Source organism: Phocoena sinus, chromosome 2 (assembly GCF_008692025.1).
Source record: "Phocoena sinus isolate mPhoSin1 chromosome 2, mPhoSin1.pri, whole genome shotgun sequence".
In the NCBI taxonomy this organism is placed as follows: Eukaryota; Metazoa; Chordata; class Mammalia; order Artiodactyla; family Phocoenidae; genus Phocoena; species Phocoena sinus.
In genome coordinates, this window is record NC_045764.1 from 138,539,042 (window position 1) to 138,827,399 (window position 288,358).

The following is a 288,358-nucleotide window of genomic DNA, read 5'->3' on the forward strand; positions in this document are numbered from 1 at the left end:
TTTGTAAATCCTCTCCTATAGTCTTAAGCAGTAGAGCATAATTGTTTTAGTTTCCCCTCACTACTGGCTCCCATGTCAAAATTTCAAACTTATACAAATAAGCAGTTACACTAAGTAGCTCAGGATATATTGTTCATCTGTCTGTCCGTCCATCCATCCATGCATCCATCCATCCATCACTTATACTCCCCACCTATTATGTACCAGGAGCTCTGTGAGCCTCTGAGGACACAGTGATAAATGAGACACACATCACCTGGTCTTATAGAGCTCACATTCTAAAAGTTAGAAATTGTTTTAGAAGTGAATTAGTATTTTAAATGCCTATCATCTACACCCTGTGCAAGAAGTTGCGGTAGGCATCAGTACATAGAATTTCTGCTCTAAAAGCCTGTTTGAAGCAAAGGTGGGCCCGACTACCCCTTTGCTCTTAAAACTAACGGAACTGCGTTAAGGGTGAGGAGAGCTGAACACAGTGGCTCAGTTCCCTCAGTGGCCACTTGGCTCATGGGAACTTGAATGGCTTTTAAGTACTGACCATTTTATTCTTGGTTATAGATGACAATACTGAGTATTTTCAGTAAAACACGTTATAAGGTCTGTGTTTGTTAATAATTGCTTCATGTTTAGGTCAAACTATTATGAAGAGTCTTGAGTGCTGGCTTTTTCTGGTTTGTGTGTCCTGCGTGAGATCTGTACATTAACTAGAGATCATGTTCTCATGAGTGATTATTACCAATGACAAGTTGTTCATAAATGACATCTGCATTAGTTATCTTTTGGCATGTAGCAAATTACCCCACAAGTTGGCAGCTTAAAACAACAAACATTATTTCATAGTTGGTGATGTCGGGAACCCAGGAGTGACTTAGCTGTGTGGTGCTTGCTCGGGCTGTCTCCTGAGGCTGCAGTTAGAAAGTCAGCAGGGGCTTGTCGGGGGCTAGAAGATGCGCTTCCACGAAGGCTCACTCACAGCTCCTCCCCTCTCCTTAGGGCTGCTCATGACCTGGCTTCTCCCTCTCCCACAGTGTGCTCTCCAAAAGATAGAGCAAGGCCACAGTATCCTTTAGGACCTGGCCTCAGAAGTGACATACCGTCCCTTTTCCCATATTCTATCGCTCACACAGATGACCCTGTACAAGGTGGGAGAGACTGCAGTAGGGCCTGGATACCAGGAGGCAGAGGTCATTGGGTGCCATCTTGAAGGTTGGCCAGCTACATAATATCCTTTCTCCATAACGCTTTTCTCACTCTTAGAAATACCACTTGAATCACGTGAGCATATGACTATGTTCCTACAAAGAGATTCAGGCCCTGTTAGGGCTTTTAGGACCACATACAATGGACACAGAATATGAGAGACTCCTTTAGTCTTAGGTGGAGGTGTGTGGGTAACCATACAGTTTTGATTTTGTAGCCTCTTTTTTCAAATACGTTGCAACTTTAAAACCTTGTTGACCACGTAATGTGGGTTCCCTTGTTTCACAATCCCCACGTGAGAAAGGTGGTGGGACACCCCGGTAGGACAAGACCAGCTTTTGGTCTTGAAAGGCTACTCCTTACATGCCTTTCCTTCCTTCCCAGTTTCTCCCCCAGCGTACCGATGGCAGATTTGATTTGGGTGTCCCAGCTTTAGCTGCTTAGTGAAATCGTAAATCAAATCCTTTAATGTGAAACGTTTAAAGACAACAAAACCAAGCCAAGGAGAGTCAAGCATATGACATGGGCTAAATCAGTGACTTGCCGGATCCTGCCACTTGTTAGAAATGTGATTCTCAGCATGGCCCAGACCTGTTGCATTGGGGTCTTCTGAGGAAGAGGCCTATGGTTTTTAAAAATAAAAGCACTTCAGGTAATTTTTAGGTTCTGTAAGACAGCGGTCCCCAACCTTTTTGGCACCAGGGGCCCGTTTCGTGGAAGACAATCTTTCCACGGACCGGGGTGGAGACGGTTCAGGCGGTAATGTGCGCAATGGGGAACGGCAGATGAAGCTTTGCTGGCTCGCTGGCCGTTCACCTCCTGCTGTGCGGCCCGGTTCCTAACAGTACCGGTCCGCTGCCCGGGGGTTGGGGACCCCTGCTATAAGATTAAAAAACACTGTGTTAGATCACAGTGGGCCCAATCAAGTGCGCATCAGACTTCTTGGAGTTCGAATATAAGTTGCAATTTGGAATAAAATACAGAAAGAGAACAATTTTAATAGGCAGACAGTTTGGCTTCCGAATTTCCATGAACATTTGCTCTAAACTGAGCAGGGATGGGTGATGCTCTCTTGGTAGCCTGGGCTCCATAGTGCCTTCTGGGCTGTGAGCCTCTCTCCCTGATTGAAAATCTAGTGCTCAGAGATACAGGAGTTTTTAAATGTAAGTGTTCCTGAAATTCAAGCCAGCTTGGTGTTCAGCTAAAACGTAGCAATCCATTTCAAACACTGAAATCAAAATGAGCCATATTGTATATTTTTGGGAGTACTTTCAGAGTAATACAAGGAATTTTCAAGGTAATCTGGACTATATGCAATTCTTACTTCATATTGCTAGCTTTGAAGTCCTGCAAGAGAGAATACTGCATTTTTTCATGGTGTATATGGATTACTTGTTTAGTTTCCTGTGACCACCGTAATACCACAGCCTTAGTGGTTTACAACAACAGAAATTTATTCTCTCACAGTTATGGAGTCCAGAAGTCCAAAACTGAGGTGTTGACAGGGCTGTGATCCCTCTGAAAGTTCTAGGGGAGAATCTTTCCTAGCCCCTTCCAGCTTTGGATGGCTCCCGGTTTTCTTTGGCTTGTGGCTGTATGACTTCAATCTCTGTCTTTACGTGGCCTTCCTTCCTTCCTCTGGGTCCCTTGGAAGGACACTTGTCATTAGATTTAGGGCTCACCTGGAGAATCCAGGATGATCTTATTTTGAGATCCTCACTTTAATTATATCTGCAAAGACTTTTCTTAATTTTTTTTAAGTAAAGTCATATTCACAGGTCCTGGGGGTTAGGATATGGACATATCTTTTGGGGCACCACCATTCAACCACTATACTACTGTACTGTAAAAATGAAAGCAAACTGTATAACATAAAGTTGTAATGTCTGGAGTTAACTATCAATTTTCTTTTTGTTTTTTTTTTACTGAATATTTATGGAGCCTTTAATCAAGAATGGCTAAGGCAGGATTTAGCCATGTCCTTGGTCTTGTCCATACTTAGGTCTCTTTTACTTCGTAGCTGCCTCTGCACCATTCTCTGATGCGCCTTGTCCATTTCCACACTCCATGCTGAACACTGGTTTTGTTTCTTTTTTTTTGCGGTACGCGGGCCTCTGACTGTTGTGGCCTCTCCCGTTGCGGAGCACAGGCTCCGGACGCGCAGGCTCAGCGGCCATGGCTCACGGGCCCAGCCGCTCCGCGCCATGTGGGATCTTCCCGGACCGGGGCACGAACCCGTGTCCCCTGCATCGGCAGGCGGACTCTCAACCACTGCGCCACCAGGGGAGCGCTTGTTTCTTTTTGACACAGTGATTTTTATACAATTAGTCTTCAGGTTCTGTTTGTTTTCATTTAAAGTTCAATCTTAAAGAACAGGAAATTTCTGCCCCAAATATGACAACTGTATTTCCGTTATGATATCTATTTCTATTTCTCCTTGTTATCCTGTATATCCATATAAATACAGGTACTCCAATTCTATATTATTTTTTTCCAGTATGATACTGTATTATCTTAACACTTTCTATAAAATGTCCACTGTCTTTAAGTATAGTCTGAAACTTGAAGTTAGCTTTGGTGAGACGAGGTAGTAAACCCCCATGTGGAGTATTAGATAGCTTTCCACCACTTTTCAGAAGCTGTTTTCCTGTGTTTGTTTTCTGTATTTCATTGTCATACCCTGAGCTGCTGCTTGTCCTTTGGCAACAACATGCTGTTTCACTGGAATTTTGTTATTGATTAGTTTCTTGCCTATTTACTCACTGTGCGGGCAGCACTTTTAATTGACCTATCTGAACTTTTCTGAATAAAATTTGTAAGGTATTCCCTTAGACAGATTTCCTTTGTCCTGTTGGACAGACATTTCACAGGAATTCCAACTGGGTAACTAGATGCCCCTGAAATGGATGCAGAGGTTGGATTTTGAAGGACTGGCCACACACTAGAACCTAACCAGGTTTGAAGAGTTGCTCTCAGAACCAGACATTTGCCAGAATGGTTCAAGGCCATTACCTTTAATCCAGACTCAAGCCCCATAAATGTACCTTTAAGTACCTTAGGTCTAGAAGTCAAGGTCTGGACAGTGTAGAGGGGCATTCACATTGTTATAGTTCTAGGTTGTTCACACCAGAGTTGGAAAATCAGGTGCTCTCCCAAGCCCATCCTCATTCAGTCAAATGATTGTTGTTTTCACTTGAAACATCTCCAGAAGGAGATGCCAGTGGATTTGCAGCCTTGAAATGAAAGAGCCACAGCAAATAAACAAGAGACTCAGAGGCTATGTGTCCTATGTGTTTAAGAAAAAGAGGAAAGCAGAGCAGCTTAAAACATTGAAAGCATTAAAATCAATATTTAAGAGGTTCATTTAACCATAGCAAAACACCTTAGCAACAGACTTTTTTTTTTTTTTTATAGTGCTTTGCAAAGGAAGTGGGCCTCTCTAAGCTAGGATTGGTGCAGTGAACCCATGAAAGAGAACTCGATATTCCATTGAACTGGAAGCAAATTATGTTGCCAGGGAAACCAGCCATTCTGTGCTTCTCAGGTGAAAGGCTGTTTGATCTTTAAAACAACAGAAACAGGGGTTTACATGAGGAATATTATCTGCATTGCCCAAAAAGTGCCGTTAGGGGGAAACAAGTGTATTATTGCTACAATTTACCAAATGATTGTAGAGGCAGGAAATTGTTGGGAAGACATTTGGTACATACCTTATGAGGGATGCTGGCAAAATTTCAAGTGCAAATTTATTAATGTCATGTATATTTTCAGTATAGTGATGGGAGTGGCATGTCTTCAGGCTTTAATGGTATTTTATAACTAATTTTGAGCAAGCAGTTAATATTTGGTGTTACTTCTCTAGGTACATCCTGGGAAACTGAGGATTTATCAGACTTACCTCTAATTTGAACAGGTTTCTCTAAGCACTGAGAAACATAGAATTAAGCATAAAAAAAGAGAAATGTGTAGGCTTCTTTAAAATTGGAGGATTGGATAGGATTACTAAACTCATTTTGTTTTTGACATCTGAATACTGTTGTCATACTGACAGCATCACACACAGGTGTGATATTGAGTGTGATTTTGACCGGTGAGTCACTTGTTGGGTATGATTTCAAAAGAGTCAGCTTGTATTACCCTGTGTTTGGGGACCTCTGTTAATTATTGAATTAAGACAAGGCTTATGGCCTTTATATTTGCTGTCTAGCAAAGAGTGTTGAATAATGAACTACATTTTTAATCAAAGATTTCCTTTTACTCGAATCCTTTATTTCCCAGTAGGCCTAACCTGATTTATTATGCTGAGTTCTCTAGGAGGAGCCTGTGTAACCTTGGCTTTCTTCTGAAGAAAGATGAACATTGACTTGGGGGAGCAGCAAGGAAAAGAACAGTGTTGAATCTGAGAAGTACTTGAGTTTCGGGTTATGCATCCGTTTATCCATTTCTTCATCTCTCCATCAGATACTCTATTGTCCCAAATACAAAGCACTAAAGGAGTTACAGAGACCTAGTCCTCCCTACTGTAATTTCTTGGTAGGGAGGGACAGATAGAAATAGGATAAACTAAGGCTACAATAGAGCTCTGGGAACGGTGCCTGGGATGTGATAGGCACTCGAGAAATATTTGTCAAATGACTGGAGATATAAAGTGCAGTAGAAGTGTGAAGTAGGGAGTCATGAATTCTACTGGGGAATCTGGAGTCTTGGTCCTGCCTCATTTCATCCAGATCTTGGCTCAAATGTGACATCCTTTCAAAATCCTCTCCCACTCCCCACCCCTACCTACCCTGTAAACAGCGCAAGTCTATCTCCTTACCTCACTATATTTTTCTTCTTAGTACTTGTCACTATCTTAAAATATAATAAATATTTGTTTACTAGTTTGTCTGTTTCTACCACTAGACAGTGATCTCATGAGTGTAGGGATTTTGCCTGGCTCGCTGCAGTATCCCCAGAGCCTTAGTGCTCAGCATATGGTATATGCTCACCAAATATTTGTTGAAAGGATGAGGGAATGAATGAATGATGCGTTCTGGGAATACGGTTTGTAACCATGAAAGCATGAGGACTTATTTTACACTTTAGACTGCAAAGACTAAGTCTACGGCCTTGAAGAGATTGGTGGGATGGCCCCCCAATTTTTAAAAAAATTATTTCTTCTTGGGCTTCCCTGGTGGCGCAGTAGTTGAGAGTCCACCTGCCGATGCAGGGGATACGGGTTCGTGCCCCGGTCCGGGAAGATCCCACATGCCGCAGAGCGGCTGGGCCCGTGAGCCGTGGCCGCTGAGCCTGCGTGTCTGGAGCCTGTGCTCCGCAACGGGAGAGGCCACAACAGTGAGAGGCCCGTGTACCGCCAAAAAAAAAAAAATTCTTCTTAAACCTTTTAAGATTGCCCTTAAAAAAACAAAAGTTATATAATACATTAAGAGTAGGGTGGCATGGAGTGCTGATGTATACTGTTAGGTAATACACAGTTATTGCCATTTCTGTGTTTTGAAATTAAATAATTTCCTGTTGATAGAAATTAAAGAAAATATACCCTTCTGTTATGATTATGGACACTGGACTTAAACCCACTGGACTGTGGGTTTAGCTTCAACTGAAAATGATAGAGAAGAAAATAAGATCATCCTTCTTTCTGTGGCATGACATTTTTTTTTTTCTTTTTGGCTAATGAAAACTTGGAGACAGTAAAGCTAAAGGAAAGACCTTATATCTGTGCATGTTGAAAATACACCAGGCAAATGGCTCTTCTTCAGGGGATGAGGCCAAAACTTGGCTTTGCTCAGCACAACAGCCTTGGCTACAGACTTTTTTATTGCAGTGTCAAGGAAAAGGAGCCATACAGAATTGGAGAAGCTCCAGATTTACTGGCACATCTAATATTTTGAAGCAGGTTTTAGAGAAGTCAGTTAGGTCACATCTCTTTAGCATGCAAATGGTTGATATTACTGGGATGTTTCATGATAACCTCACCTGTTTTTCTTATTTGGGGAGTCCTTCATGGAAATTTTAAAAGTTGTTGACATCTTTGAAATGATACAGGGAGTTATAATTTGTTCAGTCTGGGAGAGCATTAATCTCTCTGTAGTAATTTTTTATATCACTTCAGGGTTGGAGGAGCCTTAGGACTTCTGAAGCCTAGGTCCAAGGAAAGTTTCTTAGCCAGGCAACACTCCAACTGGAAGGAAAATCATGGCCTCTGTAGCCAGATGAAGCACAGATGAAACACGTCTATTCTTGCTGTTCTGGTGAAGCAAGAGCTCCACATGTTATGTTGTTGCTGAATCATGCTTTCTGTGTGAAGAAATCCTGTTCAGTCCCTACATGCTATTTTAGTACACTCTTAGGACTCTCCATTTTTATTTTCAGTCTTGACTTGAAATCCAGACTCATCTGTCCAAGTGACATCTTCACTTGGGTGTCTGGTAGGCATCTCTGACTGAACATGTCTAAGACAGACTTTTTTTTTTTTTTTTTTTTTGCGGTACGCGGGCCTCTCACTGTTGTGGCCTCTCCCGTTGTGGAGAGGACCCGGACCGGGGCACGAACCCGTGTCCCCGGCATTGGCAGGCGGACTCTCAACCACTGCGCCACCAGGGAGGCCCCTAAGACGGACTTTTGATTCCTCCTCACCACCTATTCCTCCTAAAGCATCCCCCAGTTATGTGAAGTGGTGCCATCTGTTTGCTGAGGCCCAAACCTTGCAATTATCCTTGTCTGTCCCATTCTCTTCACACCCTATGTCCAATCTGTCAGCCACGCCTGTTGGCTTGACTCTACCTTCAAAAATTATCAGCCTCCACCGCGGTGAGCCTAGGTACAGGCCACCACTATCCATCTGAACCTGCTGAGGGAGGCTCCTAACTAATCTCCCTTCTTTCTCCCTTGTTCCTTCTAGCCTGATCTCCAGACTGCAGCCAAATGAGCCTCTTGAGCTCTAAATCAGGCCTTGTTACGTTCAAAACCCTCTACTGGCTTTCATTCGTATCTAAAATCAGATCCAAATTCTCACCATGGCCCAGAAAGCCATACATGATCCAGCCCAACCTCACTTCTTCCCGCTCTTCTCCTTACTAGGAGCCCCTCATCACTTAGTTTAGAAGAAAAACCTCTTTACTTCTGTCACTTTCTGTGCCTTCACCTGCTTAGTTTTTCTTCATACATTTGTGGTTTTGGGGAGATGTTAAATAATACCCCTCTTTTCCTGTCATGTTCTAAATTTTATAAATAGGGTGTCAAGGACAGTCAGATGGTGAACAAAATGTCAGCCTTTTTCATGATAAATCTGATGGATGAACATGATTTGAGATGTCTAGTCAAGAGAGATGCAGCAGTGAGGAGAACAGAGACCCTTTTCTCATGGAGCTTATATTCTAAGAAAATAGATTTTTTTAATGCGTATATATATGTGTATATGTATGTATTATATGTTTATATATATAAGATACATAGCCATGGAATGGGATCACACTATGAAATTCCCTATTGCCAGAAATTCTTTGAGCTTCTAAACATCAAATTTTTTTTTTTTTTTTTTTTGCGCTACGCAGGCCTGTCACTGCTGTGGCCTCTTCCGTTGCGGAGCACAGGCTCCGGACGCGCAGGCTCAGCGGCCATGGCGCACGGGCCCAGCCGCTCCGCGGCATGTGGGATCTTCCCAGACAGGGGCACGAACCTGTGTCCCCTGCATCGGCAGGCGGACTCTCAACCACTGCGCCACCAGGGAAGCCCTGAACATCAAAATTTTGAAGCACCTGATTGAACCATAGGCACACATTTGAACTATTTTGAGAGAAATAAAAAACCCACTTGGAACCATTTGGCAGGGAGGAGCTAGTTCTTTATTGGCTTCCTTTTCGAATATGTGTGTATACATATACACACACATATATATATTTATATATATGAATTAGGCATATGTTTTATTTCCTAACTTGCCATGATAGATGATGGTTTTGATGAGACTGCCACTATAAAGGAAGCAGTTATCTATGTTAATTCCGTGGCTGGAAAAATTTCTCCTGTGTGCTGGACTCTAGTGTGACTATACCTTGTCATTTGATCTTTCTGTGGGCAGAAATCTGCAGGCCTCTCTCTGGAAACACTGCAGAATTTGTTTGAAGGTTGCTTCTACTTGGAAGACCTTTGTATTAAAGCATGGATTATTAATCCTCTCCCTGCTGACATCAGTGCATCAATGATACAGTCTTTGCCAAAGATGATCTCATGGATTTGAGGACAAAGGAAATGGTGCAACTTGAATTCAACCCAAATCTTGGAGCATTCTTGTGTTCCTTGATACGAGCCTGTCTGTCTGTCAAGGTGAAAGATGGGGGCTTTGATTCTCGACTGCTATGTGTCTTTACAAGTCATTTTCCTCAGGACGAGTTGCTGTCAAAATGAAAAGTTGCTTAAATATTAAAGATGACTTGCATTCTACTTCAGAACCATCTCATGCTTTCAACTTTGTATTTAAGTCAAAAACCTTCAAGCTTTTGTTGAAATTTACCTTTGAGCAGATTTTCTGTGGGGAGGGGAAATTTGGATTTATTTCCATCGTTGTTCAGGAAATACCCATTAATTTTTGCATGAAAAATGAGCGAGAAACTCTTTGTAAGGCTGCTTGTGTGAAGGAAATACATTTCCAGTCCACAACTGCCTTGTATGCCAAATGTTGTGTGTGCTTTTGTTCATTTTCCTCCATGCAGAGCTTATATTAGATCCTCAGAGGGGTTTCTGATCCTAGAAGTGAAGGTCACTGTCCTAGAGCGTTCCATCCTTGCATGGATGTCTACTGTATCAATTACACAGCATTCATTTCCCTCTTCTGGTAATTGTACCTGATGTCTTTGACTATGCTTAGCACGTAGTATGGGAGGTCTGTGGCCCAGCTCTAATTAAGTCAATGAATGTATCCATCCTCTGGGCCACAGGGACAAGAACATGACCCTAATGGTCCAATCAGAGCCAGTTCCAAGAGGTTTTTTTTTTTTTTGGAGATATTGAGGAAGGAATCAATCTTCTACTGGACTTGGAGCTATAATGATAGAAACCTGGAAGTGCTGCAGCCACCTTAAGGGGAACCCCTCCCAACCTGAAAGTGAAGCCCGCACAACTGACAGCAGAGCCAAGAGGTCAGGAAGAGCTGCTTCCTGATACTGTCTGATCATGTTGGATTTTAATTTATGTGTAACAGCCTGTTCTTTTGCTTAAAGCTACTTGAGTTGGCTTTTTTGTCACTTGCAAAGAAGAGTCAGGACTACTACATAGCAAGGCTTTCCTAATTATAAACAAATATAGAACTATACATCATAAGCAATAATAAAGTAGGGAACTTTTTAGTTTTAGTAAACAAACTTTTGGCACTGACGGATTTTCTGACTGATATATGTATCATAAATCACTATTAATATTATTGACAAAGGTAGAGTTTGTTGTTCTGCCTTAAGCACACTTTTGTCTCTGTATTAGCCAGGGTCATGCCGGTAAGACAGGTCTGGGAGATCTGAGTAGTCAGTCAGATGGGGAAGATACAGCAGCCACCCAGAACAATCATGGGAGTAGGAACCATATACTGCAGCTAAGGCTAACCTAAAGGTCACTGGTGGTGGTGTCCAAGAACATCTGGATGAAAAGAGGATGAAGATGGGGGGTGGGGGGGAACACAGAAGATGCAAGGTAAAGGAAAAACCAAACCAAGTGTCCAGTGATAAGGAGATGGAGTAAATAAATTATGCTATATTCTTATATTGAAATATCTAGTAGCCTTTAAGAATTGTATTTTAAATGTTTGTTTATATTCATGGAAAGATTCATAATATATTGCCCGGCAAGAAAAGCATGACATTTTAGAAGAGTATGGTTCCTTTTTTTTCTCCCAAATACATGAATATGTATAAATATTAATAAAACATTCTCAAAGATACCTCTGAAAATGCAAAAAATGATTTTCTCAGGGGGTAGGATTAGAATGATTTACCTTTTTAAAAATTTTTCTTGTTTGTGTTCTAATTTTTCTAATATGAATATGAATTTCTTGTGTAAAAAAACAGAAGCAGAAGGTAGCTCCTGAGAGAGAAAGTTATTCGTATTGCAAGCATGCAGGCAAGGCATTTCTAGGTGTCAGAGAAATGTAAAGGAGAGGATCAAGAGTTATAAAAACGTTTTCCTAACTTTTAGAAATAATAAAAAACCAAACTCAACATTTGGGGAGGAGGCATAGAAGAAAATGCAGATTCTGGTGTGCAGTCTTAAAGGTTCAGGTGACAGTGGGTGACCGCTACTTTAACCTTCGCTTGGCAGTAGTTTCCAATTCAGCTTATTGCATAGGTTCTTCTCCAAAGCGGGTATATCTTAACTTTGCTGAAATACACACTTCCTTGTTGCATGAAGAGACCTCCCTGTCCATTTAATAGAAATATGTCGATAATCACAAGAACAGGTAAACAGTGGATGCTCAGAGAAGCACCACTTTTCTTTCCTACCCTGTTTCCATTTTCCTAAGACAGACCTTCATCATCTCTCCTCTGCACTAATGCAACAGCCTCCTCGTTGTTTTTTCTCATTCCAGTCTTTTAAAAATAATTTACAGGTGTACAATGTAGTGATTCACAATTTTTAAAGGTTATAATGCATTTAAAGTTATAAAATATTGACTCTGTTCTCGGTGCTGTACAATATATCCTTGTAGCTTATTGATTTTATATGTAGTAGTTTGTACCTCTTAATATCCTACCCCTATCTTGCTCCTCCCTGCATCCCTTTCCCCACTGGTAACCACTAGTTTGTTCTCTGTATCTGTGAGTCTCTTTCTTTTTTGTTATTTTCACTTGTTTGTTGTAATTTTTAGATTCTATATGTAAATGATATCATACAGTATTTGTCTTTGTCTGACTTGTTTCACTTAGCATAATACCCTCCAAGTCCATCCATGTTGTTGCAAATGGCAAAATTTCATTCTTTTTTCTTTTTTAATGTATAAGTAGTATTCCACTATGTATATATATACACCACATCTTCTTTTTCCATTCATCTGTTGGTGGACACTTAAGTTGCTTTCATATCTTTACAATGATTTTGTTTATTTCAGATATATACCCAGGAGCAGAATTGCTGGGTCATATAGTAGTTCTATTTTCAGTTTTCTGAGAAAACTCCATGCTGTTTTCCACAGTGGCTGCACCAATTTACATTCCCACCAACAATGTATGAGGGTTCCCTTTTCTCCACATCCTCGCCAACATTTGTTCTTTGTGTTCTTTTTGATGATAGCCATTCTGACAGGTGTGAGGTGATATCTCATTGTGGTTTTAATTTGCATTTCTCTGATGATTAACAACTTTAAGCATCTTTTCATGTGCCTGTTGGCCATCTGTATGTCTTCTTTGCAAAAATATCTATTCACATCTTCTGCCCATTTTTTAATTGGGTTGTTTGATGTTGAGTTATTTGAGCTGTTTATATATTTTGGCAATTAACCCCTTATCAGTCACGTCATTTGAAATATTTTCTCCCATTCAGCAGGTTGTCTGTTTTCTTTGTTGATGTTTTCCTTTGGTGTGCAAAAGCTTTTAAGTTTAATTGGTCCCGTTTGTTTATTTTTGCTTTTATTTCTTTTGCTTTAGGATACAGATCCAGAAAATATTGCTGTGATTTATGTCAAAAGGTGTTTTGCCTCTGTTTTATTCTAGGAGTTTTATGATTTCCAATCTTACAATTAGGTCATTAATCCATTTTGAGTTTATTTTTGTGTATGGTGTTAGAAGATGTTCTAATTTCATGCTTTCAGATGTAGCTGTCCAGTTTTCCCAGTACCACTTATTGAAGAGACTGTCTTTTCTCCATTGTATATTCTTGCCTCCTTTGTCATAGACTAATTGACCATAAGTGTGTGGGTTTATTTTTGTGCTCTCTATTCTGTTCCATTATCCGTGTGTCTGTTTTTGTGCCACTACCATACTGTTTTGATGACTAGCTTTGTAGGATAGTCTGAAGTCAGGGAGCATGATTCCTCCAGCTCTGTTCTTTTTCAATATTGTTTTGGCTATTTGGGGTCTTTTGTGTTTCCATACAAATTTTAAAATTATTTGTTCTAGTTCTGTGAAAAAATCCTTTGGTATTTTGTTAGAGATTGCATTGGATCTGTAGATTGCCTTGGGTAATATGGTCATTTTAACTATATTCTTCCAATCCATGAACATGGTATATCTTCCCATCTGTTTGTGTCATCTTTAATTTCTTTCATCAGTGTCTTATAGTTTTCCGAGTACAGGTCTTTCACCTTCTTATGTAGGTTTATTCCTACGTATTTTATTCTTTTTGATGCAATGGTAAATGGGATTGTTTCCTTAATTTCCCTTTCTGATAGTTCATTGTTAGTGTATAGAAATGCAGCACATTTCTATATGTTAATGTATCCTGCAACTTAATGAATCCTGAATTCATTGATGAGCTCTAGTAGTTTTCTGGTGGTGTCTCTAGGATTTTCTATGTACAGTATCATGTCATCTGCAAACAGTGACTGTTTTACTTCTTCCTTTCCAATTTGGATTCCTTTTATTTCTTGTCTGACCTGATTCCAATCTTTTTACTTCTCAAGGACACTATATTAGTTTTTCTCACTTTTGTAAAAAATCACCACAAACTTGGTGGCTTAAATGTACACAGATTTTTATTATCCTTCAGTACTGTGGTTCAGAAGTCTGAAATGTATCTCACTGAGTTTCTTTCTGGAGGCTTTAGGGGAGAATTTCCTTGCCCTTTGCAGCCTTTAGAGGCAGCCCACATTCCTTGGCTCATGGTCCACTTCCTCCATCATCAAGCCAACAGCAGACAGTTGAGTTCTTCTCAAGCTACCCTTTCTGTGGTTCTCTCTTCTGATTCCCTCTTCTACTTTTAAGGACCCGTGTGATTACATTAAACCCATCTAGATAATCCAGGATAATCTCTGTTTTAAGGTCATCTGATTAGCAACCTTAATTCCACCTGCAACCTTGATGCCCCTTTGCCACACAACCTAACATATTCACAGGTCCCAGGGATGAGGACATAGACATCTTTGGGGGGCATTAGTCTGCCTCCCAGAGACATCATCCACATAGCTATGAGAATAAGTCTTCTAGTATGCACACCTGGCTAGAACTCTGTCCTGATTAAAACTCCTTCGAGCCTCCTAATCATCCAAAGACGTACAGGGTCTGGCTTTACTTTTATCTCAGTTTTTATCTTCCCCTTGACTCTCAGTTTCTGCTCAGATAGTACTAAACTTACAGTAATTTCTCCCCCTCCTTGCATACACACATTGCTGTTTCATACCCTTGTGCCTTTGCTGATGCTGATCCCTCCTTTATTCATTTGGTTCCCATACATCGGATTTTCCTCCTATCTCCCTACTTTCCTTTGCTGGCTCCCCTTCCCCTCCTGAATTCTAAAAGTTTGAGCTATTCTGAACTTGTTCATAACCTTCATCTCTGTCCTCTCTCTCCTTAGATGATCTCATCCATTCTCGTGACTTCAAGTACCGGATGGTTCTCAAATTTATACCTCCAGCACCAGATTTGTCCCTCGACTTGCATATATAATTGCCAACTAGAAACCTTTACTTGCGTGTCCCATAGGCATTGTAGACATTTGACATTCAAGACAGACTTCCTCTTGATTCCCCACCACCCCCAAGTTGTTGAATAATTCACTTATTTGTTGAGTAGCAGTACAACCAGGAACTTTTATTGACTGATTACTGCAGGTGCCAGAAAAACTTAGAAGAACATCCTCACAAAATAGTACTATTCTTACTTCCATTTTTACAGATGAAGAAATTGAAGCCCCAGCTAAGTTATCTGCCTCATCTACAGAGCAGGGATTGATAGAGCTAGGATTTGAACCTCTACAGTCTGCAGACTTCCTGCTATCAATGGCTAGGTTAGACAGCTAACCAGTCTCAGGCTTGTTTCCAGTAAACTCTCCTCAGACCTCCAGGCTGACTTAGGAGCACCTTCTCTGGGTTCCCTCAGCCCTCTGTGCTCACTTCCAGCTTGGTAGTTAACACGTGATAGCTAAATCTGTGTTTTTTATCTCCCTCTGGAGAATACACATGAACTTGTTCATCTTTGTTCCCTCAGCATCCATCACAGAGCCAGACACAGTAAGCATTTGAAAACTTGTTGTTGGACCAAACACATGCTCCTGTTTCGCTTTATCCTTATTGCACGACTCATGTTCCTGTAGCAGTGGGCTCTGTTAGCATCTTCTTCTGCACAAGGTGTCACTTTGCTCTTTAATCAGGCCCAACATCATCGCTCTTTATTGCAAAGGTCACTAGCAACGTCCTCTTTCTGACAGCACCTGAAATTCTCCTCTGAGAAGCCATCTGTAATTAATCAGAAGAAGTGAGGGGGACCATTTTCCTAGCTCCATACTTGCTGCCAGGAAGCTTCTGTGTGGATTGTATTCATAACCTTTGCTCTGTAGGCAGTGTCAATGCTTAATTTCACGTCTGCCCTGTTTGTATATTCATTCTCAGTTCTCTCCTTAGCTGTCTGTGCTACATATTGAGCAGTGTCACCTTAGGTTGTGAGCTGCTTCTCTGAGCCCTGGCAGCTTTGTTGATTAGAATAAGGGGCTCAGAGCCATAGAAGAAGCATTTTGCTTGGCCTCTTCTGTCTTAACATTGTCTAACTCAAACCAACTACTCTGCAAGTTATTAGTTACATGGGGACTCAGCAGGGGAGAGATAACAGTATCTCACCTGTGGGGCGACAACCTCAAAGCACATGTCCTATTGGAAGTGAGATGAAAGAGTTGGTAATAGTAGAGTGGTTATGAGAAAGGACTTTGGAAGAGACAGGCCTGGTTTCAGGTCATAGCTTCAATAAAATACTAGCTGCTCTGCTTCCCTCCATCCTCGCTCAGTTGTGATCCAGCAGCCCCTCTCCCCACTGCCTCCCCACCTCTCAGTGACCCCGACTGTCTCCTGACTTAGCCAAGTTCAATCTCATCCCTCCCAACAGCTCCCCCCCCCACCCCAGGGAACTGAAGATTGTCCTGGCTGAGACCTGAGACCTCCCTGAGTGGAGGGAGGAGTGATCTATGTCTCTTCCCCCAGCAGCTCAGACCAGTCCCAGCCCCCCATTCCCCTTTCCCTCTGGGGGAGTTGGGGAATTCCTGCCAAGCACCTTGAATGGAAAGGGCCTCAAAGTGGGCAGGGCCAGCCAGGGTCCAGCAGGGGTGGGGGGTTCCTGCTCTGTCCTTGCCCATCCCCACTCCACCTTGCCCTTCCATCCTCTCATCTATCCCCCTTCGCTGGAGACGAAGATCTTTTATTTTCTATTATTTATAACCTCAGACTTGGGCCGCCTGTTCTTTCTTCCCCATTAACTTGAAGGACCTATGTGAGAGACACAGACAGATGCCCCACAAGGATGGTTGGACAAGAACTTCTACTTTTTTTTTTTTTTTTTTTTGCAGTACACGGGCCTCTCACTGTTGTGGCCTCTCCCGTTGCGGAGCACAGGCTCCGGACACGCAGGCTCAGCGGCCATGGCTCACGAGCCTAGCCGCTCCGCGGCATGTGGGATCTTCCCGGACCGGGGCACGAACCTGTGTCCCCTGCATCGGCAGGTGGACTCTCAACCACTGCGCCACCAGGGGAGCCCCCATATTAGTTCCTTTGAATGGCTTTTTTGATGACCTTAGTTATACCTGTCACTGTGCTAGGGCCACGGCGAGACTCCTGGGGGTGGCGTGAAACTGTAGAGCAAGACTTGAAGACTATGTTGCAGTTTAACCTAAGTGTAAAGGTGTTAGTTGCTGTAGCAGGAGCAGCGATTTGGTGTGTCAACGACTAGTATGTGATGCATTCAGAACTGGGGCGTGTTTCCTTTTTAGTATAAAATCACGCACTGTAATTAAACCTTGGTTTGGGTATTAAGCCTCAGAATTCTATGTAAAACCTTCTGTGACGATCTAGTTAGTGCCCTTGTCTATGTCTTGCACCAAGAGGTGCTGCTTGCTCCTCACGCCCCCAGGCTTTCTTTTTCACGTATGGGATTCTCTTGCTCATGAGGGGCCGAGCAGATACAGCCTTCAGTTTCCTATTGTGTAAAACGGTGATGATAATACCTACCCAATAGAAGTAGTGTATGGATTAAATAAGTTTGCTGTCTCCTAAATTCAGCTACAAGTGAAAGAAACCCCCAAATTACAGTGTCTTAAACAAGTTAGAAGTTTATTTCTCCCTCGCCTGAGCCAAGTCCACAGGTAGTTTAGTTAGGGGTCGTTGTCCTGGCTTCTGCATCGTTAAGGATTCAGGCTCCTTCTGTCTTGTTGCATCACCATCCTCAATACAATCTCAAAGTTGCCTGTAACATTTGCACCTGCATCTCCTTGGCCAGCCCGCCCTTCATCGTATGGCCTCATCAGGTTGTTGAGGGTGCTGAGACATGCCGTCTTTTTTCTGAGGTGGCCAATTGCTTGCTTAATGATTGGTGGTTCTACTTCTAAGGAAGAAGGAGAGAATAGATATTGGGGGCAGCCAGCAGTCTCTGGCCTGGCAGCCCAGGATAGTGTCTGGCCTAAGACGTTCTTCAATTGCTTGTTCCCTTCCCCTCCTTCCCCCTTTTTCCTTCTCTCAGCTTTTCACACCTGGGATGAGTCTTCATGTTTAGATTGGAAAGTGTTAAGCCTGAGAAGAAAGCTTTTTGGCAGTAAGGGAGGAATTCCTGTGGCCAGTTTCGGCTAATTTGTGATTGTGGAAGAAAATCTTGACACAGATTAGTATCAAATCATGTGCTGTGCAAAGAGTGTTCTCTGTGGACACAAACTGATGTATTAGCATTTGTATTTAAGTACCTAATTATATTCTCAGCATTTAAAAATGTGGAAAACAAACACTGTCCGAAATTACTTCGGAAACCATTTAGTACTGTGTAGACCCATTGTAATTCATAGATGAAAAAGAAGGGATTCTTCTCCAGGATTTTTAAGGTGTGTAATTACAGTTTTCCTGTGCACATATATTATGTATTCTCTTCTTAGGAAAATTTCAAGGTTAGGCTTTAATGTGGCTGTCTTTCATGATTTTGCTTTATTTTCTTCTAACGTTCTGTGATGCAATTTTTTAAAAATAAAATTTATTTATATTTTTTATTTATTAGTTTTGTCTGTGTTGGGTCTTCGTTACTGTGTGTGGGCTTTCTCTAGTTGCAGCGAGTGGGGGCTACTCTTCGTTGCGGTGCCTGGGCTTCTCACTGCGGTGCCTTCTCTTGCTGCAGAGCACAGGCTCTAGAGCGCACGGGCTTCAGTAGATGCAGCGCGTGGGCTCAGTAGTTGTGGCTTGTGGGCTCTAGAGCGCAGGCTCAGTAGTTGTGGCGCATGGGCTTAATTGCTCCGCGGTATGTGGGATCTTCCTGGACTAGGGCTCGAACCCGTGTCCCCTGCATTGGCAGGCGGATTCTTAACCACTGTGCCACCAGGGAAGCCCTGTGATGCAATTATTATCTCTCTCTCTTTTCACTTGAAGTGAATGAGTCAGAATTTCTCATCCTGAAGGTGAAGTCCCAGAAGAGTTATCCGAAAGCTCTGTGAGGCCTACACACGAACTTGTGATTTTTCCTCTGTTCTTGTGAATGGTTCACAAGAATGGAAAATCAGAGGACAACTTAGACATTCTACAACCAGAATCGTAGTTCAGATTGTATAAGGCTCCATGGAAACTCTGTGAGAACAGGGACTTTTTCTGCCTCCATCATGGCTGTATCTCTAGGATGTGCTTGGTACATGGAAGGCTATCAATAAAAATATATTGTCTAAATGATCCAATTGAATAAATGAATTGCCAACAATGGTGAGTGATGTGACTTAGCAGCACATGTGTAAAAGACACAGGGGTTTTAATCTACTTAGAACTTAACAGGAGTCAAGTTGGAACTTCCAAAAAATTAATGAGACATTAGCTACTAGAAGGAATTTATTCTGGAGGTAAAATGAGGTTGAGGTTGATTCTGCCCAAATTAATGCACAGAACCAAAATAGAGTATGTGCTCGGCCTGGTTGAGTATCATGGGAAGCACATTATTTAGTTCTTAGTACCATCTCTGTGAAGGACATAGGCACACAGGCATCAGAGTACAACTTGATTATGAGTCTCATATGGGAGGGGACTTCAGAGGCTGTTTATTCCCGTTTCCCTCCTGGTTCTTGGATTTTCTCAGCGACACCCCTAAGAAGTGAGGGTTCAGTCTCTGTACATTCCCACAGTGATGGGCAACTCAATTTAGTTTGAGACATACCATTCCATTTACCAGAACACTCTGCTTCTGTGCTTTGGGAAAAGATGAGTGTGACCAGGAGAAAAGAATGAGTGTAAAAATAATGTCTAATCAGGGTCAGTTGGAAGGAGAACACTTTCTGTTGTTTTGAAGAGCTATAATGTGAGAGCGGAATTGTTTTTCGTGTTGGCTTGATGGGAGAATTGGACTGAGGCATGGGCCAGATATCACCTCTGAAGCAGAAATTCTTAACCTGAAGTTTGAGGATCTCAAGGTACTTTGGGGGGGGATTTTAAGGGAACATCTTTACATTCTATGAATGTATTTACAAGACTTTGTACATTTGTTTTTTTCTGGGAGTGGATTCAAAGCTTTCATCAGTTTCAAAGGGAGTTCTTAGTTCCAGAGATATGAAGGTCTTCTATAACTCTGAGTTCCTATGCTTTTTATAAATAAGTATGCACGAAAATAAAATACCAGCTCTCTTTCTTTTATACCTAGGGGAAGTAGACTAGACATTCTATAACAATTTCTCAGCTGTAACTATGTGACTCCTCTTGTATGAAACAAGAGTATTTTAAAATCTGTTACAACTCAGCAGCAATGGTCTTTCATGCCATGAAACTTCACATTTTTAGTTTTCAAAGAGTGACGGCTTAGCTATTGTTCCTGGCTTCACAGTTTTACCTGTGATCTTCTGTGACCCTCCCGATTTTAAATTCCAGGAAGTGTGGCTTCATCTCAGCCTGAAGCTCTATAGTGCTATGCAGTGAAGAAATAAGTGATTAATGCTTGGGAAATACTGTATTTTTATTCCAGGTTACAATATTCATGGCAGACAAGGCATTTTGCTCCATCAGAATCCCAGCTGTGATCTTGTACTTGCTTTTCATTGTAGGTACAAATAAGAGAAACGAAGAACTTTTATGATGAACCAAAATATTTGTGACCAGAGTCTGAGTTTAGTCAGGGCAGCAAATTACATCTGTTCCCCAAAGGCAATAATTACTTACAGTTTGATAGCAAATGAAAAATAATTTGTAGCAAATTTATCAGGAAGATAATTCTGCCCATAGATAACTAATAATGCCACTGAACAGGTGGTTATATATTTGCTAAAAAATTAACTTATTAAGGCAGAAGGTTCTAATAGCTACTGTGGTGAGTCAGACCAGTTTCTCTACCTCCTGTTCAGCAAACATTCCTTAGATGAGTCTCACACTTAAGTAAGCAACTAGCTTTCCTTTACCCCTTTCGGATGGGAACTGCAACCTACTGGAGAGCATATTATTAACTCTAAGGAGGGTAAAAAGTCATTATGACTTGGAGTTAGAGAAAAATTAGTAATCTAGAATTCGGAGAAGAAGCGGAAGTGGAGGTGCTTTTTCAGGAAATATTTAGGTAAACACAAAGAAATCATTGAATCAACTTTCTCGAGGAAATACCATGATTTAATTTGCTTTGCAGTCGTGAATGTTCCACAGAGCCAGGTACGTTGGTTTTGAACATTGCTGGGGCTCACTTTGGTGTTCTGAGGGAAGGGCACAGTTTTTGAAAATAGTGTAAGGACTACAATAGGTGCAAATTTGATATTTAACCTGTGAAAACTTTGTTTTATTTGAAATTAATTAGAGCATCTTTTAGTGCTGGGATTTTAAACCCCTAATGGATCTGTGTCTTATGAGTTCATCTGACCATGACTGGAAATGGAGGGAGTTGAAAGTTGGAGGTGGACAGATGTTGGAGGTGGTACAGGTGCCCGGAAACGGGGGGAGGTATGTCGACCAGAGCTTCGATGGAGCTGCTTTGTTTTTTCCTCCCATCACCAGAGATAGGAAACGGACATTTAGGGCCCTAAGGGAGGCAGGTGCTAGAAAGCTGTTCTCTGAGTAGCAATTGGCAGGAAGAAAGGACCTAACCAAAGTTTGCTCTCCTATGCTTTTGTCCATTTTTAAACTGGTTTTGACCTTGGCACGGAGCTTTGAGCTGAGTGAGACCGTGTATAGCTTCCCCATCTGTTTGTCTAAATACCTAGGTAGGAGGGGATGTCTAGGAGGATCTGTAGTCATCAGAAATCCCGTGGCAGCATGGTCTGACATCTGTGGAGCCCTGATTCCGTTCCATCTAGGCGAGAAGACCAGTCTGCTGGGGATTGCCAGGAACAGGTGTTGGCAGCTACATCTGTTCTCACTCACAAAGCTTGTTTCTTTGCTACAAGACTGGCTGATGTCTGTAGATGTTGGCTACTTCTCTCTTCAAGTGACACTGGAGGCAGCTGGTTATTTTTTAAAATAACCTGGGTTAAGAACTGAGTATTGCTTCCTTTGGGGGCTAGAGCATGGTACACAGCGTGTTATCCGGAACGTGATAATGAGGATAAATACATACATAAGGGTAAAAGTGCATCCCAAAGCACTGGCTCTTGCAGAAAGAGAGGCGATTTAATAGATGTAAGCTTGACACTTCCTGTGCATGGTCATTAGTGACAACCTGTGAGCGTGGGAAACTCAGTCTGTACCGTGAAGTGAGAACATCACTGAACATCTAATGAGAAGTCCTCACGCTAAACAAATGTTTGCTCCTTTGCCTGTTCAGCGTTGGCTTAGTTCTGCTTTTCCATCCATTCTGAGGCCCAAAGGAACAGTAGTTCAGGGACTTCTGGAAGGACACTTCTGGTTGTTATTTATGTAGTCCTTCCAGTTCTGCTCCGCGCATCTCTGTAGGAACTGATGGAGCAGATTCTATGAAGTTTGCTTGTCAAGCCTCCCCTCTAACCTCTCAGGTTTGGCAGACGAGAAAAACACTGCTGGACTCGCTGGAGGTTTGGGTGGTAGGCATGAAAGGAAGAAAGAAAATTCTAGGCATGTATAATTTCACACAGACGGACAGGGGCAGATAAAGGATGTACGTTGCATGTAGGGGAGAATGTGTACTGGGCAGGTAAGGAAGAGAGATTTGGAAAGGGTCTGGTGAGGAATAGTAGCTTGGGAGTTGGGTTCAGCATCCTGGATTGATGCTGCCATTGGTAACGCGGCCTCGGGCATGTCACTAACTCTCTTTGTTACACAGCAGCCTCATATTGAAGAGGAGGTTACACTCACTGGATTATCTTTTAGGACCCTTCTGGATCTCACTACTACCTTCATCCCTCTTTCTGAATTTAAAGCACTTCAGGGGAGAATATTTGCTTCAGCAGTAATTGGACAAAAACCAAATTGATACAACCAATAATACTTTTTTCCTTTTTCCTTTGGTCCCTGAATTTACAGTTGAAGGCATGTCTAAAATATCCTGGGTTTGTGTTACTATTTCATTGCTAGAGCATTTGTGTCTCTGGAGGATACGTGCTGTGAGAAGCTTGAATGTGACTTTGGGTGATCAAATGGGTTTTCTTATTTGTCTCCACGAGTGCTTCTAAAAACTACCCTAGCAAAGGAGTTCCCCAAATTAGCTCTAAGAGGGACTTAAAACTTCTGACGATGGGGCTTCCCTGGTGGCGCAGTGGCTGAGAATCTGCCTGCTAATGCAGGGGACACGGGTTTGAGCCCTGGTCTGGGAGGATCCCACATGCCGTAGAGCGACTAGGCCCGTGAGCCACAACTGCTGAGCCTGCGCGTCTGGAGCCTGTGCTCCACAACAAGAGAGGCCGCGATAGTGAGAGGCCCACGCATCACGATGAAGAGTGGACCCCGCTTGCCACAACTAGAGAAAGCCCTTGCACAGAAACAAAGACCCAACACAGCAAAAATAGATAAATAAATTAATGTCAGATGCAGGCTTGTGACATCCTCTGTCACATAGGGGAGGACGTAAGTCGGGCACTAGCAGATAAGCAAAAGCTTTCAAAATAACAAACAAACTTCTGATGGCTTAACTATGTTTTAAAGTGTTGTTCAGTTGCTTTGTTTTAAACTGAAAAAGTAGTTAAGACTATTGGAAGTACACTGTAGCCTCTATATAACACAGCTCACCAGATTGAGTTATATATAAGGCAGTTGTGGGGTACAGTTAACTTAGAGAAGTACTTTGGAACTTCTGGAAACACAGAACACTTTTTTTCCTATGGCTTTAATTGAGTGAGGATGGGGCCAGCTTGGTTAATCCACCTTGAGAATAATCGTTTCTACTCCATGTAATACTCACACCTTACCTAGGCCTTCTCAACCTGTGGATGCGGAGTACAAAATGAGGATATCTGTTTAAAAAAAAAAAGCCTTTTCTGTTCTTTCCATGTGATTCAAGACAGCTTGGTGTGCTCATCTCCTCTGCTTCCCCCAGGAGCTCTGTGCCTGTCTCACGCTTCTTTTTCTCCAGTCCAGACGTCCCTATAGATCACCTGCTCACATAGCCAAGTGCTACAGGACACGTACACCCACATGTGCCATGGGCATCTCACGTTCTACCTGTATACCATGTCATTCTCTTTCTCCCCAAGCTGGTCCCCTGCGTGTGTTTCCTGGTCTCTGTGAGTGGTACCACCTGGCACCGAGGCTCCAACTCATTCCCCACATCTGTCCAGCCACCAGATTCTAGAGGTCTCAACCTCATGTCTGATGGAGCTGCCTTCTTCAACACCCCTGTTTCCCTGGTTGTTGCCATCCTTCAGAGTCTCCTTTGCATCACTGTAATGATTTTCGAACTGGTTCTGGTAGGCGGAATGATGGCCTCCAAAGAGGTTCATATCGTAATCCCCAGAAGCCGTAAATGTGTTAGCTTACATTGACAAAGGGTAATTAAGGTTGCAGATGGATTAAAGTTGCTCATTAACTGACCTTAAAATAGGGAAAGTATCCTGGATTATCCAGGTGGGACCCATACAATCGCAAAAGTCCGTACAAGTGGAAGAAGAAAGCAGAAGTGGAGGTTAGAGTGATGTGATGCGAGAAGGATTCCACCATCTGTTGCTGACTTTGAAAATGGAAGAAAAGGCTATGGACCCAGAAATTTGAGCTATTTCTAGAAAAAGGAAAAGGCAAAGGAATGGATTCTTTGCTAAAGCCTCCAGAAAGGAATGCAGCTCTGCTGACACATTCATCTTAGTCCATTGAGACCCATTTTGGACTTTGAACCTACAGCACTATAAGATAATAAATTTGTGTGGTTTTCTTTTGTTTTTTGTTTTTTTTTTTAGTGGTTCACGGGCCTCTCACTGTTGTGGCCTCTCCCGTTGCGGAGCCCAGGCTCCAGACGTGCAGGCTTAGCGGCCATGGCTTACGGGCCCGGCCACTCCGCGGTATGTGGGATCTTCCCGGACTGGGGCACGAACCCGTGTCCCCTGCATCTCAACCACTGCGCCACCAGGGAAGCCCTTTCTATAGCCCTTTTAATGGCTGCACAGAATTCCTCTGGGTGGCTGTACTAAAATTTATTTTGAACTCCTTTCTCACATTATTAAACTTTTATATTGTTCCCAATTTTTCTCTTATAAAGAACACTGCAGTGAATATCTTTGCAGTATCTTTGTGCGTGTCTCTGGGTACTTCCTTAGAATAAATTCTTTAAGTGTACTAGCTGGGTCGAAGTCTCTGGAATTTTTATGGTGTTTGGTATATATCACAAAAGTGCCCTCCAGGAAAACTGTGCCAATTTGCACTCCCACCAGCAGCGTCTCCTTTCATGCAGCTGACCTTCATGCTCTTGCCGTCTTTTGAATACATGGGAGGACTAGAGAGCATGACATCAAAAGGTGTCAAGAGGGTAATTTTACATTGGAAGTGGGCACGGCTTTCACCAGTTGAACACAGACAGCACCATGGTCAACAACTAGCACACCCAGCTCCATTATAACTGAGACATACTCCTTTCGTCCCTCCAAAAGAATTGGTACTATTACTACTCAGAAAAGTCTGTGGGTTGGCCTCCTCTTCCCACCACACCAAATACCAGAAACCCAGCACAGAATCATAGCCCCCCTCCAGTTTTTATAGGCTTCTGATCTCAGGAATCTGTAAAGGAAACTTGGTATGGGGTCACGCAGACTCTCTTATCTCCCTGATCTCTGCCTTACCCCCATCTTTACTTCAGACCTTATTTACTCATGAAGTTGAGCTACTCATGACTCATGTAAGTAGCTGCTGCGTGTTATGTAATGTAGAAGCCTCCTTAGATTGTGGGGTGTGAGTCCCATAAATGTCTGCTGAGTGGACTAGCCTGACACCTCTGCTCCCTCAGCGTCACCAGCAAAAAAGCCTAGTGCTAGACTTTCTAGCCCAGGTCAGCTTTGATATGGTCGGTAGTTAGCCTTGGCTGTGGCTGCTTTAGAAATATTGATCTGGCACGTACAGAAGCATTAATAAAATGTCAGGGTTGTTAGTTATTCTCTTTTTTTTGGTGGAAGAGTTTTTCCCTTGGGAGTTTGGAAAAGCCAGGCTAGTTGCCATAGCAACACAAAAGCTTTCAGACACTTGTTTGTTTGTTCTATTCCTTTGTCGGTTTATGGAGTGGTCTGTGGAGCCTCATGAAAGAAGATGTGCTGCCTAGTGTTTGACAGTTAAATCACCGTGCTGCCTGTCAGAGAGGAGAGCTGGGGGAAGGTGAGGGGACAGCTGCAAAGCCCTTTTCTCATTGTCTGCTTTCACCAAGATTCTGGCTTTGGAAAGGAGGTACCTGAATCTGGAGCAAAAGCTATCACTCAGTGTCACTAAAATGACAAAAGAAAACCACTGACAGTTGGAACCGCCACACCTGTCTTTTTCATCCTGTTTTCCTACCCCTCCACCACCATCCCTCCATGTAGGAATATAGAGTGCAGTTATGTTATTTTCTCTTGAAAGTCCAACGGTGCAAGAGCTGTTCTGGTCCATCTGTGGACTCTGAAACAGAAGAGGTGCTGGGAAAAACAAAATTAGCCTTTTCAGAGTGGGCGGTCCCACCATTCCCTTCCTTGCTTGTGCTCTGAGGAGAGCGTGCACTGGGGGTGTTGTCCTTCCCCAGCTAATGCAGTGGGTTGTGTGCAGCGTCCACATCGTTCCTCAGACCCCGGGGGCCTTGTGCCTCTTCAGTATGGGTGGGCTTCTGTGGACAGTGAGGCTTAGGTTATCTGGCACATCTAGGATTGCCTGAAGCAATCCTATAAAATATAATTTATAAATAAATTTATTTTCTATTTAAGGAAAAATAAATTTTGATATAAAAATATAAATTAAGGAGAAAAAAAGATCACCTGTATTTCATTGCCCTATACCCCCCAATCAACATTTTGGTACAAATTTTATATGTGTATGTATGTGCAGACACACGCATATACATACGTATATTTTTATATGTGTTTGTGTATACGTATATACATGCGTATCTATACAGACATTCGTATAAGTGCATTGCTATTGTTTCTGTAGAAATATGGAATTTTGTTGCCTCAATTTTTCATTCAACTATGTATCATGAGATATTTCCGTGCCTGTAACTTTAATGGTTGTATAATCTTTTTAATCATACAGATATAGTATGGTTTGATTCAACCCTTTGACATTTAGGTTATTTTTGAGTTTCTATTTTTTTTTTTTAACAATTCTGGAATTACATTCTCATGCACCTGGATGTAAATGGCTTAAAGAAAGTATGAAGCGAATCAGCAAATGCTTATTAAATGTTAGTCATCTAAGTTTTTTTTTTTTTAACTGGTAAATCAGCCTGAGGAAAACTCTCTAATGACCGAAAACATAGAGTGCTTTGTGAATGTTGACATCCTAAAGCTGCCGTGTGAGCTCCAGAATTGGGGCATGCTTATGCAAAGGAAACTTCATGAAGACAAGGTGTGGTTTGAGACTACACTGGTGGGTAAGATGAGCTGCAGGAGCCATTAAACTGCATCACGTGTAATGCCAAGGAGATGACCAAATTCTTTTCCTGTGTGGAGACTTTATTGTGATGACATGTGATGCAGCACAGTGGACAGAGCCTGGCCTGGGACTGAGGCCGGCTCAGTTCTCCTGGTTCTGCCAGGAAGTAGCTTGTAGAACCTTGCACAAGTCCTTGGGTTCCTTACTTGTAAAGTGATAGAATTGTTCTAGTTGACCTCTGAGGTTCCTTTCAGATCTAAAACTCAGTGGTTTGAAGCTGACTCTGCTCTGTTTAATTCGTTTGTATTGACGTGGGGGGCAAAAAACAGCATGGACTTCTCATATACCTCCAAGAGGTTAAAACTTTGTGGCCTGAGGAAATTACTGCAGTTTTGTTGTAATGGACTCGATACTGTTGAGAGAAAGAACATTTTTGCTCGCCCAGCGTCCATTTCTTCTTCCCTCCTCATTTTGCCTGGGGGAGCCGCCACTCCCCATGGTGGGCAGTTGGGGGGGTACTGTCAATCAGGTAGTCCCACCCCTCCAGGCAGGGGGTCTGCGTGCCCCTTCAGCCGAGACTTACCGCCCTGCAATAATCAAAGCTGATTCATCCTGATAGTACTCCCATTCATTCCCCCCATCCAGATGACCAAACTGCCCTCATTTGGGTTCTTTTCTAGTCTTACTTGTTCTTTTTTTCTCTCTAATCTGTGAACTCTGCATATCTTTTCATCAAATTCTGGGTTTACTTTTTTAGCCAGAGTTGGATTCTGCCATCTGCTACAGAAAAACCCTAACTCTCATTGTTGGTGATGGCCTAGGCCTGGTTCTCCAGCCTGACCAGGGCTTTGTGACCAACAGGCAGGTCACTCCATCTCTCTAAGCCTATGTGTCCTGATCTATATCAGTGAGCTGATATCACTCTGGGCCCCCAAGGGAAACCTTCTGGATCGACAAAATTAGCATCCTCAATTCATTGCCCCAAGACAGAGTGGTCCTTCTCCATTTCTAGGCCTCTGGTCCTGTAATCCAGTCCCCTCCCCAAGACTGCCTCCTAGTCAAATGCTACCCCAAGTTCCCTCTTACATGACTCCCTTCCAACCCACTTGGAAGGTGAACTCTACAGCATTTCCACACCACTTACCTGGTATTAAACATTTAATACCCGGCAAACTAGGCAGCGTTTTAAAAAACTCTTTTTAAAAAAAATTTTAAAAAGGGTTTTAAAAAATTTATTTATTTATTTATTTATTTGTTTTGGCTGCGCGGCATGTGGGATCTTAGTTCCTTGACCAGGGATTGAACCCGCGCCCCCTGCATTGGGAGCACAGAGTCTTAACCACTGGACCGCCAGGGAAGTCCCCTAGGCAGCTTTTTATAGCTAGTTTTTCTGCACTGTGAAGACCTTGAAGGTAAACGTCTAATATTCCTGTACCCCGCCCCACCCTCAGTCTCATACAACATCTGTCATGGAGTTTGGCAACAGAAACGTTCCCTAAACTTCAGGGGAGGGGGGAAGGGGGAAAACATGTGAAGAGAGAGCCTGTGAGAGTCTCTGCCCTATTTCAGCATCTCATTTCATTTAAGTTTCTTTGTCTTTAGACAATTCATTGAGAATTCAAACTTATAGCCTAGATGTGTGTGATCTCTTCCCTTAAAGTTTCCTCTCTGAAACACTGTGTGTGCGTATATGTGTGTGGGCAGGGGGAGTTCAGAAGAGGCACCGGGTGAAAGAGCGGGTATTCCTCACTGGACCACCAGCTCCTTGAAGGTAGGACACTTGTGTGCCATACTTCCCTCCCTACTTCCTCTGCAAGTGGGTATCCTTCAATATATGTTGGATGGATGCATGGATGAGTGAATGGATTCTAAGCAATCATGGGACCTCACACTGCCACAGCAGGGAGAAGTTCCCATTCTTCTTCTTTACTCCAGTTCTCTGACCCAACAAATGCCAAAAACACATCATATCTGGAGTGATCATATCTGGGGAATCTGGTACCTCATATGGACCCTCATGTCTGCCATAGAAACAACAATGTCAACAATTCTGCTCTCACTGGCAACTGTCTCAATATCCTCCCAGGACTGCACGGAAAGGAGCGGGGAGGGCTTCCTGCCCATCTGAAGTCCGTGTGTATCAAGACAATTACCTTGACTGGTCTCGAGGTCGTCAGAGACTTTGTTAGCAAATGCTTCAGTGATTTTAACCAAAAGAGCAGAGAGAGGTGACACGTAGGTAGGAGCTGACAACTGTTAAATAAAACTTAAAAGCTACGTTAAATCTTAAGCTCTTATGTAGGGTATCTCACTTTCAAGGGACTTGCCTTCATGATGGGCAAGGTAAGGAAGTTAGTCTTCTGCTAAAGCAAACGATCACCTTGAGTTTTCTAGAGCTTACTAAATCACTTAGCTCTGAAAACATTTTAACATTTTAAATTGCGAGGTATGGTTGCTATTAACAGTGAGCTTGCTCCAGAGATTATGAATAATAACCAACTTTGAAAATCACGATGGAGTACCATTTCAAAGTAAAATCAGTTTAAAGCAAATGTAAGCTTTGAAGCTCTTGCAAATGGAATCACAGAGACGTCACTACCCACTGGGAAGTCCCTTCCTGACCACCACTGAGGTGCATGATAACAGCGTTCCTGGCACAATCCTTTCTGTGGCTTTGTTGTCTATAAGACAAGTCCTCGGTTACACTGGACAGCTGCTGGGGAGGCTTTTTTAGCTCCTCTAAATTCACCAATGAGAACAGTTTGTTCAGATTTAACAAAACAAGGATGCGCAGGTACACCCTGTGACATGAGGTAAAGGGATACTGTTTTTTTTTAAAAACCTGAAAACAGGCTGAATTGTTACAAGGAAGGGAACATGCCAGGCCCGGCAGAAGGGACCATCACAGCCCCAGCAGTGATGAAAAGATGCCAATGACAGTGCCCAGGAATGTGACTCCCTCCCGGAGGGAGGGCGTGCCTCAGCCAGCATCCTGTACCACTCTTCTCTGCCTCCGGAACAGCTGAGAACACAGCTGGAAGAGCCGACAGGACCAGAGAAGCAGAGGGGGTGGAGCAAAGAGCAGAGGGGAAGGCCAAAGGAGTGGGGGAAGAGAAAAGAGAACAATGATAGGGAAAGAGAAAGGAAAGGGAGAAGATGGAGGTGTAGCAACATCAGTGTTTCCTTAAATGCAAACTGTCTTGTGAATTTCAGGGGCAACATGTGGGGACCCCTACCTGTCTCAGGCCTGGTCAGAATGCCTAGGATATCTTTTGACATTGCCACGGGAAGTTCAGTAAATGCATCATTTGCCTTGCGGAGCTGGGAGTCAGGCACCTTCAGTTGATAGTACAATGCTCCGTCCCACCCATCCCCCAACAGCCAGAACAAATTTAGAATGATCTACTCTCGACTTTTTCATTTATACTAAACCATAGTTACCAGTGCTCTTCTCTTTGCTGGGAAATTGTAGCAGAAAATAGTGACTCCTTATGCATTGCTATGGAAACCCTAAAACTTCCTCTAGAAACCATCAAAAAAAAGGCAGCACATAACCCTCCTCTAACTTTCAATCACGATTCTCTCCAAGGAAGAAAACTGAAAATTAGATGGATTCATTCCGAGTTCCCTTTTCCAATCAAACAGATGGGATTTAGATGAGCTCTTAAAGCAAATGGTGATTCATATAATAATATGTAAACTTACCTCAGATCTCAAAGGCTTTTTCTAAAGAAGATTCTGATAATTAAAATGTTCCTGTACAACTCAAATTCCATTAAATCAATATAGTTAAGACTCTCTCAGCTAGAATATTTCCAAGCCCTGGTCAAAGGACCAGAGTATTTGTGCCCTTTGCTCAGTTTATTAAAACCCTGATGATCATGAAAAGTGTAATACTAAAATTCCCGATGACATTGATTTTCCTATGTCCTTGTTGAGTGGTTTTAAAAAGTCATTCAAAAGAATTTGTAGGGGCTTCCCTGGTGGCGCAGTGGTTGAGAGTCCGCCTGCCGATGCAGGGGATGCAGGTTCGTGCCCTGGTCTGGGAGGATCCCACATGCCGCGGAGCGGCTGGGCCCGTGAGCCATGGCCGCTGAGCCTGCGCGTCCGGAGCCTGTGCTCCGCAGCAGGAGAGGCCACAGCGGTGAGAGGCCCACGTACCGCAAAAAAAAAAAAGAATTTGTATTTAGAAAGCACCTCCTATGTGCCTGCCACAATGCAAAGAAAGATCAAAAACAAACTAAGCACAATTATTATCAGAAACATCTTTCTAAGTCTGTTGATTTAGAGTCCATAGATTAGTCATCCAGAACAAGGTCCTAAATTTACAGGCCAAGCACTTTTCCAATGAAGTGTAATGTGGCGAAGAAACTAGCATTCATCATGCTCTTAGCATGTGCCAGTTCTGCGCTTAGGTCCCCCCAGACAACCTTGCTACATTGGTTTTATTACCCTCCTTGGGGAGATTGCTAGGGGTTCGACCCTTTATAACCTTATGAGGCAAATAAAGGAATTTGGGCTGTATCTTATAGCTAATGAGAAACCATTACCACCAGCCGAGGGAGAGTAAAACAGTACTTGGTGAAGATGAATTTGGTGGAGTGCTGAGGAGGATGATTCTAGGGGACCGAGAGCATAGAAACAGAGAATCTACAGAGACTTTGTTGTCATTCAGAATGGGTACAAAAAGGACATGAACTGAGGGGTTGTGGTGCTTGGAAAATTAGCTGCAGAAGTCTAGAGGGACCTTAATCGTTTTCTCCTTTGTCCTCACGAGGTACATAATCCCCCCTAAGGAAGTGATTTTTGGTCTCTTTTAGGGGCAGGAAACATACATGCTTATTCAGTGAGACAGCTAATCATTCTCTGATGTACACTTTTAGTTCAAGGGAAGGCACCTGTATTAATCCATTTGGGCTGCCATAACAAATACCACAAACTGGGTGGCTTAAACAACAGAAGTGTATTTTCTCATAGTTCTGGAGGCTGATGTCCAAGATCAAGGTGTCGGCAGGGTTGATTTCATGCTGAGGCCTCTCTTCTTGGCTTCCGGTTGGCTGTATTCCCCCTTTGCCTTCACGTGGTCTTTGCGCCCACCCGTGCCTGTGTCTATGTTTTCTCCGCTTATAAAGGCAACAGTCCTATCTGATTAGGGCCCACCCGAAAGACTGATCACCTCCTTAAAGACCTAACCTCCAAATACGGTCACATTCTGAGGTACCAGGGGTTAGGACTCAACATATGAATTTGTGGAGGGACACAACTGAGTCCCTAACAGCACCCGAGGAGGAAGAGGGAGAGGAGCAGTATATCCCTGCCCCCCTGTCCCAGGCCCACTGTTCTCTATCCCCGTGGTAAAACGGGCCATCCCCAAACAGAAAGTTCCCTGAGCTAGCTTTCTGTCATTCTTTTCTAGGATGATTTAGGCTGATGTCATCTTTGGGGGATTTTCAATTCCCAATTTTAGGATTAGCAGTCTTTCTCCTTTTTTTTTTTTTTTTCTTTAAATTCTCCAGCAATGCTAGTTTCTTACCAATTTTTTTTTTGCTGTCATCTGTTTATATGCATGATAATTTTTATCATGTTGGGAGGGCATCTTTGAAAATGAACAGAATATGTAGAATAAAGAGATGCACTAAGTTAACAGCTACATAGTTTTCATTATTGTCCTCCTTACGGGGTTGGCACTGATTTTTTTTTTTTTTTTACCTCTTTTTCTCAGCCCCTGAGGGGCATCCTTTTTATTTCTCGTGTTCTCTGTTTCCATCAGCTGGCTCAGGCTGAGGCCCCAGGTCCTCATGTCCTCTCTTGTAAATTCTTGTTCCACTCTGGACTTCAGGCTAGAACTGCTTTCCTCACAGTTGCCTGAACCCCTACTGACGGTGTCTATTGGACACTAGCCTCAAAAAAGCCCTGATGAGGCAGGATACCAGAGTGATTAAAACTGTAGTTTCCCTAGATGGATGGATCCCATTACCCAGGCTGCAAATGTGCCTCTTTCCCCACAGTAACAGCAAGTTCTCATCTTTCTGCCTCAATGAACTGTGGGGCAGGCCCTTAATTTCCAGTTTGTGGACAATCAACAATGATTTAACTTAAAGATGGTATCTAAAGACAAGTCAGCAAGCATTTCAGAAAATATCTGGAGCCAGATGAAATTCACCCAAAGGCAGAAGAGGTTCTTTGCCTTTGCCAGGCAAGGCTTCTTCAGCCATATATACAAGAATATTACTTATCAGTCAAGCTTATTTGTTTATCAGTATTTAAAGATGTTCATAAAATTGGCAGACTAGACTACCTTCCTACAGTTTGACAAGGTATATTATATAAATTACAAGTTTCCGATATTGGTCTTGTTTTTATTTTAGACCTATTAATAAGATAAGGCATTGCTTACAGACGTGGATTATGGGATGTTTTAAAATTAAGTTGTTGGACAAATGCTGGAGAGGATGTGGAGAAAAGGGAACCCTCTTGCACTGTTGGTGGGAATGTAAATTGATACACCCACTATGGAGAGCAGTATGGAGGCTCCTTAAAAAACTGAAAATAGAATTACCATATGACCCAGCAATCCCACTAGTGGGTATATACCCAGAGGAAACCATAATTCAAAAAGACACATGTACCCCAATGTTCATTGCAGCACTATTTACAATAGCCAGGTCATGGAAGCAACCTAAGTGCCCATTGACAGAAAAATGGATAAAGAAGATGTGGTACATATATACAATGGAATATTATTCAGCCATAAAAAGAAACAAAATTGAGTTATTTGTAGTGAGGTGGATGGACCTTGAGTCTGTCATACAGAGTGAAGTAAGTCAGAAAGAGAAGAACAGATACCGTATGCTAACACATATATATGGAATCTAAAAAAAAAGAAAATGGTCATGAAGAACCTAGGAGCAGAATAGGAATAAAGACGTAGACCTACTAGAGAATGGACTTGAGGACATGGGGAGGGGGATGGGTAAGCTGGGACAAAGTGAGAGAGTGGCATGGACATATATACACTACCAAAAGTAAAATAGATAGCTAGTGGGAAGCAGCCATGTAGCACAGGGAGATCAGCTTGGTGCTTTGTGACCACCTAGAGGGGTGGGATAGGGAGGGTGGGAGGGCAGGAGATGCAGGAGGGAAGAGATATGGGGATATATGTATATGTATTGCTGATTCACTTTGTTATAAAGCAGAAACTAACACACCATTGTAAAGCAATTATACTCCAATAAAGATGTTAAAAAAAAAAGATGTGGTATGCATATACAATGGAATATTACTCAGCCATAAAAAGGAATGAAATTGGGTCATTTGTAGAGACGTGGATGGACCTAGAGACTGTCATACAGAGTGAAGTAAGTCAGACAGAGAAAAATATCATATATTAACGCATATATGTGGAATCTAGAAAAATGGTACAGATGAACTGGTTTGCAAGGCAGAAATAGAGACACAGATGTAGAGAACAAATGTTTGAACACCAAGGGGGGAAAGTGGGGGTGGTGCTGGTGGTGGTGGGATGAATTGGGAGATTGGGATTGACATGTATACACCGATGTGTATAAAAATTGATGACTAATAAGGACCTGCTGTATAAAAAAATAAAATTAAAAAAATTCAAAAAATATTGTTGGAGTCTTTCTTGCTAAGTCAATCAACCTCCTTTAACAATTTCCTTATTTTACAACAACTGATCCTTAAATCCCCTTCTTTAAGTCTTGTTTTGTGTAGAATAAATTTTCCATCTATGAAGCCTTCCTTGAAAATCTTTATTAAACTTCGTAGAGTTAGGAATCAAGTCCAGTCATGAGTGGGTGCTCAATAAACACTTGAATTATTGAAGGAATAATCTCAGTGGTTTTCCATGTGGAAGAACAGGCTCTATTCAGTCTTTTTTCTCTTCAATGGAGATATCAGTGATGTTATCAAAATGGGACTCCACAGGGTTTAAATAATGAAAGTTTAGCTGGAAGAGATGTTAGATAAGCCAGGAGAGAAATTTCTTCTGTTTTTCTACTCACAGTGGGATTCTGAAACAATTTCTGCAGGAGTTTAGATGGTTGTGATCTTATCAAAGATATGTACAGAATATTTTTGGTTTTGAATTGATAATGAATGCTTTCAGAACTTGGGATGGGAGTTGAAAGGAGAAAAAATAGGAGAGAATGTTTTGAGATGTTTTAATTCATTCTGAAAAGTTTTAGTTTGATTTGCTCACGTTGTTGCCCTAAAATTTTTCTTAGGTACTTCATAATGCGTGTAGTTTCAGCTCCTTGGGTCTGTACCAAATGTAAACTGGTTTAGAAACAGAACGTTCTCCGGTAATGTTTTCTGTTGATGGGTCCTGCATATTAGTGTTTGGACATCCTATAGAGCTGATAGAAATGGCAATTTTGCGTGAAAAATTACAAAGGCATTGAAAGACATTTTTTTCCAAAGGCTTTATTTCTATTCTCTTTCAAAGAAAAAAGCTGCTTAGGGCTAGGTCATATTCTATGGGACAGAGAAGGGACACCAGTAAAATTGTGGAGTCACAACCGTATGTTGGGGATAGTTGAAAGCTACAGTTCTTTAGGTGACAGAAGAAATCGGGGAGCTATAATTGTTGTCTTCAGCTATTGGCAGGGTTGAGACTGACATCCTCTGTGAAGAAGAATGTATACCCAGAAGATAGGGACCGGGAAGGAGTGGGTTGCTTGGCAGAGTGGTGAGCTCCCGGCCTCTAGAAGTGTTCAAGTAGATGCTGATGGCTCTCAGTCAGGATAGGATATGCTAGATTGCTTCATTTAGTGAGGTGCCGGAAGTTCTCGGTGAAGAGAAGAACTCTATTCCAAAGATGCTGTGCTTCTGTGAGAGGATTTCAGGGAGAAGCAGCAGAGTGGTGAAAGCAGCGTTGTCAGAATGCATGGGGAAACCTGGGCTCTGGTCTCAGCTCTGCCCCCATAATGATGGGTATTTGGGGTAGGTCTCTTGGCCTCTTTGGCTTTCAGTCTTTATTTTTGTAAAGAGGGTTGAATCAATGTCTTCTAGGGTTCCTTCTAAATTAACAGTTTTAGGATAATAGTTTTCCCAGCCCACACTTTTTTTTTATTTTTGCGGTACGCGGGCCTCTCACCGTTGTGGCCTCTCCCGTTGCAGAGCACAGGCTCCGGACGCGCAGGCTCAGCGGCCACGGCTCACGGGCCCAGCCGCTCCGCGGCATGTGGGATCTTCCCGGACCGGGACATGAACCCGGTCCCCTGCATCGGCAGGCGGACTCTCAACCACTGCGCCACCAGGGAGGCCCCCAACCCCCACTTTGATAGTTGACTGAAGGCCCTGAAACCTTAATGGACCTAAACCGTAAGGCAGGAGCAGCAGAACCACATGCTTGTTGAAGAACAAGGGCAAATCATACGTGGGATTTGTTTTTGTAAGGAGCCTTCCTGAGACTTCTTTCATTCCATACTCTAATTCAGTGATGGTTACAATGCAATAACTCCATCAGTAAACTCATTTAAAATAAAATATCATCTTGGAGGTTATGATTTTTATTTTATTAAACTAACATGCATTATGGATCTGTTATGAGCAAGGCATCAGGACTCTAAAGATGGGTAAGAACACACCATCTCTGATTTCAGCAAATTTACAGTCTAGTGGGGATTACAGCTGGATTAAACTAACAGTAATGCAACGTCCCACGTTAAGTGTGAAGATACAAGCACTGTGCAAATGGCATGGTCATATATGCTGCTTGGTGGGACGGGGATAAGCTTTGTACAGGGCTTGGCTTTCCATGGGTTCTTAGAGGGTGAGGAAGACTTCGCCTGTTGGAAAAGGTCACCCCAGCGAGAGGGATTCCTATGAGGAAATACACAGAGGTTTGAAAGTCCATGGCATGTTTTGGAAACAGTAAGTATCTAGTAAAGCTAAGCACAGAGGACCTGGGAGGTATGCTTGATGATCAGGGGTGGAAAGGTGGTTTGGGCTGGTTTGGAAAGGGTCTCAAATGTTATGGTACTAGTTTGAGCTTTCATCTTTAGGCAGTGGAGAATCCTAGTAGCTTTTATGCATGACTTTGGGTCTGTGGTTATATGGCTAATCTAATTAGGGGGAGTGGGATGGCTTGGAGTCGTGGGGGATTGACAGTATCCAACATAAGTGTGTGTGTAGGGATAGTCAACGTTCAACTATGTTCCTGAAATGATCTATATCTGAACCTTGCTATCCTCTAAGTTCATTAAAGTAGTTTAGCCCAGGTAATTCCTCTCCACCAGAGACCCAGATCATATTTTAAAGAAATTAAACAGTTGAAAACTTGAACTAGCCTTTAAAAAATATCTAAAATAGAAGTAATAGGGAAAGGAGATGGAAGACAACATCAGTTTCGAGGCTTGTGTAGCAACTGGTCTCAGAATGGTAAGGGTCTGACTAAAGCACTGTGCTAGGGATGGAATGGCAGAGTTTGGGAGGTTTCAGAGGACTTTGGAAGAGGATAATGAGTTTGAGTCCTAGGCTTGATAACCTTGGGAATGCCTGCAGGACATCCTGGTAGAGACACGTTTCCGATGAGAGTTTTGGCTTGTAGACACACGTACTTGGTAGCCCTCAGTGATGGCTGAAGCCATGAGAATACATAAAAAAATCTGAAGGAATTCTTTTTAAAGTGGGAGTGGGACACAAACACAAAATCTTTAAGAATATCAAAACTCTGAGAGGTGAGCAGAGAAGAGGAGCTTTGAGAGAGTGGTTGGAGTATAGGAAGAGGACCCTAAATAAGATTCTGGCGATGTTTTTGGCATATAGAAAGAAAAGTTAAAGAAGAATGGTGTGTGATATGGGTTCTGGCTGTGACCAGAAGGTTAGGTGTTCTGATTTCATTTTATTTTTATTTACTTATTTTTAAAATGAATTTATTTATTTATTTTTGGCTGTGTTGGGTCTTCATTGCTGCACGCAGGCTTTCTCTAGTTGCAGCGAGTGGGGGCCCCTGTTTGTTGCAGTGCGCGGGCTTCTCATTGCGGTGGCTTCTCTTGTTGTGGAGCATGGGCTCCAGGTGCGTGGGCCTCAGTAGTTGTGGCTCGTGGGCTCAACAGCTGTGGCTCGTGGGCTCCAGAGCGCAGGCTCAGCAGCTGTGGCCCACGGCCTTAGTTGCTCTGTGGCATGTGGGATCCTCCCAGACCAGGGCTCGAACCCGTGTCCCCTGCATTGACAGGTGGATTCCCAACCACTGCACCACCAGGGAAGTCCCAGGTGTTCTGATTTTAACTGGCTATTCTGGGATCTGAGCGAGAGAGTGTTTGAAAGAAGATTGTTGAATCATGTATCCTGTAGATGGGTGGAAACGGGAGACCCAATTTTTCTTGCTTTTATTCATTGCTTACCAGGCAACCTTGGGAACTGTAATTTCATCTTAAATGGAGCCATCCCCAGGTATGATGTTGGTTGTAGTTCTCTGGATACAAGATTGTTTCTAGTTCCTGGACCAGGAATAACCATTACCATATAAAAGTTGGTGTCCCAATTTATCACATATATTATTGTTGTAAAAGCACATAGACGTCACGCAGTCAAGACACAGCCCTAACCTCAGGACCTCACATCACCCGGGGTTGTAGAGTTAAGTAATAGTGCTGGACCTGAACTTTCTAACTCAAGGCCAAGTGCTGTTTTTGTATCTCCTCTGCCTCTCTGCCTTTCAGCTTCTGGCTTGTGTAATTAGAGCGAACTAGTCCTCAAGAGTCTGAGCATCTCTAAGTAAACTTTGAATATCATATTCTTAAACGTAAAAGCCCTGAAATAGTATTAGGACTGTGGTGGCCTCACCAGGATGCACCAGTAAGTGAGACTCAGCTTGAAGCCATCATCCTACCTCTGCCGTGTTTTACAGCATTCAGACGATCCTGTTGAACCCAGGAAGGAAATTTAGTTCCCTGTGACGCTCATCTGGTGAGAGTAGCTCTGAACCCTGAAATGATCCACCTGAAGGAGGCACAGGTGTCTCAAGAGCACAGATTTCTGGTAAAAGTGGTCACATAGCATGCTGTGAAATCAGAGCTTTGTTTCACCAGACTTTGCAACAGGCTGCCCACAAAGCATGTGAATAAAAACACCACGTTCTGTGCCTCAAAGTCCCACTCTAATAGTTCTTGTTTGCTTTGCTAATTAAGAGACTTTCACAACTCCTTCTTTTTTTTTTTTTTTTTTTTTTTTGCGGTACATGGGCTTCTCACTGTTGTGGCCTCTCCCGTTGCAGAGCACAGGCTCCGGACGCGCAGGCTCAGCAGCCATGGCTCACGGGCCCAGCCGCTCCGCGGCATGTGGGATCCTCCCAGACCGAGGCACGAACCCGTGTCCCCTGCATCGGCAGGCGGACCCTCAACCACTGCGCCACCAGGGAAGCCCCACAACTCCTTCTTGACCTAAATGCGTAAAATGTTGCATGTTGTTTTGGCTCTTCTAAATAGCTTTTGTTTGGCACATTTTGAATTTATAAGGTCAAATGTAATTAGCTCCAGATATCCAAGTCTCCATTAGGAACGATTTCAAGGAGCAGTACATCTCAAAACCAACTTAAAAGTCTCCAATCTCTTTGCAGCTTTCAAAAATGTTTAAATCTCTAAATTGGCCTTGATTCTGGACAGATAAATGGGGAGAAGTTTGAGGGAGTTATTGGGCCAAGTCAGGTACTTGTGCTAAAGGCTGGGAGTTAAAAAAAAAAAAAAACCTTTTAGACGGACCTGTCATAGCTGTGTTTTAAGAGCAATATTCACTCCTGCCATATGGAGCCAGACCTCTGGCTGTCATGGCTGCAACAGTTTGGCCCTGTGTAATCTTCCCTTAATGTGTGATGCTAATCAACAAGTGGATACCTAGTGCAGATGGCCCCCTAGCCCCTGTGCACAGCCCCTCTGGTTACGGATGCTGTACAGCAGAGTGATGTGGGCATGTAAGTGGGTGGAAACTTTCTAATGTGTCACAATAATAACAATGCATAATTCTACTGCTGTTCAGTTTCCCCTAGAACTTCAGCCAACGCAGCAGCCTACTTGGTTCACAGTCCTATGTGAATGCTAGACAATTAGCAGCTGATAATGAAGAATGCCATGGGAACCAGTGGGAAAATAACAGCTTACTCCAAAGGTATAATGAAATGAAATTAGCACAGACAGTAAAACAGACAATTTAGGGGGGTGTTTTTTTTTTTTTTTTTAATTAAAAAGAACCAGTAAATACTTCTAATAGAGAAATCTGAGAATTGATTAGAATCCCATCTGTTTTGGAAGGGGATTTTATTCAGAAATTAATTCCAGGGCGGCTTCTTAACTTCTACTAAGGAACTAGAATAAGTAAAAGATGCCTATTTTATTTGAATACAATGATAATTTTGTTCAATTGTTGTTACCTAAATGGTTGTCCTGTGGTCTAAACTTTAGAAAGGGGCACAAAGATAGATAATAGATTTTACTGTTAGGGCTATCTGCACATTATGCTCTTAGCTGAAATGTCAGTAGATTTTGAGTGTTCCCAACAAATTCTTGGTAACAGGGTGAACTTGTATCTCTGTGGATGCATAACTTTCTGAACACAAGAAAATATATTGTCTGAGAAATTGGGGCTTTAAATGGCCCTTAAATCTTCCTGTTTCTAGATGTCCCATATGCTGCTTAGTCCTTGAGCACAAAGATCTACATACTACTTTTTAGGGTCAAAATGTAAATTTGAAGAGTCTTTATAATAATCTTTTAAAAATATTTAATTGTTTTAGACTGCAAGAAAAACTTTTTTTTGAGGATTTTGGATTAGTGAAAAACAGTTCTGTGAAAATTTCAGTCTCACTGGGTGGGCAGTTCTGCGAGTTGAAAAATAAATAAGTTATAAACAAATCAAAATTATATTTCACTCCAGATGCTCTCCAAATGCATTTGTTTTGGAGAGTTGGAGAGATTTGGATATCTTTCTACTGAGACATTTAGTCTGTCTGAAGTAGACTTGTCTCTCAGTTTCTCTCATTTATAAAAATATTCTTTTTACTTGAAAGGTAAATTGCCACATTGATTCAACAACCATTCCACCGAAATCTTATAAGTGTATGCTCCCTGATGTTTCTGCATGGCATGCTTTTGTTGGGCACATGTTCATAATTTGATCATATAGGTAAGTTCAGTGATGTTCAAGTTATAATGAACGATGTTCATGCTAACTGATTAATTTTTTGGCGAATGACATAGAAATTGTACAAGGCCCATATATGGCTCATTTAAATTCAGCAACATAAACATGCCATTAAAAATCCAACAATCCAGAAATGTTGACTGTTGCGTTATAAACCATCAACGCCACATCATTCCTTTTGCTTCTTTTTCTATCCTCTTCCCCATCTGGGAAGATGTAGGAAAATGGAGAGGTTGGGGATGGTGGAGAAGAGCTGAAGTGTTCAGGAAACTCAGACAAGTGAACAAAGACTCAGAGATTCCCTCCATTGACCTACTGGTGCATTTCAGGCATTTTCATCATTAAATGCTGCCTCTGAGCTCACCACCTGAGTATTAAGGAAAAGGAGAGCAAGCTTGCTGACAATTCTTGGCTTCTAGAAATGTGTGCGAGCATGCATGTGTGTGTTCATGTTCGTGCTAAGGGGTGATATACACTTTAAACATGTAAAGCAGACAAGTTAGGTTACTTAATTCTCAGGAGAAGGTGGACATATTTCAACACACATATATTACTGTATTAAAGATAGCATCCCATGTATACCCCGAAATGCTGTGTTCTCAAGTGTTTGCAGAATGATTGGTTGCTAGTGACTCCATATGTTGCTATGTTTTATTTTGGAACATGTTAAAATCTCATTTAGGTTTCATTAAGCCGATTTTTTTTCCTATTTTTTGAAAGGTCTACTTTTTCCTTCCAAAGAATTTATTTGAATATGTAGTTAACATACCCTTGTTAGTTATTACCAGGAAGAAAATTTAAGTAGCACTACCCATTTTCATATATATATATACATATATGTATATATATATGTGTGTATATATACATATATATGTATATATATGTGTATATATATATATAATATTTTATATTTTGAAGTCCTAGAAATATTTAGAGAAATGGTTGACTATCCATGTTGGCTGTTGAGGTTATAATGCCTAACTAGCCCTAAATTTAGTACACTGGCAAAATAATATGCTGCTAAGTGTTTAAGGCTTTGTTCTTTTATTTATTTTTTGGTTCCAGAAGCATCACTGTAGGAAAAAAGGGAAATTAAAGTACTCAGTTTAATTTGTTCTGTACTAATCTTTTAAATGACATGTAATTTTGTAGTTGGTTGTAAAAACACAGCTAATGGTATAAATGAGTCCAATTCTTTGTACAGTTGTTTTGAATTTGTGCGCTGAAGTAGCTCTATGCTCTATATGGAGTTGGCACATTGGTGTTCAACTCTTAAAAGTTTCTCATTTCTTACCTTCTGTTCTTTTTGCAAAGAAAGTCGGAACATAAACTGTAGGTCAAGGGCCTCAACTCTTATTGTGCCACCTTTGCCTTTGAAAACATCTCCTTGTTTTGCAGAAGCTGCTGATATCTAATGCTATAGCTTTTACATCACCTGCTTGCCCTGGGACCAAAGGAGTCTGGCCTTGGGTCAACCTGAGTGGTGGATGCTCATGCTGCACTCAGGTCAACTCGGCTCTGACCATCCTGGGAGGCTCCTTGGGTCCTCAGGTTGATGGATCCCTGGAGGAGGATGTAGACATGCCCAGGCAATCCTAAATTCTTTTTTAAAATGTATTTTTACTGAGATACAATTGACATATTATGTTGTGTTAATTTAAGGTGTACAATGTGTTGATTTGATAATTTATATATTGTAATGTGATTACCATCGTAGCATTAGCTAACACCTTCATCTTGTCACATAATTGATTTTTTTAAAACATAAATTTGTTTATTTATTTTTGGCTGCGTCGGGTCTTCGTTGCTGCATGCAGGCTTTTCTCTAGTTGCGGCGAGCAGGGGCTACTTACTCTTCATTGTGGTGCGCGGGCTTCTCATTGCGGTGGTTTCTCTTGCGGAGCATGGACTCTAAGTGCGCAGGCTTTAGTAGTTGTGGCAGGTGGGCTCAGTAGTTGTGACTTGTGGGTTCTAGATCGCAGGCTCAGTAGTTGTGGCGCATGGCCTTAGTTGCTCCGTGGCATGTGGGATCTTCCCGGACCAGGGATCAAACCCATGTCCCCTGCACTGGCAGGTGGATTGTTAACCACTGCGCCACCAGGGAAGTCCACATAATTGATTTTTTGTTCCATGATTCATGTCACATAACTTGTTTTTGTGTGGGGGGAACAATTAAGATCGAGTCTGTTAGCAGCTTTGAGGTTTGTAATATAGTACTGCTGTCTGTAGCCACTGTGCTTGAGCCTTAGATCAACCCTGGAATTTTAAGGTGAACAAACTTAGGCTCAAGTCAGGGACTTGTGCTGCATGACCACGCTTGAGAACCTCATAGAAACAATTACAAAGTCATGCCGCTTTTTAAAGGGACGAATGAAATTGAAACTATGTCATGGAAAACAGGACTCTCAGGTTGATGGCTACTCAAGGATGGTAGAGGTATATAGGTGAGTAGAGTTCTAGATTTACTTCAGGCTTTCCTCATGTTTTTAATGAGACTCCTCACAATCCTCAGAGTGGTGTCAAGAAAGTTCCTGAGAAATTGTAACTTTACTCTTTAATGATTTCTATTGTCATTGCTCAGTTAATTCTGATTTCCCCTCATCATTTTGGTAAGTATCGTTTCGGCTCCCTCTTATCTTATTTCTAGTACTCATAAGTCAGATGGCTACAATTGGCTAGCTTTTTTTTTTAACCTCTTCAACAACCGTGGAATGAAATTACAAACATCTAATGACTGTGTGACATGCAGAGGCCTCTCTGTTTATGTCATTGCCTGCTCTTGAGCCGTTGCTTGCGAACCAACAGATGGGGCTCTCCAGTGGAACGTGAGAGGTATGTTTAACTTTGAAGAAGTTTGAAAACTTCAATATGAACTATGTGACCGAACTTCACAGCCATCTGATTTCCAATTTAGTAATTACTGGAATAATTAGATGAGTTACTCTGCAGATGGCCGTGAAGTTTCTTGACATATGTGCCCTTGTCATCTATGGCAGATGATACAAGTAATGCTTGTTCTTCACCATAGCATCTGTATATATGGGATGCAAGATGACTTTAAGCTTCCCTGCCAAAGTCTCTAATTTTATTTAGACTCAAATGTAGCAGCATCAAACCCTCTTTGGCTTTGACTGATAGTACTGTTGGCTTGCTGTGTTCAGTGTTACACATAGATGCTAGAGCTGTGCCGATGACAAGTCTCATAATCTACAATATTTAAACTTTATTTTTAATTCTAAATATTGAGTAATAAAATTACAGAATATTTAAACATGAAGAAAATCACTTCCAAACCAAATCTAAGAAAACTATTATAATTTTTCTCATATTTCTTTCCAGTCTTTACTGAAAGCTGTTTAGAATTTAAGCATCTTTTTGAGATGAAATTTATATTCCATAAAATTCACACCTCTTAAAGTGTGTAAGTCACTGATTTTTAGTATATTCGGAGAATTGCACAAGCATCATCACCATCTCATTCCAGAATAATTTTATTACCTCAGAAAAAACCAAACCATCCATACCCATTTTCAGTCACTCCTCAGCCCCCAGCGCACACCCCAGCTTCTGGGAACAATGAATATACCTTCTGTCTCTGTGGATTTGCCTATTGGACATTTCATATAAGTGGGATCACTCAATATGTGGCCTTTTGTGTCTGACTTTTTTCACTTAGCATGATGCTTTTAAGTTTCATCCGTATTATAGCATGTATCAGTACTTCATTTTTCTCTCTGTGGAGTAATATTCCATCGTATGGATATACCGCATTCTGTTTATCCATTTATCAGTTGATGGACATCTGGGCTATTTCTACTTTTTGGCTATTATGAATAACGTTCTGAACATTCATGCACAGGTTTTTGTGTGAATGTATATTTTCAGTTCTCTCGGGTATATACTTAGACGTGGGATTGCTAGGTCATGTTTGTAATTTTAAACCATTTTTAAAGAGGACAGTTTGTGTGCAACCCTGGTTAAGCAATTCTTACAAATCTGGGGTCACTGCCAACTTCTAAGTCATTTCTTTGGTACTCTACCCATGTAGAAAGTACATCCGCTAACCTATAGTTTAACGTAGCATTTGGCTAGCAGCCTCTCACGCACCTCTTCAGACTTCCAGCTAAGTACCCATAAATACTAGAAAAAGATGAGATTAGAATTGATACATTCTGAGAGGAACACGAGCTCTGATGAAATAACCACACTTGCTGAACTAAGTCTTCTCTCGGCTTTAGCTACATTTGTACTTATTCCTAGTGTTCTCCACCATCCAACTCAAAAGACATTATCTTCCCCCACTGTCTGCCACTGACTCAGATATTCAACTTACAGTTGTGACAATGGGTGTAGTAGTTAACAACACACTTTCACTTATTTAGTTGAGTGAAAAGTGTAGGCCATATTTAAGAAGATCTGCTAGAATGCAGAAGAAGAAAACCTAAAAATTGGTAACTGAAGAAATAGTACCCCAGTTCAAGAAAGAAACAAGAACAGTTGGCACAGAAGAAATTACTGAAGACATAATCGAAGAAAACTGTTCCAAGCTTTAAAAACTCCATGGATATGTTGGTGAAAAGACTAGGTTCCAGGAAAAAATCAACAAAAGATCCCCCCAAATGGCACGTTCTGTCAATTTTTTTGTGTTAAAAGGAGAAATTCTAGACCAAAAAATTCTGTTGCCCATACAATAACAAAAAGTGAACTGCAGCATCACACTCATTCATGAAACATTAAAGATTAAAAGGTAATGGAGTGATGTCTAGGCAATTTTGAGGAAAAAAAAATATTGGTACCTACCTAGGAATTATATACCCACCCATAGTTTAGTCACTGCTACAAGAATTATTACTAACAAAAATATTTTCATCTACAAAAAGCAGAGTTATTTTGAACAACACAAGGACTTCCCCCCATTCTTTCTTGTCTCTTTGGAGATAATATTGAATTTCTTTATATTGTCTTCAATCTGGAATCTGTGAATGTTTTTATATTAAATGCATTACTATCAGCATGTAAGATAGTATCTCAATTATGGTAAAAATAGTTAAGAAAAAAATTGTAAGAGAAAACAGTGATAGGTGGTGAGATTCAACATGATCTTGTTTTCAAAAAACATTTTCCAGTATTTTCAAAATATTTTACTACATGCATGAACTATTTATTTTTTCTTTAAGTCTCTAAAAATAATAGAAGTTTTTTTTAAATAAAAATATTTTATAAGTCAATAAAGGTAAAATCAATACAGACAATTTAGTATTTGCCCAACAGTCAAAATGACTGGAAGAAAGTACCCAAAGTCTTGAGTGGTTGTCTTCATCTTTTTCTGTATTTTGCAGATTTTATGTAATAAGCCTCATGTTGCTTTATAATGGAAAAATATAGCTTATTCAAAAATCAAGATTTAGTTTCCTTAATGAATGGCATTATTATGTACAAATGTTTCTGCTTATGGACGATAGATGAACCCTGTTTTACCTAAGCCCAGATCTTAACGTAAATCATATCCTGTATTGTTAGTGTTACTGACCCGCTTGAGGTATATATTTTCTTTCCAGAAGTTTTCATTTATCAACATGTTGTAGCATAGAAGAGTCCAACATTTATTCAAGCATCAAATATGTATTGAGCGCCTATCCTATGCTAGCTGCTGAGAGCACAGTGGGTAACTGAGGCAAAGTCCATGTTCATATGCAGTTGAAAATTTAACATTTGAAAACTCTTGAAAAAGCTTTTGAGGTCTCAGTGGGTGGGAACACATAGTAGAAGCATCCACTCTGGTCAAGAGGAACAAGAAAGGCTTTCAGAGCAAGTACAGTATCAGAGTTAGACAGCAGAGGGTGACAGATGTACCATGGGTTTGAAATAGCTTCTCCAAAGGTCTGGAGGTAAACTGTGTTTGGGGAACCAGAAATAGATGAATATACTGGCGACAAAGAGTTTGATGCTGGGGAGTGATGAGTGATAAAGACTGGAATCGGCAGCTAGGTCATAAAAGGCCTTGTAAACCAAGTTAAGGAATTCAAGTTTTGCCCTATGGGTGATGGGAAGCCATTGGAGGGTAAATTAGTTTCCTAGGGTTACCATGACAAATTACCACACACTTGACAGCTTAAGACAACAAATATATTCTCTCACAGTTTTGGAGACCAGAAGTCCAAAATCAAGGTGTTGGCAGGGTTGGTTCCTCTGGATTCTCTGAGGGAGAATCTCTTCCAGGGCCTTCTCCTGGCTCCTGGTGGCTGCTGGCAACCCTTGACATTCCTCAGTTGGTGGCTTCACAACTCCAGTCTGTGCTCCCGTCTTCACATGGTTTTCTTCTCTCTGTGTCTTCTCCCTTTCAGTGTCTTTTAGGGATACTTTTCATTGAATTTAGGGCCCACGCTAATCCTGGAAAATTTCATCTGAAGATCCTACCCTAATTACATTGCAAAGACTTTTAAATAAGGTCACATTCTGAGACTCAGAGTGGATATCTCTTTTGGGGGCCATAATTCAACCCACTGCAGAGGGCTTTAGGGGGGCAGTTGAACAAATCAGACTTAATTTCAGAAGGATTGCTCTGGCTACTTTGTGGAGAGAGGATTTGAGGGGGTAAGGCTGGGCACCTGGAGATCAGTGAGAATCTGTAAAGGAATCTCAAAGCTAGAGGCTTTGGAGATAAGAAAGTGGAGGTAAGTATAGGGTACTCTGAAGATGGTTGGTTGTGAAGGGGGAGAGAGAAGGCTATGGATGAAGAGAACATATGGTGGTGAGGAGGGTCTTTTAAAGGATGGGAGATACTTAGTGCATTTTTTTTTAATTGAAGTATAGTTGATTTACAATGTTGTGTTAGTTTCTGGTGTACAGCAAAGCGATCCAGTTAAATATATATATATACACATATTCTTTTTCATATTCTCTTCCATTATGGTTTATTACAGCCTATTGAATATAGTTCTCTGTGCTATACAGTAGGACTTTGTTGTTTATCTATTTTATATGTAGTAGTTTGTATCTGCTAATCTCAAACTCCTACTTTACCCCTTCCCCATCCCTCTGAGATAATTGTTTTGATGAAAGGGAGGCAGTGGGTGCTGGAGCACAGCCTGTGTACAAAGCAGCACATCCATCTCATGTTTGACTACTCTGGGGTATTTTAAAAGCTCTGTAAAGATGATAATGGTGATATTGAGGAAGATGGTTATTCCTGTTTGAGAACGCTATATGTGCTAGGTACCACACAGCTTATTTTCCCTGTGTTAACTCATTTAGTCTTTACTGTAGTTATATTTATTATATCCTTTTATTGCTTAGGAAACTGAAACACAGAGAGGTTAAATAATTTGCCCAAGGCCACAAAGATAATAAGTGGTAGAATGTGATTTCCTCCCGGGCTGTGTGACTGTTGAGTCCATACCAGTAAACAGTGCTACCTGTGCTGCCTCTGGTGGCCGAGGGAATAATCAATCTGTGCATACTTTTTTTTCACAATATATGTTGACTTTGATAAGCAGGCGCTTATTATCATTTTGCAGATTACAAAGCTGTTATCTTGCCTGCTATTTTTTTGTTTGTTTGTTCTTTCCCTGGCCTGCCACCAGATTAATTCAGTGAGGCAATGCCATTTATTTTCTTTATCCTTTCATAGGGTTGGGACTGGTTTGATTCATCCTTTCTCTGTTTATCTGGATGGTAGGATGAGGTGAACATTACCCCTTCATATTATTAATTCACATATTAAACCTGCCCAAGGGTTAAAGGTGCTCTTAGGAGACTCATTTTCATAAGCTTTTGCATATACCCAACTGCCTTGAATAGCTCTTATTGACACTTGCTTTGTGATTGATTCCTTTACACAACTTGATTTTTTGATTTGTTTATGGAATATTGTCTTAACTCAAATGTCATTTCCTTGGAGGAATCTTCCCTCAGCCCGGAACGAGCTCTGGCCTATGTGTTATACGTACCTCATAGCTGAACGCAATGGCTGGGACTCTGTAAAGCATACTGGGTAACACTTAACCAGGGTCCTTTAAAACTCAGGAATTTTTTGATGAGGGGGGAACAGAGGAAGATGAAAATTCATCTTCCAAAATTCCAAAAACTTAGCAGTCAAAATTTAATTTATTATACGGATGGCACAAATTAGGAATTTTCCTGTCACCGCTGATAATCATCATCGTCATGTATTGCTTAGATGAGTTTGCAAAACTGTATCCGGGAAATGACTTTCCTCCAGTTGCTCATATCGATAGATGTATGTCTGAAACTTTGTCTCAGGTGATTATTTTCTAAGCTTTAGGCATTTTGTATTTTTAAAACACTTGCTTTTATAACAGTGGTTAACCATTTCCAGCTCAACGCATTTGACTGATATCTCTCTGTTAGCTTGCATGCTTGAAGTTGAATATTAGGCTGAGGATAGGGGCCAGAGAAGTTATATTCCAGGTCAAAGAAGCCACGTGTGCAAAGGTATGGCGGTCTGTCATCTAGGAACCAGCCTGGCAGGATGTACCTGGCAATAGTCCTTTTCCTTTCCCCTGTACACAGTTCTGCGGATGCCAGCAGGTCAGGACTTGTAGAGTATCTGCCACTCTAGTTAATAAATGGAAAGATTCCAAATAACTTTGATCAGTCGTTAGAACGAAAAGTTGGTTCACTTGATGATATCTTTTCCTTTGTGTTCTCTTGCCAGTCCCTCCTGAAGCCATCAGCTTCTTGTCTGCAGTTGGGGTCTTTCTTGTTCTTCTGGTTGTCCTCTTCCTCTTCATCAACAAGAAGCTGTATTTCGAAACCACAGGAGGCCTTCCATGCCTGGAACGACAAGGGAAGAGAAAGCACTCTAAAGACAAGACTGGGATCCATGAAGGGCTGGGTAAGCGTCATGCTTCACAGTCTCCTGAGCTTGGCATCTTGCTGTGGTTTGGGTCAGGGAAAGAATGTCACTGTTTCAGGATGGAGCCCATTAAGAAATCACACATGAGCTGTTTAGCAGCTGCTGTGGTGGACACGATGAATGGGCATTACTGAAGAATACATTAGCTTTAGGAAAGTAATGCTCTCTTCAGGGTCCAAAGAGCAGATGGGAAAAGGCTGACTGCCACTTCCCATCTTCTTAGCTTTTTAGATGTCTGTGTTGAGTTTCCCTCTGACTAATGCTTGAAGGAAAAAACTGGATTTATATTGACAAGAGCCTTGATGTGTTCTGGTCTCATTATGCTGGAACAGTGTTGACATTTCACTTCAGTTAGCTGTTTTTGAGATTTTCAGTGCTCAGGGCCACTGCCCACCTTATATGGCAACAGTCACTTTTCCAACAGGAGGTTTTTACTCTTTAAGTTCACTGAATCTACTACATCAGTTACTAACTTCTTTCAATTTGATGGGGGAAAATAACATACTAAAAGAGATAATTGGCTTCACGCTCTTAAAGGACATACTCTATTTTCAGTTGCTAAAGGGTAAAACTTTGTGATACAGGATGTTATCACAGAGTGATGATTATCATCACACAGAAGCTGGACATTTAAAGACGGAGCTCTTATCTTACAGGTAACAACTTTGCTTTTTTTTTTTTTTTCTAATCAGTCTGAATCTTACCCTCCTCTCCCATTCCCCATGTGTGGGGCATGACGGAACTGGTGGAGGGACAGTCTTAACATTACTTTTCTGAGCAGGTGCAAGGCCTTGCACCTTAGTCATCCCACCTCCTGGGCATATTCTGGGTGAGCCAGCCTGGACCAAGGAGAATATTTGGCTTATTGATATGGCACCTTATGTAGCCATCTTTTAACTTTTTTGCTTGGATGTAAGGAAAGGCACAATTTTGGAATAAATGTGTATTAATTATCTGTTGCTTTAACAAATTTAACCACACCAAATATTTATTATCTCACAGTTTCCAAAGTTCATGAATATGGGACTAGCTTAGTTGGGTGGTTACAGATCAGGGTTTTTCATGAGGCTGCAATGTCAGCTGCAGTCATCTGAAGGCTTGATTGGGGCTGATTGACTCACTTCCAGGATGGCAGAAGGCTTTAGTTCCTGTGTGAACCCTGTACAGAGCTGCCTGAATGTATTTATCACATGGCAGCTGGCTTCCCCCAGAATGAATGATCTAAGAGAGCAGAGCAGGAGAAAGCCACAGTTTTTTGTTTTTTTTTAATTAACTAGTCTACATACAGTGTCACTTTTCACCACATTCTGGTCATTTACTAAGTACAGCCTGTGTTCTAGGGAAGGGGGATTAGGTTCCACTTTTTAAGGGAACAAAGACTGTGTGATGTATTTTTAAATCACCATAGGAGAGAATAATGGGAGGGGTGTAAATTGCAGTTGATTTGGCATTGCTACTGTTGCAGTGGCCTTATTTTTTGAACTCCACTTGGGACATATGGCTCATCTTCTGAAAATAGAATGGAATTTGTTATGTGGAATCTGGGACTTACTAATGGTTTAGCCACTACTGTCTCAGCTGGGACATAGGTGGGCATGATGCATAGACTTCTGTTTGGTCACGGGGTGATACGAAGGTAGGGTTCATAGTGATTCTACTTTTCTCCTTTCAGCAGCTGACTGTCACTTGTGTGACCAGGCAAATTATGGAACCGTTCTAAATGTGTTTCCTTATCTGTACATTGGGGTTATCGATACGTCTCTTACAGGGTTGACCTAGATTAAATGAATTAATTTTGTAAAGATACCAGCATTGTTCCTATGATAAAAGTCCTGATAGAACTTTAACCATAGCTGTGTAGTATTAACAAAATTCCAGTCACAATAGTGGCTTTAGGAATGACCTCACACATGAACGCATTGTATTCATTACTTAAATTGGGAGATTAAAGTTGGTGGTTTTCTCCTTTTCAAACTATAATGGGTACAAAGAACTAAGGTTAGAGCTATTTAAGATATTTTTCTTTTTGTCTTGGTTGACATGTTATCTGAGTAATTGAGAGACAGTTATGAATTATACTTGCAAATAAGTTGAGGTTTGAAGATAATGTTGAAACAGTAACAATAAAACGTGGAGCAGAAGCTGTTAGCTCAAGAAACACTGAAATCCATGTCTCAAACTTAGAGTGGGATCCTATGAAGGAGCTTGAAAAATAGTTTAATCAGGAGAATCTACAAATTATAACGTCTAAGAAGCAAACACCTTCATTTTGACATTTCTCCTTTAGAAGTTTAATTTTTATTGATCAAGAGTCTTTGAAAAATGTGCTTCTAGCCCAGATTTTATCTAACTTTTGATGTTTGCCTTAATTATCATCCTCAGAGCCCTGACTTCTCAGTAAAGTTGGGATGTTCTTAACATATTTTGACAAATGTAGAGAAGGGAGGAGGGCAGCCTGGTGTGGTGGAAAGAAGCACAGTGAAGGGCTTCCTTGGCAGTGCAGTGGTTGAGAGTCCGCCTGCTGATGCAGGGGACACGGGTTCGTGCCCCGGTCTGGGAAGATCCCACATGCCGCGGAGCGGCTGGGCCCGTGAGCCATGGCCGCTGGGCCTGCGTGTCCGGAGCCTGTGCTCCGCAACGGGAGAGGCCACAACAGTGAGAGGCCCGCATGCCAAAAAAAAAAAAAAAAAAAAAGAAGCACAGTGAAGACAACCAGAGCTTAGTTTTGCCACTAATTGGCTGTGATATTTGGGGAAGCTCACCTCACCTCTCTGGGTCTTAAGTCCTCACTGGCAAACTGATAAGTCTGGACTAGGTTCTTCTCCGAACTGCTGTCGTGCAATCCTGTTTGATCCTTTGGGTTACCGCAGCAATTTCTTCTCTGGGTCTCAGTCTATGAATGAAAGAGGCCTAATGAAAAAAAATAAAAAAAAAAGAGGCCTAATGAAAATGATTAAAAGCAGCTAGACCATCCTACTCTGAGACTGAGCCGTATGAAATTGCCATTTGAATAGATCCGAAAATGGCTGAATATCCACAACCTAATCATTATATCTAATACACATGTGACGTTCTGAGGAATAAAATAATTCTTTTCTTTTGCGTGGTAATATCAGAGAGGCAGGCATGACAATTTATTTTCTGAACCCACTGTGCAAAATAATTTACTTCACAAAAATACCTTGCCTTTTCGGCTATTTTTTCAAAGTTCAAAGGATTTACACATATCATTTTATCTGGATGTAGGTAAGGGGAGAAAGAAACTGAAACAGTTTCTTCCTAATAACATAGGCAATCATAATAATGAGATAATGATAATTAGTGGCTATCATTTATTTAGGATTTACTGTGGCCATACAGCTGTTAAGTCTGTTACATGGATTATTTAACTTCTTAATGCAAGGTACTTGTGTTGTTTGTTGGTAGTGATTGCTTTGGGGGAAGGGTGGATATGACTTGCCACAATGAAGCCATTGTTCAGCGTTGAGATAAAAAATTGATTAAGAATAAAAATCCCATGGTGAAATCATAGTTTTTAAAGAAACTTAGCTTTGAAAGAGGGAGCAGAATTTTGTTTTTTGTTTTTTTTTTTTGCCCCTCAAAAGCTTTCTTTATGTATCAAAGGCAACATTTAGAAGTTGGAGCAAAGAGCTTCATTTTCAAAGGCACAGGGTAGAAAGGATGGAGGATGTGACAGGAGGGTGTTTCCTCCCAGGCAGGGAGGGGAAGAAGAAAGGCTTTCCACCACTGGAAAGGGCAGCCCATGGCTTGGAAGGACCACAGGGAAAGAGATTTGGAGGGCTAGAAAGTTGCCTGGACCCTGAGAAGGGTGGCAGATGTGGGGTGGGGTCACAGTGGTTGTGGTGAGAAGATCTGAGTCCAACATGGCCTGAGGAAGAGGTGAAAAGCAGAGCGCCGTGTGCATCCCCTTCCAAAGGGTGGCAGGAGACTGCCTCATACATGTCTCTTGTGGGCCTACCGTGGCTGCAGGGGTAGGACACGCTAGTGGGAATGGGAGGAGAGAGAGATCTGGAAAAGACTCCCTGAGCAGCTCTTCAGGTGAGCAGCTCATGTCACACAAGGGTTTAGAAGTTTCTGCATGACCCTGTGGGAAGAAGACAGCAGAGGAGTAAGAGCGCTGCCAGGGAGCACTCCTGCCAGGGCGTTGTCACACCTTGGGGTAGGGTGGGCCTGTAACAGAGGTTGGGGAGCACGTCACCCGAGGCCTGCCTCTTGGCTTAGTGCTCTGCTGTTGCCTTCTTGAAATTCTTAATGGGTTTTGAACAAGGGTCCTTCCATTTTCATTTTGCACTGGGTCTTCAAATTATGTACTTGCCTTGCCTGGAGGAATCACCAGAGGTACTGCAGGTCTGGACCCTTCCCAAGGAAGGCTGTAGAGGCAGAGGCTGACTCCTCTGGAGGTCAGGGAGCCAGCAGGGAGGAACGGCACACCACGGTAAGCATGCTTACAGCTATGCCCATTGCTCTCTGATGAGCAGGAGTGTGGGGTGGGAGAGCAAAGCCCCCAAACTGCTTACTTATCCCAAGTGAAACTGACCAAATGACTTTGAGGAGGCAAGCTGAAGTTTAGTTTCTCAACACAGAGCATGGGAGGGGGTGTGTTGACAGAGAGAGACAAGAGCACAGTGAGACAGCATGGTGACAGCTTTTGTACATTTAGGAAGAGCTGGTGCTCAGCCAGGGCTCACAAGTCAGCTGTGTCAGCTGGAGCTCGGGAGTGAGGTGGTCCACATGTGACAGTTTCTCCCCACCAGTTGGATAAAAGGCCCAGCTGACTGGTTCCTCCTCAAGACCACTCCCACCTCTTCACCTACAACTGAATGTTTAGCTTCTGGTCCAGCTGGGGCTCTGACCTGCCCCCAGTTCCTTCTGCTTGGGCCATGATGGCTGCTGTTGTCAGATACTTTTTTTTTTTTTTTTTTTTCAGATACTTTTTATTTCAGTTCTGCATTTAGGTCAGAATATGTTCAAGTACAACCTTCCTACTACACAAGTGAGTAGGCAGGTACTATTATCATCTCCATGTTATAGATGAGGCAACTGAGTCTTTGAGAGAGGAATTTTTTTTCCAAGCTATTAAGCAGCAAAGCTGGGACTCGTATCCCAAAACTGCCTAATGTCAGAGGCCAAGGTCTTAATTGCACTACTTTTCTGCCCACCTGATCTTCCCCACTCAAGTCACTATTTCATTCTTTTGAACTTCTGGGATGGGAGAAAATCAGGTGAGAGGAGGGTTTGGGGGATGGTTCAGTTTCCTGTGGCTGCCGTACAAACTACCACAATCTTCATGTCTTAAAAGAACATAAATTGATTTTCCACACAGTTCTGGAGACCGGAAGTCTGAAATCAAGATGTCAGCGGGTCCACACGCTCTCCCAGCTTCAGGTGGCTGCCCACCATCCTTGGCATTCTTGGGCTTGTGGCTGAATCACTTCAGTCTCTGTCTCCATCTTCCCATTGCTGCCCTCCTGTCTGTGTCTTCTCTCTGCCACTTGTCATTGGATTTAGGTCTCACCCTGATAATCCAGGAAGATCTCAAGATCCTTAATCACATCTGCAAATACCCTTCCACCATTCACAGGTTCCAGGGGTGAGGACATGGACATACCTTTTTGGGGACCACCATTCAGCCCATTATAGAGCAAGAGGAGGTGGCAACATCACCTGGGAGTGATGTTCAGTCACTCCGAATTAGGAGAGTTGATGAAGAATTGGATACAAGATTCTTCTTTTTCCATTTTCCTTGAAGAGTGATATTTCACACTCCCCATCTGGGGTTAGAATGATTCTTTCAAAGAGAGGTAACAAAAGCTTGTCAGATATTTATGGTATAGACTGTAATCAGCTTGTCAGAGTGTTTTCCAAACGTGAGCCCCGTTGAACTACACTGGATCTCAATCTTGGGAAGCTTTGAAAAAATACCAGTGCTCAATCCCACCGCAACGAATTATGTCAGGATAGGGAGTGACAGTGGTAAGGCAAACTGTACAGTTTTTAAAAGAATACCAGGTGATTTAAAGGTGTGGCCAGGGTGGAGTGCCACTGATGGAAGGGGTGGGTTCATCGCTAACTTCCCCTTGAACAGTGTTAACACTGGCGCAATCCATCTTTGCTTCTGCCCACAAAGTATCCATCCAGTGGTTCCCCACCTGTTTCCCTCCCTGACTGGTTCATTTCAGTTCTACCTTGGTCGGCAGGCAAGCTTTTTCCTTCATGGTGCTTTCCCTCTCTACCACCCCATATACACCATGGCACTATTAGCAGATTACTTTTGCACAGGGATTTAAATAAGGAAAGGTTATTTAGGAAAAGTGTCTACTTTATAAGATTATTCAAAGTTGTCAAATTACAACCATCTCTAATTTATATTCAAGATTCTGAGTTTTACAAATTTTTAGTGAATTGGACCAAAACAGAAGAATTTGGCTGCCCCATCTTGGTAACTTCCAGGGTTTTCTGAATGATTGTGACTATATTCCATTTTCCTCTTATGCCCAAATAAGAAAGAGCAATGACAAATTTTACAAAATGGTATGAATCAGGATCTGAAACAGATGTAAATATATATATATATATATATATATATATATATATACACAGTACTGGATAGCAGATATGGTTGCTTTTATTATTACTATTATTATTTTTTTTGGCTCCTTAAGATTGAGAAGGACATTTAGCCACGTACCCATCCTGCAGTTGTAAATAACCAGTGTCACCTTCTTTATACTTCATGTTTAGTATGATTGATGAATTAAATATAGGCTGAAAAAGGTGTCTCAAAGGATAATATAAAAGCAATACAATTCATTTTTTCTGGGAGGTTTTCGTTGCTGTCTTTAATGTTGTATTTTCTGAACCTAGAGTCTAGTCTTCTTCACCTGCAGGTCTGTGTGGTGGTTTTGTGCTTGGACTGCTCAGATGAATTTTAAATGAATCAAATATTTTAGAATTACAAAAAGGCTATTCCCCTAGCCCCCTTTTTTTTCTGATAGGATAATTAAAACCTGTAAATGCCACTGAAATGCTTTTGATACGATTTGTAAACTTTTGGATTGTAAAATAATTTGTTTTAGAGTTATGAATTAACTATCTTAAGAAAGTTGAAATCTTCAGCCCCTCCCACCATCCCCCCTCATTGTACTTTTTTTGTCCTGAAATAGTGGGATAAATGGAATAGCCCCTCTTTACTTCTTGTCACCCTTCCCCAATGAGGCTTAAGCAAAACAAGACCCAACTTGGAGGGTGATACCTAGAGTGGGAAATCTACTTGTTAACAGTTTAAATTGAAAGTATCTTCTCTTCTGATTTTAATGCTCTCATTTGCATTATGTATTTCTCTAAGTATGTGTTATATTGGGTTGAACTCTTTGAAATTACTGTTTCTGTAGGTTGGAAGTTTCATATGGTTCAACCTAATACATGAGATGAAAAGCTGTAAGGAGCTGTAGGAGTTTGAAGATCAGGATAAGCCTTGGTATATCTCATTGTGGTGTCTAGTTACTTGTTTTGGTGACTTGATTAAGACACCAATAATTGAGAATACTCTCGGCGAACCTGTCAAAGCATGACTGATTGAACCCTGTTTGATGGGTACAAATTCCAAAGAACACAGTTGAAAATGACTGGTTTGAGAATATTCATTCATCCATTCGGTATTATTTATTAGGAATCTATGTTATGCTACCCAGTGTGCTAAGTCCTGGAAATAAAATGATGAAAAAGAGAGATGTAGTCCCTACTGTCCCGGAAATTCCACTTTTGGATATGACAGAAAAACAAACAAAACTGAAAGTAAAGTGGCAAAAAAATTATAGATTGTTACAAATGCTATAAGGGCCTAAAATGAAGACTAACTGCCAGGTTGGAGAGATTGACCTTAGATAGGGTTGAACACATCTTGCTCATTGCTGGGTAGAGAGAGATACACACACAAATGCATTGTACTGCTTCTGCTTTTTTTATGTCTTGTAGGAATTAGCTTATTATATTATGGAGGCTGGCAAGTCCCAAATCTGCAGGGTGGGCTGATAGGCTAGAGACCCAGGAAAAAGCTAATGTTGCAGTTGAAGTCTGAAGGTTGTCTACTGGCAGGTTTCCTTCTTGGCTCAGGACAGGTCACTCTGTTAAGGTCTTCAACTGATTGGATTTGGCCCATCCACATTATGGAAGGAAATCTGCTTTACACAAAGTCCACTGTTTTAATTGTTAAGCTCATCCATAAAAAACACCCTCACAGAGATATCCAGAGTAATGTTTGGGCACCGTGGCCCAGCCAAGTTGCCACGTAAAATTAACCATCACAGGAGCTTACTTAACATCTTTGTTTGAATTCTTGTTTCCTTCAGTGTATTATGGTAGGGAGGCTGGGAAGGATCTTCATTTAAAAAAAAAAAAATCACCTTTTTATTATGGAAAATTTCAAACTTACAGGAAAACAGAGAGAGAATGGTATAATGAACCCCATGTGCCCATCGCCCAGGTTCAACAATTATTAACAAGGACAATTTGTTTCTAAATTATACCCTGTTGTCTCCATTTCCTTGCTCAAGAGGGAATGGATCTGTCCCTTTAAGTTTACCGTCCTTTAATGTTTGTTTTCTTGCAACTTAGATGATGGGTTATCTTCCCCGGCTCAAGAGTTCGACCCAGCATGTTACACAGCTAGCTGATTGCTGGAGATGGGAGACATTAGATTGAAGGTTGGGAAGATACTAAAAGTCCTTCGATGGATCTGGGCACATTTACAGTCGGAATATGAGCAGCTTTATTTTCTGAGCTATTTACATGAGGGTGCCTAGTGAGTTACCTTAGAAACAGATTCTTCTTGTAGCATTTGAGCTTCTTCTGTGATGCTAGGATATTAATAAAAACAAATCCGAAGCTCTCTCTACAGTACAAATTGCTGCAAAGAATTCCCTTAATGATTTTTCACCTTCCCAATGACACTATAACATATGGTTGTGTGTGTGTGTGTGTGTGTGTGTTGTGTGTGTGTATGTATGTGTGTGTATATATAAATATATATATATATATATAAAACATATATAGTATGGAGTCAATTTTTGGCAGAAACTCTGAGCCTTTTGTATTTGGAATCACCATATTATGGAATCTTATGACTGAGTTCTGGGTAGACCTCAGTAAACCTTAATAGTCTATGTAGAAGCACCGACTAAGTGTTGATTGCTTGGTGGATTGAAATTCTTTCTTCACTCCTTCAGCATGGGTCCCCAGGATGATCTGAGGAGGTGTTAATCACACGTCCTTTTGCTGGAGCTAGTGAAACTATCTCATCAACTTTATGGGTAGCTTTGAGGGACTTTGATGTATTGGAGATGAACATGTCATTTTCACTCATGGATGAGGAAATTACTTGTAAGTTCAAAGCTCATACGTTGGTCTGCACATGCTAAAGAATGGTATCGTAACAACAGTTGATCTCCCTGTGATATCTTCCAGAGATACATAGTGCTATGAGTTAGATTTATCAGAGGATACTGGGTTTTTGTGCTTCTCTTGTCAACAAGGTTCATTATACTTTAAAGAGACACATGCCTTAACTTAAAAAAAAAAATCAGCTGATGAGTGGGCAGCAAGGAAAAGGATTGTTGTTTGTGTACAGTAGTAACACAGGTCACTGTTTCTGCATTGAAATGGGTGTCTACGAGTACGTGCTTAACTAGCTATTTGAGTAATCAGCTCTAAACTAGTTACTGGAGTAACAGGTTTAAAAATCTCATTTTTCTTAGTCTGTCAGATTAAGGTAAAAGAAAGGGCATGTCTGTGGTTCTACAGTTCCATTAAAATGTATTCCTCTAAAACTCAAAGGAGCAAATACCTTATTCACAAAATCTCTCATAATAATTGCAAGCTTATATTATTGAGGCTTTATGATTGAGGTTTAATGATAAGGTGACAGGTACTATTTGAAATGTGTGAACTTAGGAATTCCAAAAACATTTTGAATCTTATTTTCTTAGTTTCTATACTCTGGATTCTCAAAACAGTTCTTAATACTTAGGACAAATTAATGTCAGTTTTATAGAATGAAATTGCCATCTGCTTAAAAACTGATTTTCTTTTTCACTTTTGTTTAGGGAGCATTGACCACAGAGTGGTAATTTATAGTTGTCATTCTATAAAAATGTGGGCCACTTGATGAGAGAGAGAGTGATGGAGAAAACCTTACCGTTAGGGCATTAACTCTTTGAATGTTTCTTTTTAACTTATCTTGAAGCAAAATACAAATCATGGCATTATAAGGCACATTATGGAAAGTGTGATGAAGCTCTCAGTGTCTTACTGGGGCTCTTAAGCAGAAAGCTTCTTTTGTTGTTGTTGTTGTTAAGTTGGTCTTTGATCTTCCCAAATCTCTCCATCACTCTTCTGTCCCTTAACAAGTAATGCTTATTAAAGATGTACTTCGTAGCTCATCATTCTATGTTGGAAAGATGTCAGAGTCCTTTCAAATTTTTGTTTTTCCCATGGGTAGGCTTTATAGTCAAAGACCTAACTGGTATTAGTTTTAAAACATTTTAGGGCAAGAGTTCCATTTAGAATCCCCCCACCCCCAAATCTGAAACTAACCCCAAATGTGTATTTTGTTTGGGACTATTTAGAAATGGGACACCAGTGTGAAACATCATTTTCTCCATCAGTTGGAGGGTTTTCCTTTCCATTAACTGCTCTATTGCAGGACTCATATTTATACTAGTATGCTTTTTGGAATGAAATGTTAGTACTTTGCTACTAGAAAGTAGTATCCCATTCATTATGGGTGATGGTAGTAAATCCTAGTTGAACTGAGCTGTGCTAACAGAAGACCGCAGAGGTATTTGTTATTCCTCAGCAAGCAAACTTTCACATCTTTTAGTGAGAAATTGGAAGGATTAAAAAAGAAAGAGAAGGAAAAAGGAAAAGACAGGGATTTTTGGCTTAAAATAGAAATATAACTAGTATTTTGGTTTAACTAAATAGATACAGTCTGTATAACTATATATAATGTTATAAAATAGGTCACATACGATGTATGTAGAATTAGTTAAGAATGTTTGAATCCATTATTATGCTTAGAAAACAGTGTTCCCATTTCTTATGTGAAATTCCCTGCCAGTGGTAAGGGAAATGTAAAAGGAATGTTTTCAAGTGTTCTTTGATTGGGGCCACTTTGGCTGGGCAGACCTGAGAGACATCATGCACCACCCACCTAACCTACTTATGTTTGCAGCCACAAAGATGCCATTACGGCTGCTGCTTTTGATGGGTTCCCAGGGGGGTCTGATTATTAATGTTTGCCAGACACAGAAGTACTGACATTCTCATGTTATCAGCATTACTATTCTAAGAGCCCAGTTATCAAGGACCCCAGGAGACCTTGTTTTGCTAACCACTAACGAAGGAGATAAAATGTGCAGCAGTTGTCGTTCTAGTAATGAACAGTATTACTGCCTGCTTAGTTTGTAGCTTGTGTAAACAAATGAAAACATAAGGAAAAATATTGAACCTTTGTTAGCATTGATCTAGGTTGAGAGTTCCAACTTAAGAGTATTGATGTGTTCATTCATAGACAGAAGGGGGCCAATATAAGTAAGAACGTGAGGCCATGTCCCAGGACCTAGCAGAAACATGTGCAATGGATTAATAATTTGTGCTGGAATGGTTTTCTGGCTATAAATGAAAATCTCATTAGATGAAAGATTCCTATTTCCCTCATCACAAACATAGTGGGAACCAGATGAAAACTTGCAGATAACATTCTAAATCATCCTGGCGAGCTCCCCTTTGCCACCCTCCTTTCGACCCCCCTAATTGTTGGTGGCAGGGTATCTTTCAGAGACAGACTAATCTCACCAATCTGTGCTATTTATAGAAATGACAGTGGGGATAAAGGGGCCCTTTTGAGATTCTGAAAAAGATAGGAACATCGTCTCCAGGAAAAAGCTTATTCATCCAACATTTTGCAAATAGTTTGAAACTTATAAAAACCATTCCTAGATTTTATAGGATTAAGCAAACTTAATTAGTGGAGGCCAACCAAATTCAGTTCAGCTTAATTCAATGAATACTTCTCGAGTGCCTTCTGTAATATATGCTTGATGTGGTTGAATTTGTGATGTCTGTCATAGTTATGTTTGAAGCAAAATGAATTTCATGTGTGTTGGATGACATCAGTAGTACGAAGTCGAAAGGAGGGTGGCAAAGGGGAGTTCCCCAGGATGCTGATTTAGAATGTTATCTGCAAGGAATACTGACAACTTTCCAAGTCCAGTTCTATCATTTTGCATGTGAGGAGATGGGAGTCTAGGGAATTAAACATCTTTCCCAAGATCATAGATAGTTGCAGAAGTGGAACTGGCTGATGGTGTCTCATATCTATTTTAGTGTCACTTCTACTGTCTCTCATAATCTTTTTCTTTCTTGTATGATTCCATTTATATGGAATGCCCAGGAAAGGCAAATTATAAAGACAGAAAGTGGATTTGTGGTTGCCTGGGGCTGGAGGTGGGAATGGGGATTAACTGTATATAGTCATTAGAGATCTTACTGGGGTAATGAAAATGTTCTGACACTGGGTTATAATGGTGGTTGCACAGTTTGATTAGAATTATGTTCAGAAAAGGTGAATTTTATGACCTGTAAATCATACCTCAATAAAACCTTGCTGTTCGATGTGTGTCAGTGGACCAACAGCATGAGGATTACCTGGGACGTGATTAGAAAAGAAAACCGTTAGGCCCTTCTCCTAACCCCTTAATGAAAACAATAAGACAAACTGTAAGGTAAATAGTCCCCTGAAATATTTTGATGATGAGGGTGACGATGATGGTGATTTTGTTTAGCCAGTTTACTTTTACTTTAATAGAAAATACAGAAGTAAGCTTTACCCTAGCTCCTGTCAGAGCTTTTATAAATGTCAAATTTATGATGTCTGAATTAATATAATTTAACTGTATTCTCATTCTAATGGAGAATACTGGATATTTTTTTCTTGAGGTGTAAAAGATTGCATATTGTTATAAAAATAAGTACTTTCATAGGTTTGAATTTGGGAAAAGGTATTCAGGTTTTAATGGAAAATTTAGTTTTAAAAATGTTAAATCATTAAAAATGGCAAACACAAACCCTGTAAAAAGGTGCAAAATGCCTTAAAATGTTAAATGAAAGAAGTAGGATATAATACTGTCTTGTGTGTGTATTTAGATATTCTAAACTATTGATTCGAAACTACCTATTCTATGGTAGTCACTTGGCTGGATGCAGACAACAGGGCAAAGAAAAAATGAACACACTACCTGATTTCATGTAGCTTCTAGTTTAATGAGGAAGGCAGCTGTTAAAAGAAATAATTACATAAGTTATTAATTAGCTACAATTACCATGTATTAATAAGAAGAAGGAAGAAGAAGTACTAGAAGAGAATCCAGACATAAAATTGAGTCTGGATTATGGGGGTTAGTTGTCAAGCAAAGCATTCTGAAAAGCAAAGTGTAAGCTAAGTCCTGAAAGGAGATGAATGGGCTTTAGGGGAGAGGGGAGGGAAGCCTAGAGGGAGGAGAGCTTTCTCAGCCAGTGGGAGGAGCCTGGTGAAGTCAGATGCTGAAAGGAGGTGGTGAGATGCTTAAAAATAGCAAATAGAGAGTGGTTACAGACAAGAAGTCAAACCATGCATATAGCCTTCTAAGTCCTGTGGGGGCTTTGGTGGGGGGCAGGTAGGAGAGAATGCAAGGAGTCACTTAAGAGGCTGTTGAAGTGGTTCAGCTGGGAAATAATGGTGACTTGGATTTGGGTATTACCTGTGAAGGTGGGAGAAGGCAGGTAGATTCAAGAGATGAAAGAATGGGTAGGCCTTGGTGATGAGGTCTAGATGAAAAATAGGAGAAAAGAGAACTGTTAGGTTCCTATGTAATATGATTACCATTCTATGTAAATTACAAAGAAAAATTACAGAAGAAATATGCAAAAATAATGAGAGTTGGGTTAAGGTGGAGGGTTTATACATTATCTTCCCCTCTTTTTTAAAACAAATTTTCATAAAGCTGATATTCTATAATTAATGAAAAAATTTAACAAATGCTAAATGATTGCTGACATTTACAGTATTGCTTAATTTATCTCTAGAGGACTGCAATTACCTCGGTTCCATAATTTTCCCTTATCTTTGAGCCTAGTGCGTTTCCAAGAGATACGAATGATGTTTCTATCTCTTGGGACAAAAATCAACAATCTGATAAATCTCATAGTCTGAGAGTAATTTCTGTTAGTTGTGCCTGCATTTTGCCTTCCTCAATTTCGTTACGTTACCTTCTAATTACATTCCTTTGTACTGTGTATGTTATTTGAGATTTCAGAATCTCCTTTACTTGGGGCCAGTTGATCTGTGCCAGTGGCTTTGGAACGCAGGTACATTCTTGTTGGGAGTTAAATTGTGATCACGTTAGCTAGGATAATGCAAAATGAGATTCTTCCTCATTATGGTTGGGTCTTTAGAAAGGTAAATATTAATCAAATATAATTCACTCTTAAATTCTCAATAAAAATATTATATGTGTGTCTGAAAATGGGTTTCTGGGCAAGAGCAGTGACAATCTATTAAGAAAATTGTATTATTAAAGCCACATTAAATAGTCCCTCTGGAAATGCTGAAGAACTTATGTGTTTATATAACCACTGAGTATTTGTGAAGCATATTTACATCTCTGCCTTGGATATAACAGATACTCCAAAATACTCAATGGGCTTATGAAATTTGGAGAATATTTATTATTTTTTTAATAAAGGCATTTCTCTTTTTAAAAATTTTATTTTATTTATTTATTTTTGGCTGTGTTGGGTCTTCGTTGCTGCGTGCAGGCTTTCTCTAGTTGCGGGGAGCGGGGGCTGCTCTTCGTTGTGGTGCATGGGCTTCTCGTTGCGGTGGCTTCTTTTGTTGCGGAGCACAGGCTCTAGATGCGCGGGCTTCAGTAGTTGCAGCACCTGAGCTCAATAGTTGTGGCTCGCGGGCTCTAGAGCACAGGCTCAGTAGTTGTGGCACATGGGCTTAATTGCTCCGCGGCATGTGGGATCTTGCCAGACCAGGGCTTGAACCTGTGTGCCCTGCATTGGCAGGCGGATTCCCATCCACTGCGCCACCAGGGAAGCCCCTGGAGAATATTTAAAGGATGTTATTGTTACAGTGGCAAAAACCTTGAGCAATTAAAAATTCTTGTTGGGTCAACTCAAATCTTTTTGAGATCATCATGTTCATATACAAAGCTTTCTGTTGCATGGAGTTTGAAAAATAGATTTAAAAATGTCTTCCGGCGACTTGCCTGGTGGCGCAGTGGTTAAGAATCCGCCTGCCAATGCAGGGCACACGGGTTCGAGCCCTGGTCGGGGAAGATTCCACATGCTGCTGAGCAACTAAGCGTGTGTGCCACAACTACTGAGCCTATGCTCTAGAGCCCACGAGCCACAACTACTGAAGCCTGTGTGCCTAGAGCCCGTGCTCTCCAACAGGGGAAGTCACCACAATGAGAAGCCCATGCACCGCAACGAAAAGTAGCCCCCATTCACTGCAACTAGAGAAAGCCCATGTGCAGCAGCGAAGACCCAACACAGCCATAAAAAAAAAAAAAGATTAAGTGTTCCTTGACTTAGGTAGTAGTTTAGAATATTTTTTTACTTTACTTTTACACTTACTTTGGAAAAGTGTAATTTTTAAAAATTTTATCATACTTATTTTGGAATATTGCAAAAGTTTTTATATTTAGGAGAGTTTCATTAGTGGAATAGGTAGCCAAGGTGGAGTGGAAACAGGATGAGAATAGACCCTGGAGTCCTGCAAACCTGGATTTGAACACCACATTGACTACTTATTAGGAAAATACGTTACATTTAAAAATTTTTATTTTATTGAAGCATAGTTGATTTACAACGTTGTGTTAGTTTCTGGTGTATAGCAAAGTGATTCAGTCAGTCATACATATGCATACATTCTTTTTCATATTCGTTTTTTTAACATCTTTATTGGAGTATAATTGCTTTACAATGGTGTGTTAGTTTCTGCTGTATAACAAAGTGAATCAGCTATACATATACACATATCCCCATATCCCCTCCCTCTTGCATCTCCCTCCCACCCTCCCTATCCCCCTCCTCTAGGTGGACACAAAGCACCGAGCTGATCTCCCTGTGCTGTGTGGCTGACATTATGGTTTATTACAGGATATTGAATATATCCTGTGCTATACAGTAGGATCTTGTTGTTCATCCATTCTGTATATAATAGTTTGCATCTACTAACCCCAAACTCCAATCCTTCCCTCCCCCAGCCTCCATCCCCTTGGCAACCACAAGTCTGTCTCTGTCTGCGAGTCTGTTTCTGTTTCATAGGTAAGTTCATTTGTGTCATATTTTAGATTCCACACATGAGTGATATCATATGGTATTTGTCTTTCTTTTCTGACTTACTTCACTTAGTATGATAATCGCTAGCTCCATCCATGTTGCTGCAAATGGCATTATTTCATTTTTCTTTATGGCTGAGTAGTATTCATTTTATATATGTACCACATCTTCTTTATCCATTCATCTGTAGATGGACATTTAGGTTGTCTCTATGGACATTTAGGTTGTTTCCATGTCTTGGCTATTGTAAATAGTGCTTCTATGATCTTAGGGGTGCCACATTTTTTATTTCTAGTGTCTTCACTGTCTTGTTGGCATTTTGTGAAGATGTGGAATAGCAGTTAAAGCAAGAATTTGGAATTCAACAAAGGAGAGTTGGAATATCAGCCCCACCCTTGATTATAGGTATGCCCCTTGGGGCAAGTCACTTACTCTTTCTGAGCCTCAGTTTTTTCAACTGCGAAATAGGAAGGCTAATATTCTTCACAAAGAGTTTTTAATTCATATAAGTTGTCAGAAAGCATTGCATACTGCGAGGTGTTTGGCAAATGTTAGTTATAATTATAGTATCTTTTTTCTGAGGTCTTACCGCATCAGGGAAAAGATTGTAAGTTTAATATACTTTTACCTTTTAAAATGTCACAAATTTGAGTTTAGTAATGAATAAATGAGATTGAGCGCCTGTTATGTACTGGGCTCTGTTCCAAGTGCTTTAGAAACATTGTGCAATCTAATTTCCATAGTGAATTGCAAGGCAGGGGGTAGTGTTCTCCATGTTACAGATCAAGACATTTAGGTGCACCCAGGTAACGGGATTGGCCCCGTGCTGTGCCATCATTGAGGGAAGATCCAACACTAAGCCTTGTTTTGTGTGATTCCAAAGCCATTGCTAATTTTTTTCACACTGAGTCATTTTTCTCAGTGTCTACTGACCAAAGTATATTTCAATTAGAGGGCAGTTTCATATTTTGCTTTATGCTAATTATCCCTCTGAAACCCAGTGGTGAAGGGTCTATTGGATTGCCCATTCCTCAGCATTGACAATATGGCTGTATTATATCCATATTGCTAACATCAAGAGTCTTGAGTAGTCCATTTTTATATTTGTTAAGATTCCAGCATTTAGAACACATTTTGGACAAATGCTACGAAAGATATTTCATCTCAATGGCACATTTTCCTACCCACATAACAAATTTGCTCTTAACAGAAAACACCTGTAGACTCTTTGAAATCATGTTAAAGATGGCTTGCAGCCCGTTTTATAGTTCTTATTTTGACTCTATGTATTATTCATCTTTCTAAGCCTTCTTGTTCATGCTAGGTAATGCAAAATGCCTTTCTCCTAAAGGCATGATAATTGTCATAAAAATTATAGACTTAATTAGCCCCATCACTACTCCAGGGAACCCTAATAAATAACCCACATCTAATAGATGACACAAGGAAGTTAAATAATGGCTGCGAGAAGGCACTTTACATAAGCCCAGTATTCTTGACTTTTACTTATGATTGCCCTACAGTTCTTGGTAGAGAATAAGAAGAGTAGATTTTCCAAAGTGATTTCTTCTTTGAAAAATGCTAAACATTAACACACTTCAGTAGATGAACTTGTATAAGATTTTGATTTGGGGTTTGGTTACCTGGGGGCCATATCATTGGAGAGATTTTCTTTTCTCTCAGAATGTATCTGACTCTCTCCAGGAGCTGATAATCCTTTAAAAACCACACATGCTTACAGGCTTCCACTTGAGATTTCACAAAATAGCATAGATTTTTAAGGCATAGCTCCTAGAAGCTGGTTTCCTTCTTAGGTCAACACTCTCTTCTTCCAGCCAAGCATCTGTCATCAGATAGGAAGTGAGTTCAGAAAGACTACCTAACAGCCTTTAAAAGACCATGGGCACTATTATTCTGGGCATGGCACACTTCTTCTCTGTTCACAATTACCCTTGGTCAGGATGATCAAAATATGTGAGAAAACATATGGCTCAGGAATTTGATAGTTTTTCCCCATGCATAAGCAAAACTCTTTAATGTTTACTGTTTAGTCATTTCCTGTGTTTGAAATGACCTTAATTGAACACTTTTATAATTAAAATGTAATTCTAATTAAAACGAAATTTAAAGAAATATAGCCCCTAGGAATTTATCAGTGGCTTTCCTTTCATCTATTTATCAGTTGTTACTAATTCTTTATTAGATTGCTAGTTTATTCTAAGTATTTTGAGAGGCCCTGGTCATGTTTGTGGTAGGAGCTTGTATGTTAAACACACATACACACATTTTTTGTTGTTTTGTTTTATACTTCTCATACTAATGAAAATTCATCAACTATGTTAATTCAAATAATGAGCCCTCTCAGCTACCACAGACTGTATATGTATTTTCTCTTCTAATCCAGGGACCTAGACCATCTTTTCTTCTTTATTTCTCATGTGGTTTTATTTTATTTTTTATTAAAAAAATTTTATTAGAGCACCAGAATCAACTTAGTTTTGGGGGCTTTCTTACCACTTAGAAAACAAGGATACCAGGTATATAACTGGTATTACACTTGGCATGTTCCACCAATTAAGTTGAAATTTACCTATGTAGCAAAGGTATCTCCATGGTTACTCTGCCAGCTCTTAGCCCTTTTGGCTTCAGACTGCTTTAATATAAAATGAAAGTTCTCTAGAGTTGCTAGCTTGGTAATTTTTCAGATTCTAGTTGAGGTGCCCTTTTGTCTTACTATTTTGGAATATAACAGCTGGACAGCCTTTCATATATAGACTGAGATTTGGTCTCTTTCCAATCACTCTGAGATCATCTGACAATGGTTATTGGCAAAAGTAAAGAACCAGTCCCTGAAAAGGTGACTTACTGCCGAATACTACATCCAGCCTCAGTATTAAAATGCGTTTTGCCCCACACTGGTAAATTCTTGGGTTTTAAAGTGGAAAGGAACTGTAAGAGGTCATCTACTTTACAGATGAAGAAAAACAAAGGAATTAGGGCTACTTAGCATTAAAAGTTTTCATTAGTAATTTTCATTCATTCATTCAGCAAACTTTTACAGTGTCCCTACCCTGTGTGGGTTCTGGAGCTATAAAGTATAAACACAGTCCCAGCACTTACGGTCTCAGAGTCCATTGGAAGAAAAAGATTGACCAATAATTATCACAACAAGTAAAACCTTATAAAGGCACATTCAAAGCACTTGGAGGCCACACCTTTGATTATAGATAAAGAGTTAACATAATAGTTTCATTTTAAAGAATAGGTAAGTCTTTACCAGGCAGGGTAGGAAGAGAAGGCACCTTGGGCAGAGCAAACAGAGGTCAGGAAAGAGCACAGTCACTTTGGAAAATGCTTAGTGTGTTAGTGTTATGGGTAAATAGGACTTCAGAGTGAGGAGTGGTGGGGAACGGCTGAGTTCCCACTGTGGGGTGGTATTAGTGGGAACAGCTCACACACAGCTGGACATTCAGTGAGGACAAAAGGTAGGGCCCTGTGAGTTGTTCAAATATTGAAATAGTTCCAAGCTGGTTGATAAATAGCCATTGATCTGAGACCCCTCCCACTGTCCTGTTTTACCTCCCAGACCTCCTCACAGCTAGTACTAAAGAGTTGACACCCAGCTGGGGGCCTTTAGGGACCACCCCCCCCCGGCCCCCCCCTCCCACCAGCAGTAAGGGCAGTAAGACAATGCTGGTTGTTAATTTTTTTGAGCATCTCTCCTCTTGTTTGCCATGGTAAAGAATGTAAACTTTATCCTACAGGGTAGAACTGGAAAACTAAATGCCTCCAGGGGTCAGGCAGGCTACACAGAAATGAGTGAAGCAAATGGGTATAAACAGCAGGAAGAGGTGAGGACTGTAGTGAATTGGAGGCATTCAAATTAATTTTTTAAAAATTCTGTGTGAACAAATATGAATTAACGTTTGCTATTGCTCAAATTTTGCAGTAGAAGAAGTAGGAAGCCACAGTAGGGTTTTTTTTTGTGTGTGGTTGGTTTTTTTTTTTTTTTTTTTAACATCTTTATTGGGGTATAATTGCTTTACAATGGTGTGTTAGTTTCTGATTTATAACAAAGTGAATCAGCTATACATATACATGTGCTCCCATGTGTCTTCCCTCTTGCGTCTCCCTCCCTCCCACTCTCCCCCTCCCACCCCTCCAGGCTGTCCCAAAGCCCCGAGCTAATATCCCTGTGCCTTGCGGCTGCTTCCCCCTAGCTATCTACCTTACTACGTTTGTTAGCGTGTATATGTCCATGACTCTCTCTCGCCCTGTCAAAACTCACCCTTTCCCCTCCCCATATCCTCAAGTCCGTTCTCCAGTAGGTCTGCGCCTCTATTCCTGTCTTATCCCTAGGTTCTTCATGACATTTTTTCCCCTTAAATTCCATATATATGTGTTAGCATACGGTATTTGTCTTTGCCTTTCTGACTTACTTCACTCTGTATGACAGACTCTAGGTCTATCCATCTCATTACAAATATCTCAATTTCATTTCTTTTTAAGGCTGAGTAATATTCCATTGTGTATATGTGCCACATCTTCTTTATCCATTCGTCCGATGATGGGCGCTTAGGTTCTTTCCATCTCCGGGCTATTGTAAATAGAGCTGCAATGAACATTTTGGTACATGACTCTTTTTGAATTTTGGTTTTCTCAGGGTATATGCCCAGTAGTGGGATTGCTGGGTCATATGGTAATTCTATTTGTAGTTTTTTAAGGAACCTCCATACTGTTCTCCACAGTGGCTGAACCAATTCACATTCCCACCAGCAGTGCAAGAGTGTCCCCTTTTCTCCACACCCTCTCCAGCATTTATTGTTTCTAGATTTTTTGATGATGGCCATTCTGACTGGTGTGAGATGATATCTCATTGTAGTTTTGATTTGCATTTCTCTAATGATTAATGATGTTGAGCATTCTTTCATGTGTTTATTGGCATTCTGTATATCTTCTTTGGAGAAATGTCTGTTTAGGTCTTCTGCCCATTTTTGGATGGGGTTGTTTGTTTTTTTCTTATTGAGCTGCATGAGCTGCTTGTAAATTTTGGAGATTAATCCTTTGTCAGTTGCTTCATTTGCAAATGTTTTCTCCCATTCAGAGGGTTGTCTTTTGGTCTTGATTATGGTTTCCTTTGCTGTGCAAAAGCTTTGAAGTTTCATTAGGTCCCATTTGTTTATTTTTGTTTTTATTTCCATTACTCTAGGAGGTGGGTCAGAAAGGATCTTGCTGTGATTTATGTCATAGAGTGTTCTTCCTATGTTTTCCTCTAAGAGTTTGATAGTTTCTGGCCTTACATTTAGGTCTTTAATCCATTTTGAGCTTATTTTTGTGTATGGTGTTAGGGAGTGATCTAATCTCATACTTTTACATGTACCTGTCCAGTTTTCCCAGCACCATTTATTGAAGAGGCTGTCCTTTCTCCACTGTACATTCCTGCCTCCTTTATCAAAGATAAGGTGTCCATATGTGCGTGGGTTTATCTCTGGGCTTTCTATCCTGTTCCACTGATCTATCTTTCTGTTTTTGTGCCAGTACCATACTGTCTTGATTACTGTTGCTTTGTAGTATAGTCTGAAGTCAGGGAGCCTGATTCCTCCAGCTCCTTTTTTCGTTCTCAAGATTGCTTTGGCTATTCGGGGTCTTTTGTGTTTCCATACAAATTGAGAAATTTTTTGTTCTAGTTCTGTGAAAAATGCCAGTGGTAGTTTGATAGGGATTGCATTGAATCTGTAGATTGCTTTGGGTAGTAGAGTCATTTTCACAATGTTGATTCTTCCCATCCAAGAACATGGTATATCTCTCCATCCATTTGTATCATCTTTAATTTCTTTCATCAGTGTCTTATAATTTTCTGCATACAGGTCTTTCGTCTCCTTAGGTAGGTTTATTCCTAGATATTTTATTCTTTTTGTTGCAATGGTAAATGGGAGTGTTTTCTTGATTTCACTTTCAGATTTTTCATCATTAGTATATAGGAATGCCAGAGATTTCTGTGCATTAATTTTGTATCCTGCTACTTTACCAAATTCATTGATTAGCTCTAGTAGTTTTCTGGTAGCATCTTTAGGATTCTCTATGTATAGTATCATGTCATCTGCAAACAGTGACAGCTTTACTTCTTCTTTTCCGATGTGGATTCCTTTTATTTCCTTTTCTTCTCTGATTGCTGTGGCTAAAACTTCCAAAACTATGTTGAATAAGAGTGGTGACAGTGGGCAACCTTGTCTTGTTCCTGATCTTAGTGGAAATGCTTTCAGTTTTTCACCATTGAGGATGATGTTTGCTGTGGGCTTGTCATATATGGCCTTTATTATGTTGAGGAAAGTTCCCTCTATGCCCACTTTCTGGAGGGTTTTTATCATAAATGGGTGTTGAATTTTGTCAAAAGCTTTCTCTGCATCTATTGAGATGATCACATGGTTTTTCTCCTTCAATTTGTTAATATGGTTTATCACATTGATAGATTTGCGTATATTGAAGAATCCTTGCATTCCTGGAATAAACCCCACTTGATCATGGTGTATGATCCTTTTAATGTGCTGTTGGATTCTGTTTGCTAGTATTTTGTTGAGGATTTTTGCATCTATGTTCATCAGTGATATTGGCCTGTAGTTTTCTTTCTTTGTGACATCCTTGTCTGGTTTTGGTATCAAGGTGATGGTGGCCTCGTAGAAGGAATTTGGGAGTGTTCCTCCCTCTGCTATATTTTGGAAGAGTTCGAGAAGCATAGGTGTTAGCTCTTCTCTAAACGTTTGATAGAATTCACCTGTGAAGCCATCTGGTCCTGGGCTTTTGTTTGTTGGAAGATTTTTAATCACAGTTTCAATTTCAGTGCTTGTGATTGGTCTGTTCATATTTTCTATTTCTTCCTGATTCAGTCTTGGCAGGTTGTGCATTTCTAAGAATTTGTCCATTTCTTCCAGATTGTCCATTTTTTTGGCATAGAGTTGCTTGTAGTAATCTCTCATGATTTTTTTTATTTCTGCAGTGTCAGTTGTTATTTCTCCTTTCTCATTTCTAATTCTATTGATTTGAGTCTTCTCCCTTTTTTTCTTGATGAGTCTGGCTAGTGGTTTATCTATTTTGTTTATCTTCTCAAAGAACCAGCTTTTAGTTTTATTGATCTTTGCTATCATTTCCTTCATTTCTTTTTCATTTATTTCTGATCTGATTTTTATGATTTCTTTCCTTCTGCTAGCTTTGGGGCTTTTTTGTTCTTCTTTCTCTAATTGCTTGAGGTGCAAGGTTAGGTTGTTTATTCGAGATGTTTCCTGCTTCTTAAGGTGGGCTTGTATTGCTATAAACTTCCCCCTTAGAACTGCTTTTGCTGCATCCCATAGGTTTTGGGTCGTTGTGTCTCCATTGTCATTTGTTTCTAGGTATTTTTTTATTTCCTCTTTGATTTCTTCAGTGATCACTTCATTATTAAGTAGTGTATTGTTTAGCCTCCATGTGTTTGTATATTTTACAGATCTTTTCCTGTAATTGATATCTAGTCTCATGGCGTTGTGGTCAGAAAAGATACTTGATACAATTTCAATTTTCTTAAATTTACCAAGGCTTGATTTGTGACCCAAGATATGATCTATCCTGGAGAATGTTCCATGAGCACTTGAGAAAAATGTGTATTCTGTTGTTTTTGGATGGAGTGTCCTATAAATATCAATTAAGTCCATCTTGTTTAATGTATCATTTAAAGCTTGTGTTTCCTTATTTATTTTCATTTTGGATGATCGGTCCATGGGTGAAAGTGGGGTGTTAAAGTCCCCTACTATGAATGTGTTACTGTCAATTTCCCCTTTTATGGCTGTTAGTATTTGCCTTACGTATTGAGGTGCTCCTATGTTGGGTGCATAAATATTTACAATTGTTATATCTTCTTCTTGGATCGATCCCTTGATCATTATGTAGTGTCCTTCTTTATCCCTTTTAATAGTCCTTATTTTAAAGTCTATTTTGTCTGATATGAGAATTGCTACTCCAGCTTTCTTTTGGTTTCCATTTGCATGGAATATCTTTTTCCATCCCCTTACTTTCAGTCTGTATGTGTCTCTAGGTCTGAGGTGGGTCTCTTGTAGACAGCATATATAAGGGTCTTGTTTTTGTATCCATTCAGCCAATCTGTGTCTTTTGGTGGGAGCATTTAGTCCATTTACATTTAAGGTAATTATCGATATGTATGTTCCTATTCCCATTTTCTGTATTGTTTTGGGTTCGTTATTATAGGTCGTTTCCTTCTTTTGCATTTCTTATCTAGAGAAGTTCCTTTAGCATTTGTTGTAAAGCTGGTTTGGTGGTGCTGAACTCTCTCAGCTTTTGCTTGTCTGTAAAGGTTTTAATTTCTCCATCAAATCTGAATGAGATCCTTGCTGGGTAGAGTAGTCTTGGTTGCAGGTTCTTCTCCTTCATCACTTTCAGTATGTCCTGCCACTCCCTTCTGGCTTGTAGGGTTTCTGCTGAGAGATCAGCTGTTAACCTTATGGGGATTCCCTTGTGTGTTATTTGTTCTTTTTCCCTTGCTGCTTTTAATATGCTTTCTTTGTATTTAATTTTTGATAGTTTGATTAATATGTGTCTTGGCGTATTTCTCCTTGTATTTATCCTGTATGGGACTCTCTGTGCTTCCTGGACTTGATTAACTATTTCCTTTCCCATATTAGGGAAGTTTTCAACTATAATCTCTTCAAATATTTTCTCAGTCCCTTTCTTTTTTTCTTCTTCTTCTGGAACCCCTATAATTCGAATGTTGGTGCGTTTAATGTTGTCCCAGAGCTCTCTGAGACTGTCCTCAGTTCTTTTCATTCTTTTTTCTTTATTCTGCTCTGCAGTAGTTATTTCCACTACTTTATCTTCCAGGTCACTTATCCGTTCTTCTGCCTCAGTTATTCTGCTATTGATCCTATCTAGAGTACTTTTAATTTCATTTATTGCGTTGTTCATCGTTGCTTGTTTCATCTTTAGTTCTTGTAGGTCCTTGTTAACTGTTTCTTGCATTTTGTCCATTCTACTTCCAAGATTTCGGATCATCCTTACTATCATTATTCTGAATTCTTTTTCAGGTAGATTGCCTATTTCCTCTTCATTTGTTAGGTCTGGTGGGTTTTTATCTTGCTCCTTCATCTGCTGTGTGTTTTTCTGTCTTCTCATTTTGCTTATCTTACTGTGTTTGGGGTCTCCTTTTTGCAGGCTGCACGTTCGTAGTTCCCGTTGTTTTTGATGTCTGTCTCCAGTGGCTAAGGTTGTTTCAGTGGGTTGTGTAGGCTTCCTGGTGGAGGGGACTAGTGCCTGTGTTGTGCTGGATGAGGCTGGATCTTGTCTCTCTAGTGGGCAGGTTCACGTCTGGTGGTGTGTTTTGGGGTGTCTGTGGCCTTGTTATGATTTTAGGCAGCCTCTCTGCTAATGGGTGGGGTTGTGTTCCTGTTTTGCTAGTTGTTTGGCATAGGTTGTCCAGCACTGTGGCTTGCTGGTCGTTGAGTGAAGCTGGGTGCTGGTGTTAAGATGGAGGTCTCTGGGAGATTTCCACCGTTTAATATTATGTGGAGCTGGGAGGTCTCTTGTTGATCAGTGTCCTGAAGTTGGCTCTCCTACCTCAGAGGCAGAGCCCTGCCTCCTGGGCTGGAGCACCAAGAGCCTTTCATCCACACGGCTCAGAATAAAAGGGAGGAAAAGTAGAGAGAATTATTAGAAGTATGAGGAAAGAAAGAAGGAAAGGAGGAAAGGAAGGAAGGAAGAAAGAAGCAAAGAAGGAAAGAAAGGAGGGAGGGAGGGAGGAAGGAAGGAAGGAGGGAAAGAAGGAGAAAATGTAGAGAGAATTAGTAGAAGTATGAGGAAAGAAAGAGGGAAAGGAGGAAAGGAAGGAAGGAAGAAAGAAGCAAAGAAGGAAAGAAAGGAGGGAGGGAGGGAGGAAGGAAGGAAAGAAGGAGGGAAAGAAGGAGAAAATGTAGAGAGAATTAGTAGAAGTTTGAGGAAAGAGAGAAGGAAAGGAGGAAAGGAAGGAAGGAAGAAAGAGGCAAAGAAGGAAAGAAAGGAGGGAGGGAGGGAGGAAGGAAGGAAGGTAGGAGGGAAAGAAGGAGAAAATGTAGAGAGAATTAGTAGAAGTTTGAGGAAAGAAAGAAGGAAAGGAGGAAAGGAGGAAAGGAAGGAAGGAAGAAAGAAGCAAAGAAGGAAAGAAAGGAGGGAGGGAGGGAGGAAGGGAGGAAGGAAGGAGGGAAAGAAGGAAAAAAGACAGAAAGAAAGAAGATACAGTAGAAATAAAATAAAGTATAATATAGTTATTGTACTAAAAAATATTTAGAAAGAAAGAAAAGAAAAAAAAAAAAAAAAGAACAGATAGAACCCTAGGACAAATGTTGGAAACAAAGCTATACAGAGAAAATCTTACACAGAAGCATACACATATGTGTTCACAAAGAGAGGCAAAGGGGGAAAAATCATAAATCCTGCTCCCAGAGACCACCTCCTCAACCTGGGGTGATTCGCTGTCTAAAGGAGGGAAGGAAGGAAGGAAAGAAAGAAAGAACGAAGGTAAAGTACAATAAAGTTATTACAATTAAAATTAATTATTAAGAAAAAAAAAATTTTTTTAAAAAAAACCATGGACGGATAGAGCCCTAGGACAAATGTTGGAAGCAAAGCTATACAGAGAAAATCTTACACAGAAGCATACACATACACGTTCACAAAGAGAGGCAAAGGGGGAAAAATCATAAATCCTGCTCCCAGAGACCACCTCCTCAACCTGGGGTGATTCGCTGTCTAAAGGAGGGAAGGAAGGAAGGAAAGAAAGAAAGAACGAAGGTAAAGTACAATAAAGTTATTACAATTAAAATTAATTATTAAGAAAAAAAAAATTTTTTTTTAAAAAAACCATGGACGGATAGAGCCCTAGGACAACTGTTGGGAGCAAAGCTATACAGAGAAAATCTTACACAGAAGCATACACATACACGTTCACAAAGAGAGGCAAAGGGGGAAAAATCATAAATCCTGCTCCCAGAGACCACCTCCTCAATTTGGGGTGATTTGTTGTCTAAAGGAGGGAAGGAAGGAAGGAAGGAAAGAAAGAAAGAACGAAGGTAAAGTACAATAAAGTTATTACAATTAAAATTAATTATTAAGAAAAAAAAATTTTTTTTAAAAAAACCATGGACGGATAGAGCCCTAGGACAACTGTTGGGAGCAAAGCTATACAGAGAAAATCTTACACAGAAGCATACACATACACGTTCACAAAGAGAGGCAAAGGGGGAAAAATCATAAATCCTGCTCCCAGAGACCACCCCCTCAACCTGGGGTGATTCGCTGTCTAAAGGAGGGAAGGAGGGAAGGAAAGAAAGAAAGAACGAAGGTAAAGTTCAATAAAGTTATTACAATTAAAATTAATTATTAAAAAAAAAATTTTTTTTTTTTTTTAAAAAAAAAAAAACCATGGACGGATAGAGCCCTAGGACAAATGGTGGAAGCAAGAGTATACAGACAAGATCTCACAGAGAAGCATACATGCACACATTCACAAAAAGAGGAAAAGGGAAAAAAATCACAGATCTCGCTCCTAAATTCCCCCTCTTCAATTTGGGCTCACTCCCTGTCTATTCAGGTATTCCACAATGCAGGGCACATCAAGTTGATTGTGGAGCTTCAATCCGCCGCCTCCGCGGCTGCCGGGAGAGACCTCCCCCTCTCCTCCCTGCTCTCACAGCTCACAGGAGCTCAGCTTTGTACCCGGCCCTGCCCCTGCGTGCAGATCGCTGGAGGGCGTCTGTTTTTTTGCTCAGACAGGACGGGGTTAAAGGAGCCGCTGATTCGGGAGCTCCGGCTCACTCAGGCCGGGGGTTGGGGGATGGGGGAAGGAGGGGCACTGCGTGCGGGGCGGGCCTGCGGCGGCAGAGGCGGTGTGACGCTGCGGCAGAGGCCGGCGTGACGCTGCACCAGCCTGAGACCCGCCGTGCGTACTCCCGGGGAAGCTGTCCCCGGATCCCGGGAACCCGGCAGTGGCGGCCTGCACAGGCTCCGCGGAAGAGGGGCGCGGAGAGTGACCTGTGCTCGCACACAGCCCCCCTGGTGGCGGCAGCAGCAGCCCCAGCATCTCCCGCCCGTCTCTGGGGTCCGCGGTTTCAGCCGCGGCTCGCGCCCGTCTCTGGGGCTCGCGCTTCCCGCCGCGGCTCGCGCCCGTCTCGGGGGCTCGCGCCCTCAGCCGCGGCTCGCGCCCGTCTCTGGAGTTCCTTTAAGCAGCGCTCTTAAACCCCTCTCCTCGCGCACCAGGAAACAAAGAGGGAAGAAAAAGTCTCTTGCCTCTTCGGCCGGTGCAGGCTTTTCCCCGAACTCCCTCCCGGCTAGTCGTGGCGCACCAACCCCTTCAGGCTATGCTTAAGCCGCCAACCCCAGTCCTCTCCCTGCGCTCCGTCCAAAACCGAAACCCGAGCCTCAGCTCGCAGCCCCGCCCGCCCCGGCGGGTGAGCAGACAAGCCTCTCGGGTTGGTGAGTGCCGGTCGGCACCGATCGTCTGTGCAGGAATCTCCCCGCTTTGCCCTCCACACCCGTCGCTGTGCACTACTCCGCGGTCCCGAAGCTCCCCCCTCCGCCTCCCGCAGTCTCCGCCCGCGGAGGGGCTTCCTAGTGTGTGGAAACTTTTCCTCCTTCACAGCTCCCTCCCACTGGTGCAGGTGCCGTCCTTATTCTTTTGTCTCTGTTTTTTCTTTTTTCTTTTGCCCTACCCAGGTACGTGGGGAGTTTCTTGCCTTTTGGGAGCTCTGAGGTCTTCTGCCAGCCTTCAGTAGGTGTTCTGTAGGAGTTGTTCCACGTGTAGATGTATTTCTGGTGTATCCGTGAGGAGGAAGGCGATCTCCACGTCTTATTCTTCGCCATCTTCCCGCCGACTTTTCACCTCTTTCTACTTCAGTTTCTTCATCCTTAAAGCATATGCAGTGCTGTTTCCAGAATTCCTTCTTCACTCTCCAATTGATTACTGTCTTGTACCCCTCTGGGCTCATGGAACTCCCGGCTTCCCGGCTGTTTCCCCGCTGCCTCTGGACGTGGTGGGTTAGCTCCTCTCGGGTCCGGACCCCAGGGCCACAGCTTTTCCCTCACGAGCTTTCAGCCTTTCCTGGAGTGTTCTGGTTTGTTTTTAAACTAGGGGAGTTATACAAGATTTATTTTAAAAAATATTGCCATGAGGGTTTGATAGAGATTTCAGAAGACATGGAGACACAAGACCGAAAGCATGGGTTGTTACTAGTTCCAAGATTGGATAAGAAAATGCTGGCGTAGGGCTTCCCTGGTGGTGCAGTGGTTGAGAGTCCGCCTGCCGATGCAGGGGACACAGGTTCGTGCCCGGGTCCAGGAAGATCCCATATGCCGCGGAGCGGCTGGTCCCGTGAGCCATGGCCGCTGAGCCTGTGCGTCCGGAACCTGTACTCCGCAACGGGAGAGGCCACAACAGTGAGAGGCCTGCGTACCACACACACACACACACACACACACAAATGCTGGCATAGATTCAAATATTTCGGGTTGTATATGAAAAAAAGTTTTCTCTGTATAAAAGAACAATAAAAAAGATGATTGGATTATTAAGGAAAATATGTCATTTCTATCTTAAAAAATTTCTTGTACCTAAGGCACAGTGATACAGTGTTTTTTCCAGGGAACTTTGTAGGTCTGGGATGCCCCAAAGCATATTAATTTAAGCAAAATATTTGTGGAGGAAAAGCAAACAAACAAAAAAACCCTGTGGGTGGTGAAATGTGGTGGAACAAATATTGAAAGGACTCTTCAGTGTAACCAAGCAGGGGATTTGTATGGTAACATTACGGTGTGTTCAACAGTTCTGAGTAGGTTTTATTAATCAGTTTAACACATTTGAGTGCATACTATACGCTAGACACTGTTTTTGCACACTTTTAAATAGGATTTGTTAATTCATTTATTGAGAATTTACTATGTGCTCAGCATACTTGCAGGCACTGGGAACAAACTAGAGAACAAAACAGACAATCCCTGCCTTCATGGAATTTCCATTCTAGGGGAGGAGACAGCCAATAAACCGGATGCAATATCAGGTTTGGTGAGCAAACCTAGAGGATGGATTGAGGCCAGGGAAGATTAGAGACTGAAACCAATTAGGTATGTAATTTCTGAGGAAATTCGAGTGTGGGGAAAGGTGATAACTATACAAAGTGTAATGGAAGTGAGTCTTCATAGACCTCAAATTAGCAGAACTTGGGATGGAAGGAATGGAAAGGGGGAGGGTTGAAGGGAGAAATTCACAACCACTAAAGTGTGAGTCTAGAGTGTCGAACATTTGTTGTAGCAAAAGTGATGTGCTAGGTTTTGATGAGCTGAAGTTGAGATTTTGGTGAGTTGTCCCAGTGTAGCTATTTCCTTAGATCAGCATTTCTCAAACGTTGGTGGTTGTCAGAATCACCTGGGGAACCTGACAAAAATGCAAAGGTCCAGAGCCTTTTTCCTTCAACTAGCCTGGGCCTCTGTGGTTTTTATTAGCTCGCCAGGTGATTCTGACACAGCAGAGTTTGAGAACCACTAGCTTAGATAACCAGACACAAGTCTGGAAAGAGGGATTGAGTTAAGGGCTGGAGATGTATATTTTAGAGTTTTAAAAAAGTGTTAATTGAGACTTATGGATGGGTCAACTTTCCCAGCTGATGAGTATTAAGGGGGAAGAGGAAAAACTGCAGGACAATGAGTGATTGCATATATGTAGTTGGTGTTTAGACCAGGAAGAGCCTGAAAGACAGACACATGAATTATTCAGCGTCAGGAAAGTGCAGAGAGCTCAGTTTCCCTTTAACTGGAATGTGGGCTCCATGGGGATAGAAACCTCAGGGTTACCTTATACCTGGCATTGTGCCCAGCACTTAATAGGCATTTAATCAATATTTGTTTATTGAATGAATCAATGTGTGGCTCGCACAGAATCTAAAGAGAAGTTTTTAGGAGGATGTAGGCAGTCATGTCACATGGAGCAGCCTGAGGTCAAGGTGGCTGAAATTTATAGGATTGCTGATAGATTTGGTCAGAAGGAAGCTATTACTATAAAAGAGATGGGGTGATTAAGTGCAAGCAGGAATTTAGGCTCTGCTGTCATGTATAACATTCATCCTGAGCTGTTGATGAGCAGTGTAAAGGCAGGCAATAAGTGTGTACACACATAATGCACATAACATATGGTTATGTATACACAGGTATATGTGTACATGTTTGTATATCTGTGTGTATTCACGCATATCCGTGAAAGTATAGATCTTTAGCCCTGGAGTGTTCATTGTGCCCTGTTGCTCTGTCGACATCTGTAGCTGAGCCTCCTTCAGGTTATGAATCTCGTGGGAAAGGGTGTCTCCCAGGAGTCTCACAGGTTGTAGAGGGCTGTCTTTGGGCAGTTGGAACACAGACAGAAGCAACAAAACGCTCTGAACATGTCTCCAATAAGCTGTGTAATCTACTTGCCACCCTCAGTCTTTCAGAGGTTGGTTGTTTCCCAAGAATAGGTGTAATTTCTAGAAATTGCATAAAAATGTAAAATCCGGCTCTAAGATTTGTTAAAAGCTTTTTAATTCCAGGCACACATTTCCTTTGAAAGGATAAATCTTCGTGTCATGAAGCAGAGATGCTTATTAGCCTGCTTTCTGTGATCTGCAGATTCATAGATGAAGCATCCAACCTTTCTTGTATTTTGAAATGTCATGTCCGGCTGCCTCTTAATGAAGATTCATTTATCCTTTTTACACTGTTAAGTACGGTCTGTGGGGATAGACTTCTCTCAGTCCACAGGAATAGAGCCCATTAGTGCTAATGGAAGTTTTGCACATGTCTGCAGAAGTGAACAGGCATTGAAATAGTTTATTGATACCTTTAGACTTTTACAGTCATTTTTATTTAGCTGCCTTAAGGATTTCAATGATGACCCCTTTTTGTCCCCATATAGTGTTTGACATTGATTGTAGGAATCTGGTGATGGGCCTGAGGTTGTAACTTTAACAGGTGTAAGTATTTCTTTCCTCTGTTTCAGCTGAGAAGTTTTGAGAGTGAAATATTCACAGCCATTGAGAGACCTCCAATTTAATTTCTCATCATGCTTGTTCTGTAGTTCACATTAAGTCCAGAGTATTGAAGGAACGGAACAGGTGGACTTGTAGACATCAGATAGTTGGCCATGCTGTTGACAATGGCGTCTCAGGATGCTCAGAACCTCTTCCAGCCTCTCTCTTCCTGGATATATCGGGTTTATGAAGCTCTCCAGCAAGCAGGAGATACGTTATCTGCTTTGCTGGTTAACTTCAACAAACAAGACTCTAAATTGAGTGACAAGCTAGACCAGGACTTAGATGATATTCAGATTCAGGAAACTTACTTTGAAGATGAAGAACAAAGCAATTGGAGTCAAGAGGACATAAATTCCTTGTTTCTTGAAGTGGATCATTTCTCCTCTTGTAACAGTGATTTGCAGGACTCTGCCCAAAGTTCAAGCCCCAGACTTAGCCAGCATGCAAAGGACGCCTGTTCCATAGTGACCCAGTGGCCCAGTCAGACCCTTGATGACCAAAAGCCACCACATGTGCTTTCTTCTGTTGCCGAGGAAGAACATCACCTTGAAAAGCAAAGGAGTGGCCTTCAACAGGGCTTTGACAGCCACCTTTCTGGTATTTTAGAAAACGTTAATGGAAAAATGCAAGGTAAGCTAGCCAGTAATCATTTTCTATGGGTTTGTCCAAAGGATATTTCTACTCATTTTATTTTAGTTATCATTTGAATTTTATTTTTGTCTCTTATACCTTTCCACATACTGGCTTCTTAATGCGAGTTGTAATCTTTAGGAATATTTTCAATATATAAAACTTTGGAAGATCCACATTGGTGGGCTCCATATTCCAAAACAATAGTTCTGAGCAAGTGAAATGGTGAAAACGAGTCTGTGGGTTCTGTTTGAGAAGCCCCTAGTGCATATGTCATACTGTTTAAAACATCTTTTAAAATATTCTCTCTTTTTTAAACTAGGTTAGGAATCTCTAGATGTTACTATATTATTCAGTGTGAAATCCTGTGCAAAAAGCCATACTTGTTGCAAAATTTTTAGTTGATAACACTCCAAGAACACTTCTCACAGTGTTGTACTGAGACGTGATGTGAGATGACAGTAGATAGGAAATCTTTGGAATAAGAATAGCTCGCTTTTCTTCTAGCCTTGAATGGAACGGACACATTAAAAACAAACTGCCTATAGAGCTTCATCCTGTCAGAACTGAGCATATAATGGGCCTTCAATAAATGCATAATGAATATGGTAAAAATGTAATTAACTCTATAAAAGTAGCTGTAGTATGTTCTGGCATAAATTTCTCACGCTTCTGTTACTCTAAGCCTGAAGTAAGGACATTCCATTTTATTGAGAGACAGAGAGATACATGATAGGCAGAGAAAGGTGTTGGGTGTGTATATAGGATGTGTGTTTGTAATGCACACATAGCTTATGCAGGTTTTCAGATCTTTTAATGTAAAAGGTGAACGCATTAATTCTCTTCTCGTTGGAGGGAGCAGACTTTTCTGGAATACTTTCTTAGTGTCTTCATCCATTTTCAGTGATTCCTCTTAGCTTTATCTTTTTAGAGGAATGTTTTATCCAGGCACATACAGTCTTAGTAAATGAAGAAATATAATTTCACATTCTTTTTATAATGCTTTCTTAAAAAATTTTTTTTTTATTGGGGCATAGTTGTTTTACAATGTTGTGTTAGTTTCTAATGTATAGTGAAGTGGAGTTCCCTGTGTTATACAGCAGGTCCTCATTAGTTATCCATTTTATATATGCTGTTGTTTACATGTCAATCCCAATCTCCCAATTCATCCCACTCCCCCTTCCCCCCCTTGGTGTCCACATGTCCGCTCTCTACATCTGTGTCTCTATTTCTGCCTTGCAAACCGGTCTATCTGTACCGTTTTTCTAGATTCCACATATATGTATAATGCTTTCTTGATACTCTTACTCAAATTAAAGTATCAAATGCTAGAATGAATTGGTGAACCAGGGTAGCCTAATATTCTTTCTGAATCTGATAAACTATAAATAAATGCAATTGCAAGCTTTTTAAAATTATCTATAGAGATAATCCTAGAAATATCTGGACTACTAATAGGATTTCTTAGATTTGACTTGGAATTACTATTCCGGCTCAATAGATGCTTAACACTGGCTTCTGTTAATTTTTGTAATTGTTGTAATAATCTAATGGCAATTAAACAATTGTGTTCATTTGTTCATTCGGGAAATGTTGATTCACTAGATTGTAGCCTTCTGGAAGCCAGCAGCCGTGTCGCAGATTCATTTCTGTATCCTTACTATCAAACACAATGTTAGGTATATAACAGGACATCAAATAATAATTACTGATGGAACAACAAGGAAAGCTAACAGCTCTACGAGGTAAATACCATTATTATTCTCACTTCACAGTTGAGAAAATTGATGATTAGAATTTGGGACTCTATCCAAGACTGACATTTAGAAAGAGGCAGAGCTCAGGTAGTCTGATTCTAGAGTTTACACATATAACTCTCCCACCCCCACCCTTTTTAAAGTTATAATTTACATATAGTAAAATTCATCCTTCTGTAGTGCACAGTTCTGTGAGTTTTGACAGACACACGTGGTCTTCTAACCACCACCACCATCCAGGTATGAAATAGTTCTATCACTCAAGTCCCTCTGGGGCCAGTCCTTTTCCCTACCTCCAGCTCCTGGAAATTGCTGATATGTTTTCTCTTTCTCTTGTTTGCCTTTTCCAGCATGTTATATAAATGGAATCATGCAGTTTGTAGCCTTTTGAGGCTGGCTATTTTCATAATGCCCTTATTGTAACACCCTTGAGATTTATCTGTGTTGTCACGTGTTCCACTGGTTTGCTTTTTTTTTTATTATTATTGCTAAATAGTATTCCATTGCAGGAAGGACCCAGTTTGTTGATCCATTCAGCAGTTGAGGGATATTTGGGTTGTTTCCAGTTTTTAGCATTATGAATAAAGCTACTATAAACACTTGCAAAACAGGTTTTCGTGTGAATGTGTTTTCAATTAGGTGAATACCTATGAGTGGGATTGCTGGGTCATATGGAAAGTATATGTTTAACTTTATAAAAAAAAAATCCACTGTTTTCCAGAGTACAATTTTGCATTCTCAAAAGTTATGTATGAGATTTCCAGTCACTCATATCCTCACCAACACTTTGTGGTATTATTATTATTTTTTTTTAGCCATTCTCATAGGTGTGTGGTGATAACTCATGTTGGGAGATAATTCTCCATCGGTGTCTTGCATGTCCTATGAGCAGGGCAGAGCCACAAACAGCCTTTTGTTTTGGATTATCTTTTCAAGGGTGTTTGTATGACAGCCTTGGAAGATAGTGTCCCTCCAGAGCACAGGGGATATTTGTTTGCTGTCCAATCTAATAAAGTTAATGTCTCTCTTCAGGGCAAAGCTTAGGCAAATTTGCTTGCAAATGGTAGAGGTTTTCCAAGCTTGGTGTTCCCTGGCAACATAAACCCATTGCACGCACGGAATCTATCTGGGTCAGCCTCTGCATTACCCCCATGGTACTTGGAGGTACTGTGAGTAGTAAATTGTCCTTTGTCTCTAACCCAGAAGTCTTGCATCTCTGCCATCTGTAAAACAGTAGCAGGCAAACTTGTTAGATGCAAGTAGGATAAAATCGTAGACCCTTCATAGGTTTTAACATCCCGTTTGGCTTTAATTTGCATGTCCCTAATAACACTGAGCATATTTTCATGTAGTTGTAATCTGTATGACTTCTTTGTAGGGTCTTCAAATCTTTTGCGCACTTTCATTGAATTGTTTGTTTTCTTATTTTTGAGATTTGGGAACTATGTTTATATTCTGAATATGAGGAATGTACTTTAAAAATATTTTCTCCCAGTTTTGTGGCTTGAATTTTCATTCTCTTAACAATGTCCCTCAAAGAACAGAGATTCTTAATTAAATGAAATCCACCTTATCAAGTATTTCTTTTATGAATTGTGCTTTTGGTATCATATCTAAGAAATCTTTCTATAACCTAGGGTCAGAAAGATTTTTTCTCCTGTGTTTTATTCTAGAAATTTTAAAGTTATGGATTTTGCATTTAGAGCTATGATCTATTTTGAGGTATTTTTTATATGATGCAAGGTGTGGATTAAGCCCTCCCCCCACCATGTAGGTGACTAATAATTCCTATACCATTTGTTGAAATGACTGTACTTTCTCCGTTGTTTGCTTTGATATCTTTGTCAGAAATCTATTATCTATGTACGTGTGGGTCTATTTCTGGACTCTATATTTTCCCATTTGTATTCTTTCTCTAACAACACACTGTCTTGATGACTATAGCGTTATGGTCTTGAAATCAGGTGAGCCCTCAATTTTATATTTTAAAAATTGTTTTGACCATTCTAGTTGTTTCCATATAGTTTTTAGATTAGGCTTACTGATTTTTACAAAAAAATTTGTTGAGAATTTTATTGGAATTTTGTTGAATCCATAGATCAGTTTGGAGAGAATGACATGCTAATAATAGTGTGTCTTTATGCAAGAGGGAAGAGATATGGGGACATATGTTTATGTATAACTGATTCACTTTGTTATAAAGCAGAAACTAACACACCATTGTAAAGCAATTATACTCCAATAAAGATGTTAAAAAATAATAATGTGTCTTTAAATCTACGAACATGGTATACCACGTCATTTATTTAGTTCTTAATTTTTTTCACCTGTTTTGTAGTTTCCAGCATACAGGTCTCATACATATTTTGTTAGATTTATACCTAAGTATTTCCCTTTTCTTGGATTTAATTGTAAATAGTATATCTATAACTTTAAATTTCCAACTGCTACTTGCTAGTATATAGAAATGCCATTGATGTTTGTATATAATCTTGTATTTTGCAACCTCCCTAAACTCAGTGATGAGTTCTAATTGCTTTTTTTAAAAAAATTTTATTTATGTATTTATTTATTTTTGGCTGCACTTGGTCTTCGTTGCTGTGCGCGGGCTTTCTCTAGTTGCAGTGAGTGGGGGCTACTCTTCGTTGTGGTGCGCGGGACTCTCATTGCGGTGGCCTCTCCCGTTTCAGGGCGTGGGCTTCAGTAGTTGTGGCTCGCGGGCTCTAGAATACAGCCTCAGTAGTTGTGGCGCACAGGCTTAGTTGCTCCACAGCACATGGGATCTTCCCGGACTAGATCTTGAACCCATGTCCCCTTACATTGGCAGGAGGACTCTCAACCACTGCGCCACCAGGGAAGCCCCACCTCTAATTGCTTTTTTATAGCTATTTTGGGATTTTCTGCGTAGATAATAATATAATCACACAAATGACAGTTTTATTTATTCCGTTTCAATACCCATGTCTATTATTTCTTTTTCCAGACTGATTACACTATATTATCATGTTGAATAAGAATGGTGAAAGTGGGTATATTTGCCTTGATCCTGGGCTTAGTGGAAAATCTTTGTCTTTCACTGTTACTTAGTAGTTAGATGTAGCTTTCTGTAGATGCTCTTTATTAAATAGAAGAAATTTCTTTCTATTCCAATTTGTTGAGAGTTTTTAATCAAAACGGATGTTGAATTCTGTCAAGTGCAGTTTTGCATCTGTTGAGCTGATCATATGATTTTTTTTTAATCTGTTGAAATGAATTATACTGATTAAGTTTTGAGTGTCGAACCTGTCTTGCATACCTGGGTAAAATCTGCTTGGTCGTGATGTACTATTCTTTTCATATATTGCTGGATTTGACTTGCTAATATTTTGTTGAGGAATTTTTATCAATTTACATTAGGGATATTAGTCTATAGTTTTGTTTTCTCGCAATATCTTTGTCTAGTTTTGGTATCTGGGTAATGCTGGACTCATAACATGAGTTGTGTAATGTTTCTCCTTTTTTATAGTCTGGACAAATTTGTGTTAAATCAGTATTTATTTCTTAAATGTTTGCTAGAATTTTCCATTGAAGTCAGCTGAGTTTGGAATTTTGTTGTTGTTGGAAGATTTTGAAATAAAAATTCAGTTTCTTTAGTGTGTATAGGATTATTCAAGATGTCTGTCTTTCTTGAGTGACTTTTGGTGGTTTGTGTTTCTCAAGGATTGTTTTTTTTCATTTCATCTATGTTGTTAAGTTTATGGACATAGTATTTTCTTTTTATCCTTTTAGTGTTTGTAGGATATATAGTAGTCTCCATTGTTTCCTGATATTGGTAATTTTTATCTTATTTTTTCCAGGGGTGTGGGGTCTGAGTAGAGGACTATCTATATGTCTATATGTTTTTCGAAGAACTAGTTTTTGGTTTCATTAATTTTTCCCTATTGTTTTTCTGTTCCTAATTTTATTGAATTCTGTTATTTATTATTTTCTTCCTTCTGCTTGCTTTGGATATAATTTGTTCTTTTTTTCTAATATAATCATTTAATGGATGCATTTTTCTAAACGCTGCTTTGTCTACATCCAAAAATATTAATATGTTGTTTTTATTTTCATTATATTAAAATATTTCCTAATTTCCCTTTGACTTCCTTTCTGATGCATTGTTTATTTAAAAGCGTATAGGTTAGGTTCCAAATGTTGGGAATATTCTGGATAACTTTCTGTTACCAATTTCTGGTTTAATTCAGTTGTGGTCTGAGGACATACTCTGTATTACTTTAGTTTAAAAATATTAAAGTTTATTTTATGATCCTGAACATGTTCTAACTTGTTGAATGTTTCATGTGTACTTAAAAAGACTGTGTATTTTGCTGTTATTGGATACAGTGTTCTATAAATTACTTCAAGTTGTTTGAGGCTGTTTTCCTGTATATTTATTTTTATACTGATTTTGTTTACTTATTTTGTTCTGTTGGTTACTCTATTTGTGGATTTGGCTATTTTCCTCTTTTCTGTTCTTTCAGTTTTTGCTTCATGTAGTTTGAAGCTCTGTTGTTAAATACATACACATTTTAGAAATATACGTCTTCTTGATGAATTGACCTCTTGGTCATTATATAATGTACCTTTTTGTATCCCTGGTAGTATTTCTTGACCTAAAGTCTACTTTGATATTAATATGGCTACTCCAGCTTTCTTTTGATTACTGTTGGCATGACATGTTCTTTTCTACTCTTTAACTTTAAATCTATCTTTATCTTTATAGTGGGATTCTTGTACGTGGCATATAATTGGGTCCTGCTTTTTTATCCAAATTGACAATCTTTTACTTTTAATTGGTATGTTTAAACTGTTTGTATTTAATGTAATTATTGATAATGGATTAAAATCTGTCATTTGTTAGATTTTTTCCTATTTGTTTCATCTATTCTTTGTTTCTTTTATCCTATTTTTTTCTGCATTCTTTTGAATTGAATCTTTTTGTGATTCCATTTCATCTCCACTATGGGCTCATTATTTTTATCTCTTTTAAAAAAAGTTTAATGATCATCCTAAGATTTTACAACATATATCTTTAGTTAATCGCAGTCTATCTTGAAATAATATTGTACTGCTTCAGGTATAGTTAGATAACGTTACAACAATGTACTCCCAATTCTTCCTTCCCATCCTTTATTTTTCTGTTGCTACATATTTAATAAATACTCAATATGCTGATATTTGATATTTGCTTTAGTTGGTTGGTTATCTCCTAGAGTGATTAAAATAAGAAAAAAAGAATTCTATATTTACATCATTTATGTCATTTGAAGCACTCTTTAACTTTTCTTGTGCATATATGCAGCTAATGAATTATCTTAGTTATTGTTTGTCTGAAAAATATTTATTTAGCGTTGAAATATATTTTAGATACGTATAGAGTTCTGAGTTGACAGTTATTTTTCTTTTAGCACTTTAAGGTTTCCATTTCACTGTCTTGTGGTTTGTATAGTTTTCCTATGAGAAGCATGTTGTCTTTCTTACTTTTGTTCCTCTGCATATAATGTGTCTTTTTTTCCCAGTGGATGCCTTAAAGATTTTGTCTTTATCTTTGGTTTTCAGCAGCATATATCTAGGTGTGTGTGTGTGTGTGTGTGCACGTTTATATTTGTACTGCATATGTGTATGTGTGTGTTCTGGTATTCGTTTTTATTGGTGTTCTCTGTCCTTCTTGTGTCTGTGAGTTAGTAAGTTTCATTACTTTTGGAAAATTCTGTGCCATCATCTTTTCAAATATTTCTTCTAATCCATTTTCTCTTGCTCCTTCTTCTGGTATTCCAATTGTACAAATACTAGCCCATTTGATATCATCCCACAGCTCTTGAATGTTCTTTTTCTTCCCTTCATTCTTTATTTTTTTTCTCTTTGTATTTCAGTTTGGGTAGTCGTATCTAATGACATAGTCTTCAAGTTGACTAATATTTTCTTTGGTTGTGTGAAGTCTGGTGATTAGGCCATCAAAAGTATTCTTCATCTTGGTTACGTTGTTTTTCATTTCTAGCATTTTAATTTGGTTAAAAATTTATTTCAGTTTCTCTGCTGAAATTCTTCATCAATTCATGCATGTTTCTCCCTTTTTCCACTAGTAATATGTTTTTAGCATATTAATCATAGTATTTTAAAATTCCTTGTGTGATAGTTCTAACACTTGAGTCATATCTGAGTTTGGCTTTCTTGATTGCTTTGTGTCTTGACAGTGTATTTTTCCTTTCTGCTTTTTTGCTTTTCTTGTATTTTAGACTGAAAATTGAACATCATATGTAGGGGAAGTAAATAGTATGTCTGCCTGGAAGTAGGTGAGCCTTTTCTAGTGCTGGGCCTTTAGTGTGAAGGGGTTGAGTCAATAGTCAGAATATGAGCTGGGTTTCGGTTTTGTTGTTGTTATTGTTATCTCCTTGTAGTATAGCCTTCAAAACCCTCTATTATTACATTGTGTTTAGGGTAGGGGCTTGTTTGCTACAGAGCTTTGTCAAAATCTGCTCCATCTTCAGCTTCAAGTCTCTTCTCGTTGCCCGTACCTCAGAGAGGGTCTCTGTTTTCAGGCTGTTGGCCCTTTCCCAGAAGGAGCCTGATGTTATTCATTACTTGGTGTTTGCTCATATGGTGTTGTTGTGTTGGAAGTTTCTGTTTTCTGCTGTTCTGGAACGGCCTCTGTCTTAGGCAGGTGATATGTTCCTGTGTCTTGGGTTGGGGCCTTCTTGGTAATCTTGCCCCTCCCTCAGAGTTAGGGGATTTCTACTGGTATGACTCTAGGACTTCTTTCTACCTCTTCCCCAGTGGTGGTAGTTTTTATTCTGTTCTTTTCACTCACCTTAATGTGTCTCTGCCTATGGTCTGAGGGTGATGGGATTTGCTGCCCTTTCCCAAGTGGCTTGTGGCTTTTATTCCGTAGTGGAAAGATGAGCGAGGAATCCTGGTGAGACTTCTGATTTTGTCTATAGCAGCTGCTCTTTCCCTTACTCCAGGACTGTACCATGAGAGGACCTTTCTCCACTCCTGCCCTGCCCCGCTCCGCTCTGTCTTTCTTATGAGTACCAGGTGAGTTCTGTGGGGCCAGGCTTCTAAGTGGGTTTCAATTTCCCTGGGGTTTGTGGCTCCCATGGGTTCTCTACTCTTGTGCTAGTACACACTTAGTCTTTAGAAGTTCTTTGAAAATATTAGCTTAATTTTTCTTGCCAGCTTGTATGAATCCAGCATCTGCCCCTGGCAAGCAAACGCTTCTGTCCTTTCTCCCATGGAAAGAAGTTTTCTTTTTGTAACTTTTGGATTAGTTGGTTGCTTTACGATCTCAGCTCTCTGATGGGTTTTAAAATGTGTAATTTGACATATTATGCAGATTTAATTTTTATTTAAAGAGCGAGAGCATTATTTCCAGTTTTTCTACATCCTAAGTGGAAGCTAGAACATAGAGCTTTGCACACTTAACACTAAACTCTAAAATTAAGTTGGACATTCTCATTAATTTGGGTGGCATGTTTGGGCTTGGAGATAAATGTACAAATAAAATATTGGTCTTAAGGAATTTTCTAATGCCTAAGAGATAGTTACATGTAAGTAGTCCCATTTTTAAAAGTTTGTAGAAAATTAGAACAGTTATCTATGTGGTAACTTTTGAGGTGGTTTTGCCAGTGGTGATCAGAGAAGGTTCCACAGAGCAGATGATATAGGACTACAAACCCTAAGAATGAATTATAATTTAAGAGGCGAGTGGAGAGAGAAAGGCATACCATTTGAAGGAATGGCATGAACACAGACACGTGGACAAGACTGACATTTTCAGGGATGGGGCTAGCAGCATAGGCTGCAATTGGGAAGGTCTTTGTTTTTGGTGTTAAGGATTAGGTTTTGTCTCGTAAGCAGCTGGGAATCTCAAAGAGCTCTTAATCAAGTGTGATACCAACAGAACTCCATTTTAGAAGGATAACTGTGGCATCAGTTTGCAGGCTACGCTGGAGGAAAGGATATATGTTAGGGAGCTATTGTAGTAACTGGCAAGAAGAAACAGTGTGTAAGCCTATACGAACACATAAAGAGAAATAGTTGTCCTTATTTTGACATTACTCCCCCTAAAAGGCCTCTCAACTAAAGGGAGTCTTTGACAGGGCTCTGGCGGGGCAGTGGGGTACCACCTTATTATTGCTAGGTGGAGGCAGAAGTCCAGGTTTCCCTCTTGGCCTCCTTAACCCTTGAAGGAGTGCTCCTCACTAATGCTGGGTTGGATGGCAGGTCCATCTCTCCATGTGGTCTCCATTGACATGGAGGTGAAGGTAGCCGCACTGATGGTGAAAATCCTGAGTTTCCACTAGACTTCCTCTGACACCACCCAAGTAGAGTGGGGCAGGGGTGCCTTGTTACTTCAGGTGGGGTGCAGGCTCCCCATGTGCCCTTCACTGATACTGTGGGGGTACAGGATGCTCATTACTGGCCATCAAGGATGAAAGTTCTGGATTCCTACTCAGCCTTCTCTGGCACTCCCTAGTGGGGATATTGGGGTCCCTCGTTAAAGCTTGGTGAGTATGGAAGTCTAGGCTGTCTCTCTAGCCTTTGCTGGCATGAGTGAGAGTGGGGGACACAGTTTTTTTTGTGCTATTTGGCTGGATTTAGACACTTACTGTCTAAAACTTTTCTCTTTGGGTAGTCTGTCCATTTCCTGGCCCTTTGCACAGAGAGAACTGGCATCTCTTGAGTTTTTTGGTCTGTGCTCATTGGCATTTCTGGGTTGCCAGCTTCCTCAGCTTCAAGTCTGAGATATATAAGGCAAAAGAACCCAGAAAACTCACCTCCATGTTGTTCCTTGAGTCTCATGGTCACTAGCTGGTCTGCCTTCTTCTTGGCATCTTTCAGTCTTCTCATCTTTGTTTTATATACAATGTCTAGAGTTTTGAGTTGTACTTGGGGGGAAGAATAGGGAAAAGTATTTCTGTTCTGTCTTCCTTGGAAGTGAAATTCTTCAAATTAGTCCTTAATAGCATTATGACTTTAAATCCCACCCACTTCTCTCCATTTCACAGTGAAAATAAGAGGAATAGAGAAATGATACAGGGTGGCATGTATGTATAGGTAGTATGGGGAGAAACATTCCTCTGTAAAGAGATGTCTTGTATGATGTCCTTCCTCAGTTAACCAAGTATTTATTGAATGCCTACCACGTACAAAGCATTGGAGGGAATGGACAAATCTACACAAGCATAAGCTGTGGACCTCTCCTTCAGATGATTGAAATACTTGTATGGTTTGTTTAACATGTTCCAGAAGATACAAAAATGTTTTTAATGCCCTGGCTCTTTGGTGGCAGTGGGAGTTGGGAATGCAGCAGAGACCTAGAATGAGACAGCCCCGTTAGCCCAAATCACTCATGATTTTATAGATGGAGGAGCTTTACTGAGTTGTCTCTAGAGAACTTCCCTCTTTCTCCCTCGCCCTGAGGAGATGGAGTCCACTGATTTACTTCAGATGCCTTATAGACAATGAACAAAAGCTCTTATTCCTCTCTTTCGTCAAAATATTTAAATGCCCTAAGGACCCTCTGAAACTAGAATATGGGACTGGACTCTCAGCTGCAAGAATATTAAAACCCTTGTTTTTTTGTGGGGGGGGGTGGGTTACCTGCTGGTTAACACTCTTAAATTATCCTCACTTGCTCATTTTTCCCTTTATACTGGAGATCACATCAGCCTCAGTGCATGGGCTGCTTTGCAGTCTATTAGAGAGATGTATTTGGAGATACGCTAAGAAAAGGCAGCATTTTAATCAGTGATTTATATGCACTTTTTAAAAAGCCTTGTCAAGCCTGCTTTTCCCATTTAACCTTGAATTCTTTTCATAACGTTGTATCTTGATTTTATGCTCCTTAATGTGCCATATTTTTCTCCACAATAGATTTTAAGATAAATTGGCCCAAAACAAGAGGGATGCTGAATGCTTTTTGTAACCATGGAAACATTTCTGGGCAGTTACTGGGGACCTGGTTGCCAATAGTAATGTAACAGAGAAAATAGATACACTTCATTTAGCAGTTGCCTATGATTAAGAGGCAGATAGAGTCCTTATAGTGCCATCTCAAGATAGGCTTTTTGGTTTAAAGACCCAAATCCCAAACAGCAACTTCTCAGTCGAGAAGCAATTATGACACCTTTAATATGTGATGGGAAGGAGTTCTATTGCATTTTAAAATCATCTTTGTTTTCAGTTTTTCACCTCATACTTTTTTAAGGCTGTTTTTCAACCACATATATTTGTTTCCAAGAAATATGCTCACTGTTTCCTGAAATAGCCTGCTAATAGAATTAATGTGTTCCGAGTACATTGGCATGTAGAACTTCAGAAACACTCTTTGACTAGATGGAGTGTATTTAAAAAACAGAACAGCAGGCTTTGAAATCATGGTGATATAATTTGACTTTTCAATCAAAATTATTCGACAAGGCTAATGTACATGGGAAAATCCTGTCCCAACCAGTTCTTAGTACTGTTGGTTCTCATGCTTTTATGGGTTGAAGGTATTTTTTTTCTGTCGATGTTTGGGGATTGCTTGTGGCAATTGAGAGTAAGTGGTATCAGGCAAGAGCATGCAGTTGATTATAAACTACAACAGGCTTCATTTCTTCTCTATAGGATGTATTACTGAACGTGAAATGCTGCATCCTGCCTTTCCTTTAACTGCAATACTGGAACTTTGCTTTTTCATTGCCCAAGTGATTCTTGAAAGTAAAACCCATCCCTAGTTAAACTTATCTTCATTTGTTAGTACTTCATTGATAACATTTGCCACCATGTCATTGGTTATCCAGAATTGTCCAGAAAAAGTTTGAGTATTCTGAAAAAGCTTCAGAATTTGTTTTCTAAAAGCTTTATGAAGTTAATTTTCTTGCTATGTTGACTTGCGTGTTTTAGAAAAGCTGGGTATTAATGAAACATGTCAGGAGCTGATGTCCAGCTTTCGGAGCTTTGATATTTAAGGCAAGGAGGTTGTTATTTGTTTTGCAACTTTGTGTCATTTTTAAAAGGAAACTTCAGACATGTAACACAATTTGATATGGACAGAAGTTTAGAACACGTAACTTATATAAATGGTCAAATAGAGATTCAATTTTTGCCTTACTTTCTGGATACTATAATACACAGTAGGACATTTTTAAGGACAGGTTTAAATGAGAAAGCCCGTTTTTCTATTTTCCTCTTCTTAAAAGGAAAGAGGAAATGGATTTTAGGAATGGTATTAGAGGTAAATTGTGGTACAAATAAGCCTTAAATTCCATGTTCACAATTCCCAAGGCATCAGAAATTTTTCCTTAATAATGGAATTACTTGATAGTAAAAGCTCAGGGGTCTTCCTTGCCCAGAGGCACACACCGTAATTGAGGCAGGTGTATTATTTTTTGCAATTATCTAGCTCAACAGGGAAGAATCCAGAGCCAGGTAGGAACTACAGCTTAATAAGAACTTTTTTCACTTATGTGCCTGTTTCTTCTTGCTGAGGGAGATTCTTACCTGTATTGTTCGGTGTGTTGCTTATCTTTTAAAATAACATGGAGTGTTTATCCTCTTCTCTTCTTCCCCACTTATCTTTTCCTTTGTTTGGTAAGTCCCCTTTCTCCTTCCCTGGTACTCTTTTCCAGTGTCCACCCTTGTGAAGAGTGTTTCTGAAAAGGAGCCTTGCAATGGAAAGAGTTGCTGAGGTGTGATTATAAGTTCCTCTTCTCTTTGAGCTCTTGATAATTATGCTAAGGGGTGGTCTAGGCCATTGCTAATGGAGCTTTTAGTGCCCTTCACACTTCCTAGTTTTTAAATTTATGAGACATTTCAAAAACATAGAAAAATATAGCATCACACAGCAAACACCCACCACTTAACTTTGCCAAGTCTTAACATTTTCCCATATTTAATTCAGATTTATTTTAAAGAAGCCATCCAGGATGGAGGTCATTGGAGTCCCCTGAGGACCCCTCTTTGTTTCTTCCCCTTCTCTCCCTACTAGGAGTAAAACAAACCTAAATTTGGGCATTATGATTCCTATTGTGTTTTTATTCTTTTGCTGCAGGTATTTGTAAATTTTGTGCAACATAATTTTGCATGTTTTAAAGCTTTATACAAACGATATAATATTGAACGTATTTTATTCTGCAACTTGTTTTTGCTTCCACTCAATGTTACACTTTTACATTGTTCAGATACATGTCCATATGGTTTATATTAACTGCTATATAGTAGTCCACTGTATTAACATTCCATTTAATTGATTCATTCTTCTGTTGATCTAATTTATCCATTCATATGAGCATCTAATTTATTTCCCAATTTTCACTACCGTAACAGATAATTCTGCAATGTAAGTATATCTCTGAGCACATATACTAGTGTATTTAGATGGGATATATGAAAGAGACAGTCCTATTTTGAGCCCCTTTTGTAAACATGGTAGTTTCTTCCCTCGTTGAGGTCCCTCGAATTGATACTCTTGCTCTAGCCCCACTTTTTCTTGTGATGGTTCAAATTGGTTCCTTTTCCCTATAACGAACAGTCATAACCAACAGTGTGTGTTAAGGCATTAAAGGAATCTACAAGTTGTCTGTGTTTTCCACAAAAAGTTTAAATAATGAGTGAGAACATGGGACAGTGATACCAAATTTTAAGGGGTGTTATAGGCTTCTTTGAAACTTTAATGAAAGTTATGAACCTACTTATGCAGGAAGATACATACATAACATATCAAACGTTTTTAGCAATGAAATTTCATGGGTTTCTGCACCACCCAAAGTTCATCTATGGTACTCTGGATTAAAATTGACAAGGTTTACAAGAAAGAGCTAGTGATAATACAGTCAGAAGTCAAGCATTGTACCATTTCATTTGAAGTTTGGCTTTTTTCTTATGAAAATAAAATTGGAGAAATGCATTAGGATATGTGCTGGTTTTTAAACTATTGTCTCTCAGCTCAAATCCATTCTTCCATATACTGCTTCGGATGTTGGGGCTGGAATTTTGCAAACTCCTGTTTGCCTTTGCTTGGGGGTATTCTCTGATCTATGCAAGAGGAGCAGTAGAGGGATATCGGAAGATGGGAGGTAAGGAGAAAGAGCTTACTTTTTCCTGTCTTTGCTCACTGTTCCTGTTGTCGGCATCTCAGCACTGCCCTTCACAGTGCTGTCAGCAGTGTGGGTTCTAGTCTCCAGCTTCTTTGAGCATTCCAGATCCAGGCTCGTTGTACTCCACTCAGAGGTGACAGCACTGACCAGGCAGTTTCCCCTCCTTAGACGTCTGAGCTGCATATCCATAGCACCTCACCTCTGAACTCCTAGTTTATAATAACCTTGACCTCTTCCCTTTGCTTTCCCAGCCAGAGGGGTGGTAGCTGCTTCCTGCAGTTACAATCTCTGGGCTATTTCTGTTCCTCCTTCTATTTATCCAATACCCAATACCTGTGGAACCAGTTCCCTATATTAACTTCCCTCTGTTGAAATACCTATTGTGGGTTTTGTTTTCTGACTGGACCTTGACCAGTGTAGTAATTAAAGTGTTGTTCAAGCAGTTGTGTAGATTTTGAAATAGTCTATGTTAATTGTGCAAGAGCTACAATTTGCAGGTGAACTGGGACTTTCTGGAGATGATAGGTAACTGGCACAATGGACATCTAAGTCTTACCCATTCTGATGTTCACCAGGTAAACAAATTAATATGACATAGGTTATAGATGCCATGTAGAAAAATAAAACAGGATAAGGGGATAAAAATTAATTGGATGAGTGCTATTTTATATAGGGTTGTCCTTCCTCCTATACTTTTTACAGAATAACCTGTCTGGGAAGACAACAGTTATGCAGTGATCTGAAGGAAAGAGCATTCCTATTAGAGCGAACAGTAAACGGACAAGCCATGGGGTAGGATGAGGACTGTGTTTGGTGGAATGATTGTAAAATGTGGCTTTGCTGAAGCTTATCAGCATCTGGTCATCAGTAATACTGTCCAGTTATTACTCTGGAGTTTCTGTTGTTCTTGAGATTTTTCTGATGTTTCATAAATCTTTTGCTTATGGATGCCAGGTACAGGATTATCACAGGAGACTTTCTTGTTCATGACACAGAAGGACTTCAAGAACTTTTATATCATTTCAAAAATCAGTTCCTTTGGGGGAAGAGAAACCAGTATGAAGTTGGAACTTCAAGCATTATCTTCTTAAGCTGTGATATCAAAGTCTATTTCAAAACCAAAATAAGAGTTTTTCTGGGACTGCCTAGTTTTTATCCTGTTTTGATCCTGCAAAAAGCAGCCACTGCTTGTATGGAAAGTTTGAAAATTGCTCTCCTGCATTTAGACCTATAATGACAAGCAGTTACTTTCATTTGAGTCTGTGCTAGATCAGTTTTACTCGTGATACTTCCCTTTGCAAGGTTGGACTTCTTAGCTGTAAAATGGCATTGAGGCAATATTTTTTTATGTACCAAAAACCATGCTATTTATACAATTGAACTCAAATTATATAGGGAATTTCTCAATTCCTTATAAGCAAAGGAGAAGAGTGGTTGAGCTCAAGTAATTGACAAATGGGGGGGGGGGTAAATCTCATTCCATGAGAAGGTATATCCAGGAGTTCAAATGTTGTCTTTGGAATTTGGTTTCTCTCTCTCCCTCAATCTCTTATTTCTGCATCCATCTGAGCTGTTTCCATTCTCTGGCTCCATGTGTAGTGAGATGGTCGTCAGAAGCTCCAGATTTATATCCTCTTAGGTTATAATCTAGTGGAGAAAGAAATGCCACTTTCTGGCAACTTAAAGAACAATTCTGGGGTTAGCACTCATTGGCTTGATTCTCTCTGCTTTGCTTGAATTATGTGGCAAACCTTAGCAATCCCTGAGATCAGGGAAATGTGGAGCACTGATTGGCCAGGCCTAAGTCACATGTCATTCCTGGGGTTGGTGGAGAGAGACCTTTACCAGAAACATGGTGTGAGCATAGAGAACAGGTGGCTTACCAGAAAAAAATCAGGATTCCAGAAGTTGAAAGAATAGATAATCCGGTGGCAAAGAAACAAAAGCTCTGTTGGAGGAGCCAGTGCCTTTCATGGGTGTCCCCACTGCCTTTACATCGTGCACTGATCAGAAGCCTGTTCCAAGGATGGACCTGGACCCCTTGTGTCACCACATATGGCATATTGTCATCACAGGTGCCACGAACACCTGCTTCTCAGTGCTTATGAATGCACATCTCTTACAAGTCAGGAAAAGCAATATTTCACTTGATAATTTGGATATTAGATAATTTGGATATTAGAAAATCTCTCTAACTCACCCTTTTAGATTGGTTTAACTGCACAATTAACTGAATGGTGTCTGAATTAGTTATCTATTGCCACATAACAAATTACCACAAACTTAGTGGCTTAAAATGATATGTATTTATTATTCAGTTTACTTGGGTTAGGAATCCAGGAATGAGTTAGCTGGGTCCTCTGCTCAGGGTCTCACAAAGCTGCAGTGAAAGGATCAGCTGGGCTGCCTTCTCATGTGGACATTCCAAGCCTTCTCAGGTCATGGGCAGAATGGATTTCCTTGCAGAAGTAGGCCTAAGGGCCCCAGATTCATGCTGGCTGTTGATTGGAGGCTGCCCTTCACTCCTGGAGGCTGCCTGCAGTCCCTAGAGGCTGCCCACAGTTCCTTGTCACATGGGCAGCGTGGTTGCTTACTACATCAAGCTAGCGAGGGGAGGCTACTGGCAAAAGGAATCTTAAATTACATAATGACATCATGGGCATGACATTCCATCACTTCTGTCATACTCTGCTACTTAGAAGAACATCACAAGTCCCGCCCACATTGAAGGGGAGGAGATCACACAAAGGTATGGACACTAGGCGGGAGGGATGGGGGTAAGGATGACCACCTTAGAGTCTGCCTACCATGGGATCCTAGACTGGCTATTTAAATAAAGTAGAGAAATTGCACAAAAGGTAGAAGCTACTTAAATACCTTCATGTGAGTTATTTATTCCTACAGATTTTTTTAAATGAGAAAATTTTATTTCTGTCTTAAAAGGCAACTACTCCTTTCTCTTGGCTGCTCTGCGAATGATTCATGCAGGAATTGTTCATAAAAAGATTTTGGTTAGAAGCTAAATCTATAGACCTGAATCAGTTTGCAGATGGTAGAGTATCAAGGGAATGCAGACTTCACAGGAAAACTCACCACTGGCATGTGCTATCTCACTGCAAGTGCCCAAGAGACTTTGCCAAGAGTCCTTACTGATTTTGTAGAACACTCCAGGTGAAGAACTTCTTGATTGTTAATATCAGTAATAATAAATATAACACCCATAGGCAATCAACAAAGTGTAACCTTACCTTTGTGTTAAATATTTTAATTAAATTATATTATTTAATAACCATAATTTTGTGAGGTGTGTCCACGAGTAGGTGGGTGGATTATTATTCCTATTTTTAAAGAAAAGACAAATATTCTGGGGAGGTTCAGTAACTCTTTCCATGTCTCTAGCTGGTAAAGTAGCTGGGACTCCAAACCACATGCGTCTGACTCAAAACATCCAGGGGTGGGGGGCTTCCCTGGTGGCGCAGTGGTTAAGAAACCTCCCGCCAGTGCAGGGAACATGGGTTCGAGCCCTGGACCGGGAAGATCCCACATGTCGCGGAGGAACTAAGCCCATGCGCCACAACTACAGAGCCTGCGCTCTAGAGCCCGCAAGCCACAACTACTGAAGCCCACGTGCCTAGAGCCCATGCTTTGCAACAAGAGAAGCCACTGCAGTGAGAAGCCCATGCACCGCAAGGAAGAGTAACCCCTGCTCACCACAACTAGAGAAAGCCCGTGCACAACAACAAAGACCCAATGCAGCCAAAAATAAATAAATAATATAAATAGATTTAGTTTTTAAAAAACACATCAAGGTGCTCCTCCATGTAGCCGCTGTCCCAAAGTGGATTCAAGTGCTCGCACTTCCATCCCACACCTCTGTACCTCTGCTACAAGAAGTCCAGTTCAACAGCAGTTACTGGCAACAAATTACTGGGCATTACAGCTTCTGACTGGTGGATTTAAACCTTCGTAAGTCTAGTTTAAGGGATTAATGGGAAGATAGGCTGCATTTGCATTCTCCATTTCCCTAGCCCCTACTTCTTTCCTCACTATTGTTTGACCTCTAGTCTTCTACTCTAATGAACATGCACTGAATTATATGACTAGTTCCCCCTCGCCCATTTTACTTATTTGAGAGTGACAGTGTTGAATATTCCTCCTTTGAAACTCATTCCTCCCCTGGGTTCTGGACTCCACTTGTTCCTGGTTTTCTCCTTGCCACGTCTTTTTCATTCACCTTCCTCTGCCAATTCCTTAAACATTGGTTTCCCTCTTACACACTCTTCTCTGACTTCCGCTAAATATCTGCATCTCTAGTTTGGACCTCTCTCCTGAGCTCTGGGCTCATATATCCGAGTTGCCTTCACTTGGGTGGTATCACACATCTCAAATTCAACATGTTTAAAAACAAAATCATCTTTTATTCTTATTTATGGAAAGCTAGTCATCAAAGTAAGAGATTAATCTTTCTCAGTTCCTTATCCCTCACAGCAATCCTAACCTGCCTCTGTTTTTTCAGTATGTACCAAATTATATTGATTCTGTCTCTGCAATTTCTCTTGTATCAGTACAACTTCTCTCTGTCCCCTCTACCTTAACTCATATATATATATATAAAATCTTCTGCTGGTTTCGAGGAGCCTGAACCAAGAGGGCAGAGTAGAAGGACGTGCTCTCACTCCCTCTTGTGAGAACACCAGAAACACAACTAGCTGCTGGAAAATCATTGACAGGAAGACACTGGAACTCGCCAAAGAAGAGATACCCCACATCCAAAGACAAAGGAGAAGCCACAATGAGACAGTAGGAGGGGAGCAATCACAGTAAAATCAAATCCCATAACTGGTGGGTGGGTGACTCACAGACTGGAAAACACTTATACCACAGAAGTCCACCCACTGGAATGAAGGTTCTGAGCCCCACATCAGGCTTCTCAACCTGGGGGTCCGGCAATGGGAGGAGGAATTCCTAGAGAACCAGACTTTGAAGGCCAGCAGGATTTGATTGCAGGACTTCGACAGGACTGGGGAAAACAGAGACTCCACTCTTGGAGGGCACACACAAAGTAGTGTGCACATCAGGACCCAGGGGAAGGAGCAGTGACCCCAGGGGAGACTGAAGCAGACCTACCTGCTAGTGTTAGAGGGCCTCCTGCAGAGGCGGTGGGTGGCTGTAGCTCACCGTGGGGACAAGGACACTAGCAGCAGAAGTTCTGGGAAGTACTCCTTGGCCTGAGCCCTCCCAGAGTCTGCCATTAGCCCCACAATAGAGCCCAGGTAGGCTCCAGTGTTGGGTTGCTTCAGGCCAAACAACCAACAGGGAGGGAAACCAGCCCCACCCATCAGCAGTCAGGTGGATTAAAGTTTTACTGAGCTCTGCCCACCAGAGCAAAAGTCAGCTCTACCCACCACCAGTCCCTCCCATCAGGAAACCTGCACAAGCCTCTTAGATAGCCTCATCCACCAGAGGGCAGACAGCAGAAGCAAGAAGAACTACAATCCTGCAGCCTGTGGAACAAAGACCACATTCACAGAAAGATAGAGAAGATGAAAAGGCAGAGGGCTATGTACCAGAGGAAGGAACAAGATAAAACCCCAGAAAAACAACTAAATGAAGTGGAGATAGGCAACCTTCCAGAAAAAGAACTCAGAATGATGATAGTGGAGATGATCCAGGACCTCGGAAAAAGACTGGAGGAAAAGATTAAGAAGATGCAAGAAATGTTTAAGAAAGCCCTAGAAGAATTAAAGAACAAACAAACAGAGATGAACAATACAATAATTGAAAAGAAAACTACACCAGAAGGAATCAATAGCAGAATAACTGAGGCAGAGGAACGGATAAGTGACCTGGAAGACAGAATGGTGGAATTCACTGCCACAGAACAGAATAAAGAAAAAAGAATGAAAAGAAATGAAGACAGCCTAAGAGACCTCTGGGACAACATTAAATGCAACAACATTCGTGTTATAGGGGTCCCAGAAGGAGAAGAGAGAGAGAAAGGACCAGAGAAAATATTTGCCGAGATTATAGTCGAAAACTTCTCTAACATGGGAAAGGATATAGCCACCCACGTCCAGGAAGTGCAGCGAGTCCCATACAGGACAAACCCAAGGAGAAACACACCGAGACACATAGTAATCAAATTGGCAAAAATTAAAGACAAAGAAAAATTATTGAAGGCAGCAAGGGAAAAACAACGAATAACATACAAGGGAACCCCCATAAGGTTAACAGCTGATTTCTCACCAGAACCTCTACAGGCCAGAAGGGAGTGGCATGATATACTTAAAGTGATGAAAGGGAGGAACCTACAACCAAGGTTACTCTACCTGGCAAGGATCTCATTCAGATTTGATGGAGAAATCAAAAGCTTTACAGACAAGCAAAAGCTAATAGAATTCATCACCACCAAAGCAGCTCTACAACAAATGTTAAAGGAACTTCTCTAAGTGGGAAGCACCAGAGAAGAAAAGGACCTACAAAACCAAACCCGAAACAATTAAGAAAATGGTCACAGGAACATACATATCGATAATTACCTTAAACGTGAATGGATTACATGCCCTAACCAAAAGACCCAGGCTTGCTGAATGGATACAAAAACAAGACCCAAATATATGCTGTCTGCAAGAGACCCACTTCAGACCTAGGGACACATACAGACAAAGTGAGGGGATGGAAAAAGATATTCCATGAAAATGGAAATCAAAAGAAAACTGGAGTAGCAATACTCATACCAGATAAAATAGACTTTAAAATAAAGACTGTTACAAGAGACAAGGAAGGACACTACATAATGATCAAGGGATCAATCCAAGAAGAAGATGTAACAATTATAAACATATATGCACCCAACATAGGAGCATCTCAATACATAAGGCAACTGCTAATGGCTATAAAAGAGGAAATCGACAGTAACACAGTAATAGTGGGGCACTTTAACACCTCACATACACCAATGGACAAATCTTCCAAATGAAAATAAATAAGGAAACAGAAGCTTTAAATGACACAATAGACCAGATAGATTTAATTGATATTTATAGGACATTCCATCCAGAAACAGCAGATTACACTTTCTTCTCAAGTGCGCACGGAACATTCTCCAGGACAGATCACATCTTGGGTCGCAAGTCAAGCCTCAGTAAATTTAAGAAAATTGAAATCATACCAAGCATCTTTGCTGACCACAATGCTATGAGATTAGAAATGAATTACAGGGGAAAAAATGTAAAAAACACAAACACATGGAGGCTAAACACTACGTTACTAAATAACGAAGAGATCACTGAAGAAATCAAAGAGGAAATCAAAAAATACCTAGAGACAAATGACAATGAAAACACGACAGTCCAAAACGTATGGGATGCAGCAAAAGCAGTTCCAAGAGGGAAGTTTATAGCTATACAATCCTACCACAAGAAACAAGAAAAATCTCAAATAAACAATCTAACCTTACACCTAAAGGAACTAGAGAAATAAGAACAAACAAAACCCAAAGTTAGCAGAAGGAAACAAATTATAAAGATCAGAGCAGAAATAAATGAGATATAAACAAAGAAAACAATAGCAAAGATCAATAAAACTAAAAGCAGGTTCTTTGAGAAGAAAAACTAAATTGATAAACCATTGCAAGACTTACGAAGAAAAAGAGGGAGAGGACTCAAATCAATAAAATTAGAAATGCCAAAGGAGAAGTTACAACAGACACCGCAGAAATACAAAGCATCCTAAGAGACTACTACCAGCAACTCTATGTGAATAAAATGGACAACCTGGAAGAAATGGACAAATTCTTAGAAAGGTATAACGTTCCAAGACTGAACCAGGAAGAAATAGAAAATATGAACAGACCAATCACAAGTAATGAACTTGAAACTGTGATTAAAAATCTTCCAACAAACAAAAGTCAAGGACCAGATGGCTTCACAGGTGAATTCTATCCAACATTTAGAGAAGAGCTAACACCCATCCTTCTCAAACTTTTCCAAAAAATTGCAGAGGAAGGAACACTCGCAAACTCATTCTATGAGGCCACCAACACCCTGATACCCAAACCAGACAAAAATACTACAAAAAAAGAAAATTACAGACCAATATCACTGATGAATATAGATGCAAAAATTCTCAACAAAATACTAGCAAACAGAATCCAACAACACATTAAAAGGATCATACACCACCATCAAGTGGCATTTATCCCAGGGCTGCAAGGATTCTTCAATATATGCAAATCAATCAGTGAGATACACCATATTAACAAATTGAAGAATAAAAACCATATGATCATCTCAATAGATGCAGAAAAAGCTTTTGACAAAATTCAACACCCATTCTTGTTAAAAACTCTCCAGAAACTCGGCGTAGAGGGAACCTACCTCAACATGATAAAGGCCGTTATATGACAAACCCACAGAAAACATCATTCTCAATGGTGAAAAACTGAAAGCATTTCCTCTAAGATCAGGAACAAGACAAGGATGTCCACTCTCACCACTGTTATTCAACATAGTTTTGGAAGTCCTAGCCATGGCAATCAGAGAAGAAAAAGAAATAAAAGGAATACAAATTGGAAAAGAAGAAGTAAAACTGTCACTGTTTGCAGATGACATCATACTATACATAGAGAATCCTAAAGATGCTACCAGAAAACTACTAGAGCTAATCAATGAATTTGGTAAAGTTGCAGGATACAAAATTAATGCACAGAAATCTCCTGCATTCCTATACACTAATGATGAAAAATCTGAAAGAGGAATTAAGGAAACACTCCCATTTACCATTGCAACAAAAAGAATAAAATACCTAGGAATAAACCTACCTGGGGAGGCAAAAGACCTGTATGCAGAAAACTATAAGACACTGATGAAAGAAATGAAAGATGATACCAACAGATGGAGAGATATACCACGTTCTTGGATTGGAAGAATCAACATTGTGAAAATGATTATATTACCCAAAGCAATCTACAGGTTCAATGCAATCCCTATCAAATTACCAATGGCATTTTTTATGGAACTAGAACAAAAAATCTTAAAATTTGTGTGGAGACACAAAAGACCCCGAATCGCCAAAACAGTCTTGAGGGAAAAAAACGGAGCTGGAGGAATCAGTCTCCCTGTCTTCAGACTCTGCTACAAAGCTGCAGTAATCAAGACAGTATGGTACTGACACAAAAACAGAAATATAGATCAATGGAACAAGATAGAAAACCCAGAGCTAAACCCACGCACCTATGGTCAACTGATCTATGACAAAGGAGGCAAGGATGTACAATGGAGAAAAGGCAGTCTCTTCAATAAGTGGTGCTGGGAAAACTGGACAGCTACATGTAAAAGAATGAAATTAGAACACTCCCTAACACCATACACAAAAATAAACTCAAACTGGATTAGAGACCTAAATTACTGGACACTGTAAAACTCTTAGAGGAAAACATAGGAAAAACACTCTGACATAATTCACAGCAAGATGTTTTTTGATCGACCTCCTAGAGTAATGGAAATAAAAACAAAAATAAACAAATGGGACCTAATGAAACTTCAAAGCTTTTGCACAGCAAAGGAAACCATAAACAAGACGAAAAGACAACCTTCAGAATGGGAGAAAATATTTACAAAGGAATCAATGGACAAAGGATTAATCTCCAAAATATATAAACAGCTCATGCAGCTCAATATTAAAAAAACAAACAACAGAATCCAAAAATGCGCAGAAGACCTAAGTAGACATTTTCCAAAGAAGACATACAGATGGCCAAGAAGCACATGAAAAACTGCTCAACATCACTAATTATTAGAGAAATGCAACTCAAAACTACAATGAGGTATCACCTCACACCAGTTAGAATGGGCTTCATCAGAAAATCTATAAAGAACAAATGCTGGAGAGGGTGTGGAGAAAAGGGAACCCTCTTGCACTGCTGGTAGGAATGTAAATTGATACAGCCACTATGGAGAACAGTATGGAGGTTCCTTAAAAAACTAAAAATAGAATTACGATATGATCTAGCAATCCCACTACTGGGCATATACCCAGAGAAAACCACAATTCAGAAAGACACATGCACCCCAGTGTTCATTGCAGCACTGATTACAATAGCCAGGTCATGGAAGCAACCTAAATGCCCATTGACAGACGAATGGATAAAGAAGATGTGGTACATATATACAATGGAATATTACTCAGCCTTAAAAAGGAACGAAATTGGGTCATTTATTGAGACGTGGATGCATCTAGCGACTGTCATACAGAGTGAAGTAAGTCAGAAAGAGAAAAACCATTATCGTATATTAACGCATATATGTGGAACACTTGCAGAATTGTACAGATGAACCGGTTTGCAGGGCAGAAATTGAAACACAGATGTAGAGAACAAACGTATGGACACCAAGGTGGGAAAGCCATGGTGGGTAGTGGTGGTGATGTGATGAATTGGGCAATCGGGATTGACATGTATACACTGATGTGTATAAAATAGATGACTAATAAGAACCTGCTGTATAAAAAAGTAAAATAAAATTCCAAAATTAAAAAAAAAAACCCCAAAAAACCCCAAAAGAAACACACATTGTTTTGTAATCTCATAAATTATTGTTTATTAAAAAAAAACAAAAAGAATTACTGATTTCGCACAGTTCTAGATAATGGGGAATCCAAGTTTCCAGCACCAGCAGATTCTCTATCTCCATGAACTCATCTCCTGGTTCATAGACAGCTGTCGTCTTGTTTTGTCCTCACATGGTGGAAAAGGAGAAGAGAGCTTTTGGGAGTCTCTTTTATAAAGGCAGGAATCCTATTCTGAGCTCTCTACCCCATGAACTAATCACCTCCCAAAGGCCCTACCACCTAATACCATCACATTGAGGGGTTGGGATTTCACCATAGCAATTCTGGGGAGACACAAGAATTTAGTTCATGACAGTTCATAATATCCTGTCATATTCCCCACACTGGCCCTCCCTACCCCCACCCCCATGCCCCTGGCCTTCTTCTGGCAGTTAGCTGCTTCCTCTTCTGTGTTCTAATAGCATATTACATTTCTCAGTAATATAGGTTTTGTATTGTATATAACTTTAAAAAAATTGTACACGCCCAAGTCTGTAGGCTCCTTGGTGGCAGGGGTTTGTGCTTTTTTCTTTACAGTCCTAGGATTTAGTACAACATCAGTAACATGAATGAAAAAAATGACTTAATGAATGAATATGAACCTTATCTCAGCTGGCACCATCATATCTCATTACTTTCAAGAAAATGGACAGCCTGTAAATATCCTACAAGTAACTGTAGATTACAGACTGTTGGAAGAATCTAGTCAATGACACTCTCCAGGTTTCTTAACACTTTTGACACTGTGTTGGAAGACATAGGCAAAAAGTGTGTTAGGACTTGCTTCGACCTTCTCCATCCAGCATTAATGAGGACTTACAAGTGAAAATGAGCTGTGAATGTTACTGTCAGCCTTCACTTGTAGTTTGTTCTTTCTCTGAGATATAAGGCAAGACCTGTGAGTCCTGCCTCTGCAATTGATGTAGGGAGCTCCAGGTGCACAGGTGAGGCTACTGTGACATCACCATGCAGAGCAGCTGTGGATGGGACCGTCTCAGACAACTTGGCAGGGGTAAAACCATTACAGTGTAGAGCCAATTGATATGCTCTGGCAACATCTCCTGAGTATGCACCGGGGACAAAAGATCAAGGGAGCAATAACTCTTCTTTGGCACTCCAGCTTTAGGAACGAAGTCATGATATTTCAGTTCTCAGTGGCACAGCTCCAAGTCATTCTCATAAGAGGTGTCTCCTTGTCAGAAGATGCTTAGCTAAGATGGGCAAGATGTTCTAGGTACTAGAGAGGTACTACCGTTCAGTGTTAGTGCAGAAGAATATTTATTTTGCTGGTGATCAACGGAGTCTTTGAAATATTTCAATTGTAGTTTTGGTTTAGAGTTACAGCATTGATTATAATGGAATGCTTGTTAAACTATAAGAATTTGACCCCAAAATATGTGGTTTTTTTTGGTTGTATTGGGTCTTTGTTGCTGCATGCGGGCTTTCTCTAGTTGCGGTGAACGGGGACTACTCTTCGTTGCGGTGCGCGGGCTTCTCATTGCGGTGGCTTCTCTTGTTGCGGAGCACGGTCTCTAGGCATGCGGGCTTCAGTATTTGTGGCTTGTGGGCCCTAGAGCGCAGACTCTAGTTGTGGCGCATGGGCTTAGTTGCTCAGTGGCATGTGGGATCTTCCCGGACCAGGGCTCGAACCCGTGTCCCCTGCATTGGCAGGCAGATTCTTAACCACTGCACCACCAGGGAAGTGCCCCCCAAATATGTTTTTGAAACTATTATGATTTTATCTACATTAACTTTGTATCATTATTTCTGATGTACGTGTTTGATCTTCCCTGCTAGACTATCAACTTCTTAGGACAGGTACCACATATTAATCATCCCTGTATCCCTTCACCACTATCTGTAGCACTGTGACTAGCATATGCTAGATTCATAATCAATATTTCATAAATTAAGTTAGTGGGAACCTTAAACTTTGCTCAGGATCTGACACAGCTCTGTCAGGCAAAATCGAAGACCCTAGGGGACATGTCAGAAGAATTCTTGGTGGCTTACTCTTTCGGCCTGCCTTGTTATTCAGGAATTTTTGAAATGTGGGGATTTTTAAGATGGAAATTTGTGGAAAACTAATATTTATCAAATACTTGTTTTATTAATAATTTTTGAAAGATCAAATTGTTGGTGTCGGAATATAAATGCTTCCTCCTACTTGATTGGCCAGTTTCTCTTGGTTTTCCTTTATTTGATCTTCAGCATCTCCCTGAGCTCCAAATGTCAGGATTCAGGGTTGGACTTGCCTCTCTCCCTTATCTCATCACATCTCAAGGTTTTAGATAATATTCATATGCTAATGAGTCTACAGGCTACTCTTGATGTGTCCAAGTGCTTGCTTGCTACTCTACTTGGATGTTTAATGGAAACCTCATGTCTAATCCAAGTCAGAATTTCTGATCTCCGCTCAAAATCTTGCACTTCCCACAGTCTTGCCTAGCTCTAAATAGCAATTTCATCCTTCCAGTTTCTCAGCCAAAAATCTTGGAGTCGTCATTCACACCTCTCTCTTTTTTTCCCTGCATATAATCCATCAGCAAATCCTGTTGGCTCTACTATAAAAATATATCTAGAATTAGGCTGTTTCTTCCTACCGTCACTGCTACCAGCGTGCTTTAAGCAATCATCATCTTGCCCCTGTGTTATTGAATTTACCCCCTGATTTCTCTGTATCCACTTTTCCTCTCAGGTGGTCTGTTTTCAACACAGCACTCAGTGTTCCTTTTAAAACTCAAGATAGAGCGTGTCATTCCTTTGTTGTCAGTAGCTTCCATCGCATTTAGAGTAAAAGCCAGAGCCCTTTCAGTGGCTATAAGGTCTTTAGTAATCTAGCTCCATGCCGTTGCTCTGACCTCATTCCACTCTTTTCCCCCTGTTCGCTTTAGCAACTCTGGCCCCCTTAGCTCTTCTTCTAAAATACCAGCTGTGCTGCTGCTTCGGGGCTTTTGCATGAACTGTTTCCTCTGCCTGGAATGCCCATCCTCCAGACATCTCCAGGGTTGCTCCCTCACGTCTATACTCAAATGGCCCTTATCAGAGGCCTCCCCGATCACACAAATTTAAGCTGTACCCATCTATTTCTATGCCATTTTTTACTCTAGAGAACTTTTCACTATTTGGCCTGTTTTACTTATTTATCTGTCTCCGTGAGGGCAGGAGACATTTCCATCCACTTCTTTCATGGGTGTATCCCCCGCATCTAGAAGTGCTTGCCTTATGGTGGTAAGAAATAAATATTTGTTGAATAAATTAATGAATACTTTTTTTTTTGTATTTGGTATATCCTGTTTTCAAATAGTTTATTCTGACAGCGTTCACAAATTAAGTGGCTGAATTTGCCATGCGATGCTTTTAGATTTGTAATAAGAGGAACAATAAGCTATTGAAATGTAAGAACTGTAGCTTTTCTTCACTCTTCACAGTATATTAGAAAGAAGAAGGCTAAGGCTTTAATAGAAGAAATAGCACTGTAGTAATACAAAAGACTTTCGAGGCTTAGATTTCAACAGATGATGAAACAGAATTAGAATGTGCTTATTTCTTAAAAGAACTTGGAGAGAACACACAAATGAAGAAAGTACACAAATGAAGATATTTTATGCCTTTTTTTCCTCGTGGAACGAATTAGTTCCATGTTCTGAATTATCATGTGAACCATGCGTGTGAAGACTCTGGTCTTTAGAGCCACCTGGGTTCATATGTCAACACTGCTACTTATGTAAGCATGGGCAAATTACATAACCTAAAGAGGCCTCTCTTTCCTCATCTATAGCATGTGGATAACAATATCTAGTTAAATGTGAGAACCTACACAAAACATGTTAAGCATGTAACAGATGTATTATTTTTTTCTTAGATATTCCTACTCTTCTTTTTGGTCTTTATGGTCTTTTGCAAATTGAAGATTGGCTTAGATTTGGAGGAGATGCTCCAGGCTTCCAGGTGTTTCTTCATGTGATACCTTTGCAAACACAGGGAATTGTTTTTGCTGTGTGATCAGGCAGTAGCTGGGGTAGAGCTGAAGTTGTGGGAAAGTTCTCCAGTTCCCTTCTGGGAGGAGAGTGCCTAGTGGATGGGGCACCAGCCTTCTTTCCCAGGACCCCTGATAAAGATGAGCTGCCCTCTGCATCCTTTAAAAATGCTGATCCAACACCCTAGTCTAAATGGTGACCTGATCAATCCCACCAGAGACTATTATTGCAGTGTTTGAAACCTCGGAAATGGGCCGCAGTGAGAATTAGTGAAGGGAATTCTTTTTTCAATAAAGAAATCCTTTCACTTCCCACCCCCCTCTCCCCAACTTATTAGTTAGAGATACACCTGGATTAGGAAAGGCAGTTGATTTTTATCTGGGTTATTTCATATATCATATTTAACAGTTCATGAAGAAATTGGCCTGACAATCTTGGGGTTATGTTGAATTCTGAAAGTTTATTTTGTGATTCTTTATTTTAGTGGGTTGTAAAGAACTTTAGAGATTTTAAAACCTTTAAGACTGTCACTAATTTCATTTTAAAGAAGTTTTTTCCTCCCTCTATAGTAGGTAGGTAAAAGTAAATTAACATATGATCTCACTCAAGTTTGCCACAAGTTTATATAATCTTTTTCTTTATATCCCTATCACCTTATTTCTTTTTGAGGAGAGTAGCTACAAACCTAGCACCTCTCTCTTAAAACAAATAAACAAACAACAAAAAAAACTTTATTCTTTTACGGATCTTTGGAAAGTCACTAAGTTTACCTATAAATTTGCCAAGGAAATGTTGAATTGAATTTGGAGGGTTCAATTCCAAATTTTCCATATTTTCCTAGGGAAGAGGTGGGCAGGAGCTAATGAAGAGTTCCCTTCATCTCCCAAAAAGCCTCCAAGTTTTCACTCCCCACTCCACAATTGTTTTCACCAACCAGCATTCCTGATTCTCAGCAGAAACTGTGGACCCGGCCCTCACCTTCGGTGGGCTCTGTCCACCCTGGTCGCGTCTTTGTTCAAGTGAAACTTAGCTAAAATTCCCATTCGGTACCAGGAACCTCGCAGGATCAAACTGGACATCACTGAGTGAGCTGGGAATTTGGTCCTGACAGGCTTAGCGGTGAGCACGGCCAGCGCGCTGATCTGGGAACCCGAGCTCCCTAGCGCTGGTGCGCGCCGCTTGCGCCCCTTGGCGGTGACCGCCAGCAAGGAAATTCACACGCCCGCGACCAGCGTGGGTCTTCGTTGGAAACTTGAGTCCTGAGTTCTGAGGGTGCAGGTGGTTTGAGAAAAAGAAAAGTTGTGAGGGTTCACACTCGTGAGAGGCGACATTTTATTCTTCGTTGGAGTGTGAACTATTTGTGATTTTTAAAAACGTGTGTATGGACATTCAGTGTAGGTGCCCTTCTCGTGGTTTTATTCATTGTTGTGGATTCTTTTCCTAATCCATCCCTACTTAAGAACTCTTCTTGTATAGCTAGTAAGCTTTTGTCATGTTTTGCAAATGTTTTTCCAAATACACTTTGATCTAGTGTCAATTGGTCATTTTGGGGGAGGTGATTGATCCGTTGTTGTTGTTTTTGGTTCAGAATCACTCCAGGAGACAAGAATAAAACCTGAAATCAATTTTATATAAAGTCCCATTTTCTGAGATATCAGTATGAAGCCGCAAGATGCCGTGGAATGAGCAAGAGAAATCTGGATTTGAGCTCTGGTCTAACCATTTATTTCCTGTGTGAGCCTTGGGCAAGTTACTTGGAGTCCCTGGGCCTCAGTTTTCCCATCTATGTTATCTCTTAATTGTGAATGTTTAGTGTGTGCTATATGCAAAGTGTGTATGGTAGTGCCTGGCCTGTAGTAAATTCTTCATGAACATTAACCATGCGAATTTCTGTCAGTTGAACATACAGCTACATTTTCTTTTAGCTTTTTTGCCCTTGGGGACAGAAGGGGTGGGAAGGGGGTGGTTTTACGATGAACACTTTCACTCTTTAGGAGCTCATTCTGGATATGATATAAGGTGAAATTCTAAATTGGAGTTTTCCTGATGGGTCATATTTTTCAAAGTACCATTTTTTTGAACAATTTCTTCCTTCCCCATTGATTTTTGTAAAGCTGTAAAGCTTCATTTATCATTTATCGCTTTCTGTTATCTGCTTCCAGGATGCCTTCTCTAGTCAATTAGCTGTTGGTCAATTCTTGTTCTAGTACTTAGGGTTTTTTTTTTCTTTTTATTTACTCTTTTATTGAAGTATTACTTATATCCAAAGAAGTGCAGAGTCTTAACTGTGCGGCTTGAAGAATGTTTATCTTTCTGCTCTTGTAATTACCACCCACATCAAGTTAGAAATCTCAGACCACCCCCTCATGCCGGCTCTGTAAGATAACCACTGTTCTCACTTCTATCACCATAGATTAAGGACATTTCTTTCTATTCCTAGTTTGTTTAGGAATAGAATGGGGAGATACATTTTATTATACACTTAATTCTGCATCTATTGGAGTAACCACAAGATTTTTTCCCTTCTTTATTCTGTTACTGGGTAGATTATATTGGTTGATTTTCAAATGTTAAACCAACTTTGCATTTTCAGAGTAAATCCCACCTGGTTATGACATGTTATTCTTCTTATATATCAACGGATTTGAATTTCAAATATCTTGGTTATGGTTTCTTATATCTTGTTCATGAATGATATTGGCCTGTCATTGTCTTTTAGTTTAATGTCCCTTTCAGGTTTTAGTACCAAGGCTATGGTTGCCCCATCACAATGTATGAACAATGTTTACTTCTTTTTCTGCTCTCTTAGTATGTAAGTTTGATATTTTTTCTTCTTTTAAAGTCAGCAGATTTCACTAGTGAAGCCATTTGGGATTGGCGTTTTCTTGGTGAAAACAAATCAAATAATTGATTAAATTTATTTAATATATAGTGGACCTTTCAGATTTTCTTCTTCTGTTGGGTCTTTTCTAATACATGACTTTTTTCTAAAGTATACATGTAAAGTTATGTTTCCTTAAAAACACTGCTTTAGCTGCCACCCACAAGTTGAATATATTTTCATTGTAAGTAAGCTCAACGTATTTTCTAGATTTTTCCAGGTGTTTTTCTGGTTATCTTTCTTTTATTGATTTCTAGTTTAACTGCCCTGTAGTCAGAGAATATACCATGATTTCAATTCTTTGGATTTTGAAATTTGTGATGGTTTCATTATGGCACAGCATATAGATCATTTTTGATAAATAGCCCATGTAAACTTGAAAAGAATGCGTATCATGAAGGTGTGTGTTATATACATTCTCTGTATTATGGTAATTTGGCTAATCATATTCAATTTTTATGTAATCTGATTTCTTTTTTTTTTTTTTGCGGTACGCGGGCCTCTCACTGTTGTGGCCTCTCCCGTTGCGGAGCACAGGCTCCGGATGTGCAGGCTCAGCGGCCATGGCTCACAGGCCCAGCCGCTCTGCGGCATGTGGGATCCTCCCGGACCGGGGCACGAACCCGTGTCCTCTGCATCGGCAGGCGGACTCTCAACCACTGCGCCACCAGGGAAGCCCCTCTTTTCTTTTTTTTTTACATCAGTTTTGGAGAGAGGAGTGTTAAAACCTTGAAATATGACAAATTGTTCTTTTTTTCTTTATATAACTTGAAGTTATATTATTTAGTGTTGTTATGTCTTCCTATTAAGCTGATATTTTATCATTATGAAGCATCCTTTCTTATTTTGAATAATACTTCCTGCCTTAAAGTTTATTCTGATATTATATAACTGTACCATATTACTTTTGGTTACTGTTTGCATGTTAGATCTTTTTCCTTTCCAGTTGTATCAAATTTAAAGTGGTCTCATAAATAGTTACGCAGTTGACCCTTGAACAACAGGGTATTAGGGGCACCAACCCTCCGGGTAGTCTAGTATCTGTGTATATTTTATACTCAGCCATATCTGCAGTTCTGCATCCAGAAGATTTCCTTGGATTGTGTAGCACTATAGTATTTACTTTTGAAAAATATCCATGTATAAGGGAACCCATGCAGTTCAAACCCGTGTTGTTCAAGGGTCAACTGTAGTTGGATTTTTTTTTTACTTTTATCTAGTGTAACAGTATTTATATTTTAAGTGGGTTATTTCCATCAATTTACATTTAATATAGTTACTGACATAATTGGGTTTAAGGTATCTTACTGTTTATTTTCTATACTCATCCTGTCTGTTCTTTGTTCCATTATTTTCTCTCTTGCCTTTTGGATTAATCAGATATTTGTATTATTTGACTTTTTTCTTAAATTTTTAATTATGTATTCTTTTATTCTTTAGGTGGTTACTCTAGAGATTATAATATTCATTATTGACTTTTTAAAGTCTACTCTAAATTAGTATTTTTATCAGATACTTCCTGAGCAATGCAAAAACTTTATAACATTCTAATTTTATATACCTACCTCTATACTTTTGTATTTCTGTGGTCATATCTTTTATTTACACAAGTATCTTAAATCCCCAGGGAGTTGTAATTAATTTTTGTTTTTTATTAAGGTATAATTTAAATATTTTACCACTTCCTGGGTAGTGTGAGGACCTTACAACAATATATTCCTAATCCTTACCTCGATCCTTTGTTGTCATACATATACTTTAACTTATGCTCTAAATTCCCAGTATATTGCTATTATTTTTGCTTTAGACAATTATCTTTCAGAAAAATTAGAGATAAGAAAATAATTTAAAATTTTACCTTCATTTACGTCATTTCTAGCACTCTTTATTTTGTTATGTAGTTTCAAGTTTCTGTCTGTATTATGGTTCTTCACTCTGAAGAACTAGGTCTTGTAGTATAGGTGTGCTGCAAATAAATGATAAAGAATCTGCCGTAATTCTTATCTCTGTTCCCTCATGTAATGTGTCCTTTCTTTCCCCTGACTCCTTCAAGGTTTTTTTTTTAAACATTGTTTTTCAACAGTTTGAATATGGTGTGTGTGTGTTTAACTTATCTGGATTTATGTTTTTTAATCTTCTTAAATCAATGGTTTGATGTTTATTAATTTGGGGGGGATTCTTGTCTGTTATCTCTTTAAACCTTCTTTTTCTCTGTTCTCTCTCTTCTAGTAGGATTCCAATATCTCATATGTTATACCTTTAGATATTGACCACAGTTCTTGGATGTTCTGTTCTTTTTTATATTTGTGTTTCAGTTGGGATAATTACTGTTGACTTATTTTTAAGTTTATAATTTCTTTCCCTTTACTATGTTAAGTCTAATGTGATTCCATTAAAGGAATTCTTCATCTCTTACAGTGCTTTTCTTTTCTAACATTTCCATCTGGATCTTTTTTACTTTCTTTTTTTTAACAGTTTCCATCTCTGAAATGCTTCCTCTGATAGCGCATGTTATCTACCTTTTCTGTTAGTCTTTAACATATTTCTCATTGTTGTTTTAATTTTTCTCTCTCATAGTTCTAGCATCTGTGTCACATCTGAGTCTGGTTCTCTGGATTGCTTCGTCTCAATGGTGTCTTGTTTTTCCTTGCTTCTTTGTGTGTCTCATAATTTGTGTCTGAAATCTAGACATCTTGTGTAAGGTATATAGATTGAGAACTGAGGTGAATAGCATTTATGATTGGAAATACGCATACCTTATCTTTTACTACACCTTTAATATGAGGAGTTGAGTCAAAATAGCCAAGATTTGAACTGGGTTTAGGTTTAGTTATTGTTATTGTTACCTTCTGTGCACCATAGACTTCAAATTCTTCTAGTGTTACCTTGGTGTTTAGGGTAGGGGCAGGTTTACCAGAGAGTTTTTTCTTAATGTTTGCTCCACCCTTAGGTTTAATTGTTCCCTTTGACCTCCACATCACGGAAGGTCTGTCTCCATGTTCTTGACACACCCCCAGCAGGAGATTGCTGTTTCTTGTTATGATACTTGCTAGCCTGGTGGGCAGAGTGGGATGGTGTTCTCTGTTATCTGATATAGATTGGTCTCTGGGGAGGGGTATGTCCCTGAGTCTTGTGGTTGTGGCATTCTTGGTAATCCTATCTCTTGGCCAGAGGTACAGGACAGCTAATGATCTGGATCCAGGATGTGTTTCTGCCACTCTCTGCTGGTAGAATTAAGAGACTTTTTTCCATTCCTTTTCTCTAGCTGCAGAGGTGTTCACCTGTGCCCTAAAGCCAACAGAATTTTCTGTCTTTAGCGGGTTATGTCTCCTATGCCTTAGGAGAGAGAGGGGAGAAGAATCTGTGTGGACCATTTTCCACAGTGGCTGCTGTTTCCTTTCAGCAAGACTGAACCAAGAGGGAGGCTTTCTCTTGTCTTTCACTCCAGTTTTTCTTATTAGTACCCAGTGAAGATGGTTGAGGAGAGTCTGTGAGTGGGTATAAATTTCTGTGTCAGCAGCTCCTAGAGGTTTTATGTTCATGCTAGCTCATACTTGGATTTCAGCAGTTTATTAAAAGTTTTAGCTAAATTATCCATAATGGCTTGACTTGGCTCCAGGTAAGCAGGCTTTAGTATCTTGTATCTTTTTGGAAGCTCCTGTCTTTCCTTAGATTTGTCAGTTACTTGGTTGCCCTGAAAGATAAGCTCTCTCTAATGGGTTCAAGAAAAGTTGTAGTATTGCAAATTTTTTTTTGTAGGGGTGGAAGGTAATCTATTGTGGGAAGCATACTATAGTTATTGTTAAAGAGTTCAAATTACATTGATGCATTCCTTTGTTTTTCATCCCTTGTACATTTCCATAATTCCACATTGGATAATTTCCCTTTAGTTTTAAGAATTCCATTTAGTATTCTTGTAGTGCCAGTTTGCTGCTTATGAATTTCTCAGTATTTACATGTTTGAAATGTATTTTTCTTTATTTTTGAAGTTAATTTTTACTGGATATAAAATTCTAAATTGGTAGTTATTTTTATTTCAGTATTTTAAATATATTATTCCATTCTCTTCAAGTTTCATCTTTTTTTTTTTCTGTTGAGTATTTAGACTTCAATTGTTGCTCCTTTGAAGCTAATGTGCTTTGCTCTGACTGCTTTTATGAGTTTGTCTTATTTATTTGCAGTTTACCATGATGTGTTTAGTGGTAGTTTGCTTTTTATTTATTTTCATAGGACTTCTTGAATATGTGGTTTGATGTCTTCCATCCATTTGGGAGGATTTTGGCCATTATTTCTTCACATACTGCTTCTGCCACTTTCTTTTTCTTCTAAAATTTCAGTTACACACACACGTGATTTCATAAGTTATTTGGGCTCTTTTTCCATATTTGTAATCTATTTTTCCATGTGCTTCAACATGGGTATTTTCAGATCACTCTTCTTCCACTTTGCTTTGTCTAATCTGCTATTGAGCTCATCAACTGAATTCCAGACATTACGGATCAAAAATTGTAGAGGCTCTGGATGATTTTGTTTTCTTCCAAAAGAGCCTAATTTTTCTGCTGGGAGGCAGCTGGAGTAGCAGTACCAGGATCACTGGGATACTTTTAAGGATTTATTTCTGGGCTTTTGGAGGCAGGCTTATTTTATTCTTAACTTTACTCCCTGAGATATCTCTTATTCCGAACATGTAGTGCCTCTGAGGTCTCCCCTGAAAGAGTGTTTATTAAGTTTCTTCTACCTTCATGGAATTTGACCTCCAACCTCTGTCTCTCTCAAAACATGAAATTGATAAAATCTATGTTTACGTTTTTAGCCTCTGAGCTGTTAGCTTTTTAAAGTTCATGTACAGCTTAGGAATTGGCCAACAACTTGAGGGGAATTTTTACTCAGATTTTTCTGAGGCTACTTCCTCACTGGGATTTTACCTCAGAGCCTCAGCTGCTTTTGGCTGCTCTAAACTCTGATCTTTTTTCTAGTTCCCCATCCTGGGATTTTGAAAACTGCCCTCAGGGAGATAGTGGAGGTGAGTGTGTAGTTCACCTTCAGTGCTTCCTATTTCTCAACATCATAGACCCTAAGCACTGCCTATGTTGGTTGTTCCTGAATAGATTCAACATTTGTTCAAACAGTTGTTTTAAATTTATTTTTGTTCAGCTTTTATAAATGGTTTTGTCGGATGGTTATTCTTTATCAGAATATTACTCCGTCCTTAGATTTTTAATTGTATTGTTTTGCTACCGCATAAAGCACGTTTCAACTATCCTGTTTTCAACCAAATGTTGGTATGAATTTTCAAATGTGTTAATCTTGCCTGTTTGATTCGAAAGTTCATATGGGAAAAATTTTATTAAATTCTAATAAAAATCTTACTGTGTTCTGTATATAAATCAGATTATAAATCAGATTATGATATCTTCATAACATGCCTTTCCATTTATGATTGTGGAATGTTTTCCCATTATTTCCTGATGCCCTTTAATAAATATCACTGAAGTAGCTGAAATATGAACGGTAATTTTATGGTCATAATAATATAAACACCAACTTAAGATTTAACAAAAACTATTGTATATAATATTTGGACAAAAGAGGAAGAAGATGGGAGTAGTAGTATAAAATAGCCAATCTTCATCTACTATGACAGTAATTCTGTAGACAGTCTAAACTTGATAAGTCAAAAATAGCAGTGTAAATATACTTTTAAAATTGGAAGTAAATTCCGGAAGAATGAATTCAAAGAGTTTAAAGTATTTGTCTCTGAGGAGAAGAATAGAGAGGTGGGACCAAGGACTGCTATTTTTCATTATTATCCATTACTACTATTTGATTTAAGAAAAGTGTTGCATATGTATTATCCTTAGAGTAAAACTTACATAAAATGAGGTGGCTTGTTATTTATTAGACTTTATTTTTTAGGCCACTTTTAAGTTCACAGTAAAGTTAAGCACAGAGTACAGAGTTCCCTTATACCCCTTGCACTCCCCGCCATGCATGGCCTGCTCCACTATCAACATTCCTCTGCCCCCCGCCCAGAATGGTACATTTGTTATAATTGATGAACCTACACTGACACGTTATTATCACCCAAAGTCGTGGTTTACATTAGGGTTCACTTCTGGTGTAAATACAGTCCATGGGTTTTGACAAACCTGTACATAACCACGTGTATCTGTCATTATAGTAGCTTATAGAATAGTTTCACTGCCCTAAAAATCCTCTGTGCTCTGCCTATTCATCCCTTTCTCCCCCTATAAACCCTGGCAACCACTGGTCATTTTACTTTGCCCATCGTTTTGCCTTTGTAGACTGCCATAAACTTGGAATCATACATCATGCAGCTTTTTCATATTGGCTTCTTTTGCTAATGCTATGCATTTAAGTTTTCCCCAGGTCTTTTCATGGCTTGATAGCTCATTTTTAGTGCTGTATAATGTTCCATTATCTGGATGTAACACAAGTTATTTATCCATTCACTTACCAAAGGACATATGTTTGCTTCCAAGTTGTTGCAATTATGAATAAAGCTGCTATAAATAATCAGTGCAGCTTTTTGTGTGAGCCTCAGTTTTCAAAAACTTTTGGTAAATACCAAGGAGGATGATTACTGGATCACATGGTAATAGTATGTTTAGTTTTGTTAGACACTTCCAAATTTTCTCTTTGTCCTTGTCCTTTTGTTTAATTAGAGAACTTCCCCTCTTCTTTAATCTCACATAGTGCGAGAGGAGGAGTCTCCCCGACTTATGTTTTTCCCATAATAAAGTATGTTTCAAACTGTAATAACCTATTCTTTTTTTTTCTTTCACTAGCTTATAAGCTTTATGGAGGCAGGCATCCTATCAGTCTTGTTTACTACTGTAGTACTAGAACCAGTACACAGCCTGGATGTAAGTAGGTGCTCAGATGAAACTTGTTGAATAAATGAATAATATGTTTTCCTTCTAATAATCTATTAGGTTTTCCTTCAGGACCGAGCATATGACCTATTATAAGTGCTTTATTGACAGATGAAAATAAGATGTCTTCTCTACTTTTAAGGGGGGGCAATGCTTGTAATGTATTAATTATATTCATATTTTCAACTACTTTTTGTTTAGTTGATCTGTCAGAGATTGAAAAATATTTCTTCAGGTATATGTTAAAATATTTTTACACAATTGGATGCTGTGTTCGTCACAGAATTGTTCATGATAGTGATGTCTTCATGATGAAGTTTCTCTTTTATCATTTTCAAAACTAACTTTCTCTGTCTACTTAATGCTCTTTGCCTTAAATTCATCTTTTCCTGAAATTAACCTGTAAGTTGTTTTATCAAAAAATCTGTGGAAAAAATGGAGAGAAGTTCCCTGAGAACATGTTGAGGGTTTTACTTTTTCTGTTTCCTTCCCTGGCATCTGTGACTTTATCCATAAGATTCAGGATCTGGTTTCATATCCCAGTTCAGCCTTGGCCATTTTGCATCTCTGATAGCAGTACTTTCCAGAATGAATGTAGACTTAATGGTATATGGGACCAGGAAAGAGAAATGGCTCTAGCACCTCAAAGGCAGAGCCCAGGAAAGGGGGGCTGTGGTCTGAACTGGAGAGATACCTTGTTTATGGGTTGGTGGCCCTAGACCTGGGTTTCTCTAAGGGTGTGGCAGGAATGGATATAAGAGCTTTTACATCCAGAGGCTGTTGTGATTGGTTGGTGCCGATGTCTCATGGGCTGTTAAAAATGTTTAATATCATCCTCCTGTCATTACGTTATTCTGATTTTTAGATTGAAGTATGAGTTTGCCAGCTCTTGTATTTCAATCCAGCCTTATGTGCATGGCAGTAATACTCAGAGGTGACATTTCACTGATCACTATCCTTTGGTTCCCTCAGTGTCCTGACATTGCATGTTTGATGTTATGTTAGGAGTCTCACTCTCCTTAACCTTCCCACTAAATCAGGCTTGGGTACCTGATTGAAAACCCAACTGAGAAGTCTCAAAACAGCCACGTTTAATATGAGTCTTCTGTTCCTTCTGTTGACTTCCCTGAACTGCTTGAGGAGAGCCTTTGTATTTCAGAGGGAATTTTGTGCCTTGTGCAGTCAGTGCATCTCTGACAAGTTGTTGATTTTTATTGCAGAGCTTTGGACTGCTGGCGGTTGTGTCAAACGTGGGATATGATTCCTTAGGAAAGAGAAGCCTCTGAGTTTTATATACCCAAAAGAGTTGTTATCCTTATCCTCTGTGTCCCTGAAGGTTTTGATGTCCCACCTGAGCAGCTCTGTGTTCAGGGGCCATGACCGTGCTGTTCCTGGCCTGGCTGGGCTTTGGCTGACAGAATTTGCTCAACTGGGTTGTGTCACCACACAATAGTCACTTATGTTTGGCCGCTGCCTTCAGTTGGTTCTCTTGCAACTGTTTGATCTGAGCCTCAAGTAAGTGGGTTGTGCACTTACTGGGTTATATTGAAAAGTGTAGTGGTAGTGGTGGTGATGGTTATTATAACTGGTGTCATTTCTTGAAAGCTAACTAGGTGCCAAGCAGTTCTAACTGCTTTATATGCACAATTCTAAGTGCTTTCTACGTACAAGCCTAGAAGTACTATATTGACTCCATTTTACAAAAGAGGAAACTGAGGCACAGACGACATACTAGTATGTGGCAGAGCGGGATTTGAACACAGGCAGTCTGGCTCTTGACCACAATGTTATTCTGCCTTTAAAAATAATTAACCCATAGCATCCCTCTGTTTGCTTAAACTTTTAGGTAAGTTGCAGAATATTTTATATGAATTTTCATGTGAATTATAGTTGTCAAAATAGAATTAAGAATTATATGAGGGCTTCCCTGGTGGCGCAGTGGTTGAGGGTCCGCCTGCCAATGCAGGGGACACGGGTTTGTGCCCCGTTCCGGGAAGATCCCACATGCCGTGGAGCAGCTGGGCCTGTGAGCCATGGCCGCTGAGCCTGCACGTCCGGAGCCTGTGCTCCGCAACGGGAGAGGCCACAACAGTGAGAGGCCTGCGTACCGCACACACACACAAAGAATTATATGAAAGGACTGATTAAGGAGAACAGGTTTTATAGTTGAATGGGAAAAGTCACCAAAATGTAAACATCTGAAAGGCTAAAGTCTTATTATTATAACCAGGATAGATATATATTTTAGTAAAGTACGTACACAACAATTTTGGAATGGGCTTAGAAGACAATATAAAAAGGGAACTTGAAAATTAATTTATAAATGCAAACTTGAAAGTACGAAGAATATAGACAAGTACCATGAAGTGTAATCAAGAAAAAGAAGTAGGAAAAACTTAGTGGAATTTATTAAGTAAAATAAAAAACAAATATAGAACATTTCAGTGTTCTGGGAGCTATTTCTTTAAAGCAAAAGTAGCTATGTCTATTCCCCAGAGGAAAATTCATTCAGGGGCCAGCCTTTAATGCAGTGTGTGATGCTTTACACAATTACCTTTCATCCGAGTGGTTCCCGAAGGTCCAGCCTAAACATCACAATTAGGAATGAAGTGGCCCTTTTGGAGAAACATCTTGGGTGAATGTGAGGTAAAAGGAGATATAAAGAGCATCCATCACCTTCCCCCAGATTGGCTGCGGCCACACTTCACACTGGGAAGAGACGTCAGGCTTTTCTGCTGCACCTGTGTGGACCAGAAGCGATGGCCACCGGTGCTTTGATCTTGAGTGTGAAACTTCTTGCTTCTGGTATGGAGATCACGTGGGACTCTAAAAATGAAATGTTACACTTCCTTTTGGGAATTCTATTCCCAGAATAGCATAGTTCTTTGAAATCCTCATTTAAATACACTTCATGATTCGTGGAAGGTGAGAATGCCCACACCTGCTTTGCAAATTGATAAACTATGCCCTAAATTCATAACAGGTGGTTTGCTTGAAGTCAGGTAGTGAGTCAGCAGTGGGACTACCAACAGAATCCAGTTTTTCTGTCACCTGCTGACTCTCTGGAGGAGGTCTCCCAGCTCTCTTTTTTTTTTTTTTTTTTTCCGCGGTACGCGGGCCTCTCACTGTTGCGGAGCACAGGCTCCGGACACGCAGGCTCAGCCACTCTGCGGTATGTGGGATCTTCCCAGACCGGGGCACGAACCCGTGTCCCCAGCATCGGCAGGCAGACTCTCAACCACTGTGCCACCAGGGAAGCCCTCCCAGCTCTCTTTTAATGTTAGGTAATTGGGGAAAAAAAAAGTCTCAGTAGTAGGGGGAGTTTGCCGGTTTTATCAGTTTGAGGGCCTTGCCTTTCTGTGCGTGTATGTGTGTGTACACATCGGAGTATTTGTGTGTGTTTCTGTGTTTTCCTATGTTTTCTGAAACATTTTTGCCAAGTGGTATCTTCTTCCCACTTCCCAGATGGTAGTTCTGATTTTTATTTTTGTTTGTTTTGGAAATTGCTCACAAATCAGGAGGCTTCATTTGCCAGTTGACAGATTTTAACAGCAGCTGGTAGGTGACCACCCTCCACCACCCGTTCCTCCCACCCTCTTCCTCGGCTGGGCATCAACAGATAGTGCCGAAAAACTAGGGGATGCTTAGCTCTGTGAGGGAGGTTTGGATAGTAGGGAAGTCTGACCATTATTGAAAAGATTCAATACAAAACCAAATTGAAATGTGTCTTTCTGCTTAGATGAAAGCCGTTTTTGCAAGTCTTTCTCTGACTCCTTTTCTTCATCAGTTCCTTTTCAGTAGAATGGTACCTTTGTCCACTTTTATTGTGCTGCTAGGGGGAGAAAAGTTAGTCCTAAAAGTGTTATAAACAGAACTTGCTGAATGGAATATTGAAAATTCAACCAAAAAGTGATGAATCCCTTGTGTAGAAATCATTTTGAAACGTCTGAATGACCACTTGTGCTGAGACAAGTGTGGCCTTGATCTACCTTAATTGGTTGAAAAATACAAGATCCGTGGAGGCCATCCCCACACCAGTCCAAATCCCATCTAGTTTTGTGCTGTAAATTTTGTGTATTACTCTCACTTTCTCTTTCACACAGAGTTGAACTACCTGTTTCACTCCCTTGCCAGGAGTGGAATGTAGCTTTCATCAGTTTGCAGCATGATTATAGAGGTTTTCATTTGCTATTTGTTAATCAGATTCAAAGGTGGCTTTAACCTTTCTCTCAGTTAGTGAAAAGAGTGTGTTATCATTGATTGAGGCCAACCATAGATGAAATAAAATGGATTTCCAGACAGTGGCCTTTTGTATTCATAAAATGAAAAGCTGCAAAGAAAGAAAATCAAGGTCATGACTTATCTGTTGCAAATGTTTATTAATAAACATCAGAGATGTTTATTAATAAACAAATGCATCATTTAATTTCAAGTTGAAGAACATGTACTTTGGAACCAAACTCTCTGCGATTAAAGCCTAGGTGACTTTGGGCATGTTAACTTACATCCTCTATGCCTCAGTTTCCTTATCTATAAAATGGGGAGAAATAGTAGTATCTGTCTCATAGCATTGTTGTGAGGATTATGTGAGATACTGAAAAGCACATAAGCTGCACAGAATACATTTTCTTGAACTATTAAAATCTACTTAGTTTAATATTTTGAATGTTGGCTTTAAAGTTTCTTTGAAAATATATGCAACATGTTAAAAGATAAAAGGTCACAATGTGCAAATAACTACAAACCTGTCGATATTAAATATAACCACGTCCTCAAAACTGACTCCTGTTTGGTTGAGTTCAGAGAAGACTTACAATCTGGGTTTCTAGGGAGCTAAACTGCATTAATTTGCAGGTCTATTCCCATTTAGCACAAACACTATAGTTAGAAGAACACCGTGAAGCTGTTCAGAAATGGAGATGATGTTCACAGTATATTTCAAAGGTGGAAAAAAATAGTTCAACCTTATTTGAAAAGCAAATAGTTACTAATCTTCGTGAGCAGCTAGTTGAACTGTGGGACATCTTTTCAGTTCTACTAATCGGGAAAACAAGAAAGGCAAATGTGAGCCTGGAAGTGAGATAAATGATGGTGTTTTAGGGCTGAAAGTAATTTAGAAATCAGAAGAGTTCCCTTATGTTACAGTCCAGGAAACAGAGACCTGGGGGATATGGTGGACTTGCTCTAAATCACATGAATAGGTGGTGATGGGGGATATGCATCATGACTCATGCAGTGGCTTGATTTCTAACTCACCTCCCTGGGTAAATTAGGAAATCTGGATCAAGTGGTGACGCTAACTCAGTGACCCTTGACTCCAAGGAACCAGGCCCTGTACTGAAGATAAGAGTGGGTGGTGTCTGTGTCAGAGTTTGGCCAAAGAGGAAGGCTTTAGCTTATCTGGTACTGAAAAGGCTGTTGGGACATGAGAAAGGGCCTGACCAGGAAAGATGGACTTTATAACCTGAACCCTAAAAGCAAGAAACTGAAGATACTAAAAAATGCAGCAGCACAGTTTTCAGACTATAAAATCGGAAGGGCATTTAATGGAGTGCAGAATAGCAGGTGAATTACCTTGACAGTGGCTAGAGAGATTAGGAGGGAATTCACTGGCTTAGATGAACAAAACGGGAATGATGAGATAGATGACCCAGTAAGTTGAAGAAAAGGTAAGCATGGGAAGTGGAAGGAAAGTCAAGTTATAAAAGAAAGATGGTAGAAGCCTAAAAATAAAGAAGGTGAATGTTGACATTATTGTCAGCAACTGAATATAAAATTTAAAATTTCATGGAAATGCAAGATTCTATTAAGATAATTTTTATCATTTTCTTCACTATGGAAAAACCACTTAATATTTCTGGGTTTTAATTTCTTTCCCTGTACGATAAGAATTAAAATAGCATATTAGCCTAAAAGTCTGTTACTTTATGACATTTAGAGGGAAGGATCATTTACTTAAAAATTTCTCCAAATAGTGACAATTTCAATTCTATTATTTTGTAGTATCCATTAGCTTAGGATACTTTTGTTTACCTAATACACAACACATTCTTATGTGAGTTTATAAATATATTATTTATTTGAGTTTATAAAAATGGATCCACATAGGGTAATGATACTGAATAATGACAATGATCTTTTAGCTCTAAATGCCTGGTTAGTTTTGCGAACAAAAGTCTCAAAAATCTGATTAAACATAACATTGGTAGATTGGGGAGCTTCTAAACTTAGTAAAAAAAATCATTAAGGTAAATGTAACAAAATTTTTAGAAACAAATTGAGGAGGGGTTAAAGTAGGAGTGGTTAGTGTTTTTTTTTTCAGGAATAGAGTATTTTGGTAAACAGAATTTTTTTCCAGCGCATTTACCTAATGAAAGTGTCATTACAATGTATGAAAGAAATTTTTACCCCTAATTATTTTTAGTGTACCTGTCAGGTTTGGTTTATTTTTAATTCTGTGGTTTTAGAAATATACAAACTATTGAATGTACAGCTAATTATCAGATAATAAATTACAATGTCAGCAACCTTTAAAAGACATTTCATGAAATTTAAAGTATCTCTGCTGTTAACATAATAAACTTAAGGAAAATATATTTCTCTGTAAATATTTCGGAAAATATAATATCTCAGAAAAAACACAGAGGAAGCTAAATTTTTTATTTGATTTTAAAATATTAAGGCAGAATTACATCTCAAAAACCATAGGACAGTTGAAAGTGAGTGCTATAGACATTTAAAATCAAGGATAAAAATGTATCTTTAGATTTTGTTAGTGATGAAATAAGCTTAATGTTTTCCCCCTGTAGCTCAAATGTGGAAATAAAATGATGCACCTTATGACAAATCAACGTACTAAGTATAAACTCTGGTTATCAAACCAGGGATATCTCTCCTCTCCTACCCGAAGGCATAAAGCATAGAAACTAGTAGTTTTTATTTTCAAAACAGGGACACATATTATGGAAGAAACTTAACAATCATAGATAAACTGAATCATCTGACAAGAAGAAGTTCACAGGCCAACATGAAGAAAGGGAGAGGTATGAGAGCATGAGCAGGGTGGAGAGGAAAAGGTTAGTGCCCTGCAGGAAAATGAAAGATGTAGAGATATGTTGATTTATGAATTATAGCTAACATCCAACTAAAAAACAAAACCTCCTTACAGCATACACAAAGATTAACGCAAAATGGGCCCTAGATGTTAACTGTGAGAGCCAAAGCTATAAAGCTTTTAGAAACAAACCCAGGGGTACATCTTTATGACCTTGGTTTGGCCAAAGCCTTATTAACAGGTGACTAAAAACCCCACAAAAACCTACATAAATTAGACCTTTGTAAAAATTAAAAGACTTTTGTGCTCCAAATGGTACCACCAACAAAGTGAAGAGACAACCTAAAGAATAGGAAACAGTACTTGCAAATAATGTATCTAATAAGGGACTTGTATCTAGAATATATAAAGAACTCTTCCAACTCAATAATAAAAAGGCAATTAGAAAATTGGCAAAGGACTCGAATAGACATTTCTCCAAAGAAGATATACAAATGGCCAATAAACACACGATAAGATGCTCAACATCATTAGCCATCAGGGAAATGCAAATTAAAACCATAAGATAGCACCTCACATCCACTAGGATGGCTATAATAAAAAAAAAGACGGGTAATAACAAGTGTTACTGAGGATGTGGAGAAATTGGGGGATGATCTAAAATTGTGGTGATGGCTGTATAGCTCTGTAAACCATTGGATTGCACCCTTAAAATTGGTGAATTATATGTCATGTGAACTATATCTTTACAAAGCTGTTTAAGAAAACCCTCAAAACTCTCCCCCGCTGAAACAAAAACTGTCCTACATAGTCATCTTCCAGAAAGTGACAAAAGCTTTACTGTTGAGGATGGACTTGACTGAACATTATACCTGCAGACCACAGTTTTCTTAGTTTGTCTTTTGGCTTTTTTGGCTATGACAGATGCAGTGTCTCTGAAGTGACCTTAAGTGTTTGCATATGCCTGTCTGTATTCCTGGTGCTTTAGGTGGGTAATTTTTGAGTATGGAGAGTCAAATGCTGCCCTTAGGGTGCTGTGAGGGTCAGATTCTCACATGCAGGTTATTTAACATGTTGCTGGGAATGGTAGCCCCCTTAAATCCAACTTGCATCATGATCACTTTTAGTGTATGTTCTAGAACTCAACATGAAGTAGTTCCAAGGGCACAGAGCCCAATTGTTTAGGATCTTATTTTAAAAATATGAATTGTTTCTATTTATGCTATATACTGTTTTGATTTTTACGTTGTCCTAATTATTTGGTCAATGATTCTGTTCATCTCTTTATTGTATTATAATAGCTCTTAAAACAGTGAATCCATTTAGTTAAGAGAAAAAAATGAAAATAAAGAAAAGAAGGATAGAATACAGGAAGAAAATAATGAGGGAAAATATTTGTAATTTTATTAAAGAGACAAGTAGATATCCACTTATGGATTTAGCAAAAAGAACTTAAAGTAGACTAACAGAAGCTAAATTTGATAAACAGTGTTTCACTGTTGTACACTCAGCCCCTGTTTGCCAGCAGGTTCTCTTCCAAGGGTTTCTTCGTAAGCTATTTGGAACGTGAAAGGCTTTTTCCTATTAAGAGTTGGGGCTGACGTCCAGACCACAAAAGCCCATTTAATCTGTGTGTATCAGAAATACAAGATGACGGGTTGTATAGATGCTAATGAAATATCTAACTGATGCATTTAACACATTTGTGTTGAACACCCACTCTGTGCCTGATTATGGTGATAGGTGCTCTTCTGTGTTTGATGCTTTGAGGGGTCCATCTCTTTCCACTATAGTTAGATACGGCTAATTAATTACTGCTTTCATTTAATAAATATTTATCGAGCAGCTGCTGTGGGCTGGACACTTCTCTGGCTTGGCTCTGAGATTGCAGACAGAGGGACTCTGCTCCCACTTTCAAGGAGCTGCCTGTCTAGAGGGGGCACATACAAGTAAACGGAGAGTTTTAAATTGTTTTGGTAAGTGCTCCCACAGGGGTAAGCACCGACAGAAGGGGGAGCAAGAATAAGGGGAAGGAACCCCAGCTCAGGTTTGTGTTTTGGGAGGGGGAGGGGGGAACAGATCCTGAAAAAGCTGAAGATGGAAAAAGGTGAAGAACGAGGTTAAACTTAGGAGTTTGGGATTAACATATACACACTACTATATATAAAATAGATAACCAACAAGGACAGGGAACTCTACTCAATATTTTGTAATAACCTATAAGAGAAAAGAATATGAAAAAGATAACTATAATTATAACTATATATAGTTATATATATGTGTATATATATATGTATATATATATATGTATATATATATATACTGAATCACTTTGCTGTACACCTGAAACTAATACAACATTGTAAATCAACTGTACTTCAATAAAAAAGTATGAGAATGGGACTCAGGGGAGCAGAGGTCATTCTGGGCACAGAGACATGAGGATGGGAGTAAAGGAAAAAGGTGGCAGCATGTAGGTTGGGAGTAGATGGCCACAGGATGGGCATGGTGGGGCTGTAGAGAGATCCAGGCTAGAGGCAGGTGTTGAATGCATGAGTGAAGAGATCAGGAGAGGATGGAGGAGCTGCTTTGCTGGTCGCTGTTCTGGACTTGGCAGTTGAAGCTGTGGGTAGTTTGAGATTTTAGCAGGTGCAGCATATGGACCGAGCAAAGTGCTCAGGGTAGAACCCTAAGGAACACTGGTGGCCAAGAGATGAGCAGGGAGGACAGAGGGAAACATGAGGCTGCCTTGCTGTGGAAGATCAGGGGAGGAACGTCCTCAGTGTCATATTTCATGAGCGGATCAGTACGTAGCACTCAAAAGCAGCATCCTCTGAGTACAGCATCAAGGGACAAGTCATTGCATTTAGACGCCTTTGCCTCTGAGCTGCAAGAGTAGTCTCAGGTGCCCTGAGAAGCCTGCTCCCCATATTAAGTGACTTTCAGGAACGTGGGCTTTTTGCCCCTTCAACTTAATTATGGTAGGAGCCCTGTTTACAAGGTCCTTTTAGTTTTCTCGTGTTTACCTTGTATTTTTATAATTTCTTCACCTACTCTCTGCTACTCCAACCCCTAGAATTAAGTTTTATTCTGCAAATGGACTTCTTTAATATCTTCAAACAAAAATTTTTAGAATATTCGAGATTCCTACATCTTAAAAAATATTTCTTAATAAATCTTGTGGGGAAAAGGTTTGCATGCCTTGGTTAAACACCAACATATGGTTTGGGATGTCTCTTCTAGAAATCAGACACATAAAATTAACTTTTAAATTGATATTTGCAATGTCATTCTTGATACAAAGGTACAGACCCTTATCAGGAATTCCAAAATCCAAGACATTGAAAACTGGAATTTTTTCAAAAGGTCAGGGATGAGTTGAACTGAGATGAGGTTATTTAGAGCCTTTACTTATCTCTCTTAGAGTAAACATTTGCATGTTTTAATTATTAGTATGTCTTATTACAACGTGTTGCCCCAGACCCCACTGAGGTGTTAAATAAATTATGGTATGTGCACCATTTTTTCCTTTTTAAAATCCAAGAGAACCTGAATTCTGAAACATATCTAGCGTCCAGCATTCCAGCAGCAGACTTGGCAGTCTTTGAAGTTACTTGACCCATCTAGGCTATTTCTGCTTTCTTAAATGAGCCCACTTTTCCTGCCTGCTTCATGGCCCTTCACAGGCTTTTGGTATAATGCAAGAGAGAGTTGGTGGCATTATAATTGCCAGGCTGGGTCCATTTTTGCTCATCGATTGTGCCTGGCTTCGGGCCTTGGACCTGGCATCTGATAGGGTCAAAGCTGTTTATTAAGCAGATGGGCTTTTAAGTAAGTGAATTTCCTAACATTGTCTTCCCTTTTCCTCTCCTGATTCCAGGCTTGGCTATAGCTCTGCTCTGCAGTCTCTAAACAAGATGTAAGGAGAGTCTTTACTGGGCACAAGTTTGGCCATCAGCTCCATCCTGTAGGCAGTTCTGATCAGTGGATTTTGCTTTTTTAAGTGCATTTACAGGTTCTGAGCCTTATCGGGAAAGAGTGCCATTACCAGTTAGTAAACTCTGCTTTGGGTATAGGAGGGAAAAGTTGTAGTGGCACGTGTGCAATACCAGCTACTGTGGAGAAGCAGAAACTCTTTGGGTCCCACTTTGATCTTGCTGTCCTTTGTCATTTGAGGCCCAGCCTGTTGTCTTTCATGGTTCCCTGGCACCTGGGGAATGAAACACCTGTTATTTGTGTTTACCTAGTAGAATAGTGTGATGGAAGGAATATGGACTTTGGAGTCAGACAGAGCCTACATGTTACTTAATTTTTGTGGGCCTCAGTAACTGCACCTGTCACGTGAAAATATGATAGCTACCCCTGAGGATAAGTTTTAAATGGGATATTATACATAATATAATGGGTACATTGTAATGTTTAGTAAGTGTTGCCTAGAGTCCTTTGCCTACGAATGATTGCTTTTGTCCCTCATGACAACTTTAAAAGGGAAGGCAGGGATCATTATTTTCATATGTATATGAAGAATTAAAGGCTCAGAAAAGTCAACTAACAAATGGCAAGTCACACAGCTAACAGGTGGGCAGAATCAAGGCTAAAACTCGGGTCTTTTGATTCTAAATTATTTGCCTTTTACTTCTCTTCATCTGTGAAGGACAATATTTCTGAACATAAAGGGAAATTTGGATAGAATTGAGTTCAATTCAGCCAATGCTTTCAGTATGCTGACAGTGGCAAGGGCACTGTGCTGCATCTTGGGACTGTAAAGGCCTAGGGCAGACTCTGCTTCCAGGGAATAATGGTATTTCAGGGACAAGACATGGGGCAGCTCCGTCAATATGAATGAAATGCTGTGGAATCAGAGAGCAGACATGGTATTTGGGGCCACAGTATTCTTATAGAATCATAAATTTGTTTTAAACTGAGAGGACCCTAAGAGATCAGCTTTCTCATATTAGTTGTGCTGTGTACGTGTTTGGGTTCAGGGGATGCACCAGCTGTGTGGGAGGAATCAAGGATATAATTCAGTTGGGGAAATAAGACATAAGTGAAATAAAATGTTAATAAAGATTAAAATAGCTAGTCAAGCTAGTAGACATCACGACGCAGTACATACTTATTAATGAATTATGCAGACAGCATTTATTGTAGGAATTTAGAGAAGAGAGCGAAATAAAGCTTCTTGCCCAAGATTTTATAATAATGTGTTGACAGAGACAGATCTAGAATGGAGATCTTTTTACTCTCACCTATACTACTCTCTGCACTTTACTACACCAGTCAGTATCCTGGGTGCAAGTGACAGAAATTCAATCAAAAGGGGCTTAAGTGTGTGTTTACATGTACACACACACACACTAGAGTTTTTTAGCTCACAGAAGTGAAAAGCCCAGTGGGTTGTGCTTTGAGACAGCAATGATTGGCTCCACTTCGCAGTGGGTCTTAGTATCAGGAATCCATAATTCTTGGTTCTGCTTTTTTCTCAGGCAGGCTCCAGGTGACAGCAGATACAGGCTTATATCCTACTACCTTATCAGCCCCAGCTGCAGGCGTAGGGGTGCTTTTTCAATATTTCCAGCAAAGTTCTGAGGCTGACTGTTGTTGCCCATATCTGAGGTTTTTGCCTACCCTAAAATGAAGGAATGTGGAGTCAGTCAGCTTCACCCAAACCTCATGGATTGAGATTTGGAGAGGCATGGTTTCCTTAAAGAAAATCAGATGTCATTACCGAAAGAGAGAGAAAGATTCTGGAAGGTCAAAATTAACATCTGTGTACTGCAACACATGTGTAAAACCTGGGACATTTTTTTAAAAATTTAATAAGGACCTAAGTCTTTATGTATTTACCCACATAGTGATTTCAGGGGTTCTTCATTTCTTTGTGTAGATGCAGATTTATATCTGGTATCATTTTTCTTCTGTTTGAAGGACTTTTAACATTTTTTGTTTTGTCAGTCATGAATTCTTTCTGAAAGTCTTTATTTTGCTTTTGATTTTGAAAGATATTTTCTCTAGGTATAGAATAATATCAGCTTTTTTTTCTTTCAGCACTTTAAAAATATTTTTGCACTGTGAGATTTCACAATGAGAAATCGCCTGCCATCCTTGTCTACATTCCTCTTTTCATAGTGTCTTTTTTCCCTCTACTTAAAAAAAATTTAGTAGACTACTTTGCCAGAGAAGTTTTAGGTTTACAGAAAAATTGGGCAAAAAGTGTGGAGAGTTCACATATAATCTCCCCCTGCCCTCTTTTTTCTGTTATTCATCTTAGATTGGTGTGGTATATTTGTTCTAATTGATGAAGCAATATTGATACATTATTGTTAACTAGTTCATAGTTTACATTAGGGTTCACTCTGTTGTTTTGTTCCTGACCGTCTCTAACTGGTTTTCAGCAATTCGATTATGATGTGCCTTGGTGTAGTTTCACCATATTTCTTGGACTTAGGATGTTTTGAGCTTCTTGAATTGGTGGGTTTGTAACTTGCGTCAAATATGGAAGAGTTTGGCCATGATTTCTTCACATATCTTTTCTGCTCCCCTCCCTCCGTCAGGGTCTTCAATTACATGTATTTTGTGCTGCCTCAAATGGTCCCACTGCTCACTGGTGCTTTGTTCGTGTTTTTACAGTGATTATATTTCTCTGTGTTTCATTTTGAATTGGTTTCTACTGCTGTTTTCAAGCTCTCTACTCTTTTCTTTTGCATTGTCCAATTGTGTGATTAATCCCAATCAGTGTTATTGTTTTATCTTAGTGTAGCTTTCAGCTCTAAAAATTTTGACTCTTTCTCTACTTACTGCGTTTCTTCAAGCTTCTTGAATATATAGGATACAGTGATATTTACATTTTTAATGTTCTCGTCTACAAACTCTGTTATCTGTGTCATTTCTTACTCCATTTCAGTTGATGGACGTTTTCCCTCATGCATGATATTTTCCTGCTTCTCTGCATGCCTAGACATTTTTGATTGGATGTCATACATCATGAATTTTACCTTGTTGCATGTTGGATATAGAAATATTCTTGAGCTCTGCTCTGAGTTGTGGTTAAATAATTCGGAAACAGTTTGATCCTTTCTGGTCTTGGTTTCAAGCCTTTTTAGGTAGGACCAAAATAATGTTTTATCGAGGTTTAATTTTTCTTCCCCACTGAGGCAAAACCCTTCATAGTAGTTTACTCAATGCCACATCAATTATGAGGTTTTCTACTCTAGGTAGCTGGACCAGACAATGTTCTTGGCTCTGTGTGAGTTCAAGGAACTGTTACTTCATCATTTTCAGAGGTTCTTTCCATGGCTGCAGGTACTTTCCTCACATGCATGCACTTATCAGTATTCAGCTGAAAACTCAAATACAGCAGACTTATAGAGTTCTCTCTGTTTTTAGCTCTCCTCTTTAATACTGTTTAGTGAGCTCTCACAGCCTTGGCCTCCCTGGCCTCCTAGCTTTATCACCTCAAATCAGGGAGACCACCAACCTTGCCTGGGTTCCCCTTCCCTGTACAATGGCTTCAAAACTTTCTCCAGGTAGTCAGCTTAGACAATCATAGGACTGACTTGCTTGTTTCTCATCTCTTAGGAATTGCTGTTTTTTGTTGCCTAATGTTTAATATCTTCAGAGCCATGTGTTATGTCCAGGTTTTTAGTTGTTTCATGTGTGAGAGCAGATTTAGTATTTGTTTTGTCACCTTGATCAGAGGCAGAAATCCCCTTAATGCACTCTTAATAATTTATAATTGACCTTGGATTTTTTTTAACATAGTTTGATCTTTTGGAATTTTATTTCTTGCTTTCCAAGTCTTGTAGAGTCTCTAAGGAATGTTAAAGTTTACCTTCAAGTGTGATGGATGGTAGATTATCTTTTTTCAGGTTGAGAAAGTTTCCTTCTATTCCTAGTTTTCTAAGAGTATTTTATCATAAATGGGTGCTGAAGTTTATTTAATGATTTTATACATCTATTGAGATGATTATATGTTTTTCATCTGTAACCTATTAATGTGGTTATTTACACTTAAGATACTTTCCTAGTATTTAAACATCTTTGCATGTATGCTGTGAATTTTTATTTTTGATGTATTTGTTTTTAATACATTTAAATTTTGTTTGTTGCTGTTTAGGATATTTGTAACTAGGATCATCAGAGATTGAGCTACTCTATAAATTACCTTCTTTGAGTTCATAAACTGATACGGGAAGTTTTTCCTTCTAGAACAACTTATATAAAAGAGCAAGTTACCTGTTCTTTGAAGGTTAGAAAAAGTCATATAAAACCATCTGGATGTGATATGTCCCTTTTGAAATTTTTCTACGTTTTATTTTTTTACTGGTTACTGGCCTACATGTTTTCTATTTTCTCTTTTAAAAAAATTGTTTAAACCTTTTTTTTTCTCTTGTGAGTTTTAAATGTCCACTCTGTAGTTATATTTGTATGAATCAACCTTGTCAATGGTTTATCTTTAAAAGATAGTTTTTATCTTCTCTATTTTTAATATTTTCTTTATATTGATATTTTTTATTAATATTTGCTTTTATCTTTTCCATTTCTTCCTTTTATTTTGCTTTGGTTTAAACAGTTGATTGATAACATCTTGAATTGACCATCTATCATATTAATTTTTTCATCTTTTTCTTGATTCCTAATACATACTCTAAATTAATCCATAAATTTTCTTTAAGTACCACTTTATATCCTACAAGTGTATGATATGTAATGTGTTCATTATTTTTCAGTTATTAATATTTTATTATTCCAATTAGGGTTTCTTTTTCTGACCCATCAATTATTTAAAACTGTGGTTTCTGGTTTCCAAAAGCATTTTTATAATTTGTTAAAAGTCTTGTTTTATTTCTAACTGTACTGAAATTAAAATGTGGTCTAACTGTATTTTTGAAGCTTCCTTTGTGACCTGATACATGGCTGATTTTTATAACTCTTCCACATGTGCTTAAAATTACTGTGTATTCTTAGATTGTTTTGCATCCCACCTTGTGCTAGTTTAATCCCTCTTGTGTATTATCTTCTGTGTGTTTGTGGGTGAGCTCATCTTCAGAAGGGGTGTTTTTGTACATGGTGATGGGTATAATCCCGTATACCTTGGGTTATAGAAGTGTCCCTATAGAACAATTTTGTACTTAACTTCTGTTAGGTCTCCTGGATTTCATAGGTGCTTGATCATTTTTCTTATTAATTTATTGCCTTCAGATGTCTGCCCTGTGTTGATATTATATTTCTGTGAAGACTTGATGTTTTTATTTCTCACAGGATAATTTTTTTCCCATTCACAGCCCCAAGCAAATAGCAAGCTTCCTTCCCACTTCTCTAAGTACAAACTACTAGATGGAATTTTACTAGTCCCCTTTTCAAAGAAAGGACAGGATTTCAAAAAGAGTAGTAGTCTTATGCTAGGGTACTGAATCCAGCCTTGTATGAACCCAAGGCTATTCGTATCTGAGATATTAGCCTATGGGACCTGCAAACAAGTTAACTACCACTCTGGGCTAATACCAGGCGTCTTTCTAATTTTATCAGCATTTTTGTGAGTTTGTAGTAGGAGGGGTTCTATATGGCCTCAGGCTTCTGTATAACAGGAACCAAAAGCTGGTCTAATTTTTAAAGATGAATAAACTGAAGTTTATTGATGACCCAAGGGTACTCACTTGGGAAGTGTAAGAGCTGGGATTAAAACCTGTATATGATTTGATTCTTTTTTAAAAATTTTATTTAATTAATTAATTTATTCTTGGCTGCATTAGGCCTTCGTTGCTGCGTGTGAGCTTTCTCCAGTTGCAGCGAGCGGGGGCTACTCTTCGTTGCAGTGTGCGGGCTTCTCATTGCGGTGGCCTCTCTTTTTGTGGAGCATGGGCTCTAGGTGGGCGGGCTTCAGTAGTTGTGGCTCATGGGCTCACTAGTTGTGGCTCGTGGGCTCTGGAGCACAGGCTCAGTAGTTGTGGTGCACAGACTTAGCTGCTCCGTGGCATGTGGGATCTTCATGGATCAGGGCTCGAACCCATGTTCCCTGCATTGGCAGGCAGATTCTTAACCACTGTGCCACCAGGGAAGCCCTTGATTTGCTTCTTATTGATGTTCTTCCTCCCTTGCATTTGGCTTTTATATGGTATTTGTGATAGTTAATTTTATGTGTCAACTTGACTGGGCCATGGAGGTGCCAAGATAAAGTTGGTCAGATATTCTGGGTGTGTCTGGGCAGATGTTTGTGGATTAGGTTAACATTTGAGTTCAACAGAGTAAAGCAGATTGCCCTCCCTAATGTGGGTGGGCCTCACCCAATCAACTGAAGGCCTGAAAGGAACAAAAAAGCTGAGCAAGAGGGAACTCTGCCTGCTTGATTCCTTGAGCTGGAACATTGATCTTCTCCTGCCCTTGGGCTGGAACTTACACCATTGGCTCTCCTGGTTCTCAGGCCTGCAGTTAGGCTGGAACAACACACTGGCTCTCCTGGGTCTCAAGCTTGCCAACTGGAGAGTTTTGGACTTCTCAGCTTCCCTAATCTCATGGGAGCCAATTATATATATATATATTTTTATTTTTTTTCTCCTATTGGTTCTGTTACTCTAGAGAACTCTGACTAACACACTATTATACTAATTTTAAATTTATATTAATTATTGAAGCATTTGTTTTATTTCTAATAGTATGTTAGACACTAAGGGGACAGACTAGAGAAGAATGAGTTAAGACTACACATTTTTTGAAGATGTTAGAGAAGTCACAGCTGCATAAACCCATTTAGAAAATGTAAGTAAGCAAAGTATTAAAAGGTAAACTGCATGGCAGTTAAGAATATGGATGGAACAAGGGACATTATTATACCCAGGGCAATATTTCTTATTCAGTGGTGCCAGGCTTGTTCAGTTGGTTCAATGCCTAAAATTGAGGTGTTTTTTTGTGGCACCCCATGAAATTTTAATGTATTTATTTTCATCGTGAATCAGGAATCATTTTACCAGTGGAAAATATAGCTAGATTGTATAAGCCATATAATAGTCACAGCCATGAGTATGCATGTCCATGACAAAACAGGCTGAGGAAAGAAGCATGATTAGCAATGCCCATATTTCTTTGTTAATATTCATTTGTGTTATTGCCTGTTTGTGCTTGCAGTGATAACAGGCATCCAAAGCATAGAAACTGTATGGGAAAAATGGAACATTTAGCAAATTTCCCATTAATTTTTCTGCAAATGGAGAAAAGTTATTTATTACCTGATTTTCAGGGACATTATTGGGATCTACTTTTCTGATATATGCATACCACCACTGAATAGCTGATGTACAAATTGTGTGAGTTTTTTTGGAATATGGATTCTATGCTTTTATTATTTTTTTTCTGAAAAAGCTGTTACTTAGCTAAGTGAATATTTTCAGTCTATTTCTTTTCTGTTGTCATGATACATTTGGATATATTTACTGTGAATTTGGTGCTGAAGAAACTTTGAAACTGTTGTATGGAAATTATCTGTGTAGCTTGACTGGGCTACAGTTGAGTTTTATCTCAAGATAAAACAACTTTGGAAATTGCCTTGAGGATGATTTACAGCGTGGAGTTGGAAGATGAGGGAATGGACTGAACAACTAGAAATCCAGAAACTCACAACACCTGCAAATCACAAGATCTGTTCACTGTCTTTCTTAGCCTTGGTTACATATCCCAGTCCCTTCATTTTAGTATCCATGGCAATGGGATTTTTTTTCTTTTGTCTTCCTAATCAGAACATTTGTAAATTATGTTGATTCACATTTGCTTGTAAGGATTCATTGCGGGTGACAGAGAACTATTGGAGGTTGGAGAAAAGAAAGAAAGAACAAGCATTCGGGTTTTATGTTTTCTGTACATGTGCAGAAATTTAATTATCAGGTCACCTCATTCTCAGCAGAGTAAATTACAGTCTTGGTCATTAATTTGTATGTAAATGCCACTGTTGTAGGAAAACAACACAACACTTGAGTCCTATCAAGAGATGCCCTTGAAGGAACTCTCTTGCAATGTTGGTGGGAATGTAAATTGATACAGCCACTATTGAGAACAGTATGGAGATTCCTTAAAAAACTAAAAATAGAGCTACCATATGACCCAGCAATCCCACTACTGGACATATACCCTGAGAAAGCCATAATTCAAAAAGAGACATGTACCACAATGTTCATTGCAGCTCTATTTACAATAGCCAGGACATGGAAGCAGCCTAAGTGTGCATTGACAGATGAATGGATAAAGGTGTGGCACATATGTACAATGGAATATTAGTCAGCCATAAAAAGAAACGAAATTGAGTTATTTGTAGTGAGTTGGATGGACCTAGAGTCTGTCATACAGAGTGAAGTAAGTCAGAAAGAGAAAAACAGATACTGTATGCTAACATATATATGGAATCTATTAAAAAAAATGGTTCTGAAGAACCTAGGGGCAGGATAGGAATAAAGATGCAGATGTAGAGAATGGACTTGAAGACACGGAGTAGGAAGGGTAAGCTGGGACGAAGTGAGAGAGTGGCATGGACATATATATATTACCAAATGTAAAATAGATAGCTAGTGGGAAGCAACTGCATAGCACTGGGAGATCAGCTCGGTGCTTTGTGACCACATAGAGGGGTGAGATAGGGAAGGTGGGAGGGAGACGCAAGAGGGAGGAGATATGGGGGTATATGTATATGTGTAGCTGATTCACTTTGTTATAAAGCAGAAACTAACACACCATTGTAAAGCAATTATACTCCAATAAAGATGTTAAAAAAAAAAAAAAGGAGATGTCCTTGTAGGAGGCATACAAATTAACAGAGCTTGAAATAGTCAGGTAAGTAAATGGTTTAGTACTGCTCTTGTTCAGGTGAGCCTTGTTGGAGTGATCAAACAGCTTAGAGTAATTGTCAAAGCCAAGTGTTCAGAAAACATTTGTATTTGAGAGAGTCCAAATAGTGAGAAATGAAGGCCCGATGAGTACAGATACAGGTCTTGCTCAGAATGCTACCTGTAGTGAAGGCTTTTTGTGATCTCCGTAGTCAGACCTAATCACTGTACCCCTCAATGCTTTCATGATGCCTCTTTTCGTATCCTGGATGAGTTTGGCCTGGTAGAGAAGAGAAATAAGCTTCAAAGTGGCTAAAGTAGCCCTTGTTACAGGACTGTTCACTTAGGTGATTAGCTATACAGATTTCTGTCCAGAGAAGCCAGGAAAATTTGGGGCTGATTTAGCAAACACTTGGCTCATGGAGATAAAAATGGTGGGCTGAGTGTGGCAGCAGGGGAGTCCAGGCTGTGTCAGTACTGTCTTCAGGGCTATTTAGGTTTAACTTCAGTTTGTGGCTGGTGGCTGTTGGGAATCAAGTATAGTAACTAGAGGCACAGAGGTGTCAGACCAGAGCTAAATTGTGGGTGACATTCAAGGTTTATCTAGGAGCTCAGAATATAAATCAGAAAGCCAGGAGAAACTTCCCAGGTGCACACAGTGGGGATCAGAGGGACAACTCCGTTTGGTGGGCACTCTGGTCCTCAGACTTCTTTTCTCTGGCTAGAGCAGGAGGACGAGTTCTAGACTTCCTTGGTTTTCAGTCTTCTCAACTGCACAGAAATGGCTCAAGGCTGGGAATATTTGAATCAATAAGGGGAGGAGAGAACTTCAGTGCGTTGCAGTGAGGGAGAGAGAGAAGGCTGTCGTGGGAACCAGCTTTACTTCGATCCACTTTTTAAAAGCGTTATTGTGGCAGAGTGGCATACAGCAAACCGCACACACATGCAGTATACAGTTTGGCGACTTTGACATATTATACTTGTGAAACCATCATCACAAGCAAGAAAACAAACATCTACGTCATTCTAAAAGTTTCCTCACGACCCTTTGTAATCCATCCTTCTCTCTAACCTCCCCTCGCCCCTGCAGGCAACCACTGATCTATTTTCTGTCGCAATATATTATTTTAAGTTTTCTAGAATATTATATAAATGGAATTATATAATGTGTACTCTTTTTTGACTGCTTTTCCCCCCTACTCAGCTTAATGCTTTTGAGATTCGTCCATGTTGTTGGAGGTATAAATAGTTCAGTCCTCTTGACTGCTGACTAGTATTCTATCGTATTGATATACCATTATTTGTTTATCCATTTACCTGTTGCCACACTTTTGGCTTGGTTTCAGATTCTGGCTATTAAAATATAAGCCTATAGGAACACTTGTGTAAAAGTCTTTGGGTGGACATGTGTTTTTTTTCCCCCTCTTGGGAAAAATATCTAGCAGTGGAGTGGCTGGGTTAAATGATCAAATGTCTGCTTAAATTTTTAAGAAACCAGCAAAGCAGTTTTACCATTGTATTCCTACCAGGAGTGTACAAGAGCCCCAGATGCTTTATTCCTTGCAGTCAGTTTTGAAAAATTTTATTGGTATAATATTTTGGTTTTAATTTGTATTCCTCTGATGATTACTGATGTTGAGTATCTTTTCATTTGCTTATAAGCCATTTGTTTGTACATATTAGTTTGTGAAGCATGTGCTTGAAATTTTTTACTGGGTTCTTTGTATTGACTTATATTATTATCAAGTTGTAAAAGATCTTTCTGTATTCTGGATACAAGTCTTTTTAAACATCTTTATTGCAGTATAATTGCTTTACAATGGTGTGTTAGTTTCTGCTTCATAACAAAGTGAATCAGCTATACATATATCCCCATATATCCTCCCTCTTGCATCTCCCTCCCACCATCCCTATCCCACCCCTCTAGATAGTCACAAAGCGCCAAGCTGATCTCCCTGTGCTGTGCACCTATTTCCTGCTAGCTATCTATTTTACATTTGGTACTATATAGAAGTCCATGCCACTCTCCCACTTCATCCCAGCTTACCCTTCCCCCTCCCCATGTCCTCAAGTCCATTTTCTACATCTGTGTCTTTATTCCTAACCTGCCACTAGCTTCTTCAGAACCTTTTTTAGATTCCATATATATGTGTTAGCATACAGTATTTATTTTTCTCTTTCTGACTTACTTCACTCTGTATGACAGACTCTAGGTCCATCCACCTCACTACAAATAACTCAATTTCATTTCCTTTATGGCTGAGTAATATTCCATTGTATATATATGTCACATCTTCTTAATCCCTTCATCTGTCAATGGACGCTTAGGTTGCTTCCATGTCCTGGCTATTGTAAATAGAGCTGCAGTGAACATTGTGGTAAATGACGCTTTTTGAATTATGGTTGTCTCAGGGTATATGCCCAGTAGTGGGATTGCTGGGTCATATGGTAGTTCTATTTTTAGTTTTTTAAGGAACCTCCATACTGTTCTCCATAGTGGCTGTATCAATTCACGTTCCCACCAGCAGTGCAAGAGGGCTCTGTTTTCTCCACACCCTCTCCAGCATTTATTGTTTGTAGCTTTTTGATGGTCCAATTCTCACTGGTGTGAGGTGATATCTCATGGTAGTTTTGATTTGCATTTCTATAATGATTAGTGATGTTGAGCATCCTTTCATGTGTTTGTTGGCAATCTATATATCTTCCTTGGAGAAATGTCTATTTAGGTCTGCTGCCCATGTTTGGATTGGGTTGTTTCTTTGTTTGATATTGAACTGCATGTAAATTTTGGAGATTAATCCTTTGTCAGTTGCTTCATTTGCAAATATTTTCTCCCATTCTGAGGGTTGTCTTTTCATCTTGGTTATGGTTTCCTTTGCTGTGCAAAAGCTTCTAAGTTCATTAGGTCCCATTTGTTTAGTTTTGCTTTTATTTCTATTTCTCTAGGAGGTGGATCAAAAAGGATCTTGCTGTGATTTGTGTCATAGAGTGTTCTGCCTATGTTTTCAACTAAGAGTTTTATAGAGTCTGGCCTAATATTTAGGTCTTTAATCCATTTTGAGTTTATTTTTGTGTATGGTGTTAGGAAGTGTTCTAATTTCATTCTTTTACATGTAGCTGTCCAGTTTTCCTAGCACCACTTATTGAAGAGGTTGTCTTTTCTCCATTGTATATTCTTGCCTCCTTTATCAAAAATAAGGTGACCATATGTGCGTGGGTTTCTGGGCTTTCTATCCTGTTCCATTGATCTATATTTTTGTTTTTGTGCCAGTACCATACTGTCCTGATAACTGTAGCTTTGTAGTATAGTCTGAAGTCAGGGAGCCTGATTCCTCTAGCTCCGTTTTTCTTTCTCAAGATTGGTTTGTCTATTCGGGGTCTTTTGTGTTTCCATACAAATTGTGAAATGTTTTGTTCTACTTCTGTGAAAAATGCCATTGGTAGTTTGATAGGGATTGCATTCAATCTGTAGATTGCTTTCGGTAGTATAGTCATTTTCACAATGTTTATTCTTCTAATCCAAGAACATGGTGTATCTCTCCATCTGTTTGTATCATCTTTAATTTCTTGCATCAGTGTCTTATTGTTTTCTGCATACAGGTCTTTTGTCTCCATAGGTGGGTTTATTCCTAGGTATTTTATTCTTTCCGTTGCAATGGTAAATGGGAGTGTTTCCTTAATTTCTCTTTCACATTTTTCATCGTTAGTGTATAGGAATGCAAGAGATTTCTGTACATTAATTTTGTATCCTGCTACTTTACCACATTCATTCATTAGCGCTAGTAGTTTTCTGGTAGCATCTTTAGGATCCTCTATGTATAGTATCATGTCATCTGCAAACAGTGACACCTTTACTTCTTTTATGATTTGGATTCCTTTTATTTCTTTTTCTTCTCTGATTGCTGTGGCTAAAACTTCAAAACTATGTTGAATAATAGTGGTGAGAGTGGGCAACCTTGTCTTGTCCTGATCTTAGAGGAAATGGTTTCAATTTTACACCATTGAGAATGATATTGGCTGTGGGTTTGTCGTATATGGCCTTTATTATGTTGAGGTAAGTTCCCTCTGTGCCTACTTTCTGGAGGGTTTTTATCATAAATGGGTGTCGAATTTTGTTGAAAGCTTTTTCTGCATCTATTGAGATGATCATATGGTTTTTCAACTTCAGTTTGTTAGTATGGTTTATCACATTGATTGATTTGTGCATATTGTAGAATCCTTGCATTCCTGGGATAAACCCCACTTGATCATGATGTATGATCCTTTTAATGTGCTGTTGGATTCTGCTTGCTAGTATTTTGTTGAGGATTTTTGCATCTATGTTCATCAGTGATATTGGCCTGTAATTTTCTTTCTTTGTGGCATCTTTGTCTGTTTTTGGTATCAGGGTGATGGTGGCCTTGTAGAATGAGTCTGGGAGTGTTCCTCCCTCTGCTATAATTTGGAAGAGTTTGAGAAAAATAGGTGTTAACTCTTCTCTAAATGTTTGATAGAATTCCCCTGTGAAGCCATCTGGTCCTGGGCTTTTGTTTGTTGGAAGATTTTTAATCACAGTCTCAATTTCCGTGCTTGCAATTGGTCTGTTTATATTTTCTATTTCTTCCTGGTTCAGTCTTGGAAGGTTGTGCTTTTCTAAGAATTTGTCCATTTCTTCCAGGTTGTCCACTTTATTGGCATATAGTTGCTTGTAGTAATCTCTCATGACCCTTTGTATTTCTGCAGTGTCAATTGTTACTTCTCTGTTTTGATTTCTAATTCTGTTGATATGAGTCTTCTCCCTTTTTTTCTTGATGAGTCTGGCTAATGGTTTATCAATTTTGTTTATCTTCTCAAAGAACCAGCTTTAGTTTTATTTATCTTTACTATTTTTTCCTTCATTTCTTTTTCATTTATTTCTGATTTGATCTTAATGATTTCTTTCCTTCTGCTAACTTTGGAGTTTTTGGTTCTTCTTTCTCTAATTGCTTTAGGTGTAAGGTTAGGTTGTTTATTTGAGATGTTTCTTGTTTCTTGAGGTAGGATTGTATTGCTATAAACTTCCCTCTTAGAACTGCTTTTGCTGCATCCCATAGGTTTTGGGTCGTGATGTTTTCATTGTCATTTGTTTCTAGGTATTTTTTGATTTCCTCTTTGATTTCTTCAGTGACCTCTTGGTTATTAAGTGGTGTATTATTTAGCCTTCATGTGTTTGTATTTTTTACAGATTTTTTCCTGTAATTGATATCTAGTCTCAGAGCATTGTGGTTGGAAAAGATACTTGGTATGACTTCAGTTTTCTTAAATTTACCAGCCCAAGATATGGAGGATGTTCCATGAGCACTTGAGAAGAAAGTGTATGCCTCTGTTTTTGGATAGAATGTCCTATAAATATCAATTAAGTCCATATTGTTTAATGTATCATTTAAAGCTTGTGTTTCCTTATTTATTTTCATTTTGGATGATCTGTCCATTGGTGAAAGTGGGGTGTTAAAGTCCCCTACTATGGTTGTGTTACTGTTGATTTCCCCTTTTATGGCTGTTAGCATTTGCCTTATGAATTGAGGTGCTCCTATGTTGGGTGCATAAATATTTACAATTGTTATATCTTTTTCTTGGATTGATCCCTTGATCATTATGTAGTGTCCTTCTTTGTCTCTTGTCATAGTCTTTATTTTAAAGTCTACTTTGTCTGATATGAGAATTGCTACTCCAGCTTTCTTTTGATTTCCATTTGCATGGAATATCTTTTTCCCTCCCCTCACTTTCAATGTGTATGTGTCCCTAGGTCTGAAGTGGGTCTCTTGTAGCCAGCATGTATACGGGTCTTGTTTTTGTATTCATTCAGCCGGTCTATGTCTTTTGGTTGGAGCATTTAATCCATTTATGTATAAGGTAATTATCGATAGGTATGTTCCTATTACCGTTTTCATAATTGTTTTGGTTTTGTTATTATAGGTCTTTTCCTTCTCTTGTGTTTCCTGCCTAGAGAAGTTCCTTTAGCATTTGTTGTAAAGCTGGTTTGGTGGTGCTGAATTCTCTTAGCTTTTGCTTGTCTGTAAAGGTTTTAATTTCTCCATCGAATCTGAATGAGATCCTTGCTGGGTAGAGTAATCTTGGTTGTAGGTTTTTCCCCTTCAGCAGTTTAAATATGTCCTGCCACTCCCTTCTGGCTTGCAGAGTTTCTGCTGAAAGATCTGCTCTTAACCTTATGGGGATTCCCTTGTATGTTATTTGTTGTTTTTCCCTTACTGCTTTTAATATTTTTTCTTTGTATTTAATTTTTGATAGCTTGATTAATATGTGTCCTGGCATGTGTCTCCTTGGACTTATCCTGTATGGGACTCTCTGTACTTCCTGGACTTGATTGACTATTTCCTTTCCCATATTAGGGAAGTTTTCAACTATTATCTCTTCAGATATTTTCTCAGTCCCTTTCTTTTTCTCTTCTTCTTCTGGGACCCCTATAATTCGAATGTTGTTACATTTAATGTTGTCCCAAAGGTCTCTAAGACTGTACTCAATTCTTTTCATTCTTTTTTCTTTCTTCTGCTCTGCGGTAGTTATTTCCACTATTTTATCTTCCAGGTCACTTATCCATTTTTCTGCCTCAGTTATTCTGCTATTGATTCCTTCTAGAGAATTTTTTATTTCATTTATTGTGTTGTTCATCAGTGTTTGTTTGCTCTTTAGTTCTTCTAGGTCCTTGTTAAACGTTTCTAGTATTTTCTCCATTGTATTTCTAAGATTTTGGATCATCTTTCCTATCATTACTCTGAATTCTTTTTCAGGTAGACTACCTACTTCCTCTTCATTTGTTTGGTCTGGTGGGTTTTTACGTTGCTCTTTCATCTGCTGTGTGTTTCTCTATCTTCTCATTTTGCTTAACTTACTGTGTTTTGGGTCTCCTTTTTGCAGGCTGTAGGTTCGTAGTTTCCATTGTTTTTGGTGTCTGCTCCCAGTGGCTAAGGTTGGTCCAGTGGGTTGTGTAGGCTTCCTGGTGGAGGGAACTAGTACCTGTGTTCTGATGGTTGAGGCTGTATCTTGTCTTTCTTGTGGGCAGGACCATGTCCGGTGGTGTGTTTTGGGGTTCTGTGACCTTATTATGATTTTAGGCAGCCTCTCTGCTGATGTGTTGGGTTGTGTTCCTGTCTTGCTAGTTGTTTGGCATAGGGTGTCCAGCACTGTAGCTTGCTGGTTTTTGAGGGGAGCTCGGTCTTAGCATTGAGTGGAGATCTCTGGGAGAGCTTTTGCCATTTGATATTACATGGAGCTGGGAGGTCTCTGGTGGACCAATGTCTTGAACTTGGCTCTCCCACCTCAGAGGCACAGGCCTGACACCCGGCCGGAGCACCAAGACCTTATCAGCCACATGGCATTATATTGTTTCTCTGTCTTTTATCTCTTGCCTCTCTGAGCCACAACATTCTGTGGAATCCAGAATTATATTATCACAACCCAACTTCCCTTTGTTCAAGTGGAACACATTGCAGTTCTCAGACTTCCCTTTTCCCTCACTCTTTACTGTCAGGGTGATGTACTGGAAGTCTTTATTTCTTTCAGCTCGGGCCTCTTGCTGCCTCATTCTCCTTCCAGCCTGTTCTCATGCCTTTCTCATCACCTGCTGAGGCCTTTTTCTTTTCCTTTGTGCTTAGTCTAGTGTTACTTGCTCAAGGGTACTGAGTGCAGAGGCCTGGCACCAGGCACTTCAGAACAGAGTTCCTGGTGCCTGGATACAAGTCTTTTATCTGACATGTGTGTAAAAACTTGCCCTCAGTCTGTGTCTTGCCTTTTCATTTTTAATATCTTCGATGAGGAAAAGTTTTAAATTTTGATGTTTAATTCAGCGGCTTTTTTTCTTTTATGGTTCATGCTCTTATATATCTTAAGGTTGCAAAAATTTCTCCTATGTTTTTTCCCCAGGAGTTTTATAAAGTTTTACAATTTGATCTATGATTAATTTTTACACCCACACACAAAAGGTAAGGGTTGATGTTCCATATTAATATCAATTTTGCTCAAGCATCCTTTTTTAAAAGATTTTAATTTCCCCGTTGAATTGCTTTGCCACTTTTGTATAAAAAATGGACCATATTTATGTGGTGCTATTTCTGGACTCACTTCTATTCTACTGATTTATTAGTTTACCTTTTTGCCAATAGCAAATTGTCCTGGTTAGCGTACCTGTATCATAAGTCTTTAGAGCAGGTAGGTTGGTACTCCCACTTTGTTCTTTTTAAAAATTATTTTGAACATTCTTCTTTTTAAATTTATTTATTTATTTGTTATTTTTGGCTGCATTGGGTCTTCATTGCTGCATGTGGGCTCCTTCTAGTTGCAATGAGTGGGGGCCACTCCTCGCCACGGTGCACAGGCTTCTCATTGTGGTGGCTTCTCTTGTTGCAGAGCATGGGCTCCAGGTGCACAGGCTTCAGTAGTTGTGGCTCACAGGCTCCGGAGCGCAGGCCCAGCAGTTTTGGTGTGCAGGCTTAGCTGCTCCACAGCACGTGGGATCCTCCCAGAACAGGGCTTGAACCCACGTCCCCTGCATTGGCAGTCAGATTCCCAACTGCTGCGCCACCAGGGAAGTCCCTGTTTTGAATACTCTAAGTCCTTTATTTCCTTATACATTTTGGAGTCTGATTGTCAAATTTTAAAAAATATCTGCTTGGATACTGATTTAGATTGCATTAAAACAGTAGACTAATTTGGGGAAATTAATATCTTAACAATACTGAGACTTCTATTTTTTCTCAGAAATACTGCTTTTAGTGCGGTAGGTTTGAATGCCTCTTGTTAAACTAACTCTTAAGTATTAATGTATTTTCGTCTTTTGAGAACAGAATTAAAATTTTAAAAAATTTCCATTTGTCATCAGAATATAGAAGTGTAATTGATTTTTATATAATGACTTTACAAAATTCATTAAGTAGTCTCATCATTGATGTTAGCTATAGAGTTTTAGTAGATTCCCCCTCTTTTCAGATTGTTGAATATCCCTAGTAAGCTGAGATTTTTTTGTTTTATTTTAATCAGAAATTGATGTTGGATATTGTTACTTTTTGTGTGCCTGTTGAAATGATTGGGTTTTTTTATTGTGTTAATTTGATGAATTATATCAGTTGATTTTAGTATTTTAAACCGACTTTGCATTTCTAGGATAAACCTTTTGTGGCCATAATGTATGATCCTTTTAATACATTACTGGATTTCATTTGTTAATGTTTTGCTAAGGATTTTTTGTAACTATGATATATGGGATATAGGTGTAAAATTTTCTATTTTTGTGATGTCATTGTCAGGTGTTTTTATTAGGATTATGCTGGCCTCATAAAATGAGTTGAGAAATGTTCTCTCTTCCTCTACTTTCTGTAAGAGTTATGTAGATATTGGTATTATTTGACAGTCATAGAACTCTGTACCCCAAAACTGCAGAATGCTCTTTCTTTTCAAGTTCACATTATCACAGTGAACTATATGTTGAGTTATAATATAAATCTATATACTTACTGATTTTTTTCTTAGTTGCTCTATCCACTAACTGCAGAGAAGAGGGTGTTAAAATCTTCAGCTTTACTTTGAATTTGTCTGTTTCTCCTTTAAGTTCCACTAGTTTTTCCATCACGTATTTTGAAGCCCTGCTAATAGGTTCATACACACTTATAATTTTTATGTCTTGATGAGTTGATCACTTTATCATTATAAAATATCCTCCATCTCTGGTAAAACTCTTGTCTTGAAGTCTACTTTGGTATTAATACAACTGCATCAGCTTCTTTGTGCTTACAGTTTGCATAACTTATCTTTTTAATCCTTTTACTTTTAACCTGTCTGTGTATTTATATTTAAAGTGTGTCTCTTATGGTCACCACATAATTGGGTCTTGCTTGTTTATTCAGTTTGACAGTCTTTACTTTCAAATGTGATATTTCATTTGCATTTAATGTATGGAAATTATTGGGTTTATGTCATTTTGCTGTTTTCTGTTGATATTTGTTGCCTCTGATTTTCATCTTCTGTTGCTCTTACTGCTTTACTTTTGTGTTAATCACCTATTATTTTACTATTCAATTTAAATTCCTCTATTAAATTTTTAGCTATACATATTTGGATTTTCTTTTTTCATAGCTGTTCTAGGAATTACATATACATCCTTAGTTTATCATAGTCCGCTTTGAGTTAGTATTGTACCACTTCAGATTTACTCTTTGCTTTATGTCACAGCATTAACACCACTTTGCAACAGTATAAATCACTTACTTCCCCTCTCCTTTGTGTTATTCATATCTCATGTTCTACTTTTCCACACTTTATCCATCTCCTGCCCCCATGCAATAGTATATAGATACTTTCTTCAGTTATCTTTCAGAAGAAGTAAAAGAAGAAAACATCAAATATTTTTTGTATTTACTCACATATTTACCTTTGCTATTATTGCTTTTCATTCCTTCCCTTAGATCTGAGATTCAGTTTGTTGCCAGTTCCCTTTCATTTGAAGAACTTCCTTTAACATTTCTTGAAATGCAGGTCTGATGAGTTCTCTTTGCATTTATATAAAATTGTGGTTATTTTATGTTCCTTTCTGAAGGATGATTTCTCTGGATATAGAATTCAGCGTTGACAGTTTTTTTTTTTTCTTTCAGTACTTAAACATGTCATTCTATTGTGTTCTGGCTTCCAATGTCTCTGAGAGAAGACAGTTTTCTTTGTATTATTATTTTCCTGTATGCAATGCATTTTTCCTTCTCTTCTTACTTTCAGGTATTTTGTTTAATCTTTGATTTCCAGCTAGCTGATGGTGATGTGCCTAGTTGTAGAACTTTTGAACTAGATTACTAAAATGTTTGAATCTGTATGCTGATTTTTCACCAAATTTGGGAGATTCTCAGCCATTATTTTTCAAATATTTTTCTTCCACATGAACTTAGCTCAAACACTTGGCTAAAACCTGAACTATGAAAGCATGGGGGAGAAGTCCTTTTGTTCTTTCCTCCTTGGACTCCAGTTACACATATTTCAGACAACTTGATGTGTTATCCTTGTTCACTGAGGTTTTGTTTATTTTCTTTCCAAAGGTTTTATGTTCTTCAGATTGATTACTTTTTACTGAGCTCCTTCGAAGTTCATGGCCATCTCCAATCTGCTACAAAACCAATTGGCTGAATTTTTTAACTTCGAAGATTTTATTTTCAATTCTAAGTTTATTTAGTTTTTTAAATATTATTTTCATTTCTCTACTGAAATTATCCTTATTTATATTCATTACAATCACCTTTTCCTTTGATTATTTGAACTTATTTATAATAGGTACTTTAAAGATATTGTCTTTTGCATCCAACATCTGAGTCATCGTGGGGCTAGTTTCAATTGAATGCTTTTTTTCCTTGATGATTCACATTTTTCTTGTTACTTTGTATGTCTAGTGACTTTTGACTGTGCACTGGACATTATGGATGAAATGTTGTAAAGGTAATAGATTCTTTCATCTTCCTATAAAGAATATTGCTTTTTGTTTTAGCCCACAGTGAAATTACTAGTTGATTCCTTTGACTATATTGGTTTTATAGTTTGTTATGCTGGGCTTATTTCAGTTTTAGTCTTATTTCTAATGTTGACCCTTCTAAAGTTTTAATGGAAAACCTGGGGTGTCTTCCAAGCCCCTCTACCTTGGCCAGATTCAGTCTCGTAACTCAGTCCCTACTGAGGTAGGCTTAAACCAAAATGTCTAATCAAATTTTTAGCCCACTAGCTGTTACTTTTTCTAGGTTTCTTGGACTCTTCCCCCATGCTTTCATAGTTCAGGTTTTAGCCAAGTGTTTGAGCTAAGTTCATATGCAGGTTTTGGGGCTCCCTCTCTGTGGTTTCCTCTTTTCTGGGGTTTCCTTCTCCATTTCCAGCTTCTCTGGATTGCCTTGAATTCTGTCCTCTGACACCTCGAGTCAATAAGGCTTGTGATTTCTGCCTGAGTCCTTGATGCCCTGTGCCTCATAGACTTAGGAATACTTGCAGCAGAAAAGTAGTATAACCATGGATCTCATCCAGTGAAATTTCCTTCTTTAAAAATACTCGGGGCTTCCCTGGTGGCGCAGTGGTTGAGAGTCCGCCTGCCGATGCAGGGGACGCGGGTTCGTGCCCCGGTCCGGGAAGATCCCACATCCTGCAGAGCGGCTAGGCCCGTGAGCCATGGCCGCTGAGCCTGCACGTCCGGAGCCTGTGCTCCGCAACGGGAGAGGCCACGGCAGTGAGAGGCCCACGTACCGCAAAAAAAAAAAAAAAAAATCGATCCCCTCCAGTTTCTGCCTACTCCTGCTCACTCCCTGTGCCTTCAAATAGTTGGTTTAAATTTTTTTTCATGAATTCATAAGTGTTATTAGGTTAGTTCAAGTCTCTTACTCTGCTGTTATCATAACTGGAATCCTCAATATTGTAACTTACTTTTCCCTAGTGTAGTGATCTTTATGTTACTAATTTTAGTAAAATATTTTCTATCTGACTAACTCATATTTAAGTATTAAAGTGCTGTCTCTTTGTTCATATATGAAATAAAGTTGTCAGAACATCTCATACAAGGTGTAGGATGACAAAACAAGTGTGCATCGGAGAACCAGATTGTAATCCTTCCTCTGCCACTAACTAGCTACTTGACATATAGTTATGTGCCTTAAGTAGTCTCAGCCTTAGTTTCTATTCTGTAGAATGAGAGAGTTGGGTTAGATCAATGTTTTTCAAACTTAAAAAAAAAAAGTCAGGACTCTTATTTTTTTCCCAACAGAATCTTATAAAAATATAAGCTGTTTTAAAGCAAAACAGCCCTGATTGTACAGGGTGTATAGCTCAACCTGCTCAGTGCAACTACCCACATCTCCACTTTTACTGTGGGTGGCATTGAAGCTCCTTTGTGGAAACCCAGACCTCCACAAAGCATAGTCTGAAAAAAATCAAGGCTGATGATTTATAAAAATCTTTTCCTATCCTGCCTGAGTCCAAGAATGGTTGGATTATGCATCTAAAAATGTGACCATTTTTTTTAGGATCTGACAGGGGCAGTTGCCAACCTTTGACCCTCCCTTCTGCTTTTTCACTTTAACCAACTTTTTTTTTTTAACATCTTTATTGCTTTACAATGGTGTGTTAGTTCCTGCTGTATAACAAAGTGAATCAGCTATACATATACATATCTCCCCATATCTCCTCCCTCTTGCTTCTCCCTCCCACCCTCCCTATCTCACCCTAACCAACTTCTTGTTCTTATTTCTATCCTTATCCAACCACTCTAGGCAGACATTTGCCGTGGGTATTTGAGAAATCTGGTATATTAGGGATTCCTGCAATTGTAGCTAAAAGTGGCACCCAGGTACCGTACCACGGAGCACAACCCACCCCCGCCTGTCTCTACAACCCATCTATAAGATATGAGCAGTACTTCCCTGCACCTAATTGCTCCTGTGTGGGTGGGAAGGAATTAATAAGCTTGGATCTTCACTGATCGTGTATAAAGTCTTTCTCCATCTGTAAAATAGCAGCAGTCAGGCTTAAGAAATCCTCTCTTTGCATCACCAGTTGGTGGTTTTGTTGCCTTAAAAGAAGCAACAAAATGAGCAGGTGTTGAGCACTGCCCACATCCAGACAGCATTGCCAACTCTCACAGAGTGCTCCACCTCTAGGCTTGGAAAAAAGTATAGTGAGGGAAGGAAGGTGATACAACCCACATTTTCAGCTTAATTTTCTCCTATTCCAGCCCTTGTTTCTTTCATCCTTTCCCTACAGCAGCTCTAATGATGAGTTTGCAAGTCAGACCCTGCGAGAACAGGCATTCTTCCCTTTGCATGTAAATGCGAGGCTTCCTAGAAGGGTTTCCACATAGGGCACTGCCATGATGAGGCATAATGATAATCGTTAACATATTTAGCATATCATATGTCAGGCATATACTAAGTACCTTTACATGGTTTATCCCATTTAGTCCTCTCAACAACTTTAAGAAATAAGGAATATCAAAATAAGGACCCTGAAGTTCAGAAAGATTAAGGAACTTGCTTAGATCTCAGACTAGCGAATAGACGATCCCAGATTCAAACTGAGGTAGCTTGACTCCAGATTCTGCACTCTTAACCACCCTAGCCTTCACTGATGTTAGACTGACAGGCAGTTTCTGTGGCACTGGGGTCCCGCCTTCCTGTCTCTTAATTGTGGAAGATGAAGATGGCATTTCCTCTGCCCCTCTTTACCAGAAAAAAAAAAATCACTAAAAATCAGAGGGAGGCATGTTCCGATGGCACTGCTGTAGAGACTTGATATTGTTGGGTCTACAGATAACTCTCTTTTTCTGTCAAAGTCATGAACTTCCTGCCAGTGCAAGAAGCCCACAGTGGCAACTCAGCAGTGTGTGAACAGAGGGATGGAGCTGGATGGCTATGCATCAGAAAGATTGCAGAAGAGTCTGACTTCTCTTTGGTGGTAGCTACTGAGGGGGTGTCTAAGATCTCCTGCATTCCGTGATTGAGTGAAATGGACAATCTCAACTTCAAGATGTATTCACATCCATGACATTTGTGCAACTTTTTCTCTGTTGTTTTAGCAAGATAATTAGATAAAGAGATTAAGTGTTTTGTTTTGTTTTGTTTTGTTTTTTCGGGTACGCGGGCCTCTCACTGTTGTGGCCTCTCCCGTTGCGGAGCACAGGCTCCGGACGCGGAGGCTCAGCGGCCATGGCTCACGGGCCCAGCCGTTCCGCGGCATGTGGGATCTTCCCGGACCGGGGCACAAACCCATGTCCCCTGCATCAGCAGGCGGACTCTCAACCACTGCGCCACCAGGGAAGCCCAGAGGTGAAGATTCTATTACAAATTTCCATCATGCTCTTTCCCAAGTGCATATCTTGAAAGGGGTTTGAACTTGGTATTTATACAGTGTTTCAGAAAGTACTATCTTATGTCTGAAATAAGTGCTACAACTTAGATGAGACTTTGTGATTTTCAAAGATTTATGTTGAATGAAATCCAGATCAGCTATTTAGTTGTTGACACAGACTCTTACAAGGCAAGTAGCAGCTGGGATCTTTCAAAAAGGTAGGAGTCAAAATTTAAATTTGAGAAAATAACCGACCAGTGAGAGAGCTTGGAAAATAATGAGGCAAAACCATTGACCTGGAAACCTGGAGACCTCCGTTTGGTCCTGGCTTGGTATAACCATGGGCAAATCAGTTTGCCTCTTTGGGCTTTGGTTTCTTTTCGTGAAAATGAGGGAACACATAGATGCTCATGAAAATCCTTTCTAGCCCAACTTATGGGATTTTATCGTCTTAGTGACCAAACACAGTTGTATAGATTTTAACCTGGATTTTTTTCCTTGAAGAAGCAGATGGTAGCGGGAGCATAATGTAGTCATTAATAATATTGACTTTGGAGCAAGACCACCTGGGTTTGAATCTTGGTTCCACTATTTATTAACTGTTATGACTGTGGCAAATTACTAACCTCATGGTGCCTCAGTTTCCCCATCCACAGAATGGGGACAATAAAGTATTGACTTCACTGGGTTATTGTAAGGAGTAAATAAGTTATCATATGTAAGATTCTAGAACAGTGCCTGGAACATGATAAATGCTTTATATGGGATTGCTTTTATTGTTATAATAGCACCACTATTGATTTCTGTTGCTGCTCAGTGGTTTTTAGGAGAGATGGTAGGTTTCCTTTTTAAACAGAGAATTCCCTGAGATCCTTGGGGACTCAGGCTTAGCATAGCATGTGCAGTTGCATTTATAATCCCACGAGGAGCAATGGGCCAGTTATACTGCAGCCTGAGTGTGTTCACTCTCACATGGACTGACTCTTCTTCCCACTGCTCTTCTCTTCTCACAAAGGAAGCAACCTCCTGGCAGATTTCAGGGTGGAAATGGTAGAACCCTCTCTCACCTCATTCTGAGCTAGATATGGCTCTAGTGTCCTGATGCAATGATGTTTGATGATATGTGCAGTGACTAAGAACAGAGGTTCTATGTTCAAGTCCCAGCTTTGTTACTTTGTTAACTTTGTTGCCTAGGGCAAGTCACTTAACCTCTCTATACCTCTGTTTCCTGTCTCTAAAATGGGAATAATAATAATAATCATCCCTACTTCATGGTGTTGCTGTGATGATTAAATGGGATAATATATGCAAAGTGCCCAGAAGGTGCCTGGCATATAGTATATATTTAGTAAATGGGAAGTATTATAGTTACTGTTATGATTCTTATATTGAGTGAGGAGAATCTGTGGATGATCAGTGACTCACTGAAAAAAAATCAAGGACTACATACTGGTAAATTAATGAATTCGAGTTCCTGATTTTATTTTTGTTTTTGTTTTTGTTTTTTGCGGTACGTGGGCCTCTCACTGTTGTGGCCTCTCCCGCTGCAGAGCACAGACTCCGGACGCGCAGGCTCAGCGGCCATGGCTCACGGGCCCAGCCGCTGTGCGGCATGTGGGATCTTCCCGGACCGGGGCACGAACCCGTGTCCCCTGCATCGGCAGGCGGACTCTCAACCACTGCGCCACCAGGGAAGCCCTAGTTCTTGATCTTATACATGAGGAAATACCCATGGACTAACTCACTTAATTTAGAATTGAGGACTTTTGACTATTTACATTTTTTAAAACTGGCCTAGTAATACAAATGGAATGGAATATCAGAGTTGGAAAAAGTGCCAGTGGAGGTCTAATTCAGCCACTTCACCAATTCATGTATCTCCCTGACTATCTCCCAGGTGCTTAGCCGGTCCTATACTCTAAAGGTGGAGAGAGTTTAGTTTTGGTCCCGTTCGTCTCTGGGTATCTTCCATATGTGATGGTCCATCCCATGCCAGAGCACTATGCCCAGCACGTTGAGACGTGAGGAGACTGTCCTTTGTAATGGCATTCTGTTGAGACAGCAATGGAATCTTTTCTAACACTTAGCTTTTCAGGTCCTACCATGGAGCTGGTCACAGCCAACAGTAGAATTGAGTGAGCTGAAAACAATATTATGCTCTTATGTTCATGGATTAGCTGCTCCATAAAAGAGAGAAACAGATTGAATGTTGGTGCCTGTCAGGTAGAATGTTTGGAGTCGGAGAATTTAGATCTAGAAAAGACCTGGGAAATTATCCAGACCTTAAAAGTGAAGATATTTCTTCCACAAATGAAGAAACAGGGTCAGAGAGGTTAAGAGACTTGACCACATAGACTCAGCTAGCTAATGTGAGCACAGAGAATAAGAGTTCTTTCTGCCATCTCTCTCCCATTCTCTGGCAGAGTGATTAGAAACGTGGTCTCTAGAGACAGGCTGACTTGATTCAAATCTTGATTCTTCCCCTTCCTGGCAGTACGATCTTCAGCCAGTTGTAGACTTTTCTCTGCCTCAATTTTCATACTTGGAAAATGGGAACAGTAATAGGGGTTTTGTGTGAGATATGTGTAAGGCGCTTAGGACAGCCCCTGGCACGTGAAAAGCATTCAGTCTGTTATAATTACTAATTTCCAAAGAGCCTCAGGAAAATCAACTCTTAAGCCAGAGAATAAATGTTTTGGCCAGGCTGGTGTTTAAAGTATTTTCTGTCACTTAAAATATTGCTTTTTAATTTCTTCTTAGCCTCTGATTCAGAAGTGATCTTCAGGACCCATCTGTGAATTAACACCCATATCCTTCCCAGGAGCCACTGTGTGACTTTTGGATGGAAAGAGTAAATCTTTAAAAAATAATTCCCTATTATTTATCGTTTCCAAATCTCACTCAGCAAATGTTTACAGAGTAGCCTGCCACGCGCCTGGCACAGAGATAATGCCTGGAGGGATGCAAAGGTGGGCAGTCTGACGTGCCCCTTACCTTCAGGGTGTGTACAGGTTAGGTGGAATGGGCGGCAATTAAATAGGTAATTCTGCCACAGAGCTGGAGGGAGCACTGACAGGACAGGACAGGACAGGGAGTGATTTCACAGCATGTGGAAGGAGCCTTAAATCCCTAAACTTGATTTAAGGGGTCAAGGAAGGACTCTCTGGAGGAAATGATGTCTATGCTGGGACCTGAATGGTGAGCTAGATTCTGGACGAGTCTAGACGGGGCTGGAAAAGCATATTCCAGGCACAGGAAAGCATGTGTGAGTGTTGTTGGGGAGCGGGAAGGAGCACTCAGGGTTTTGGGAGAAAATACTGGCTATTCACCAATCTATTCAACATTTAACAAGTGTTTATTAAGTACTTACTATGCAGCAGGCATTGCTTTACATACTACAGAGACATCAGTTAACAAAACAGGTGATGTCTTTATTTTCATGGAAGTTATGGGGGAGAAGAAAGAAAGAAAGAAAGAAAGAAAGGAAGGAAGGAAGGAAGGGAGGGAGGGAGGGAGGGAGGGAGGGAGGGAGGGAGGGAGGAAGGAAGGAAAGAAAAGAAAGAAAGAAAGGAAGAAAGAAAGGTGGTAGGTACGGGAACAGAGCTGCTTCAGGTAGGAGGATGGTCAGAGAAGTGTTTAGGTTGAAGTGACAGTCAAGCTGAGACCTCCGTGGTGAGAGGAGCCAGCCAGGTCAACACCTGCGGGAGGGGGAGTTTCAGGTGGAAGGAGCAGCACAGGCGAGGGCAGAACTGATCATGATCATGGCCTGCTGGAGAAACAAAGAGGACAGAGCAGGGTGCTGGGGTGGGAAAAGTGGTACGAATAATTTAAAGGGTGTTTGGGTTGAGTCATTGGTGCTGAGAAAGGCATTTCTAGTATAAACTAGTTATTTATTAACTTTTTAAACCCATACAATGTGGTGTCACTTGTCAAAACTGGAAGTTTGGGGAAGATCTCAGTTGCTGATATCTCTTCTCTGAAGTGGGGCTTGGCTCTGTATGTTTTAATAACTGAGGTGAGGCGAAGAGAGTATTTTCCGTCATCATTGACGAGAACTACACATAAGGCACAGGTGCAGATTGCTGTCCTGTTCACAGTCATGAGCACATGCCAGCAACATAACAAATCAGCAGGATACCCAGCTCAGCAAGAGGGCTCATTATGTTAGTCAGGGGTGTCCCAGAGGTTTCTCTTGGTTCTAGCCGTGTACTTCTAATTACCCTCCTGAGCTTTCTTTTCCTGTTTCATTCCTGTGGACTCAAATTTGTGTTTCAAAAGTGCTTTGAGGGCTTCCCTGGTGGCGCAGTGGTTGAGAGTCTGCCTGCCGATGCAGGGGACATGGGTTCATGCCCCGGTCCGGGAAGATCCCACATGCCGCGGAGCGGCTGGGCCCGTGAGCCATGGCTGCTGAGCCTGCACATCCAAAGCCTGTGCTCCACAACGGGAGAGGCCACAACAGTGAGAGGCCCGCGTATCGCAAAAAAGAAAAAGTGCTTTGAATTCTTTCTACCCAGGTTCAGTCTGCTTTGATCCAGACTGATTGGCCATGTTCTTCTATCTCTCCGGATTATCTATCTCTGTTTTCTCATGGGCCCCGCAGGAGACTCATTGCTCTTGTTTGCTTCCAGTTAACACCTTTGGAGTTGATGAGAAGCTGCCCACATCTTCTGACAGCGAAGAGGAGGTTATCAAACAATTTGAGATTTCTGTGCCCCGGTCCCAGGGTTTCCGCTCGGGAGCATCTGAGAAAGGAAAGCAGACAGGACTGGAGCATAAACCAAAACCCAGCCGCTGGCTTTCCACCCACGAAGAGGCCAGCACAGAAGTGTCTGCCTGCGAAGGTATTCTTTGCATCAAACCTTTCCTTTATCTAGACCAGGGATGTCTAATGGTAAGAGTGTTTTTGAGTCACTGCACTCGCATCTAAGAGTCCAGAGAGGAAAAAGAAAAATAGGGCAGGACCCAGAGGCTGGGACAGGGCAGAAGGGCTGCTTCATACCTCACAAGCAGCCTCGTTGCAGAGAGAAAGGATCAGACGTGCCAAAGTCTTGACCCCCACTTGTGGGATCCCTTCCTTTCTTGTAGGTTACTGCTTTGTACATTTTGAACACTAACGACTATAACGGTATTTACCAAGCTTTGTAAAATCTTGTTGCCTTCTGACGAGGACAAAAATTTTACATAGCTGTCTGCTGACATTGCACTTCTGTGCCTTTCCTCCCATTTGGAAACGTAGAGTCTATTTTCCATATATCTATGTAACCTCAGATTTTTGAAGCCTTACTTTCGATAGTTTGTAATATTTAAACAGTAGGTGTGTTTTATCTTCCAAATTAAAATATGTGTTATAATAATATTAAATAACCTTTTTCAAACAACACATGCCCGGCACACCCTCCCTCATTCCCTGTAGTTTCTGGACCCCAGCCCGTGTGAGAATTCATGGGTCAGAGCAGGTTTTACGCCAGCCTCCATCTTCATCGTAAGTTTACCTTTCACAAAGGGAGAGGAGGACACTCAGAGGTAGGGTAAGCACAGCCTGTGACTGCGGGTGGGCCTTGTCAAGGGTCCTTCTCCCTCCCCACCGTGCACACAGAAGAACCTAGGAAAAGAACAGTATGATATTTCTTAGTGCTTTCCCCAGCGAAGGTCAGGCATCTCTCCAACTCCTTTATGTCCAGAACCCTGAATAGGCACAGGACATTGGAACAGGGGAGGATCTGTGGAGTGTATTTGGTAAAAAGCCAGAGAAAATGTCATACTGTCCACTGTAGTGACCTGGTCTAAATGACCTGGGTTCTCTAATCTCTTCTTTCCATTGGGCCTGTGGTCCGTCCAACCAGTGGGGGCATAGTTGATCTTCCTTGTTTTTCAACACTTAGTAGTAGAAAGACAAAAAGGAGAGCACAGAATTGAGAGAAGTTAACAGAGAAGAAATTTCTGATTTGGTGATGTGGATGAGGCAGGGGGAAAAAAGGAAAATTAATAAAAAGAACCCTATTTTTCAGCAGGAATATAATAATTTGCTGACCATCATGTAATTTTACTTATTGGCATGGGCCTACGTAACATTTTACTGCTCTCCTTTTTAGCCCCAGGTAAGCCAGGAGATAAACTCCCGATGTAACCAAAGCATAGTAGCAGTAGCTAATGGCCCTCTGTCATCTCCTCACCCCCTCTCCTGTTTTCTCTTTCTCTGCTGTTACATCACAGCATTCCTCTCTCTCCACTGAGACGGCAAATGTTAGCTAATGAAAGTTAATAGCAGCTGATCCCCTACAGTAGCTTGTTTAATTCTAAAGCTAATGGCCCCATTTCCCAGAAGCCCAAGTGTCTAGATTTTGATTTATACAAATGGCTGCTGTTCTGAGAGTTCTCACAAACACTCTAGCCCTCACCCTTCCTGGAATTAGCAACAACTTTTGTCATAACTGGTGCAATTCTGAAGTTTTTGACAGATGGTGATAGAAAGGCTAAATTTTTCTCTGTCGGACGGAGGAAAATGTCCACTACATTAAATGAATTACCTGTAGATTTGGAAGAAAATCATCAGGATTTTCATAGGAATGATTAACTGTGTGCTAAATTTTAGGTTATCAAATGCCATGGAAATGTTAATGTAATTTTTATTGCATGATTTTTTTTTTCTGTGTTCCTTTTTTTTGGTTCATCTTTAGATCAATGAATTTGCATCCGCAGTAAAGAATAAGGAAAAGATTAAGCATGAACCCCAGAGAGGATCTGTTTTTTGGTGCCTGTTCTCTATCTATTTAGCTATTTTTCCCTCTACCTTAAACACAATTTTCTAAGATCAAATTTAATTGTCGACAATTGTTTCACTTAAAAAATGCATTCAAAATGTTGGACCAGTGAAACTCAAGGCCCAAACCCACGTAAAAAATCTTCATATTCCAGGCAAGTTCTCTCCTGTCTCACATATCTGATTTAGTGTTATTGTGCATTAATTGTCCCTGTATTCCTGATAATGTCAAAGAGGGTTTGAGCCAAGTGATCTGAATCAGAAGTTGTGCATGAGGTCTTTACGCACGAAAGGTGGGCTGCAGAATGATAGCCCACTTATTGGGCTTTTTGTTTGTTTGTTTTGAGCAAAGCCTTATTTTTGCTTGTGAAATATTTAGTTCTTAGGGTGTTTCATAGAAGCTAGTCATTACCTTCCTGGTGTCATTTAAAACAGGTCAATCATCCCCAGAATCTGTGCTCACTTTTGTTTAGGATGGTGTATCAAGCAAGACTTTATGGTGTATCAGGCAAGATTGTATCAATCAGATATGAAGGGGATTTCAGGGTGAGATATATATATATATATATATATAATATTTCAAGAGATTTATTGCAAAGAAGTGACTTATGCGATTGTAGGGGCTGTGTAGGCCACTGGAATACGCAGCTCTGAAATCCACAGGACAGGCTGCTGGGAAGGATAGGCTGAAACTCTCAGGAAGGAGATGAAACTTCAGTCCATAGATGAAATTGCTTCTCCTCCAGGGATGCCTCAGTTCTCCTCTTAAGGCCTTTCAATGGACTGATTATGTAGTATAATCCCCTCTACTGAAAGTCAGTTGCTTAAGGGCTTTAATTACACCTACGACATGCCTTCACAGTAACTCCTAAATTACTGTTTGATTGAATAATTGAGGCCTATAGCCAAGTTGACACGTAAAACTGACCATCACAGATGGTTAGCAAAAGTATTGGTATATGGGTGATGGAGGGAGGGGTCTGGGAGTAGAAAGAAAGTAATTGGATAATAGGTTTACACTCCATCAAAATGGGATATGAACTAAAAATGTTCCTCTACTAAAATAAATATGGTTGATGTGACATACTTATGCCCTGTAATTTCTAAGAAGCCAGGATACATTTCTCGACAACAGGCAATTACTTTTCCATATGTATTTAAGGTGACATGACCTTCTTTAACTTAAAGCACAGGAAGACTGCTTTATGTAACAGGGAATCACCTTTCCCCTTACCCCTCCTTGCAACTTGACTTGTCCCCCAGATTTGCCTTTCTAATTCATTCCTTGCTTGTCTGTCAAGGAAAATGGTTTGTTACATTAATATAGTTCTTATGTTTTTCAGTTATGAATAGCTTTTCAAGGCTTTAATGTAGCTTTTGAAAATTCCATTATTACTGATCTAAGTATTATCACCGTAGGAGTTGAAGTCATGAGACAATTTTATGGGGGTAATTTCTTGGCAAAGTTAGATTTTGTGCTGAGATCCTTCTGGGTGCTACACACGTTGATGGATGACCCACTGTTTAATAGGACATTTTAGTGTTCGTGTATGTGAGGAATGGATGGGCTAATTAGAGCCTGAGAAGAAAATTCTGCTTTGTGTTATGGGGTCTTTGCATATGGAATATCCCTCGTTCTGTCATTTTCTGTGGCCATTTTTAAGGGCGTTTGCCAAATAACGGAAAATGTGAATGTAAAGATGTTAGGTGCCTTATGACAGAGCTTCCAAGAGGCCTGAAGTGAATTATTAAGAATAACAGGGCAGATGGGGAACATCTCAATGGCTTGCCATGGTTTGGCAAAATCCCAAATCAGGAGTCTGAAGTTGTGCCCTGAAAACCAAGTCTTCCCAAAGATGTTTTTATATGGTCTGCATAGGGTGATAACGTATTTTAAAATTTGGGTGTTTATTGTATGTGGGTCATATATTGTCTGCTAAACCACTGTCACCACCACTCGATATTGCTACACACCTGACTGTTTCAAATATTTTTTATCTGCCTAGCATTTAAAGTTATTTGAGATTTAGTAAAACCCAGTGGTAGATAAAGACTATGCAGTATACAGATGTGGCTTAGCGCTTTCAAGGACGTTATGTTTTAGCTCGGATTTTAAGACCAACTGTGGGAGCAATTGCTATCATACAGTGTGTAAATAAGAGCTGAATTTACCATATATACTTTGTCATCCTCACTAATCCTGTCTATATCTCTAATTTTCTATCATCCTGGGATGGGGCCCACTGGAGAAGAGTAGAGGCCCAAGAGATACGACATCGTTGTCTACTTTCTGGATGTGGAAGCAAGTTAGGGTGAAAGCTGTTGCTTAGGGAGACCCTGTCAGTTTTTCCTTATTATCTGAGGGTAACCTGGACACTGAGGAAGAGGAGGGGGATGAAGAGAAAGAGAATAGGATGACACGAGGCCTGAGAAAGACACTGAGCCTGAAGGAGTCAGGGAAGATTCAGGAGTTGTCGGGGCTTTGGATGGACAGGAAGGAAAGGACAGGAGGGAGGGCTTGAGGACTGCTGTGAACCAAAATACACAGCTAACATTTTCATGGACCTGTGAGACCACAGGTGTCTGTGAGTTGGGAGGTAGTATAGCAAATGGGATTTGCTGGGTTGGTTGAGGCCAGACAGGTCAGCAAGGCTAAAATTTATGGGAGGGCTGGTGGTTGCCAGGCAGATATTATTTCATGTGTCCACAATGACTCTCTGATGGCTTTTATCATCATTTTATAGGTAAGAAAACAAAGGTTAAGGCAGTTCAAATGTTGTTCAGGTTCTTAATGCAGAGCTAGGATTTAAACTCAGATCATATGAATCCAGGTCCAGTGTTCTTTCCGTGGATTAAGTAGAGAACTTTTTGCTTGAGAGAACCACTGAAGCCTTTTGAGCAGAGGGTGATATGGCGAACGTGGAAGAGAGACGGAAGAATGGTAAAGCCAGGAAAACATATGATCTCTATAGCTGATCACTATTCTTGCTTTCTAGATTCATCCCGAAGGTCTTGTGGTCATTAGCTCCAACCAAATGCTAATGTGTTTATTTTATCCACATAATGCTCATCCTTTATACTCATATTATTATAAAGCATTAAACCTTCTTGTACCCTACATAATGAACTAATGGGTTTCGATTTTATGGACCAAATTTATCTACCATATAGATGAAAGTATGTTTCTGCAGGTGTTGTTTAGTGAGTTTGTTTTTGCAGACTTGATTGGTGTAGTTGCTACTGCTTATTTTCTCTAGATAAAAAGGTGAAACATGATAATATATTTGAGAGAGTTTCCCTTTTGCAAATTTAGGTTTGGATGGAGCCAGCCAACTGACTTATTCTGAGAATCTGTCTTATGGTGAAGATGACCCCATCTCTGCCCACACACAGTCCCCTTGTGAGGTGGGGGACACCAGGCACCATGGCACATCTCCCCAAGAGACCAGCGTGGTCCGCAGCCTCAGCCGGCAGTCCACACAGGGCAGCTTGGAGATGGAGACAGCTTTTAATAACCGGAGATTTGAAGATTCGTATGCCACTGACAGCTCCTCCGTGTGGAGTCCAGAGGCAAGTTGTTTGTTTTCCATTTTTTTCTTGCTCGGGTATTGTGTGCTCTTTGGTTGGTCGTTCTCCTTCCCCTCCCCTCTCCCTTCCCCCTTTTCCTTCCCCCCACTTCTTTCTCCCCTCCTCCATCCCTCAAGAAAAAATTTCTCCAAAAGAAGGAAGCATTGCTTTGAAGAACAAACACCTTAAGAGCCTTTAATGGAAATATATTTTTTGTTCAGATGACAAAGGCCCAGCCCTGATGTGTACCAATAAAAGAATCATATATAAGTGGAATCTAGCAAAACGGAAAAATAAAAAGAAGCATGGTGGCAGAATGAACCCAGCAACCATCAGGCTTCTTTTTTTTATCTATAACGGGTTTTTAGTTCTTTAGGGAGACTGGATTATTTCCTTCATGGTTTCAATTAAATGGAGTTTATTTTTATTTACACCAAATCTTGAGTTATGATTCTTTGCATGTGAGAATTATTCGAAAATGAAACTAAAATACAATGCCCCTGCAAATGAGATTATACAAGATATCATGAGGAAGATCTTACAGTATGAGCATATTTGTTAGCTCCGAACTGAATTGAAGATCTAGGCGATGGCATTAGTCTATCATGATCCTCTGGCCATTGACTTTGCTTTTTGGATGAATCTCTGATAAAAGACGCGTCGTCTAAATTTCTTTTTCAATTGAAACTTACTCTCGAATATGCCTAAACACCCAGAAGTATGACTGGAGGTGACGATGATAGAGACTACCATTTTTGAGCAATTACTATGTGTCAGGCACCGTGATAAGAATTTACAAACATTGTTTTACCTTACAGGCACTTATGGTTATTCTTTATTAGCTAGACCCCTCTGATTATGATTCTGTGACATTAAGACATATTAAATAGTGGTGTCTAGTACCTACTTTGAAATTAATTTTGATGAAATAAGTCACGTAACTATATGAAACTTTTAATTTGTGCGAATAGAGGAAGGAGAAGGGTGGATGGATTTTGTTAGTATCAGTCTGACTGAGAAAAGAAACAGGACGCATCTCTTATTAGGACCTGGACTGTCATAAACACCAAATGCTCAAATGCTTCTCCAAATCAAGGAGAAGAAAAATAATCACAGATAGTTATGTTTCAAAGCCTGACTGCTAAGGCACTGGGGCATGTAGAGAGCGCATAAGGAGATGGCACAGGTGCAGGTGTGCCTGGGTGTTGTGTTACTGCTGAGGACCAGAAGTGGCCACACAGATAGGTGGCTTGTGGCTGGTTAAAAGCAAACCTTCATACAGAGACCCTCAAAGCTATCAACCTTATACGTTTTGTAAAATAAATTGTGCTTCCCTACCAGTTTACTGCCAAGAGTCATATCACATCCCACACAGTAACATTTAATGTTTAAAAATACTATGCTTTTTGGCTCTCTCGCCACAACAACAAAACGGAACTGTTTACCTGCCTATTGACAGTCTCTCCCCTTGATAACTGTACCATTAGCCTTGGAATTGCTTTCTCCAGATAGCCCCCCATTTACCTGCCTCATGGAGCTTTAGTAGATTTGATGTTGAGGGCACTAAATGTTCTCAGACTTCAAAAATACCCAGACATCTCTGTGTGCTCCATTCAACCTCCTATCTATTTTGAGGCAAAAACTGTAATTTGGTGCTCCTACAGTAGAACCTCAGATGCAGCTCGGAGGCAGTTCCCGTAAATGCCTGCGATGCAGGCTTAGCTCGCCTTTTAAGAATTGATTTATTTGCCTCTTAGCTGTATTAAGAAGCCTGTCTTCCCCTGCGTATCTGGCATCGGGAACACACTGTGGGTCTGTTTACTTTGGGCCACACAGATGACATTAACACTATCTTGCTAAAACAGAAAGCCTTTCAGTTTGATAGAAAATCTTTATATCTTCATGGGTTTTGACAATGTGACACAAGTATTCCCATCGTAAAGAAAAACCCAGGATACGAGAGCTAAAGGAATCATTTATTTTGCCTCAGAAGGGAACTGGTCATGCAGTGTGACTACCTGTTAGGCTGATGGGTTTGCAATCACTGCTCTTCTCTGCCGGAAAAGGCTGTCGACTTTTTCCTGCAGACCTAAGGCTTGGCAGGGAAGACGATGGGAGGGTGGCTGGTGATTTTGAGTGCACAGAGAGGCAGCTGTCCCACTTTTCATCTCCGCTTTCCACTGATTAACTGATTGGCCTTGAGAAGTTAATTAAAATCTGCCAAATGGGGATAAAAATGAAGAGATTTTTGCCTCGCAGGAAGGTCAGATGGATTAGTGGTATTAACAGTACCCACAAGAGGAGTGCCTTTAGTTGCCTGCTGATAGGTAGAGTGTGTTGAAATAATTAATTGCTATAAAAATATCAGCCTTCACAAATCTTGGTCTCAGATCAGCCCAGGAAGGGGCCACAAAGCCCAGTTTTCACGGACCACAGCTTGGATTGTCCCCATCCAGAGCCTGGCCATTGCCTGGAGTGGCGTCAGATTCAAGTTTCATAGGACAGTTATTTCAGACCCTTTCCCCAGGACTTCACCACAAACCTGCAGATGGAGTGAGCATTTATCTGAACAGAGAGCCTGATAGATAAGTGGGAAGATGCTCATTAACTAGGATATTTTAACCTTGGCATTGAAGTTGATGACAAAACTAGGAACTGTTAGTTAATATCAAGAGCAGGGGCCTAAAAGGATATGAAATTCAAAGTAGTGTGTGTTTCCAGCTCCCAACTTCCAATAAGTTGGAAGTTTCCAACTTCCAATAAGATGTGTCCATCTTATCCCCTCTTCATCTCACACACTTACTATACTTATAAATAGCTAGGGTGAAAGGTTTGTGGGGGAAGAAGGTAGACATCATGGTTCCCCATAAAGCTTGGGACTTTGAGCATTAATACTGGCAAATCTTGGATAATTCTGGCTGGGCATATGATACTGGGGGCAAGGATTTAAGTTATTTAGCCATTCTAAGCCTTAGTTTCCTCTCCCATAAAATGAAGATATTGAAATACCTACCTCATTAGGTTAATATGAATGTCTAAAAAGATGTTTCTGGGGCTTCCCTGGTGGGGCAGTGGTTGAGAGTCCGCCTGCCGATGCAGGGGACACGGGTTCATGCCCCAGTCCGGGAAGATCCCACATGCCACGGAGCGGCTGGGCCCGTGAGCCATGGCTGCTGAGCCTGCGCGTCCGGAGCCTGTGCTCCACAACGGGAGAGGCCACAGCAGTGAGAAGCCTGCGTACCACAAAAAAAAAAAAAAAGATGTTTCTTAGCTGGATTTCCCAAAAGCAGAGCCTACTTTGTTAGGACATGCAATTCCCGGCGACAAGAGTGAAGGACGAGGAGAGTGAGGCAGGGAAGGGAGAGCCGGTATGAGAATGTCTAATGGAGTTGGCTACCACTAATTGTGACTCATGGCTTGCTCTTGTGAAACCATACCCTAAGAAGCTGTATAAACTAGTCTCAGGACATCTGTCCAAGGGGAGAAAAATTTATTGCATGGGGCATTAATACCACCCACCCCGCCCCCCGACTCTGGACTTTATATACATGAGTGCCAAGCAGGATTCTGTACATTTCCAAGCCTTGACATCAACGGAGAGGCCTGTGGTGGGAGCTGAGAGTTACCTTGCATGGGAGGGAGGCAAGACTTTGTTGGATTGTGCCAGGGAGAAGCCACTTAGAGCCCAGACAGCCTGTAGGGGAAAATGGAACAGAGGGGGAGGCCAAGAAGTTCCAAAGTGCATAAGAGTGGGCTTTTACAGTCCATAAAGGGTTTAGTGTGGTACCTGGCATAAGGGAGGGCTTAGTGGATGTTAGCTGTTGCTACTTATGGTCCAGCAAGCAATATGGAGATGACCAAAGGTAGGCTAAAATAGATGGGAGTTTGAACGGAAGACTGTGACTTGGTTTTTGAGTTAGCCTAACTCCTTGGAGACTTGCTTCTAATATTATATCTACACTAGTCAGTTGTATTCAGAAGTCTCTATAGCAACCACTTTTATCACTTGAAACTAAGTACCTCTGAATAGAAACACTCACACATGAATGCATGCTCAGAGGAAAGGATGTAAAAAGCTTCCCTTATTTTGCAAGAAGCCTAAATTTTCTTGGTAGATTAATGTGAATCTTAAAAGAGAGGGCAATTATTAGATGTCTACTATGTGTCAAGTCCTTTAATTTTCACAGCAAGCTTATAAAGTAGGTATCATCCCCCTTTTGCTGTTGAGGAAAACAGAAAGTGAGAAGGATTAAATAATTTGTCCAGTGTCCTAAAGGTTGTAAGTGATGGACCTGGGATTCCTAAGCACGTCTCATTCCAGAGAACCATGCACTTTCACCTAGATCTATGGGAAAGTTTCATTGATGAACATGCATTTTTGAAGTGTATCATTATATTTTTAAAAATAAAGAGTTCTTTGAATTAGCAAAGTTGGTGTTCAATTGCATAAAGAAGAACTGCTTCTGATTTACAATAAGAATCAAACCAAAGTTTAGTTATGAGTAAGAGGCATGCCTTCAGAGGAAAAAAATCAAATTATGTTGACATTAGTAATAGTTTGTTAGAGGGTGGTTCATTATAGTAAAGTAAATGTAGTTCAGCTCAGTTTTCTCAGGGAGGTCATCGGATCTGACTGGCTGAGGTGAACTGCTGTCTAAAAGTGTATTTCATAATGAGGGGCCGTGTTTGAAAATAAGTAGTATCAGTCCAGCGATGGGAATAGATATCTGTGGAGGCTGGTCTGAGCCAGGTATTTCCCCACGTCTATTAAAACCTCACAACAACACTCTATCAAGCAGGTACCTTGATGCTCATTTTTCAGCTGGAGTACAGAGCGACTGGACTGTTTGGCCATGGCCAAAAAGCTAGTCAATAGTAGAGTTATGATTTCAACCCAGGTGTTCTGTCTCCAGGGTTTAAACACTTGCTACTCCAAGAGTGATTTGAGTCCAGCTGAGACATCCTTGTGGCCTGAGAAATGCAGAATCTCAGGCCTGACCCCAGTCCTACTGAATCAGAATTCCCAGATGATTCAAGTCCACTCGGATGTTTGAGAAGCTCTGCCCCGAACATATTCTGCCACGTAGATTGAAAATCTACTGAAGGATCACCTGTCTGTGACCCCCGTTAGGATCCTTATCGGCAGGAGGTCCTGGCTCAGAGAGCACAGGCCCAGGCTGAACCATTTCTCCTGGCACTTGAGGAAGTTACCTTTTGGCACTTGCATAATTGACTAGTTTTAGACTTAGTATCTCAGTTGGTTTCAATGATAGTGGTCAATTGTGCTTTTTTTGAGAGGCAGTGTAGAGGAAAGCACTTTGCAAAATATAAAAGCTTTGTTCATTCATTCCAAAAGCATTCATGAAGGCTTACCATGTGCCCAGTGCTGTACCCTCAAAGAATTGACAGTCCAGTGGAGAGAGAGACCAGGAAACAGACCTTTCTAATGTTTAGGGATATATGGTAACAGTCCAAAAGAATGAGGTTCTGAAGAAGCACAGAGGGGCACCATCTTTCCACGATGTATTAGGCCTTGTTCCATTCCTAATCTTTCCCTCTGTCTGCAACAGGAACAGGATGCAACCAATTTTCAAGTGCCATCTGGGGTCCCGGAGCCCATCGCAAAATGTGGTGGCCTGGATGTCATCTTTGAATATAGAGCTGCCAGCCAGAAGCTCACAGTGACCATCATAAGAGCACAGGGCCTCCCAGATAAGGACCGAAGTGGCATCAACTCCTGGCAAGTGCATGTCGTGCTGCTGCCCAGTAAGAAACAGAGGGGCAGGACGAACATACAGAGAGGGCCCAACCCCATCTTCAAGGAGAAAGTCACCTTCGCCAAGCTGGAGCCCAGAGATGTGGCTGCTTGTGCTGTCCGCTTCCGCCTGTACGCCACCCGCAAGATGACCTGGGAGAGAATGATGGGCGAGAGGCTCTTCTATCTCAGCCACCTGCACCAAGAAGGGGAAATGAAAGTGACTCTGGTTCTGGAGCCAAGAAGTAATATCATTGTGAGTATGTTAAATGGTGCTGCTAATGATGCGCTACGTGAGGATCTGGAATTGTCAGCCCTTGATTTAGTACATTCAGCCCATGAATTCAAACACCTTAATTTAATTTTCCATTTGGCTCTCCTCATCCTTCTGAGACATGATCTGCACTTCACGGTACAATGGGTTTTCTTTTTTTGTGTGTGCCCATAGTCGCTGTAACCTGATGGATGTGTTCCCTGTCCATTTTAGGAAATGACAGCAGCATTGTGAAGGAGGGCACGGGGAAACTGCGAGAGGTTTTTTGGCCTTCTCGTTAGTTGATAAGTGGTCCTACCACCCATCCCCCTGCCCTGACCCCAGCATGCATCATGATGCATCTCAGAGATGATGGGACTTTCAAGGTGAGGTCCTTAACAGGTATGCCTACATAGGCTGCATAGGAAGCCCTGAACTCCAGCCACTTCTAAGACCTTCCATTTATATGACTGGGCTTCTCCCACATGCCCCGTCCTCTGTGTCCCTCAGATTGCAAAATAATACAGCACAGCTTTTATGTCTACAAGATGGGTAACCCTCTCTTCCCGTGGGTTATATGTCATCCAGTGTGAGGATCTCCTTTTAAAAATCACATAAAAGATCGGGTAACTATCTTAGGCTATTGGACAAATCAGTCATCCATTCCAAAATGTTTGCTGAGTACCAATTATATGTCAGGTGCCGTATAGGCAGAGGGGATGCAGGAAAGAACAAAACAGGTGATGCCCTCACAGAGCGTACAGTCTGGTGGAGGAAGGTGACAAAAGACAAACTGGGGTAGGCAAAGAGAGAGAGGCAGAGGCTGCTGCTGCTTTAGAGGGTCAGAGAAAGTATCTTTCAGGTGGTGATACGAGAGAACTCGAGGAATCGAGGGAGCCAGACTGGATGCCATGTGGAGGACGGGGATTCCAGACAGAGGGGCTGGCATATGCAGACATCAGGAGGTGGGAAAGAGCTTGACTTGTCTGAGGAAGGGGAAAGGAGCCAGAAAGGCCAGCGTGCGCTGATGGGAGATCCAGCCACTTACATTTTTAATAGATGTCTCAAAATTCATATCTCCAGACTCAAAAATCCTGATTCTTGCCTCACTAAATCTGTTTTACCTGCAGTCTTTCCATCTTGGTTAAAGGCAATCTCGTTCATTTAATTGCTCAGGTCAAAAATCTTAAAAGTCACTTGTGACTTCTCTCCTTTCCACCTGAAATTCCATTGGCTCTATCTTGAAAATCTAACCAGAGCCTGACTCTCGGCTGGATTACTGAAATGGCCTCCTAGTCATCTCCCTGCTTCCGCCTTTGCCCTCTATAGACTATTCCCAACACTGGGGCCAGAAAGAGCCTTTTAAAACATAAGCCAGATCATGTCTCATCTCTGTTCAAATCCCTCTGTTTTCTTAAGCTCTGAGTAGAGTGTTTCTGAAATCCTGGGAAACAGAAGCCATAGGAGGTCAGAGGAATCCTGCACCATAAAGCATAAGGATAGGTATTATTACACCCCTGTTTCTCTGTGCTGGGCCCTGGGCCCTGTGCTGGGGACACAGAGTTGAGTGGGGGAAATGAGCCAGTGTGAAAGAACCTTGAAGGTAAAAATTCCCCCATTCACCAGTTATTTGTTGAGCATGATTATAAGCTACACACTGGGCCATGCCCTGTGGACTGGGGGATTTATAAGGTTGAGAATTTGATGCGAGAGGCAAGCTGTGCAGTGACAGGTGCCACAGTGGACACATCTGCACAAGCCCAGGGGAGGGGGTGGCCCTCACCCCAAACTAGGCAAATATTTCATTGTTGGGTTATCATCATCCAGACAGCAGGGGCTATAAGGCATCTATCAAAACCACCTAGCCCTGTAGTTTACAAACTGTGTTCCATGAAAGCCTCCATGGGCTCTACAGGGATGTCCATGGCTTGGTAAACAGGGATGTGAAGAATATTTAATTTCTTTCAATGCATGTATTTATTGGGGTTCCTGATAAGAAGTTTTAGGAAATGATTGCAGATGTTGAGAAGAAACGTTGGAGCAGTTGTGGGTCCGGGAGGCTGGCTGGCCTGCCCCTCAGGGTCCACTCCCACTCATGCTCCTTGAGTGAGAGTGTCCGATCTACTTTGCTTTCCTCCTCCCAGTGTGGTGTATAGAGGTGGGTGCTTTAGAGAAGCACATGCATGAATACATGACACAAAGTGTGGAGTCCCCTGGTACCTGCAAGGTCTCTAAGATGCACAGTCCATGTGTCAGCTTCCTCACTAAACAGTTGTAAAAGTGTTCACATTCAATATAATGCATCTCCTTAGGAAGAAAAAATGTAGCATCTGCCATCTTCCTGACAACATGAAAAAGCAGAACCAGGGGCCAAATGTTCTATGGGGTGGTAGATGGCCAGTGGTCATTTCTTTTCTGGTGAAGACAAAATGCCTCCTGTATTGCTACATTCCTGAAGAGGCTACAGAGAACAGAAGCAGAACTCATGCCTGGAGTGGACAGGTTCCATAGAACTCATGCCTGGAGTGGATGGGTTCCATATGGGTCTAATATAGACTCATTGAAATTTGGGTCTATATTAAGTGTCCTGTTAGCTCTCCATGTATCTTCCAGGGTTTGATTTACACTAGTAATAACATCTTTGTCCGTTTTGTCTTTAGAGAGGAAAGAGTGAATGGAGACAGTTCTTGAAACAAATATGTCTGCTAATAATGCAGAGGATCCCATCCAAAGCTGCGTTCCCCAGGCCCTATTATCATTCACACCGAGTGCGCCATTAGTAATCTTTGGCAGCAGTGGAGACTGGGCCACAATTTCACCAAACATAATATTGGCTTTCTGTAAGGGAGAGGAGTGCAGTGGGGCCAATGGATCCTTTGTTGTTCTTCTCCTCCAGAGTGGAGAGTCTCCGCTCAGCCCATCTGCAGTTTCTCACAGTGACAGTGCTTCATCCACGCAGTCGCTGTCACATGGAGGGGCGCCAGAGCTGCTGGTGGGGCTATCATACAATGCCACAACGGGGCGATTATCCGTGGAGATGATCAAAGGCAGCCATTTCCGAAACCTCGCGGTTAACAGAGTGCCTGGTAAGTTCATGCCTGTACCCCCAGCTCTGGTCTTCCCAGAGGCAGGAAGAAGGCTGTGTCTGCCTTCATCTCAATTCTCTAACTTTTACAATAAAAATGATCTTGGTGTGACTTAGACACGTTTTTACCAAGTGATACCTCTGGATTTTTCAAATGCCTTTCTGTTTAATTAGATTGAAGCCTCCTTCGATATCTGGATGCATCTTGATACAAAATAGGCTGGCTTCTACGTGTAGATCGTTAAAGGGGAAAAAGAATGATGTCTTTTCAGCAACATAACACATATGAACAATTCAAATCTGCTATTAGGTCCCAGGTCCTCAAATACGTTTAAAGAGACAGAGCTCAGTCTTTGGAGCCAGGCAGTTTGGGGATCTAATTCCAGCTCTACTCATTCACCTGCTAGCTTTGCTCTGATCCTATACAATTTACCTCTCTTTTCTGAATCTCAGCAGACTCATCTGGAACAAAGGAATATTAATAGTACCTTTCTCATGGGTGGTTTTGGGGTTTAAATAAAATGATTTATGTAGAACATTCAGTGCCTGACACGTAGTGAGCGTTCAAGAAATGTGAGTGGTTATGTGGTTGATGGTGGAGGAGGTGGAACAGGAAGATGTGGGGCAATCCAGGCCTGACTCACCAGGGCAGCTTCTGAGATCACACCTGGAAAGAGCAGCTCAAGACATACTCGCGCAGCTGCCGTCCAGGGCTCAGGAAGCCAGAATAAAGATGCTGTGGCTGCTGCCGCCAAATTGCCTCTCAATACCCAAGAAGCTAGAGATTGAACCTTGGAATAATGCTGCTAAAAAAATCAGCTCATCTTTAATGATCTTGCTTATCAGCAAAAACAGCTTAAGAAAGGGTGGGAAGATGGTTTCTGCCTCACTTCTGCCTTCTGGCTCTCATGCAACCATATCTAATTTGAGGAATCTAATTTATATCTAGAATTCTAGCTGCAAGAGAGTCTGGAAAATGCTGTTGAAATTCCAGCCTTTTGAGTCCGAGAAAGTAAAATAGAATTGGGTAGAGTGGAGCATAAGTGAGGGTGTCCACCCCAGGCAGCCAAAACTTGCTGAAATAAGGACGAAGTCAGCCTTGATAGGCTGCAAGAGGCAATGGACTCCGGCCTCACATGTCAGCATCCCATGAAGAGCCAGCTGAGCTGGTAGAAAAAGGTCAGCTCCTACAACCAAATCTGGGCTCTCACTCCTTTTAGTCTTTAACTGTGCTGCCACCCACAATGTCTCTGTTCAATAGTATCTTGTTAGTCAGTCTGTGTTAAAGGCATTAGAGCAAGTTAGTAAGGAAAGCCCAGCACTCTGGAGAACAGAAGAAACCAGAGGCATAGGCCATATTCTGTATCGACTCTCAGAACCAGGTAAGAGCTATTTAAAATCCATAGTAGGTGTTGATTATTAATTGCATGGCTAGACTCTTTTTTCCAGATACAGCTTTTTTTTAAAAAAAAAGCTCTGGATTTACTAAAGATCTGGATTTACTGCTTTCCCTGCAGAGCCTTTTCTGATCTCTTTCCCTGTCTTCCTGAGATTTGGTGAGATCTGAAAAATTTTCAGGGAAGAACATGGTGCAGCTGCAGAGAATGATGTGGAGGTGGATCACACAATCATGGCCTATTCCAGTCCGTGCTGGGAAGCTTTAATTTGCATGCTGGGTCATCCCAGGCAATACAGGGGAGAAGGACAGCATGGTGGCTAAGAAAGCATCAACTGGAGTGTGCCAATCTAAGGTCTTTGTCACTTACTAGGTGTGAGTTACTAAACTTTTTCGACTCTCAGTTTCCTCATCTGTAAAATGGGATCATAATAATATATACTTTCTAGGTAGGGATACTACATATAAAGCTGTGATGTTGAGAATGGTGCTCGTGAAACTTCATGCATTTCTATATAAAAGAAAATATGCCATAGAGGAAACTCTTATAACAAATATTTAAAACTGAGTAGGAAAAAAGGCAAGTCCTCATTTTGAAACTAATTTCATTCCAGAAGTTTAAGTCAGTTTGGCATTTACATGATTTTTCATAGAATAGTGCTACAGTTTAACTGACAAATGTAACTGACATGCTGTATCTTTGTGACCAAAGTAATAGAAGACAGTGTTGCTGTGATGCTATTAATTAAAGCAGAAACCCAATAGTGAAGACAAAAGTTTTTTGTTTACATAGAATGCTGGTACTTGAGGAAAAGCCAGTTTAATTAGGGGGGGTTGAGAAAGTAGAAGTTTCTTTTGTGGAGATTCTGAAAGGGACCTCTTGGTACTTTCAAGGGCTTGAGATGTTGACGACATTGGTCCTTCATTATGTCTCACTTCCTTACACCACTAACAGGACTTTGGCAGTCATCACGCAAGCTTAGGATACAATTTTAGTTCCCATATGGAACAGAATAAGAGAGAGAGAGGATGAGGGAACAATAGTTTTATGAGGTAACTGAGCATCGTTGGAAGAAAGAGGGTGTGAAGGGGAGAGGACGCAAGCTGGAAGATGAATAGGCCTGGAGTGGGGAGTGGAGGAGGGAGGCGGCGAAGTGCACTCATCTCCCTGGTGAAGGTGGAAGGAGGGCAGGCTTAGCCTCAGAGCTCTGTGTCAGAGTGCACCCCAAGGGAGCTGCCTGCCAGGGGAAAGTCACTGGTAGAAACGTGTGTGAGGGTCACAAATCCTGTGCTTGAGACCCTCATCTCAGAGGTGGTGACCTCTGCAGAAAGGGGACATCAATCCTGCCTTGCAGGCTGGCTATTATAATGTGAAGAATGGTTCTTAGGGAAGCCCAAAGGAAAAGAGGTTGAGCCTGTGGAGTGGGGACTTCTCCTCTCTAGAATATTGAAGGTGCTAAATCTTGATGGAAAGAGACAAAGGCTAGGATTTAGAAGAGAGAATCTTTTGCATCAAAATATATCATGAACCAAAAGATAGCTGTGAACTTGCCAACTTGATCCAGCTAGATGACTATTCTGGTATTTTAAACTTTTCTTTCTAAGCAAGATAGAGGAGAGGTGGACAAATAATAGATGGAGTTCCTCTTCTCTTTTAGGGTCTTAGAAGAAATAAACCAATGAGATGTAAGCTCCCCACTCAAGATTTTTGAGGCAAATCCTTGGGGGAGAAGGCTCAGTGAAAGGCAGGTTTTGCTCCAATGGGCAGGAGCTGGTGGGAGCATTCCTAGAGATGAGTCTCTACCACACCTTGCCCCGCCCCCACCCCGCCCCCCACCCCAGAATGGTTAAAACTTAAAAGACAGATTCCCTCAAGTATTGGTGAGGCTGTGGAGAATACATTCTTAGTGATTGTGTAAAATGGAATAACAGCTTTGTGAAGAGGCTTGGTAGTTTCTTATATAGGTAAACATGCACTGAAAATCCAGCAGTTCCATTCTTAGGCATTTACCCATAAGTTTAAAAAAAAAAACAGGAACAAGAATGTTTGTAGCAGCTTTACTCATAGTATGGAAAAATTGCAAAGAGCCCTTATGTCCTCATGGATGAATAAACAAATTAAGATATATTTCCATAGTGGAATACTATTCAGCAATATAAAAGGAATGAAATTAACTGAGGCATTCAACAACATGGAGGAATCTCAAAATCACACTGAGTACCTAGTGTATGATTCCATTTATATGAGGTTCTAAAACAGGCAAAACTTATTTACATATAGTGAAGAAAAGCAGAAGAGGAGTGGTTGCTTCGGGATTGGTATTGGCATCAAGATGGACTGGGCATGAACATGAGGGAATATTCTGGGGTGATGGACATATTCTACATTTTGACAGGGGTGTGGGTTAAATGGATGTTTGCATTTGTTAAAACTTACTGAATTGTACTAGGCTTTGTGCATTTCACTGCATGTAAATTTTACCTTATAATAGAAAAAAGCCATAAATTATTGAACTCTAGTTAATGAAACATATGCTGAAATGTTTAGGGGTAAAGAACAATGATGGCTACAGCTGTGATGGATTGATGGATAGATAGATGCATAGATATGTGAAAAAGCAAATGCTGTTAGCTCAGGCTACCATAACAGAAATACCATAGGTTGGGTGGCTTAGACAACAGAAATTTACTTCTCACAGTTCTGGAGGCTGGGAAGTTCAAGATCAAGGTATCAGGTGATTTGGTTCCTGATGAGAACCCTCTTCCTGGTTTGTAGACAGATATCTTCTTGCTGTATCTTCACATGGTGGAGACAACATCTCTCTCATGTCTGTTCTTATAAGGGCACTAATCCCATTCATGAGGGCTCCACCCTCATGACCTAATTATCTCCCAAAGATCCCACATTCAAATAGCATCACATCGGGGATTAGGACTTCAACATATGAATTTTGGGATACATACATTCAGTCCATAGCATAAATGGAGAAAAATATAACAATTGAAGAATCTAGGTGATGGGTATATGGGTATCCACTGTATAATTATTTTGAATTTTCAGCATATTTGAAAATTTGTTATAAAATATTGTGCATGAAAATCTGGTCTGGTCTGGAATAGTTCAGCTGGGCCAGGTAGATAAAAAGAAAACAAGAGTCTAGCCATTGATAGGGGCTACTGTGGTGGGCATTACATTTTTTTTTTTAAATTATGATGACATCTCAAGTTCCGACCTTATTCCTTTGACTCAGTTTTGGATGGAATAGACAGGGTACCAAGCAAATGAACCTGCAGGCATCTTCTGTAGCATCCTCCATAAACCACATCCATCCCAAGACAAAGTATGTGGTTGAGCATTTCTTTATTTCTAACTTTAACCTTTTCTCTATTCATCAGACAGATAGATAGAAAGGTAGGCAGGTTTTTATACCTCCCTCCCTCCCTCCCTTTCTTCCTTCCTTCATTCCTTTCATTCTGGTGAAAATGCCCGTATTATAAAAATTTAAATATGTATATATATATTTCAAATCCTAGGTGGGCTAGGGAAGATAAAATAGGCTATTTGAAAATTACTGAAACTATTCCATAGAACCTATTCAGAAACAATATATAAGCAAGTTAACAAAATGAACTAATCTTAGCTCAGGTCAGGTAACAGTGTGCCAAGAACCATTCCAGGCACTTTCAAGGTAAAATCTCACTTAGTACATGTGGTCAGTGTTATCATTTTTGCTGTTAAGGTGGTACAGTCTAGTCTACAAATCCGATGGCAAGGGATAGTTTCCACATCTGTACATGGCAGATGGTCCAGGTGAAAAAGCCTCTTATTGTGCCTTCTAGACATCTGAAATCCTAATAGACTTTCTTTTTTTCATTTATTTCTGATCTTTATGATGTATTTTTTATTTTTTTAAATTTTCTTAGTTTTTAACATCTTTATTAGAGTATAATTGCTTTACAATGGTGTGTCAATTTCTCCTTTATAACAAAGTGAATCAGTTATACATATACATATGTCCCCATATCTCTTCCCTCTTGCATCTCCCTCCCTCACACCCTCCCTATCTCACCCCTCTAGGTGGTCACAAAGCACTGAGCTGATCTCCCTGTGCTATGTGGCTGCTTCCCACTAGCTATCTGTTTTACATTTGGTAGTATATATATGTCTATGCCACTCTCTCACTTTGTCCCAGCTTACCCTTCCCCTTCCCCGTATCCTCAAATCCATTCTCTAGTAGGTCTGCATCTTTATTCCCGTCTTGCCCCTAGCTTCTTCTGACCACTTTCTTTTTCTTTTTTTTCCTTTTTTAGATTCCATATATATGTGTTAGCATACAGTATTTGTTTTTCTCTTTCTGACTTACTTCACTCTGTATGACAGTCTCTATGTCCATCCAACTCACTACAAATAACTCAGTTTAGTTCCTTTTTATGACTGAGTAATATTCCATTGCTGATACACATTTACAGAAGCTTTTGAAAAAGTTACCATTGAGAATTAGAAATATTTGGTTATCTTCTGAATTTGGCTTCATGGGAAAGCAATTCACTAACAGTTTAGCAGCTCTGTTCTGTTCTTTTCCTGGACTTGCCACCCGGTTACTGCATGGCCTCCACATTTGATTTAACGTCTCTGAATTTAATTTCTTTCCCTATTAAATAAGGTTAACTAGATAATATTACTGATACAAGTCTACGTTTTTTTAAAAAAGTATTAGCTGTTCTGTTGGCAGGTTCTCTTTCTTCGTCCTTCTACAATGCATTACTGCACTGTGTATATATACACCCATATAATGGTCCTTGTCAAAAACTATCATTAAGATGTCCCCTCCAGTTAAAAACAACAAGTTCCCCAGCCTCTCAGCATGTGCATGATTAGCCACATGTGATAATTACGTCCTAAATGATAATACTTACAGCAGCAGCTCATTAACCTTGTTAGGTACTCACAATAGCAGAGACTAGAGGAAGGAAAAACAAAAAAGCAAATCAAGCTGGCTCGTGTTTAGTGTGAAGAACAAGTGGGATGCAGGGGGGTACACTCTACAGATGGAAGGCAGGGGAAAAATGGACTACATGGAAATGAACAGATATAGGACATACCACCTTCTTTTAAAGCTAAGTATAGCGAGTACTTACTAATAGCCATTATGTGCTTAGAATTAGGGCCAATTCATATGAAGATTTGTATGTGGCAATAACTTATTGATTGCATATGGGATATTCCTATACTTACATCATCTCATTTAATTCTCACAACAATATCAAAGTTAGAAAATCTGAAAAGCAACAGGGGAGAAAATACAGTTACCATGGTATGTGAGTTATATCTCAATAAAGCTGCTTTTTAAAAAAAAAAAAACAGCTTTCTGCAGAAGAATGACAGACTAAGGACAGGCTTATTAACAGCAACGATAGAAAGCTGAGGACAAGGGGGGGAATATCATCAAAGAGAAAAAAGTACTCTCAACTTACTATTCTTTTCGAGTGAAGGAAGAATAAAGATCTTTTTCACAAAGTTTGAAAGGGTTTATCAGTGGAAGAGCTACTAACTGATGTTATTTCAGGGAGAAAGAAATCGAACTTAGAAGGAAGTAGTGAAGTGCAAGAAAGGAAAATGAACAACAAGAACAAAAAGATCAACATGTAGGTAAAGGTAAGCATGTATAAACTGCATAAAGCAGAAACAGCAATAGTAGGAAACATGCCGAATGTTGGAACTACAACAACAACGTGGAAATGAAATTCCGGGCAGGAATAACATGAAGGATACGAAGGGGAGATAGAAATCAAAGAATTCTAAGGTACTTATGTTGCTTAAAAAGAGGGTAGACATATTGATTCATTTTAGACATTAAGTCAAGTGTACATGTTAAAATTTCCAACTTTCAAACCAGTAGGGAGGCTAAATTAGAATAAAGAAAATTCAGTTAATCCAATAGAAAGCAGAAAGAGATATTTAAAAGCCTAGAAAATGCAGAATAGATAGCACAAACCAAAACAATAAAAATAAATCAAAATATATCAGTGATCATAATAAATGTAAAGGGACTAAGACTGCTATGTAAAAGGTAGATATAACATTAGATTAATATTTCTCTTCCTCCCAATCTTTCCCTGTCCCCCTCCTCACATCCTCTCACATATACTGCAATTTATATTGCGCCCACATAGCCTCACAATGTATAAGAAAAAGAAATACTAATTACCAACAAATTGGGTTTAGTTCAGGAATGCAAGAATGACTTAATATTAGGAAAATCTACTGCAGTTCACATACCAATTGATTTATGAGAAAACCTGATCATGTCAATAGTTGCAAAAGAAGCTCTTGATAAAATGCACTATCCATTATTGATAAAAATAACTCAAAGCAGAGGAATAATAGAAGGTGTATTCATATAGACTAGGCTATGATGCAACGACAAATTCTGCAGAGTTCGTGGCTTAACAGCAAAGGTTTCTTTCTCCCTTGCATCACAGTCCAAAGTAAAGCAGGTGCCTCTCCTCTAAGCTGTGACTAAGGCATACAGGTTCTTTCCATTTAATGAGGTGATAATATTATATTCAAAATGTGACCTGCTTTGTTGTCATGGAAGGGGAAGAGACGGGGGAGTGGTTGCCTATAGCTGTGATTGAAGGTGATATTTACCACTTCTCATATTCTATTATTCAAACCTCAGTCACATGGCTCAGTCAACTAAAATCTGGTGTGAAGCCTACATCCTTAATTTGATACTTAACCTGAGTCACTATCACATTATTCCCCTAAGAAGGTTTACTGGGCCTTTGTTGTTTGAAGCCTTTTAAAATCCGTCTCTTACTGTTTGGAGGTCTGGAAGCAAGGAACTTTTCCAACCACAGAAGGGTCTGAATTTCAGGATTCTCTTTTTCCTTGCACATTGGTCAGTTCTTTCCCAAGCTTACTTTTCACCCTCACCCCCCAAATAAAGCTAGTAGTACAAATACACACTTCTAACGTTCTGTTTTTCAGTCTGTTTCCTTAGTTGTATAAACATTAGGCATGTGCTCTTCCTTCCAAGTTATAGTAGATGGTGGTTTTACTATCACATAATATGGATTATGGATCTCCATTGTTCTAGCCTCTGATAATTAGTTTCTTCATCACCTGGCACCCAACTTCTAGGCCAGTGGTCATTCTTGTGTTTTTATTTTGGTAGCATTCCAGTTCAGATTACCAGTTACTATATCAGTCACATTTTGTCAGGAAAATACAAAATAGGTATTTTGAGTCAGAAGTTGTTTCTTACAGGTTTTAAGCATGGGAAGGCTTGTGATAAATGTCAAGAAAGCTCTCCAGGAAATCCAGAAGTATAGGTATCACAGGAAAGATGCCAGTACAGTCTGAGCTGTGTACATATGAAAGGGATGATTCTCATAAGGATGTTTGAACACCATGGGGGAAAACCCTAATTTGTCATCTGCTTGCTAATGCCTGTACACATGCCTGCAACTGGGACTAGAGGGCTGTGGCAACGCTTTCCTTCTACTTTCCAGTCTCATACAAGTTGCTTTCATTAGTGGACTCTAACTGGGATTGTACTGCAAGAGATTCAGGGGAATGTAATTTTATGTTTCGTAAGGGAAAGAGCTTAGAAAGGTAGAAATGGTATTAAATATCAACAACTAGTTTGTGTAACGGAAGGGAACTTGCTTAACCTTGATAGTGGGTGTTTTAAGAAAATAGACACTAGCCATCATTCTTAATCCTGCAATCCCCTTAAAGTCAAGAATGAAGTAAGGGTTCCCACTGGCATCACTCTCACTCAGCATTAGACTGGAAACTCAAGGCAATTCAGTAGAATAAGAAAAAGAAATAAAAATTAAAGCTTGAGAGGAGGAAACAAAACTGCCATTATTTGTAGAAAATATGATTGTCTACATTAAAAATACAAAAAAACCTATAATTTTAAACTAATAACATTCTTTTAAATACAAACTTGTTTTCTTATACGTCAAGGACAGTTAGAAAGTGGAGTTTTAACACATGGATATTTACAAAAGTAACAGTACCTATAGTACCAAAGGATAACATTAATAAAAGATGAGTAAGAAAATTATTTTTAAAATCACAACACTGTTTGAAAGACACAAAAGAAAACTAAATAGATAAACCATGTTCATTGTTTAGTATAATCTATATTGTGAAAATAACAGCTTTCCCCAAATTAATCTATATACCCAGTATGATCCCAATCAAAATCCCCACAGATTTTTTTTGGTGTATTTTTTTTTTCTTTTTAAAAAAAGAGTTTGACAAACTGATTCTCAAATTCATATGCAAGAGCCAATTAAATGAAGTAAGAGCTTAAAATAACTAAAATAGCTTTTAAAAAGATGATAGAAGGATTCTACTGAGCAGATCAAAATATATTCTAAAATGATAAATATTATCAAGTTAGGGGAAGGACACTAAAGCTGAACACGATATCTGATCGACATTATATTACAAATCAGCTGGGAGATAATGGGCTATTAAATGAATAATGCTTCCCATATAGGAAAAAATAATTAGATCCCTACTTTATACCACACACAAAGATCAGTTTAAGGTGGATTAAAGATCAGATGTGGAAAACAAACTCTTAAGACTCATAGGAGAAATGTGGAAGACTGTTGGGTTTGGGTAGGATTTCTTAAACAATTTTTTAAAATATATCAACTGAAAAAGAAAACATTGATAAATATGACTCCACAAAAACTTAAAGCATTTATACTACAGAAGTTACTACACAGAGGAAAAGGATAAGTTACAGGCAGGGAGAAGATATTAGCAATAAAAATAACAAGATTTTGTCTCTAGAATTTGTAAAGAGCCAGTAATCTACTTCTAGGTATGTATTAGAGAAATTCTCAAATATTGGTATAATGTAAAATATAGAAAGATGTTCACTGAAATCTTTTCACTTCTTGGTTATTATAAGCAATTAAAATGTCCATTAATTAAGATTATGAATAAATTGTGGTTTATTAATATACTGGAACATTATACAGTACTTGAATCACAGGTGTATATATAATATAGGTAATAAAAAATTTAATGCTGAATGCAAAAAAGGCAAGTTTTGGGAGGACATACAGTAAAACATTAAATACTTCTTAAATGTGCAAAATACTGTTAAGTGTATTTTGGATATCTTTATTTACAGCTATTTATATAGTGAAAGGCTAAAAACATACATGAAGATGATGAGCTGCAAATCCAGGAGAGGAATTACTCTAGTGATAGAGCAAACCAAACAGGATCTAGGAGGGATACTCAAGGATCTTCAATTATAACACTTTATTTCCTAAAAATCAAACAAAAAGCAAAAAGGTCCATAGTAAATACAACAAATGCTAAATATCACAAGTCTGCATACTTGGGTATGTGTACTATTATTCTCTCTTATGTATGTTGAAAATATTTTATAATTGTGAATACATTAGAAGCTAAGGGGAGGTTAAATGACCAAATTCTTTCCCTTACCCAAAGAATCATGGTGCCACACTCCCACCCCCTCCCCGAGGCTGAGTCTATTACAATTGGTAGACCGTCATGCTGCCCACTGGCAGGTGTCTTGTATGAGCTATTTAACTAACTATTGTGGTTAGTTAAATAGTTAGGTATTATATTGTTCCTTTGGAAAAATGACTTCTGAGTCCCAAATGATGTAATTTTGTGCCATGATATATTGGAGATATTTTACTGTCATAATTTTTTTGGTGCATGTGGTATCTTCCTTTATGGAGAAAGAGACAAGTGACCCATAGAGCAGTTGGCAGGCTGGGTCAGAAGAACAGCATCCATGACGATCTAGGGATCGGGACCCATTCAGCCTGTTGTTGATGGTTTTGACACCAATAGGTGTCTGAATCATCAGCAGAAGATAAATACTGCTCGGTGGGAGGAGGAACCAAGATGGCAGAGTAGAAGGCCATGCTCTCACTCCCTCTTGCGAGAACACCAGAATCACAACTAGCTGCTGGACAATCATTGACAGGAAGACACTGGAACTCACCGGAAAAGATACCCCACATCCAAAGACAAAGGAGAAGCCACAATGAGATGGTAGGAGGGGAGCAATCACAGTAAAATCAAATCCCATAACTGGTGGGTGGGTGACTCACAGACTGGAGAACACATACCACGGAAGTCCACCCACTGGAGTGAGAGTTCTGAGCTCCATGTCAGACTTCGCAACCTGGGGGTCCGGCAACGGGAGGAGGAATTCCTAGAGAATCAGACTTGGAAGCCTAGTGGGAATTGATTGCAGGACTTCGACAGGACTGGGAGAAACAGAGACTCCACTCTTCGAGGACACACACAAAGTAGTGTGTGTATCGGGACCCAGGGGAAGGAGCAGTGACCCCAGGGGAGACTGAACCAGACCTACCTGCTAGTGTTTGAGGGTCTCCTGCAGAGGCCAGGGGGTGGGCTGTGGCTCACCGTAGGGACAAGGACACTGGCAGTAGAAGTTCTGGGAAGTATTCCTTGGCATGAGCCCTCCTAGAGTCTGTCATTAACCCCACCAAAGAGCCCAGGTAGGCTCCAGTGTTGGGTTGCCTCAGGCTAAACAAGCAACAGGGAGGGAACCCAGACCCGCCCATCAACAGTCAAGTGGATTAGAGTTTTACTGAGCTCTGCCCACCAAAGCAACAGTCAGCTCTACCCACCACCAGTCCCTCCCATCAAGCCTCTTAGATAGCCTCATCCACCAGAGGGCAGACAGCAGAAGCAAGAACTACAATCCTGCAGCCTGTGGAACAAAAAACACATTCACAGAAAGATAGACAAAATGAAAAGGCAGACAGCTATGTACCAGAGGAAAGAACAAGATAAACCCCCAAAAAAACAACTAAATGAAGTGGAGATGGGCAACCTTCCAGAAAAAGAATTCAGAATGATGACAGTGGAGATGATCCAGGACCTCGGAAAAAGACTGGAGGCAAAGATCGAGAAGATGCAAGAAATGTTTAATGAAGCCCTAGAAGAATTAAAGAACAAACAAACAGAAATGAACAATACAATAACTGAAATGAAAACTACACTAGAAGGAATCAATAGCAGAATAACTGAGTCAGAAGAACAGAAAAGTGACCTGGAAGACAGAATGGTGGAGTTCACTGCTGTGTAACAGACTAAAGAAAAAAGAATGAAAACAACTGAAGACAGCCTAAGAGACTTCTGAGACAACATTAAATGCAACAACATCCGCATTATAGGGGTCCCAGAAGGAGAAGAGAGAGAAAAAGGACCAGAGAAAATATTTGAAGAGATGATAGTCAAAAACTTCCCTAACAAGGGAAAGGAAATAGCCACCTAAGTCCAGGAAGCACAGAGAATCCCATAAAGGATAAACCCAAGGAGAAACACGCCGAGACACACAGTAATCAAATTGGCAAAAATTAAAGACAAAGAAAAATTACTGAAAACAGCAAGGGGAAAATGACAAATAACATACAAGGGAACTCCCATAAGGTTAACAGCTGATTTCTCACCAGAAACTCTACAAGCCAGAAGGGAGTGGCATGATATACTTAAAATGATGAAAGGGAAGAATTTACAACCAAGATTACTCTACCCAGCAAGGATCACATTCAGATTCCATGGAGAAATCAAAAGCCTTACAGACAAGCAAAAGCTAAGAGAATTCATCACCACCAAGCCAGCTCTACAACAAATGCTAAAGGAACTTCTCTAAGTGGGAAACACAAGAGAAGAAAAGGACCTACAAAAACAAACCCAAAACAATTAAGAAAATGGTCATAGGAACATACATATCAATAATTACCTTAAATGTGAATGGATTAAATGCTCCAACCAAAAGACACAGACTTGCTGAATGGATACAAAAACAAGACCCATCTATATGCTGTCTACAAGAGACCCACTTCAGACCTAGGGACACATACAGACTGAAAGTGGGGATGGAAAAAGATATTCCATGCAAATGGAAATCAAAAGAAATCTGGAGTAGCTATACTCATATCAGATAAAATAGACTTTAAAATAAAGAATGTTACAAGAGACAAGGAAGGACACTACATAATGTTAAAGGGATCAATCCAAGAAGGAGACATAACAATTATAAATATATATGCACCCAACATAGGAGCATCTCAGTACATAAGGCAACTGCTACTGGCTATAAAAGAGGAAATCGACAGCAATACAATAATAGTGGAGGACTTTAACACCTCACTTACACCAGTGGACAGATCATCCAAAATGAAAATAAATAAGGAAACAAGCTTTAAATGACACAATAGACCAGATAGATTTAATTAATATTTATAGGACATTCCATCCAAAAACAGATTACACTTTCTTCTCAAGTGCGCACGGAACATTCTCCAGGATAGATGTCATCTTGGGTGACAAATCAAGCCTCAGTAAATTTAAGAAAATTGAAATCATTTCAAGCATCTTTTCTGACCACAACGCTATGAGATTAGAAATGAATTACAGGGAAAACAACGTAAACACATGGAGGCTAAACAATACGTTACTAAATAATCAAGAGATCACTGAAGAAATCAAAGAGGAAATCAATACCTAGAGACAGATGACAATGAAAACACGACAATCCAAAACCTATGGGATGCAGCAAAAGCAGTTCTAAGAGGGAAGTTTATAGCTATACAAGCCTACCTCAAGAAAACAAGAAAAATCTCAAGTAAACAATCTAACCTTACACCTAGAGGAACTAGAGAAAGAAGAACAAACAAAACCCAAAATTAGCAGAAGGAAAGAAATCATAAAGGTCAGAGCAGAAATAAATGAAATAGGAACAAAGAAAACAACAGCAAAGATCAATAAAACTAAAAGCTGGTTCTTTGAGAAGATCAACAAAATTGATAAACCATTAGCCAGACTGATCAAGAAAAATAGGGAGAGGACTCAAATCAATAAAATTAGAAATGCAAAAGGAGAGGTTAAAACAGACACCGCAGAACTCTATGCCAATAAAATGGACAACCTGGAAGAAATGGACAAATTCTTAGAAAGGTATAACCTTCCAAGACTGAACCATGAAGAAACAGAAAATATGAACAGACCAATCACAAGTAATGAAACTGTGGATAAAAATCTTCCAACAACAAAAGTCCGGGACCAGATGGCCTCACAGGTGAATTCTGTCAAACCTTTAGAGAAGAGCTAACACCCATCCTTCTCAAACTCTTCCAAAAAATTGCGGGGGAAGGAACACTCCCAAACTCATTCTATGAGGCCACCATCACCCTGATACCAAGACCAGACAAAGATTCTACAAAAAAAGAAAATTACAGACCAATATCACTGATGAATATAGATGCAAAAATCCTCAACAAAATACTAGCAAACAGAATCCAACAACACATTAAAAGGATCATAGACCACGGTCAAGTGGGATTTATCCCAGGGATGCAAGGATTCTTCAATATATGCAAATCAATCAATGTGATACACCATATTAACAAATTGAAGAATAAAAACCATATGATCATCTCAATAGATGCAGAAAAAGCTTTTGACAAAATTCGACACCCATTCTTGATAAAAACTCTCCAGAAAGTGGGCATAGAGGGAACCTACCTCAACATAATAAAGGCCATATATAACAAACCCACAGAAAACATCATTCTCAATGGTGAAAAACTGATAGCGTTTCCTCTAAGGTCAGGAACGAGACAAGGACGTCTGCTCTCACCACTATTTTTTTTTTTTTTTTTTTTTTTTATGCGTTACGCGGGCCTCTCGCTGTTGTGGCCTCTCCCGTTGCGGAGGACGCGCAGGCTCAGCGGCCATGGCTCACGGGCCCAGCCGCTCCGCGGCATGTGGGATCTTCCCAGACCGGGGCACGAACCCGTGTCCCCTGCATCGGCAGGCGGACTCTCAACCACTGCGCCACCTACGGAAGCCCCTCACCACTATTATTCAACATAGTTTTGGAAGTCCTAGCCATGGCAATCAGAGAATAAAAAGCAATGAAAGGAATACAAATTGGAAAAGAAGAAGTAAAACTGTCACTGTTTGCAGATGACATCATACTATACATAGAGAATCCTAAAAATGCCACCAGAAAACTACTAGAGCTAATCAAGGAATTTGGTAAAGTTGCAGGATAAAAAATTAATGCACTGAAATCTCCTGCATTCCTATACTTTAATGATGAAAAATCTGAAACAGAAATTATGGTAACACTCCCATTTACCATTGCAACAAAAAGAATAAAATACCTAGGAATAAACCTACCTAGTGAGACAAAAGACCTGTATGCGGAAAACTATAAAACACTGATAAAAGAAATTAAAGATGATACCAACAGATGGAGAGATATACCATGTTCTTGGATTGGAAGAATCAGTATTGTGAAAATGACTCTACTACCCAAAGGAATCTACAGATTCAATGCAATCCCTATCAAATTACCAATGGCAGTTTTTATGGAACTAGAACAAAAAGTCTTAAAATTTGTATGGAGACATAAAAGACCCCGAATAGCCAAAGCAGTCTTGAGGGAAAGAAGCGGAGCTGGAGGAATCAGACTCCCTGACTTCAGACTATACTACAAAGCTACAGTAATCAAACAATATGGTACTGGCACAAAAACAGAAACATAGATTAATGGAACAAGATAGAAAGCCCAGAGATAAACCCACACACCTATGGTCCACTAATCTATGACAAAGGAGGCAAAGATATACAATGGTGAAAAGGCAGTCTCTTCAATAAGTGGTGCTGGGAAAACTGGACAGCTACATGTAAAAGAATGAAATTAGAACACTCCCTAACACCATACACAAAAATAAACTCAAACTGGATTAGAGACCTAAATGTAAGACTGGACACTATAAAACTCTTAGAGGAAAGCATAGGAAGAACACTGTTTGACATAATCACAGGAAGATCTTTTATGACCCACCTCCTAGAGTAATGGAAATAAAAAGAAAAATAAATAAATGGGACCTAATGAAAACTCAAAGCTTTTGCACAACAAGGGAAACCATAAACAAGATGAAAGGACAACCCTCAGAATGGGAGAAAATATTTGCAAACGAATCAGTGGACAAAGGATTAATCTCCAAAATATATAAACAGCTCATGCAGCTCAATATTAAAAAAACAAAGAACCCAATCCAAAGACTGGCAGAAGACCCAAATAGACATTTCTCCAAGAAGACATACAGATAGCCGTGAAGCACATGAAAAGCTGCTCAACATCACTAATTACTAGAGAAATGCAAGTCAAAACTACAATGAGGTATCACCTCACACCAGTTAGAATGGGCTTCAACAGAAAATCTATAAACAACAAATGCTGGAGAGGGTGTGGAGAAAAGGGAACCCTCTTGCACTGTTGGTGGGAATGTAAATTGATACAACCACTATGGAGAACAGTATGGAGGTTCCTTAAAAAACTAAAAATAGAAATACCATATGATCCAGCAATCCCACTACCGGGCATATACCCGGAGAAAACCATAGTTCAAAAAGACACATGCACCCCAGTGTTCATTGCAGCACTATTTACAATAGCCAGGTCATGGAAGCAACCTAAATGCCCGTCGACAGATGAATGGATAAAGAAGTTGTACATGTATACAATGAAATATTAACCATAAAAAGGAACGAAATTGAGTCATTTGTTGAGACATGGATGGATGTAGAGACTGTCATACAGAATGAAGTAAGTCAGAAAGAGAAAAACAAATATCGTATATTAACGCATATATGTGGAACCTAGAAAAATGGTACAGATGAACCGGTTTGCAGGGCAGAAGTTGAGACACAGATGTAGAGAACAAACATATGGACACCAAGGGGGGAAAACTGTGGTGGGGTGGGGATGGTGGTGTGCTGAATTGGGCGATTGGGATTGACATGTATACACTGATGTGTATAAAATTGATGACTAATAAGAACCTGCAGTATAAAAAAACTAACAAACAAAAAACAACTAATGCTATCTTTGAGATATTTGTGGAAATATGCTAATATAAATGTTTCAGATATTACATGAAATTTCTGAAAATCTTATATGTTCTGGTATAATGTTATAAATCATAATTCTAGTTAATACTTTAAAATGTATAATTCAGAAATAACTATATTTCCTTGTCAATTGCATTATTATGAACTTTCATCAAATCTTTAACCATGGTTGTTTTTAAGTCTTTTGTCATTTACAGACAGTTCTGGGTGTACTGTGATGCTTTTGCAAAAATGTTCCTATAAAAGGGTTTCATCTTCAACGAATTCATGGAAAAGACTCTGACAAGTACAGGTTTCTGGTAACTGACTATACTGCTGAACTGAATCAATAAGCATTTTCAGAACTCTAATGGAAAACTGATGAATTCATAAAAGTGCTAACAAAAGATCAAGATGAAAAATAAATTACATGGGACTGAGTGAACTGATGAGGATGATTATAATTTTTATGACTTTCTGTTTTAATAAAAAAAATACTACTCGGTGGTGCTCTGCAGCAAGTATTATCAATTCCAAAGAATTAAAACAGAGCTCACTTAAGTTGCATATTTACTTGACTCTTTCTCTTCCATTCTGACTGGTGCTCATCAGATTAAGTCATTGAACCCCCAAAGACCCCAGCCTTACTCCCCACTATTCCTCACAAGTAGAATTTTCTGGGCACAGCCCTGGGTCACTAAGAATTAAGCACATTATTACAGCCAATAAAAGGTTCCCTTTTGAGCTGGAATGATCAGCAACATTTCTCTTCTTCTGGTCAGGTGTCCTCAGACTGGATTGTTTATAAAATTATTATTTCCCCCTTTTGTCGTACAGGTACAATTCAGCTTCATTGATGGTGGTTTGGGAGTAAGTAGCCTTTCTCATAATTAGAAAATGATCTTCTGACAGGATAAAGCTGGAAATTGCTCTCTTTGTGAAATGAGCAGGTCTTTGTCTGAAAGATTGATTCAATTTTCACTGCCATAACTGGTAGCAGAATTGCCAGACCAGTTTGGTGACTGGATTGAACTTTTCCTACAGGAATTGTGTAGCTGTCCAGCTGCAGAAACACAAGTTCACTCCCCCATTGTTGGTTTTCTGACAGCTTTTTCCATAGAGTAGTTTGAAGAGTGGAGAGCCCTGTTTTTGAGACAGAGGAGTGTTTTTCACACCTGAAGTGTAATTTCACACCTTGTGTTTCTCAGCAGATAACTGCATAAAATAACATATCAAACGAGAATAGAAAAAGATCAACAAAGAAAGAAAACTGCAGGTTGTAATTTGTTTCCTATCTTACAATGCCCTTGTGGAGAACAGTAAATTACAGAGCTCTGGGTTTACACTTTAAAAAGTTTGACTGGTTGTTAGGTGGGAAAGTGAGCAGTAAACACTAATCAGCATTTAGCCTGCATTGAACAGAATGTACAGAATGATAAAATTCGGGAAACACCAGAACTTGTAGATTTTTTTTTAAAGGATAGGACACATAAATTAGTGGTAACATCTGTAGTTAAGAGTAAGTCAAGAAATTGATAAATGATTTTAATAAAAATAGAATTTTCTTAGGATATAATTTTCTTTGTAATTATCCATTCAGGAATTTTAGTAAAAGTAATAGACTATGTTAGTACTTACTTTCTATAAATGACTAAACCTATGATACTAGTCACCATCTCATGGCATTCTAGTGCAGGGGTTATAAAATGAGGGGTTTAGCTCCATTTTGCAAGTTTGAAAACTTAAGTCCAAAAGAAAAAAGAAAGTTGAGCCTCCTGGCTGGTCATAGACATTCATTACAAAATATTTAATATTTACTGAGTGTCTACCACATGTTAGGCATTACCCCAGGCACGGGGGTACAGTGGTAAACAGGGCAGTCTCTCTTTCTCCCATCTGGGAACTGACAGTTTTGCAGACAAGTAAGCAGGCAATGGAAATACTGGGTAATAAGTGCTGAGAGAGGCTAAACTAGATTTTGGTGGAGCCCACAGATGGTCAGCATGGGGGCAAGTGGTCAGCAAAGATTCCAGAATAAGATGACATCCAAACTAAACTAATGAATAGAAGTCACGTGAAGGTAGATATCATTCGGGATATCCGGGCATGTATAGCTTATGCAGAAGTGAAAGGGAAAGACAGCAGAGTGGGTTGGAAGGATAAGGTATTCAGTGTAGTGGGGATGCAGTGTATAAAGGCAATGGTGGTGCATAATGAAACTCGAAGATAAAAGTGTCAGGGTATGTGGTCTATACCGAGAAATTTAGCTTTTATCCTGAGACTAGTGGGATGTATTGAAGGTTTAGTCTTTGTTTATTAGGGAGAGTGACACAACCAGATCTGCATTTTACAAAGACCCCTCTGACAATTCAGTGAGTGGAGATCAGTGAAGAAACTTGCAATAATGCAAGTGGGAAATGCTGGTGACCTGAGCTGATGGTGTACACTGAGAGTTCAGTGGCATTGAGATGCAAGGAAGTGGGTGGATTTGGGAGCTATTGAGGAGGTAGAATCAACAGAACTTGGTGGTTGATTGACTGGACTAGGGGTAAGGAAGCCAGTCTAGTCAAAAATGCCGTCCTGAATTCTGACTTGGGTACTTGAGCAGATGATGCTACCATTCACAGGGCTGGAGAATACTAAAACAGCAAGTTTTTAAGGGTTGGAGACGTGACGAGTGTGAGATGGGATTTCCACAAGAAGAAGTATGATATTCAGTTAGATCTTGAGCTTGGGAGGGAAGTCTAGGCCAGAGATACAGATCTGGTAGTTGTCACTGAGTGGATAACATGGTCCAAAGAATATGTAGAGAATGAGAAGAGAAGAGACTCTTTAGGCATAAACAGCCCTTTGACAATGAAAAGAAAGACACATAGAGCAAAATGTATATTTATAGTTACATAAATAAAATGTGGATGAAGAACTGTGCATGTCCACAAATACCGTTGCACACGTGCCCATGCATGTACATACCCTTGCACATACAGAGCTTCTAATGAACATCAGCAAGGTGCCGCATGAAACATTAAGCATAAAGGTAATAATCCCTTTCCTGAAGAGCTCATGTAAGATGTGTTAGTCCTACAGCAAGTTCCAGGCCTAAAGATGCTGCTCAGTATGTTAAAAAGGAAAAATGTACAGCCCGTGTAGATATTGCAATTAAACTAGCAAAACGGAAGGCACTGATGTTTTCTCATTTCCATTGTTTCCTCAGATACATATGGAAAGCTCTTTCTTCTCAGTTCTGTGGGTCAAGAGATATCCCGCTGCAAGACCTCCATCCGACGTGGTCAGCCCAATCCTGTCTATAAGGAGACCTTTGTTTTCCAGGTGGCCCTCTTTCAGCTCTCTGACGTTACGTTGGTGATTTCTGTGTATAACAGGCGTACCATGAAGCGTAAAGAGATGATTGGTTGGATTGCTCTGGGTCAAAACAGTAGTGGAGGGGAGGAGCAAGACCATTGGGAGGAAATGAAGGAAACCAAAGGGCAGCAGGTCTGCAGGTGGCACACTTTACTCGAATCCTAGGTTTGCCAAGAGGTGTTTGTGGGCCATACCTACCCTGGTGACCCGTGTTTTGAGTACTGATACCAACTCAGTGCTTGCTGGCAGGCTTCTTTTAAAGACAGGCTTTAAGTAGGGATTGGATTCTATAAGACCCTAGGACATTCTGGGGGTGGAGGGATCTTTGGGTTTCTCAAAGGTTTGATTTGGATTTAAATACTGTAATTTTTTTAAAAAGCCCACATGCACTGTCGAGTATACTTTATTGGAAATGTTATTGTAGTTGAGATGAATGATGTTGATTTAATTTCTGTTAATAGGTTATTAAATTTTGGTTCAGGCTATGGAATGAAGCTTCTCTGGCCGTCTCTGCTCCCTTCGATTGCAAGGGAGATGTTAAAAGTTACCGTTTGTAACCACTTGTGTGTAGGAATCAGAATTTTCTTAGTATGGGGCAAAATACTCCAAAATACAGAAATGAACCTGACGCCGAGGTTCATAGAAGAATGTAGCTGTCATCCATAATCCCCTATTTCATGTTTTTCTCTTTATTAAAAAAACCTTCATTTATTTGCCTAACAAATAAGTGTTAAAAACTTACACTTATAAAGCAAATTTGTATGAATTAAATACTCTTTGTTTATCTCACTTATATATTGTGGTTTCCTATGAGATTTGGTTAGGTGACCCATTTTGAAACTAAAAAAGAATTTGAAAACTACTGTTGTAAGACAACCTGTCTCCTTTTGAGTGTGTAAGATTTCAAAATTAAAACTTTCTAGGTTTTTATGCTGTTTTTCTCACCTAATAAATTCTTACAGAATGAGAAGAAAACCGAAAAACCTATTAAGTCATGGAGGTATTGATTTTTCTGAATCTAGTGTTCTCCTAGATTATGCTTTTTCTATATTCAGTACAATATACTCACTCATACATATATTTTGATTCTGTGTTTGCATGTAAACCATACTTTTTTAGTGCCATGTTTTCCATCATCAGAGCATAGTAAATTATATACAATGGATCTTTAATAAATGTTGATTTGATTGACTTAGAAATGAACATGCTATAACACCTGTGAATGAAGAATATTTTCAGTTTGTAAGCAACGACCCTAATTATTCTTTGAGCATTTGAAGTGCCTATAATTGTCATTTTTTTCGTGGTATTTGCAGCAACATATATTAGTCACTACTTGCATTTTGGGCACGTGCCATTTAGAACATTGATCATGTATGGTTATGAGCATGAAATTTTACTTCTAACTGACTTTTACATTTTTATGCGGTGCATGTTTATTTTCTTAGATCTGAGCCCTTAATTTCAATTACTTTAAATTGGCAGTAATAAGAAAAGGGAAGGAATGTGTGTACATGTAACACTGAGCCCCATGTGCAGCTCTTCTGAGCAATTGCTGTCACTTATTTTTAGCTTTTATGTTTCATTGTTGACTTTTTGCTGTCTGTGGGAAGAGTGATAGCTAGTGATGGATGTATACAGTTAAAAACACATAGCTCCTCCTCAGCTCTACATTTTGACAGATTGTAAACGTAGGCTGTAACACTTGAAGCACATATTTATTCCTTACAGCATGTAACGGTTATCCTGACAAGCCCAGACTAAGACACAGGATAACTCGACTCTGATTTGAAGCTTTTGAAAGAAGTGATTTCATATGGAAGAATCGGAATTAGAAAAATAAATGAATATCTTAATTTCTTTTCAGGGCATGGGAGTTTCGGATATAATGCTGCTCAGTTATTGGGGATAAGTAGTAAAACCATGCTCCTTTGGGGTTTTCCCCTACTTTGCTTTGGAAGACCTCAAAGTGCTTTTCCAACATCATATCCATTAACTGCTGAGTGGTCTTTGCAGTGCGGCTGTGTCATCGAGCAGAACTGAATGCAATTGATTAAGTAGCAGCACAAAGAATTGGCTCTTCACATCCCTTACTCTCTTTATGCGCCTGTGCTTAAAGGGAAGCAGAGCAGCCTTGTTATGCTTTCCTTTCTGCAGTGACATAAAAGCAGCATTCACTTTAAAATTTACATTTGAAAAAATCTGCATCTATTGTACAGACAGGCCTGGATTTTTTCTCCTCATATTTTCCTGCTCAATGTTTTGCCGCATCCCTTGTCTCATAGAGCCCAATAATCACCTATACTTCATTTACTGCTGCCTTGCCTCACCATTTCTAAGGTTTTCTGCCGGTGTAGTGAAAATATCCTTGTGTGTTTGATCTGCTTTCTAATAGTCTGCTTATGATACAGTTTACAGAAATTTTAAGGGAAGAATGCCTGAAAAGCATTTTTCATTTGTATAATTTTACTATGTTGGTGCTATTTACCATGTAGGATGCATGTACATCTTGAATATCTAGCAACGTTCACCCTAAAGCTGATTGTATAAATATAAAATGCTAATGACAAGATACATCAGAATATGAGGTGAATTTTTTTACATAGACTTGAAATTCTGGTTTAGTAAAATCTTTTCTTTTTGTGCACTTAAATTTCCTTATTTTCTTGGCAGAGTCTAGACACAATGCACTTAACATGTTTTTCACTTGAGCTTTTATATCTGCATTTGCTTTTCAAAGGAGTTATGAAAGATAATTAGTTGCTTCTGCTGTGTTAAAGCTGCTTTTGCCTATTTCATCTAGCTAATAATTAATATCTCATAGGGACATACAAAATCGAAGAAGCACTAATATTTGTTGCTTGAGTAGTTCTTTCCATGAGTTTTCCCCGAAGAGAATGCTTTTAAAATACTATTGTGGAGGGTAAATGATGCACTAGGTTTATGGAAAGCTGGTTTACAGCGTGCCTTCTTTCAGGGAATGAGTTTACACCGAATCGAGAAGTGCCCGTTTCCCCAAACACGGTGGTGACTCTTGCGTTCTCTGCGCCCCTCTGACTATTGTTGAATTTTTAAATGGGCCATTCACCAGGCCGCCGAGCACCTGCTCTCACTTCTCTCCTTCACTGGCTCCCAGTGTGATGTACAGTTGTTTTGGAACCTCTTTTTGCTCCTGTTGCATAACTATGAGGGGGGAGGTCTTGCCTTTCTTAACAGAAAAAGAGCTTGTAATGCCTTTGGAAGTAATAGACCTGGCATTCCACCTGTGCAAAGTTTGAGAAAGAATCCCCGCCATGATGGGAAGAGAAAAAGAGAGCATCGTACTGCATTGTCGCTCACTTTAGGCACTGTTCACTCTGCAACTCCTTCCATGACAGTGACGTATTGACCTCAAATGTTGGTATTCTCCGTAGTGCTAGGTGCTACAGCAAGCCTGAAACACAGCCTCTGCCTTTGCAACATGTAGCACCCACAGTATTTTATAAATTGTTAACAAGTCTCGGTCAGTCGCTGTGTTTTACATCCTGGCTGTACCACATGGTCTTAGCTGACAACCAAAACTCTTTGCTTTTCAAGTAATGCATTGTTTAAGTTGAAACTCCCATCAGGTTATGTGAAAATCCTTCTCTGATAGCCACTGAATTGATCAAATTCATGGTTCAGTGTGGACCATGGAACTGGGGGTTTCTGAAAAGCCTGGCTGTCCTTTTGCAGCAGAGGGCTTAGTACATGAAGATCAAAAAAGTGAGTAGGAAAAGATTATTCGTAGACGACTTAAAACCAAATGCAGGCATATCCTTTAATGGTGAAGAAACAGGGCTAGAAATTACATGTGGTCCCTCCTCTTACCTTTGAGTAAACTGTGACTAAAGAGCATTCCATTCTGTTTGATCCACAATGAAAGCAAATGATAGATAATCCTGAAATGGCAGAAGTATTTTTTACTGTATTAAAAATCATTTGTGTGTTCCAAAGAGAAAAGTTAGGCAAAACTATAAAACAAACAAATTATATAGCATGAGTATGGAAGAATTAAAGAATAAATAAATATGCTAGGTACTGCCAGCGTCTATTGCATATATGCAAGAAGAGTAAACAAATGTAAACCAAAAGCCATTTTAGATTAAGTATCATTTTTCACAACTTGTGGAATTCTGGAAAATACTTTAAGATGGGGAGAATGAAATTGGTCTAACGCAACTCAGAGAAGTCGGCACAGGCTGTGGTCTTAGCCTGGGTTTGGATGAACTTTGCCTACTGTGTGGCCTTAAGAAAATTACTTAGCCAGCCTGTGACCCTGTTTATTCAACTGGAAAATGGAGATAATTCCTACCTCATAAGATCTTGTGGTTTTTTTTTTCAATAATGAAATAACAGCATAGAGACGGGCATATGGTAACCATTCAGTGTTGCCCTCTCACAATCATGCTTTAAAAAAATGCATTTAAGATTTGTTTCTCTTTCTAGTGAAAGTAATAGTAATGCTAGAGAAAAACTAATAACAATTTTCAGATACTTTAAAAAGGGTAGACACATGAAGCTAGTCTGGAAGGTAGCTCTTCTCACCACTGTACCACTGACACTACACGAAGCTAGTCTGAATTTGGGGCAACCTCAACCGGGATAAGCCTGGTGTATGGAGGAAACTGAGTCTTAATAAACCCCCAGTGAGGTATAATGACCAAATCTTTTATCCACCCTGGTGCTTTTGTGCACATCTTGGTAAATCACACTCATGGCGTCTCCTCACACCCAGCTCTTCTCTACTGTTCATGTGTGGACAGAGCACCTTGTTCCCATCAAAAGAGCTGGTAAAGATGGCAACTTGAGTACCTATTTCAACTTCGATCCGAAAAGTAAAATAAATAATGTGGCACTATACTGACACTCTTTTCAAAATGGGCAACATTCTTTTTTTGGGCTTATGTTACATATCCATATTATATACGCATAGGTAAAAAATTTTAAAGATCTAATAATGCAGCTATTCAAACTTACCTAACTGTTCAACTGGCGAGTAATAGGACCAATTATTTATCTGTTTCCCTTCAGAAGTCATAATTCAAAGGAATTCTATCAGGGTTGATACTCTTTTTTAGAATGGTTTTTAAGAGTGGCTTGTTGATGTAATAGAGAATGTGTTCAGTTGTCCTCTGGTGTTCAAACCTTAAGTAAAGAGGAGAGTTTCCTGAGAACTTAGAAGAGCCTTTGTGGACATTTGATCTGAAGAAGTGGTCAGCAGCAAACCTCCTCATGTTGGGCGTAACCAGGTGCCATGAACCAGTCACGCATACGGCGGTTTTAAACTGAGCAGGGTTCTGGGATGGGGAAGTGTGAGGCCACATTCCCAAACTTGCCAAATTGCCAAAGTGTTAACTCAAGTCCTACGATTCTCAGTTAAGGAGAAACATGAAGAAATTGGAGAAGGATCGCTTAGGGATTTTAGTTGGGAATAATTTAGCACGTAGGGAAGTTAAAGGGGTTGGACAGGTATTGAGAAAGCTGAGGAGTGATTTCTAGGAACAGTTATCTAGAATGTAAAGAGCTCTTACCAAGAAGATGACTCACCCCCTGTCTTCTTAACATGTGGACAGAGTCAGAGCTTCCACCTAAAGCAAGTCAAGAGAGTTTAACTGAGATATAAGGAGAATGATATGAAGAGGGTTTTGCGCTAATGAACAGTGTATTCTTTGGATTTCCTTGTCTCTTTGAGATAGCACGGGACTTAAAAATCTTTTTGGAATGCGGTGACTACACTTTGAAGCAATGTCACAATAAAAACAGCAATGCTTACCAACCTACAATTGTTCAATTAGTCTAATCATGTACCATGAAAAGTCAAGTTTCTTGTTTTGAGTTATTGGAAACAGGTGAAATGTATCAATTCAATGTATTGGAAAAATCCTCTAGGAAACCCAGGACTTGGAGTAGGCCTTGGTCACATTGCAGGGGGATCACCAAGGGAGATCACAGAATCATCCCTTTGGAAGTCTTTTAAAATAGAAACATCAAAAAAAAAAAAAAAAAAGAAAAGAAAAGAAACATCTGCATGAGCTGTGGGTTCCGACTAAAGGGGAACAGCAGGGCACCCAGGAAGACAGCCTTTCTAAAGTTCCTTCTGAGCCTAATATTTTTATATGTAACCTTCAAACAGGATCAACAATAACAGTACTCCAGGCCTGCCCTCTTCCCCTTTGGACATTTTTCCACATTGATTTTTCTCTGCATCATAGAAGGCTTTTGCCAGGGAGTGCCTGCTCAGGCTTTGTTTAGGTGACTTTGGGGATACCTGCAGGCTCCAGGTGAGTTTCCTTTCCTACCATACTATGTTTTTGTTTCCCTCAGGTCACAAAGCAGTATCCTAGACACACAGACAATAATCAGCTATATTTATAGCCACTGTGAGACCTGTAAAACAGCTTGAGCCTTAACAGAACAAATTCAGAGGCAGGCATGGAGGCCTAGGGACACTCATAGAATAAAACAATGCTACCTGCTCTCCACAGCTCACTAAGGCTGCCTTCGGGTGTCTCCATGGGGGTTTTATGCCTTCAAACGACGGTGTTATCAATTGTACTTTGAAGACGGTGAGAAGACTGTCTTCCCATTGGTATCACCATACTTACGCAGTATTTTTGTTTACTTCATTTTCCCCTTAAAGTATCTACTTGCTCTATTTTATTGTTTTAGTTTATATAAAATTTATTCATGCAAAAGATATTAAGTACATTATATCCCAGACTCTGGGCTAGGGGCTGGAGAATAGCAGGTGAGGAAAACAGCTTGAGCCGAATAATCATTTTTGTTTCTAAATATTTATTTAATATATTTATTTTTAGAATTGAATATTGAATGCTCTTTGCAAGGCAGTAAGTTAGACCCTGGAACACTAGGTCTATACAAACAAATGTGACACAGTTCTTATGAGCTCAGTGATTTAATAGTTGAAAGGCACGGCTACCTTGTACTTTTTGAAAAAGTGAACTGGACAGAGGCTGCCAGATAAAGGGGTGACACTGTGAACAAAGATACCTGCTTGCTCCTCTGCTTCTTTTGATTAAAATTGTCTTAGACGTTATATACTAAGCACATTTGGGGCATCCTATGAAATGGGTAAATGTCAACATTGAGGGTGTCCCTATCTTGGCAGATGGACCAATAATTATTTTCTAGTCTCAAAGAATTTAAAATCAGTGTGAATCTAACTCTTAATGCTTTCAATTTTATAACAGAAGGCAAAACTAGGAATTTTTCCAGTGGATTTATTGCTTGTAATTCTTAATGTCATAAAAATTTATCTCAAATATATACTAAACATGTCGCAATCCACGTAAGTTAAGTCAGAATGTTTGGTGGCCTACATCATCAAAAAATCTACAAACAATAAACGCTGGAGAGGGTGTGGAGAAAAGGGAACACTCTTGCACTGTTGGTGGGAATGCAAATTGATATAGCCACTATGGAGAACAGTATGGGGGTTCCTTAAAAAACTAAAAATAGAACTACCATACGACCCAGCAATCCCACTACTGGGCATATACCCAGAGAAAACCATAATTCAAAAAGAGTCATGTACCCCAATGTTCACTGCAGCTGTATTTACAATAGCCAGGACATGGAAGCAACCTAAGTGTCCATCAACAGATGAATGGATAAAGAAGATGTGGCACATATATACAATGGAATATTAGCCATAAAAAGAAAAGAAATTGAGTTATTTGTAGTGAGGTGGATGGACCTAGGGTCTGTCATACAGAGTGAAGTAAGTCAGAAAGAGAAAAACAAATACCATATGCTAACACATATATAGGGAATCTAAAAAAAAAAATGGTTCTGAGGAACCTAGGGGCAGGACAGGAATAAAGACGCAGATGTAGAGAATGCACTTGAGGACACGGGGAGGGAGAAGGGTAAGCTGGGACGAAGTGAGAGAGTGGCATGGACTTATACATACTACCAAATGTAAAATAGATAGCTAGTGGGAAGCAGCCGCATAGCACAGGGAGATCAGCTCAGTGCTTTGTGACCCCCTAGAGCGGTGGGATAGGCGGGGTGGGAGGGAGGGAGATGCAAGAGGGAGGAGATATGAGGATGTATGTATATGTATAGCTGATTCACTTTGTTATACAGCAGAAACTAACACACCATTGTAAAGCAATTATACCCCTATAAAGATGTTAAAAAAAAAAAAGTTTGGTGGCCTAAAAATTCTTACTGAAGACAGTTTTTTAGTGTTGCCCAATTGATGGTCCATAATAAAATCCATAACAAAAAGTTCACATCTCTAATTTGCTAAAGACCTTGGTGTTTGGGAAAAGATATCAGAAGGCTGCCAATGAAAACTCTGATTGGTGAAGAACATGTACACTAAAAGAACATTTCCATGTAAGTTATTCCGTATAATACATTCACTTTCTAGGGCTGTGTGTCTCTCAAGCGTCTGTCAAGTTCTTTATAGTTGGCACCTTCAGCAAGGCTTACTAATTTTGCCACATTTCCTTGTGGACCATGATAATGTTTATTAATTTACAACTATCCCCAAATATAATGCAGTCTTTTATTATGCCACCATACTAATGCAGCCACAAGTTAAACTTTAGTGTTATGAAACGCAAAGTCTTTCCCAGAATTTTTAATTTAATTTTATTGAAGATTCTATTATTTTAAGTTTATGAATGAGAAGTTAGTATTTGCATATTTTATTGTGACTGAGAAATTTCTGTAAAAATATCTGTTGGAATAAGATTTGACCTCTATTTTTGGGAAATAAAACATGATGGTCCTTGTGATCTATTTACTTTTAAAAAAAATTTATAAACAATTTTTTAGCGATTTTAAGTTCACAGCTGAATTGAGCAGAAAGTGCAAGTAACTCCCTTCCCCTACACTTACACCTCCCCCCGCCCCCATCCCGCCCCACTATCAACATCCCGCACCAGGGTAGGTACATTCGGTACTATTGATGAACCTACAATGACACATTCTTGCCATCCAAAGTCCGTAGTTTACATTAGGGTTCACTCCTAGGTGTTTCACTACCCTAAAAATCTTTTGTGTTTTGCTTAGTCGTCCCTCTCTGCTGACTCTTGGCAACTGGTGATCTTTTTACTGTCTCCATAGTTTTGCCTTTTCCAGAATGTCATATGGTTGGAATCATACAGTGTGTGGTCTTTTCAGACTGGCTTCTTTCATTAGTAACATGCATTATAGGTTCCTCTGTGTCTTTTCAAGTCTTGATAGCTCATTGCTTTTTAACTCTGGGTAATAATATACCAGTCTGGATGTACTGGTTTGTTTATTATCTGTTTAATTTTATTTGCAGTTTTAATTACTATGTTACATTTTGTTAATGTGCCTGATCTCAAGGGAAGTAGATGGATTAATTCATATGGTTCATCAAATAAAACGTAGCAACCGCCAATCTGGAATCAATTTTACCTATGTGATATTGAGCTTATTTTACATTTGAGGAGAAGATTCATGAAAATAATCACATAATTTTATCATTTATGTTAACATATCTAAGCCTTTTCCCCTTCCTTTAGAATCTAGGCAGGGAAAGTTTTGAAGGCTCTGAGGACGTGATCCCCAAATTTAGATACTCTGTGGCGTTTTCGTTGTTGAGCGGTGATTTAAATATACATTGATAAAAAGTACTAATTATTACTGACTCATGACCGAAAACCACCTCTGTTACTAGTTTATAGGACTTTACATTTATCACTGCTGCCAAGAGAAAGGAAGCTTTGTGATCGTGCCCTGTCATAGTCAATTGTACAGATTAGCCAAAGGTGGTATGTAAGCATCTGGATCATACAGGAGCTCTGAATTCTGAATGGAAGGATGAGCCCTGATAATGCATAGGCTGACTGAGCAAGTGGTGGGTGATGGAGTGATAACACTGATAATCACACTGGGCGAAGGAGGAGGCTTGACTGACGATCGATATCTGGTGAACATTTTGACATTATTTATATGTGTACTGATTCCCCTTTGCTTTGTAGCTGCAGCAACTTGTGTAACTGGGCATTATTGATTATTGCAGGGATGAAGGTGTGGTTGTAGAAAGAATACTGGATTAGATGAATGAGGCCTCTGTTCTGGTACCAAATCTTCCCCTAATGCGCTCTAAAATGAATGTCAGATCACAAGTTCTCTAAGCCTTCGTTTTTGCATCTGTCACATGGGAAGGGTAATACTCATTTTACTTATTTTTGTAAAAAAATTAGTAAATTTTTTTTACTAGCCAGGTTGTTGTAAGAAAAAGTTTCATTCATCCCTTCATTAATATAACAAACACTCTGGGTCCCCACTGTGTACCAGGGCCGTAGGCCTAAGTAACAGATGAAAAAATATTTTGCAGAATTAAGAGTTTCTGAAGACTGTGAGATGTTTCATTATTTTTATTTTAAGGTAAATCAATTCTTACTTATATCCTAGTAATTGACACTTTTAAATCTCTGCCAGTCATTGAGCTATATAGTCATAGAATGTCAGTAATTTGACTAAAAGTTAAAGTTGGAATGGTCTTTAGCCATTCCCCCTCTGAGAAGATAAAAATAAAGTATTATCTTCTAATTCTTTTACTCAGACACCCTGACCACAGAACAAATTACAAATCCATCTTTTCAGTAGGCTTGCCAATCTTTGAGTTGAACACAGACCATTTTTAAAGAACATTTTAACTTCAAGCACAAGGAAAGTATTAAATTGAATAGCATTTTTTTTTACCAAATGGGATTTTAAATACAGTATTTGGAAAGATGCTTCCCCCACCAAAAAAAGGTCCTTCAATCTACATTATTATTTTTCTTTTGAAGAATCAGTCTCCTCCACCTCTCTGCTCTCAAGTGACTGTCCTCACCCACGTAATCATTTTCTTCCTAAATAGCATTTATTATCTCCCAGAAAAAAGTAAAGATTAAAAGAAATATTTTCAAGGTACATCCAAGATTTCATAGCAATATTTTGTATTCACAATGCAAGATAAATCTGACTCTTGATTTTTTTTTTTTCGGTCTTCATATGGCATCTGAAACAGTTGTTCACATTCACACATTTATGTTTTACCATATGCATACTGTGTGCAACTCTGTTGTTTTAAAATATTTTATTGGTTTTCCTTTATATCTCAACTTTTGATGGGTGTCCTTGAGGAACTTGCATGAAAAAAATATAAATATGAATGATTCATTCATTTTGAACATATTTAACTATTTTGGGGAGACTGTGCTCCCCTACATGGAGCACACTGTCCTTAGCAGGGAGTGTGCTTTGTATTTCTGTTCTATTCACAGCTGGATGCTGGAGATGTATTAATATTGTAAACCTGTACCTTTTCTTTCCCTTGTTTACTTTAACGAGTTATTTATATGTACTAGACTGCCCTGACTTTTTGGTGATTGTGAAGGCTGGTCATTAGTTTTATGGATTTCACTTACGGGGATAGTTTAGTATGACATGGTTTAATATAAAAGGTGGTCTTCCTTTAGATTTCTGTCACAAGCAGGCGTTCCTGGGCAAATTCATCGTGCAGGGCCAGACTTGCTGGTTGTAAGGTAGGAGCTGTCCAAACCTCTCCCATTGCTTCATGGGCCTTTTCAGACCCAGCTGCTGTCATATTTTCTCAGATTTTCTAGCAGAGAGTCAATCTCTGGGTGGCCCAGAGGTTTAAGAGAAAAACGAAAAGTACTTTTTTCTTCCAAAGGGTTTAACTCTCTTTTAGAAACTTCTGAAAATCTTCAGAACATTCCAAATAGGTGTCCTCCTGTTTCTCACAGTATGACTTATTGACTTATGGTGTCTCCTATTTAAGAAGCATGAATGTATCTCTAGCTGTTACCAGAACAAACAGCTATAGAATGTAATGACCCACCCCATTTCTAAAATTACTAAATTCTATCAGTGAATAGTGTATAGAAAACAGTTTGGAATTTTTTAAACTGGTCAACTTAAAAACTAGAATACCTTTCTATTTTTGTAATGTTCAAGATTTCAACAACAATGGTTTTAATGTATCACTCTTGCACTGTTATGTCTTGTGTTTTAACTGGGCAAGCTAGTGAAATATTCAATGTCGATACTCAATTCAATGTTAATACTCTTGTGTTAGAAACACCCTTTGAAAATACGTTAGAAAATACAAAATTGTTTACCTGTGATAAAGAATAAGTTTGTGATTGGAAGAATTATACTGTTTTTCTTGTACAAATAATCCTTAAAGCAGCTGTTCAGTCTCACAATGATGTTGGAAGCATATTTTATGCAGCCTAAAAACTATTTCTGTATTAGATATTTAAATGCATGAGGATAAGTTCTAATTGCTTTTTGTTTAAAACAGAAACATAGAAGAAGCATTAGCCCCAGTTTGTACAAAATGTCTGCTGCAACTGAACTCACGTTAGTTCACAACTGAAAATCATTCCAGTTTTGTAAAACTGCTGCTACTGGTTTTATCAATAAAGTCTAAGCAGATGGCTTATACGTATACATGTGAAATTTTTGTATGTCAAAAAAGATAGTTTTGCAGCATCAACATGCAAATTTTATGGGCCTGAGTGATATTACTTATTTCATTATATACAAAAGCCGTTAACTCTCAAACCATACCAACTGCAGACATAGATATATTAGAACTATAAGTATGACATTTATGACCCATATAATTTATTTTGATTTTAGGGTGCTGTAGGCTTTTATGTGGAACACAGATACACATCAATGTATATCAACTCAAAAGCTAGCTTAAAGTGTTGAATTTAAATTAAGAATATTGGGTAAAATTGGGTCGTTTGTTGAGACGTGAATGAACCTAGACACTGTCATACAGAGTGCAGTAAGTCAGAAAGAGAAAAACAAATATCATATATTAACGCATGTATGTGGAACCTAGAAAAATGGTACAGATGAACCGGTTTGCAGGGCAGAAGTTGAGACACAGATGTAGAGAACAAACGTATGGACACCAAGGCGGGAAAGCCGTGGGGGGGTGGGGATGGTGGTGTGCTGAATTGGGTGATTGGGATTGACATGTATACATTGATGTGTATAAAATGGATGGCTAATAAGAACCTGCTGTATAAAAAAAAGAAAAAGAATATTGGGTAAGTAAGGAGCTCTATAAATGTAAAGATCACCTGAAATAACTTAATTTCATCTGAGGAGCATTCTGAGAAGGCAATATATAGGCATTCCTGTACAAATGTGTGGGTAATTACTCATCCAAGAGGCTCTCGTCCAGAGGTCTCTCCCTTCCACGTATAGACAGTTCTGATAAGTTTTCAAGGCTCCGATGCGGCAAGCTAGAAGTAGAGTGAGCAGAGCTATTATGAACAGCCACCTCCACAGCAGTAAAAACACAACTAATATCCCCAAAACAAAAAAAAAAGAAAATGGAAGAAAAAAACTATAGATGTTTCAGGGAAAATTTATTTTTACCATTTTGCATACTGTATTAGTTGAGGGAATTAATGCTACGTGTTATAACAAGCCTAAACGTCAGTGAGTTAGTATAAGAAAGGTTTATTTTCACTAAGATGTTCTTCCTCATACAGCTTGCTTTCTTAGCATCTCAGGAATTGAAGCCCATCTCAGAATCCTTAGGGCCTCTAAAGGAATATTTAGTTGGTCATACAAATAGAGGGGGAAGAAAAGGCATGAGAATCGAATCGCTTTAAGGAGCCAGGCTAAGAGGTGGCAACCTCTCCTTCTGTGTGTCCATTGGCCAGAGCTAGTCACTTGGTTCCCCTTACGTTTAAGAAGGCTGGGAATTGTTGTTTATTTGTGCATACGGAAAAATGAATCAGTTTAGTGAGAATCTTCTAGGCAGAATTTGGCACACATTTTTTTTCTTCTCTTTAAAAAAATTATCTCAAATGTTGTGGTAGTGGTGATTATTTAAGGAAGGCTTGCTAATTGCAAGCTCATTTCTTATGTTGCTGAAGTTCTTCCTAACCTGTGGTGACAGTAGAACATTACACGCTGATTAAGAATTCTACTTGTTCACGCTAGTCATCTTAGAGCATCTTAACACTGTTTAGAGCGGTTGTGGGGGGTTGCAAGTAAAGATCATTTGAGGTCACATTTCTAAAGCCACAGGGCAGAGTTTGAGCACTCAGACTGATACAGTTGAGCATTTCTACATGTGTCTGGGCACTACATATTGATACATATGTGATATTTTAAAAAAAAAACAGAAAATATATAAAATTGTGAGCAAAAGCAGAAAATTGCTGAGGGAACAGATTTTTAAAGTAACTCATCTGCAGAACGAAAAACTTGACAAATTTGATTGCTGTCTTCTGACATTCCTTCAACAGAGACTTAAACATCCTTAAATGTTAAAATAATTGAGACAGCCATCTATGACTCTGATTCTTAAAGTCTTTTGTAGCAATTAAAAAATCGTAATCATCTTGAATAACATTTTATTGATGAATCAAATCACATTATATGTCTTGTAAACCTCATAGTCTCTTTACAGTTTCTCTAGGGTTTCTCCAGGGAGATTCAGAGACATGGCTCAAGAGGACTTGGGTGACAATTCAGAGCTCTGATGAATTTTAATGTGCATTCTACTACATTATACAACATCTCATCCTTTTCAGCAGACAGATAAGGAGTAGGAGACAGGATTAGCATTACTTCTGTGGTTGTCTCAAGGAGGGACAAGATTCAGTGGTGAAAAGATTAGAATTTAGATGAATTCTAAGGTGGTTAGTATGGTATTTATTTAATTTTTAAATCCAAAATTGTTTAGTGAAGGGTTTGCTCTAATCACCAGAAGAATTGAAGAATTTATAAAATTATATCTGCAGACACAGTGGGTCCAGTAAAGATTAAACTCTTATACCCATGTTCTATTTCTGGCTTTGCCACCAAGCAATTCTGCAATCTTGAGGTTACCTTGACCTTTTCCTTCATGTCTTCAAAAATCTGTTATTTTTCTTGAGGTGGTCCCTCAAGATGAAGAGGGAATTTGGCAATTATTTGGTGAGTTACATTGACAGCAGGAAAGGCAATTTCCTGGTCCATTCTAATAAGGTATACTAAAGTTGCGGTTCGTTTTGGTCAAGTTAGCTAGCTGCTTCTAAACAGATTTTTTTTTTCGCTCCATAGAGATGCAGCATGTGATGACGGAGGCTACGTTTCACCTGAGGTAGAGGAGAATTTTAAGGAAAGATGAAACAGTTCAACTCAGAGGTCTCACACCTACTTTGGAGGACACAGAAAGAAGAGAATTAGGAAAACAGATAAAGGACTTTTAGGTTATTTTCCAATGCCATTAAAATTCAGATAGTGACTTTTTTTTGTTGTAGAAATCAGTTCATGTTTTGTGTTTTTTTCCAACCAAACTCAGCCAGAGTGTTCTTTTTTTTAAATTTTTATTTTATATTGGAGTATAGTTGATTTACAATGTTGTGTTAGTTTCAGGTGTACAGATAGTGAACTTTACAAAATGGTTTGAGAAGGAAAAGAAGTTACTATATCAGTGCAACATCTCACTAAGGGCAGAAAACAGTTTTCTATGTGAGAGGCTTTTTTCCTCTCCTTCACTTAACAAAAAGTACAGCAACTAGTGGCTGCCCTCATGGCTTATGTAAGCTCACTGATAGCTGCATAGCTAAGGTGAAAACAGAAGCCTTGAACCAGGCAGGGTGGGTGCATCCATTCACATGTGCTTGTGATTCCCTTTGATGTACCAGGCACTGTGTGCTAGGAGCTGGGAATACAGTGTTAAGGCGGAACAAGCTGGAAACCTGGCGTGATGACTGTTGTGAAGTGGGATCAGTAGGATGATTTGGGAATGTAATTAGGAGCCTAATCTAGTTGGTGGGAGGCTCCGAGGGAAAGCCACTATGAAGAAGTGGTAGTTCAGCTGAGACTTGAAGGCTGAGTAGGAGTAAGCCAGGTGAAAGGGAGGCACATTAAGGAAGGAGAAACATGTGCAAAATACCTGAGACAAATGAGAACCTTCCGTATTCAAGGAAACTGAAAAAAATGGACTGTGAACAGTAAAGGAGAGCGCCTCCTGAGATGGGCTAGCCAAGAAGGCAAGGCTGACTGAGATATCAGCTCCTTTCTTCCTTGACAGTGAAAAAGAAAGAATTAGCAGTGGTGCAATTCTGGCTGTGGCTATTGCCCAGATTTGAGGTGTGCTGGTCTCAAAGCCCTCTTTCATACCTTATAGCTGAAATGTGATCATCAGATCTTCAACCCACTTATTACTTCTTCCAGACAGCTAGATGTTAGGTTACCAGCTTTTTTCTCCAGCTTTACTGAGGTATAACGGACAAAACTGTAGGATATTTAAAGCATACAACATAATGATTTAATATACATTGTGAATGGATGTCTAAAACTGAGTTTATTATTAACACAAGATTAATAATAAACACAAAGTTATCAGCTTTTAAATCTTAGGGCTAACAAACTCTTAACTCTACGTTTTGTCATAGGTGTTGAGTTGGTACTGGGTGCCTGAGGGGGCAGGGGCCCCTGAGATTTGTAGGGCCACTTTCCGTAGCCCTTTCAACCTTGCAGAATGTCTGCTATTACAGGAGTCAACATGACACTGTACAGCAGCTCTGCCCTGGCTCCAAAGACTGCAGCTTTTCTTTTAAGTTGATTCCCAGTGCTGCCTTCTTCCTTCCAGGCCCTGGCCTGAAGCTGTAGGGAAGTTGTGTATCTGCTTCTTCAATGAGATTCCCTTTCTGAGAATAGCATGGGCAAAATTTCTCTGCTACGTTTGTCATCTTCCCTTCTTTAATATCGTCCATTGGCTACCCAAATTTGCCCACTTTGACATTCTCAACATCCCCCTTCACCCAAGAACAATAACTGCATTGAACAACAACAAGAAGAAGCAATGATAAAAACTAAAAACATAGCCTGAGTGATCCAATACAGAGACAATACAAGCCTTTGGGTGAATTTATACTAAAGTGTAAATGACTGAAACATGCATATCTTCTCCAGTCTCCCTTGTGAAAAGTACATTCTCTTGCATATTTTTATTTTAAAGAAGTTTTCCTATTAGCCTGAGGTTTTAATTAGCCACTGAATCAAAGTGAAGTCCTTCTAACTGCATAAAGTATTTTAGACCACAGGATCATTTTTTTCTGAAACCTTTGGCACCAGCAGGCAGCCACGGACACTGCCAAAAGGAATTAGACTCTGGACTGATTTTCATGTATTAGTTATTTTTACCCTCTTCAAAATCTATCAACTGTTCAAACCTGCATACACAAACAGGAACATTGGGGAGAAGAGTCCCAGAGGGTGGAAGATCCCCTACTCATCCCACGTGCCTCACCTCATGTCACACACTCCTCTCTCTCTCCCCTTGCTGGGGACCTACCCCAAGGCCATCCCAGCTGGTCTCAAGGCACTGACCGAGTCCTGCTTCACAGCCGCTGGAAGTGCCAACCCACTCGCGTCCCCAAGCCCGATCCTTCCACGGGACACCCAGCTAGGGTCTACAGCGAGTGACCCTGCCGTGGGAGGCGCGGCCCCCGTCACCTGCCCAAGCCGGCGGAGCAGGGCCTGAAGCCCCGCGCGCTCAGCCAACCGCAGCTCCCCAGGCCGCTCTCCAGGACCCAACTCAGGCGAGCACAGGAGCCCCTGTTTGGGGTTATTTGTTCGCCTCCCTCCTGGTTCCTGCTCCCAAACCTTCCACCCAGCAGCCGCCGCCAGCGCACCCGAACCGCAGGAAAGTTGCTCTCTAGCTGTGGAGGGGAGTCATCGCCTCCTAGCAACGCTCCTAGCAACCGGTAACATCTGCTCCCTCTGGTCCAATGCGAGCTGAGAACAGCTGCGCGCCCGCCTCGCGTCGCGAACCCTGAGCGAGAGGAGCTTCAGAGACTGGAGGGACGGACCTGCAGGAGCCAGGGCAGCCCGCCGAGCTGCAGTTGCCTCTGCTGCCACTGTCGCGCCGCCGCCGCCGTCGCTGTCGCTGTCAGCGCCCGTCTGAAGAGGGACAGCGCCGCAAAACGGGAGGGAGCACCGGATCCCGCGCCTTTATGAAACAGGTGCGTGCACCTGTCTCCTGGTGAGTGGACCCAGATCGCAAGGTACGTCTGGACTCATCCAGCCAGGTGCCCTCCTCTGAGACTCAGAAAAGACTCTTTCATTGAGGGTGTGGATAGGGACGTATTCTGGGATCCTACCCCGCCCCCAGCCATTGAAAAGTGGATAGCTGGTGGTCCCAAAGAACATGATTTGATTTTTTTTTTTTTTTTTTTAGTCTTGGGGTTGTTCTTGCAGATTCTCCTGCCCGTCGCTGTTAGGTTTGGGCTCGGAAGTTTTCAGTCCTCCCTGTTTTCCCTTTGACTTCGCTGACTGTGTGCAGCTAGGAGGGCTGGAAGCAGTGAGCTCCCATAGAAAACCTATGGTTAAGGCGAAATGGATAGTGTAGTCTCGACTAATTGAATCAACACGTACGGAGAGCAACATTCTTTTTAGGTCCTGCTCTGGAAAGGGTCCATTTGGCCGGGAGCAGCCAGTTCACTGTTACTCAATCTCCTGAAAAGTAACCATAGTAACTCACCTCTCTTTTGATGGGATCCTCCTCATTGGCTGCCTATCTTCCTTTGGAAGGCTCATCTCTCTAAATATAGAAGATGATGAGATCTGTAAGCATACATCCATGTTAAAAAAAAAAAAAAAAGGTGCAGTTAAATATGGCCCTTTAAAGAAAAACTGTCTTCAAAGAAAAAGTACTATTTGGCTATTTCAAATCTTGTGAGAAATAGTGTGTATCCCAGTGAACGATTGAGTTAGTCTGTTTTGAGTTAACTGCTGAATTGTTACTTTAGAGAGAATATTTCTTGAAATTATACAAAATCTGGCATTTAAAAACAAGTATATTTGACTCTGATTTTTTTAAAAAAAAAAATCAGCGTACTGATAATGTCCCCCAAATAATCTCCTAGTAAATAGTTGGTGAGATCTGTGATTCACTTATTTTCACATTTCTTAGGGTAGTTAAGATTCCTCATGTTCACAGTTAAATCTGGAGAACATTGAAGTAATTGTGTATGTTTGAAGGTTTATCTCTCTGGTTCAGATCAACTCTACCTCAAACATCTTAGTGTCCTCCTACTGCATGCCTTCTCCTGACTTGGTAACTAGTTCAAGTCAGTGCAGTTCTGACTCTTCCAATGTTATTTGTGTCTTGCTCCTTGTTTCAAAATCTCAGGTAGCCATTCATGAGCCCGAGGCTTTGAGAAATGCTCGCTGTGCAAAGGGGAACTCTCACCAGATTTTCTGAAGCTGTCCTAGAGATACACTTTTCAGATTGATTCAGCATTACCAGGTAATCACTAGCTTAAAAGAAATTACTGTTTAAATATGTATCCAGGGAAATAAATGCTAATGTAGCATTACCATAACTTACAAGATCAATATAAGGGATTGTTTATATAGGTGGTTGCTGGGTAGAAGTCAATAGAGGTTCTCTGTAGAAAGGACATTTGTGGGCTGGCAGATTTTCCTCTCTAAGACCCATGTGAATAGGGTGAGGTCAAATTAGGTAGCTTGGCTTGGGGAACATACCAAGCGGAAACCCTGTGAGCACATTGGTGCATGTCCGAAATGAAGGCAATGAAGAGAGCTCTCTCTGCAAAAAGAGATTGTAGTGATTTTTAAAATTTAATTTGCATTAAGATCATGGTGATAGAAACCCATGAGTGGTAAGCATTTTAAACTCCATTTTCAGAATATAATACAGTCCTATTTTTTATGTATAAAAATTTTAATGAGGGTTCAGCCCTCCAGCATTGTATAACTTTCACATGTACTGAGCTATCCATATGCAGTTCCTAGAGGTAACCAACCTAGCAAATTACAATCAAATTCATGAAAGTATACCATGCCACATTTCTTCCCTTTCCTTTCTTCCCTTTGTAAAAATAAATAATTGAACAATTTTATTCAGAAACCTATTTGAAAATTTACTCTGTTCTGGTTGTATAGTTTTTATGGATATCATGAGATTTTAAAAGTACTGGTCTATGTAGTCACTTAGTAAAATATCTGTAGTTTAATAAATTTAAGCATTAAAGATGATTGTTTGAGCCATCAAAAATGTTGGTTTCATTAGCCTTTAGCACCACCCACCCTTTTCCCTTCCTCCATTATAATTACTACATTTTATGGTGAGAAACAAATCCAAAGAGACCAGTAGGATTTACTGTCATCTGTCATGAGATGCATATAAATTTCTAGTCATGCTATCAATCTGAGGAAAGTTTGAATAAAGCAGCCACAAGTATTTGCTCATGTATATGCATTAGTCTTGTGCATTAGTAATTTATACACATCCTATCTCTATGTAATATGCATAGAAGTTTAAAATCATTCAGTGCCCTTTAAGTTATGTGAATGAGTCTGCCCTTTCATTGAGATCACTGTCACAATCAAAAGGTCAAGTAAAAGGGGCTCTTAAATCTTAATTTTGATTCTATCATGAATGTATAATGTGCAGAATATTTACTGTGCGATTTTAATGTCCATATCTGTTTAAAGTCATTCATCAGAAAATATTATCATGGTCCTTAGTTTAAATACATAAAAATAAATCACATAAATCACTATAGTGTAAACATTTAATCCTAGAGACATTGGTAGATCCTAAGTTAGAGCATGAAAAATATTCCACCAATCTGTAATGAAGGATCTAGTCACTCTTATCAATGGGAACACCAGCTGTACTTGTACATACCATGGACTATAAAAAGGGGTGTACTTAGGTCTGTAAGACTTAGATAAGGCTGAGTTTAAGCAAGTTAAAACTGAAATCAAGTCTAATTTCAGTTTTTCATCAAATACTCTATCTGGAAGCTTTTAGGTGTTTATGAACATTCCATGTTCAGTTTTATGTCACGTTACTTTCATGGGATTTAGAAGACGCTTTGAAACATGGAGAAATGTTGAAAGGTTTGATTAAGATGCTGGGGCCCTTACCTCTACATCTGGGCTGTCCACTGCGAACTCATGCCAGCTGGCTTTAGCTGTCAAAACACCAACATCCCAACAATAGCTCTAAAGCCAAGGCGCAACCAGTTCAGATTGTTGTATCTGTAAAAGCAATATGTTTCAGAAACCCAGAAAAAGCTGAAATAAAATAGCGATTTCAGAAGCAGGGTGGCAAATTGACTATAACTGTGTAGTACTAAAACCGAGGAAGAAGTACACCTTTAGATATTGGGAGGAAGTAATCCTTGTCAACCCTCCCCACCCTCCATCTTATTTTTAATAAGGTCTGTCTAAATAGTCTTGGTACGTTGCTTTAATGTTTTCCCCTTTTAACCTAACCAATTATTTTTTAATTTTTCCTGATTAAATTTAACAGGCTAAAAACAGAGTCATCTAGTTTGCTGCAATAATTCTCAGTGGGGTGGTAGGAGGATATTAAAAAGTACTAAGGGTTTGCTAGTGTTATGTTCAGTATTGTAATATAAGTATATTTAGAAAAAATTTAAACCTTTTCTCATGTTATAAATTATAGAAAGTAAAATGCAACACAAAAATCTTCTTGGGAGGTAGAGATACAAGAGTCTTCTAAATATCAGTGATGATCAAAAGGGGTGGAGGGAGAGGTGTGAAGCTGGGAAACCCCCTCCGCAGGGGTGTAGCAGAGTTTGTGTTATTTTTTAAATGCTTATTAAAAGGGGGTGTGTGGTAATACATCAAGAAAAATTGGGGATGTTGCAGAGAGAACCAGGACTCAGGAGCCTGGAGTCTCAATTCTGTCTCCATGTGCTACCTGTTGTACTACTTTATGGCTCAGTTTCTCCATGTCTAACATGGGGGATAAGCCCATCTACTAAGTGGCATGCTTGAGTTGAACACAATACAATAATTTAATGAAGCACCTATCACTCTTTAGAATAAAGGTGCCCTGTGAATGAAGGACATTTCATCACTAGAGCAACTCCAGGTGGCGACACAAAGCAGGCACCATATGAGTGAGGGCAGAGAATTAGCCAACTCCAGAGCAAATTCTCATACAGTCGGTCCTCGATTTTCACGGATGTGGAATCCACGGATATGGAGAGTCGACTGTACTACACCAGTTTACATAAGGGACTTGAGCATCTGCAGATTTGGGTATCCGTGGGGGCCCTGGAAGCAATGCCCTGATACTGAGGGACGACTGTGTATTATTAGTGAGTGAAGTTAATGGTTAGTTCCGTTTTATGTTTTTCCTCAACCCTTCTGGGATATCTAGCTAAGTGTTTTTGGTGATATACCCAAACTTGATGTTAGTATCCAAGTGGAAGACAGTGAGGGTGATACAGATGGGGTACTTTTCAAAACACCACTGCCGTGCACATGTCAGCGGTTAAAAACCCTTCTCTCTGAGCCACAGACTGGGGTACCTAAGGAAGTTAGAGCATCTCCCTAGACATAAGATATTTCTTGGAACCTCCATCTGTCAGTGTTATTGCTTTGCCAGTTTTCTTTCTGATACATTTCCACTTTCCAAGGTAAAAGGTAGAGTGAAAGGGAGCCTCAGCCTCCAAAACAAGGGATGCACTTCTGAGGGGTGGTAAATCACAGAGTTTCCCCGAGGAACCTGTTGCACTTGGTCTGTCTCATTAATAGGGCCAGCTCATGGTAGAAGTTAGGTAAGCTTCAGTGCAGCATCTAAGGCAACTTCATGATTACGTGGCTGGTCATATCCCATTTAATGATGTTGTCTTTGGTTCAGAGACCATCACCAATGGAACAAGGTAGGTGTGTGGAACTAGTGGTCTTTTATTTAATATTCCACATCTGTGCTTGGGGCTATCCTCAATGCTCCTGGTTTCTTGAAAAACATTTCTAACTCTCTGGCTGTCAGTACCCCTGGAAGTTCCTAAGAAGGTTTTCCAGGAGCTGCAACTTGTCGGTAATTCTAAACTGCCAGTAGAGGCAATCATGTGCTTAGGGCGGATGATAAATCTGAAGGGACAGATTGCTTCATTGATTCAGAGCTAAAAACTGGCACTGAGTTCTGCTCCTCTAGAGCATATTATCCAGAAGGGTGCCAGACGAGAGGTTATGAGGGAGAAGACTGATGGCATATTGCTAAACATCAACAAAGCTAAAGGTCTATAGAAGGTGCAGCATTATAGCTTTGAATGTTGCACCTGCCTGCCTTCCTGCATACACTCATGGATGTTTCATGCACCCTCTGCTTAAGAAGAGAGGACAGATGTCCTCCACACAACACAGTGCTTCTGAGTAGCATACTTATATACATATATATGTGACTTCAAAAATGAGGCCACTACAGTAATAATACCTAATATTTAGTGAGCAGAAAATATGTGGATATATGACAGGCACGAAGTCCGTGCTTTTAAAACATCTCATTTAATCCACACATAACTCAATGAGTTTGATATTTGGCCTCACTTAATCGATGAGGAAACTCAGGCTCTTTGAGATTAAAGGCTTTGTCCAACATCACTAAGAAAATAAAATGAGGAACTGGGATTGGAACCAGTGCTGTAGGATAGCCCCAGCAGGTCGTGCTGAAGTGTTTGAAGCCATGCAGTGAGACTGCAGAATGTAACTAACAGTGAACAGGTAGAGCAGCTCTTGAAACAAAAGTGCCCATGCCCCTTAAGGAAGGATTTTGGTAGCTTTGCCACCAGCAAAGCATTATTTAGATAGGTAGGGATATGTGCTTTTAAAGGCTCATGCCAGGCTAACACTATACAAAGAGAAATCACTGAGAGACTGGAAGCTGAGGCACGTGGTTTGTCCACATCACGGGTCAGTTGTTGATCTGAGACTAGAAGCACCTTATTTTCCCCATTGATCAAACTCTTCCTTTGTCTTTGGCTACAGATGCCCATGGCCAATAGGATGGTCTGAACTCTGTTTTTGCAGTGTGTTGATTAAAGTGTTGTGAGGCAGAAAATGAAAACCTTACCAAAATTAAGATACATTATACTCATTGCTTCCTTACCATCTCTCAGGCTTTTCACGGTCTTGGATAAAGAATGGTTTGCTATGACAGGAGTCGTTCTTTTATGATCGTCTGTACTCTCAAAGTGTTTGTAAATTAATTTGCTGATGATCTTTCTTTAATGTACTGCCTGTGGGCCGTGCACCAAATGAAATCACTTTTGTACAATAATAGGATTTCAGTTGTCTGGAGGCAGAAGCAGAAGAATAAGGGAGAGCATTTGAGCAATCATTTGTAATTACATTTGAAATGTTTATTTAAAGAAATATGTATACATTGTACTGTCAGAACTCTAATGACAGGGATGGCCATTGTGTTCTGTGACTCTTAACTTGCTGTATTGAAGTTTTAGACTAGGAAATACATTGAAGCGTTGAGGCTGGCACAGATATTTTATGTGCCCAGAGGTTAGAACATTAAAAACAATTTGAATATTCAAGCCAGCATTAGCTATTTTACTTTTAGAGATAAATTTAGGTTCAACCTCATTCGTTTTATAATTTATATACTGTTCTCAGAGCTCAGGACATGGGCTATGAAGACATAAGATCATTTTACTTTTCCTTGTCTATTTCATCAGCTTTATTTGAATAACAGGCTGGGTTGAGTTGGGCTTTTTCATTATGGGAGAATTATATAAATAGATTTACATATGTTTATTGGATCATACAGGCAAACATTTGGAACTTCAGACTAACTTTAATTAATTCTCTAAATGACTATCTGGATATTTTTAAAACAGTTGCATTTCCTTCACTCCAAATGTATGACCAATGACAATATATCCAGAAACATTTTTCTGGAGCTTTTATAGTACTTGTGCTATTTTCAACTTGACCATTTGAAATATTCTTTTGCAGTCTTTTAACTCTCTAATTATAATTGAATATCTGTGGGAGGCAGAGCGGTGGAAAGAATCTTAGGGCCAGAGCTAGGAGGCCAGGTTGGGATTTGCTTCTGGGATAGATCTGTGCTTATTGGCACTAATAAGAGCTAGGATTTGATTGAGTGCTTACTATATGCTGGGCATAATGCCAGTCACTTTCCACGAATTATGTCAGTGATCCTTTGAGACAGTATTATTTCTATCCCCACTTTACAAATGAAATATGTAAAGAGTTTATGTAATTTTCTCAAAGTCACACAGCTAAGAAGTGGTAGAGCTGGGCCACTTGCATCTGACTTCAAAACCCAAACTCTTAGCCACAAACCAAATTGGAAATCATTGAACCTTTCTGGGCCTCAGTTTCCTCATCTGTAAATCTTGTAGGCTGAACCATGTGATCAATAAATAGTTTCCAGCTTTGAATTTTTTGAGTTCTCATGCAGCCGGGAAAATAGGTGTAGGAACTTATGTTTGCCATATATTTTAGCCTCAAAGTGGCTAAAAGCATCCTCCAAAATTTGATGCTGAAAACATTGCAAATGGCTAAACAGCATGCAAGGAAGTAATTGTCAAACAGATAGCAGCTGTGAAAACTTTTCAGCATTTCAACAACCCATGGGGGTGTTTCTTAAGAACAATAAACTAAGTGGCTAAGCGTGTTGCCCATGGAGCTCAGACACAAATCTAGACCCCTGAGAAATTACTGTGTTTCCAGGGTCTAATACATTCTCTATCTTAGGATAACTGCCTGAATACAGCAGACAGAATCTTTATGAACCTCGGAGCCATTGCTATAATTTTTTGGTCTTGATGTTAAATAAAAAATCTTCTACTAGGTCATCACTTGCTTTATTTGATATTTGGTTCTCCAAGCTGCCACCTGCCCTCCCTTGTGTCATTCGTTAAAAAGTTTTTAATTGGTCATAAATGCTGTAGACATTGTGTTACTTTATAAAATAAAATGAATATATCTATACACCTCCAAATATATATATGAATATATATACACATATCTATTTCCAAATCTTTCCTCATACTTTCCTGCACTACAGTAATTCACTGAGCCTTGTTAAAAAAAAAAAAACAAACAGTGACCTGTCCAGCTATAATGCTGATAACCGTCAGTCGTTGATACTTCTTAATGTGAACCCAGGAATTTATGTTGAAAAGTGACTTGATTCTTTCTTCACTGTTAGTTAAAGTGGAGTCTGTCTTTGCTCATAAAGCTAAAACATCTAAGCCAATGTAGCCAATGTCACAGTAACAATGACAACAATGACAAAAATCCATCAAGCCGATTGCTTGGCATTCTCATGATTAAGCAATCAGTTGATTGGCTGAGTGTTCTGTTTTTCAAATTGCTTTTGTAGTGCTTCTACTACATTTGCCTAATGCCATGACATAGAGACTCTCAGACCTGCCTTATCAGCATCACCTGGAAATTTGTGAGAAATAGAAATTCTCTGCTCCTAGCCCAGATCTACTGAATTAAAACCTCTGGGGGTGGGACAAATAGCAGTTTGTGTTTTTAGGAGAGATGATTCTGGAGAGATGATGATTCTAATGTTCACTAACTTTTGAGAACCATGGTGGCATCAACTAGTTAAGCAGTTTAAAAAGAAATCGGTAACAATAATTAATTGTCATCATAGAACAACCCAAAGCTTCACCTAATTATTTGATTCACTCCTTTAAAAATACACCTAAGAAAATATTTACTAAAAAACAACCCCTGAGAAAACTGGGTTCAGTGATGCTTCCTTTGTTTTCATTATAAACAATTTTGTTTTCCTTTTTTCTAACTTCTGAAATCTGTGAAAACTCCATATAAACTGAAATATGCTTACTGAATTCAGAAATTGTATACCGACCTTGTTCCAATTGTGAATGATTATTACACATTTGTCTCTTTTTAGGTCAGGCACACCAGTGGTTTAACATTCTTATTTCCCTTACAAAACATGCCAACTCTAATTTAAGGCTCTCTTGGGTTTATAATCCACAGTGGTGCCAGTGAAAAATTGGAAAGCTTTAGGTGTGATTTTTTGTAGCTTTTCCTACTTGTTAAGGAAAACCACCCAGCTACAAAAAGCTGCAGGAAATGTTATACAGATGCCACCAAATGGAGGAAAAACTTAGAAGAGGCATGTTCTTAAAGAGCACATTTTTAATATTTAAAACATTTAAGATGTTAGAGGAAAACATCAAATGTCTTGACTATGAACTTATATAACCAACACATTAATAAACTACTCATTTTGTGAATCAAATGGTGTCAACACTTAAAGATATTCAGGCGTGTGTTTAAGGGTAAAGTTGTTGATGCTCACGTGTAAACTTTTTCTCTGATCTGGTCCACTGAGGTTGAATGAGTACTGAACAGGACACAATTTGTAGTATTCTAAATTCATTCAAGGCTTTCACTAGGAAGCTCCTTATGTATCTTCAGCTTTCAAGGCTGTACTTGCCTCTTTTCCGTGATATCAGCACCACCTAGCGTACATACTAAAAACTCCCTTTAAACCAAACCATCTCTTTCTGAAAATCTGCCTTCAGAACACTGTCCTTTTTTAAACAAGTCAGAATTCTCAACAATAGTATGTTAAAGGAGAGAACAAAATTTTCACTTTCAGAAATCATACCAAGGTCAAGTTTTCAAGTCAGTGTGCTATTTAAACTTTTATTTACTTATGGTTTACCTCTGTTAAGCCAGGTGTTATGAGGATGGTTATACCATGACCATATCATAGGGTTTGTCTATAGACATGCAGTTATTTCTTTAAAGTGTAATGGGGTCACCAACCATTTTACACAAATTTGGTTAACCTAGCAACATTAAATTCCTTCTGTAAATGAGGCAGTTTTACTAAAAGAATGATGAAAGGTAACATCTCTTTCCATTGCATTTTTGTGCATCGACTTCAAATGTGGGTATGTTTTGACACTAAATGGCATGAAATCAAACAGAGGATTGGTAAGTATGTACTTTATTTCAGAGGGGCTGCATAAGGAAATAAATATAATTCTCCAACCTAGAGCATCTAATTTGGGTCTGAATAGTGGCATGTGCCTGCAAACAGGCTTCTCAGCCACAGGACAATTGCCACTGACTGCTTCACTGCGTTGCTCGGGAAATGAAGAGAGAATATTAATTTCTGGGGTCACCAGTTTCTTTTCACAAGTAGAACTTATGTTATAAAATACTCTTTTGCTACAGTAATATCTAATTTTTCTCCAATTATTTTATTTTCTATAGCTTATCCAGCAAAAGTATTAACACATACGTTAACAACGTCGAAAGTAGCCTACTTTAAGAGAAAATATGCAGAAGAAGAAGATTTACATCAAGATTACCATGGGTATTTTCCAAAAGTAAGGGTTTATTTATTATTTTTTTAAAAAAATTTTTATGAGTCTTGTCGATAACAAAGGCTCTTGTTCTCATTTTTCTAAAATGTAGATTGAATGATGTATTTGCTTTCCAGCACCTGATACTGCCTGAGGACAGGACTTGCATTCTCAAACTTTCTCTAGAGAAGCTCAGATTTCTTGAAGACCCAGAAACCTACTTAAGAAGGTCTGTGTTAATTAACAATTTGCTGAGGAAGATCCATCTAGAGACGGAGAAAGAGAGCTATGAATACTTTAAAGAAGCTCCCTGTTATAAGACTGCTTATTCTGATACAAGAAAACGGCTGAAGTTTATGGTACAGGAATGCTGTTCTCAGTCTCTCTATTATGAAGAGCTGCATTCATATCATATTGTGCCTTATGCTTCGGAGAATGCCATTTATGGAATGGGCTACACTAGCAGCCACTTGGAGCAAAATTCTCAGTTGCTTATTTATAAAATGAATTAAAGTAACTGTTAAAGTCCATTGATACCTTGTTTCTAAATGCCTGAACTGTTTATAGTGAAGATGTTAACATAAGGCACTAATTATCGGTGCCCTTGAGATCAAAGATGAGATGCATGCTGAACTGATTGGAGAGAACCCTGGTTATTATTCAGCAGTCCTTACTATCAGCCAGCCAAATTGAAAATATGTCCACATATTATAAAGCGGAGAATAAGTGCTTTAGAAGCAAAGTTTTTTTTTTTTTTTTAAGGTAAGGTGTGTAGGAAGGGACCTATATTAAGTTCTTACACAGATTAAAACATTTCAAGCCCCCTATTTCCAAATTCTACTACTCTTAATGGAAAGTAACAAAAAGTAACAGATTCAGATTAAACAAATAATGTCTTGTCCCCGAGGATTAAAGGTGGAACGAATTAAATTTTCTGTAAATGATGAGAGGAAGGGTAGATCCTTTCTGAAATGCTTTGGCTTGTCAAGCATTGTGCCAAATAATTGACACCATTCTCCTTTTACCATTAGTGGCAATTCAAGATGTGGCAAACCTACTGCAATTTAACTGCTGAATGTAACAACCAGAACACTCCACATCGATCCATTTTACATTATTATTGTTTTGACTTCATAGAGTTTTCTCTTTCAAAGTGAAATTTAATAAAATAGCCTTGCAGATGGGCTTTTGTCTAAGTTCTAGGGGTCAGTTAAAATTTGTGGTGGGCTTTTAGTTGAGTTTAAATTTATTTATGATGTCATTTTTATAGGCTGTGAAGCTCAGGAAAAGGGTAGGCAGGTAATATTTGATTTTAATAGGCAGGTAATTTAAAAAATCTTACCTGCAAAAACTGGTGAGAACAACAAAAATTCTACATGATGTTATTTCTTCATCTAAGAGTTCATTTAAGGCTGTCTGGATGAAACTTTGCACTGATTTTTGTATAACAGTCGACCATTCACTATTTGACAAAATGTTTCAGAATGCCTTTGGTGGTGAAGTTTAGATAAGTTCCTATATTTTGCAATTTGAAAGGTAATTATTTAACAAGTTTCATAGATTCCTGAAATTGTTTGAAATGGTTCGTGATGTTCTCTGAGGTTTGAGTGAGATGTCTGATTTCAACGTCCAGACGTACGTTCCATGGCGCAAACATCATTTAAAGAATTGTCATTAACTGATAAAACAGATTGGAAAACTAGGTGCCAAAGCTATATTCAAGAAAATACCAAAGACCCGAAGATGAGTGTTAGAGAGGCTATGATAATGAAGATAAGAATCTAAAATAAGGATTGTGCAGGGCATAGAAGAACAGTGTTAAAGGGATTTGGAATGATTTGCTTACTAATGTGCTTTCAAAGCACTCTATACATACATAATAATGATAGTCAAGGGCACGGCTTGGGCCTTCAGTGATCATATATTTTTGCAAATCTAAATATGGTGACTTGTCAACATTGTATCTTCCCTCATTGGATGCCATCTTGTAAACAAGAAGGTCTTTATCTCTTAAAGAGAATTTTGTTTTTAGTTTTGATTCACTACTTGCTCCCTCTAATGAATCATCGGGGTGATTAACATGGCTGCTTTCGGTATAAAGAATATTGGTGCCCTAATTAGCATGCATTGTTAAAGACCACATAGATATATAATTGATAAAAGTATTGGGTTTCTATTTAATTGCTCAATCAGAATTAGGAAAAATTGCTTTAGAACAAATTGGAAAATTATAATTGAGGGTAATTTTTTTAATATACATTTATTTATTTTTATTTTTGGCTGCGTTGAGTCTTTGTTGGTGCACGCGGGCTTTCTCTAGTTGCGGGGAGCGGGGACTATTCTTCGTTGCGGTGCGCAGGCTTCTCATTGTAGTGGCTTCTCTTGTTGCGGAGCACGGGTTCTAGGCACGTGGGCTTCGGTAGTTGTGGCTCGCAGGCCGTAGAGCGCAGGCTCAGTAGTTGTGGCGCACGGGCTTAGTTGCTCCGCGGCATGTGGGATCTTCCCGGACCAGGGCTCAAACCCGTATCCCCTGTATTGGCAGGCGGATTCTTAACCACTGCGCCACCAGGGAAGTCGAGGCTAGTTTTTAAGGCAATTTAGTGTGAATGGTGAGATAGCTTTGTCGTACAAATATAAATATTTTAAAAATAATTTAAGGGCTTCCCTGGTGGCGCAGTGGTTGAGAGTCCGCCTGCCGATGCAGGGGACACGGGTTCGTGCCCCGGTCCAGGAGGATACCACGTGCCGCGGAGTGGCTGGGCCCGTGAGCCATGGCCGCTGAGCCTGTGCGTCTGGAGCCTGTGCTCCGCGACGGGAGAGGCCACAACAGTGAGAGGCCCGCATACCGCAAAAAAAAAAAAAAAAAAAAAAAAAAAAAAAATAATTTAAGGGCAAAATTTGTCACCTAAGTTCAAAAACTTTATTTCACTGCTTATATCACACCTTATTCCTCAGAATATGTTTATTAAAATGTAGATTTCTTAAACAATGGGAATATTAATTGAATATACTCCAAATTTGAGAGGATAATTATTATGTACTTTGAAAGATAGAGTTAGCTCTCTAATAGCTTAAAACTTTTTACCAAAAGGAACGTTTGGCTGGTTTAGGACAGTGTCTACAAGAAAACATGCCAGTGCTAATAGGTATGACTTACAAATATACCACATATTGAAATTGTTTGAGGACAGAAATGTGTATACTTTGGGAGAGAAAAGAGAGGGAGAGAAAAAGTTTCCAAGAAAGTGTAAAATTGTAATATTTACTGTATGTCAGAAATGTTAAAGCAGGAACTCTTGGACAATGAACCCATAACAGACATAAAGTCTGTTTTATTTGGTGACATCATTAACTGAACTCTCTGAATCTTACATTCATATGTAGAGAAGGAACTGTCTTAGAAACCAGTGGTATTTGTGAATATGCTTTTTTTTTTTTAAGAAATATGTGTTGATTTCAAAACAGGTTATTTAGAAAATATCTTTTAGAATATTTAATTTCTTTTCCAATAAACAATTCATAGACAAGGAGTTGACTAATGTCATCTTGACTTATTAAAAAAATACTAATTTGTATTTAAACTGTGTTAACTTGTCTGAGTTAACCAATAAGATTACTGTCATTTTACCATGGCAACCTGATATACAGGGAGACCCTATTCAGACCTGCTCTGCTGACTCCATCCTGCATGATCTATTATGGGAGATGCAAAGGTAAGAGAACAGTGACAACTTTTTTAGAACCTTGACATCCTTTCTTTGGTGACAAGAGCCATGCTTAATGTAAGAAAGATAGAATAGGAAATCTGAGTGCCTTTGGTAATGTTGATCAATCTTCTGGCTGCCCAGACAGCCTAAAGACCTGATAAAGAATAAGAAAATGAAACAGAGAGGAAAAATGAGGGTAAAAGGAAGAAAACAGGAGGGGATAGGGAAATAAGGAAAAGAATTAGTAAGTGAAAGCAAAAGTTGTTTCCTGTCGGGGGTGGGTGGTTGCTTGCTGTACTCAATTGTTCTTTCCTGTGTCTGCTGTAGATCCCAAATCCAAATTTGCACAATGTATTGATGTTTTCTTACATTCACCAATGATGCATAAGACTAGATTCTATTCAGCATATGTATTATTTGAAATGTGCTACTACTGTGAAATATCCCTGAAATGGAACTTCTTGGGTAGAGGAGAAAAGAAAAAATAGAAATTAAGTTGGAAGAAAAACTAAATTGTGAGCCTGTGTACATGTGGTTAAGTTCAAACACATGATCAGATTTCAGTGTACATCCCAAGATTTAATAAACTCAGTGCTAGAGGACTTGGAAATAAGTGCCATTCCCCACTGTTTATTGAGCAACTGCTATGAGCCGGGCACTGTGCCAGGGTTGGGGATACATAGGTGAATGATGCACAGTTCTTTTGTCCAAGCAGTTCATTGATAAGGGAGGAACTCGGAGATGTTTGGGTTTTTTTTTTAATGTATGAATTCTTTACTGGGAGTAGCACCTGAATTTCTCTTTTCCAAACTGTGTGATGGTTATCAGACGTGTATCTCCAAAGGTGTTTGCAGCTAAGAAGATGCACAGGGGAAGAGAATGTCTACTGACCTAGATTTTAGAGCAGAAGGAGAGTACATTCTGCTTTGCAGTGTATTTTATATTTGGAAGCATGATGGAAAACCAGTGCCGCAGAAGGGAAGTGTCGCTGGCCTTAGCTTCACCTGGGGCATAGGAGGAGGTAGGGAGACAAGTGCAAGTACAGAACAATTTCTCCTCCCTAACCTCTCTAGCTGTGACGTTCTTTTACAGGGCAAATCAGGTTAATATCAATGTCAAGGAGATCCTTGAAGGAGAAGCAAAATCAGGAGATCACAGCCTGAGAGCTGTATATAGCGTGCTCAAGGTTAGAAGGGCAGCTTCCTTTAATTTGCCTTGTGTTGCTCAATTGCTAAAATGAACCTCTGGATTTCTTAACATCAGCTACTGGCGCCATGCTCCTTCTCTCCACTGGCTTCCTCTGAATCACAGCCCCTGTCTTTGCAGTTTGCTGAAAGTGGAGGTTATGGTTCTAATTCTTTATTGCCTTTCCTTTCTTCCGTCGTTGATACTGATTTGCTCAAAAATATTGTACCTGGAAAAAAGCAACAATTTGCAGTACTGGTTGAACTCCCTTGGGAAAGGTTTCCAGAGTGTATCAAACTAGAATTCATCTCAGTTTCTTGATACAATTCTTTTAAAAACGACTCTACATCGTCATTAAATAATTGTCTACTAAGGTAATCTTTATGTTTCTAGAGTTCAGTGAACGGTTATCAGTTCTACATGTTTTGCTAAAGAAAATACCTTAGGTTGGAAACAATGGAAGATCATGTGTAATTAATTCAAGCAGTTCATGAGTATTTATATAATATTTGGAATTTAAATTTATGTTCTTTTTTCCCATTCTCAAACTTCATTACTATACATCAGCAATGTGGCATGTCTCCGAATTTTTATTTCCTTATTAAATGGATCATTTCTGAAAGTTGTTGTTACATTCATGGTTGAACCCTTTGGATGATATTTCCCTATTAAAGTTTCTAACTTTCCACAAGGATTATTCTATAGTTGGGTAGATAAAGAACATTCCTCTACATTAGCACTTCTTAAACCTTTTTTTGCATATAAGTCACTGGATATCAAGTTAGAATACAAACCCTTTTTAGTAGTTCTGGGGTGGGGTCTGAGAGTCTGCATTTCTCAAGTTTCCTAGGTGATATGGGTGTTGCTCTTCCACTGGTTCAAAGCATATGCATTCATGTCTGTTTTCCATAGCAATTTTTTTCTTTAAAGAAATGAAAAGCAAAAAGTAAGTATCATAAGCTGGTTTTCCAAATTGGTCACAAATATTACAATATTTTATAAAGTAAAATATCTAGAAAATGATTTATAAATTTTATCTACATCAAGTGCAGAAAGGGATCAAGGATGTAGTCATGTACCATTCTTAATCAGTCGGGAAGCGACACATGGTAAATTTCTTCTCCTGATTTTGTCCCCCTTGATTATACCCAGATAAGGGAGCTTCATTTGGTAACATTAAAGGTGAAATTTTGTTCACAGTTAACATGAATTTGGCAATTTCTTGCTTGACTAAATTTGAGAGAGTCTTATAAAAACCTTCTATGTTAAATTCAGACTTATGGGTGTCTGCATGGGCTGAAGAATTTGGTAAACCTGAGCTGAAAAATGGTACTTAGAATTTCGTCTTCTTGCCTGAACTCTTTCTTGAGCTTTGTTCCATGAGAGATCCTTCCCTTGCTATGGACTTTCTGTTTCTCTTTAGTTGTCGGTGTCTGAGTGAGGGGTGGAGGATTGGTGTAAATGAGGAAGTCAGATAAACTGTCGATTTGAGCATGCCAAGTGATTTTTGTCAGGCTCTCCTTTGGTCATAAATTATTGGTATAGCTATTGTGAAATATAGTGTCATAAATTTGTCACAAACCATTAACGAAAGGAGAAAAGCAGGAATTTAGTTTTGTGGGAACGTACCCAAATACCAAGCAGATAGTGTTCTACAACATTTATTTGGGAAAATGTGTATGTGTTATATAATCTAAAATGTGTCTTTTTCACATTTAAAAATATTTGGGTCATGATTTAGAGTTTTTATTGGATTGTTTTTTAAGCTGAGAGGAAGAAGAAAGGTCACTGTATTTTAAAACACATTTGACATGTTAATAATAAAATTTTATTTCTGGTGAAATATAGGTGCCTTTATTAAGTAGGGGCGGGGGGATCATGAACTTCGGCATTTGCTTTATGTCCCTCACTTCCAGAGGTCTCATTTTAAAGGCGTATGGTTTTATTTCTTTCAATAGTTTATTTTCAACACAAATTTTGCTGAAGTATTTTGAAGACATTTCCAATCTCTAGGTGGATTTTTTTTTTTTCACTAAAATTGACCCTGAAATGTTTTTGAGGTAGCATGAGTCATGAGAACACTTGACAGAACTCACTCAATTTAGGTCTTGTTCAAATATAAGATCATAAATCTCAGAGTCAAAGATAATTTCTCTACCCATAGAACAGCAGATGTACTCAATGGTCCTTCATAGATTTGTTAGGCAAAGGGCAGGTGGCTCACACCAGGAAAATAGATTCCTTCTCTTTCTAGTACAAAATGGTGTTTATTATCAATTTTGCAAGCCAGTGATTATGAAACCCCCTATAATCCATTGACTTGTGTGGGATGTCAATACCCAAGTATAAGGTATTTCCAAATAAACAACATTTTTCTGTGTGTATCCAGCAAAACAAAATCTTGATTAATTTTACAGTTACTTGAGTAATCCAGGAACAACTAACCCATATAAATTACAGAGACTTTCATGTATGTGTTAGTGGAAACTTAAACACATATGGATGAACACACCTAAGATGGTAAAATAAAGAGCCAATTGGTCTCTGGAAGTAAAACAAAAAACAAAAATTAACCTTATATGTTATATAAGTGCCTTGGACACTGCCTAGTATGTATTTTGTGGTAATAAATCTTGTTGTCCAAGTGACTCTTAGTTTTTCTTTTTGTAAATAAATGCATTTTTTCCATTTGTGCTCTATTTTTGAGCCCAAAAGCAGGTGTTTATAATTTTCTCTCCTATTCGAAGGTTTAAGGAACACACACACACACGCACACGCGCACACACACACACAAAAGGATTTGATGATCATTTTTTCCTTGTTCCCATTTCCCTGACATTACTTCCCCACCTCACTCCACTCCAGCACTGGCCAGGCCCTCTATTTGCGACCTGATTGCTATCAGTGAAATTAATTAATAGTCATGGCAAGTTCTACCAGGACAAATCTTTATAAAGCCTTGGTTAAATCATCACAGTCATTCCTTCATACTGCAGCAGTGTCCTTAAAATTGTTTGATATGAGTCTGCTGAATTAAATATGTTCCACAGTGTGAGGGCCACCCCCAAACATTCACTGCTCTGGAAGGTATTTTTGCCGTTGCCTCATGGATTTTATAATTAGAAATGTTTGTAAACAGTGCTGTGTAAACACAAGTTATGTTGAATTACCATTACTCCTCTCAAGATAAAAGAAGATCTATCAAATAAACGATTAGTTCATATGTACAAGTAGAATATAGCTCCACTTTGACTGATTATGATCACAGCATTTCTATAGTTTATGAGGGAGCCAAACACAGAAGTTTTATCAGAATGTCTCATACTCATTTTTTAAAAATCAATCTGTGATGCAAACTAGGTCACCATTTTTTAATTATCAAATTAAAACGACTTCACCCTCACTTGACCTCATTGGCAGGAAGTCCAGTCTTTCTTCTGGGAAAGCCTTTTCCAAGGTGTTTCAGAGAGCCATTTCCACGGGTCACTAGCCAGCTTCAGCCCAAGATGAGAACGGAGGACCCCTTAAGGCAGATCATCTTGCCATCAGAGGCAGCAGCGGCTCAAGTGTCACTCTTGAGGTGTCACCATGGAAACTGGTACCAGCCAGGGCTAGGCCTTACTGCTTGTGATTACTGTGAATAGGGAAATGTCTCCTTACAATGGAACCTTATCCTGATTGCCCTATTTTTTAAAAAACACATGTAGGCTAAACACCTTCTCATGTCAAACTCTCCAAGGAAGTTTTCACTGTTGATATTAATCAGGAGATCTAAATAAACCAGTGACTGTTGTCTCTATTTAGCTTTCAAAATAAGCCTACTCTAAAAACTCTTCATTCTGTTATAGTTGATAGGCTATTAGGAACTGGGAAAAGTCTCCAACACTAAGTAGTTCATTGTCTCTGGTTTGCATTACTTCCACTTTCCTGGATCCCTGCCTAAGTGAATGGAATTCAATCGATGCAGTCAGTACAGAGAGAGCTTTCTGCCTGGGCATAAGAAGCAGGCACATGTGGGAGGCAGAACCACAGAAACAACCTGGACCACGGGTACAAATGCACCAGGGACTTAAATACCTACTTCCATATTTAGAGGAAAAGGGCCCTGGGCATGGGTCCAAGACTTAAGAGTTGTTGTTTTTCCTTCTTTGAATTTGCTTTGTGGGAATGAGACAGATGGCTGGACTGATTGCTACTCTCACTTCTATACTTCACAATTAATTTATTTTCACTGGTTGGGTTTCATCTAAAGAAACTCATAGATTTCTTTGCATACTACTGGCCCACTGCTTTTTAAACTTGAGTCCTATTACTCTGGAACAAAGACTCAGTAATGGTCCGTAAGAGTTTGACATTACCTGGGAGAATGCAGGTGATATCCTCAGCCATAATCAATTACAGTATTGGAAAAATCCTCTCAGACATGGTGAAGAAGCTTACATTTTATATCTGAATTATAGTATGACAACACTTCAGTAATGGTTACAGCCCTTTCTCTAATATCCAGTACTTTTCAAGACAACTCTGCCTATAACACACATCCTCAAAAGAAAGTTTGTAGGCTAAGTGTTGACTTTAAATCTTGACTTCCCAGTTAAAATTTACTGGAAAAACTTATCACATTGCATATTTTGCCTTTTGGGTATTTCTTGTTGCCTGAAGAATGAAAAGCTATTCTTAGAAAGTTGCTTTCCTTGCTGGTACCTTCAAAGTGGTCTGGAACTCTGACTGGGGCTGGGTCTGCCACAGTCCATGCCCTGACCCATGCATATCTTCTTCTTGGATCGATCCCTTGATCATTAGGTAATATCCTTCTTTGCCTCTTGTTATAGTCTTTTTCCTGGAAATACTTCTGGCTCACTGGTGGGTGGAGCCAGGTCCCAGGGTCTCTGGCTGCAGGGACCTGGGAGTCCCAGAGTTGGTGTGTGGGTTGGCTGGTGGGCCCCCCTCAGGACCTCAGGGGGCTCTTGAGGCTGGTACCTGCCCACTGGAGGGCAGACTTGTGTACTGGAGGCTCTGGCTGCAGGGTTCTGGGAGTCCTGGGGCTAGTGCCTGTGTACTGGTCTGTGGGGCCAGATCTTGGGCCCTCTGGTGAACAGGGCCCTGTCCTGGGGTGGCTGCGAGATCAGGAGGTCTTAAGGCAGCCTACCTGCTGGTGGGTGGGGCTTCGACTCTGCCTGGCTAGTTGCTTGGCCTGAGGCATCCCAGTACTGGTGCCGACAAGCTGGTTGGTGATGTCAGGTCCCGTGCTAAAGAGCTAGAGGGAAGATTCCAAAATGGCATTTGCCAGAACTGGTGTTCATGTGGTAGGATGAGCTCACCAAAATGATTGCTCTCAGTGTCTTATGTCCCCAGGGTGAGCTCCAGTTGCTTCTTGCATCTCCAGGATACTCTCCAAGATTAGCAGGTAGGTTTGACCTAGGTTCCTTTCAAATTACTACCTCTGCCCTTGGTCCCAGAGTCTGTGAGATTTTGTGTGCTCCCTTTAAGAATGGAATCTCTATTTCCCACAGCCCTCTGGGTCTCCTGAAAGTAAGCCTCACTGGACCTCAAAGCCAAATGTTCTGGGGCCCATCTTCTTGGTATAGGACCCCCAGGCCAGGGAGTCCAGAGTGTGGCTCAAACCCATTGCTCCTTGTGGAAAGCCTCTGCAGTTGTAATTATTCTTCTGTTTGTTGATCATGTACCTGGGGATATGGGTCTTGACTATACCACAACTCTGTCCCTCCTATCTGTCTCACTGTGGTTCCTTCTTTAAGTCTTTAATTGTAGAAGGTCTTTTCTGCTACATTCTGGTCTTTTTGATCAATAGTTGCTCTGTAAATAGTTGTAATTTTGGCTTGCCCATGAGAGGAGTTAAGCTCAGGGCCTTCCTACTCTGCCATCTTGGCCAAGCTCTTCATTTAGACTTGAAGGAGAGTTAAAGTACTTCTTAGACAAGCAAAAAAATAAACAAGTCCATCAATGCTAAACCTGCCCTCAAAGAAATGTTAAATGATCTTTTCTAAGTAGAAAAGAAAAGGCTACAAGAAGAAGTAAGAATCCATAGGAAAGGAAAAATCCCACTAGTAAAGGCAAGTATATAGTAAAGACTGTGGCTCAACCACTTAAATAAGCTAGTGCAAAGATTAAAAGACAAAAAAATTGTAAAATCAACTATAACTATAATAAGCAGTGAAGGGATAAATGTGAAGAAGTAAAACATGACATCAAAAACACAAAACATGGGATAAGGGAGTAAACAAGTATAGATCTTTTAGAATGTGTTTGAAGTTAAATTATTATTAGTTCAAAACAAGAATATATAGTTATAGGTCAACATATATGGGCCCCATGGTAACCACAAATCAAAACCTACAATAGATACACAAAAACTAGAGAAAAAGGAACATGAGCATACCACTAAAGAAAATCATCAAACAACAGGGGAAGTGACTGAAAGAAGAAGAAAAAAACAGGGAACTACAAAACCAACCAGAAAACAAGTAACAAAATGGCAATAAGTATCAATACATAGCTATCAATAATCACTTTAAATATCAATGAATGGAATGCTCCAGTCAAAAGATACAGGGTGATTGGATTAAAAAAAAGACCTAGCTATATGGTGCTTACAAGACACTTCAATCTAAAAACATACACACACTGAAAGTGATGGGATGGAAAAAGATATTTTATGCAAATAGAAATGACAAGAAAGCTGAGAGGTAGCGATACTCATTCAGATAAAATAGTCTTTAAAACAAAGTCTATAACAAAAGACAGAGAAGGGCATTATATAGTGATAAAGGGATAAATACAAGAAAAGGATATAACACTGTTAACATATATGTACCTAATATAGGAGCATCTAGATATATAAAGCAAATTTTAATGGACATAAAAGGAGAAATTGACATTACATATAATTATAAGAGATGTTAACACCCCACTTACATCAATGGACAGATCATCCAGACAGAAAATCAGTATGGAAACAGTGATCTTAAGTAACATATTAAACCAGTTGAACTTAATAGATATCAACAGGATATTCCATCCAAATACAGCAGACACACATTCTTTTCAAGTGCAAATGGAATGTTCTCCAGAATAGATTACATGCTAGGCCACAAAACAAGTCTCAACAAATTTAAGAGGATAGAAATTATATCAAGCATTTTTTCCAAATGCAACAATATGAAATTAGAAATCAATTGCAGGAAGAACAATGGGAAAAACACAAACACATGGAGACTAGACAACATACTATTAAAAAACCAATGAGTCAGTGAAGAAATAAAAGAGGAAATCAGAAAATACCATGATACAAATGAAAATAAAAACAATTTTCCCCAAAACAATTTTGGGATGCAGCAAAAGCAGTTCAAAGAAGGAAGTTTATAGCAATACAGTTCTACCTCAAGAAACAAGAAAAATCTCAAATAAACAACCTAACTTACCATCTAAAGAAATCAGAAAAAGAAGAACAAACAAAGCCCAAAGTCAGCAGAAGGAAGGAAATAATAAAGATCAGAGAGAAAATAAATAAAATAGAGACCAAAGAAATAATAGTAAAAAGATCAATAAAACAAAGGGCTGTTTTTTTCAAAAGATAAACAAAAGTTTTAACCAGGCTCAACAAGAAAAAAAGAGAGAGGATCCAATAAACAAAATAAGAAATGAAAGAGGAGAAATAACAATCAATATTGCAAAGATTTAAAAAATCATAAGAGGATGTTACAGTTTTATGCCAACAGATTGGACAACCTAGAAGAAATGGATAAATTTCTAGAAAGATGCAATCTTCCAAGACTCAAGCAGGAAGAACTAGACAAACTGAACAGACCAATCACTAGTAGTGAAATTGAATTTGTAAAAAGCAAAAAAAAAAGCAAAACCAAAAAAAACTTTCAGCAAAGAAAAATCCACGACCAGATGGATTAACAGGAAAATTCTACCAAACATATAAAGAAGAGCTAATATCTATCCTTCTCAAACTGTCCTTCCAAAATTGAAGAGAAGGGAACATTAGCAGATTCATCCTACAAGGGCACCATTACCCTGATTCCCATGCCAGACAAAGATTTCATAAAAAAAGAAAATTATAAGCCAATATCTCTGATGAACATAGATGCAAAAATCCAAAATAAAATACTAGCAAAGCGAATCCAACAATACGTTAAGAGGGTCATACACCATTACCAAGTGGGATTTATTCCACGGATACAAGAATGGTTCAATATCCACAAATCAATCAATGTGATATACCACATTAACAAAAGGAAGGAGAAAAATCACACGATCATTTCAATAGATGCAGAAAAGCATTTGACAAAATTCAAGATCCATTCATGATAAAAACTCTCATCAAACTTTGTATAGAGGGAACATATCTCAAAATAATAAAGCCCATTTATGACAAACTTGCTAACATCATACTCAACAATGAAAAGCTGAAAGCTCTTCCTCTAAAATCAGGAACAAGATAAGAATGCTCATTCTTGAAAGTTCTGCTTAACATACTATTGGAAGTCCTAGCTACAGTAATCAGACAAGAAAAAAAAAATGAAAGGCATCCAAATTGGAGGGGAAGTATTAAAACTGTAACTATTTGCAGATGATGATACTAAATATAGAAAACCCTAAAGTCTCCACCAAAAAACAATTAGAACTAACAAATAATTCAATAAAGTTGCAGGATACAAGATTAATATACAGAAATCTCATGCTTTTCTGTACACTAATAATGAACTATCAGAAAGAGAATTCAAGGAAACAATCCCATATACAATTGCATCAAATAGAATAAAATACCTAGGAATAAATTTAACCAAGTGGGTGAAAGACTTGTACTCTGAAACCTGTAAGACATTCATGAAGGAAACTGAATAGGGTACAAATAAATGGAAAGCTAGCCCATGTTCATGGATTAGAAGAATTAATAGTGTTAAAATGTCTATACTTCTTACCTAAAAATCTTCTTAACAATCTTCTATTTCGTGGGAAGAATGTTTTAACCTTAATAAAAACTAACATTGGGGCTTTATTGTATATCTTACTGTTGTAAGATATACGTTTACTTTCCTTTTCAATTTAATGGCACCTTTATAATTGTCCATGAGATTCAGCAAAGTTCCAATAGTAATATTTAATATTTTAAAGCAAGCCTCTTTCTCAGTGATTCTCATATAGGTCCAATATCTGCTTTATATTGATGATGCTCTCAAGTAATATATTGGTTAAAAAACAGATTTAAATGTATGTGTTTTAAAAAGTACTGAGCTTGCTTTTGGAAGAAATTTTTTTTTCTCCCACTGTAAACAAAGCAGCAGTTACAAATGAACTCTATCGTCCTTGTCCCTTATCACTGTCTAACTGTTTGAGAAATAAATATATCACATTTTATGACATGAAAAAGAAAGCCTATACTACTTAAAGCAATCTGCAAATTTTATGCAATTCCTATCAAAACATCCATGACATTTTTCACAGATCTAAAAGAAATAATTATAAAATTTGTATGGAATCACAAAAGATCCCGAATAGCCAAAGCAATCTTGAGAAAGAAGAACAGAGCTGGAGGTATCATGGTCCTTCACTTCAGACTATATAAAAAGGCTACATTCATCAAAATTGTATGGTACTGGCACAGAAACAGGCACATAGATCAATGGAGCAGAATAGAGAGCCTAGAAATAAACCCATGCACTTATGGTCAATCAATCTACGATAAAGGATGCAAGAATAATCAGTGGGGAAAAGACAGTCTCTTCAATAAGTGTTGCTGGGTAAACTGAACAGCTCTACATGTAAAGAATGAAATTAGAAAAATTTCTCACACCATATACAAAAATAAACTCAAAATGGATTAAGGACCTAAATGTAAGACTGGAAACCATAAAACTCCTAGAAGAAAACTTAGGCAAAACACTCTGACATAAATTGTAGCAATATTTTTTTAGGATCTGTCTCCTAAGGCAAAGGAAACAAAAGTAAAATTAAACAAATGGGACCTAATAAAACTTAAAAGCTTTTTCACAGCAAAGGAAACCATTGACAAAACAATGTAAAGACAACCTACTGAATGGGAGAAAATACTTGCAAATGAAATGACTGATAAGGGGTTAATACCCACACTATATAAACAGCTCATACAACTCAATATCAAAAAACAAACAACCTGATTTAAAAATGGACAGAAGACCAGAATAGACGTTTTTTCCCCAGGAAGATATACAGATAGCCAACAGGCAAATGAAAAGATGCTCATTAGTAGAGAACTGCAAATCAAAACCACAACGAGATACCACCTCACACCCGTCAGAATGACTATCATCAAAAAGGCCACAAATAACCAATGTTGGTGAGTATATGGAGAAAAGGGAACCCTTGTAGACTATTGTGGGAATGTAAATTGTTGCAGCCACTATAGAAAACAGTATGGAGTTTCCATACTGTTTTCTATAGAAAACTAAAAATAGAACTACCATATGATCCAGCAATTCCATTCTTGGGCATATGTCTGAAGAAAACAAAAACACAAATTCAAAAAAATACATGCACACCAATATCCATAGCAGCATTATTTACAACAGCTAAGATATGGATGCAACCTTAGTGTCCATCAACACATGAATGGATAAAGAAGTGGTGAATATATATATATATTCACCACTTCTTTTATACACACACACACACATACACACACACACACACACATATATACATACATATACATACAATGGAATACTACTCAGCCATAAAAAAGAACAAAATTTTGCCATTTGCAGCAACATGATGGACCTAGAGGGTATCAGTCTTAGGGAAATAAGTAAGACAAGAAAGACAAATATTGTATGTAATCACTTATATGTGGAATTTAAAAAATAAAACAAATGAGTGAATATAACAAAGTAGAAAGAGACTCACAGGTATAGAGATCAAACTATTAGTTACCAGCAGAGAGTGGGAAGAAGTATGAGGCAAGATAGGGGTATGGTATTAAGAGGTAAAAGCTACTATGTATAAAATAAACTACTACAAAGATGTATTGTAGAGCACAAGGCATATCACCAATAATTTATAATAACTTTAAATGGAATATAATCTACAAAAATCAGTATTGAATCACTATGTTGTACACCTGAAACTAATAATGTAAATCAACTATAGTTCAATAAAATACTTTGTTTCCCACACTTTTGCTTACTCCCACCATGGATCTCAGAGATTTGCTTCTTTTAGCTGTCTATTTATAGGTTCATGGAACCAGTTGAATGCTGCCTGGGATGGTGGGATTTTAAAGATACTATCCTGGTCCACAGGCTTCACTATAGGAAGGATAAGAAAAAATGGTTCTAGTTACTTTCACTGTAAGCTTCTTTGCCATAGACATCTTTGCTGCAGCATTTTTGCAACATAAATTTTCTCTGCATAAGTAATTGTCCATAAGGCAATTTTGCCATACAAGACAAAATAACTGGTTAGAAGTTTGTTTTGACATATACAAAATCATGACAGATGATGATGATTTGCCCCAGGAGTTCATTTCTTATTTTGAAACACACTACATTGGTGGAGAAAGAGACTGATGCTGGGGGCCTTGAAGGCTCAGAGTTGAACATATATTTCCCATTGAACTATGGAATTTCTGTCAATGGGCATGTTACAGTATATTAAGAACAAACAAGAGTGAGAAGACTTTCACAATGCAGTCCAAAATTTAGTTTACAAATATGCATCATAGTATTTGGAAATTGATACCTCTCTTAATGAAGGAAGAAATTTTAGCAAAAAAGTAAAAATGTGATACCAACAAGGAGACAAATCAATAATCCAAGTAAATAAATAAATACATAAATAAATACACAAATATTAAAAATGAATAAATAAAAGTATAAAATACTATGAAGGAAAGACTTGGAAGACAAGTGTTTGGGTAAAATCCACAAAATAAAATCAGTTATTTATATGGTATTTCCATGAGTTTATAGACATTTAAAACATATTCCAATATTTTGTATTTCTCAATAAGGTCTTTTTAATTTTGTTATTCACTTCTCATTTTTCATTACGTCCTTTTTTTTTTTTTTTTTTTTTTTTTTTTTTGTGGTACGTGGGCCTCTCACTATTGTGGCCTCTCCCATTGCGGAGCACAGGCTCCGGGGGCCCAGCCGCTCCGCGGCATGTGGGATCTTCCCGGAGCGGGGCACGAACCCGTGTCCCCTGCATCGGCAGGCGGACTCTCAACCATTGCGCCACCAGGGAAGCCCCATTACGTCCTTTTTAACGTCCCGCTTTCATTTTTTACTTTTAATCTTTTATGACAAAATTACCTTAGAACCAATTAGTTGTGCAGAGAAAATATTTGTGGTTAAAGTGCTTCTGGCAAAGATGTCTATGGCAAAGATTCTTAAGGCAAAAATACCAGACACAGAGAAAAATATAATAAGATTTTAAATTGAAATAGATTTGTGGAGGGCAGAGAGCAGAAGCAAGAACGACAATCCTGCAGCCTGTGGAACAAAAACCGCATTCACAGAACGATAGACAAAATGAAAAGGCAGAGGCCTATGTACCAGATGAAGGAACAAGATAAAACCCCAGAAAAACAACTAAATGAAATGGAGATAGGCAACCTTCCAGGAAAAGAATTCAGAATAATGATAGGGAAGATGATCCAGAACCTTGGGAAAAAAATGGAGGCAAAGATCGAGAAGATGCAAGAAATGTTTAACAAACACCTAGAAGAATTAAAGAACAAACAAACAGAAATGAACAATACAATAACTGAAATGAAAAATATGCTAGATGGAATCAATAGCAGGATAACTGAGGCAGAAGAACAGATATGTGACCTGGGAGAAACAATGGTGGAATTCACTGATGTGGAACAGAATAAAGAAAAAAGAATGAAAAGAAATGAAGACAGCCTAAGAGACCTCTGGGACAACATTAAACATACCAACATTTGCATTATAGGGGTCCCAGAAGGAGAAGAGAGAGAAGAGAGAGAGAAAGGACCCGAGAAAATATTTGAAGAGATTATAGTTGAAAACTTCCCTAATGTGGCAAAGGAAATAGCCACCAAAGTCCAGGAAGTGCAGAGTCACAGGCAGGATAATCTCAAGAATAAACACACGGAGACACATAGTAATCAAGCTGACAAAAATTAAAGACAAAAATTATTAAAAGCAACAAGGGAAAAATGACAAATAACATACAAGGGAACTCCCATAAGGTTAACAGCTGATTTCTCACCAGAAAGTCTACAAGCCAGAAGGGAGTGGCATGATATATTTAAAGTGATGTAAGGGAAGTACCTACAACCAAGATTACCCTACCTGGCAAGGATCTCATTCAGATTCGATGGAGAAATCAAAAGCTTTACAGACAAGCAAAAGCTAAGAAAATTCAGCACCACCAAACCAGCTCTACAAAAAATGCTTAAGGAACTTCTTTAAGTGGGAAACACAAGAGAAGAAAAGGACCTACAAAAACAAACCCCAAAACAATTAAGAAAATGGTAATAAAAACATATATATCAATAATTACCTTAAATGTGAATGGATTAAATGCTCCAACGAAAAGACACAGGCTAGAGGAATGGATACAAGAACAAGATCCATATATATGCTGTCCACAAGAGACCCACTTCAGACCTAGGGACACATACAGACTGAAAGTGAGGGGATGGAAAAAGATACTCCATACAAATGGAAATGAAAAGAAAGCTGGAGTAGCAATACTCATATCAAATAGACTTTAGAATAATGTAACAAGACAAAGGAAGGACACCACATAATGATCAAGGGATCAATCCAAGAAGAAGATATAACAATTGTAAATATATATGCACCCAATGTAGGCGCACCGCAATACATAACGCAAATGCTAACAGTATAAAAGAGGAAATCGACAGTGACACAATAACAGTGGGGGACTTTAACACCTCACTTACACAATGGACAAATCATCCAGACAGAAAATTAATAAGGAAATAGAAGCTTTAAATGACACAATAGACCGGATAGATTTAATTGATATTTATAGGACATTCCATCCAAAAACAGCAGATTACAATTTCTTTTCAAGTGCAGACAGAACATTCTCCAGGATAGATCACATCTTGGGTCACAAATCAAGCCTCAGTAAATTTAAGAAAACTGAAATCGTATCAAGCATCTTTTCTGACCACAATGCTATGAGATTAGAAATAAACTACAGGGGGAAATACGTAAAAACCACAAACACATGGAAGCTAAACAATACATTAATAAATAACCAAGAGATTACTGAAGAAATCAAAGAGGAAATCAAAAAATTGCTAGAGACAAATGGAACTGAAAATACAAGGATCCAAAACCTATGTGATGCAACAAAAGCAGTTCTAAGAGGGAAGTTTATAGCAATACAATCCTACCTCAAGAAACAAGAAACATCTCAAATAAACAATCTAACCTTACACCTAAAGGAACTAGAGAAAGAAGAACAAACAAAACCCAAAGTTAGTAGAAGGAAAGAAATCATAAATATCAGAGCAGAAATAAATGAAATAGAAACAAACAATAGCAAAAATCAATAAAACTAAAATCTGGTTCTTTGAGAAGATAAACAAAATTGATAAACCTTTAGCCAGACTCACTAAAAAAAAGAGGGAGAGGACTCAATAAAATTAGAAATGAAAAAGGAGAAGTTACATGTGACACTGCAGAAATACAAAGCATCCTAAAAGACTACTACAAGCAACTCTATGTCAATAAAATGGACAACCTAGAAGAAATGGACAAATTCTTAGAAAGGTATAACCTTCCAAGACTGAACCAGGAAGAAACAGAAAATATGAACAGACCAATCACAAGTAATGAAATTGAAACTGTGAATAAAAATCTTCCAACAAACAGAAGTTCAGGATCAGACAGCTTCACAGGTGAATTCTATCAAACATTTAGAGAAGAGCTAACACCTATCCTTCTAAAACTCTCCCAAAAAATTTCAGAGGAAGGAACACTCCCAAACTCATTTTACGAGGCCACCATCACCCTGATACCAAAAGCAGACAAAGATACTACAGAAAAAGAAAATTACAGACCAATATCACTGATGAATATAGATGCAAAAATCCTCAAGAAAATACTAGCAACCAGAATCCAACAACACATTAAAAGGATCATACACCATGATCAAGTGGGATTTATCCCAGGGATGCAAGGATTCTTCAATATACGCAGATCAATCAATGTGATACACCATATTAACAAATTGAAGAATAAAAACCATATGATCATCTCAATAGATGCAGAAAAAGCTTTTGAAAGAATTCAACACCCGTTTATGATAAAAACTCTCCAGAAAGTGGGCATAGAGGGAAACTACCTCAACATAATAAAGGCCATATATGACAAACCCACAACCAACATTTTCAATGATGAAAAACTGAAAGCACTTCCTCTAAGATCAGGAACAAGACAAGGATGTCCACTCTCACCACTCTTATTCAACATAGTTTTGGAAGTCCTAGCCACAGCAATCACAGAAGAAAAAGAAATAAAAGGAATACAAACTGGAAAAGAAGAAATAAAACTGTCACTGTTTCCAGATGACATGATTCTATATATAGATAATCCTAAAGATGCCACCAGGAAACTACTAGAGCTAATCAGTGAATCTGGTAAAGTTGTAGGATACAGAATTAATGCACAGAATTCTCTTGCATTCCTATACACTAACAATGAAATATTAGAAAGAGGAATTAAGGAAACAATCCCATGCATCATTGCAACAAAAAGAATAAAATACCTAGGAATAAACCTACCTAAGGAGGTAAAATACCTGTACTCAGAAAACTATAAGACACAATGAAAGAAATCAAAGAGGGCACAAACAAATGGAGAGATATACCATGTTCTTGGATTGGAAGAATCAATATTGTGAAAATGACTATACTACCCAAAGCAATCTACAGATTCAATCCAATCACTGTCAAATTACCAATGGCATTTTTATAGAAGTAGAACAAAAAATCTTAAAATTTGTATGGAGACACAAACCCCCCAAATAGTCAAAGCAATCTGGAGGGAAAAAAACAGAGCTGGACGAATCAGACTTCCTGACTTCAGACTATACTACAAAGCTACAGTAATCAAGACAATATGGTCCTGGAACAAAAACAGAAATATAGATCAATGGAACAGGATAGAAAGCCCAGAGATAAACCCACGCACCTATGGTCAACTAATCTATGACAAAGGAGGCAAAGGTATACAATGGGGAAAAGACAGTCTCTTCAATAAGTGGTGCTGGGGAAACTGGACAGTTACATGTAAAAGAATGAAATTAGAACACTCCCTAACATCATACACAAAAATAAACTCAAAATGGATTAAAGACCTAAAGATAAGACTGGACACTATAAAACTCTTAGAGGAAAATATGGGAAGAACACTCTTGGACATAAATCACAGGAAGGTCTTTTATGACCCACCTCCTAGAGTAATGGAAATAAAAACAAAAATAAACAAATGGGACCTAATAAAACTTAAAAGCTTTTGCCCAGCAACGGAAACTATAAACAAGATGAAAATCCAACCCTCAGAATGGGAGAAGATATTTTCAGATGAATCAATGGAGAAAAGATTAATCTCCAAAATATATAAACTGCTCATGCAGCTCAATATTAAAAAAACAAACAACCCAATCCAAAAATGGGCAGAACACCTAAATAGACATTTCTCCAAAGAAGATATACTGATTGCTAACAACATGTAAAGATGCTCAACATCATTAATTGTTAGAGAAACGCAAATCAAAACTACAACGAGGTATCACCTCACACCAGTTAGAATGGGCATCATCAGAAAATCCACAAACAACAAATGCTGGAGAGGATGTGGAGAAAAGGGAACCCTCTTGCACTGTTGGTAGGAATGTAAATTGATACAGCCACTATGGAGAACTGTATGGAGGTTCCTTAAAAAACTAAAAATAGAATTACCACATGACCCAGCAATCTCACTACTGGGCATATACCCAGAGAAAACAATAATTTGAAAGGACACATGCACCCCAACGTTCATTGCAGCACTATTTACAACAGCTAGGTCATGGAAGCAACCTAAATGTCCATCAACAGATGAATGGATAAAGAAGATGTGGCACATATATATAATGGAATATTACTCAGCCATAAAAAGGAACGAAATTGGGTCATTTGTGGAGTCCTGGATGGACCTAGAGACTGTCATACAGAGTGAAGTAAGTAAGAAAGTGAAACATATCATATATTAATGCATATATGTGGAATCTAGAAACATGGTATAGATGAACCGGTTTGCAAGGCAGAAATAGAGACACAGATGTAGGGAACAAATGTTTGGACATCAAGGGGGGAAAGCAGGGGACGAGGATGGTGGTGGTGTGATGAACTGGGAGATTGGGACTGACTTATATACACTAATATGTATAAAATAGATAACTAATAAGAACCTACTGTAAAAAATAATATAAAATTTTAAAAACTGAAATAGATTTGCTTAAATTGCATGAGAAATACAGGACTCTGCTATGAAAGGATGAAGAGATTCTATCTAGTTAGGAAGAACAGTCAAGAGTTAATGAAGAAGTAGCGTTCCACAACGACTTTGAAGAAAGGGTAAGATTTTAATAGGCAGAAAGGGTGGTCAGTGAGCAAAGGGAGAGTTGGGAATGTAGGAGTAAGTGAGGAACAACCTGTAGTCTGGATTCTGAAGGACAGAGTTTTGGAGGGGAGCCATGAAAAAGGAGGCTATGAAATGATTAAGGGACATCTTGTAGAGGGTGTTGAACACCAGGGTGAGGTATTTGAATGCCATTTGGTAGGATATTGGGAGCCATTGATGGTTTCTTGGTAGCACACTGGGAAAGTTAGCCTCACAGTAGTGTATCTGATGGATTAGAACAAGAAAACACAATAGATCAGGGACCTGTGTGTTATTTAAGGTGCTTAGTAGATAAGGAAATAATATGGTAATGGAAATGGCAAGATAGTTATAAGAGACATTGCAGAGACATGCCAAATGTTTGGATATGGAGTGTGAGAGAGAAAGAGTGAAAGGTAACTCTGAGGTCTAGGCCTGCATTATCCAATATAGTAGCCATGGGCCACATGTAGCTGTTAAGCACTTGAACCATGGCTGGTCTAAATTGAGGTGTACTCTAAGTGTAAAATATACTGGATTTCTAAGACGTTTTCATCAAAGAATGCAAATATCATTAATTTTTATATTGCTTACCTGTTAAATGATAGTATATTTAATGTATTGGATTATACATGATGTTTAAAAAGTAATTTAACGTGTTTCTTTAAAAATTAAAAAAATGGCTACTAGAAAACTTTGTTACATGTATGGCTCACATTGTATTTCTTTGGCAGTGTTGTTTAGACTCTAAAGAATGAGGACAATTGTTGACCATTAATGGACATAGAAAGGAGGAGCAGGAACTAGTTGAGGGAGAGAAATCACCAACTCAGATTTTAACACTTTAGCTTAGAGTGAAATATCAAAGTGAACTGTGAACCACCTGAAAACATAAATCTGGAATTAAGAGAGGGCTGAATGGGAGAAGCAGTAATAAAGACAGCTGTTAAATCTTCCAGAACTACTGATAATGACTCAAAAATATCTTATTTTATGACAAATATTTGTATGACAAATCATTTTGCTGGCATACCTCTTAAGAATCAATATCAAATATATGGATCTCTTTGATCTTCCATGTGGGCCTTTATCCTTACAAACTTCTCTTTAGTTTCAAATACGCATAGATGCAATTGACTAATGAGGTGCTGGAGGCTTGGGATGGAGTGGGAGGCAAGGGTGCAGGGTGCTGCCACATCTGTGACCAAATTAATTTGTTTTGGTAATCTGAGTATTAACACTAAGAAAACCCTCCGCATATGTTTTGGGAGGAAACAAAGAAGCTCTTCATGATCTTATAATCTGATTGGTGGATATAAAACACCACGAGACTGTGAGATTTTTCTCCTTTGATTTCAGTATCTCGAACTATACCCAGCAATTGAAGCTGGTCCACACATTTTTGATCCAATGTTTTTTCTTTCGTTAAAGTATCTTGGATTACTCCCACTGCATGTACTCTCTTTTTTCGAGATTCTCTCCCTCTCTTTCAACTTTAAATCATTGTCTGCCTTGTACTGAATTTTTAATTACATCTCTCTCTTTACCCCTAGACTAATTGTCCCTGAATACAGACATCACATATTTATCTTCCCTGAAGTGCTCAATTTGCTCTCATTCAACAAGTGCAGTGCTGAGTGAACAAAAATTAAGATAGCTACCATTTGTTGAGCGTTTACTGATTCCAGACACTGAACTAAGTGCTTTGTACATATTTATACTTCTTACCAACCATATAGGTTACACTTTATTATTTCCCAATTTTGTAGATGAGGAAACGGAGGCACAGAGGATTGAAGAATCTTATCCGGTGCTATGTAGCTGATCAGTGGTGGAGCCAGAGTTGGAATCCCTGTGGTCTCACTCCAGATACTTCAATGTGAGAGACAGTAGTTGTATGGTAGATATGGTGGTTCTTAGGAAAATAAGTTTCAGAGCCAGACAGACACCATTTCAAGTCTTAGTTCCACAACCTAAAGCTGTAGGACTTCCTGGAGTTCCTCTGTAAGCTTCTTTAAACTTTGGTTTTCTTATCTCTAGAGTAGGGGAAATGATTTCACTTACCTCTGAGGTTTATTATGTAAATCACATGAGTTAATGCATGTGCAACGTTTATTACCATGCCCAACTTAAGCTCTATACTCAAAAAGTTTTAGCCATGTAAAATAAATAACCATGCAAGAAAAATGCCAATCCATTAACACAATTAAGTAAACTTCTGTTACTAATTCAGAAATAATAATAAATCTTTAGTTTTCCAGTTATCCTGGGTTCCCCTCCAAAAGGGCCTGGTATAACATGGTTCCCCCAAAATAATTCTGACACTTCTCAGGAAAGTTCTCAAAGCATGAGGTATTTTTCTCTAGAAAATATGCTTTGTTTTACTCCAATGTGTGTATTAATTATCTCTGCATGGGGGGCTTCAAAATAAGAGGAGGCCTTCCTTCCTGCCAAACACATGCTGGAGAAACCTAAGGTATATATACTCATACACACCACAGATGACACGAGGGCAACTGATGCCAGGGGCAAAGAGTAAAGCGTGACTACAACCTTCCCCACTGGGTATTTTCCAGGCCATGTTCTTCTGAGCTAAGTCATGTCCACAACAACACAACCACAACTACGGGCTTCCCAAGCACAAAGGCTTGTCCCAACAAAGGGCTCTAATCAGCCAGAGAATCTGACTCAATACTTGTGGTCAGAAGCCTGAGTAACAGCCCTTCCCCAAGCTTGGCCGTGTATGCAAACACACTCACGAGCCAGATGGCTATTGGTCTGATTCACAGCAACGTGGTATGGTGACCAATGATGTGTCCAATTTTTAATTCCCACTCCCATTGTTCATCTTGAGAGGAGATAAACACAGCTAGGTAAATTGGCAGAGAATTGGAACTTCAAAGCTGTTTGTTTAAAAGTACATTATTGAGAGGTTACAGTTTGAACTAGTAGAAGAGTTTTTTCTCTAGCCTTATTTTAGTATGCAGTTAACATTATTATTAACAAGTGCTAGAGAATTTAAGAGTTTATCTTCCATATTAAGCATGATTTGTGTAATCAGTGATTTTTGCCTGTCTCCTTCTCTATACTTTGAGGTCCCCAAGAGACAGAGTGTCTTTTGCTCTGATAGTGAAAGTAGGTCCCTGGAGCAAAACACACAATTCCTATTCACTAGATGTTTACAGTCCAGGAGAATCAATATTGCAAATGAAGACCTAACAAACAAATGAAACTACCAAGTAAAAGATGTGCTAAATAAATGTGGATGCTAAAGTAGAACACGATGACAAATGGATGTGCTGCTAGGGAAGGTGCTTTCAGGGCAAGGTAAACAGATCTAATTCCTAATCTCTGTAGGCATCATCATGGAGAACAGCTGGTGGCACTGTGGTCAAACAGAATATCTTCAAACAGGCAAATAAAAGCACGCCAAAATTAAATGAGTAAAGGAGGTAAGTGTATTATATATTAATTTTTAAATACATTGCAAAAGATCATATTAATAGATGGAAAGATAAGGATTAAGACTATGCTTTTTGGACATATATACACTGCCAAATGTAAAATAGATAGCTAGTGGGAAGCAGCCACGTAGCACAGGGAGATAAGCTCCGTGCTTTGTGACCACCTAGAGGGGTGGGATAGGGAGGGTGGGAGGGAGACACAAGAGGGAGGAGATATGGGGATATATGTATATGTATAGCTGATTCACTTTGTTATACAGTAGAAACTAACACACAATTGTAAAGCAATTACACTCCAATAAAGATGTTAAAAAAAAAAAAGACTATGATTTATCCAGAGCCTAGAAAGGCTTCAGAAAAAAAGATGGGGTTTTAGATGCAAGCCATTAAATGTTTTAGGTGCTTCCTTGGAAGCAGCAAATTATTGGTTGCTCAACCTTACGTTGAAAGTCAGTCGTAAGTAAATATACAATTTGGGGTTCTTAATTTCAAACCCAGGGCTCAGCTCACTGCCCTTACAGGTAGACTCTGATATTGTACACTTGGCTATTGAGGCTAGAGTTTAGCATGTTTAAAAAAGCAATATATTGGTAAGGATTCCTTTTGTCTCATGGGAAGGAAACCCAACTAGTTGAGGCCAGAGGGGGAAAGCATCAGCCAGGACTAATTCTGGGTATTTAAAGAGACACTTGGATTCAGAGAACTCCTCTCTCCAATGCCTCATTCTGGCAACTAAAGATTATTGTTTGTACTTGCACTCTTTTAAAAAGTGTGCTCTGAAAGTCAATGTTGGATAATTCCTTTGTTGTTCTTGGATGTGTCTATCTTTCTTCTGAAGCACTGGATGCCTCAGCTTCAGTGTGTGGTGCAAGAATTTCTGAAGATGAAAAACCACATCTGGTAATATTTCAGAACTATTATCTTATTACACTGATTTGTGACAGACTTGGGTTTCTCCTGATATTTGTAAGCTCAGGTGAAACAGGAATGTTCTACTAGCAGTGGTTAATATTATTCATAAAATATGAGTAGTGTCAGTAACTTCAACATAAGTTAATGGTATTTAAGTGTGTTTAAAACACTGAATCTCATTTCATCCTCTTCCACCTGATACCAGCTGAGGTTGAATGTATCTGTATTCTCGCTTTGGGTACATCAAGCAATTGTCAACTTCAGGAGTTTTTAGATAATGGGTCATCTCAACAATTTCTTAACAGATTTACACAAGCCTATATGAATAATAAAACTGAATTTTGAGGAAATGGTGTGGGGATAAAAACTTCAGGGTTGAAGTGTACATGTCCAGAATTCCTTGACTTAGTTCCTACTTTCCACTACAATGTCCACTCTAAAGGCACCCTCTCCCTATAATCCCCTCAACCTGGCCACGTGCACCAAGACCAAGAACTGAAAATACCTTTAAAACTAAGCTGCAGCTTATCTGCTTCCAGCTTCTGGTCATATTTTCTATTGTCTAAGACAAATGGAGCTGAAATGATTGTTGACATCTATTTTGCCACGTGAAACTCCATGAAACCATCATCATCCCCCTCTCACTGTTGCTTTCTGACTGGAACTTTATTCTCCTATCTGAGTACTGTTCCTCTCCCCTCTTATGTCCACGTGCCTCATTAGTACTTGTTTTTATACATTAATTTGGGCACTGAAACTTCCACAAAACCACGGGACAAAAAAAAGGGCATTTGGGTAGAGAGGTAGCAAAGAGTTTTGCTTTGTATTATTGGAGATACAGTTCCAAAATGTTAAAAGGCTGTTGGTGTGGGCAAAAACAAGAATAGCCCTAATTCTCCAATGTTTCACAATATCAGAGAGTCAAATGGCAGGAAGAGGGGCTGATTAACTATTTCACTGAAATCCAGCAAAGCCATAACAGAGGACTATCTCCAAGCCCTGGAGATTGATCTAGATGCTGTGTATTTCACTATGCCTTCCAATTGCAACGCACTGTACCAAAACTAAGCCACAATCTCTGTGTGTTGGCAAACATTGAGTCTAGGCTGTTTTTTCCTTATTCCATGAGGAGTAAACTGAAAAACAAGAACAGACTTTAACAACAGCTGGCGTGTTGCTCAACATGTAAAACTATTTCAGAATAAAAGAAATATTACATAAGTTTTATAACTCAGAGAAATAGAAATCTCTTTAAATGAGTAATCCCTGAAATAAGAAAAACATTTAGGAAAAAATTAGTGTCGACAGTAACATAGGTAATGATGTGGCATCTATAAAACAGGGAGAGAAAGCTATAACAAGAGAACAAGTTGCAAAGAAAAGATGATCAGATGAACTATAGTTAAAAGTGAAGATGGAGTTGAGTGGGGTTAGAAAAGATTACATAGTAATTAAAAATATGAAGCATATTAAAATCAATATTGAAAACGTAGCAGAATGTCAATATAACATTAATAATGGGTTTAGTAATACAAAGGCAAATTTAATGACTTCTCCCATAATGCAGAGGCAACAGTTGTAATATTATGAAAAAGTGCACTTATAGAGGACATACAACAGAGGGAAAAACTTTAAGACACAGATATTTATGGGGAATAAACAATTGTTACAGAAGTGACATTAAACGATATCACTGAAGAAGACACTTATCATACAGATAAGTGTCTTCTTCAGTGATATCGTTTAATGTCACTTCTGTATCAATTTCCTATGTTTGAGGAAAGGTTGACAAAATGCCAGATCATGGAAATATGTTTCAATTACGAAGATAAATAAAAATATAAAAGGAATCAGACATTAAGTACAAGCACGTACGAAGGACTACAAATAGCAAAATATAGTGCCAGAAAATAATAGAGCAATATATACAGAGTTTTGAGGAAAGAATTTTTACATCAATTTGAAATGTGAGGTTGATGGTCAAGTAATAAAGAGGCATAAATATATTATTCTTAGGTGTGCATAGTCTTAGAAAATGCCACCCAATTAACTTTTGTATCAGGGATTGCTGTTCAATAAATCATCCTAAAATTTAGTTCCTTAAATCCTCAAATGTTAATTTTTCCTTATAACTCTACAGTTCAGCTGGGCACTTCTGTGGAGCTGGGCTTGTCTTAGCTGATTGGTTAGGCTCGCTCATGCATCTGCAGTCAGCTAATGCATTGGCTGAGGGCTAGGATGGCTAGCTGGCTGACAATTGTCTGGCTATCAGGTAAGACCATTGTGGTGAGGGAGCTACATATATTTCATCATTCAGCAGGCTACCCTGGCTTATTCAGCTGGTGGTTTTAGGGTTCCAATGGTGGAAGTACACAAGATCTTCTGAGGCCTAGGCTCAGACAGACACAACATCATTTGCACCATACAGATATGGTCAGAGCAAGTCTCAAGGCCACAAGAGTAGGAAGATAGACTCTACCTCTTAATGGGAAGACCTGTAAAATTGCAGGAGATGTGGATACAGGGAGGGCGTGAAAAGCTGAGGACATTTTTGCAATCAATTCAACATATTCTTAACAGAAAATTACTTGAAGAAATGCTGATACACACTTAAGAAATCAAGAATGGAGAAAGTGGTATAAAAACTGTCAGTGAACATTGAAATCCATTAAATACAAAAGTAAGAATAAATGAAGGTCAGAAATATGGCTACGAAACTGGATAAGATAGAAAAATCATTCTTAAAGAGAAAGTATATACTTTTAAAGACTCAAGCTCTATATTATTCTTTTAAAATTGTTTTAGAAACAAAATTTTCATGGATCACTGCGGATAGGCAACAGAAATAAGACTCATTCAAGACAATGGAGTATAAAAGCTAGGGGGAGACACATGTCATGTGCAAAATGACATGTATTTGGGAAACACAAGCCAAGGATAGTGAGATTAAGGAAAAAAGTGAAGTGAAGCAAGGAAAGAGGCAAAATGAAGCAGCGGTTAATAGCTTCACGGAGAGTAAGAGGAGACTTGGCATGGAACAGCAGCATTTACTTGTATGCAGGTATTGCCTGAAAGGTCAGAAAAGAGGAGATGCACTTTGAATAGTTCATGGAGGGGAGAAGGGAGAGAAAATTTATCTGCTCAGCTCCCTCACATTCCCTGTTTCCCATTGGCCAAGGCTCATCTGTGCTTCACTATCCTGTAGGTAAATACTTGGGAATCTAAGTTACCGTATCTGTGACATCTCATTACAACTGAGTCCAGAAATAGAGAGACCATATGTCATGGGTAAACTCAGGAAGGCAGGCAGCACCATTGGAAGAAATGAAACAAAGGAATCTGAAGAGTGCCTGCAAGGTTTTTAGCCCATTCATGCAGTGAGGGTTAGTGTCATGTGGGCGCTCAATACTGAGGTTTCAGTTGATCTCACAGATAACCGTCTGATTCACTGCAATGGCAGAATCAGAGTGCTGTAGGGTGGTGATAATGATGGAGTGATAGGGCTTGACTACTTCTATGGGAACCTGAGAGACTAGGGAATAGAGAATTCCTACTATGACTTCTTATCATTATGGATATCATCACTAATATCAGAATGAGACCTATTCATCAAACTGGAAAACCAAGAAGCTTGCAGACCTGTACCCTGGTAGGAGTTATTGAACCCTATCAAAAATGGCATCAGTGATTTTATTGCCAGGAGTATAGTGTCCACAGGCCTAGTCTCTGCTATGTCTTCCTTGCCAGTGATGAGAAGCTACAGATTGGAAGGGCTTCTGCGGCCCCTCTGTTTCCACCAATAACCATGAGGCTTTGCGGCTGCACTCTTTTGTTGTCAGGCAATATTTTCCTGACAGGACCACCCTTTCCTGGTTCTTAACATAATGCAGGTATAGATATTAAAGTATAAATCCCTAAGCATGTATCAAATCCAATTATTTCTCTGGGCCATATAGCTTCACCTCCTACTCAATAAAGTAGTTTCTTTATTTCAGGCACTGGAAGATTTCCTCTTCTGCTTTTAAGCTAAGCTATGCAGAAAACGAAAAAAAAAAAACCAAAACATCTGGCGATTCTAATTGTTGAGAGTCAGGTGTGTAGTAGTGGTGAATTTTCCTTCATCTGCTTACTCTGTAATCTTCACCAGAAGTCCGCCAAGGCATTCTGTCCTATCATTTGAAATACAACTTTTACCTTGAACTAAATTCCCATGTATATGAGGGTCTGTTCTTGAAATCTCTACTCTGTTCCACTGATATGCTTCTGCTTTCTTGTGCCATCACTCCACCATTTTATGATCGCTTTGATGAAAACTTTGATATCCTGTAGTGTAAGTCACCACTTACGTTGTTTTTCACATTAAAAAATGTTCTAAGCGTTCTTGCTCATAATGTTGGGAATCAGTTGGCAAGTTCAGTGATCAATGTAGACGAATTGGAGCGAAGTTATATTTTTACAACAGTAAATCTGTCCATACAGGGACACTGTTGGGGGAGGTCATCTAGAGCAGGAGTCCCAAGGTACCGTTCCTTGGCCTGTTAGGAACCCGGCCACACAGCAGGAGGTGAGCGGTGGGCAACTGAGCAAAGATTCATCTGCCGCTCCCCATTGCTCAAGATACCGCCTGAACCACCTCCCCACCATCCGTGGAAAAATTGTCTTCCACGAGACCGGTCCCTGGTGCCAAAAAGGTCGGGGACCGCAGATCTAGAGGACGTGAGCGCCACTTGACCAGTGAGCTGCACTTGGGCAAATATAGGGTCCTTACCCTCTCCCCTGTTCTTGGAAGGTACATTCTGCCCACCATGCCCACACTAGGAGCTGTTCCAAGGACACAACCTTGAGACAGTCAAGTGTTGTGGAGACCACCTGGTCTGAATACATGACTGAACCCAGTTAAGGCCTCTGTATAAACTCAAGATTCTGGCAGGCGGGTGTGGGGATCTACTCATCTGTGGTCGCCCAGGACAAGCCTCACATGTAAATAATTTCCCCTGCTTCTTAAACCAGCCACCTACCAATCCAAAAGTGTCTCCCCTTGCCCTCCATGTATGGGGGCCAACTGTGAACCGACAGATACACTATGTCTTTCTGTTTATTCAAGTTTTCTTTTATATCCTCCAGTGGTTTTTTTTTTTTTAACTGAAGTATAGTTGATTTACAATGTTGTGTTATCCAGTGGGGTTTTACAGTTCATTACCCAAGGCTTTGCACATCCGTGTTAGCTTTATTCCTAATTAGTTCATGGGCTTTGTTGCTATAGAGAATTGGATCTTTTTAAAAAGTTAAATTTGCTCAGCTATCATTGTTGGGTTATAGGAAATCTGTTTATTTTTGTTGTTGTTGATCTTATCTGGCCATTTTACTGACTAATAGTTTTCTACTTGATTTACCTCACTTACCTAGGTAAAAGATTATCTTCGAAGATTGTAGTTTCATCACTTTTTTTCTGGTCATTTTAAGTTTTAATTATAGATTTTTTCTTGGACCTGCTATGTAGTGTTGACTAATAATAATTCTAATGGGCTTCCTTGTCTTGTTCCTTGTAGAGACATATTACACAACTAAGGCTATAATTTCCTTTAGTTTTCTTGTTAAATTAAGTTAGTTTTCTTCAGTTTGCTTTTCATTAGGAAGTGTGTAAAATTTTATTGAAATTATTTTTGGTATCTGTTGACAAGATGCTTTGAATGGTTTCACCTTTCTATTTAATAGATTTCCTAATGATGAACAATTCTTAACATTTGTAAGATAAATGCTAATCAGTTGTAAAGTCCTAGTCTTTTAAGTCTCTTTTGAATTTGATTTGTTGAGGTCTTGTTTAAGAATTTTGTTTCTCTGTTTATAATGAAATGGTTCTTTTTTCTTCTGTTTTGGTATCAGGATTATGGTGACTTTGGAAAATTACCCTGAAGAAGGTAAAAGCAAAGGAAACACACTCCACGTAGACAATACACATTAAAATAAGGAAGAAAACATAAAATGTGAAAGCATGGTACTTTATGGCTGAACTGACCAATATGAACTTGACATAATAAAAGCAAATGATTGTATTAGAGGAAAAAGTACAGATTATTTTAAAATAAAGAGGCCAGTATATATAATATATATAAAGTTATGAATAAGCAAATTCAAGAGTTAGTTCTCAGAAGAACAAAACCAGAAAATAGAGACATCACTGCCAGTTGGATTAAGAAAAATAGACAAAATGTCAGAAGTAAAAAGAGCGCTATAACACCATAAATGGGCAACTTTAAAAATTATGAGGTATGTACAGCTTTCTAATTAAAATGGATAATTTTCTGAAAAATTGTAAATAACCAAAACTGAATAACATGGAATTGATAAGTTGAAGGTATAAATATCTAAGGAAAAAAAAATTTTAATTATCAAACAAGTGACAACAACAAAAAAGATGTGGGTTCAGATGTTCTTACCAACTTGAATTATTCCAAACTTTGAAGACACATATCAACTGTTATACAATATAGAAAAAAATGAAGAGCTCTTCAATTCACGTTTTAAAAAAAATTTTTATTGAAATATAGTTGATTTACAATGTGTTAGTTTCAGGTGTACAGCAAAGCAATTCAGATATATATATATATATATATATATATATATATATATATAATTTTAAAGATTATTTTCCATTATAGGTTATTACAAGATATTGAGTATAGTTCCCTGTGCTATACAATTCACTTTTAAACCTAGGAAAACCCTAACAAATCCAGTAAAATATAACACAGAGAAGAAAAACAGAACAAACTCACTTTGTTTGTTCTAAACACAAAATTCAGCAGTAAATTAGGAGAATAATTTACCAAGACCAAGTTAGTTTTATTTTGGGGATATATGGATGATTTGATTAAAAAACTAGTCATAAAGCATATTATATTAATAAAGGAAGACAATGGACTATTTTAAGTTTCTGATAAAAATGAATCTCTGAATAAATTAGAAGTGTAAGAACTTTTTAAAAGATGATAATGAATATCATTCTATCAAAAATCTATGTCTTGTACTTAATGAAATCCCAGAAGCACTTTCATTAGAATCAGAAGTGAGCTAAGAATGTCTACTATTGGCCACTTCTATTTAATGTCGCCCTAATGTTCTAGGTATGGGTACAGGCAAAAACAGACATTATTATTTTTAGATGGTATTTTTTTCTACAGATACAAGATAAAAAGCCATTATCAGTAAAGAAAACATTTAAGTGACTGTTAAAAAATAGCTTTCTGATTAACTAGTAACTCTCAGCTAGAAAAAGAAAACAATGTAATAAAACTACCATTCAGAATAGCAATAAAAGCACAAATATCTAAGATAATAATAATTAGTTATTGAGTGTATCCTATGTAATGGAGTTACCATAATATTAAAAAGATATGTGAGAGAGCGGAACCATGTTTTTGAATGGGAGTTCCTGAAAGCTATAAACATATCAGTTTTTCCCAAATTAATTTATGTTTAACAAAATTTAATAAAAAATGACTTTTTTGTTTTATATTTTCAAAAAGAAACTTTTTTTCAGACTCATAGGAAAAAATTTTTTTCATTCACATTTGCCAGATTATTGGAGACTCTGAGTACACTGAACTTAATAACAATTACTACTGCCTATCTTATAAGCCCATCATACTGGAGACACCGTAGAACCTCTTCTTTTTGCTGTTTATTTCCACATAGAAGATGAGCTTATACTCTTAAGAGCAGAGTATCTTAAGCATTAATAGAGACAAAATAGCCCCCATATCCAATCAATAGCTTGGACTTCAGAAAACCAGCTTAATTTAATTATAGCTAATTCTTTTAAAATTGAGGCATACTTGACACCTTATATTATATTAACCTTATATTATTATTATAACATTATATTCATTTCAGGTGTACAATGTAATGATTCAATTTTTGTATATATATGTGAAATGATCACCACATTTCTAACTAGACTAAACTAGTTAAAACCCATCACCACATATAGTTACAAAAATTTTTTTAAATTTTAATAAAATCCAGGTTATTAACTTTTGAATTTATTAATCAGCTTTTAGTGTCTTATATAGGAGGCATCTGCCCAATCCCAAATTCACATTCTATTTTTTCATCTAGGAGATTTATTGTTTTTAGTATTATATTTATATCTATGATTCATTTTAAGTTAATTTTTTTTTTTTTTTTTTTTTTTTGCGGTACGCGGGCCTCTCACTGTTGTGGCCTCTCCCGTTGCGGAGCACAGGCTCCGGACGCGCAGGCTCAGCGGCCATGGCTCACGGGCCTAGCCGTTCCGCAGCATGTGGGATCTTCCCGGACTGGGGCACGCACCCGCGTCCCCTGCATCGGCAGGCGGACTCTCAACCACTGCGCCACCAGGGAAGCTCTAAGTTAATTTTTATATAGTGTGAGATGTGGATCAAAGTTCTTTTTCTTTTCTGTGTATGGATACCAATGTTTCCAGCACCACTGGTTGCAAAGACTATCCTTTTCACTGAATAAACTTTTTACCGTTGTCAAAATTCAACTGCCACCCCCTGGCAGCAGCAAAAATTGGGGCACCAGATGTAAAAACTGGGGCACCAGATGTGTGTAGAAGCTTCCCTCTAGGAGATGCTGGCACCCTGGAGTGTGGCTGGGGGAAAGCACAAAGATGGTGCCCACCAGCTGGAGGGGGCAGAGACAGAGGAAGAATGTAGAGATGGTGCCCACTGGGAAAGAAAAAAGAAAATGAAAAAAGAAAGCAAAAGAAAAAAAAAAAGAAAGATGATGCCCACTGGCTGGAGTGCGGTAGAGTACAAAGATGGTGCCCTCCAGTCTCCGTCCCCATAGAGCACCCCAGCAGGCCTCCAGGTATGCATCAAATGAGATGCCTGCCCCTTGGGCTGAGGCTCCAAGACAAGAAAATGAACCTGTCTTACAAAAGTCTGGGCACCCTTCCATTGGTTGCTTCCTTCCATTCTGGGCCCTAGGACAGGTGTGTCTGAGCATGTAAGCCTTTCAATAGCCATTTCTCAGATCGCTACAGCCTTGTGGGTGTGGTAGATGTGAGCACAGTTGGCTTTCAAAGCTAGATGTTTTGGGGGTACAGGTCTTAAAAGTTGGGGTGACTGATGTGGGGTTCAAACCCTTGAATACTCAGAGGGAGGCTCTGGGTTTTGAGGACTCTCCCAACTTGGCGTCTCTGCACCAGGGGTGAGGCTTCTGGTGAGACAGTGTTCTAGACTCTCCTATCTGTTTGATGTGGACCTTCTATCATTCACCTGAGGTGATACATAGGAGTCACTCAGCCAGTTTTTAGGTTTTTTGTTTTTGTTTTCATTTTCCAGAAAAAGTTGTTCCATATGTAGCTGTAGATTTGGATTGTTTGTGGGAGGAGGTGAGTTCAAGATCTTCTTACACTGCCATCTTGCACAGGAACCCAAAACCTACTCAAAAAAACTTTCAGCAATACGGTTCCAACATCTTTCTCAATGAACAAAAATATGGGGATGGATAATCAAAGTTTGAAGAGGGAACATGGAGAAAATACTTGCTGAGCCAGACAGTGAATATTATTATAAAGCCATAATAATTAAAAATAGGAGGCTACAGGCACCAAGTGATGATATCTAACATACAACTCTAAGTAATCAAATATATTTGTTTTTTATCTATTATATATATTGTTTATATATTATATATATGATATTATCATATATGTACACACACAAATAATAAAGGTGGTTTCACAAATGAAGTGTTACTCGATAAATCATATTAAAGGCATAGCACAATATACAATAAATGGTAGCTGAAAGGAAAAAAAAGAAAAGACAAAGGCGGAGGCAATGATGAGATGTGTCACCGCAGGGAAGGGCATGCCCTTTCAGAAAGACCCAGACCAAGAAGGTGAGTACAGAGTCTGAGGTGTTAGCACAGATGCAAGTGTTGAGAGTTACCCAGTTCTAAGCAGGAGAGTTACTCCATAGGCAGGGAGAGGAGGTATCAGAATTCAGAACCGCAGCCCGGGGCTTGGAAATAATAAGTGGTAGACAATCTAGTCAGAGCAGAAACTGAGGCATAGAAGGGTAGGTATTAGGGATTAGAATTTGTTTCTTCATTGCTCATTAATACATCCATCAGTATAGTCTCAAAAACCTCTGGCTTAAATCTCTGCTCTGCTATTTATTAATGATAAAATGTGGAAGTTACTCAAGCACCTTGAGCTTCAGTTTCCTTATGTGTGAGGTGAGCATGATTATATATGTTTGTGTGTGTATATATATTTTTTCCCTTAGAAAATGCCTGGTGAATAGTGAGTTCTATATAAATATTAGTTAATAATGTTCATCATCATCATTGTTGTTAACTATTATTAAGCCCTTTTTATGGGACAGGTATGGAAGTTATGGATATGTAGTCCTTAAGGGTCTAACAATCTAGTGGGAGAAGATGGATGCTTTCAATTCCGCGTAAAGAATGCTATAGTGTTAGCATTCTGTGTGAGCCCAATGACTACTGTTTTGGAGGTGACCTGTGAGCTGGGTCTTGTGGTATGACCCGAAGACAAAAGTGCTGGGAGACAGGGGAAGGAGATCATTTCAACAAGAGAGGGCATTGCATATACACAGTGGTTGTCACAGAGCACAGTGAGTTCAAGAACAGGGAAAAGTTCATTGTCGCAAGGAGCCATAGAAAATAAACTTGGACAGATTTTTTTGAGGTGCTTAAAGGCAAAACAAAGGAGAGGAGTTTATGTTTGATGTGACAGATGACAGAGAGTCACTGTAGCTTCTGAAGCAAGGGGTGAGCAAGATGACAATGATTTTTCTTTTTAACATCTTTATTGGAGTATAATTGCTTTACAATGGTGTGTTAGTTTCTGCTGTATAACAAAGTGAATCAGCTATACATATACATATGCCCCCATATCTCCTCCCTCTTGCATCTCCCTCCCACCCTCCCTATCCCACCCCTCTAGGTGGTCACAAAGCACCGAGCTGATCTCCCTGTGCTATGAAGCTGCTTCCCACTAGCTATCTATTTTACGTTTGGTAGTGTATATATGTCCATGTCACTCTCTCGCTTTGTCACAGCTCACCCTTCCCCCCCCCATATCCTCAAGTCCGTTCTCTAGTAGGTCTGTGTCTTTATTCCTGTCTTACCCCTAGGTTCTTCATGACTTTTTTTTTTCTTAGATTCCATATATATGTGTTAGCATACGGTATTTGTTTTTCTCTTTCTGACTTACTTCACTCTGTATGACAGACTCTAGGTCCATCCACCTCACTACAAATAACACAATTTCATTTCTTTTTATGGCTGAGTAATATTCCATTGTATATATGTGCCACATCTTCTTTATCCATTCATCTGTTGATGGACACTTAGGCTGTTTCCATCTCCGGGCTATTGTAAATAGTGCTGCAATGAACATTGTGGTACATGACTCTTTCTGAATTATGGTTTTCTCTGGGTATATGCCCACAAGTGGGATTACTGGGTCATATGGTAGTTCTATTAGTAGTTTTTTAAGGAACCTCCATACAGTTCTCCATAGTGGCTGTATCAATTTGCATTCCCACCAACAGTGCAAGAGTGTTCCCTTTTCTCCACACCCTCTCCAGCATTTATTGTTTCTAGATGTGATGACAATGATTTTTAAAGGTTGCTTAGTCTGACAGTAGTGTGCAACATGCACTGAGCTGAAGAAAAGTGATGGTAAGGGGAACCACCAGGGCATTGCTTAGCAATCCCAGAGTCGAGTCAAGTGCTGAAGAGAGCAAGAGGCACGAGGGAGGAGCCTTTGCAGAGGAAGCAACTGTTGGATAAGCAACAGATTGATTGGATTTGAAGAAGAGAGATAATCTAGAATAGTTCCAAAATTGCTATGAGATCAGAAGAAGGGTAGATTTTTATTAAGTGAATTGGAGGTGTTTGGGAAGGAAAGTTGAGCCAAGGGTAGGGTTCTCCAAATCATACAGATGGAAAATGGAGGAGATGCGGTTTTTCAAAATGCAGAGAAGTTTCCATTACCCGGAAGAGATGAGGCTGGGAAGGCAAAAGTAATAGGGTGAGTTTTGAAGAAGAGTTCCTGCTATGCTTGGACCACATATAGGAACTTTACTGAAAGAGAAACTCCAGAGATATGGGGATATATGTATATGTACAGCTGAGTCACTTTGTTATAAAGCAGAATCTAACACACCATTGTAAAGCAATTATACTCCAATAAAGATGTATAAAAAAACAAAAGATTCACAGGAGATCCAAAAAAAAAAAAAAGAAACTCCATCAAAATACAGAATTAGTTATAAATAAGAAAGAAAATGCATTGTCTCTATTAGATGATGGCCAACTGGATCTGTGGGCTCAGCTGAAGGATCTTCTGCTGAGCTGTTCACTCCTCCCAGGTGAGAGGCAGGGGGCTGAATTAGTGAGAGACCCTAACTTTTGAGGAAGAGCAGGTGGTCGTGAGGGCAACTAGTTCGACACAAACCACAGGTTATCAGTTGGAATGAATGCTCCCTCTAGCCAAGCACTCCCCTGCCTTTGTAAGTATCCCTGACTTTGCTACCTACTGTCTCCCCATCCTTCACCTCGTGAATGGGGTAGAATCCTCTAGGGTTTCTTCCAGCCCTAGGACACCTTGAGTCCACGAGTTTGACACGAGAGAGGAGACACTGAAGTAGAAATACCTTGTAGATAAGTGGAAAAATACTAAACGTCTCCAAAAGTGTTGTATTTTGTGGTATAAAAATACAACAGATCTGAGATCCTGTGAATCTCCGCACCATTGAGATCCCAGCAGCCCTGGGGCCCTTCAGGTTGGCTGGGACCGACTTAATGAATAGACTCCGTACTCTCTGGGTTTTGTGGTAACTGGCTATGCGTGGTGTGTGAGAAATAAAAGAACCACTCAGCCAAGGGAGGATGTATGTGCTTTGCAATTGCTCCCCTCAACATCAGTGTCACCTCACTGATCTTCGGATGTAGGCTTTTGGGGATTGTACTCAGGCAGCTATGGGAGATTTTTAAGCTTTTAAGGCATTTTCTGTGTGATTTTTTAAAAACCAGTCATAGTAGAAGCCAATGCTATTTTTGCCCTCCATCAAATGAAAACTATTATGTTTGTGAAATGTACTCTTAACTTGATTGTTCCCTCCCACTTTCCAGGGTGTAACAGAACATCCTCCAAAGTGACATAAGGAAATGTCTTTCACTAATGGCTCCTTGTACGTCAGGGAACTGAATTGCCTGTCTCTTGTTGTCTTCTCTTAACAGCCAACTGCCTAGTTTTTAATGTAGGGACCAGATAGTTGGGCTATATGCCAGGGGAATTATTTTTTCACATCCTGGAAGAAAGAAAACGTATTTTTAATTAAGGTTATTGTAACTTCTGCCTGTGTAAATAATGGAGTTTCTTGGCCACACATATCGATGATGCACACTTAAGGGAAGAAATGAGGATATAAACTACAAACTATTTTTAAAGCACTAAGCAGTGCACATGATCACACTGTTAACAGAAGTTGTGTCGATTATCAACAACTACTCAGCTCACAAGCCGGCAGCCCAGCCCGGACTGGTATTGCTGTCAGCTGTTTAGTACTGAGCTATCAGGGCTCCTGCCATAAATAAAACCACCTAAGGAAGTGTAGGTAGTGTGCTACATGAGGGGCAAGTTTTTCGCTAACATCACAAGGGTCTCTGGCCCAATGAGTGGAGTTTGATAGTAATACTTGCTACAAACGTATGATTTTAATACATGAAAGCTTTAAGGAGAGATGAAAAAACATTTTTAAAATGGCCTGTGTTTTCTTCTGCTTTTCTCCATTATTTCTTACTCCTGGACCTCTCAGGCATTACTTGGCCTGTTTTCAGACTAACTTGATGTATCCTGATGTAAGATCCTAAAAAGGGAGCGCACTCAGTGGGTCTGATGTGGTGGATGCTTGCCCGGGAAGTTCTGCGCGTGCGTGGCACCATCTCCCGTGAACACCCATGGGAGGTCATGCCTGATCTCTACTTCTACAGAGATCCTGAAGAGATTGAAAAGGAAGAGCAGGCGGCAGCTGAGAAGGCTGTGACCAAGGAGGAATTTCAGGGTGAGTGGACCGCTCCAGCTCCTGAGTTCACTGCTGCTCAGCCTGAGGTGGCGGACTCGTCCGAAGGTGTGCAGGTGCCCTCTGTGCCTATTCAGCAGTTCCCCACTGAAGACTGGAGTGCTCAACCTGCCACTGAAGACTGGTCTGCAGCTCCCACTGCTCAGGCCACCGAGTGGGTAGGAACAACCACTGAGTGGTCTTAAACTGTTCTTCCACAAACTCTTAAAATGGAAATAGGTTGATGGAAAATAAACAGTTTCTAAAAAAAAAACCCACCTAAGGGAGCTGACCACATTGAACATCCAGATAACTGAGGGGAGAATTGAGCTGACTACTTTGGTCACACCTGAAAAGCTAAGGTTAGTCTCACTGGGAAATATATTTAATCCATTTCTCACTTATTCCTAAAAATTAAAAGATGAATCAACAAAAAGATTGAAATGAATGTATCTTGTTTTCCCAGAATCAAGATTGTGCTGTACATGCAAATTTTATTTAGCTTTTCACTTATTGTAGAAAAATGTATTCTTCTGTTTTATTAACTTTTGATAAACATCCTTTGGTATAAAATATTTATTCAATTAGAGGTTCAGTAATGTTACCTTTTCGTTGGATATTTAAGTTACTTTAATTTTTTGATATTACAAATGGTGATGGTATCTATATCATACCTAAAGCTTTTTCAACTTTCTTATCACAGAGTTCTAGGAGCAGAATTACTATGTCAAATTAAGTTATTATTTATGACTCTTGATATGTATTCTCAAATTATTTTTCAGAATGGTTGTATTGTAGCATCTGAAAGTGCTTGTATCACCACACCTTAGTAGTACTATTTTTATTATCTTTCATTGAAAGATGGCAAAATAAGTGACAACTATTTTTTTTTTTTTTTTTTTTTCGGTACACGGGCCTCTCACTGTTGTGGCCTCTCCCGCTGTGGAGCAGAGGCTCCGGACACGCAGGCTCAGCGGCCATGGCTCACGGGCCCAGCCGCTACACGGCATGTGGGATCTTCCCCAACCGGGGCACGAACCCGTGTCCCCTGCATCGGCAGGCGGACTCTCAACCACTGCGCCACCAGGGAAGCCCTAAGTGACCACTATTAAAGCATGAAGCATCACTGGAATATGTATACATATGCATAAGTGTGGTGAGAGTGTGTCTGTCATTCATTCTGGGAAAGGAGTCCTTCGGTGGGAGTCTGGTATATATGAGTTTTCTTTGTGACTTGCTTCTGATGTTTTTGTATCTTTTTTTGTTTTCCTTCTTTTACAGACTTCTCACACTTTCACTCTCATTAAGAACGATGGGGTTATTCAGGGGCTTCAAAGCATTTCTTTTTTCATTTGAAAGTGAGGAATGCACACAAGGCTCATTTCCTAATAGATATATAGTTGAAACAGTTGCAGGCAGTGTGTACTGGGTGACAAATGGTAGCCCAGGCTCCCTGCTCTGTTGGCCTTTAGTCCTGTGTTTGCTGTTCCCTCTTCTGGGAGCAATTTCCCCCCTCCTACTCAGTCTGGGGAACTTCTAGAAACTTCAGGGAAACCTTTTCTGGTGACTGTTAATCTCCATGGCGTGTTGAGCTTCACCTATCCATTTGGATATTTTCACACAATCCAAACATGGAAAATATTGGCTTAAATGATACACAAGTGCTGGAATTATAGCTGGCTTGCGGGGGGGCGGGGAACTGTGGGGGGCTTAGACAACTTCTCAGACATGGGTGTCGCTGCCCTGCAGGCTTCCCTGTGCTGCCCCTGCTCGCCAACATCTCCCCCTGGTGGTGGTAAGGTGGCTGCCACAGTCCAGCCGGAAAAGAGCACCCTCCTCTCTGATAGCTCAAACCAAAGTTTGGGAATTGTTCCTTATTAGTTCTTATTGGCTTTCCCTGGATTATGAACCCAATCCAGAACCTATCCCTAAACAGAGAGGAGCAAAATGAGCTGATAGTGTTGGCTTTAGGTCACATGTCCTACCCTCAGACAGAAAGTGAGGTGGAATAGATACCAGATAAAAAGTCAGGACACCAAAGTGGTGTGCCTGGAGACCATGGATATGATAACTCGTAGAGCGCTGCATTCTAAACATCAGTTTCCCCAGTAAACTATTAGACCCCTGATCCTAGGGAAAATGTCTGTCTTGTTCTTCATTGCCAAGCCACAAGCTTGTGCATGGTAAGCACTCAATAAATATCTGTTGAACGAATTAATGGGACCAGTTGATCAATACCTCTGAATTTAATTCCCTGCTATTTTTGGTAAGTATGAAATTGTGGCAGTGGTAGAATCTATGACATTTTCAAATCATCTCTGTGAATTATTAAAGGTCTTACAAAGGGCTCTTTTTATTTCCCCGTGTACAACCTGGTTACTCCACTGCTAACTTGATCTGTGTTGCATCCTATAAATGCAAATTTTCCCTCCTTTGGCGCTGTTTGTACTTGGGAAGCCAACCGTGAGAGATTTTATTTTCTTCTGGGCTCTAGGCATGGATAACATCACAGTCAAGGAGCACTTGGCAGCCTCCTTCAGCATTGTAGATGCTGCGGACACTGCTCAGAGCTGCAGGTAAGCTTCCTTACGTGCAACACCCGTGGACAAAGCAAATGTTAAGTCTCCATAGAGCCTATATGGTGAGTATGGGAAGTTAGATAATTCCAAAGTCAACAAAAAGAAGACTAGCAGCCTTTCTAACAAAAAGGGAATATGCAACGTCACCGAATATGGTGTTAAAAATTATAATGGCATCGAAAAGGGCAACAAGCACCAATGATAGGAACAAAAGGAAAAAGAATTTAGGCAAATTTGTACATTTTCCTCCAGAATTCGAAGTCTGATATAATCTAAGCGATCCCTTTATCTTCGTAGGCCATCTTATCGGTCTCTTTGATGTTCCCCTGCTGGCACTGACAATGTTACTATAGTGCTGGGAGGGACCTGGGCTCTTCCTCATGAGCCAGCTCCTTCCCAGTTGGAATGGCTGCCCCGTTACATGTAAGGATCACGTCTCAGGAGTCACCAAGCACAAAGCTTCATTTGTACAGTGACTGGCCGATATACCTGGTATATAAGTATAGGGGGAAAAAATATCTCCATTCCAGATATTCAATTAGGATAAAATAGTGAACAAGTTTTCAGAAAACTGTGGAGAGGGGAGATTTCCCTCAGACTTGGAAGGCAAATAAAGGTCTATGTAACCAGAAAAGAGCAGGCAGGGGTGCACTGCTTGGGTAAAGGTGGGAGCCAGGACTGCAGTCATGGGGAGCTCTGTCTATGCCAGATGTTTCCACATCCTGAAACAGCTGGATCTGAAGAGGTTACGCAGGCTGAGACAGTGCTCATCTCTGCTGTAACCAGAGTGGGCATCCCTGTGTCTTGTCACTATGCAGACCCAGAATTACTTTGGTACAACTGTGTGTGTGTTCCCACTGATGACTGAGATTGAATTCTTTCCCCTGTAGTATCATTTTGAGTCTAGATAGGAGCTCAGAGTTGCAGGGAACTTGTTTGTGCTCATAAACACTTTGTCAGATTAATGCTTTTTTCCATTAGAAAAACATAAACAACTCAGTGAAAACATTGATGTTTATTGTAGAAAACCTGAAAAATATAGGTAAGGAAAAAGAATTTAATAAAAATCACTTTTAATTCACCATTCAGAGATAACCACTCTCTGAATTTTCATATAGATCATTCTCTTCCTCCTTCTCTGTCTCTCTCCTTCTCTTTCTCTTTCCTTCCCTCCCAAGGGTAGGATAATACTGGACATACCGTTTTTTATTGGTTTTTTTTGCGGTATGCGGGCCTCTTACTGTTGTGGCCTCTCCCGTTGCGGAGCACAGGCTCCGGACGCGCAGGCTCAGTGGCCGTGGCTCACGGGCCCAGACGCTCCGTGGCACGTGGGATCTTCCCGGACCGGGGCACGAACCCGTGTCCCCTGCATCGGCAGGCGGACTCTCAACCACTGCACCACCAGGGAAGCCCCCGTTTTTTATTTAAACCTTACTTTTACACACACACACACACACTTGCATATACATACACTATATTTTATTAAAATGTTTTAAAGTCATGCAATATTTTTCATATTATTTTTAGTGATTCTAAAGTGTTCCACAATTTGAAAAAACCTCTATTGTTGGACATTGCTATTCTTTCAGTTCTTTTGGTGTCAAAAATATCTCTCTGATAAGAAATGTATAAATCTTTGCATGCAACCATTGATTAGTTTTTAAGATCATTTCACAAACTTTAGAGTTTACAGGCCTGTAAGGTCTCTAATGATTTCTGGTGGTTTTTTTGACCTCAGCTTGTGAATAAGTTCCTTTGAATAAATTCCAGAAAGGCTCCTGAAAGGGGCCTTTTCCACCTTAAAGGGGATCCAAGAGACAAGGCTTTTCACGTTACTCCATATGGCCACTTTGCTCTTTGCAGGGTTATGTATTGTGATTCTAGGATTCTGTGGTCAGATTCTCTTTCGGGCGACATGCTGCAGTGCATGCTCTTCTCCTGTAGATGGCAATGTTTCATCATGTTAAAATCCTGCTCTGTCACTACACAGAAGGGATAAGGACAGTTTTCGCAATTGTATGTGGATAGGCTAAAACAGAAGAGAGACAACAGTGGGGAAGTGGTCACATAAACTTTGTCTCTAAAGCATTTATTTAAGGCCAAGACTCCACAAATGCTATCTTGGCATTAGCTCTTTGTGACATGCCTCTGGGGAAGGGGGTAAATATTTACATGGGTACAATGAGGATGCAGATCCTGCAGCTTGAAAAGATGGAAATATGCTCCCATCCACAAAGTTGTTTTAATATGTAACCCTACCACATTTCCTCTCTATGCTCAGGGCAACCTGGCAGTGCACCATCTCACTTTTCCTCCTTATGCCCAACTACAGCTCTCCAGGGCATCTTCTGTCTCCGGGTTCTTCCTGATCTGCAGGTATGAGAATCTTCACTTCTCTGAGGACAGGACTGGTGGTGTGCCCTGTGAATCACTCACCTGCTTCTCTCTTTGTGGTAGCCTCTCTCCTACATGAACAGAGCAGAAATTGAATTTTAATATGAAAATTTCTGGATGGATGGCCACCTTTCAGCATAGCCTGAGACTTCTTTAATCCTTTAGATAGGAGAAATGGGTAAGAACCTTGTCACTCTTTGGGGAAAATCACTCTGAGACAATCAACTAGTAAATTACTGTGCATCTTTCAAGACCGCTCAACTCAAATAGCTCATCCTCTACACAGCTTCTCTTGGTCCCTCTAGATCCAGAGATAGTTAGCTACCTCCTTTGTGCTCCCAAACACATTCATGCATTCTTCCTTCAAAAACATTTAGTGAGTGCTAACTACTTTTGGGGTTCACAAAAACGAGACACACATGGATTCTGCTTTTCAGAGCTCTGTAGTAAATGAAATGCCCCTTGATTACTAATGATATTTTGGAAAAATTTCATAAAGGACAATTTTCTTACAAGATTTACAAATAAATTCTTACAGAAGTTAAAACAATCTAGTTTGGGAAGCCAAGAGAGACTAGGAGTTAGTTTGGTGAAAGAACAGGGTGAGGGAGCCAGGCATGGAGGAAGGCAGGGCACAGGACCCCAGGAGGGAGGGAACTGAGAGTGGGTCCAGGATGGCTGGTGCCCAGTGGAGAATGACATGAGATGTGACTGGCGGGGGGCGGGACGGGGGGCGGGGGGAATCCCTGCCGCCTGTCGGCCATACTATGGACTTTTCAATTTATCCGAGAGCTATGTGAAGGTTTAAAATAAGAAAACAATAAGAAAATAATGGGATCAAATTAGGTTTAGAGAAGATCATTGGCAGCTTTGTGGAGAATAGCTCAGTGTATGAATAATAGGAGACTAGGTGGGAAGCTATGCAATCTTCCAGGCAAAAGGTTTTGGTGATGGTGGGGATAAAGGTGATGGATTTGAGAGATATGTAAGAGGTGGATGACTCAGGGGTTAGTCATTGATTATATGGGGAATGGGGAGAAGGGAGTAATCAAGGAATCGAGTAATCATCCCAGCATCAGGCTTCAGCAAGTAGTTGAGTTGATTAAGTCATAGATACCTGGAAGAGAAACAGATGTGGGCACTAGATTATGACATCAGCTTTAGACAAGTAGCGTCTGCAATGCCTGGGACGTATCCAGGTCTGGAGTCCAGAAGAGAGTCGGGTAGGATAGTGATCCTCAAGTATGATTCCTAGAGCAGTAGCGTCACCTGGGAACTTATTAGAAATGCAAATTCTTGGGCTCCATTTCAGACCTAGTGAATCAGAAACTCTGGGGGTGGAGCCCAGAACTCAGTGTTTTAACAAAACTCCCAGGTGATTCTGATTCATGCTAGAGTTTGAGAACTACTAGAATATAGCTGCAACATTTAGTAGTTTTGTAGAGGAGGGTAAGGAAAGGATCTAAGGAATGACAAGAGTTGTGGCAGGAACACTGGAAAAGTATGGAGTTGTAGAAGCCAAACAAGGGAGAGGTGAAATGGGTGGACTGCTTCCCAGAAGTCGTATAAAACTAGGAGTGAAAGAAATCCATTGGCTTCACAGCATGAATGTCATTGGTGATGGTAGCTGGACCGATTATGAGGGAATCACGGGGCAAGTAGCCCGATGAGTGTGGCTTAAGGAATGAGTGGAAGATGATAAGCTTGGCTTAGAACAGCACGTGAAAGATGGGTGGTAGTTGATGGAGAATGTGAAGTTGAGTTTTTAAGATTGTATGTATTTTAGCATACGTATAGAAAAGAGGACAAATCACAAGGACTTGGCTCAACTCAGACAAGTTGATGACCAAATTCAATTGTTTCAGATCAGAGAAAGGGAGAATGACACGGAATGATAGTCTTCCCTGAGAGCACAGCTGTACCCTGCATACAGCTATGCCAGCCCAAGCCTGCTTGCCACAAGACAGTGTTTAACTGAGCCCCTCACCCAAAAGACACCTCTTTTTCTTCCAGGCAGCCTATGAAACGCCAACTCAAGGGGATGGATCCTAATTATATTAAATGAATCATGGTAATATCATTCTCCTTGCCAGTGATTGGTTCAGTATCTAGGCCTTGGCCAATCAGAGCAATTTTCACTGGGAAAGGGTAGGGCAAAGCAAACTAAGTTGATCCAATCAGAATGAAGGAAAGGCTTTATTTCATGGTTCAGGTGAAAGCTGTTCACTCTCTTCTACTGGAAGGGAACCAGAAATCATGTTGCCATCGTTGCTGCTCGTGATCTTCTTTCAATAGTGAAGGGTGTTGGCTGCAAGACAAAACCTACACACAAAGGAGGGCAAAGCTAAAGCAAGAGAATTGCAGAGAAATGGTGCTGGAACTCTGGTTGTACTTCACTCAGTCCACATGACCTCTGAATTTCCTGCTATACCAGGTAAACATGATGATAATTCTGGTCAATTTGGTTCAGATTTTCTGTTTCTTAGAGCTGAATGCATCTTATAGGCAGGTATCATTGCTCTCCGGTACTAGATAAGGAAACTAAGGCTCATAGAAGAGGTAAAATCACTTGTTTCAGGTCATGGGTCTAGACATTTGAATCCAGATCTGCTTGATTTCTAATCTCCTGAACAGTAGGCTCTAGCTGGTCTGTATTTTTGAGGGGACAGCAGGAAGCATTGCATAGTCAAGTAGGGTATTTAGCAGAGTTTATTAAGTATGCCCTTTACAAAGGTGTGATCAGGATTAAGGGAAACCCCTCAAAAAAGTTAAATGAAGCTCCCAGGGCTAGCAATAGAGTCATTTATACTCCTAGATCCAAAGGTATAAGTGAGGATGTGGGGGACAATTAGGGGAAACTGGGGAGAGCTGTAGCTCTAGACATAGGAGAAGGCCACCCTCTGGAGCTAAGGTCTTCAGTAGAGGATTGCAGTCATGACCCAACCTGTGGCAAGACCGTGAGGGAGGCTTTGCTTTCTTCTCCCACCTGTCAATCTCCTGTTAGTTTCCCTTGAGAAGCCAGTGGGCAAAAGGGGCTTAGATGACACAGTCCAGAGAACAAACAGAAAGAAGCGGGGACTAGCTTGCAGGATTCAGTGTGAAGTGTTTTTGCAATCAATACCCACAGGTGGAAGAGAAGGAGGAAGAATTGGGCAGAAAGAGATGAATTGCAAAGTAGTCCCAAAGAAGGCCTCAGCCAAACACATGGGGAGCTCTCGGCCTGGATGACCCTCCAGAATCCCCCTGAGTTTCTGGTAAGAGGCCTGGTCGTGTTTTAACTGTGTTGACCAGTCACTGGATGCAGACTCTCTGAGTATCCAAGTGTCACTGTCAACTCAGACCCTTTGTCAAAAGTCCTTAAAATGTTTGGATTTCGCTTTCTCAAGTGTACAGTTCCCTGAATCCATTGTCTGTGTCTCTGGGAAAAGATCGGGGGAATCATTTCTTGATACCTGCCACGGTGTTGCTGGGTTCTTCCTCCTGGAGACCCAGCATCTCCTTCAATCGGTGGGTTCTGATTCTGAAACCTGGCTCAGATTTAGAAACTGATAAAGGAATCATGATATTGTATTGGGGTGACTGCCTTCAGATTCCTGATTAGCCATCTTGGATTTCTTTTAATTATACAGATTGAAAAGCACCCTTGTTGACTGCCCATCTAGTTCACCCCTAACGAAACGCCTCTCTATTAAGGATCTTCATATCCCTCAGCTGGTCAGCCCTCCATGCACTGCCACGTTGACCTTGCCACTCATCACAATACTTGCATCCACCTGGCTTCTATTGCTTAAGTGCTGACATAGGGGCTTGCTTGCTTCTGAGAGCTAGCGGGCTCATTGTTATCAGATGTGAGCCCACCTCTGCATCTCCTGGCCTTCGTGGGGGAGCTACCACCAAACTTCTAGTGATGTCCTTGCCCCTCTCACCAGTCATTCCTTGTTGCTTTGGTAAATGGTATACCCTCTAGCTCTCCTGTGAAACAATGTGGTCTGGCGCATTTTCTGGTCTTACGTAGTACGTCCATGTGGACATAACCACTTCTCTGCATCTTTTAATCCCTTCTCCATTGTCTGGCACAGTAATGCTGCTATTTCTATCTCACTTAGTTTGAGCCATTACCTTTCTCATGCTTCTAGAGGCCATCCTAGCTGTGTTTGCATTATTTCCAAGGGTTCTTGTCAGATTAATTGTTGTATCTGAAGGATTACTCCAATATCAGTACTTTGATTCCCATTTAGGTTTTACCCATCTTGGTCCAGCACACTCAGAATCCAGTGCTATTTATACTTTTTCTGGCTACTGAACCAGGCAGTTACTCTGGGGTGTTGCCTCCCTCCTTCTAGTATGTCTCCAACTGAGTTACGTTGTGATTTTACTAGAGTTATTGGTCAAGTGGGCAGGAGGGAGAGTGGGGCCAGATTCTGAGCTGCACATATGTTTTGGCATGGGTGAGACCTCTGCGTGACTTTCAAGCAAAAGAAGAGGGCTAACCCTTCACTGGGAGGACTGGGCCACTTTTGCAGGCTTGGAGAGTTTACAGCAGTGATTCAAGATTTTTGAGCTCATCAGCATAATGTCCTCATCCCATGAGTCAGCATCTCATTTCTTTGAAATCAGGGTCCTGACTGTGGCACAGCTGATCTGCCTTAGTTGGGAGTTTATTCTATGAAACTTGACTGTTCCTAGGTGAGGTCCATAGCTTTTTCTTCTCTCCTGCTGAGGAGATAAGAACCACTTCATTCAAGACCAAGGAAGTACTCTGCCTTTTTTTTTTTTTTTGTGGCCTCTTCCGTTGCGGAGCACAGGCTCCAGACGCACAGGCTCAGCGGCCATGGCTCACGGGCCCAGCCGCTCCGCGGCATGTGGGATCTTCCCGGACCAGGGCACGAACCCGTGTCCCCTGCATCGGCAGGCGAACTCTCAACCACTGCACCACCAGGGAAGCCCTTAAACTTAGCTTTTAACTGCCAATTTGTCCATCTCAGCTTTTTGTTGTCTTCATCCAGAGTATCAACAGCTAGCAACAGCCACCCTATTTCACTGTCCTTAGTTTCTGTTTCTCCTCAAAGTTAGCTAGTGCATATCATTCCACCAGTTCTTGTTCATCAGCTGTAAAAGTTTCAACAATTGCACTGATTTTGTGCCAGACCTTGTGCTAAATACCTCCTAGTGTCATTATCCTGCATAATGCTCACAGGTATCTTGATTCCAAAGCCCACATTCCTAACCTCTGCCCCGTGTCCCCTTCCAGTGGCTAGTCTTGAGGGCCACTGTCCTTCACCACGTAAGCTTACTGAATTCATCGATCAGCCACCACTGATCATGGTCATGAAAAGAGCCAGTGCTTTTACTCTTACATGAGGTGAATGCATTTGGATCGTTCTATGAAGCTGATTGTTGTCCATCAAGAGCCAACCAAAGAGGAAGTAGGAAAATGTTGAGGGTAGTTACAGGATTTTAGTTCCCTGAAGAGCTCTGCTATCTTGTCTTTGGAGCTTTGCACATGGTATTCCTTTAGCTGAACGTGGCTTGCCTTGTCCCCTCCATTGCTGACCTGATAAAATCTTTCCACCCTTTAAGTTTTGGTTCAAACATTCCTTCGCATTTCTGTGACACGTCCTGAATTTCCTAGGCTGACAGAGACTCTGGTCTATGCTCTTAGTGCATTTGTTCGCCCCCTCTCTCCTCCTCCCTCTGTGTGTACGTATATTGTGTATATATGTGTGTGTTTATATATGTATATGATAGGAATGATTGCCTTTCTAAAAGGGAATTATTTGTAGAGCTTTCTATTAGATTATGAGACACTTCAGGGTGTGTTCTGGATCTTTTAATCCTTTCTAGCATTTTGTAGAGTATCTTACCCAACTGTTAGCTAAATGAGTAAATGCAAGAATAGGTCAAAGCTCAGAGAATGCTAGGACTGAAGGGATATTTAGGCAAAAATAGCCGTCTCAGGGGATAAAAGTGTAAAAGTGGCTTAGTTATTAGTGCACAAAAATGGGTGTGCCATCAAAAACTTCGTTCTTTATCCCAGGAAGGACTGCTTGCAGCCTTCTGATACTTGCTTCTCTGGATTGGAATAGGAATCTCTTTTCTCTGGTAGCTCATATGCATCAGGTACAAGATGCCAAACAGCTAGTTTAACTCTCATCAATGACTTGTCATTTGGTGGACTGAGTGTCACTGTGAACTTATAAATGCCATCTCTTTGTAGAAATCATTTACCGCCAACTGTTAAAGACATTTCAGAACATTTCTTTCTTTCTCGTGACTCTTTAAATATTTTACTGAATATATTCTTCCACTTTTAGGCTCTGTCAGGCCTTTAGTAGCTGTTTGCCTCTTTTCTTCCTTCTACCTTCTTCCTTAAGCACACACCCATTAGGAGGAGTCAGTACCACACCCCTTTTCTAGTTCCTCGTGTGATTAGATTACCCCTACGTTAGAAATTTTTCTGTAAAGAAGAGGCAATAACTGGGAGCTGAGAAAGAACAGGACATCGGAAAGAATCTTTAAAAAGTGGACTTTAAAAGAGGAAAACTCCAGAGACCTAATGGAATTACATCCCTCTCACAATCCATGCGGCAGCACAGTTGGTATTCTGCCAGGAGATGATGCGTTAGTGGCTATGCTAATTAATGAGATGGAGAGAAAGGTTAGTAAAGCTTTTCGTTTTCTTCCACTGAAATATTTTTTTCCCCTCAGCATCTTTATTCTGTGTTCTCTGAGAGAGACAACGTTGGATCAGAGAGTCCGAGTCTCCCTTTGTCTTAACCTCAAACCACCGCATCGTGACATGTGGCGTCTCGGCTCTGATGTGTAGGTGCCGAAGGGCAGGTTCTGAGCGGTCCATCTCTGATGTGCAGGACAGTTATTCAGGTGACTAACTAGAGTCTATTCAGGTCAGGAAAGAAGCACTAGCCTGAGATTTCCTCAGTTCTGTCACAGGTCAAGAGGATGCACCGGTTAAGTTTGATTGAGCAATTCATTAGCGGATGCTTTCGACCTCACACGCTCAAATTGGAAATTCTTGCTCAGTCTAAATCAATAGCTGATTTTTCTGTTTCCTGCATTATTTTAAGTGAACATGAAGCAGGGTGACCTGTTCTCGAAATGCCACATCAGCTCTTCTTTATGATGAAAATGAGGACTCAGAGTCGGGCATTTCCCTCCATTTCCAGTAACTGCCTTCATTAGAAACATTGCTAGGGCCATGCTAAATATTCTAATATAAAATTTAACATAAAAATATATTAGGATTCAGGGTGAAGGTAATAAAGTGGTAGGTGATTCTGAGAATTATTATGTGGGTAGCCTCAGTAGAATTGGGAATTTGTCAACCTTCAAGTGAACTGAGAAGGGGTTTATTCCTTTATTTGGTATAAAAAAACAACGTTGGGACAAATTGTCAAGTCATTAATGTAGAGTCTGAAGCTAAGGAGTTGATGTTCTTTAGGCACTAATCTTTACTTGTTTTCATGTCATGTTGATGACCAGTTTCTATGACACTCACTGGGTCAGAAATCTATTGTTTCCTACTGGGTCACTGAGGTTTGTTTATCAGTCTGATGACTTAAGAATTGCATTTGGGGCATAAGAACATAGCCAATGAAAGACAAGTGTAATGTAGCACATACCCAAGCAGGAATGGACTTGTTTTAGGCATCTTTTTAAATTTAAAGGTATTATTTTAAACTTGGGATTTTATGAAGACCACATAAGTGATGAAATGGAAAGAGACCTTGGAAAGACTTATGTTCATTTTCCTAAACACGTTTAAATACACCCAGAAAACACATTATAAATAACACACAGCTATAACTACATCTACAATATGTTCCTTCCTCACTAAAATCTGGGAAGAGGCTTCACCCAGAGGAAATGTCTCATTCCTGGTTCTCTGTGCATCTCCTTCCTTTGTCAGGGCCAATGTGTTCCTACTCTGATTCTCTTCTGCTTTGCCTTCTGGTCTGAGATCGCTCACATTCAACTGCCAGGATCAGTTTACCAATTCTAGAGCATCCTCAGTTTCGCTGTCTGCAATTGTTCAAAGCTTAAACTTTAAATTGAGTTTTTACCAACGTCTTTCTCTGTATTGGGACATAAAGCCGGGGATTTCAAGGCAGCTCCTCTCTGACTCTATAAAATGCTTATTGTAGCTACTGCTGACAAAATATGTATGCTGCAGAGGTGGAAAGGCTTTATAAGCTGTTGTTTTTGGAGGAGAAGGGAATGACTTTCAGCCAGAGTACATCTAAAATGATCTCTCCCGCTGCTGAAAGCCTGACACGAGTTTATTTCTTTTTCGCTCTATCGATTTCCCTAACTGACATCAGCGGTTGAAATGACCCAGTTGCCACTTCATGGGGTTTTGCTGCTTAACCAGTTCATGTATCCTCTGCTTGTGATTCACAAACTCTCAAGATAGAGACCTCTTAAGAGGCAAGTGGTAAACAATGGTGTGGAGGTTATTCTAGGCTACAGACTGTGCTGTAATGACTGTACTGCAGATTCCAGCATCCACTTGACCATTGGTTAATATGAAGAAATCACTGAACTCTCAATAGAAATTTTGGTTCATTCCCTGATTGTAGGTACCTGACAGAATGGGCCTAAGGGACATACACAAAAAATACAGACATGTACAAGCACAAACAATTTGTGTTTACTATGTTCCAGACATTGTTCTAACTGCTTGACATATTTTAATTCCTCTAATACTCTGATTATTTCCATCAGAATAATAACAATAATTATTAGTACTTCCCCCTTGCACTTTCAAAGTGTCCTCACCTCTGAGGTAGGTTATATTGTTACCATTATTTTAGAAGCAATGAAACAGACACAGAAAGTTAAGTAATTTGCCTAAGGCTACATAATTCCTAGGCAGTCAAGTTGAAGTTCATGCCTTAAAGACTATACCGATGATCTATACAGTCCACTTTGGGAAACCCTCTCAATTCAGCCCCAAATCAGCAGTTAAGGTAACAAAACAGAAACAAAGCAAAACCCAAAACCTATTTGAAATCTCATGGCATTTTGCTCTTTAACCAGTTAATAAGTATTATGCCTGCCCTGTTCTGCTTTTCCTGCTTCTCCCTCCTACTCCAAGCCCTTTACTGCTAACATACTTGGAAAGGATTTAATTTAGAAATAATTTTACAAGATTACTTCCCCATCTTAATCTGAGACAGTTGGGTACCTATGTATTATGGTAATAGGACAAAAGGTAGAGGTCATAAGGAAAGTAGAAGCGTGAAGTAGGAATAAAGGTAACCCCTAGGATTAGTTTCTGTGTGGCACATTCATTATTTCCTAATCAAAATGAACTGAGAGAAATTACTAGAACATGCATCGTCCTTGGGAAACTCCTAAGCATTTCAACATATCAAGGGATAGGCTCTTGTGTGTGTGTGTGTAAGATACAAAGGTGTATTACACGATATCTCTGTCATCTGTCCTCTCGTGCAATAGATTTAAACCAATCAAACCAAGGGCAAGAGTCTTATCTTAATCATCCTACTGTCTCCCCAATGGCTTAGGGTGCAGCTGGTTCACAGTAAGTGCTTGTTGAATGAATGCTTGAACTGGTAGTTCTGTGGTTCAGTACTGGTATAAGTTGAAGCGTCTGGGTTCCTGAAGAGGTCGTGAAACGCTCAAATGCCTTGAGCCCAGCTGCTGTCCTCTCCTTGGTAGAGACTCATCTTCACCAGCAGGGGGCAGCAAACCATTGCTTTTGCTCCCCTCCGGAGTGAGTCTCAGCCAAGTTTGAAGGCTCACAAGTGTCGCACATTTTCTCTTTGATGCCTTAGTTTGCTAAGAAATTCATCTCCATACACGCTATCCTCAACCAGCACCCCCTTCTGAAGAAATTAGATGTCGGAAGAAGGAAAGAAATCTGAATTAAGACGAGCCAACCAGCTTTGCCAATTGTTGCCCTTGTAGGTTCTACCTGTCAGGGATGGTGGCCACCTGGGGAGATGCCGTGGGCGTGGACACTCTGGACAAGAGCCCCCACTGGGAAAGTGCTGTCCCTGCAGATGGACCGTTTTCCTCCCCTGCCCATTAAAATTTTGTCTTGCCTAGAAGGCAACAGGGAGATATTACAAGGTGACTATTCATCGAGGTGGCCGAGGACAGTTTGTCTTATGTCTGAATGTCCCAACATATTTATTAATAATGCTCCCTTACACTTATCAAAGTGTCCTTGTTGGGATGATAAACTTTACAGTCGTGAGTGGTCTTCAGCTAGGTCATCCGCTAAGAGAAGGGGGTCAGACTCTAGGACTTGAGAGGAGGATGAGGAGAGGTTAGGGTATGAAGGTGAGATTCCTCAAGAGAGGAGAACTTGGGGCTTGAGGAAACTGCTTTTTTCCCTTGTCTTCAAAGCTGGACTTGTTTGTGCAGAGTTGTGAGGGAGGTGGTACGTTTGTCCTGTCCTCCAGTATGTCACTCTGCTTCCTGCTTCCTTCCCCTGAAGACATCCTAGGTATCTACACTTGAAGTCTATAGGAAAGTGCTCTCCAATGAGGACGATCTAGCCATCAGGTGACCTTTAGGAAAGGGCGTTGCTGACCCTGGTTAGAAGGTGTGTAGACCCTTCCCATGATAAACTGATAATGAATCCCGGAGATCTGAAGTTGGGCAGCAGTGTGTGGGTGTGTGTGTGTTGGGGGGGATTGGAGGTGGGTCACAAGGATAGGGGATCTACTTTTGGCAGGAACCTGAGCTTGCTGCGGGACCCTAAAGAAATCCAGCCATCCATGGAGGGTGATGTGGTTCAAAGAGGAGGTATAGCATTGTGACTAAGAGGGTCCACTTTGAACACAGAGTGACCTAGATTCAGACTCTGCCTCCTACTAGTTAATGAACTCTTTAGTGACTTACCCGTGTTCAGTTACTCAGTTATACAGTTATTCAGTTTTTCCTCAGCCTTGATTTCTAAAATGGGGTTAACAATGTCCATATTCTTACCACAGTGCTTTACGTGAGGTAAATATTCAATAAATTGTAGTTGCTGTTATACAGCTGATTCCATAGGAAAACTGTAATTAATTTTGTGAATTTTTAAACTATTTTTGCATGTGTGTGATATCAGAAGGCTCTTTACATGTATTTATAATATTTTAATTTTTGCTGAAGTCATATCACATATCATTCTTAATTACTTCCATAATTAGTAAGAGTTTAAAACCTAGGAGCTGCAACTTGGGCATTGGTCCTGCCTCTGCCATTAACTAGTTACATCCCCTTTTCCAGGTCCTTGAACTCCTCCAGGCTTCAGTCCTTTACCTGCAGAGAAGTGTAGGGTCTGACAGTTGCTTCTGTACCTTTTGGCACTAACAGCCCGTGTTTCCCATGAGATGCCTTCACACGGAGCCAGGGGGGTGCTCTGCCCCCTGAGTGGCTGGCTGGTTGAAGTTATAAGAGCCTGGAGTTGGAGATGCTGAGGTCATAGTCTTGATTCCTGTGTGGCTGGGTTAGTTTCCTTTTTCAAGGTAAATTTTCAAAATTTCCTATTTCAAGATGGTCAGACCTCAGCCATATGTTTGACAAACACAAAGCAAAGCACTTCTGGAAGTATGGGGTGTCCAGCTATGCCACCCTGACTTCTAGAGAAGGACAGAAAGATGGAAAAAGGGGATCACCTACTGCTTACTAGTTAGCCCATCAAATCTCCCAGGCGTGAAAAGGGCAGTGCCATCTTCCAGGGACCACTTACCATGGTGGTCACTGCCTGTTGATCAGCTTCTTAGTCAGCTTCTTAGTAATCTGCTAAACTAAGTGGTGTAGGAATTTGATTAAATCTTAGGATTCTGAATTGGCTCAAAACAATTCTTTCAGTAAGGGCAAGAAATTTGCAAGTTAGAAGAAGTGAAGCATATCAGAGATAAGATTTCTGAGCACTTGGGAAATCTGTTTTAAAATATAATAAAAGGGGGCTCCAGCTCATGGTGTGATTTACATGTTCTGAGAATGCAGAGATGGTGCATATGGGCCTGGACCTGGGCTCCCAGGAGTTCAAGGTGGGCGGGCTTTTAATTAGCAGTAGAATCAGTCTTTGAACAGCTACTTTCTGTAGACAGGAAATTGGTTGCCAGAGGTATTGATTCTTGTGCTGTGCTCTTGACCAGCCAGCCCTGGAGGGCCTGCAAGGGAAACCTAACTAGGGTATTTAATGAGCCGAAGGCCTTCTGCCAGACGCTGTTTCCTACTAGAAGATCCATCTTCCTCTGAATATAGTAGTTTGTTTTTCCCCTTTAACAAGGGAAATATGACTTGCCAAAAAGCAGTACATCGAGACAAAAAGGTAAGACTTTCTGCCTTCAAGATTAATGAACCAAAAGGTTGGTGTGTGTGCAAAACCTTCTCATTCCAGAGGAAGATGGAGCAGCCTCCATGTTTGGGGGTAATAATTGTATTCTTACCTAAGGCCAGAATGAGGTTTTTAGAGTCCCCAAGCTCTGAAAAGATGATAGTACCCACCCCTGTCGTGTAATTTGTAATAATGGAGGAAAATTCTAAAACAAAATCCAGAAAGTTAAGCAAGATAAACAGTTAAGATTTCCTATCAGGGCTTCCCTGGTGGCGCAGTGGTTGAGAGTCTGCCTGCTGATGCAGGGGACACGGGTTCGTGCCCTCGTCCGGGAGGGTCCCACATGCCTCGGAGCGGCTGGGCCTGTGAGCCGTGGCCGCTGAGCCTGCGTGGCCGGAGCCTGTGCTCTGCAACGGGAGAGGCCACAGCAGTGAGAGGCCTGTGTACCGGAAAAAAAAAAAAAAAAAAAAGATTTCCTATCAGACTATTTTGATAATTTTTTTGAAGGTCAAAAATACATCTTTGATTTTTATCCTCATCCTCCCCTCCCCACTTTTGCCCCCATTCTGCTGGTACACTGCTGGGTAGTTATTCCTAATCTGCCTATTTGGTAACACAGCACTTTCCTCCCAAGAGTGGCATTTCTCCAAACGTGGTAGTTGGCTCACATGATGAATGCAGGTTCCTCGGGACTTCAAACCAGAAGTCTAGATCTAACTCATCAACATATCTGGGGCTAGAATCTGTCTCTTAAAGAGCTCCTCCGGTGACGATTATATAAACTAAAATAAAGCTTAACACACGTTGAATGTTCTAAAGCAGAAATTATGTGGTCCTCATGATCATTGGGAGCTTCTTAAAAAAAAAAAAGTCTCTCCCAGGTTCTGCTGATTCAAGTAGCCCGGGAGAGAACTCTGAAATGTCGAGATGGGAAAAGCTCCAGTGAGTTTCTACTGAGAATTATACGTGGGACCAGTGCAGTTCAGTAGAAATATAATACAAGCCACATCGTTATCTTACTTTTTAATGTGGCTACTGAAAAAATTAAAGTGAGACAGGTGAAATTAACTTAAAAATATTTTCATTTAACTCACCGTACCCCAAATAATGTCATTTCAACATGTAAGCAATATAAAAATTACTGAGATACTTGACATTCTTTTTTTCACATTAGATCTTTGAAATCTGGTGTGTCATTTACACTTACAGGACGCTTCAGTTTGGATGAGCTGCATTTCAAATGCTCAACAGCCACATGTGGCCAGTGGCTACTGTATTGTATACGGAAGCGCTAGACGATTTTTCTCTTATTCTGGATGTACTGGATCTGAGATGTTTCAAATAAGTTCTTTCTCCTGTAATTCAGAGTCACATTTAATTCCTAAACATTCTTCTTAAAAATTCTTCCATCACAATTTTTTTTAAATTACTATCCCACACCCTCTCTTCTCCACTGCTCCCATCTTAGTTCAGGCTTTCCCCACCCCATGACTGCATCCTAGGCTATTAAGAAATCTCTCCCCATCTCTACTTTCTCTTCTTTCCAAACCTATTTGACTTATAAATATTCCATTTTTATTACAACACAATTTTCAGCATGACACACTTTTCTGGACCATAACACTTCCAGGATATACCCAAGAAATTGAAAGTCGGAATGGAGTTGGTTAACATTCATTAATACTAACTATAATGTATTATACTTTTACAAAGTAGATTCCCACCTTGCATGTAATTTGAATGTCCAGTCACCCTGTGAGGCAGGTCATATTCTGCTTATTTTACAGTTGATGAAATGAGGCTCGTGATGATAATCACAAGGTGACAAAAGCGGTAAGAGGCAGCTCCTCTCAGGTCCAGGTCTTTGACTCCATCCACATTCTAAACTCCTCTGTATCACTGTCTCTGTTGGATCATCCAGTCCTGCGTTCCGTAACACAGGGCAGAAAAACTCCAATTGCTCGCCTCTAACAGATCTAGTGTTAGCTGACATACCTGTAACGATGTAGGGACATTGCATTGGAAGTCCGTTCTACTGTTGATAGCTAAGTTTTTGAGAGCTCTGTGTCATTAAATTTCAAACTTTGCAGCCTGATTCTCAATGTGCTCCATAATCTGGGCCTAACCTGCATTTTCAGCCACGTCTCCTACTTTTTCTCCAGCTACAAGGCATATTTTATCTGATCCTCATTCTGTTATTTCCTGGCCATCCTATTCACTTTGACTGGCTTCTTGCTTTCCCTTCTGAGCACAGAATTCTACCTATCCTCCAAAGGCCAGCATTGAGCCCCCTCCATCCTCTGAATCTGGTACTATTCTATCTGCTTCCTGTCATTGGCTGTATGCTATAAGCTCTTGGATTTTTGTTTTTTCATGCTCTTAGTGGAGGATCTAATTCTTCCAAGTGTTAATGATAAAAATTCTCCTCCATGTCTACCCAGAGGCTGAGACCTTGGATAAAACCTTGACAACCTAGCAATATTCCATTACCATTAGGTATTCTCATTAATGTGTGTACGTTTGAGCCCTAAAGGAGGTCACCCCAAACTGTGCTTAAATCATTGCTCTGCAGGTGAGCTGGTAGTTTCTATGAGCCTGAATGGAGTTGTGAGGGTGAAAGTGTCTGAGGAAACTGGGACCTGGTACAAATTTTGGTGTTGGATACCTGCAGAGGTCACTAAGTCACTGGGCACATGGAAAGTGTGTCAGAGCCTGCTGGATGGGCTGCCAAGTAGGTTAGATGAGATCAGTGAGTATTAGTTCCAGGAAGAGCGCCCTCTGTCTGAAGGAATCTTCACAGCAATTAGAAACAGGGTTTGCCCTAGCTCTTCAGGGAAAGTGCAGAAACAATGAGATTTGTTACACCTGAGCAGAAAACTGGTTCACTCAACACGGAGTACCTCTGGAGACAGCCAAGTGTTTTTTCTTCAGAACAAAGTGGGAGTTACTAAACCAGGAGTTTCACAGGAAAAACAAAACAAAACAACATTGGCAGGCCTTTTATGAGTCCTCTGTTCTCTTTTCCCAGCCATGCAATTAAATCGTATTAAATTAATAGACCTTTAATCTGCACTGGCTATGAGGATGCATTATGGGATATACTGGAAAAGAATGTCCTGTACGTGCCCCCATGAGGCTTATGGAATAGTTGTATGTGGAGTGAGAGCCATCCAAATACCATGGAGCAGATGGCATGGGAAGGGAAGGGGAGGGTCAGTGGAGTTTGGAAGAGTTCAGGCTGCAGTGGTCCGGAATTTGTAGATGTGGAAACAATCTTAGAAAGAAGGGTTGGGGACTTCCCTGGTGGTCCAATGGTTAAGACTCCGCACTCCCAATGCAGGGGACACGGGTTTCATCCCTGGTGGGGGAACTGAGTTCCCCCATGTTGCAATGTGCGCCCCCCCACCCCCGCCAAGAAAAAGAAGTGTTCATGGGGGACTCATTTATCTTCCAAGTAACTCGTTTAAATTTCAAAAGAGGATTTTGGAGACAGTGAGAGAAGGTAACAGGAGTGGTGAGTGTGCTTACTGTCTAGAGACAATAGGAGAAAAAGTAGGAATGCTTACAACTTGAACACCCTTTACCTGGCTCGCCTGCCCTATAGAGCAAGAACAAAGTGGGCTTTGCATTCCACTTGGGGCCTTTGTGTGAATCACAAACGCTGGAGCACATTCTTCCAGGTGAAGAAGCTACCTCTGCCCTCTCTCAAAGTCTGTTAAGTTATAGAGTTAGCACATTTCCCTATTCCACTGAGCACCAAAACCCACAATCTGACTCCAGGAATGAGAAATGCACCCACCAGCATTCTGCAATTGCTCTTCTCAGTGATGGTCCTAATTCATTCCATTATTTCAAACCCTGATTTCTATTCCACTGCTAATTCTTAAGGGAAGAACTCCTGGATGATGGTACCCATGTGGGTGATTGGGGTGAAAAATCTTGAATGGTAAGATGAAGGTGAGGCATTCTTGGTGTGTTAGTATCTACAAACGCACAAACTTCAAGTTTTCCAGGTTTCTAGAGAGCAGCAATTTTGCCTCTCAATTGGGTGTGTGGTGGCCCTGGACAAATCCATGGGCTAGAAATTATTCCTTATTTATTAGCTATTCTGAAAGTCTAGAGGTCATCTCCTCTACCGAACCCTACCAGATGCTCCTCTGGAAAACAGTTGCTCCTTTGAACTCTATCATTTTATAGAGAATCATAATTGTCAGCAAGACCACTTAGATTCTAGTGGCAACATCTATCTTTTCTCTGCTCAGTTCACTCTGGTCACTTCTGGAAGGCAGGTTCTTGCCTGACTTTATTTGGTCCTTTGTAGAGCCTGGTACAATTTCTTTGCAAACAGCGGAAGCCATGATGAAGTTGAAAGAGCCGTGGATGAGCGATCGGAAGATGAGTTCTAATATTGGCATTGG

The 288,358-nt window shown here is 39.7% G+C and overlaps 2 protein-coding genes and 1 pseudogene across 3 annotated transcripts; all 3 read left to right on the top strand.

Annotated features, from left to right (window-relative positions):
* The first annotated feature begins 82,872 nt into the window (after positions 1 to 82,872).
* Positions 82,873 to 198,427, top strand: SYT16 (synaptotagmin 16). Of its 2 annotated transcripts, none has more exons than XM_032623273.1 (6): positions 82,873 to 83,392; positions 161,932 to 162,144; positions 167,377 to 167,633; positions 173,201 to 173,641; positions 176,535 to 176,724; positions 197,292 to 198,427. In XM_032623273.1, exons 1-6 carry the CDS (start codon positions 82,873 to 82,875, stop codon positions 197,603 to 197,605), a joined length of 1,935 nt encoding a protein of 644 aa, XP_032479164.1. In that variant the 3' UTR covers positions 197,606 to 198,427. The 2 variants fall into 2 exon arrangements, with proteins under 2 accessions (XP_032479164.1, XP_032479165.1); XM_032623274.1 differs by having other exon boundaries at positions 167,377 to 167,573.
* A 67,743-nt stretch (positions 198,428 to 266,170) lies between these two features.
* Positions 266,171 to 266,296, top strand: LOC116750091 (annotated as a pseudogene).
* LOC116749273 (40S ribosomal protein SA-like) lies at positions 266,203 to 266,915 on the top strand. Its single transcript, XM_032623491.1, has one exon. It carries the CDS (start codon positions 266,486 to 266,488, stop codon positions 266,852 to 266,854), a length of 369 nt encoding a protein of 122 aa, XP_032479382.1. The 5' UTR covers positions 266,203 to 266,485; the 3' UTR covers positions 266,855 to 266,915.
* Positions 266,916 to 288,358: the final 21,443 nt, after the last annotated feature.

Excerpts from the sequence above, each read along its gene's own strand:
- LOC116749273 (XM_032623491.1), top strand. The coding sequence starts at position 266,486 with ATGTGGTGGATGCTTGCCCGGGAAGTTCTGCGCGTGCGTGGCACCATC.
- SYT16 (XM_032623273.1), top strand. The coding sequence starts at position 82,873 with ATGCTGTTGACAATGGCGTCTCAGGATGCTCAGAACCTCTTCCAGCCT. Across the intron at positions 167,634-173,200 it reads CCTCCGTGTGGAGTCCAGAG|GAACAGGATGCAACCAATTT; the intron begins GCAAGTTGTTTG and ends TGTCTGCAACAG. Across the intron at positions 176,725-197,291 it reads CGCGGTTAACAGAGTGCCTG|ATACATATGGAAAGCTCTTT; the intron begins GTAAGTTCATGC and ends TTGTTTCCTCAG.